This window comes from Lepidochelys olivacea (genome assembly GCF_965140295.1).
Source record: "Lepidochelys olivacea isolate rLepOli2 genome assembly, chromosome: 2".
Lineage (NCBI taxonomy): Eukaryota > Metazoa > Chordata > Testudines > Cheloniidae > Lepidochelys > Lepidochelys olivacea.
In genome coordinates this window covers 53,326,634-53,614,991 of record NC_140412.1, presented here as the reverse complement: position 1 = coordinate 53,614,991, position 288,358 = coordinate 53,326,634, and the positions used below count along the sequence as shown (strand labels likewise).

The 288,358-nt window shown below is 42.1% G+C and overlaps 1 protein-coding gene across 4 annotated transcripts; it reads right to left on the bottom strand.

Annotated features, from left to right (window-relative positions):
- Positions 1 to 70,858: 70,858 nt before the first annotated feature.
- LOC311516632 (tumor protein D52-like) lies at positions 70,859 to 266,066 on the bottom strand. 4 transcript variants are annotated; one of them, XM_084620910.1, is made up of 7 exons: positions 233,127 to 233,411; positions 225,945 to 226,063; positions 223,149 to 223,297; positions 221,008 to 221,109; positions 209,511 to 209,559; positions 176,880 to 177,061; positions 70,859 to 71,060 (listed from the first exon to the last, which is right to left on the bottom strand). In XM_084620910.1, exons 1-7 carry the CDS (start codon positions 233,284 to 233,286, stop codon positions 70,907 to 70,909), a joined length of 915 nt encoding a protein of 304 aa, XP_084477036.1. In that variant the 5' UTR covers positions 233,287 to 233,411; the 3' UTR covers positions 70,859 to 70,906. The 4 variants fall into 4 exon arrangements, with proteins under 4 accessions (XP_084477036.1, XP_084477035.1, XP_084477033.1 ...); XM_084620909.1 differs by lacking the exons at positions 70,859 to 71,060; positions 176,880 to 177,061; positions 233,127 to 233,411 and adding exons at positions 205,765 to 207,367; positions 212,050 to 212,091; positions 265,848 to 266,066; XM_084620907.1 differs by lacking the exons at positions 70,859 to 71,060; positions 176,880 to 177,061 and adding exons at positions 205,765 to 207,367; positions 212,050 to 212,091 and having other exon boundaries at positions 233,127 to 233,430.
- Positions 266,067 to 288,358: the final 22,292 nt, after the last annotated feature.

Here is a 288,358-nt window from a genome sequence, read left to right as displayed (position 1 = left end):
TCAAAAATCACTTTTATGCCCCTCTGATGTTGCCATCAGACTGGTTCTCAGGTTTGGTCTAATATTTGCCCTTGTCCCCAAGGGGCAGTTCCAAGAGCCAGGGACTACTGGAGCACAGAGGGGGTCCAGCCACACCCCCTTTCTCCCTGGATCACCCATTACACTAGAGGCAGTAAAACAGGAGTGGTCGCAAAGCTGCCATGGCAAGCCCAAGGATCTGGCCTGACATGTCTAAGAATTCTTCCTCATAATTATCATTCTGAGTGAGTCTGTGTGATTTTTTTTGGGTACTTTTCCACCATTCTTCTCTGTTTTATGCTTCCTTAGGCTATTTTGATACTAGTCAAAATAACACTGAAAGGGAGTTGTTTATTGCTGCTGTAGGTTTCCCTTCAGCAGAGACCTGCCACGGCTGACCCTTGTTCTAGTGTGTACTAAATTAACTCCAAACCCCTCCCTTTAAGTCTTCTCTCCCAAGGGAGCAACTGCTTTGAAGAGTAATCCCCGTCAACCTGTCATACTGAGTCCCGGAAATTCACTGTTACTATGGTTACTTTTCCCAATTCAACTAGTGGCTCTGGCACTCATGCTGGAGCGAGTTGAAAACCTTATCCCTCCCACCAAGAACTTACTGAACCACAGCGCCAGCGTTTCCAGAGTTTACTGCTCTGAATCTTGCATTTTTCTTTACGTATTTCATTCTTGAATATGTTCGTTTTCAGTACAAGTCTCGCTATTTAAAAATGCTTTCCTGGGATCAAGGTAACTGGTTGAAAATCAATAGAAGCATTCAAAAAGGGGTTGGCAGAATTTAGCATGCACTTTAAGCAGGGCTGTGCATTTGTCATTTTTAACAGAGATGAGCTTGAGCAGTGCCCAACACTTCCCCCAAGTTCAAGAGTTTGGATCTAGCATTTCAATTTGGATATGCTAATTTTGATGGACCCCAAGTTCTGTCATGTACCTTCTCCATGTATTGGTTGGAACAATTGATACTACAGTAAGGTATAAGTGCTAAATTAAAATGCAATTAGTAATGTCCGATTCATCAAGATGTTTTTAAATTCAACATTATCTCCAAATTGGCCAAGGATTGGGATAAACTTTCACATTAAAGTCCTCATTGTAAGCACAAATCCTGTGAAATAAAGCCTTTGCTACTAAATGGATTTTAAATCTTATTTTGGTAAGGTGGTTTAACACGGTTAAGTAAGAACAGTGTTATCGGCATCTTAAGTCAGCAGTCCAGACTATTTTTTTCCTAGAGGATTTCAAAAAATGTATATAGTCTTTGGATTTGTCCTATACTATGCTTCAACTCATTTGCAAAAACATATCTGGGCTAGACTGTGAAGTCATATTGGTGAGCAACTAGGCTGCAGAGGAAAGCTGATTCTGTGATTTAGGCCAGGAGCCTTAAAGCTGGAAGACCAAGGTGAAATTCCCTCCTCTGTGACAAACTTCATGTAGGGCTTATCTACATGGCACTACAGAGTCCAGCCTACAGGGCTGTGATTTGTGTAGCTCTCTAACCTCCCTGGGTAGAGCCTGCTGGTAAGAACTAAAAGTGCCTAGTGCCTGTTAACATAATCCTGTTTCAAACAGGACTGTATCAGTGCAATGCATCTGTAAAACTAGGATGACTACTTTGCTCCTTCCTGGGGGTGTTGAGGATAAATATGTTAAAGATTTAAGGTTTTCAGATACAGTGGGAATGAGATCTGTACGTTCTTAAAACAGATGAGATTCTTACTCAAATAGATTGTCCCATTTCATTTCAATACTTGTGTAATTGTTCACCAGTGTGATTAATGAAGGGGTTTACAGATTAGCCATGAATGTCTCAACTGTTTTTAAAGGGAAGACATGACTGAGATTTTTCTGCATTTTTTTTAACTTTAATTTCAACATGTTACATAAGTTTTCAGAGATATACTTACTGTGAATGTGAACACATCACAATAAGAAATAGCTTTGTTTATATGGCTATTTTTAAATGGGAGGAAGAGATGCAACCTGGTACAGATGTACAATAACTGCTTTCATAAAAACTCTGTCCTAAACTATTACAGCACCTGCACAGTAAAGCATGGTGTTTGTGCTACATAATTACACATACTCGCACCTTCACCCACCAGACCATCCTTTCATAGATGATCTTCTGAGGTCCCTTCCAACCCTAATATTCTATGACATTCTAAGCTCTATGACTTCCTGCAATTCCCTGCCATATCCACCATACAAATTCCCACTTCTGCCACTAATGAGGCAGGGGGCCTACAGACAACAGCCTCTTTTATTACACAGTCCTGATTCATCCCCGGACAATCATCCACACTGAATGAGGTGGAGGTTTTGTGGAAAAACACTATGTGATCGTGTGACTCACAATTGTATCATAATGCAAATATATGCACAAGGGATCTGAACTAAGGTTGCATAAGCAACCTTAATTCTGGAATGTCCTAACTTTTCAGTGTTTGAGCTGCAACTCCAACACACTTTTTAATCATTTATTTGTATGTAAATATACCTTGATATTACAAGATCACATAATGATTTCAGTTCAATAATACTTTATTGGCAAGACATCTCCATGAAGTGTTGCCAAACTATATAAGGAGACAATGCCCTGAGGTATGTGTACAATCTGCCCAGGATACAGCTTCACCATGTTCAGAGATTTTTTTTTAATCCCTTTGTTCATTTGGCATTATTGTCCAAGGCTGATTGTGCAGATTGCTATGTAACATGATGCAGTCTATCTGTGTTCTATATATAATTTCGCCCAGATTTTTGCAGTTTTTCTTTGATGTCCGTTTCCTGAAAAGTCTATTAGATGAAACATCTTTTTCAGACTCTTGCAATACTTTGACACAGTGGAACAGAGCAGAACTATTCACCAGGAACTTCCTTGTTCTTGTGACCTCAAGCTAGGGCCCCTAAGATTCCTTCACCAAGGAAAGGTCTATCTAATCTTCTTCACGATGCTCTTCCGCATGATTACTTGTAACACAGTAGTGTCCAAAATTTGTTAGGTGGTGTACAGGCATGTAAGACGACAGCCTGCTCCAAAGAGTTTACAGTGTAAAATCTTTTTTGAGTTTTCTTTGCTATTAAGATGCAGCGTTGACAAAAATAAGTATTAGTCATTTCTGACTAAGTGGTTAGGATGGAAAGCAGCTCCCACACCTACTGCCATTAATTCAAACCACTGTTTAAATTTCTGATATTTAATAGGGAAAACCTGCCTTTTTGGCAATCTCTGTTCAAACGTATAAACAGAAATAGTATATGTGGGTTTATGAGCAACTTCCCTACAACAAAAATTCATTTGGTAAGAATAAAAGTGAAACTTGAGCATACACTCTAGCTGTTGGAAAACAAAGTTTGGGACAAAGCAAATCATAGTAATATTTTATTACCGTTTTGAAGATACTAATCTCTGATCACTGTTGCACAGAGAGGCCCTGTACAGGAAGAACTATTTTGCAGATCAGGTGTAAGATGCATGCACATGTGGGGTAACTTGTATTTAGGTTTATCCTTAAGATAACTCACATTTATGTAGCATCATCTTTCATGCTGAAAGAACTTTAAACACTTAATTAACTACATACATTCAGTCCCACTGAAGTACAGCCACGTCTGAGATGGATGGCAGTAGCCAGAAAAACCACCACTGTACAGCACACTGCACATGGGGTACTGAGGGAAATTTCAGCCCATGAAACCAGAGCTAATCCCTTCGCTTGCCAGGGGAATTTACACAGCAGCCAGGACCTTGGTTAAGATTTTATCTTAGAGAACTGGCAAAGTAACTCTGTCTACTTTTGAAAAATAAACGGCTGGGTTTGACTCTTTGAATGAATGATTCCACAGAGTCTGAACATTTGAAAGTCAGGACCTAGACCACTAAGCCATCTTCTGCAGAGAGAACATCAAAAATCAGATCCTATGACCAACAAATATCTCTTGCCCTTCCCTTATATCTTTAAGATGGGACAACACTACAATAAACACAAACAATGCAATCAAAATGTCAGCCAGATTTTGCCAAAACTGGGCCAGATCTTCATCCCTGCTGACTGCTGTATGTTTAAGGAACTTTTTGTTAGACTAATCTAATCTAAGGATATAGAAACAGCTGTGTTGAGATTGTCAGCACAAAATTCTTTTGTCCAAATTTATGGGTGTAAAAGCAGTTTTATTTTAAAGGTACCACAAAAATGAAGTCAGCACACTGAAAATTATGTATGTTGAGAATTAAAGCATGTGGCCAGTCAAAAGGACTGACCCCAACCTTTCTTATACCATTTTTAAACCGGTGTAACTTTGACTTCAGTGAAGTTAGGGCTTGTCTATATGAGGAAATCGACCAGCATCGTTATTCCGGAATAACTCCTCATGTGGACACTGTGGTCTGAAATAAAAGTGAATTCATTCCAGAATAATAGGGTTTCAGAGTAGCACCCATGTTAGTCTGTAGCCACAAAAAGAAAGGGAGGACTTGTGGCACCTTAGAGACTAACAAATTTATTTGAGCATAAGCTTTTGTGAGCTAGTAATTATTCTGGAATAAAATTCCTTGTATTCTAAAAGAGTGTCCATATGCAGGAGTTTATTTTGGACTGGCTATGCCCCTCAGTTTCCTCCATGGAGACAAGGCCTTACTCCTGATTTACAGTGGTATAGCTAAAACAAGACTCAGTCCCTGTGTGTTTACTTGTTACAAAACCAAAGTGTCATTATTATGTGCCTATTGATCTATTACATTCTGAGTGCTCAGATGCCACGGTGATGGGCTCTGCATAAATACCTAGATAGTCATGATTAATAATATTGCTGTAAAGGAAGTGGGGAAAAGGCACAAACTAGGAGTGCTTAACCACAGCAAATGTGTTTAATCCCACACAATAGCTCCCTTATAATAGGTCTAAAAGCTGTGATCCGCTGGGGAAGTGGTGGCCACTTCTCACATATTTAACATATACCAAATGTATTCAGCTTGGCACCAAGACAACAAGCTGCAAGTGTCACACTGGAGCTTATCATCCTGACAGCATGGGACATGTGCTTGTAAGCTGTCTCCAGGAGGATATTTGATTGCCCTCTTTCTTCTTCCGCCTCTCTCCCAACAAAAGTGGCCTGACCTCCCCCATGACCTGGCAAGTGCTGAAATTCCCCAAACACATTTTTCTGTTGTGCCCCAACCCTGAACAAAGGGGAAAGAAGCAGCCTCAATGTACTTGAAGTATGGAATGGAAATAACAGCGGCTGTTCCTCGGCCAGCAAGCACTGATCTTCACCCCTGCCCAGCGCGGTTTGTGTCGCTTCCCATGCTGTTGGTTTTATTGTCGCCGGCTTTTATTTAGTTATTTAATTTTTTTTTTCTTTTTGGAGGGGTGGGGGCGATGTAATTGCAGTTTACTCTGCGTTCCCACGCTACTATTGTTGGGGCTTTGTTTCCTATTCCCATCACGTGTGCTAATTAGTTAGAGCTGCCGGCTAGCTGGGAGGCGTGTGTCTGGAGTAAAAGCAGAAAGATCACTTCCTGGAGAGATCTAGGCAATCTGAACAATTCTCGGCTGTACTTTCGGCCCTTCCCTTCTCCCCCTCCTGCCTTTGCCCTCCCAGGACAGAGAGAAGAAGCGTTGATTGTCAAGCGCACACGAGTGCCCAGAAGCAGCATAGACTTTATTGCCAGATAAAACAAAACAACATACTCAAAAACCCTCTGGGCTTATTTTAGCAAAGTGCATTTTCAAAATATTCTCTTTCGGTGGACCAAATAGGTGAAAAGGACTATTTGAAAAGGGCGTGGGTTTTTTTAGTCTGTTCATAGGAAAATAACTCTGTTTTCTTAGCTGGGAGAAAGCAAGCTCATGCCACAGCATGCAATCAGAAAAGAGGGAAGGAAATTAGGCGAGTCAGGGCAGTCTCTTAGTCCTCTTCGGGTTGGACAGCCAGTCCTGCTCCCATGGCCTGGTTGTATCTAGGCGTATGGTTTTAATAGAAGTTTATTATTTATTTATTTTCTTGGATTTCGAATTGAAGCCCCCATCCATACAAGTAGGCGCTTTTGGAAATTTAAAATATACACTGATTGGACAATCAACAAATCACAGATCAGAGGGGTAGCCATGTTAGTCTGTAGCCACAGAAACAACGAGGAGCCCAGTGGCACCTTAAAGACGAACAGATATATTCGGGCATACGCTTTTGTGGGTAAAAAACCCCACTTCTTCAGATGCATGGAGTCAAACTGTAGTCATTAGATGCTATATCACGGGCGGCCCAAAACATGGGGCCAGAGTCTCAGCTCATGTAAACTGACATAGCTCCACTGATCTCAGAACAGCTCCACAGATTTAATAGTTTCATACAGATGAAGGCCTGAAGGGACCAACAGATCGTATCATCTGACTTCCTGCCATTACATTTCACCAAACACCCTTAAGCTGAGCCCAATTATTTCGGTGAAACTGCAGCATTTTAGTCCTCAGGAGATCAAGCTGTTGTGTGCCAGAAGCAGAGAACAAGAGACTAAGGTGCCATCAGTGCCTGAGGTCCCTGCCATGACAGGGAATTGATTCCCTGACTGACACCAGCTGCGGACCCGACTCTACATTTTTCACAACTAATGTAGCTCCAATGCCCTCAATAGCGCTATGCCAGTTTGTAGCACCCGAGGCTCTGCCCATGCAGCATGTAATAGTCTGTGCCCAAAGGAATAGGTCTATAATGACCGCTTTTATCATCTCATTTCCAACGAGGATTGCCACCTTTCTAATTGTTGGTGATTGGACCCCCAAGGCACCACCCTTGCTCAGCCTCTTCCTCCCAAGGCCCTGCCCCTGCTCCATCTCTTTCCCTAGTCCACACCCTCTTCTCTGCCTCTCCCTCCCCAGACCCTGCCCCTGTTCTCCCTCTTCCCTCAAGGCTCCACGCCCGTTGAAAACCCCTCTGCCCCCTCCCCTGTCACTCACTGGATTGTCTCAAGGAGCCTGCCTGGAGGTAGGAGGTAGCCCCAGTGGAGCAGGTTAATGACCTGGAGCTTCCCCACACACCGCGGTAACCAGACTTTTGGTTGGGGTGCCATTTAGAGTTGCCAGGTCCTCTTTTCAACTGGTAAAACCCAGACGGGTGGCAATCCTACTTCCACTGTCCAGGAAAAAAGATGGGCTTTGCAGTGTGCTCTGAAAGTTAAAGGTCTGGGTTCTGGCAAAACAAGAGGGAAGTGAATTCCAGCATTAATGACCTCCTCTGGAGACCAACTTATCAGAGATTCCCTCTCACTTAAACTAAGGGCAATACAGCTTGAGTGCCTCTTCTGATCACAGCTTTGTCGGAATCAGATGGGGAGAGAGGCATTTTCTGAGCTGGGCAGGCCCCAAGCCTATCATAGGGAAAATTGATTATCTACTCAGATATGGTAGAAGATGTAGGACCGTCTTTTACCTTCATTCAGCAAGTACACCTCTTGATAGCAGTTTGGTGCAAAGACAGAGGGAAGAACATAGTCCATAGTTTGCTTGTAGTTTCCATCAATTATTTCACGGGCAGTTCACCAGCTCTGAAATGGCATAGAACTAGTTTTTAACCTTTTCCATCCTGTGTCCCTTTCCATATAGCCAGGACCCCCTTCCCATTTAGCAATATGGGAAAGGCTGGGTGCTCATGACCCTCTGACACTTGTTCGTGACCCACAGATTGAGAGCCCTTGGCTGAGAAGTAAAGATTGTAGAATGTTTTTGGTCAAAGTCAAGCAAGAATTCATCCCGAGTGATGGCAGTGTCCTGAGTGTTAAGATAAAATGAAATTTATTTGATAGGAGCCTTGGTTCCATAGCAATAAACAGTTCTACAGACTACACAGCATGTTGTCATAACCATGAGTGTTCTGAAGTGTTTTGTAACTGCACAGGTGATGTAGCAATCCCGGAGTTATTTAGATTCAGTATTAATATCTCATATATTTACACCAAAACTGTTCTGTAAACTTTTTAACATGGCAAAGGGTTCACGCTACTCGCAGCAGGTAATTCATTTGGAGAAGCAAGTTTTTCAGTTCCCCTCCTCCCCCATTAAACATTTAAACCCCATGAAATCATAAAACAGTTAGATTCAGGCACAGAGCAGGTAGGCACTGCATATGGTTACCTGTGCAACTCTGCTAATGCATATCAGTCATACTGAAAGTCAGTGGAAACCTGACAACATGGATCTTTCCGATTATTTGAGGGATTAGAGCTAGGTGAAAGTCAGAATCTGCATCCCATGGGAAATTCCAATATTTCAACTTTTTTTTTTTTTTTTTTTTGGTCCTGAATTGGGACAAAAAGTTGAAATATTGAAAATTTTCATGGAACAAAAGTTCCAAAACATTTCAATTTGGAAATGGTGAAACTTTTCATTTTGAGTCCATTCAACATTAAACTGCATCTCTTACGGTGCCACATTGACTCATGGGAATTGCATAAACTCATGGAAGTTATAGCTGGGTTGTTTCATGCCCCTCTTCTTTCCTGTGAGCAGGCTTGCTGGCCAGACTACCTCTCCCCTGATGCACCATGTAGCTCAGTTAGAAAGGGGATCACATGGGGATCACATGGCATCCTAGGAGATGTAGTCTGGCCAAGAAGCCCAGAGTTCTGGCCATAAGAACTGTTAAAACCCTCAGAGGAGAGGTTCTCAAACTCATATTATTTCGTATATCCTTCCCATGTGTGATCCCACAGACCAGCTCTCCTCCCATTTGAAAACACATTGCATTCCTGTAGCAATGACAATTGCATACACAGGAACATAATACTAGGTAAATATGCATTTAAGCTACCTTTTAATGGAATTAGGTTCTAGAAACGAAGAACATCAAGCACCATGTGACCAGCCAGCTCTCTGCAGACCTCCAGCAGTCCACAGACCACAGTTTGATAACTTCTGGCTTAGAGGCAGGGTGACACGTTGCTAATGTGGAAAAGTACCAACAAGGGACAGGGCAAGAAAAATGTCACTTTATTTCCAACCTATGATATGCAGCAGAAAGTCCTGCTTGGGGAACAGGTGGACAAAAGGAGAAGTCATGCTGAAAAAATAGAGAGGGTATTGGCACAGGAGGGTTCAACATCAATAATACTGTTAAATGATCCTTGACTCAGCTAAGTGTTTGTTTCTTTGGCAGCCTTGATTGGTAAAATACTCCCAGAGTAGTTTGCAACAAAGCTCCCCTTACAGGGCAAGAGTTCAATGGAAGGTTTTTCTCTTCAATGCAAAGGGCTAGAAACTTTATTGAAATGAAAACCTGTTTTCTCTCTGTCTAAAAAAAAAAAAAAAAAAAAAGCCACGTACAAAAGTTATGTTGTAATAATGGTAATAATAATAGTCTACAATCTGTAACATTTTGCCTGGCTGGTTTTCCAGTGACACCAGTTATGATTTGTGATCCCCCCACTAGGCCAGCCATTGGCCACTCAGAGAGAGTGCTTATCAGGCAAGGTTGTACCAGAGGGAACAGTGGTTGTGATGCATTCTAATGTCCATTAAGGACTTATTGAGACCACCAACATATGTGCACAAGTAAACTAGATCAGAAGGGGAAAATAAATCTAGGAAACCAACTCACCGTGCTACCAAGCCCATAACAATCACAAGGTTTAATCAAGACCTTCTCGAACGGTATGAATGTATAGCTGTTGATTATTGCAGCTCATTATTTATATCTCAGAATGAAGCCACATGCCTTGAAAAAGCTCCAGCTTGGACAAAAAGCTGAAGCCATCTGCTTAGTAATGTGAGTCTCTGTGAACACATCACTTTGGTACTCTGCTCTTTGCACTGGTTCCTCAATGAATACAGAGTCCAGGTCACGGCCTCTTTCAAAGCCCTCCATGAGCTACCCGAAAGAACTCCAGTCTCTCCATGACTATGATTTCCCACAACTGTGTTCTACTAGAACAGGGGTGGGCAAACTTTTTGGCCTGAGGGCCACATCGGGTTTCCAAAATTGTATGGAGGGCCGGTTAGGGGAGGCTGTGTCTCCCCAAACAGCCAGGCGTGGCCTAGCCCCCGCCTCCTATCTGACCCCCCCACTTCTCGCCCGCTGACAGCTCCCCCGGAACTCCTGCTCCATGCAATCCCCCTCTTCCCTGACCACCCCCCTGACTGCCCCCTGCCGCCCCATCCACCCCCGCACTCATTCCTGACTGCCCCCATGGGATCCCTGCCCTATCCAACCCCCCGTTTCCCACCCTCTGACCGCCCCGACCCCTATCCACACCCCCGACCACCACCCTGAACTCCCCTGCCCTCTATCCAGCTCCCCCTGCCCCCTTACCGTGCTACCTGGAGCACCGGTGGCTGGTGGCACTACAGCTGCACTGCCCAGAGCACTGGGTCAGGCCGCGGCTCTGCAACTGCTCTACCCAGCCGCCCAGCGCCATGCACTGAGGCTGTGTGGGAGGGGGAACAGCAGGGGAGGGCTGGGGACTAGCCTCCCAGGCCAGGAGCTCAGGGGCCGGGGAGGAGGGTCCCACGGGCCGGATGTGGCCCGTGGGCCGTAGTTTGCCCACCTCTGTACTAGAACAATGCAACTGTCAACCAACAGGGGGAGGCTGATGAGTGCAGGAGACTGTACTTTCGCAGGAGCTGGACCTAGACTGCGACGATTACTTTGATTCCCACAGCACATCAGAATAACAACAGACCCAACCAATCTGAGAATTAAATGCAAAGCTAATTTATTCATTTTGCCTTTCCCTCAATAAGTTCTTTATTCACGTATACATAATGCAGTACATCCACTCACACACAAATGTCCATAAACAAAAATTCCCCATAAACAAATTGAGCTATTTCCCCCATAGACTTAGAAGGACAATGGAGAGAGAGAGATTGTTATTATTTCTACTCTTAAAGTCTTGGAAGGCCCTCAGACACTACAGTGATGAGCCCCTAAGGCCATGTCTAAACTACAAAATTATGTCAACCGAACTTAAGTCAGCATACAGTCACTGCAGTTATTAAATCAATTGTGTGTGTGTGCACACTTGGCTCTTTGTGTTGGCAGTGCACCAAGAGCACTTGTTATCAATTGTATTGTGGGATGACGCCTGAAAGTCAGCAACAGTCAACTTAAGCAACGCAGTGTCTACACCAACGCTGCGTTGACCTAATTACGGTGACCGGGATTCTACACCGCTTGTGGAGGGGGTGTTACTAAATCAGCATACAGACGCACATACATCAGCAGGAGCCAAACTCAAGTGAAGACACTTCAACAGCTAGATAGATGCCAGGCAGCTTGCATCAACCTAATCCTGTAATATAGACTAGGTCTAAGTATGTACACTGTGAGACACTGCACTCCATATTCATCATAGTAATATTATTATGATATGATTATGGCATAATTATGATGCATTTTGTACAAGGTGAGTCATATAAGGTGTCATTGGTAAAGTTATGATTTGCTGAATATGACTATCCTATTTGTATGCATGTATCCCTTTTGGATCTGAAGTTATGAATATTGACTATGTATCTGTATTTCAAATGTGGTTATATCTAGGTAACACCCACTAGGCAAAATGCTTCCAGTCTAGACAGCTGGTTGGGAAGGGCCTATTCAAGGTAATGGACCATCAGGGGAAACAGTAGGCCTTAGGAGACTCTTCTCCACACTTTCTGAGCCTTCCTGAGAATGCTCCAGACAGCCTGTAAGTAACAGCTGCTATGACTCTGCAAGGGCATGTGACCAGATCACATGACTCTGATCTCCAATTTGGGCATCTGTATTTTTCCACAAACTGGTCTGGGAACCAAGTTTGAAACAAAGGGTTCCCACCATATGGAAAAGCTACATAAGGCAGGGAGTGACCTCATCTCTGGTTCTTCACTTCCCCACAACTCAACACCTGAGAGAAGCTCCAAAAGAAAAGGACTTGGAACGGGGGTGGGGAGCCCAAGCTGCAAAGCAAGTGCACCTTGTGCCTTGAGAATCTTCAAGCTTGCTTGTATCATTAGTCAGGGTGAGAAACTGCTAATTCATATCCAACCTTTCTAGTATCTTAGGCTTAGTCTGTGGTTTTGTTTATTTACTAAGTAATCTGCTTTGATCTGTTTGCTATCACTTATAATCACTTACAATCTATCTTGTTGTAGTTAATAAAATTATTTTAATCTAAAACAGTGCACCTTTAAGTGAAGTGTCTGGGGAAAAATCGCAGCCTGGTTTAACACAGGCTTGTTGCATATTCCTCTCCACATTGAGGGAGGGATGAACTCGGTAATAAATTCATACTGGTCAGGGTTTCGGTCAAGGCAAGGCAGTACAGCTCTGGGGTCCTAGACTGATATCTGGTGATATCTTAGCTGTAGCCTCTCTATTGTTGGTTCATGCTGTGGCTGGTCACCCTGCATGTAACTGCAGCTGGGTGTGTCTCTGCCTGTGCAAATGCTGGTGGGAGTGTAGGACCAGGAGCGGTCTATCTATAGCCTGCCACCCGGGGGGGAACCCATCACAAACAGATTAGTGAGGTAATCCTAGATGTGCAGATTGTTTCTGAGAGTAAGGGAACTTTTACACTATAGGAAGCAAAACTTGTTGGGTTTCTGGTGTTTTAAGTGTAAGCTTTGTAGAAATTGTTAGGGTTTTTGATTTGTCATTTTCAAATATAGGGATGAAAATCATATCTTTAATTTGAAACTGTTTTGCGTGAAAGGTTCATGTATTAGCAAGTGAAGTCTGGTGCTTGCTCAATATTTTGTACCTTCTGTACTACAGTAAGCAGATATTAGGTTGGGGGTTTGGTTGACAGCAAGATTTATTTACCCAAGAGGCAAATATTGACTCCAGCAAAGCCAACGTCAATGTTTCCCTTGGAGGAATATTATTCTCGTGGCCCACCAAAACCAGAATTTGATATCTTCATCGTTATTACCTTTTATAAAGAAAGTATTTTACTAAAGGGAAATATATACATGTATATATTTTAAAATAGAGTATTTCTGAGGACCTTTAAAAAAAACCCTTAAGTATAGAAGACGGTAGCACTCTGGACCAGTCAGGAGACCGAAACCTCTAAAAGGAACAATACAGTTGGCATATTGCAGCAGCCTGTCCTCAGGTTAACTACCTTTGCAGACTTCAGTCATTGACCTTTGGGAAGGCAAATAGCAGAAACCTGTGTATATCAGCCATCAGGAATGGTTTTTAATGCATGTAACAAAAATTCCTGTTCCTAACCATTACAGTGCCTCCTTCCTTTTAATTGTCAGCAGGTTAGAGGATATTGTCTTAATACTTGAGTAAATTCTGCAAAACACATTGTTCTGCCTTTGTTATGGAATTTAGAGAGTTGTTTAAATTCTATTTGATTGATTCCTTTTTTTGTCATTTGTTTCTCTGCAAAAAAAATCCAGTGTCAGAATTTGACCCAGGAGGAAAGAGAGTTGTCTACGTGTATTTCAAGGAGCTAACTGGAGTAGGCACAGTTATAAACTGCTATATATTTACTTGTTTTTCATTCTGTTGGGGATAGGGTGACCAGATAGCTAGTGTGAAAAATCAGGACGGGGTGGGGTGTAATAGGTGCCTATATAAGAAAAAGCCCTGAATATTGGGACTTTTCCTGTAAAATTGGGACATCTGTTCACCCTAGTTGGGGACCTCTGGAAGAGGGCATTAAAATCATAATCACAATGTTATTTATAAAAAAAAAAACCAACACACACACACACTCACTCCTCTTTGGGGCAATACACAATACTTTCATAATCAGGCTGCTATAATTATGAAAACCACCATACAATAACCAACCCTGTTAATTACAAAAAGAAACAGACGTGTAGCCTGCAGGATCCTGCAGAGGGCAAAAGGGAAAGGAAGTGTTCCACTTCACTGGGGCTAGTAGAGCATATTCTCGCCTGTGCCAGAGCTCTGCTCTCCATAGGGTAGGGGTGCCAACCAGCCAGAATTGTCCTGGAGTCTCCAGGAATTAAACATTAATCTTTAATTAAAGATTATGTCATGTGATGAAACCTCCAGGAATATGTCCAACCATAATTGGCAACTCTACATAGGAGGTGGGGAGGGGCAATCAGGTTTGAAGGCCAGCCTTGGCCCTGCCACAGCTTACATCTGCTGTGAGGCAGCTGCAGGATATGCTATTGATGTAGAGTCCTTAATGGACCCTATCCCAGTGAAGGATTTGCATTGCTGAATGGAATTCCACCCTCCTCCCAGTTCCCAGCATGCCCTCTACGCTGGGAGGGGATGAGTAGCAGAGGTGCTAGACTCAATGGAGGCACAGATGCATCAGCAGGGAGTTCCCTACACCAGGGAAATTCTCTGCTGGCAATTTGCATCTGTATTATGGCCCCTTTGTGCCACCAGAGTGGCACAAAGGCACCTTAACTGGGCTTGAGCATCTGGCATTTTATATTTTTCAGCACATTCTCCACCTTATATTGTTGGCCTTTGAAAAAGCACTATGTGCTCTGCAGATGGTGGTGGCAATTTCTCTGAACTAGTCAACTTGTCCTTACTGGAAATGTAGATGTCTTCATGTCATGTATTATTATGTGTGGTTCTTCCCATCCTGAATTTAGGCACCCAGAGCAGGGAAGGATAATAGAGTCCTTTCCACCCCCTTCCACTCTTTCAACTTTTCTACAGCTCTCTGCACATTGAGTAGATGTGGTTTTTAGGTCCAGAACCATTAGCTGGAATCATTTAGCCTATAGTTAGTAAAGGTCCTTGGCATGGCTTTCAAAGAATTTGAGGTCTGAGCTAAGGTTGCCATCAGTCCAGAGTATCAAGGGAAAGTCCTGAGCTTGATGCTTTGGCCCAGATCCTCAAAGGTATTTAGGTGCCTAATTCCCAATGAAATCAATGAGAGGCAGGCACCTAAATACCTTTGGTGATCTGGGCTTTTGTCCCTTGCCATGAAAGTGACTCAAAATGTTTTGGGGACCAATGCAATGGCACCACGTTCTGAAGCTCTGTCATGACATAACAATATTATATCCCACCGTGGTGATGTCTGCAGAGTGACATGTGGAGTTGTCATGATGTGAGAAGGTAACATCAAGATGTCATCATACTGCCACACAAGGTCTTTGATCCAAAGAGCAAACTTTTATTTTATTCTTGAGAGTCACAGTTTTCTGCATTATGGGGTTTAACTTGGTGGAAAATTTTGCTATGGAACTTTGCTAGAATGACCTGTCCCCCTTCCATTTTCAAAGTCAGTCAACTCCCATTAAAATAATTTACTACTGCTCATGCAAATACCGAAAGAAACTTAATGGGTTTGGAATAAGATCCCCTCCTGCATGACTGCCTCAGAATATTGTAGGAGGGAACTCTAGAAAGTAATGGACAGCAGCCTTTTCATTACTGTGTCGAGAATACATAGGTTTAAGAAAAGATAGTTGGCACACAAAGACAGCTGTGCCTGAAGCTGGAAAAATGTCATGTACAGAAAACTCAATCAAAAGTAGTTTCTCCTATAAATAAAGTTTGCTTTTGTAGTGCCACCAACCTTAATTGATGTTACCCATGATCAGCTGTACTTTATATAACCTTTTTTAACTTCTTCATTTTATACAATTTGGTATTATTTTCTCAAGTAGGGTAGATCCAATCCTTTCCCACATGCCATGGCTTTATCACAAGTCTTAAAGTCCTGCCTACAGTGCGTAGGCCCTGTCCACACTGCAAAACAGAACTGCGTCAAGTGACAACTATGATATAATTGGGTCCCCTCGCAGCTGGCGTATAGGAGGGATCTGTGATTTTGCAGTTGCTGGGGAATGTAAAGGAAGACATGAAGGGAGACCCTAAAGGAACCTCCTTTCACCCAACCCCAAATAAAAAATGATACTGTTTCTTGGAATGAGCTCTTGTCTCATATTCCGGATGTTTGAAATTATTTTATTCCCTGTGGTTGTGGAGTTTTTAGCCTCTTTTGGTTTTAGTGAAATCCCTTCCCTATTTCAGATTCTTAATCTTCTTCTTTCTGACAATGCTGCAGATTCAGAACTTGTCCTGCCTGTTTGGGAAATAATTACAATTTGTGTGGTCTAATAAGTGGTCCCCGAGGGTTCATCATGAAATAACCAGGGTCTACAGGAAGGAAAACTATGTGGAAACTAGGACAGTTCTACTAATCTATAAGGAACAAAACAAAGTAGTACCCTAGGGTAAGAACCAGTAGCAACTGGCTTAATTGCTACCATGTCATTGTGTGAAACTACTACCTCTGTACAGGCTAATGTGAACCTGATGCGGTTAGCCTTCTGATTAAGACCAGCTAAATTTCACTTCAAACAAGCAGATAATCCACACTGCAGATCTGCTCTGCAGTCAGAGCTTTGTTTGTTATGGAAGCCTTCTGAACTGGGGGGAGGGACCAGTGAGGTCACCTTTAAAGTGCTGAGAGTATAAATAGTGGGGCCAGTGTTTTTAATACAGTAGCTAAAACCCATCCCTCTCTCCCAGGCCCTCCTTGATTATCATGTCAGTCAAACAGAAACAATGAACAGAGTCATTATAACTGGTGAGAGCGGAAAAGCGAAGCCCCTTTGATTAAATAATGATATGTTGCGTTTCTATAGCTCCCGTCCATCTGAGGAGCACAAGAGCTTTACAAACTCCAACAAAGTCAGCCTCATGACACCTCTGTGGCAGGTATTCTCTCCATTGTACAGATGGAAAAACTAACGAACGTGGCGTTACCATGAGCTCGGAGTAAGAAGCAGCATGCTGTTGCACTGCCAGCTGGACTGGATTTTGGGTAGGGAAGTCACACTTTGGTCCCTGCTTACCCCTTGTTCAGGGAGAATTAAGCTGTACCTGCCCTTTACTTGACTCCATTTACATCCCTCTTCATGCCAGCTGAGCTCCACTAGCCAGCATGTCTTGGGGGAGGGAGGGAAAAGCCAATGCTCTGCTCACTCTCTGTCTAGCCCAGCAGGACAGGGAGTACTGGATCTGTCATGGCTGCTCTCCCATTGTCTCGCCCACACGCTGTGATGGGGGTAGCCTTATGCCGCCTTACTCCCCAGCTTGGATATAGAAGGCTCTGATTAAATGCTGAGAGATTAAGGGCCTGATCCGGCAAACATTACTGGGGCTAACCGCAGTATTGCTCATTATATTCACTAACAAGTATTTGTACTGCTAGGCCTTTAGTAGCTTGCCCACAGTCACACAGGAAGTCTGACGTAGCGCCAGGAATAAAACTCCTTCCCAAAAAGCTCCTGCCAGTCCTATATCTTCACCACTCAGCCATACTTCCTATGCTTCAACCACTAGACAAAATTCCATGTCATAGCTGCATATGAAATGGACCATTCTCCCATTTTATTTCGTTTCAATGTTCTAATTAACAAGGTTGCCCCTGTTTCTTTTAGGTGTCCATGAAGACATTCAGATTAAAAAGAGCCTGCCTGACTCTCTGCCTTTATGGAAGTTGGAAAAAATTCCATTTATTTTCGTTTTCTCATCAGGTTTCCTTGCTGCAAATTTCAAAATTTCTAAAGTTTTTCCCTGTAAATCACGTTTTTAAAGAGTTTTTAAAACTATAGAAGCAAGTTTTCAAGAAACATTATACATGAGCACAGACATTACACAATACCTATATAATATATATTAGAGAGAGAGATTACATATGCACTTGATGCACTCGATATGAGGTAGAGGAAGCAGCATTACTCACGAATGGGGAAGCCTCTAATGAACGTTGCAGGCAAAACAAATTAGGGTAATCAAAAAAAAAGATACCACCCAATGCCATCATATATAATGTCTATACCATATATTTTACAGAAAACTACTTTGGAGATATTTGGGCATTTTATTTGTTCACATTTTCCATGTCCATCCACCTATACAACCATCCTCTAGCACCTATTCCTGTTAAACTTCATTCTTACAGGTAGTCCCATTGATTTCAGTGGGACTGCTTACTTGAGGCTGAACTATACTTGTGAATAAGAATTTGCAGGATCAAGCCCTGATCCAAGCCCTGATCCAAGCCCATTGAAGAAAGACTCCTGTTGACTGATCAGATCCATAGACCTTACAGCTATAATCCTGCTATATAGGTCTCACAGAGGGAGAGAAAAGTTATAACTAATACATTTTAGAAAAAACAACCAGGAGTCCTTGTGGCACCTTCAAGACTAACAAATTTATTTGGGCGTAAGCTTTCGTGGGCTAGAACCCACTTCATCAGATGCATGGAGTGGAAAATACAGGAACAGGTATAAATACATGAAAAGATGTGAATTGCCTTACCAATTGAATTGTCTCGTTAGACTAACTTCACACTTGGTAAGGCAATTCACATCTTTTCATGTATTTATATCTGCTCCTGTATTTTCCACTCCATGCATCTGATGAAGTGGGTTCTAGCCCACGAAAGCTTACGCCCAAATAAATTTGTTAGTCTTGAAGGTGCCACAAGGACTCCTGGTTGTTTTTTGCTGATTCAGACTAACACAGCTACCACTCTGAAACATTTTAGAAACTGCTCCAAGCGATCTAAAGCAGGTTTTCTGTACATAGTAATGTAACAATTTTAAGGTCCACTGGCTCAGATCCTTCCAAAGTGTAGAAATAAATGCTGAAAGTCCCAATGGAAAGGAGAAATCTCAAGTTTCCAGTGTGATAAAGCCCCTCTTTGTGTCACAAGATACTGAGCATTTAAGTTGTCACTAGTGCAGGAAGGAATATTGCATATCCTGTGCCTCAGGTCTATGTCATTTCAGAGGGAAAACTTTGCCTTTGGGGGGAAAGAATTAAACGTTTCTCTCTCAGGTTGTTTTTTAAAAAAAGAGGCAACAGCTGTTTGAAGTCGGTCAGAGGTTTGGAATGTCAGAAACAGTCCCAGCAGAGCTGGATTAGTGAGCAGCATGCAGGTGTGGCAGTCAAAGGTGTCTGATAAATTGAATTTATCACCCGGCTATCACTGCCTCAGCTGCAATCTGTATCCACAGTTAGTAACAGGACAGCCTTTTGCTGCTTTCTTGTTCAGCTGACACACGTTTGTGACGAGAGAGACGGCAAACACGCGTGGCATCTCTTCGTGTTGTTTGGCCTCATGAAGCAAGGGACAGCGCTCCAGCGCAGTGAACCGGTGGCTAGTAGTGCAGAACGCAGACAAGAGTATATTTAGCTGCCAAAAAAGCCGCCCAACACTTGCAGCTTTCTGCTTATAGAAGGACTTGTGAGACCAAGACAGGCCAAGCAGTTTAATGCAGCTTGTATTTGTAGACGATCACCATTTCGATAAGTCACTTCATGTGTAACCCCCTCCCCCTCAAATCCCTACCCCCAGGCTGGGTTTTCTAAAGCAGATACATGATCTGGAGCAGACCAAAGCAGCTGCGGGACACTCATAGCTTCCTGATGTCATCAGCCTGCCAGCTCTGATGGACAGAGCACACAAGCTCCTGCATGCCGTACTGACTAAACTCAAAACACACAGCTCCATTTCAGGAGTATCTTATTCTGCTTGCGAAGGAAACAAGCGATTTACTTTGCAACATTATAATACATGGCAGCTAATCTCTCTCTCTCTCACACACACACACACAGAATCAGTGCTAATAACATTGCTCACATCAAAGAGCTGAATTCCATGTCTGATTTGCACCACTCAGCCATAAATTAACTGAACCCTCCCCCTGCTATCCCATCCCTATGACCTCTGAAGTGCTTATATGTACTGGAGTGTTCTGTTTGCTAAGTAAATGTGGAAATTAGGTTAGTCATACTTTCCTGTAAGTGCTATTTCGTCCTGTTTGGCTATGAGCTGTGTGTTTCTTGAGCACTCTAGCAGGATTTAAATAGAGTACTTTTCAGTGGAAGCCGCTCCCCTTCAGCTGTGAACTGTGACATGAGCAATTTGCATTGAAGGCCTGCAAGAATTCAGACAAAAAAGTTAAGTCATGCTAAGGGTGAATGAATCAGTGTGGTTCACACAAGGGTTTTCTTGCAAATGGGAAAGGGGAGGGTGATCGTGTGAGAGGGTGATTTTTAAAGGGCTCAGTCTCTGACTAGCTGAACCCGCACATATATCACAGCAGCCTGGCCAAGTTGTAATGAAAACAGCCCCAGCACAAAATCTAACTGTGTGCCCTACAAGCAGGATGCTGATGAAAACACAAGTGATATTTTACTCACCCAGAAAAAAAAAAAAAGGTACCTGCCCTTGATCAGGGCAACTAGAATCCCATAAAGCTTTATTACAGGACTCCTGGCTGTCTGATGAAAAACACTCTTCTATTGTTTGTTACACACACTTGGTGCATCCGGTTTAGAATTACACTGTAAGCTTTTTAGGTCATGGACCACGTTTGCAATGTACTGAGCACAAAGGAACCCAAAACCTGACTTCGGTCACTGGACACTACTGCAGTCCAAATAATAAATCATTACAATAAATTGAGTAAGCTGGCCAGGTGAATTTCTCCGACATTTAAATCCAGATTGGATGCCTTTCTAAAAAAGATGTTCTGTAGCTCAACCAGCAGTTACGGGCTTGATGCAAGGATCACTAGGTGAAATTCTATGGCCTGATTTATAGGCAGGCGGTCAGACTGGATGATCATAATGGTCCTCTCTGACCTTAAAATCTAAGACTTGATCTTAACATATGTCATACATTTTTGGCCCAAACCTGCTCCTCCTGACTTCTATGACAAAACTCCTCTTGAATTTTTGGGGGGCCAGCATGGTCCCAACTGGGCTGAAAGGCAGAAATGTGCAAAAGAAAGCTGGAAGCTGTGTGTGTGCGTGTGTGTGTGTGTGAGAGAGAGAGAAACGTGTGTGTGTCCCACGCAACTGTGATATTGGAGCGCCTTGCAGACATTCATGAATTTATGCTCACTGAGCCCCAGCAAAGTGGGAAAGAACTATCCCTTTTTAAAATGGGGAATTGAAACACCTCAAGATTGAGTGATTTGCCCAAAGTCATCCAGGACATCTGCAGGAGAGCTGGGAATAGAATCCAAAGTGGAGTTCAAGTCCAGTGCTTAACCAGAAGCCAAATGTCCTTCCTTCCAAAAGTCACAACAAGAATGATATTTAACATACATAAATGTATCTATAGATTAAAGGTCCTACCTCATCCTTTAGTTGCCTGTAGTGAAGAAGAATATCTTGTATATCACCTAAAACTAATCAGTGCTGATCAGTTTTCTCTTCCAAGTCCCTTGTGCCCATCATCACAACTTCAGCGGACTTAGATATTCTATGGCCCACTGGACCTGAATTCTGCAATAAGATCCTCAGATTTCTCCAGCATCATAAAATAAAGGAGTAGACTTAAAGTTTTCTGTTTATCAGATTCTGCCACTGAAAAGTTTTCTGTTTATCAGATTCTGCCATTGATGCTGCAGAAATCTGTTTTCTCTCTTTTGGGTGGTGGGGCAGGGATGTCACGAACTATCTTTTCTTTTTTAAAAAAACAACAGGGCCTGTTTCTGATCTGATTTACCCCAGTTTTACACTGGTGTGACCCCAGTCACATTAGAGGGGTTACTTTTGATTGAGACTAGTATAAGAGGCCACAGGGAGTAATTCTGCAAGTGAATCATGACAAAAAACAGGAATCTGGGTAAAGCACTGCTCTCCTTCTCTCTTTTCCCCCCACTCTAAGGGCATGGAGGTTGAAAAGAAAAGAGGACAATTCCTTTCTCTTTCTTTCTTTCTTTCTTTCTTTCTTTCTTTCTTTCATAGAGACGGGAGCACCCAGGGCCTAGGCGCTGATTCAGCAAAGCAATGAAGCATGTACATAACTCCCATTGAAATAAAGGGGACTTAAAGTTAAGCACATGCTTAAGTATTTTGCTGAACTGAGGCCAGGAATAACATGAAATATCAGGTCTGTCATTATCCAGAAATGAAATGTCATTGTTGTGAGGCTCCCCCAGGGTACCCCAGCATTGTGAGGTATGTCACCACTGTCTGCCCTTACACGTGAGACAGCCTAGTTTATGCCTACTGTAAATCAGCTTCTTGAATTCACCAGCCTCTCGAAACACAAACACTATCTTCCAGGCCTCCATAGGCCTCACTTTCTCTGAGTAGGTAGCAATAGGCACATACCAAACCCCTGAGTCCTCGGAGCATTCCCTGTAGTGTCTAACTCCTTATTCCCTGGACACTCACAGAATTACCAGGCCTGCTATTCTCAAAGGAATAGTACATACTAGCTTGTAAGTTTCAACTCAGGACCAGCACTTTGCTTAACATCACAGCACTTAGATATACTGATAGTGAAAACAAGAATAAATTTATTATCACTGCTTCAAGATTCAAGTCATAGCACATTTGAATTCTGGAAACAAATTGTTACATATAATATAAAATGATAATACACTTTCTAGAGTCTAAACTCAACTAACCAGTTAACATTATGTCTAAAGAAGTTTATCTCACCCAAAGTTCTCTGCATCATTTTCAACCACGGCAGGCTGAGACCTTGCTTTCATGAATGCAAACATGATGTCCACTTACTTCCTAGGTGCAGCACACTAGGATGTCTTCTTTGCCTTCTAGAAATACCCTGCAAGTTCATTGTCTTTACTCACAGACAGGACCTCCTCCCGTCCTCGGTGGTTTGCTTTTTCCTGTGTGCTCCTTTCCTGTTGACATCACATCTCTTAATTAGCATTCGACCTCCCATGTAAACAGGCATCCACTATGTTAGCTTTCAAGCGCAATTTACATCCCAAAAGAGAGATACATGTTTTTTACCTCCTGTCTAGAGGAACTGGTCTAAGGCATCTCACCTTTTGGTGACCTGCTTTTAACTTACATGCTTAAGAACATATTTCTCTGGTACAGATACATAACTCCTTGCATAGTATCTTAACCTACATTTCACAATGATATTGATCCCCAGTGTAACACTGGCTTCCATCTGAAACCTCACATGACATTCTTTGGTGAACCAGAATGTGCAACCAGAATCATGAGGTACCCATAACCCTCTGCATCCCCTTGCCAGCTGGCATTTAGAACTTCCTTGGTCCTACCCATAAACACATTTTAGCATTCAGTCTACTGGAGCAAATCTGTTGAAAAATGCCAATTTACTTCTCACCTCAGAACTCCATTTTTTTAAAACAAAACAACAATTAAAAAGAAGCAGATTCCAAATTATAATTCTCTAACTTCTTATTCTTATGTTACTGTACAGGCTTATATAGAAAGCATCCCATGCTACAGAGCTACATGACCTGATTTTTGTCATGGCATACACATCCAAGAATTCCATTGGCTTCACTGAGAGTTTGGGATGGGTCTCCCAAGACAGGATTAGACCACTGCAAAAGTACAAAAAAGGGAGTGATCTGGTGAAATGTGGGAGAAATCAGGGCAAAGCTAAAGTATGCTCTATATGTAAGCCCCAAAGCTAGAATACTTAGGTTGGGTTGCTTTGCCTCCCCTTAATTGGAGTTTATGTTCTTATTTTATGAATGACAATAGTTTAACTGCATTTGTAAAAGGGCATGTGAATTTTGGGCTCCTAGCCCAAGTCCCCTACTTTTCAGCTCAGGGTGGATCATTTTCTCTAGCGTACAGCTCACACAATTCACATGCCCTTTTGTAAAGATAGTTTTGTAAATAGTTAAACTATTATCATCCATAAAATCTGAACATAAACTTCATATAATGCAACACTATAAGGAATTATAGGTTAGCAAAATTACACTTTATGTAAATGAAGCCTGCTAGCAGATAGACTTTTTCTTTTCTCCTATAGGGGGAGGCAGAGAGTTCCTCCCTAAGCCTTTTAGCTCTGGGCTTACATACACTAACCTGGAAAAATGTCTAGACCTCATGATACTAAGGGTGGCTGGCTTTACAAGCAAAGGGTTATGTGGAAAAAAGATACTAAATTGATATTGCTCTGAGCACCATTGGCTGGCTATTGGCAAAAACCTCAGGGCAGCAACATGTAAATATTTTGTTGGGGGTCTGAGTCTACAGGGGTCACCCTGAAAATGATGGGGGTGTGAAGGATCCAGTTCAGCCTGCAGAGCACTTGCAGAAAATTGGTTCTGATCTCCGTATGGCATGGCCACTTGCACACATTCTGCCATATACTCAGTAGTGCACCTTCTGTAGTTCAGTAGCCACCATTTTTTGGCCTCTTCAGTAGTTCCTTCTAGCCACCCCGCTGCTGGTCACTACATTTTTACGGCAGGGCGGGATGGCGTGTTACGGACACAGATCAGCTTTGTAACAAACATTGGAGGCTCTGGCAACCCTTGCCTTTTACTACAAAGGGCAGCAAATAACCTTGCTCCGACATGCCCTGCAATCTGCTCTGCCAGGGCAGGATCATGGGGCAGCCCAGGCAGAGCCCCCTGACTTTGTAGCCGGGGTAAACTGCACAGTGGGTACCACACATCGAGCCCTGTCTATAGTGAGACACTCTGATTTTCTGGCTAGCTTGCATTTTACTGATGAGAATTAGCGTGAAGGTGGAGAGTATTAAAGACCAACCGGCCAATAGTTGTGGCTAGCATTAGGCAGAGAGTGATTATGCAAGGTGACAGATACTGGAAGGTCAAATAAAGGAGAATTGTACTTAAAGTGGCTTGCATAATAAAAATCTGATATTCCACGTACAACTCTTTATGGGTCAGTTTCCCATCCCTGCTCAACTGGCCCACAAAGACATCTGCAAACACAGGAGATTAAGGGGAGGGAGAATGAGCAGAAAGGACATTGTTTCCTCCCCAGCTCAGTGTAAGCCACCCCAGTGATTTTTTTCTCCAGCTGACTGACAAAGGGAGAGAAGGGATCATTTTAAGGCGCCGAGGTGTGATTGCCCAAGAGAATGCCCGGCTTTGTCTGCTGCATTGCAACCAGGCATTTCAGTGCCAGCCAAGAAAACAAATGCTTTTCCACTGGCTCCTGGAAATGCCTCCATCATCCCCGCTGAGCGAGTGCACGCTGAAGCCACCTGACTTTTTGCCCTTTCAGACAGAACTTAAAAAATGTTTCTGTTTTAAAGTCTCCCCCCTCCCCCCGCAGCTCACCCCTGCCTGCAACCCAAAGACATTAATACTGCACAGTTGCGAAATGCCAGCAGGGCACATGGAAAAATCAAAAGGATTAGGAGGGCGAGTCGTATGCAAGGAGGCTGATTCTTTGCTGCGGTGTTAGTGGAACTCTATAAATCCTCAAATCTTAAAAGGTATCAGTTAAAGCCACCCAAATCCCCTTTGGAGTCTGACCCTCCAGCTGCAGACCTAGCAGCTCCAGCACCCAGGCCTTCCCCAGCCTGCCCGTGATCACGGTTTTTCTCTTCTGTTAAAATACACAATCGCTCTCCTTCCAAACAAGGGTGGGGATTAAATGCCAACTGCCCCATCTTTGGGCTGGCACCATGGAGCCTTTCAGTCTCCAACACTGGAGTCTCCAAAGGCTGGCAAGCCTGTTGCGGAGAGATCTCCAGTAATTAAGTTAGCTGCTAGCTTCTGTTAGCTGCCCTTAGTACTTCACCGCAGCTGCCCGCCTCCATCTCCCCCTCCTCCTCAACAGCTCCCTATGAGACTGTGTGTGTGTTTAGGAGGTGCTGTTTCCCACAGCTCTGATCTAATTCAGCTGTAATTCAATCTCCGTGTGACCAACACTCAGCCAGCGCTCTCCCACCCGCCGGCAGACTCCTCTCTCACAGGCTGTGTGTGTTACACATTTACACTGTCAGTCTGACAGGCTCCCCTCAAACAACCCCTCTGTATAGATTTACAATGTCAATCAGCCAGGCTTTGGGGGCTGTCTGCAGCAATAACTCCGGCAGTGCCTCTTCCCCCACCTCCCGCCCCCAGCCCTCCCGCCTTCTGTGTCCTCAGCACTCATAGCACAGTTACCCTATACCTGCCACTCAGCAACTGCAAAAGGACTTTTGTTTAATGGTATTTGTGTGCAACCACAAAGAGTGAAGGCAGCTGAACCAGATAAGGCTGAGAACCTGAAACAGATGTAAAAGAGATCAGGCCTAGTTTTCTGTGGATCTTCAACTCCTATAAAGATTTATGACTCCTTCTAGCCTCCTTTTAAATAGATTTAACTGGGCTTATTTTATATGGACAAAATAAGACTGGCACCTGTCACTTCACCAAGAAGAATGAATCAGCTCCTGAATTTTATGCTGTTTCTTATAATTAAACTCATCCATTCGGCCACTGCCTGGTGTTTACAATGAGCTCATAATAACTCGCATCCTCTGAAATATCCCAAAGCTGCCAGTTGACCTTTAGCCTTTTAAAAGTCCTAAATTTGGGTCAGCAACTATAAGTCGAACAAGTATGGCAAATCAGTATTACAATAGCAGCACCCGAGGCTAGTGAGTACTGCCCAACAGCGAACAGTCCTTGGAATTTCTTGATGCAAGTGTCATATGAGACCCAATCATAGGAGCCTAGGTTAGAATAATTTTCTTTTGGCAGAATAAGCTTTGAACTCTGCTTTTCACTTCCTGCTTCTCTGCAAATTATATGGCAGTTTTTACTCCTGCCCTGTGAGATGAATACTACAGGAAAGAGAAAAAGATATGGAACCACATTCTGCTCTTAGTTACTCTGGTGTAACTCCATCAAGTTCAATGGAGTTACTCCAGATTTACACCAGCACAAATTATTTCAAGGGAAACTTTAAGCTAGTTGGTCTGCCAGTGCTTTTTACAAGGTACAAACCAATCTTCTCTATGGAAGTTTTGGCAGGACCCACATTAAAACAGCTGTAATCATCGATAGAGTGATGTAATATCAGGGCAAGTAATGTTTCCGTCTGTACATTCGCATAAAGCAGTCTGGGTTGATGAGGTTGCTAGTGCAACTCATCCAACATGCAGCCAGCAGCGCCAATCAAATTGCACCAAGTATTTTGCTAGATCCTGTTTACATCCACATGGTACAGGTATAAATGAGTGCACAAAGTGCAAAGCAGTGGAGAATCAGGCCCATTATATCTGAAATATATTACACCTATGAAGTCACTAGACTTCTTCTGAGGTCAGAAAATCACCTGCAACAACAGGTGTCATTTTAGAGACAACTGAAAATTTGCTTTTCATAATATTCTCCTAAAATGAGGGCCAAAACAAAATCAGTTTGAAAAACAGAGCTGGAGATGCATTATCACAAAGAGAATAATGTCAATTACTTTTCCCTCACATGTCTGACTGAGTCTGGACATAGTGGTTTTCTGGTGCATTGATCCATTCAAGTCAGCAGTTAGAGGAGAAATTTCATTTCTATATTTTTTTTGTTGTCATGCTGGACTAGTGCTGAATCCCTCTGCTTCTCTGGCTGTGGGCAGTGGGGGTTAGAGGTAAGAGAAGAAAGTTCTCCAACCCTGAAACAAAATATTGTTCAGCATCCTCTGGTGATGTGCACACAACACCCACATGCACACCTGTTCTACAGGCTACTCTAGCAGTAGAGTTCTGGATAAAAAAATCTCTTCTTACTCAGATGAGGACAAGAAATGATAACAAGCCAACCTATGAGGAGAAAAAATTACCTACTTCCGCAGGCTTCAGCTAAGTATTAATAGAGTTTGGGTTATTAGCAAGACGAAGTGGAGAGGAAGGAGATGAAACGGACATGGCATAAAGGAAATGGCAGAACATGAAATAAAAGGAGATGGATTTCCCCACTCGTGGAGTCCATATTTGGGGGTTGCATCTCTTCTGCCGTGCACTTTGTGTAGTCATTTACACCTGTGCAAAGTGACTGCCCCAGCAGTGGTCTTGCACCTGTTTTGCACAGAAGTACATGAAGGGAGTGGACGCTGAAGGGATCAGTGTGCAGGCAGCAGCTTCTCAAGGCAGGGTGCAGTGTGAGCACCTTCCCTGCAGATGGAGCTCTCTTGGTCAGTGCGGAGTGAGAAGAGTGCCCTGGTCCTGCCTGTAGTGGGGCGGCTGCCCCAGTCCAGCACAACGGGGGTCGAAAGCAGCCCTGGAGAGGGCTGCGGCTGGGAAAAAGAGTAAAAGTAGCTGACCACAGGTGTGGCCAGCCCAGTCAGACCACAGCTGGCCCTATAAAGGGGCTGTGAGCCAGGAGCTGAGAGGAGTCTCACTCTAGCCCTGGAGTGGGAAGGGCTAGCTGCCTGGGAGGAAGATACCTGAAGTAGAGCAGTGTTAGGGAAGGACAAAGGGAGCTGGGGAGCTCCAGCTTGGCAAACGCCCAGGCTGCAGGCCTTGGTGAAGGCCTACAAAGGTACTGGGGACTGCAGAGATACAGCCTGGGAATAGGCAAAGGCAGCAGGTCCTAACCCCTTGCCAATGATGAGTGGCCATGACAGACTGCAGTCTGCCCCAGTGAGCGGTGGCTAGATGATAACTGGCAGTAGCCACTGAGGCGAGGTGGGCTTAGAGGGTTGGGGGTTCCCCTGGGAGGGGAGACCCAGAGTGTGGGGGTACTGCTGGGGCAGAATCCCGAGGTAAAGGGGCACCAGGGTCCAGGAGGGACACGGGGCCTGAGGCAGGCGAGCCACCAGCCAGCAGAGAGCACTCCGAGGCTGGAAAAGAGCTAATTCCCAAGATGACCAGCAGGAGGTGCTGTGCCGGTGAGTCTTCGACCTCACTACCCTGCCCTTCTGTCCCTATGGAGTGGTTAGTATCACCGTCCGTGTTGGAGAGCCCTGGTCTTTGTGCACCAGAAACACTAGGGCCAAGTGCATAAGGACACAAGAGGTATAGGAAAGCTCCTTTCACTCTCTTCCATCCTTGCACATCAGCGCAGGGCTAAACACAACTTAGACAAACTCGTAACTGCAACAACCACTGCTTGGCCTCCGACTCACCACTACTGTCTTCAATCCACAGACTACGCAGAGAGAGTTGTTTTTACTGAAAGGCAACATGAGAGGCCTATAAAAAACAGTTAAAAGCCCAATATAATCATCTTCCTTATTTTCTTTTTTGATTTTTCTTAAAGTCCCATGGCATTAATTCAAAAAAACCATTACCCAGCTTGATAATTTGAGTCTCTCTCTCTCTCTGATACTGGGAGAAAAGGGAAAATTCATTGAGAATCATCTCCAGAGCCTTTAATCACCATTTAGGGGCCCTACTCTTTGAAGACCATAGGGGAACAAAGTGGTTTGGGGATTAGTGAATGGCTTTTATTTCTTCCCTAATAATGAGAAACGTGCAATGGCTGCCCTGGGCAGATGCTAAATTGGTTCAGAAAATGTTCCACAAGTGCCCTTTGCTAAGCTAGAGGATCAGTGTCAACAATGTAAAAAAAAACCTTTCTATTTGGGTATAAGAAATAAAGTTGAAGTCATTAAACAATGGAAATGGTATTGGTCATGATTAACTGTGCCGTATCTGCAGACATTACATGACCATTCTCTTTGAATTCACTTCAAAGGGACTACTCGCGTGAGTAAAGGCTGCAGTCTCATGCCCTTATTTGGCTATCCAGGGCGCTTTAAGAAGAATATGACTGAACAGAACTGCAAACCTTTGCCAACATCGTTGAGAGATGGGAGCAAAAAAGGAGATGCTGACCAAAAGCCAAAAAGAGCCATTTCTTCAATTACCCAGAGGGCTTTGCAAAAGAAGAAAACAAGAACGAGCACTCTTATCACCCCCAGTCCTCATAAGGTGGTCCCCAAGCCAACTTTTGGCCAGATTTTTCCCTAGTCACTGAAAAAAATATATTTAATTTTAGAAAAATAAAAGTTCTAAAATAAAGTCAGAACAGGCTTCAGCTCCCACTTTGGTTAGTATGAAAAATCCAGTGCAATGCATTAGGGGTCGGAGCCAACATCCATTGAAGTCTATGGGAAGACTGCCACTGATTTCAATGGGTGAGAGGTAGAGCTTTATATCTGAATCAAGTCTGTGATGTGGAAGTCAGGAACCCTTCTTTGTATGAGTGTTGTGAATTAGGGCCCATCGACACTGAAAACAATCAAGTTGGTGAAGAAGGTTTCCCTTGATAAGGTTAAAATACAGTTTCATCTCTGAAGTGTAGCTAGGACCTTAATCATATCCCTGAACAGTGCTGCAGCCTTTAGGGAAACAACCATAATCTAGTCCCCTGGCCAGTTGTTTTTTATAGTTTAGACAAGAGCATAGTTGTGGCCTTACGACTGTGCACATTGTACAGAGAAACCATGCCAATATCTTGAGCACAAGAACAGCATTTAACCACAGTTTTCTAGATAGGCACTAACACTATTTCTTTGGCTGGTGTAGACAGCAACTAAGAAATCAGAGCGTAGAATTAGAAAGATTACTATTTTCTGTATTATTAGTGAGTTTGAGAGGTTATGACTCGTTGGTTTTGGACTCACAGGAATGAGAAGAGGAGGAGGAAGGGGATGATGATGATGATGATGAAAAGACAGTTCAAAGAATAATTGAAGAGACCTCTGGCAACACACCATGTCCGTTTGGGATGGCATTATTCAGCCCAAAGCATCAGGCTCTTCTGTGATATGTGAGCTCCTGTAGAAGCCAAAGCTCCAAATTCTGGTGTAACTCTTTTGCCTTCAGGAAGGAATTTAGCCCATACTATTCACTAAAGAATATTACTTTTAAACTATATTGGGAAACAACTATGTGAGAGTAAATGAGCTGTTGGCATTTAAGATTATTGTAAACAAAAAAAAGTAGGGTTTGATCCAACTTCCATTAAAATCTGTAAGATTTTTTTTATGTTGACTTCCATGGAAGCAGGTGAAGCCCATCTACTCAAAGACCTCACAAAGGTAACCGTAAAGTCAGTTAAGATCAAAGGTTATATTAAGCTCGGTTCTCAAACTTCATTGTACCGCAACCCCTTTTTGACAACAAAAATTACTACATTACCTTGGAGGGGAGAGAGGGGAAGAACTGAAGCCCAAGCCCCACCAGCCCGGACTGAAGCCCTCGGACTTTGGCTTCAGCCCAGGGTAGCAGCGCTCAGGCTTTGGCTTCAGCCCTAAGCCCCAGCAAATCTAACGCTGTCCCTGGCAACCCCATTAAAATGGGGGTGACCCACTTTAGGGTCCTGACCCACAGTTTGAGAACCGCTGTTTTAGTTGATTTTCATATAGAGGCATAAGTCTACAACCAAGTGAGAACTGGTCAAAGCTGATTGAAAAAAGAAGGCCTGCAAGTCACATCACCGTGAAAGGTGATCTCTTCAGCTCTCTGAACCAAGATAGCTAGTTCACATTGTAGAGTGGGATTTTCACAGAGCACATAGGTGCTGTAGGAAGTGATACCCAAGTACAGTGCTAGGGGTCACCACACAGTTGTCTTTTGGTTGATGCATAAAATCACTAAAACCACCTCGTCTGGTCATCGAAGATCCCACAGAAGTTTTTGCAAGGGTAGCAATTCAGAATTGGATACCTACATTCTTCTTAAGTAATAGGTCCCTGCTATTGCAAATGGATACAGTAGTCTTCCCTTGCTGTCCTAAACTGAGGTCTAGTCTACAATAGCGCTCTAAATCGATGTAAGTTATGCTAGTTAAGTTATGTAAGTTTTGTAACCTAAGTCAACGTAGCTTACATTGACTTAAAGCGGTCTCTTTATCCCACGCTATGTCGATGGGAGACCCTTTCCCATCCACATAGCTTCCACCTGGGACTGTTTTGAAGTAAAAGTGAGAACATACTACTGCTAATATAGAAAAAGAACCTGGCTAGCATTGTAGATTACTTATAAAAGACGGAAGAGAATGGAAACGTACAGCAACTGAGAGTTAAGTCAGACAAAATCCTTTTCTAGAAATGCTAAGTGAATACACAAAATAAATGTTGAACTGGCATTACCATATACGTTTTAAAAACATCTACACTATGGAAATAAATGGACAAAGCATGAAAATAATCAGAGAACTTAAAATATCAGGAACCAGAGTCTTTTGATAAGAGAGGCAAAAGCAGGAAGAGGAGCAATAGGATTTTGTTAGGGATGATATTGACTTTATAGGGAGAAATAGTACACAGCAAATACTTTGGCTGACCCAACACAGACCAGTGATTAGGAAAACATTATAGTCAAGAAAGGCAACTGGTTGGTTCTTGGATGATGTTATATGGATATCCAAGAAGATTTGGAGATGTTTTTACACATAACAGGATGGTAAGAATGCTGAAGTTTTATTTATAGAAACATTTAGTTGCTCTGGTACTGTGAGAGATAACCACATACAAACCGAAGAGGAAAACCCATTTATGGAGGTATTGCAGGATGACTTCTTTATGGGTCTAATTTGTGAGCTGGCCTCTGTGTTTGTGGAGAAGGAGGGGTTATGGGGCATCAGATCGCTCTTTATTCCCTGTCACAAGCTACTCACATGGGGGAGGGGAAGAGTAGCTTTGGTTCTGTCCCCCACAACATGCCACCCAACACAGCTGAGCCAGCATGGAGGGCAATGTAAGCAGCACGAATGAAAGGGCTGGCACAATTTATTTCCCCCATGAATCAAGGGGGAAGTAAGGACCAAATGAGTAAAAAAAATTTGGGCCCTGGACTGCTTGTGGGCGCTGCTCCTTACTCAAGGCAGGTTACAAGATGCCAGTCTACCTCAGGAAGCTTATTAAACAATCCACATGGTCAGAAACTATTCTGGACCTAATTTTAACCAAGAAGTCAACTATGATAAATAAGGTTGGAATTTGGGGAGTGTAAATGAATCTGGAGACCCAGAATCCTTAGGACAGAAACATTCATGAGCTGAAATACTCCAAGAAGTTTTTTTTTGTTTGTTTTTTAATACATAGAAAAGTTGATTTTGAAGAATTTGTGAGATACTATGACAAATTCTGATTGGAATCTACAGTGTATAGAGAAATGTATGGTCCAACTGTAGGAAACATGTAAGAGACAATAAAGGAGCATTGAAGTTCCTTCCAGTAAAGTGGAAACAGGGACAAGGGCAACAGCTGTTAATGTTGTGAAGTAAGGAAGTAAAAGATCAGAATAAGCAATAAGCAGAAGGCATTTAAAATATCAATAAGCTGGTAAGGAGGACTAGGGGGAGAGTTATACAAATAAGCAGCAGATGATTTAAAAAGATAATTGGAGGCTGTGGCTTTGGAACAATTTTTATAGTGGGGATGCTGAGAGCTATTGAACAAAACTGTAAATCCTGTACAGGATGGAACCCACTTCAAGCCAGAGGGTGCTTCAGGACCCCTAATTCCAGCCCCCCTAATTGGAGGAGCAAAAGTAAATATTGAATGTGGGGCTGCAATGAACATTTTCTACCAACAATACAAAGTTGTTCAAATAGATTCATAGGAGGTTTAAAATGCACCTCCAGTCATTCCCCACCCCAACTAAGTCTGAGTAATCAAGCGGTGTGTTGGGCTCCCCAGAGAGCTTACAGAGGGATAAAATTCACCACCCTAACTTGCAGATAGCCTGTGAGTTTTGTGAACTACACAAAAGTAAACATATGGAGTAATTTGCCAGTTAAGACCAGTAAGGTATAGAGAAGTTTCAGAGACAACAAGATTTGTTTTTCCTTTCAAAGAAAGAGAAATGGGGACAAAGGAGGAAACAGACTATATTATTATTGCTTTTATTATTGGTATCATTTAGTATGCATGGTGTTTTACAGACAACTGTCTAAATCACACTAACAAAATAGAAACCCAAGCAATAGCTTTAAGCTTGTTCCAGCCAGCATGACAGAGAGAGAGAGAGAGAGAGAGAGAGAGAAAGATGCTTTTGTGTCTACCTCTAATGGAAAGTGCTCAGATACCATGGCGATGGGCAGCTGTATAGAGACGTAGATTGAAAGAGATGAAGACAATTTCCCTTTCCTAAAGAGCTTTCAGTGTAAAACAACAATGGGACAAATGGCTTTTCCATGTCCAGAAATTCTTTATTTTCTTATGAGTCATTGGGGGTTGGAGTAAGTCATTTTGAATCCCTCACACGTTGGCTCTGTGTACAGAAAGCCTCTGCATGTCAGAAATCAGGTTTTTTAAGGTCATACGTAGGCTCTGTCTATGCTAGCAAAACTTCCAAAAATTTCCCACGCTGCAAACACCATTTCAGCTCCACGGTGCTTAGCAATGTTGGGAGTCCCAACGTATATTGGCCATTGGCATTTTTTAACACCCAAATGAATGCATGTTGCTCGGAGCAGGTCTAATCAACATGGTTTTAAAAATGCTAGCAGCAGCCAATACCCAGTCTATACGAGTGGAGCGGAATTGGTGTTAGTAACAGTGAAGATTTTTTTTAAAAATATATCCTGAGGGATACAGAGGGTAGCCCCTTTTCGGGGATGTGCATTGTGCCAGCATTTAAACTGATCTGTTCAGGATGCTCACAGTTAATTCATAGAGTTTCTCAGTCTCAGAATCTTTTACTTAAGATTCAAAACTTTCAGTTGTTTCCTTCACATTTAAAGACTGGAATTAATTCATGTCCTTGGGTGGGGATATCCTTTAAGCCACTGTATTGTTGCTACATTCCCCCTTGAGGGACCCTATTTGCTAGGACATAGAGCATGTGTTCACTAAACCCATGCCAGTGCTGCTTCTAGAGTGGTCATAAGGGGGGTGCAGGGTAGATTAGAGGATTCTTAAAACGTGAAGAAAAACAGCAGCAATGTGAGATTTTTTTCAGTCTTTCTGCTAACTTTACACTGAAATCACTTCCTCTTCCATCTCCCTAAGGTGCACCATGCTGTGGGGTACAAGAAGTGGGAAAGGCCCTTAAGGCCCACCGATATCTACTTCAGCTCTTGTTACTGTATTTCTGACTTTCTCACATTTTTTCTTACTCTTTTATCACTAAGAATGAGGCTGGAGAAATGGAGAACTCCCCAAAGGATACCTGTTCTGACTGGATATCTGGATGCTATCAGATTTGCAATTTACTATTCTAGTGGGGTTTGCAGCACAGACCTAAGTGGTAGCTGGCTCTTGTGACTGGATAAGGCTGATAACTCTTTGGACACATACAGTGCTTTACATGTGGATAGCCCCTTTCGTCTGAGAATTGAAAAGCAGGTTACAAAGGAAACTAGGTATCCTTATAGCCTTGTGCACTCCATTGCAAGCCAGACCTAATTCTGCAGCAAGCCCCACGGATTTCTTGGAGGGTTTTCATTGAATTATATATGAAAAGTAACAACACCATCCATACAGTCATCCTGTGTTGTTTATTTTTATACTAAATTCCATTTATTTTATATTGTCCCATCTATTCACCTTTCAGTGTGCCTTGGATATACACGCTGGCAATGCAGAGCTACATTATAAAAACTGTCAGGACAGAATGTCCTAATTTTCAGACTCCAAACGCCCCCTGAAGTCATCAGCCTATGGTTTGATTTATACCATACCCATTGTCCTGCCCTTTACAGAAATTCACAACAATTAAAGAGCCCCTGTTCCTATTCTGTTGTTCTATGAGGAAGATGAATCGCCTGTACACTTAGCAAGGAAACAAACAAACAGTCAAACACAGGAAGAAAATCAATTGCCACAGAGATTCCTTCCCAGGCAATGGTCACAAGTGATAAGATAGGCAGCAAAAGCAGAGGAAGCTTTGTACAACACAAGGTCTAAATGACGAATCATTGTAAGTCCAGCCCATACTTGAGGTACAAATCAGAGCCGTTTTTTGTTCCCTTCTATTTCACCCCACGGCTCAGTAGCTACGGCGTCACCTAATTAAACTATGTCAGTTCCTCAACCCTCACAGACACTGGGTGGGCTGTGGCGGGAAGCTGAAGAGTGATTTACAGGGCTAAATTCATCCATCATGAAATTCTGTGAGGGATAATTTTGGCCCACTGAGGCAAAAAAGCTTGCTGCCAGGTTGATACGTGTGTGTACCATGCTTCCACTTTACTGGCCTTTATTTTCTGATAAAACAGGCCCTTGGTTTATGAAGATATTGCCCCGGCAAACTGTTGGCATTAGTTTGTCAGAGTCCCCTGTGGGCAGTGTCAGTGCCCCCTCCCTCACAGACACACACATACTCCATTGTTCCTATCCATCAGCCTCACCCCAAAACAAACACTGCAAATTCTCATCCCGGGGGGCACCCCGCCAAAAAAAGTCTAACCAGAGGAAACAATTTCAATTGAAACTGGGGCCTCCTGCGGCTGCAGTTTACAAGGAGTGCTGCCAAATCTGCCTCTCTTGGCGAACAAATTGTTCAGACTTCAGACCTGTCAGTAGGGTCAGGCAAGCCTCTGATTTTTAAGAAATGAGTCTAACATTATGTTATTTTGAGGCCAGGTTTGCCACAAAGGCAGAAAAATAAACTAAACCCAAAAGAGAGAGTGCTTTGCATATTACTGCTATTTACTAGCGATCAGCATTGAAAAACAATATACTATGGATACTTCACACATCAACAACAAGCTTGCAGTGTCCTAATTCATTTTTCCATGTAAACTGTCACGCTGCATGCTTCCCCATAGGTGCATGGAAAGTGAGGTAAATGGTGGCCTTAGAGCCACAGGTGCTGATTAAAAATGCTCTCCTTTTTGGCCTTCCCTCCTGCCCTCTCACTCTATCATTTCCCTTTCTTTAAGGCCCGCTACTGTACAGTACTGGTTGCCCTAAACTCACAAAAACTCTGCACCTTGCAGAGTTGGGTCTGTTGTCAGTCTGCTTTAAGGAAGCTTTCTCATCCTTGGACTATCCCTCTGTTAATGTACAGCATGCTACAGGTAGGGATCGAACTGGGTTGGGCTTGTAGCAGCTTGGCAAGGCAGTTCTTTCCCGTTGGGGGTGTTATCTTGCGCTCTTAAATCCATGCTTTCATTTTAATTCTCTTTTAAAGAAATGTAACTTGGATGCAAGCCAACGCAGCGTTGTCTGCCTGAGTCTGTAGCCAGATAAACGTAATCCTTCTGAAGGGTGCTAGAGCCACATCCCTAGAGACTGAAGTCCTAGGCTTTATCCAGAAACTAGGCATGGCCCATAGCAAGCTTCCTAAAAGCAGTCCCACCAGTATGTCTCATATCTGACCCAGAGGCTCAAATGAGAAAGTAGTTTAGGTGAGAAGCTGCCAGGACCCTCAAAGAAAACAACAGTCAATTGAACAAACTGAATAAATCTAAATAAGTGCACCCAATTTACACACATTTAAATATATTTGCATACAGTTGTGTGTGGGTATTGACAGAGCCATAGATGGAGGAAGGAAAAGGTGGAGCAAGGTTGGGGGATGGAGCAAGGGGGAAGGACCAAGTGAGACCTTAGCATTCCAGTCGCTGCCAGCAGCAACACTTCCCTGTCTTCTCCCCCAGACCAGTCCTTCATTCTCCATCCCCAAGTTTTCATTCTTAACCCCCTCTTCATTTCCCTTCATCACCCCCATAAACATTTCATTTTAGTCCCCCTCCTTTTAAACGTTTGGGAGTAGCAGCTCACGAGGGCTCTCTTCACACACAGCCCCCACACTCCAACGGAGGCATGGATCCTGGTGACTCTTTATTGCTTCCCCAGGTGTGGGCCGTGGGGCTGTGCAGAGAGAGTGCAGGTTCTGCACAGCTATCAGGAGAAGCTGCTCCCCAACTAGCTGAAGCACAGGCAAGATTCCAGCCCTGTCGCAGAAGCAGAAGGAGGAGAGACTGTGGAGTCAGCCTGTCCCTCAGCTGGTGGATTGGTTGCCCTTTCTGAGAAGGTAGGGGGCTGAGGAATCAGAGGAAAGTTCCTTATAGTCTAGTGGGTTTTCTCCACTAGCACCTAAACAGACTCAGAAAATCCATAAGCTCTGGCTGATGAGAAGGCAATTCAGTCTATTGAGTCCTTGGCCTCTGTGCGCGGACTGACACCAAGTTCACATGGTGGAGGGGGCTTTGTTTTTGTGTAACACGGATGCTGTGCTCTGAGAATTGGCAAGGGACCATCTGCCAGTCATCAGATAGAACTGGGCACACTACTGGAGTTCAAACATCAGTGCATTGGGAAAGCTGCCCTCATAGGACATCTAATTCAAACCAACAAAGCGATCTCATCTGTCTTCACTAGGCCCGCTAAATCGATCCCTGTTGCATCAATTGCAGCAGCGTTGATCTCCCCGTAGTGGAGATCAGCCCTAACACTCATACTTTTCAAAATGTTTTTTGAAATGTGGAACCAACATGAGTTGAACCTCAGAGGATTATTTTGGGAAAAGCTTCCACAGATCATTTCATAGCTAACTTAAACTCAGCATTGCCAGTGCTTGTGATAATTTTGTGAGCCCAAAATAATGGGTGCTTGTGTTTTTAAGAGCCATATCCCTTGTGTGTAAGTTATTATGTGAGAATCTCAGCTTCCATTAACAAAAAGTACATTTCTAGCCCTCATGATTGTGGAGAAAAGCCTGGAAATGTGAACTGATGTATCCCAAAAGCTCAGAAAACATAAGGAAAATAAAAATCCACATTTATTATTTTCTTTAAATTTAACTTTAAGTCAATCTCATGATTTTGGGGGCCTCAGGCATTATTTTTGAACCACTGGGGTTGGTAATACAGTAAGCTGAAAGTTCCTTGAGACATGGGTCATGTCTTCACTCTTATAAAAAGTGACTTGCACACCTAAGGCATCATATACAAATGTTAAATAACTGTATAAATATTTCATTGGGAGGGCTTTATTTATTTATTTATTTTTTTGTGCATGTAGGACTGAGATAGATCACCAAATTAGACTAGTCGGCATTAGCAAACATCCTATGTATAATTCAGCGGTAGCAATGATGGAGCTAAACTTGTGGAGAATTAGGGGTCCTAAGTCTGCCTGTGAGGAAATAATCAATGATTTCAGTTACAGTGATGTAAATCCAAAATAACTCTGTTGTTTTCAATGAAGTCCTACTGGAGACAGTGGAGTTATTGAAGATTATCAACAGTGCAACACCACCACCACAAAGGAGGATCTGGCTGACAGATTCTTAATTTTAGATTTCTAATGATAAAAATAGGAATAAAATGTGGTGGAACAAAATGACATAGGCATTCAGACTCTCCTCCTCTTCCTTTCCTAATTACAAAAACCTCCCCCATTCAAAACACAAGTAGAAATGATTAATTGAATCTTGGTGTCATGTTTTTATCCATTAGGACAATCAGTGGCATTGGAACAATTTGTATAGTTGGGGTGCTGAAAGCCATTGAACAAAACTGTAAACTCTGTATATGCTGGAAACCACTTCAAGCCATGGGGTGCTGCCACCACCAGGACCCCTACTTTCAGCACCCCTGATTACAATTAAACAGAATGAGTACTAACAAAAATTTTGTTTTGACATATCATTAAACCTACGTTTAAGAAGTAATAGGTAAGATATGCTTATTCATTCAAATATTGTTGCCTAAAACATGTAATGACTTTTACACAAGTCGTGTCTGTGATAAAAACTGGACAGGGTAGTTAAACACAGGCTGCTGAGCTTTCAGAGAGAATTGTTGCTTTGGGCAATTATACTGTTGGATTTGAATTTACATACAATATTTCATGAAAGATCAAAACCAGAAGGGATTTCCCCTGCCTCCCCAGATACAAATACACTGGACAATTCCTTTTTGACAACAAAGATGAGTGGTTTTAAAGGCAGCTGGTGTTGCACTTTGTTGCCACGATTAAGGTGAGGCCCAAGAGATAGGTGTTGAGCTAAAGCTGTTGTATCTTTCCTCAGAGCCCAAATGAATTACTATAGAAGAGTAGGAATAAAAATTTCAAACAGATCAAGAGGTCAAAACGTATTGTGGCCTTTGAAACAACACCAGAGAAACCAAATGGTCTCCCAGCAGCTACAGGGACGCAACATACAGCATAATTAGTAAGACTTAGTTACTCAAACCAAATGTTGATTTGTATGAGAAAGTGTTGCATTAAAGCCTTTCAAAATAGATGACACACCCTGTTTAGCAAAAATATATCATAACCTTTTCTCTTAACACATTGTTATTTTCTAACTAAGATGATCAAATAACTCAGTGAACATGGCTGGCATAAAAATCTGAGAGGAGGTGCAGGGGGGAGGAAGGAAGAAGCAGGGCTAGCAAGCTCTAAATCCTCTGCCAAATCCCCTTTTCATAATTTATAGTCTGTCACCAGTTTATCACAGAGAACTGTCCCTCTTTTTCTCATTCCACAGGCTTCTCTCCCAGTGGACAGTCTCTGCCAGCTGTCTAGGCAGCAGGAACGTCCTTTTTTTCCCAAGCCTCGACCTGTGGGAAAATCTTCATTGGCCAGTAATTGATTCCACCCTGTCAGCTCCATTACTTTAGTCTACAGTCAAACTGCCAGCAATCTGGAGACAGGCAGCCTCAGCCCTCCCTTGCTCCCACTATTGAAGTCCACTGCTCGCAGTGCTGCTAGCTATTGGGTCTCTGAGTTGATGTGTCAGCCCGCCCTGCAATTAGCACTAATCTGAAAATTGGCCTCTGCTTGCAAAACCAAGCACCTGACAGCTAATTGTTTATGTCAGATTGATGTGCATTTAATATGGAAAGGTTATTTATCAAAGGGAACTTTTTTCTGTTTGTCTTAGTTCAGAGCAGGGAGAATTGCCACAGGCACTTTGAGCCCACAAACCAATAAAAATCTTATACTTCATTTAACTTAAGAAGCCTGCTAAATACTCTTTCTAAAGCCTCAGCTCCATCCTAGTGCAATACTCGTCTGTTTACCTTGCTTATAAAGAAACTGCTGCTAGCCAAGTTAGTGGTTTTATTCTTTTTTTTTTAATCAAAATATTGAGGGACGGGGAAATACCACAGAAGGAAGCAGTAAAACCAACTAAGAAATTAAAAATAACTATATTTAAGATTTTGGAATCACCTTAAGGACGTGCTGGTCTTTTCTAATCTATCTATCTAACGTTACTAATTTCTTATCTGTCCATGTAAGGAAATACCTAGGATAAAATGAAGTCAATGAGAGTTTTGCCATTCACTTCAATAGAGCCAGAATTTCACTCCCAGTATCCTCTATATATTGAGGTATGGTTAGGCCCCGATCCTGCAATTGGATCAGTATGAGCAGACCTGTGTGCTTTCGGAGCCCCATGGATCTACTGAGGTTGTGAGCTCTCTGGGGCAGGGACCCTCTTTTTGTTCTGTGTTTGTACATTGCCTCACACAGTGGAGCCCTGCTCCATGACTGGGGCTCCTAGGCACCATGCTAATACAAATAATAAATACTAATACTGAGGGTTACTAATACTGAGACTAATACACATAATAAATACTAATACCCTCACTGATCCAAATGCAGGATGGGACTCTTTGTTGTGAAAGGCATTATCTAAATAATCGCCAAGATTTGAAGAGTGACAATTACACTCCAGCTAAGGTGTATTATCATAGAATCATAGGGATAGAAGGGACCACAAGGGTCATCTAATTTAACCCTCTGCCAAGATGCAGGATTTCTTGTGTCTAAATCATCCAAGACAGATGGCTATCCAGCCTCCTTTTGAAAACCTCCAGTGAAGAAACTTCCACAACCTCCAGAGGCAGTCTGTTCCATTGTCCTGCTGGTCTTACATTGGGAAGTTTTTCCTGGGATTTAATCTAAATTCGCTATGCTGAAGTTTGAACCCATTGCCCCTTGTCCTGCCCTCTGTGGCAAAAGAGAACTTTTCTCCATCTTTTTTTCTGGCTGCCTTTCAAGTATTTGAAGACTGCCATCATATCCCCCCTTAATCGCCTTTTTTCCAAACTAAATATATCCAGTTCCTTCAGCCTTTGCTCATATGGCTTGCATTCCATCCCTTTGATTATCTTTGTCGCTCACCTTTGGACCCTTTCCAGTTTCTATGCATCCTTTCTATAAATTGTTGACCAAAACTGGACACAGTACTCTAGCTGAGGCCTAACCAGCGCCAAGTAGAGTGATACCATCACCTCCCATGACTTGCATGCTATGCCTCTGTTAATGCAACCTAAAATTGCATTTGCTTTTTTTGCAACAGCATCACATTGCCAACTCATTTTGAGGTCGTGATCCACCACAACTCCCAGATCCTTCTTAGCAGTGCTACTGCCAAGCCAGTTTTCCCCCGTTCATTTTGTATTTGTGCATCTGGTTTTTCTTCCTGAAGTGTAGCACCTTGCATTTATCTTTGTTGAATTTCATTTTGTTGTTTATAGCGCAGTTCTCCAATTTATCAAGATCCCTCTGAACTTTAGCTCTATCCTCCAAAACATTAGCACCCCCCCCCCTTCCAGCTTGGTGTCATTTGGATACTTGAACAGTGTGCTTTATATACCTACATTCAGGTCATTAATACAGATGCTAAAGAACACCAGACCTAGAACAGATCCCTGTGAAACCACACTTGAGACCACCCTCCAATCCAACATCATTCCATTAATAGTTACTCTTTGTTTGTAGTTGTTTAACCAATTATGTATCCACTTAATGGCAATTCTGTTGAGCCCTCATTTCTCCAACTTACTTATCAGAATGTCTTGTGGGACTGTGTCAAAAGCCTTGCTGAAGTCCAGGTATATTATGTACACCACAGTCACGCAGCTACCAAATCTGTTACCCTGTCAAAGAAGGAAATCAAGCTAGTTTGACATGATTTGTTCTTGGCAAATCCATGCCGGCTGCTAGTGATGATCCCTTCATCCTCCAGGTAGTCACAAATTGAATGTTTTATACATTGTTCTAGTAGCTTCCCAGGTCTATAGTTCCCTTGCTCCTTCTTTTTCCCCTTTTAAAGATGGGCACTACATTAAACCTTCTCCAGTTTTCTGGGACCGCTGCTGGCATCCGTGAGTTTATAAATATTACTGCCAGTGGCTCCGAGATTTCTTCAGCTAATTCCTTCAGTACCCTTGAGTAAATAGCATCATTGCAGGCATTTGCCTGATGTCAAACACTATACTATCTAGCTTCACTGGATATAGCTTTTAAAGAAACCAAATGTGATATTTAAAAAGAATCATATTTGTCCTGACATCAATTGACAACCCTGCTGGCCTAAAGAACTTCATATTATTTTATGGTCCCCCTGAAACATGTAATGAAAACAATGAGTATTTGAAAATGGCAGAGAAGAGATTAGCATATTCTGCGGAACTGAAGGGGTTGACAGAAAGATATTAGTGTTACACATGAAACTCAAACACAAGCTGCAATACAAAGAAAAAAAGCTGGGGCTCTCAAATGAAACAATATACAGTATTTATGGAAAGTATATATGAAAAGCAATAAATCAGACAGAATGAAAACACAACAACTGTTCGATATAAATCATATTCTGACAGGGAAACTAGAAGTGCCTGTGTACTTGTATTAAATGATCCCCAGTGTTCATTCCAGAGATGGAGGAAAACAGTTTTATTATACATAAGATCTGTCCTCCATCTGAATAGCGCTCGTCAAATGATATTTGTGAAGTAATTAATTCAATGAGTGTCATATTTAAAAAAAAATCAACTAATATTTTTCCATCTTAAAGAATTAGACTAAAATGATTTTTTCCTAAATTTTAAAAAAAACTTTCAAATACAATATGAATGAATTTTCTTTTCATCATTGATTAGGCCCTGTCTGGACAATACATCTATTACTTATAATAAGTAGCGTGTTTGGTGTCATATTTAAAAATTTGGAGGTGAGTTAGAAAAACCACAGTGTTTATTAAGAGTAATCAATTGAACTAGGTGAGCAGGGGAGCTTGAGTGTTTAACGACAGAGAGATCAGTTTCAAACTGTGCTTTACAGAACCGCCCCCATACAAAGCTCCTGCTGCCATTGGAGTCAATGGCAAAACTCCCATTGATTGTAATGGTGCAGAATCCAGGTGCATAGAGAGCGTACTGAGACAATTCCTCAATGAACAAAATGCACAATAGCAACATCACATCAGGACAAACTTTAATTGGTTGAACACACCCTGGAGGTAGGAATCTCCCTCTGGCCCCAATTCAGGAGAGCACTGAAGCATGTGCTGAACTTTAAACATATGCTTTAAATCTCATTTGGGTTTCTCTTTGACTAGGATTGAAAGGTGTGTTATTGGAATGTTTTGGGAGCATTGATTTTAACTGGACCAGCTAGCACATGTCAAAGTCTACACTTATGTGTCCTTGATAGAGTTTTGAAACGTGTTAACTAACTCATTCTAACACCACGTCTTTAAATCCTACTCAAGCCAAAACCAGTGGAATGTAAGCACATGCTTAAAGTTAAGCATGTGCTTAAAAGCTTTGCTGAATAAGGATGGATTTTAGCACCTTTTATCCTAGTCAATAAGTCAAGACAAATGCAACAACTTCCATGTGACTTAAACACACGGCTGGGCAAATTACAGCCCACGGACCGAATGCAGCCCGTCAGGGCTTTGGATCTGGCCTGCAGGATTTCCACCCCCATTGTGCCACGGGCCCCAAACCTCTCCCGGAAGCAGCCAGTACCATGTCCTTGCGGCCCCTGGGAGATGGGAGGGGCAGAGGGCTCCGTGCGCTGCCCTCGCCTGCAGGCACCACCCCCCACAGCTCCCATTGGCTGGGAATGGGGAACCGCGGCCAATGGAGATTTGGGGGAGGTACCCGCAGACAAGGGCAGCGCGCGGAGCCCTCTCTCCCCCTCACCCCCAGGGGCCGCAGGGACGTGGTGCCGGCCACTTCCAGGAGCTGAACAGAGCAGAGTGGTGCAGTGCACTCTAGGGCAGGCAAGGAGTCTGTCTGAGCCCCGCTGTGCACTGCTGCTACCCTGGAGCCGCTCAAGGTAAGCGGCACCAGGCCGGAGCCCACACCCCTCCTGCACCGCAACCCCCTGCCCTACCAAGCCCCTGCCCTGAGCCCCCTGCCACACCCCATGCCCCTCCTGCACCCCCACTCCCTGCCCTGAGCCCCCTGCCACACCCCATGCCCCTCCTGCACCCCCACTCCCTGCCCTGAGCCCCCTGCAAACCCCGCACCCCTAGCCCCTGCCTTGAGCCATCTGCTGCACCCCTCCTGAACCCAACCCCCTGCCCTGACCGCCCTCCTGCACCCCACACCCTCCTGCATCTTGCACTCCCTCCCACACCCCAACCTCCTGCCCCAGCCCTACATTCATGGCCTTGCATGCAATTTCCCCACCCAGATGTGGCCCTCGGGCCAAAAAGTTTGCCCATCCCTGCTTAAACACATGCTTAAATAGCTTCCTGAACAGGGCTAATTTCTCGAATCAGGTCAAGCATCACTGTACCCTGACAGTGCTTTAGGGCTACTGAGCCTTCCTGTGGAGGAGGGGATAACTGTAATCGAAGAATCCCATCTGTGTGCAGATCTAGGGAGCACAATGTGGGCCCAAATGGGAGTTGGATTGACAATCCCGGGGGCTGAAGTTTCCTGTTCATAGAACAAGTACAGTGCAGCTAGCAACAGCCCATCTACAGGCTTCATTCTTGACCCAAAGAATTTTGGAGACTAATTTTGACAGCTTATTTTATTTCTACAGTTTACACAATTTGAGTGTTACTAATGGAATAATTAGTCAGATGCTTTGCACAGTATTCAAGTTACCAATTAATCTGTTAGATCAGCAAGAGTTTCAGCAAAAAAAGACATTTTAATTATATACAGGATTTCTCATTCTCATGTATCAGTAGGACTGGACATTACATATCCCTTGTAATCTAGGACAGTGGTCTGTTTCTTAGTACATTGTGAAAGGCCTCTCTCTGTCAGATGGGAACAAATACATGTATTCCTCTGCTGTCTCATATTTTGGATTACTTTTACTATCTTAGAAAAGAAAAAAGAGAGCACACATCCATGAGAAAGAGGCGTCAGCATGTCCAAACAAAACAAACAGTGACATGATCCAAGATTCAGGTACATCAGGTAAATACTCAAATGGACATTTTTAATAAGAAAAGGAACGGAAGTGAAAAAACACCATCCATTGTATTATTTGATAATTCTGCTCTATTGGTATTAAATGCTTATCTTACCATCTAAGCACTTTCTGATCACATACGCAGGTTTACTCCGAGTACAGGCTGTACCAAGTCTCTGAAAACCTGCTATTGTTGAAGATTATGTAAAACGGTAAATCAAAGTGTTACCCCCTCCCTCTCCCACCAAAACAAAAAAACCAAACAAATTACTATGTTTGAGTTGCTCCTTTGTAAAATTCAACTGGAGAGAAGGAAGGCTGGGAAAGAAGGAACAGAGGGCTAAAACACACATGATTGCACATTACAGAATACATGATGGCACGGTGTGGTTGGAAGGTTTTATTAAGTGTGACTTTTAGATGGCTGAATTACAAGAGCTTATGAGGAGTGGAAAGATGTCTGAATATTTATTGAAATTCAAAAGTGAAATTTGATGTGCCCTTTTGTATTCAGTTTCTGCAAACATTTAAGCCAACATTGGCTCTGTGGATATGGGGAAAGCGGTGGATGGGATATATCTTGACTTTAGCAAAGCTTTTGATACGGTCTCCCACAGTATTCTTACCAACAAGTTAAAAAAGTATGGATTGGATGAATGGACTATAAGGTGAATAGAAAGCTGGCTAGATCGTCGGGCTCAATGGCTAGACGTTTAGCTGGCAGCCAGTATCAAGTGGAGTGCCCCAGGGGTCTGATTTTGTTCAACATCTTCATTAATGAGCTGGATGATTGGGATGGATTGCACCCTCAGCAAGTTCACGGATGACACCAAATTGGGGGGAGAGGTAGATATGCTGGAGGGTAGGGATAGGGTCCAAATTGAAGGATTGGGCTAAAAGAAATCTGATGAAGTTCAACAAGGACAAGTGCAGACTCCTGCACTTAGGACAGAAGACTCCCATGCACTGCTACAGGCTGGGGACCAACTGGTTAAGCAGCAGTTCTGCAGAAAAGGACCTGGGGATTACAGTGGACGAGAAGCTGGATATGAGTCAGCAGTGTGCCCTTGTTACAAAGAAGGCTAACAGAATATTGGGCTGAATTAGTAGGAGCATTGCCAGCAGATTGAGGGATGTGATTATTCCCCTCTATTCGGCACTGGTAAGGCCACATCTGGAGTATTGCGTCCAGTTTTGGGCCCCCCACTACAGCAAGGATGTGGACAAATTGGAGAGAGTCCAGCAGAGGGCAACAAAAATGATTAGGGGGCTGGGGCACATGACTTATGAGGAGAGGATGAGGGAACTGGGGTTATTTAGTCTGCAGAAGAGTGAGGGGGGATTTGATAGTAGCCTTCAACTACCTGAAGGGAGGTTCCAAAGAGAATGGGGCTAGGCTGTTCTCAGTGGTGGCAGATGACAGAACAAGGAACAATGTTGAGCGAAGGAGGTTTAGGTTGGATATTAGGAAAAACTATTTCACTAGGAGGGTGGTGAAGCACTGGAATGGGTTAGCTAGGGAGGTGGTAGAATCTTCATCCTTAGAGGTTTTTAAGGCCTGGTTTGACAAAGCCCTGGCTGGGGTGATTTAGTTGGTGTTAGTCCTGCTTTGAGCAGGGAAGTGGATCAGATGACCTCCTGAAGTCTCTTCCAACCCTAATCTTCTATGAACCCCAGAAACTCAAAGCTTTAAAAAAAAAAAAAAAAAGAGGAAATATATATTTTCTACTTGTAATATGTACTAGGGCAGATTAAGACTAAATGCAGCTTACATCTCCCAGACCCTCCTCCCCCTGTGCACTCCTCTAATATTCTTTAGATACATGTGGAAACATGAAATTACAAACAAAGAGAATGTACATATGTATTGTTGTGTCTGTACTACATATTTTATAGAATATGCACATAAGGTGATAATATCCCTGTGATGAAGCATGGGGTTCTGCAAGCATATAATAAATAAGTTTAGCAGATGGATGTGAAATTTATCACATCCTTATGGCTGCATCACAGGCCAATTTATCCATCTCCCAGGCCCTCTCTAACACTGCACTCCCCTCAGTCGCTTCACACAGCTGCCATATTAAAAAAGAAAATCAACCTGCTAGGGAAATATTTCCTCCTTTCATCCCAGAATGTAGAATCTCCCCCAGTTATTACATTTTCCTGAGGCCCAGGATGGACAAGATTCAGACCCAAGTCTATAACTATCTGAGGTTCTGGAACAGCCTTCCTATAGAAGTGGTGGGGAGGATAGGGGAAAACAATCTACCTAGTTTTAAGATGGAGCTTGATAAATTTATGAACAGGATTATATCATGGGGTTGCCTGCGATGGCCAGGGACTGCTCTCAATGACCCAGGAAGTCCCTTTGATCCCGTGTCCCCAGCAGCTTTTCAAGATCTGTCATGACTCATCAGATATCTTGCAGACCTGCTGGGCTAGAAAAGAGAGGTTTTATACCATGGAAAAGGGGAGCTTCCTGTAGGGCCCAGGATTAGCTGCTAGTCCTGGAAGGGCAAAGAAAATGGCCTTCAAATGTAAATATGCAAATGCTATTTTAATTCATTTTTGGAGGTGCTTTAGACTTCTGAGTTCTGTACAGTTGGACTCATGCTCACCTGGCTTTAAAGGCCAAGGGATACAGTAAAAGTTTATTATGTTTCTCTTGTTTCTGTCCTTCCTCCTTTGCTCAACCTTTTCTTTCCTTCGGCGCTACATCGTACATTGAAGAAACAATTCCTCCATCTTTTTGTGTGTCCATTTTATGCAATCTAATTATTATTACACATAAAAAAAGCAGGTTGTGAAGGTTCCTTCCCCACTCTAAACTCTAGGGTACAGATGTGAGGACCTGCATGAAAACCCCCCGAAGCTTATTTTGACCAGCTTAGGTTAAAACTTCCCCATGGTACAAACTATTTTACCTTTTGCCCTTGGACTTTATTGCTGCCACCACCAAGTATCGAACAGGTATATAACAGGGAAAGAGCCCGCTTGGAAACGTCTTTCCTGCCCTCAAAATCCTCCCAAACCTTACACCCCCTTTCCTGGGGAAGGCTTGATAAAAATCCTCACCAATTTGCATAGGTGAACACAGACCCAAACCCTTGGATCTTAACAACAATGAAAAAGCCATCAGGTTCTTAAAAGAAGAATTTTAATTGAAGAAAAAGTAAAAGAATCATCTCTGTAAAATCAGGATGGTAAATACCTTATAGGGTAATCAGATTCAAAACACAGAGAATCCCTCGAGGCAAAACCTTAAGTTACAAAAAGACACAAAAACAGGAATATACATTCCATTCAGCACAACTTATTTTATCAGCCATTTAAACAAAACAGAATCTAACACATATCTAACTAAATTGCTTATTAGCCCTTTACAGGAGTTCTGACCTGCATTTCTGCTCTGGTCCTGGCAAAAGCAACACACAGACAGAGAGAACCTTTGTTTCTCCCCCCTCCAGCTTTGAAAGTATCTTGTCTCCTCATTGGTCATTTTGATCAGGTGCCAGCGAGGTTAGCCTAGCTTCTTAACCCTTTACAGGTGAAAGGGTTTTTCCTCTGGCCAGGAGGGATTTAAAGGTGTTTACCCTTCCCTTTATATTTATTGACACAGGTACTGTCTTTTTGTTGTGTGTTTGCACAGCACTTAGCACAATGGGATCCTGGTCTATGACTAGGGCTTCTAGATGTTACAGTAAAACAAACAAACAAACAAACATGAATGTTACAAAGTCAACCACTCAAATCTTGGGAAATGCCAGAATTAAGGTTGCCTGTATAACCTTAATTTGGCCCCCTTGTGTGTATGCATTATGCTAGTCTTTAATTACATGATTAGATACTGGTTTTTCCCCACAGGATTGTTGCACATGGAGCATTCAGTGGTTTGAGGAACAAACCTCTAACAAATTCTATGGAGCTCAGGCAAAGGGTGATTTTCAAAAACTTATAAGTCTACCACATCTGAATGGGGACAGCAAAAGGAATCTTTGAGACCTCAGGGCTACCTCTGCTGACAAGTTTCAAGTTCCTGCTTCAAAATATGGTGGTACATCGTCTGAAAACAATCAGAAGAATGTTTATAAATAATATGAAATGTTAGCCATCGATAGGAGACATTACCACTCTTCCTAGAATTATGTCAAATAAATATACTCAATTTCTCTTCTCTGTAATAATTTCTTTTGCCTCTTACCTCATCTCTATCTTTTTCCTTCCATGGATTCCCTCTTCTCTCTCCATGGTCTCTCAATTTCCTTCTCTCTGCCCCTCAGTGACAATCTTATCTCTCCTTCCCCATATTGACTTGCTCTTTCCTTTCCATTCTTTCCTTCTACCATGTTCTCTTTCCTTCCTCCCTCCTCCCTAGCCTTTCATCTTTCCTTCCCCTCATTCCTCCTCCTCATCTTTGATTAAGAGCTTCTAGCTCTGGTTTGGCCTTCTGCTGACCCAGCATCTCAGAGAACGACGAGCACCAACTCTTGTAATAGCTGAATGGTAACTAAACATATTCAGTAAGGCAATAGCCACAGTATCTGGAAATTACTTATGCAATTTGCCCCTCTGCAGTAATGTGACTGAACCCAAAAAACCGCAAACTAGTACACCTTGGAGAAAAATTAAGCAACATAGATATTCAATGGGAAGGAGATAGTTGGAAATGCTGGAAGAGCCCGCATAGGACCAGTGAAAGACTTGCGGTCGTGGTGAACAGCAAAATACGATATGGTGGCAAAGAAGGTGCTGCAATTTGGAATGTCTATGCAGCAGCTTCACATTACAGAGTAAAGAGTTGATACAGCAGTCTCTGTTTATACAGAAGTTGTGAAACAGTACCACGATTAGTCACTGCAGAGAGTTCTGGACACCTCAATTCTACAACAACATTGACCAAGTTGGAGAAAAATTCAAAGAAGAGCTTCAAAAATTATTAAATGACTTAAGGAAGGATTAAAGACTATAAGGAAGATTAAAAAATAAATACATACACTGTAGGTTGGCTAAATAATGACTCTGGAATATTATTTTTTATAAATACCTGTAGGATGTAAATGCTGTGGGAGAGTACAGGATGGTCCAATTGAGTATAACTAGGAGCAAAGAGATGGACCTGAGCAAAGGAAAGCCTGGGCTGATTGTCAGGAATAACTTCTTGAAAGCGAGATCTGTGGGATCACAGACAATCTCCAAAAGGAAGAGGTGGATGCTTTCATTGCTTCAGTCATCTAGGCGAGGCACTAGACAACATAATGTAGGGCTAGTGGGAGACCTAGTAGGACTTGCCCATTTCTAACTAGTATGATTCTGTGACTCTGATTCCCAGAAGGGATTGTTACAGAGAAACCTGTGTTCTACAAAGCATTTTATGTGATACTCAGGTGCCTGCCACCCATAATTTACAATAGCCTCCAATTCCAATTCAGCTCTGAATCAAGATTAATTTACCTGACATCCTGAGAGTACACCTTGTTTTCCCAAGGAGACAGCATATGGGAGTTGCTTGGTCAATCCTTCCAGTTCAATAATAATAATAAAAAAAGATAAAACAGTCTACTTGTGGAAGAAGGGGGAGGAGGAGACAGTCCCCCTGTAGCTGCTTAATCATTGTAGTTTGACTGTCTGTACTACTACTGTCAGCACAAACTAGCAATTATAATTAATGTGCTGTGGCAATTGGATCCCACTTCTAACATGGATGGCAGGTCCCACCATTTGCATGCAATAAATTATTCAGAGCTGTCAGCTGTTCAGATGTGAATTGGTAATACTGTGGTTAAACGCTCACCACATGTCTAATTTGAGGTGTGCCCACCAGACCCAGCACCAGTTCAAATTAACTCTATATTAGTGGCTGACAATTCACATCTGTGCCACAACCTCTTGTGATTTCTTTAGAGAATTCCCATATCACATTCTGCAGGTTAGACACTACATTAAAAAGCAGACAAATGAAAAAGGAGACGTTGTGACATTTAATTTCACAAGAAATGATACGTTGCTTCTTTAAGTAAAAAGAAAACAAAACAAAACAAAAGAAACCCCAAGTTATTCATTAAGCTTAAATTGCTCGTGCTGAAAATGAGAAAAAAAAACAGACCTCAGACCTCAGTAAACAGTCTTGTTTTTAGCTGCACTTGAGAAAAATGCAACTTTCTATACAACATCCAGTGTTACAGGTATGCATCTGGTGAAGTGAGCTGTAGCTCACGAAAGCTTATGCTCAAATAAATTGGTTAGTCTCTAAGGTGCCACAAGTCCTCCTTTTCTTTTTGCGAATTCAGACTAACACGGCTGCTACTCTGAAAAGTGTTACGGGTGTTTCACAAGAATAAAAGGCAGTTTTGAGCAAAAAAAAAGAGGTAACTTTTAATTTTAAAATGTAATATCATAAGAAGAGCTGGAGTTTACAAGTTACATAAACTTTTAGGAGTAGAAGGCCAAAGTGTTCAAACTTGAGTGCCCAAAGATCAGCACCTGTATCCATATTTAGGCACCCTAGTAAAAGAAGCCTGATTTTTCAGCGGTACAGCGCACCTCCAGCTCGTGGATCTCGATTGGAGTAGTAGATTCTTGCCATGTTTGAAAATCAGGCCATTTTTCTGTAGATACCTAACTATGGGTTTAGGCGCCTAACTTTAGGTACCCAACAGAACCATTTTTGGACATAATATGAAGTGTATTTTAGTAGATGACATAGTAATCCTCACCCTTTATAAACCTGAAAATTCTTTATGATCAAGTATGTAAAATTAAGAACATTACAGGCTTGATTTTGAAAGACGAGTGCTCAGTTATTGCCCTGGCATGAGCAATCACAGAAACTGTCAGATAGGTGAGCACTGCACACATTCAGTTGTGCCTATCAGGCTCTTAAAGTCTTATGTGGAAAATAATTCTTTCAAATAGCAAAATGTCATTTCAAGGGGAAAAAAAAGATCCCACATTTTAAATTGTACATATGGTACCTTGTAACCTAAACCATTGTGTTTCTGAAGCATAGAACAAAGAATAGTAAATGTATATCAGGAGCAAGGAGCCCCGTTAAAAAAAATGTCTTGAGAATTGTTATACCACCCGTATAGCCAACTACTAATCTGTACATTCATCAGAACAGAGAGAGATAGGAATCTGAAACAAGCATGCAGAGAAATGGTCTTTCCAGCCTCCAATTTCTCAAAAATTATTTAATTAGCACCCCATTCAGAGTAGACAAAATATATGAACATAAATTCAAATTAAGTTGTTGCTTTACATAGAGACTTACCCTCTCTCTCTAAGCTCTGTGCTTGTTCCTACCTACCAGGCCTTTCTCCTGACCTGTCCCACTTCCTTATTTGCTGGTTCCCAGCTTGAAGGAGAAGTCAGGAACTGGAGGGACGATGTGTCATATCAGGGGCAAGGCTGGAATGCAGTAGTAGGGCCCAGACAGGCAGAAAATGAGTTAGGACAATACTTGCTCCTCACAAGAGTTCCCCCATCTGGCTCCGTCTCCCAGAAGCCTTTCACCCTTACCAGTATTGTTCCTCCATCGCACCTCCTGGATTGTTATTGTAGAATTGCTCAGGAGTGCCAGATGTCTTCTGATATGCTTTTTTAAAAAAATATATATAATTGAATTTTTTGTTTAAAAATACAATAAAGAATGGCATGGACTTTGCAAACCTATCTAAGAAAAAGAAAAATTTAGGAGTAGTAGAGCTTGAAATAAAAAAATGAGTAAATTGAATTGAAATAAAAGGAAATTGTGGTTTGTGTATCTATTTTTGCATGTTCAACAGAAAGGGAAGGAAACAGAAGCAACAGTAATGTTATTGGTTACCAGAACTCTGGGTTAGTGGCATCAGAGCACTTTCAAGTAGAGTTCCTAAGGAGAGTGCTGGAATAAAGAGCAAGGTGCTTATCTCCGTAACCAGTTGTCAGCACTCCTTAAAATAAAGTCTAACAGTATGCTCTCTGGGCTAAATCTTGGTCCCAAGGAAGTAGCAAAATAAACTGCTCTCCCCCAAGAGCTGTACTCCCTACACTCTATTTGCTGATGTGTTTTCTGTTGCTAATCTAATTTAGATTGTAAACTTCAGTAGACAGGGACCTCTTCTTTCTATCTGCTTGTGAAAGTACCATGCCCACCCATGATAAATAATGGATAACAGTAACTACTGTTATTGGGAACTTGGAGCCAGATCCTCACCTGGTGTAAATCAGCATGACTTCAATGGAGCTACAGCTGATTCATGCCCACTGAGCACCATAGTGCTTTGTTATTCTTGATCAAATCATGTCTATCTAGCCTGTTATGCTGCCCATGCCAGTGAGTGATACTTCAAAAGAAGGTAAGTAGCCCTCTTAATGAACCTAACCAGTTGTGCAGCATATAAGGGTAGATGGCTTGATGACCCCTGAAATAAGTGATTTGTTACCATTAGTTTACTTCTGCAGTCAAAGCAGTTCAGGTTTTGATCTCATTAACTAAGCAGGATCAGGTCTTATCAGTACTTCTTTTGGAGACATCCACTGGGTAAGTAGGTGCTGCCAGAAGCAGTCTGTGATTCAGTACGTGGAACTCTTCTCCCTTTCCGTATAAGTTAAGGGAGCCTACCACATATACCCCATTTGTGTACAGAATGCAAGAGCAATAACAAACCTACAGTTGTTTTATGGTTCTAATCTATACTATCTAGTCAGCTTCACCTTGTCTGGAATACATATGCTCGCTTGCATACACAGAAACACGCTTCTGTTCCACATAGTATTATGAACTTTATAAAGGGTGCCTTTGTAGGAAGGCAGCACAAAGTTTTAAAAGAACTTATTAGTAAATATGAAAAAAAAAACAGAATGAAACAAAAACACAAATGAGTATCTTTTCCAACATGGAATTGAAGCCTTTTGCTCCAGGCTCTCTCCTCTTTGGCCTTATTCCTGCTCTCCAGAAGGATTAACTTGGCAGCAGTGATCCCATTAATGCAGAATTGGTTTATTTTGGCATGATGTTCTACCTATCACTTTCTACTTATTCAAGCACAGTGTTCCACACCTGCATGGAGGACCAAACCCTGCCCCATATTATCAGGATTTGTGTTTGGCTGGGTTTTCAAGTCATTCCTCTGGTTTCATTTGATTTTTCCTCTGAAAAAATCCAGACTTCATATACCTTCTGATTTGGCACAAACATAACATTAGTGGGGTCAGATCTTTAAGTAGTGTAAAACTGCAAGGCTGCACTGAAATCGTATTACTCACAGAGTAAAAAATCCCATGGCCATGTCACACCTTACGCCAAGCAAAGTCAAGGCTGCCACTACTTGGATGGATGGGACGCTTCCAAGGAAAATGTAGGGGTTCTAGTATTTGCTAGTGACAATTCATTCTTCCTTCCTTCTTCCAATATTGAACTTCAGCATGACCCTAATGGGTGCTCTGAAGCTACTTTTGGAGGAGACAAAAAACTAAGATCCTGACCCCTTGTGTTCCTTAAAGAACTCATTGCACTTTTGCCAAGAGTAGGGTGTTTAACCTGGCCAAATTCCAACCTAGGTAATTACACTTTGCCCACCTAACATTCCCCCTCTAGTTTTAATTGACAGTTAACTATTCTCGACTTCCCCTCCTAGAATCAGGGTCACATAATGTTGCTTTCATCACAAAATGTCTACTGCAGATCTCCCAGAGCTGCTGCATTTCAGGAGGTGTGTGGAGGGTTAAGTGATACACCCTGTAACATGTTATGAGATTCTGCAGGATAAAAGACACTATTTAAATTCAAGGATGATTGATTTATTACTTGTTTGAGACCACAAGATACTTTTGTAGGAAACCAGGCTCTCTTTCTGTAAAATATATTTCCCAGACTGTAAATGGTGTCATGCTTTATATCATTTAATGTATTTGATACATACCAGGTTATCAGCTCTGAGGCCTTGAAAATAATGATTCCTCTCTATATTTGTTTCCTTTCTGCTCATGTCCTTGGGATGTGAAGCTTTTATCAATAGGGAGACAGTCCACAGGATTAACAGGTGTATCAGAAAAAAGAAAAGGAGTACTTGTGGCACCTTAGAGACTAACAAATTTATTTGAGCATAAGCTTTCGTAAGCTATAGCTCACTTCATCGGATGCATTCATCGGTGTATTAGACTATCTTTAAAACACTTTTGTAAGTGCCAGCCACTTGCACCACAGCTGGAAAGCACACAGAACATATTGTCAACCCCCAAGGTGCTAATTTACAGCTAACTGCTGTAATAAATGTTGAAAAACAGTGAGAGAACCATTGTCTAGACTGGCAGTGATTATAATTGAAGGCTGTAGTGCCCTGATGATTAATCATGTTCAGAGTTCCTTGCTCTCCTAATGATAACACAGAGCTCCTGTTAGTACAGGCAAAATAAGAATCAGTTTTAATCCTTCCCCTTTACAGTCCTAAAACTGGAGAGTAAACAAGAAAGCCTGGAAGTCTTAAAGCGTTCAATTACTATTTCCTTTAACCCATAAGAGGTCTCAGATGGATGCTGTCCAGCAATAGAATGAAGACATATGGTGCTGTGATGTGTGATCTAGCCACACAGGCTTAGAAATGGAAATCTAGAAGGGACACATTGCATCTGCTCAGAACAGATGAACTGCAAGTCAGCCGCCTGGTCTAGCCCACACTCAAGTCGGTAGGCATTTTGTCACTGACTTCAGTGGGAGCTAGACTGGGCCCTGATCCTGCAGCCTTTACCCCCGTGAGCAGTCCTGGGACTGCCCATGTAACTAAAGCACATATCAGGGATCCAATCTTGTTCCCACTAAATAATCAAAGCTACCGAGTAAGACTTTGAAAGATCAGGCCCCAAAATACAGGTGACTGTTTTTTTATGTAGCTGCAGGGTTACCTCTCAAGAACTTCCACTGTTTTTAGAACTTTAAAGCACTTATACAGGAGCATCAGTGAGAGAGAAAATAAGAAGCATCTTAATTTTAAAAATAAGATTCAAATGGCCGCTCAGCTGAAATGAGTACTGCTCCCTGGATGTGGTAAAGGAAGGGACAAAAAAGATACAGGACATGCTCACATCTGCTTGATTGTCCTTGCTAACAGTAGCAAAGTTTCACACAAGAATCAAAGAATCTATCAGAAATGAAAGATCAAAACTTTTTTTTTTAAAAAAGGTCTTACATGTAGTGAATATGTTGTTAATAAATAAAATTAAAAAAATTCCTGAGAAATTATTGGCACTTGAACTTTCAGGGCTCTAAATTAAGGCAAGTCTAATTTTCCAATTAGGCAGTTTGATAGGCAAGATGACATGTGCAGAGTAGGAGGGCAGGCTTTAAACTGCATTTTTATCAACATTTCTCATGACTACAGCGGCCTCTCTATAACTAACAGCTGAGGAGTGCACTTTCCCATGCCGTCAGGGGTGAGGAGGTTACGACTTAAGTATTGTGGCAGTTGTTTTTCACACAAGAATCCAGCTCACTGCAGCTCGCTTGAAAGAATCCAGCCCCCTTGAAAGAGATGGGACCCCCCGCTCTCCACCCCTAGCCTCCTTTCCCTCCCCTTTATTAAACGCTACGCCCACCACTTGAGTGGGCAGCTCAGTTTAACCCACCATTGATCTGGACAACTTGCAACACTAATTGGGAACAGGGACGTTTTTCAAAGTCGCTCAGTCGGTAAATGAAACTTCAGCTCCCCTGTGATCCAGCGTGTGCGGGGAAGCTGCAGGCCGAGGTGCAAAGGGCATGGCAGAAAGATTCCAAGCAGCTGCTGCTCTTTCACAGTTCTTGCTCTCCAGGCAGCTGGCTGCCTCTGGTGACTGGGTCTCTCAGGTCCATATCGCCCCCACGCCCCAGGGAAACACCAAGTGTCCATGTGCTTTGTAAGCCACAGACAGAGAGGCATTTTGGTAACATCTCCTACTAGTGTTACTAAAGGAAGGAGAGGAGAAAAATCTCCTGGGCTGTATATTGATAGTGGGCACAGCCTGGGAGGTGGGAAACATTAAGCCATCAGGAATTAATGTATAATTCAGAGGTATTTTACAGCATTTGGGGAAAATAATATGATTAAAATTCTTAATTCCAAACTTGGCATCAGTTCATTGTACTCCCATTTGATTTATAATGATCTTTTGGAGACAGCAAAGTCTAGTGACTAAACCACAAGGCAGAGCAGAGAACTCCTGAGTTACAACCTGGTCCTGGCACTGACTCACTACGTGACTTGGGAAATACACAATCTCTCAGAGCTGAAAGGGTGATGTACGTTACTCATTGCCTGTGGAAGTTGGTGTAAAGAAAGCTACGGGGATCTAAGATAGTATAATTTATACACTGAGTTGGGAAAAGGTGTGAGTTAAAGGAGAGAAAGGCCAATTTCAACATAGCTGCTCTGGCTGGTTGCTTTTCTGCCCCCTCAGTGTGGGAGATACAGTGGGCCAAATTCAGAGGTGATTGTAAGGGTGGGTAACATCTCAGGGGCTCTAAATTGGTACAATGTACATGAGGAGGAGGCTAGAAGAAGATGCACAGCTTAGCCCCACCTCTGAATTTGCCCTCAGTCTGCTTGTATACATAAAGATAAACCACCATATAGCATTCAGGGTAGCATAAACTTGCTAAATGAGAGGCAGCAGTGCCAGAAAGCGGCCACAACCTTAGCTCCATTGCAGGACAAGCAAGAGACTTGTCTAAGACAAAAAGTGGGCCAGCTGAGGCGGGGACAGTGCTGATTCAGAGCATCCCTCAGCAACCACCTGTGGGCAGAACACCTATGGAGCCATTAGAAGCACCCCTGACTTCCCATTGTCCCCAACCAGTGGAATCCCAGCGTGAAGATACTGCCTGCCCTCCCTGTGATCCTTGGGTGGTGGATCCACACCAGCAACCAAACAGGGCATCGCAGAAGGAACTGTTTTAAGAAGTGGTCGTGTAGTCAGAAAGCCACAGAGATTTAGAAATAGAAGTTATTGACAGATTTCCAATAAGAGGCAGGCTAATCCTCTCATCTGTTAGGAGGTTCAAGTGGTCCACCCTGACCTCCATTCTAGATGCCTTGTTTGTGCATGGGGCTGTGGTTGTTAGTTTTAATTGATATGTTTTATTTGATTTAATTTCTTTTTCAAAGGGGAACATGTAAACATTCAGGAGATTGAAACCCCCGCCATGTGAGAGACGTATTAACCTCTTGTATCCCGCATCCATGTTAGGTGACTGAGGCCAGGAAATAATGTTCAGTCTCTTCCCAGTGCTCCTGTGTGTTACGCCTTTAATCACAAAAGAGGCTTAATGCTGGGGGGGGGGGGGGGGAGTGAGAGTACCAGCGCTACATAATTTTCTTTGTGTTGTTTGAAGCAGGGAAGCTAAAGAGGAACTGTTTGCTAATATGGCTGATCATTTTTAGTAGCTAATTTCTCATTAAAGTAAGGAGAACTGGACCTACTGTACCACTTGAAAAGTAAACATTTCATTGAAATATTTCCATAGATGACACTGTGCAGAACTATCACCTGTTAAAAGTGACAAATGAGATTGTTAATATTATACAGCTAAACTCCTCATAAAGCAAAATGGACTTCTTTCTTATACTTAATTCACAGTGAGACATCACAAGCCCGCATTTTGCTTAGTAAGCCAAAGTTTTATGTTTTCATTTGGAATTGTACCAGATGCTCACTAGATCAGCAGTTTACTCGCCTATTCCATTAGCAAAATTGTCATTCTAGGGAACATGTTTATCAGGACCAGAATTCCCTCCACCCCCGGGTCATCTTGTACAAGAGATAATCTCCCCAATTAGATGAAATGATGCCAAAAACTTTTCAATATATTGCCATTGTAAAAGGTTAGCCCCAAAACCGCAGACTAACTACAATATCCACCTCAAAAGAGGCATATGGCTTGGATGGATTATCTTATTACGGAAGTTTATTTCTTGGGGTTGTTTTACACCCAAACCATTGCAGAAGGGTTGAAAAAATTAACAAATGGTTGATTTCCTCAGTACAGTTGCAATGCACAATGCAACAGCATGCTTAATTCTGATTGAACAGGACACAGCACAGAACAAGAAACAAGAACGCTTGAGAGTATTTAAGAACTTAGTGAATGTTAGTGTAATGTATTCATCTCAGGGATAATATTTAGTTTGGTGTCAGGCCAGATGACAATGTAACAGCCTCATTTGGACAGTCTGACCCTAGACACATGATAAATAACCCCCAGAACACATAATTTACTAAGACACACGTAGAGTGCATGCTTGTGTCCATTTAAAGAGCTTCACAGTCAAGACAGAAGACTCTCAGAAATTTTTCAACCGAAGAGAACATTAACAAAAAAAAAAAAAAGCTTAAGAAACGCCTTTACTTATAAATGTGTAAATATAAAACAAGATACAATTAAAAGTCTTTCATATTCTAGATTAAAGCAAAATGTTAACTGTTCTTCCCCTCAGAAAAAGCCCAGTGGCAGATTTTGTTGATGGCAATATGCTAATTTACTGCCATCAGGCAAGTTCTAGCTTTTTTCTTCAGCATCTTTTCCATTTCACCCTTTAGGGGCCTGGAATTTGAAAAGGCAGACTACGGCAGAGGGATTGCTATTTACAATGTACTACATTAGTACATCAGCCACCCAGAGAGCATTTAATGATGTTATTTTTCTTCCACAGTATGTGATTAAAAATTTGTTTTGCTTTTGAGAGCTGCACATGCCCACTTAATGATCTACACAGAACAGAAATGTAAAAGTTAGGCAGAATTTTAGGGGAACTCATCATCAAAGGCCCTGAAACTACATCTGAGTGAATCCTTTATTAAATTTTTTTTAAACTTTCCACCAATTAAAGACCAAATTTGCTTTGAAGGTATTTGTGACCCCTTTTACGTGCTTTCCAGGCACATCTAAGCAAGCAAATATTTGTTCAGAACGTCTGTAGAAACAGAAAGCACCACAAACACTTGTGTAAAGTATATGGGCTCTCTGAAGGTGAAGTGAGAAGTGGATAGCTAGGTGAAATTCATGGGCATTTCTGCAATGGGCTGGGCTCGAATAGTGGCCCCAGTTTCTCTGCACAGATTGCAGGGAGATACAGGACCACGGGATCTGTATAAAATTGAATTTGTGGCCCCTCCCTGGCCTGCTCCACTGTGGAATTCTGGGCTGAATCACACAGGCTAGCCATGAAGATTCTATTCACAGCACAGATGAGGTGCCCCAGCCTCTCAGCATAACTCCTGGCTTCCACTGGCACTCCCATGCTATGGTAGAATTTCACTCTGTTCTCTCAGCGTTAATTCTACACTGTATGAAATAGGAATTCTTGATAGTTAAAGTCCATCTGTCACCATTATCTGCATATGTATGAGGGACCTGTCAATGTAATTCACAGATATTGGGGACCTGAACTCTGCATCTGATGAAGGGGAGTACAAGATAACTGAAGTTCAGCCAATGAAGGGAGTACCGTGCTCTGAATGTATTGTAACTAGTGCATTGTCAGAACTGATAAACACTTAAAGAATGAAAAGATTGCTATAGAAACAGAAGAGGAGAAGGAATAAGATCCACTAAAACCTGCTGTGGTCTCAATTTCATAACTCTAAGGCCAGGCCTACACTACAGACCTATATTGGTATGACTGCATCGCTCAGGGGTGTGAAAAATCCACACCCCTGAGCAACATAGTTATACAGACCTAACACTTCTGCTGTAGACAGCCCTGTGTCGATGGGAGAGCTTCTCCCGTCAAATTAGCTACTGCCACTTGGGGAGGTGGATTAACTGCGCCGACGGGAGCTGGTCTCCTGGTGCCATAGTAGTGTCTTCACTAAAGCACTACAGCGTGCAGTTGCATTGCAAGAGCACAAGTCCTTGAAGACAAACCCTAAAAAATTGACTGTATTGGTTTAAACCCCATATGCTCGCCCTAAGGGGCCCCCTGCCTGGAGTATCCTCTTGTGGCAGGCTGCAGCATGACAAGTGCGTCTGCCTCGGTTTCCCTCCTTTCCCCCAGAAATAATCCAAACAGTTGTTTTGAGTACAAAGGGCCCTAGTGCAATTAATTTATTAGAAAAGAAAGTCCTGTGCACATAAACCATAACAAGCCCTCAAACCAAGTCCAACAACTATAGTCCAGACAGTAATCAAGTAGAAATCCAGCATCTCTCACCACACCCCAGCTTCCCAGTACGGCTCCGGTGTCCCTCATCTCGCTCCAGCTCTCCAGCACAGCTCTGGTGACCCTTTACCATGCCTCACTCCCCACCTTCAGCCTGCTCTGGCCTTCTGGCTTCAGCTCAGAGAGCCAGCAGGCATTTTCCTTCCCTCTGCTGCTCTCTGCTGTCAGCCCTCTTTCAGCCTCCTGAAACCATGGCTCTTTGGCTCAAGGAAGGTCATCAGTAAGCCAGCCCCTCTTCTGGCTTCCTAGTCCTCTGCCATTTTCAGCCTCCCAGCACTGGCTTTGGCTCAGGAAGCTCAACAGGCTAGCTCCCCATGGACTTCCTGATAATTCGTCTCCAGTTTCCAGCTCCCTGCCAGCTCTCACCTGTCCTTTTCCTGACCACCTGTCACCGACTGCCCTGATTCACAGGGTCTCCACAACTCACTGGGTCTTTCTCCTCACTCCCCAGGACCCCTAAACCTTTACAGCACCCAGGTGTTGCCTCACCCTCTTAACTGGCCAAACTGGGAGCACCTGTTCTGACACAGGGGCACTGGATCTGCTTCACTTACAGGACCCGGCCAAACAGTGATCTTAATAGATTATCCCTGATCACTGCTCCAGAGGAAAGCATAAATAATAAACTTCAAAACAAAACAAGTCATTGCCAAAATGTCCCATGGGGAAATTCCTGAATTTGGCACTCAGAAGAATACACTCCCAAAACTTAACTTTTATTATGCTAAGGGATTCCTCTGTAAATCCAAGGTACGTTTATATCTGCATGATTTTAGAGAATAGGGTGTCATCATATTAAAATAAGTCACACCCTTCAGTTTGTTAGCCTGAAGTGTTAATCTTTAATCAGGAAATACTATTATGGGATAAATCCTTTTGCATCTTTCCCCTACTTTCATCTCCCTGCCTTCTTCTATACTGATTTATGTTAGTCTCTCAATTCTCACGCTCCAAATTTCCCCCCATTTTCCTTCAGACTCCTCCTCTCAAAACACACTACCTCTGTAAAGGTTTCAGAGCGGTAGCCGTGTTAGTCTGTATGTGCAAAACCAACAAGGCATCCTTGTGGCACCACATCCACCCTGATTGAATTGGCCTGGTAGCACGACAAAAAGTAATTTTCCCTCTGTTAATATTCACCCCTTCTTGTCAACTGTTGAGAATGGGCCACATCCACCCTGACTGAATTGGCCTCGTTAGTACTGACCCCCCCACTTGGTAAGGCAACTCCCATATTTTCATGTGCTGTATATTTATACCTGCCTACTGTATTTTCCACTGCATGCATCTGATGAAGTGGGCTTTAGCCCACAAAAGCTTATGCCCAAATAAATTTGTTAGTCTTTAAGATGCCACAAGGACTCCTGATTGTTTTTACTTCTGTAAAGCCTTTCAACACACAGCTCCACTAGATTCCCAACCACTGCCCATTCATAATAGCATCTATGATCTTATGTGTGTCTGAAATGTTATCTTGCCTGTCCTAGATTGCAAGCCCAACTGGAAACATGTATCCAGATATGTTTGTATTCTGCTGGTGCTCATTTAATAAATACTGCATTTAAATGAAGTTCATGTACTCCATACATAAAGAATATTCATGTGTTGCAATCATAAAACACACACACAATACCAATGAACAGAACATTGAGACATTTCATAATTTACTATTCAATAAGAGGAGGTTACTCACCCTGTGCATCTTCTCGAGATGGGTCCCCCTATGGCAGGGGTGGGCAAACTATCTGTCCCTTCAGATGTTTCAATATGGTCCTCGAGCTCCCACCAGGGAGCAAGGTCTGGGGCTTGCCGCGCTCCGGTGCTCCAGCTGGGGAGTGGGGTCGGGGGCTTGCCTAATTCCAGGCAACTCCCAGAAGCAGTGGCATGTACCCCCTCTGGCTCCTACATGTAGGGGTAGCCAGGGGGCTCTGCATGCTGCCCCCACTCCAAGTGCCACCCCCGCAGCTCCCATTGGCTGCGGTTCCCAGCCAATGGGAGCTGCGGGGGCAGCGCCTGCGGACAGGGCAGCATGCAGAGCCACCTGTCCACGTCTCTGCCTAGGAGCTGGAGAGGGAACATGCTGCTGTTTCTGGGAGCTGCTTGAGGTAAGCACCGCCTAGAGCCTGCCCCCTAACTCCTTCCAGTGCCCCAACCCCCTGCCCCAGCCCTGATCTCCCTCCCACCCTCTGAACGCCTTGATCCCAACTCCTCATCCCCAGCCCCACCCCATAGCCCACACACCCAGCCGGAGCCCTCCTGCACCCCAACCCCAATTTCGTGAGCATTCATGGCCCGCCAAACAATTTCTATACCCAGATGTGGCCTTCAGGCCAAAAAGTTTGCCTACCCTGCTCTAGCCCCACAAACTATTTAGGAACCACGCCTTGAGGCGAAGAATGCCCAAGTTGGGATGCATCAGGCATCCTGAGAGAGGAGATGACGGACAGCCAGGAGATCTAGCAGAGGATAGAGAGTGAAGTGAAACAGGTAAGGGAACCATGCTTGCCTTGAACATGTTGGGGCTATCAGAATGACTCTGGCCTTGTCCTGCTTGATCTGATTTATCACCTTGAGGATGAGAGGTGTCAGAGGGAAGGCATAAAACAGTCTGTCTGTCCAGGGCAGGAGGAAGACACCCTACAGTGAATTGGGGCCCAAACCTCTCCTTGAGCATTTTTTGTTTGTGGTTGTGGCAAAAAGGTCTACTTCTGGAAACCCGCAAATCTGAAAGTTTCCAAGAAGAACCTGGGAATCCAACTCCACGAGTACTGTTGGGAGAAGCACCGGCTGAGCATGTTGGCTGTGACATTCTGCATGCTGGGCAAATCCTTATATGATGCTTTATTCACCAGTTACACAACTTGACTGCTTTGGTGCTTAGGGAAGGGGATCTCACCTCTCCTTGCTGATTGATATAAAACATACAAGCAACGTTGTCTGTCATGACTTTGATGGATCTGTGTCTGATGGATAATGTCCAGAGCATGTCTATGGGAAGAGATTCCCTGGATATGAGGGAATCCAGCCATGCCCCTATGAATTGTATATTCTAAATGGGCGTCAGTGTGGATTTTTCTACATTCAGCAAAACAAAGAAAGCACAGTCCTTGTGGTGGACAACACCTCTTGGTAGGATCAACCTATGAAAGTATGCGTCCTGAATCCAGAAAACGAATTATAGCAACCACATTCACCACCCTGAACTTCCGAGGTCTCATGAATCTGTTTAGACGTCTTTCATCTAGAATTGGTCTCCACCCTCATTCTTCTTTGGTACGAGGCAATAGTTTGAATAGAAACCCTTTCTCCTATACTGAGCAGGTACCAGTTCTACTGCTGCAAAGGAAAGAAGAGTGTTTATTTCCTGCCTTAGCAGGGGCTCAGAAGAGGGGTTCCTGAAGAGAGACGGAGAAGGTGAATGAGAAAGTGGGGAGGTAAAGTAGATCGTGTAGATTGATATTACTTCCGGCACCCACTTGTCTGAGACGATATGTTCCCATGCATGCTGGAAATAGGATAGTTGGCTTCCAAATGGGGGAATGTAGGTAAAATGATGAAGCTGGCAGGCTAATGAGGGGGGGAATTCTAACCCTTGACTGTCCCATCAAAACTGGTGCTTGATGATTATGCTTTTTGCGGGACCACATCAGATGGGCTAGAGGGTCTCTTTCTCTGGAACAAGTGCCTCTTCCTGGGGTGTTTTGAAGGCCTGTGGAATACAGAGAATTGTATAGGGCAGGATCTCTGAGCCATGTGTGATCTGCTGAACTTAATGTTTTTTGTGAAAGTGTAGATGCCTAACGAGCGTAATGGGCCCTCAAATCTTTAAGGGTATGTAATGACTTGCCAGTGTTCTCTGCAAACATCTTCCATATGTCAAATGAGAGATCCCCAGGGAAGTTCAAAATACGGTTGAGGACGCCAGACAACTGCAGCCAGAAAGCCCTATGCATCACCACTGCCTTAGAAATAAAATGGACTGTGGTGTCTGTGGCATCGAGTGCTGCCTGCAAATATGCTCTTGCCAGAAACTGCTCCTCAGCAACTGTTCCTCTAGTGGCCTGGAATTGTTCTATTTATGCTGGAGGAAAGTGCTCAATAAATGACCCAAATTTTGGGTAGTTGGTAAAGCTGTACTTGGCCACCAACGCTTGATAAATTGCAATATGGAATTGCGGCATAGCTCATGAGTAGGCCTTCCTTCCCAGGAGGTCCAGGAGCTTTTGGTCTCTGTCATATAGTTCAGATTTACAGCAGTCTTGTTTGCCTCACTCATTCACTGGATTGACAACCAAAGAATTGGGAGGTGGGTGGAAGAAAAGGAATTCAGAGTCTTTGGAAAGAAAATAAATTTGTCATCCCTCTTACAAGTAGTTGTCACTGTAGGTAGGGTTTGCCAGATGGTTCTAGCAAGTTCCAGTGGAGCCTCATTAATTGGGAGGGCAACTAAAGATGGTGCTGCGGAGCATGGAATGTCCAACAGCTTGCGTTGGCGTTCTCTGTCCTCCTCAAGGGGTATCTGCAGAGTCTGCCACCTGCTTAACAAGGTTCTGGACTTGGCAAAAATCATCAGCTATAGATGGATGGGGAAGCATCAGGGCCCCATCTGGTGAAGATGATGAGATGGTGGTTTGAGGTGTCTGCACTGGACTCCTGCTCATCAAATGTTTCCTCATGCTGCTGGAGAGGAGAAGCTTGGGTCTCCCTATCGTCCTGATAGGACAGGGTCAGGGACTTAGATAACTGCTGACGGTAGGCTGTCCAGAGACCCCAATATGGCTGTTGAGCCCAACACAGGGGAGGAGACGGCATGCAGAGTTGCTCCTACCAGGAATGATGAGGTCCTGAAGCATCTTCCCTGCCCTTTTGGGAGAGGAGGTTAGTGTAAGGATGTATTGAAGAATACTGGCAATGAAATGGAAGAAGCCGAGGGAAGGTCATCCTCCTCGTCATCCTCTTCTTCTTCTAAAGGAGGAGCTCCCAGAGAATAGGGGGTCAATAGCACCAGGGATGTAAAGGGATCCAAAGACCAAGAGATTCTTGCTACCTGTTAACAACAGAGACTCTGGTTTGGCAATGACTGCCAAGTCTCTCTGGTATCTGAAGTCTTGTGGTACCGATAACTGTTGCGGTACCGATAACTGTTGCGGTATCAAGTGGGGTTGTGATAACAAGTGTTTGTCCTTATCTGATGGAACCTAAGCCTTAAGGTGCTTCAAGGGTGGTGCCAATGAGGTTGAAGGCTTATACTGTACTGCGACTCTTGGGAAGGGCACTGAGAGGGGAGTTCAAGTCAATGGTACTTATCCTCTACGTTTGGTACCATCCCCAGCCAATGGTACAAGAGTCTTTCTGCAGTCCTGTTTAGTCTTAGAGCCAATACATTTTCCCACATCTCCCGTACCAAAGGAGCCTTTCCCTCCTATAGTAATAAGCCTCAAGGAAGACATCAGAGGCCGTAGATCTGGCTGGAGACGGAGGTCTTTTAAGGGGGAATCCATGGGAGGGGAACTATATCTCTTCTTCTTAGCGGCTTCTAAGAGGGCTCTGACAGTTTCTCTTTCCTAGGAGAATACTGAACTGAGAGGAAAGGGGGTGCTAGAAATTTCCAGAGACTGACATCTGGGAGGTCCTGACCGGGTTCTGAAGTGGGGCAGAGGGGATGCTCCATCATAAGGAATCAAAGTTTGACTTCTTGGTTTCTCTGAGCCCTAGATTTTAGGATTAGACAGAAGTTGCACTTCTAAGGCACATGCGATTTGCCCAGGCAGCGAACACACTTGGTTGTCCGTCACTGACTGGGATGGCCTCTTTACACAAAAGGCAATGTTTGTACCCCGGTGAACCAGGCATGCCCCTCACAGGGAGAACTAACTACAACTAAATGGCTAACGAACTAACTAATGAGAAGCTCCAAAACTACTGAGATAGGCAAGAAGCAGACACACTGTAGAAGCAGTATACTGAATACTAGCTCTGTCTCAGGCCAAGGCCACTGAAAAGGAACTGAGGGTGGGGGGAGAATGGGAAGATAATTCACCTGCGCAGCCTGATACAGCCTTGGTGCGGGGCACGAAGATACCAACGCTACATGTGCTGGTCAAATGGAGGCTGCTAATGAAAATCTCTGATTGAGGGTGCCCAGGGCACACACGTACCAAGAGTGAAACACCTATAGGGACACTATTCAAAGAACTCTTGACTTATCACAAGATTCTGCTCTGTCCTGTCAGGACTGCAACCTTTCCTGCGCTTTGCATCTGCAGGGATTGGGTGTCACCTGCCCGGCAGTAGTGCAGGGAGCCCTCTGTAGATTGCTGTCATGGGATTGAATAAGTGGGGCTGTGACAGTGGAGCTGCAGAGGGCTCCCTGTGCTGCTGTTGGAGCCAATCAGCAGCCATGTGGCCTCCCCCATTGCTGGGGCTTGTCCTCCTCTTCGGGGAGTGGTACAGGGGTGTGTGTCTCTGCTTTATTATCCAAACCTCCACCTTATCCGAATCCCTTCCTTGTCTCCAAGCATGTGATACAGAGAGCATGCAAGGAAGAGATTCAGATACTGTGGAGGTTCAGATAATAGAATTTTGGATAAACAGGAGTATACCGTACACATGCAAAAGTGGCAAGTACAGTAGAATAGGCCCACAATCAAGTTATTCACAATACAGGTCCAGAATCTTTGCCCAGACTAGTTTGCAACAATCCATTTCGTTCTGGTAAAAGGGAGCTGTCTCACATTTTGCAACGTCTCAGATTCCACAGATGAGAACAAATTGGTTTTCCATTTTATCAGAACCTTGTTTAGTAGCCAGTGCAGCTTTTAAACAGCCATTTCTTTTCTACTCCGAGAACATAATGTTCCCCCAAAGAAGTCTTGATAAAATCAGTGTCTGTAGTGAGTCTCAATATCACAGCAATTCATCTCACAACTGCATGCCCTGGAATAGTTAATATCATGCATTTTGCCCCCAAATTGTATTTCTTTAAGAATGATATAACACTGTAAAATAGACTGATTACTTTGATCAGTCAATTTTTGGGGGAGTATCCAAGATGCCTTCTGGTTACTAAAAACATTCTTTTTCCTGTCTCGGTGGCAGTATAATTGTTTTCCTGGAGGCTAATCTCCCATGTTCAAATTTATGTTCAAATTCCCATAATTATGATCACTGAGATGAAAGAGCAAACGAAGGCAACAAGCAAGCTCACATGGCCTGCCCTCCTTCATTGACTTGGATCATTTCTCATTTGAGAAACAACGTCCCTTTACAGTTTGCACACAGATCTGCTAAAACATGCTCCATTCCCCTCACAAAGCTTGAACATTTTCCATAAGATTCCTACTCGTATCCTGTGGCAGAGAAGTACATGATTTTTAAAGCATTGTTCTTGACAGATCCTTCACTGAGATGAATTTTGGACAACGGCACTAGTGGCTATGTGATCCCCAAGACACTGGTTTTGCTAAGGGGGGGGAAGGGAGGAAGTGAAAGGAATATAATCTTTTCTTCAGGAGGGAAAAGAATTAGGAACCATTGTGTAACAAGGTTCTGGGGAGCTATTACCCTGTCCCAGGTGAACTGGAGCTTAACTTCATCTCTGCTTCTCCCTTTCCTTGCACATACTTTCAGAGAAAAGATTACAAGGAGTGGCTGCTTGAGGAGAGAAGTGGGAAACTGCCTTTCATACGGAGTTAACACTTGCACACCCTGTTCTACACCACAGTGGAATTGCTGGACCAAGTGCTGATGTCTAGAACAATATACACTTGGGCCAATGTGTAGTGTGCTAGATTCCTACATGCAGCTCTTGATTCCTTGGGTTATCCTTGCAGCCTGGCAAGTCCTATCCACCTTAATAATTTTCCTCACTTCCTACATTTTAAAGATGCTCTCCGATGAAGTGAGCTGTAGCTCATGAAAGCTTATGCTCAAATAAGTTTGTCAGTCTCTAGGGTGCCACAAGTACTCCTTTTCTTTCTATGAACAATCCCGCAGATTTGGTGGCCTTTCTTCTGGGCTCCATTGCTATAAAATGGCACATTTAAGCTCCACTGAGTACATACAATTCAAACCTGGAGGCACCAGAGCTCAGGAGAAAGGTGTTCCAATTTCAAATATGCCAAAGAGACTTGGGACACTGCAGTGCAGAGTCTCAAAATGTGTACAGTGTGTGAAATCTCTAGACTATCCATTAAAACACACACTGTCATGCCCTTTCTAAGTTTGTTTATAAAGTCACAGACATAATGCTACATTAAAATAGGTTTTTGCGTTTAGACTAGTCACCATTAAAAAAAATCAGTGATTATCAACATGTATTTGAGATGAGAGCTCAAATCAAAGCAACAAATAAGTTCAAGTCGCTCAATGGTACACTATGACATGGGCAACAGCAAGGGCCATATCATCATACAAATGAGAACCCCACAATGACAGAGATTAAGACCATCATTTGTAGTATGAACTCTGCTTTCTGACCTTTGATCCAGGAACCATACGTCTATTTCTAAATTATGCACCTTTACTGAAAGGAACAATGCACTTCTGCCAGGGAATTCTGCTGGCAAAGTATGCACTTTAGATCATTTTTCCCTGGGATTGGAATACAGACTCTGGAATGTCTGTTCTGCTCCAGGCAAGAATACACAAAGGTCAGACATGGTATGGTTACCAAATTATTCAGAGAAGCTCAGTTAACTTCTTACCACTGAATTTAGTATGATGTGAAAATGTTCAATTTTAAGCAGGGAGATGAGAAGGTAAAAGATAACTAAGGACTAGACATACTGTGATTGGTGCCTTTTATTTAATTTACCTTACCATTTACACAACCATGGGGGAAGAATCCTAACATTTTCTTTCTGAGAACAAACAAGTTGCACAAATTAAATGTTAAACATCTACAGTTTATTGATTGATTTATTTACATAACTTTACTCTTTTTGCCTTATTTCTCTGCTTTCCAGGAGCCCTAGCAGCACTGCGTCAGCCTCCAGTAAAGTTGTATCTGTTTTTGCTCCCAGGAATCTAGATGTGAGTTCAAGGTCCACCAGTCTCAGACGCACTCTGGATCCTTTTTGATATTTTCTGGGGGAAAAACAAAACAAACAATATAAGTTCCGTTAAGCACTAGACATGCTTACATCTTCTAGGATGGAACATATTCTAGAATCTCTGGCAGTAACACAGCCCAGCCTCCATTCCCATCTCTCTCTCTCTCTCTCTCACAAATCACTCAGACCTTCCATGTTTCACTCTATTGTCTGTCAAATGACACTGATAATATTTACCTACATATTTGCAAGAGCACTTGGAGATCCTTAAATGGAAGACAGAAGTGCAAAGTAGTATATTACTAGCTTAAATTCCAAACACATACTATTTTCTTTGGCAAAAGATAAGGGAGTTGATTGTGGCTTTTTCAAGGTAATGATTCACTTCACTCTTTATGAAGTTAGCAGCATTACAGCGCTGCACTCACCAATATTAGTTTACAGTTTATTTTATAAATTGCAAGAAAAAACAGTTTGCTTGTTTTATTTTTTAAAAACCTTTCCAACAAACTACTCAAACAAATTCATTTTTAAAATTAAAATTTTGCAAGGCACTTGAAAGCCTAATGCAAAACCCAGTGAAGTCAAGGGAAAGTCTTTCAATTATTTCAGTGGGTTTTGGATTAGGACCTTGGTCCCTAATTTCAAAAAATGATTAAAGGGAATTTGTATGGAAACTAGTACACCTACATTTGTGGTAACTTTCCTATTACACTGTAATTACATGCAACACATGCTATTTAAAGTACATTGATACAGATAAGGAATGAACATGGGTGATTTTGCTAAAGAACAATAGGCATCTTTTAAATAAATATGTTTTACTTTTATTGAACTACATGTTTAAAACAACAGATGTGAATTAGAGGCAGTGTGATTTGGGAGAAAGACGGGAAAGCTAGTAAATTCTTTCTCCTGGTTTTAGGGCCCAATCCTGCTAAATACTTATGCACATGAGCTTAATCATATGTGACGGTTGTTCTGATAACTGGGCCTACAAATTTACCATAATTGTGAGTTAATAAAATGTGGTCCAATAAAAGATATTACCTCAGCCACCTTGTCTTTGTAAAAAATGAGTAAGTTCATAAGATGTCACAACTTAGAACAACAAATATTAATGGGACCAGATATCAAAGGAAAACAAACTAAATTAGTCAAAACAAAAAATGCCTACCGATATAATTTAAGGACTGTGTTAAGATTATTTTTGGTAAACAAGGAAAGTGTGGAAATTAGAAAACCAAAATTGGTACGTCAGAAAGTAGGCCTAACTGGTGGACAAAATAAAGACACAATGGGCTATTCTGTCCATCATTTCCTTTGTGGGTCAAGTACAGTGAATGATAAGCAATAATAAGGGCCTGATCTGCACCTATGCAGATTATCTTCAATGAACTCTGCCCAGGTGCAGCAATCCATGCTAGACCCCACTGAGAGACTGGAGCTTATGCGAGAATGGAGTTACTACAGAGAACTATTTTGTTCTTCTACCAAAAGGTTTTACTGTATCTGCTGGTATCATGTACACCATTATGTGCAAGACTTATACATCATTAAAGGGGAAGACAACACACCACTAGGTTATTCGTGACATTGCTACTCTCTGTTAAAAAAATATAGGACACTGGCTACTCAAGCTACTTAGCATTTATTTAACTATGGCTAAGGCTATGTTTATGTCACGGAGGTCATGAAAGTCAGGGAATCAGTGACTTCCAGAGATCTTGGTGACATTCTCTGCTTTAGCCCCAGGGGCTGCAGGACTCTGAAGCTGACAGTCAATGGGGCCCTGGCAGGGTTGCAGTGACAGGCGACAGCAGCAACAGGGGGCCCCCTGCAAAGTTCTAGCCACACATGACAGATTCCTGAGGGGCCCCTCCTCAGGGTTCCTACGACAGGCGACAGCCTCTCAATGCCTCAGGCAAGTGGCTGGGGTGTCCCATTTTCTCTTTGGGAAATATAGTTACCCTGCAGCTCCCGTCGCTGTAGACAGAGGGGGAACCCCACAGCTCCCAGCCACCACGGTGGTGGGGAAAACATGGAGCTGCAGCAGCAAAAGTCACAGACAGGTCATGGCTTCTTGAATTTTTGTTTATTGCCCATGACCTGTCCGTGACTTTTACTAAAAATAACCATGACAAAATCTTTGCATTAACTATGGCTTATATCTTCACTTCTAAGCCTCAGGCAAGGAAGGAAGCTTTTTGTTTGATTCTATCCTCCATAGAGTTAGTATCATTTGCCATTTTTTGTTAAATTATTTAAAAAAAAAATTGCCACACCTATTATAATGGAACATTCTGCCTAGAGGAAGAGACACACTTGTGTTTTATTGTTTTACTTTTTTAAAAAGTAAATGGGAGTCGCGCAACACTTGCTAAAAGCAGGCCCTAGGTGACTCAAGTTGGGTCCCCAAAATTAGTGAACACTTTGAGAATGATACTGACCTCCTTTGTAAAGTGCTCTGAGAACTACCGATGAAAAGCACTATGTAAGAGCACTACGTATTTTTGAACATTTCAGCCATAAGCAATTCTTACTTTTAATGCATGAAAAACTAAACACTTATCAAATGAGATCAACTTTAGCAACAGTGGCCAACTGGAGAAGGTGTAATGGGCAAGTCAGACTGTCTAATGTATACGCTCTCGACAAGCTCATTGTTTTTGCCTTTCAACCCAGGACATCAGTAGTTACTATCTGACAGCTAACTACTAGCACTGTGCAAAACAGTGGGAATCTCTTAGCAAAATTGTAATGGAATTGATCTCTCTTTAATGAGTCATCCAAGACAACAGAAAGACTGCGCTGGAAAACAAATGTGATCTTAAAACAAAGTGTTCTGGGCTCATACGTATTTATTTTGACATGTGAAGATCCTAGTTTACAGTTTACTCCTGGGCCTCTTGGTAAATCCTTTGCGGCTCAGGTGGTTGGGTTATGATTTTTTTCCCCAGAGTAGTAAAGGAAAATAATTGATAGCATGATTCTAAAGAGGTAACTGCAGTAAGCAGCTTGAGTGATTTTGCGAGACCTTGCCCTGATCACATTTGTCAGTAACAGTAGCAATCAATGAAATCAGTCTGGATTTTTATACACTCATTTTTAAAAAGAGAAAATTCAGGTATTTTGACTGTCCCAAAACATGAGTAAAATAATACATTTCTTACAGAGTAAAGTGCAGATCTTGAAACCTCTCAAGGACTTAAGGCGAAGTAAAATTTATTTAACAGTCGTAATGGTGTGTGAAATAGTCACTGTGAAATTCAAAATGCTGGGGAACAGGGAATGTTTGCATTTGGTTGTAAATTTGAAACTGATTTCCACAAAATGGATTTTTAACTCTTAAACAGGACTGTTTTGAAGCCCAATTGGTTTCATTGTGAAAACAGGCAAAATCTTGCAGTTTCACAGTAGAATTGCTGTTTTCATGAAATTTGGCTAACGCACAAAATTTCAAGGGTATAAAAATGGGCAAAACAAAGTTACAGAAAATGTACCAAAACCTGAACCTATTTACTGGTGATGAGGACACATACAAAAAAGAAGCTGGTTTAGGCTTAGGACAACAAAAGATGCCTTTCACAGAAGCCAGGAGGTTCTGGGGTGAGAAAGATAATATAGAGAGACTGCTCCCAGTGCCTTCCAGCAGCCAGAGACTACAAAAGATGGAGCCTTTTAGAAGTATCCAGGGCCAATTCTCCATTATGAACTCAAGCACTGCCCTCTTTAGCAGCAGCACAGAAGAAGGGAGGGTCTTGGTATCTCACCAGGGTGTTGCTCTTGGACAGTTGGACTTCTCATCTTACTTTAGCCCTTACTTTGGCTGACAAAATTTTCATTCCTTATGAATAAGGGGCTTCAGTGGATGAGCAGATGAGGTATATGAAAGAGGACATATGAATGGAATAAGTTGAAAAATAAGTTAGTTGTTGAGAGGGAGAGAGATTTTGGGAGAAGATGTGGGTCAGAAAACAGACAAGAGGAGAAGGTGGAGAACACAATGTATGAAAAGGAAAGGGATAAATAGGGATGGAGAGGAAGAGAAAGACAGACTGACAGCAGGTAACTCACTCAAAATAGTGTAAGAAAACATGATATCATAATTTACAATAGGATAGAAATAAAAGAAAATATAGAGTGAAGCCAGGAAGGAAGAGTAGGTATAGAGAGATACCTAAGCAAGAGAAACATAAGAAGTTAGAATTTTTAAAAACTTTTAAATAGAAATGTTGAGTGATATGTTAAGTAAGTACAAAGCAAACAGTACACAACTCTTCCAGTCTTCTAAAAAAGGAGGAGGGACACATTTTTGTCCTGGATAATAAAATGTAGTCCTTGGGTTAGGAGGTATCAGGTAAATTGTGAAGCCCCACCAATACCTACATACATATAAACACACCAGTAAATTAACCTGCCCAGCACTGACCTAATTAGAGCTCTACTCTGCAAACTCTGTACTCACATGTATAGATCTTCAATAGGACTATTAAACTGAGGAAGGTTTTGCAGGATCAAGCCACTAGTTCTCCAGAATGGAGAGAATCTTAAAAGTTACATATTAGTCTCCAGGTACAAAGGTATTACTTTTATACTGAAAAAACTTCTTTTTGTTTGATTACCACCATAATCCTCTGGCACCCAGATACTATAGTGATGGGTGTTTTACAAATGCACAGATTAGACAAATAGTCTGACCAAAATTTCTATATTACTATAAAAAAGTGTGTCTTACAAATGCAGGCTTTTCCTGTGCTATGAATTTCACAACTGTGAAGTAAATTCAATTTATCATAATGTTCCACAAGAATGCTTTAATCTCCCATTGTAGAATTATAAACAAGCCTATTTGCTCATGGTACAGTTTGTAATAAACATTGCCCAAGTTCCCGGACATGCCTTTAACACATATTTGTAATGAAAAAGCCAAGTAATTATATCATGGTGAAAGCATCACAAACCTTAACTGCTACTTCAATAATCTGAACATAAATTCCAGATACTTTAATCACACATAATCCAATTATTAAAGGAAGTTTTCTGTAGTCACAGCACACCTGCTTACAAAGGTATCCTGAAGAATACCACCTGGAAGCAGCTGACACAACTGTCAATTTGTGTGGGTATAAACATTTGCCTTTGTGACAGATTTTCCCTACAGCTAGAAAACTTTAGGATAAAAGATCAATGGAGGGTGTAGAGAAAGCGGAAACATGAATACTACTTGCAGTGGTTTCCCATCAGAGAAGTTTAGAAGCATGGGCAAATGATAGGTTGCTGCAGGCATGGTAATAATACATAAAACCCATCATTCTATCCAAGGCACCAAAGTATTAATCCTTAAAACAACCGAGGTTATACTGTGTTTAAGGTAGAAGCTTTAAGTAGAATCCAGAGACAAAGCAGGCATTTTGTGATGTTCAAAACTGGAGAACTGTCCAAGAAAGCATAAAATACCAATGGAAAAGGAAAGGAATTGTCCAGCTTTCTCTCTCTTTTTTTAAAGGGTGTGCTTTCTTTTAAAATGATGTCAACAGCTGTATTCAAGAGCATTCCATATGAGGACAATTTGTGGATAGGAGAGACAGGAACAACCGAGCCTCTCTCTTAACCCCCGCAAGTGCTATGTGTGTTTGTAAAGGATTCCAATGTTTGTCAACTTTCCATTGTCAAGTGAGAATACTGAACCCACTTTGAAGTAAACAATCTGAAGGAAAGTCTTGTCTGGAGTGGAAGCAGTGGTATAGAATTCCTCTGCAAAACTTTTAGAAAACTCAAAAATGGAAAAACAAAGTAATTTGGAAGTAAATTCTAAGGAAAAGGATTAGCTCAACTTCTTTATAATTTACTTCCAAAACAGTAATCAGAAGGGCAATATCAGGTAGATGAAAATTAGTTTGTGAGTTAAGGCAGCATCTGGAATAATTAATTTAGATCCCTTTGATGCTTCAGTCCTATTTCTTGCACAGTGTAACCCTTGCTCTTCTACCCAGAAAAAGTTCCCCTTCCCTCCGTCCTAATAGCATAGCTTTCAAACCAGAGCTGGCCTTTGGGGTTCCTGGCTACAGCATACCCTTTATCCACCTTCTAAGGACCTAGACATGCTGAGACTAAGCACTGATTTCTTTTGAAAAAGTTTCCAGACATTTTTCATGTAAAGACATCTTTGAAAACATAAACTGACAGCTGAAACTCAAAGCTTGTCCATGATTTTTTTTACTAATGGTCATGTTCCCCTCCACAGCCACCAACATTTGTCCTTTAGGACCCATGAACAGACCAATTCCAAAACTGAGGTTGAGTCCTCAGTTTTGGATGGAGGACTCCAGACCAATTCCCAGTTTTGGAGGCAGGACTCTGTGGGCTGCCAGTGCAGGTGCTGGTGAACCAGCTGTTGAACTGGATCCCTGTTCCTTGACAAACTACTTTGGCGACTATTCATAGGTTTCTATGTGTCTTGTAGCGGGAAGCTGGCAATGGCACAAAGGTGCCTCGTCCCTCAAACATCTTTCTATAGAAAATGACTCAGGCTGGAGGTGCCACAAAGAATCATATCAATACCCTTCCTCAAAACCTGTAGATAGTAATTGTCCACAATGGTGTGATCATAATAGACACAAGTTGCTTATGGTAGTGGTAACAGGGGTGGTGGATTTTATTTCTTTTGGAAGGGTGGAGAAGGTGGCAGGGGAAACAGGATAAGGAGTCTGAAGGGGCGAGCAAAAAGAAAAGCATTTTTCATATTCAAACCTCAAGTTTCTACAACAAATGTTGATTCACCCACACTGTATATCTTCAATATTTTGTAGTATAAATTTAATAACAAAAATATAGTAAGTTTTCAAAAACAATACCCTCCCAAATTGATGCAATCCAGAAGGGAAAGTACTATCTATGTGCAATATAACTTACTTTCCAAATGATCATACCCTTCTATTTTATTCTGATTCTCAGACCACGCCTTTCACTTTTGTTCCAGAGCTTTAAGTCTGTTAAAACCAAAATTTTTCTTTCAAACCAAGCAAAAACACAACCTCTCACTGAAAACTCTTCTGGATACCAAATTTCAACACTTAAATTTTAGCCATTTTCAATGCTGTCCTATTAAAAAACAAAAGCAAACAAACCTAAGAATATTTTACTTAAGAAAGACGGCAGGGGTGTGTGTACGTGCGCACTTGTAGTGATGGTTTACAACCCATGACAATACAGCTGGGAAAAAAGTTCAAATATTGGTTTGTTTAAGACGTTACCTTTGGATAGAGTGTAAGATCTGCATAGTGAGTAATTCAGAAAACAACGCGCATGTAAAAACCAAGGGGTTCCACTGAAACTGTTCTGTGACTCTAACTACAGTGTTTGCTACCAAGTGAATAGTGTTGCAGGTGTGCAATTTCATGTCTATTCATGGGTAGTAGAAGTATCCTTATTTTGAGAATGACAACAGACATTTTCTCCAGACTCTAAACTATGGTATAATAACGGAGGTATTTTTCTTCTTCCAATCATTCAATGTATAAGAATTTTACATGGCCACTTTCCCAGCATCGTTGCAATCATGAACTGCCTTTGCCATTAAAGTCATATAACAATTATTATTTTAAGTTAAAGTGAAAGGGCTTTTATTCCTAGAGAGGTTATAAAATCAATGACAACTGCAGAAGAGGGGGCACTTTACATGCTGTCTTAATTTTCTCCATCCTTTTATAAACTGATTTTTAAAATGCATGCATACACAAAGCCTCCTCAGAAATCCTCTGTTCCACTTCATAAACATGTAAATCGCTACCCTGAAAGGCAACTAGGACATTTCAAATAAGCATATTCGAAATGAAAATACTCTGTTCTGTCTGGGGTTTTCTTTGTTTTTTGTTGTTGTTTTTTTAATTTCAAGTGCTTTCTTTGGAGTGATCTTTATGATGTCTAAAGCTAAACAGATTCAATCCCAGCTATGCCTGTTCTCTTCCACTATGCACTCTTTCATACCATATGCTGAACCAAAAGAGCCTGCCTGTCTGATCTGGATAGGAAAAGGGCAATTAAATCTGGTTTTGTGTTTCTGTATTAAGGGCATGATTTAAAGACTTTCCTTTGGAGAGGTTTTTGACATTCTTTCCACAGACATTTTTTAAGATCTGCCAATGCATTCTAGTGATGGTTCTCATAGATTTAAATAGTAGGGAATCTCTCTGGCTAGTTCTTTGATATAAATATATTAAATAATGCAAAGCACACTGAAGTCAAGGCTAGGACTGAACCGCAGTATCCAGTATCTATACAGAATGCTGTAAGAAATTCCAATTTTGCTAGGCAAATTAGCTGGATTACTGCAACAATGCATCTTGAGACTTTCAAAATGTATCTTTTGAAACTAATAACAAATAGTGTGTTTATTCCAATGCCTTAATACAGTGTAGTTTAAGATTTTCTATGGTTTCTCACCATTTCCAACTTTAAAATGGAAGACTTCATATTTGTCAACCCCAAAAAATACAAGAACAAAAATGAATGGTCTTTTATGAGGTTTTACAGTCAATTTGGCTCCACATTTTTTCTTTGATATTATCACCACTGTTCAAGTACACCAACAGCAATCTGAACTCCCCCTGTGTTATGCTCAGAGCTCCTTACTAAAATACAGTTATTCGTAACAGAACTTCTGATTTAGTAAAGTAAGGAATAAAAAATATTTGTATTTCATTGTCAGGAGTTTGTTCTGGAATTATAAAATGTTCAGAGCTATGTCCTGAGCCCTGCGACTGCCCATTTGCTCTAGCAAAGGGGTGGGGTGGGGGAGGGGTGGTCATATGTCACAGTTCAGGGCAACCACATCTGTATTCCCCATTCTGGTACCACAAGGGCATTGACTCTCAGGCTTCTGGCTCCCGTCACCTCTTGAGTGTAGATGTGCTTCGCTCCCTTCTGACCAGGATATATCCAGGTTGTACAGTTCCCTGCCTTCCATATGTTGCTCCCACCAAAAGACAGTCTGCCTAAAAAGGCCTGCTTGCTTTCTCTTCAGAGACTTATAACAGAGTATTTGTCAACAGTTATAAGTTACCACATGGCACTTCCTATGCAAGCTTATTTTATTTTTAAGATAAAAGCACTACAGAGAAAATATTAAAACAATAAAAAAACCTACACGCATGCTAATCAGCCCACCAATTGTCTCCAACATGGATTCTGGCAGGTGAGTCCTTCATATCCTTCAAAGGGGTCATTTTGTGGTCACAAGTTCATAACGGCATCAGTGCATAACTAACACAGTCTTATAGGACCTCATTAGGCCAAGTCCTTTCAACGCTTCCCTAACGATTGGAACCCTCTGTAGACCAAGGGTCCTGTTCGTTTGTTAGATCAGGAAGAAGCCCCTGAGCCTGTTTAAAACCAGGCTATTTATCCAAAATCCTTTCTTTGTCTGTTAGCCCCTGGAGAATCCCATTTGAACTAGTGTATGCAAACCTCTCTGGGGGTGGCTTCAAAAGGCTGATAACCAGAGGAATTACATTAGCACACTGACTCCTCCTAGAGAAGTTACATAAAATTTCACAAGACCACAAACAATTGCATTTTTAATACAATGGACCCCAAAGGTATTAAACTCAGTTCCATAAGGTTTAACTCAATTCAGTGTGGGGTTTGTCCAGGATACTGTTATATATGCCACAGTAGAGCTGGCTTAAAAAAACCAAACAGGTAGGGATATTCCTCTGGTGTCTAAGGCTTATAAAGGCTGGTGTAGGTGACTGGTTGTGGATGGGTCCAGGGGAATGGAGCCTGGTCAGAGCACACTGCTCTTCATCAATCCCTGACTAGCAAGCAACAGCCTCAAGAGTCACTGCAGCCAGAGCACAACTCCTCTAAACTACACTCATAGTTGAGCAGGCCTCCAGGGTTTGCAGCAATCTACTCCTTTGCAGCTCCCCCACCTCTGCTGCACCCAGCAGAAGACTGGATCCAGGATCATAATGTACTTGCATCACATGAGGATGTCGAAGGACTTTCCAGGCCATTATTAACCAAAGAGATGTTAGACAAAATCCACTAGGGATAAACATTTTTAATCAGCAGGCCTGGATAATTTGCACCGAATGGTCCTAAAAGAGCTGGCTGAAAAGTCCTGGGCCTACTAATGTTAATTTTTAATAAATCTTGTTCTATTGGGGAAATTCCAGAAGATTGAGAGAGGACTAATATTGTGCTGATATTCAAAAACGGCAAGCACGATGACCAAGGATAACTATAGGCTGCTTAGCTTGACATCAATCACAGGCAAAATAATGGAAAAAACTGATATGGGATTCAATTAATAAAAAATTAAAAGACAGGACTATAATTAATGCCACAAAACATGGTTTTATGGAAAACAGGTCTTGTCAAACAAACCTCATTTTATTCTTTGATGAGATTACAAGTTTGGATCATAGATGTAACCTCCTAGATGTAATGTACTTAGACTTTTGTAAGGCATTTGATTTAGTACCACACACCATTCAGATAAAAAAATTTGCGCTATACAAAATCAATAAAGCATATGTTAAATGGACTAAGAACTGGCTCACTGACAGATCTCAAAAAGTAGTCATTGATGGGGAATCATCGACAAATGGGAGTGTTTCTAGTGGGGTTCCACAGTGTGTGGTACTAAGTCTGACGCTGTCCAACATTTTCACCAATGATCTGGAAATAAATATAAAATCACTGCTGATATAATTTGTAGAGGACACAAAGATCGGCAAAGTTGGTAAATAAATTATAGTGAGACCACTGGAGCAAACTACAGAAGGGAAGTGGTGGATTTTCCATCTCTTGATGTCTTTCTCAAAAAGATGCTTTAGTCAAGTGCAGTTATTGGGCTCAACACAGGGGTAACTGTGAAATTTAATGGCTTCTGATATACTAGAGGTCAATCTAGATAATCTATTAGGTCTCTTCTTGCTTGAAACTCTAAGAATCATTATTGCAGCAGTCAGTCAATCAGAAGAATGTATACTCAAAATGGGATTTACAAGGCACCCCTGTTCTCTGCAATCATTAAGTACGGCACAAAAATGCTCCAAGGTTGCTGGTGGCGAAAGTTAGATTTACTCCATTCTGTAAGAAATTGTATTTTTTTTTTCCCTTGTGACTTGTCCGCCCATGGCCACTTTATCTAGACTTGCTTTCCTCTCCATTTCTTTGTTCTCATCTTTCCATGCGCTAAAAAGCCAACATCTTTCTATATTTTGTTGCTGAGTGTTTAGTTTCATGCTATTTGTTTAATAAGTGTCCAGGATATTTTTTGCTCCATATGTCACCATACAGGTATAAAAAACTCTCCTTTCAGAAGTGGAAAGGGACACGCTTTTCAGGATAATGTTAAGAATCTCAAAAACTACTCGCCTTTCTTACATTCTTTGAAATACTTAGCAGAATGCATCAAACCTTATGTAACCTTTAGCCTACTGCCCATATTCATTACACTATGTGCTGTATTTTCTAACTACAATATATGCAGAAAGTATACAAACAATCACCATTGAAATCAACAGGAGTTTTATGTACCTGAGGTAGGATTTGGTCCCAAGAACTATTTTATCTAACAACTTCTAAAAGACAAATTTGTCTTGAAATTCTCAGATAAAGATTTGGGGGTGTAATTAGATCCTGAAGCTTAAAAGGACATTTGGGACATGTGAAAATCCATGTATCCTATGGATCTTATAGAAACACATTATACAGTAAAATTGTCACTACATGGTCTAAACAGGTGTGAATTTTAATAATGTCTACTGACATTACTTTTAATAATGTCTACTCTGATAAGTACTTCAACGTTTGGGGGTTAAAGGATTACCTTCTTTATACTTATGGAGCTGCCCAAAACTTAAATATACTGATCAAGTGATGTCTTCATTCCAGATGACTCAGATTTCTGTATCCTTGTCACTCTTAGGTGTGCTTATGTTCCTGGCTGTTAGACCATTAACAACTGAGGTGTTTGGGTTTTTTTTTTTTTTTTTTTTAAGAAGTGACAGTGTAGATTCCCTTCTCATAGAATAGGTGGGTCAGCTTTGGTGGACAGCTGAAATGTGTCTGTTTTCAGTGTCTGCTGATAAAACCAAAGAATACAATGCCTCATTATAGCCCTTTTATGGTAGAAGTCAACAAATCGATGAAATAACAAATTGATGAAATAACTGTCCATCATGTTGTACAATTATGGTAATATCACTAATTAAATGGATATATTTTTCTGCTAAAGTAAAAATAAAATACTCAAAGTTTGAAATCATTGACAAGTAAAACCTAATTCTACATGTGGCTCTTAAAGCAGAGATTTTGCTCTTTAAAAACTATTCTAGACAGAAATTCATATTTTTACTAACTTCTTATAGGTACTACTAGCTTTGACCGTAGAGTAAACCCTTCTTCCAAAGTGTCCCACACTATGACAGTGACATTTGCCAGAAAAGAAAAATAATTTTTGTTGACTGTATGAAAGAATCAGTTTGTGTTGTAAAAAGCTCTTATTGAAACTTTTTGAAAGAGCCCCTCTTCTTTCACACTAAAGGAAATTATATAAATTTATATAAATCAATGATATTTTTCATATCATATCAAAGATGAATGCTATAACCTTTTCTCCATGGCACAATCTGATAAGATTTGACAAATGAAACCTGCAAAAGGTAACTGCTGTCATCAAAGAACTTGTATCAGGTATAGTTATGCCATAATACAACAATTTATGCCAGTCACCTTCCCAGGCCGGAATGTAGAATTTGTCACCTAACTTGAGAGGAAACATCATTTCAAAAGGACTGTGGTAAAGGAAATCGACATCTTCAGTTGAGATTCAACTACTTTATTCTTAAGGAACGTAATCAGCAGAAAAACTCTTTTGGAAGACAAAAATATTGTGAGTTAATTTAGAAATAATATTTTAAAAATGAAGATTATATATATGGGATTTAGCTACTACTTAGGCAGTAATGTCAGCATATTTATCATTTCTAAATGCTTAGCAGAATTGCAAAAGGATTATACACTTGTGTACAGAATGTGAATATTCAGTTATGCTAGATTGGATTTTTAAAAAGTTATAAAATAACCTTTAATTTGAAAAAAATTTCCCCTATCAGCAAGTTATTCTTCACTGAAGAGTGTTTTCCACCCCCCTTTTTTTTTTTTTTTTTTTTGGAAGCATCTGGTTTTGGTAATTCTCAGAGACTGACCACTCTATGAGAGAGACCACTTGTCCCATCATATATTGCAATTCCTAAGTTACTATGTTATATTGGCTAACAATCAGACTTAAATTAAGGCTCATATCTTAGACTCAGAAAATGTATTTGTGCTTACCTGACAATTTCCTCTCTTTTAGTATTAATGTCCACAGATCCATTATAATGGGTACTTCAGCCTTCTTGTGGCTTGGAGGGCAGAACCAGACCAGTCAGTCAGTAGCCACATGGGAGTACCACACCCCCTAAAGATCCCACCAGATGCGGCAATTTCCACAGCCATAATTCCACTTCTACTTTACTAAATTAGACAGTGTTAAATTTACTTTGAGGAAGAAGCACTACAATTCCTCCTACTGCAGAGTATAGGAAATTCTCTTTCATGAACAAAACCCAAATCTTTGGATGTTCAGTTCCAACTCTATTCGAGATGATCCATTTACCTCTGGATGAGTTGGATCTGTGGACAGTATTACTTGAAGAAAGAAAATTTTCAAATAAACACACAGATACATCTTCCTATTCATCACGCTTAGATCCACAGATCCATTACATTGGAGTTTTCACAGCAGTCTGCCTCCAGGGTAGGAACCAGGGTCATCTTTTAAACATGGATCTCCAAAACGAGGTATAGTACATATCCCTTCACATCTCCTTGTGAAGATGTCTGCCAAAAATTAGTATGGCTAAAGAATGGATGATCAGTATGTAACATTTTGGTGAATCTGTTTACTGATGGTTATGTGGCTGTCTGTCAATACAGGAAACATGACTATTCTGCCGGAGGTAGTCAGTGCTCCCAAGGACTAGACTTTGATGCTTGACAGAAGGAAGAATATTTCTTGAGTTTACCTTGAGAATGAATGACATGACATAACAGTTGTAAGGACTACTTGTTTGAATTCAAAGAACAATAGTGGGTCTCATCGGAGAAAGATCTCAACTTCAAAACTTGTCTGATTGGCGAGAACAGCTATTGGGAAGTCTATTTTAATGGACTGGAAGAACAATGATTTCTCATGCACAGGTTCATTCTGGATAGTGCAATGAGCAGCAGAAAGAGGTTTCAAGGTTGTGCTCTATTACCTTCTGGGACTAGAATGAAGGTTTTTGCCCTAAGTATTTAATGTACACATTTTCCTTTTTTAAAACGTATTGATAGCAATATACTACACAGATTTGAACTTTTTGCTTAGACACTCTCATATACCCACATTAAGGTCCTCCTGGAGGAACTCTAGGTTATGTTACACTTGTTTAACATCGTTGTTAAACATGGGCTTTGTACTAGTCAGTAGAATAAGTTTTATTGGTTGACTTCTTGTTAGGGTCCATGAGAGTGGTAATTACTTCATCCAAGTATCTATTTTGAACCTGTCTGGTCATGGATGAAGGATTTTTTTTTTTTTGCAATAACAGACCTCCTCTGTGAAGTAGAGACTTTTGAACATCCAGTGCTGGATTAATCAGGTTGAGGCTGAGAGGCATAATCTCTTCAACCAGAAAGGGATAAAGTATCATTGCTGCTCTCTCCTTCCTATCTTTTGCATGGCCCTGAGGAGTAGTGGAAAGGCATATAGCGAAGACATTGCACAGCTTTGCAAGAGGTCATTCACCACCTAACCTCTTGGGTTTAGACACAGTCAGAAGCCACCGGGCACTTTTTTTGCTGTTTCTGGATGCAAAGAGATCAAACACCAGCCCACCAAATTGATTTGCAATAAGAGAATACTTCTGGAGGCAGGTTCCATTCTGCTTAATCTAAGCCCTGGTATGCATCTTCCCCTTGATGGGCAGTGCACAGAGATAAACTTTGCTTTAACCAGGACAAGAGTTGTTTTTGTCTATGGGGGTTAGGTTAGGCTGATAATGTTCTTCCTTTTATTTATGAAACCCCACCAGACACATTGACTGTCACAATCAGAACAAATCCGTTATCCATGAAAGAAACAGTGCTCCAAGACCTTAAATGAATCATTATGTTTCAGTTGGTGGATGCTGTGCTGTCCCCCTTTCTGGTACCTACTCTCTGGATTGAAGTGGGACCTGAAAGAGCACCCTCCCAAGCTGGCATTTGACATAAGAATCATCAGGTCTGGTTCACTAGTGGATGGATCCCTTTAAAAAAATTGATTCTTTGCCCTTAGTTAAAGGAGCAGAGAACATACAATGGGACTTTGACCACTACCAATGGATATGTATGATATGCAGAAGGGACAGTAAGAATTACTGGACAGGTCTCATATGAACTCTGCTTCATTGAAGCATTTCTGTATATGAGATCAGCATTCCCAACAGACTCCAGTAAGAATAGGCTTTTGTTTTTGTACCACCACTTATTTTCTTGATGCCCATCTTCACCTTCTGTTAACATTCTTCTGAGATGAAACCTTGTACTTGATAGCATTTCTCCTTGGCTCAGCCTATGATTGAGTTCCCTGGCACCAAATTACATTTGTTTATCATGAATCCAAGATACTCCAGAAACAGTATCCTCTGTGTACTTGTTTCTGCTTTCTTACTGTGCAGAGCTGTGATCAGAAAAATTGTCTAGGAAGAGATAAAATTGAATTTCCTTCTTCCTTACAGCCAATATTAATAATACCATGACCCTGCAAGAGACGCTGGGAGCACTTGTCAGATCAAATGACAATGATTGAAGTTGAAGGGGAACATCTGCTATCCATATGCAAAATGGAATGGTCAGTGAGATGATAACATGGGAATGTGAAGATAAGCCTTGTTTTGGAATTCGTTCAGATGTTTCAGATTGAACCCTTCTCTATTTGTTCCTAATTGTCAATTACTAGAAATAGGATAGGGAATGAACTGTATTACTCTGATTTGAAATAGACGATGGATGTCCTGGCATTCCCACAGGTTGCTTGAGATTGGGAATGAGACAAACTGTTCCTGTGATTCTTGCACAGCTCCACAGATTATCCCCTCTAGACAAAGTCCAAAAACCTCATTTTGACCAAAGCTTCAGGTAGTCTGTTTGTTCCCAAACTGAAAGAGGCTGGTACCAATCAGGGGTCTAAATCTAAAGAAGTCTAGGTGGAAGTCATGGAGATAGCTTTAGGGCAAATGAGGGCAGCTACTAAACTTGCCTCAGTACCCCAACTGGGCTGGGCTGAGGCAGGGAACTGCACCCTGCATGAACAGAGCTGGCTACAATCCCCAACAAGACACTCAATAAGGGGGGGATCACATGACACAGACCTTTGCTTTAGCATCTGGCTTTCTTGGTCTAGCTTGGTCCCTGGAGCCTGCAGAGGCATAAGCTGCTGCAAATGCCTCAGAAGAGGCAGCAGAGCTCAGGGGACTCCCCAAATCTCCCCAAAAGCAAATGCAGTGCTGGGGTATGGCTGGGAATTAGGCTAATGGGGGCTGCGAGAAGCAGTGTGGGCCGAGGGACGTGCTGGCTGCCCTTCCCGCAGCCCCCATTGGCCTGGAGCAGCAAACTGCGGCCACTGGGAGCCGAGATTGGCTGAACCTGCGGACGCGGCAGGTAAACAAACCGGCCCAGGCCGCCAGGGACTTTCCCTGCACAAGCGGTGGAACGAGTTTGGGAACCGCTGGTCTAAACATTTGAAATGAAGTTTTGGAATTTTCCTTAGAAAAGCACTGTTGAAGGGAGGACTGGTTGAGCCAATGGCCACTGTGGAGGGAACTTCAGCATTCCCTTGCTGTGACTGACTGACAGGTCTTTTTGACACTCACGTGGCTCATCACCTTTAGAATCACGACACAGACCTCTGTCACTTGAGCTAACAGAGTAACTCATAGCAGTAGTAGGCTGATGTGGACCAACACTAGACGGGGATAGGACACACTCTGCCAGTGGGTTTCAGTTTTATTTTTGCTGACAACTCAGGATTGGTGAGACTCAAGAATCTTGGTCTCCATTCCAGGATCTGCAGGGGAGTGTGCTCTATAGAGCACAGACTATTCGGCCTATTTCCCCAAAGCCTGATTCTTTCTGCCCCATTCTGGTTCTCTCTCTTCTCCACTCCTAGCTCCTTGTCTTGTCTGGAGCAGGTGGGAATGGTCGTTACTGGAGAAGTCTTTCTGAGCCCCTACAGCCACGGGCTACAGGATGCATGTGCAGTCACTCTGTGTGAATGGTGCATGCGCAGTCCAATCAGCACATGGAGCTGGGAGAGGCTTGAGGATGTTCAGTGAAGATGGAATCTTTAAAGATTTTAGTTGTTGCACTGCGATTTTTCGGAGGTTTATAACTTGGTCAAATTTGAGCAGATTCCCCTTGGGATGGCAAAAACCCTGACCACAAAAGCCAATCCCTGCAAAATTTCAAGTCTTCACTCCAGACCATGTAGGCGCTAGAGCTGTTTAAAGAGAAGGTTGTCAGAATTCTTTTAATATAGACAAAACAATGTATTTTTCTCTAGCCTCGTTGTTGGAAATGGCTCACCAGCCATTGGTTGAAATTTCCCCCCCAAAAAATTCAGTTTGAGGCCCCCATCCGTAATGGAAAATCTCAGTTCACACAGTTAACATTTGGCAGGATCTTATCATGGGACAGATCAGGCAACCTTAATGAGAGAGACAAGGTGGGTGACGTAATATCTTTTATTGGACCAACTGGTGAGGGAAGACAAGCTTTCGAGCTTACGCAGAGCCCTTCTTCACGTCTCAACAACATTGCATACAATGTTAATACAATCTTAATAATAGACAGTACTACCAGCCCTGCCTATAATATTTTTAGGGGTGGTTATTTGCTTGGGTAAGTTTCTAAAATAAAAAATACTTAGAAACCAGAGGGTATTTCCCAGTATTTAAAAACATGGTAGGTTTCATTTTAACTCAAAATTAATCAAAATATCCTAAGAACAATCTTAGCTACCCACGTTATGAATGCTCAATAAAATATTAGTACTAAATAGACTTTTTGGTGAAAAAAGGTCATGGTTTCCTTGTCAAAAGGACATTTTCAGATTTTGTCAGGAACATTTTTTTGCACTTCCTTAGGTCTCAGATAGCCCATTCAAATGACTTTGCTGGTTAATAAATGTACTTTCTAGAGGGAACAGAAAATTCTTACAAAGGGTCGGCACCCTGAAAAGAAAATGAAAATGGTCTGGCAGTGTCACACCATCAGAGTTCAAGACCACTGCAGCAATGAGTCTAAAGTGTGCTGCAAGGCCACCAGCAAGTCTGATTTCTATCAGAAATGACAAATATCATCAGTCCCTGAGCAAACCTAACACTTGAAGAAGACATGATGTTTTTACTTTCTGCTAAATATAGTCCATTAAAAACATTTTGGATTTCAAAAAAATTGTTTACCCAAACATGTGAAATGAGACAAAACAAGCAAATGTAGGAAGAGCTAAATGCTTTGTACATTATGGCTTGAAAGCAGTAATTCTAGGCAGCTAAAAATGTGTTATCCTGCACAACAGGCGAATTACTTGTATGCAGACAAAAGATTTAAATGTGAAGACAGAGGAAAGGGCAGCTTTTGGAAACATTATAAAGAAAGACTCGAGCCTGTGATAGCTTGTATATAGGAAGAAGCATCAAAGATTCCCCTGATGCTACAGGCTTGGGATATGGGAAAATTATAGGAGCTATCAATGAATACAGCAAAGGAAAGAAATTCAGGAGGAATAAGAGAAGTTCAGTTCTGAAGAAAATGAGTGGGAAATGGCAGCTGAACATTCAAGAAAAGATTTGTCAGAGAGAAGCTAAAGTTGCAAGTTGAAACTTGACCAGGAGGGTCGCAAGGAAAGAGGTGAAAGAGAGGAAGGCTAGGCAGCAAGAACACCATATGCCTTAGGATTTTGGAAACATAGGCGAGCAAGGAAATAGGATGGGACTTAGAGAAGGAATTTGGATCAAAGGATGGTGACTTTTCGTGAGAGGAGAAACAAGAATATGATTGTAGGCAGTGAAAAATAGAATGGCTGAAACTAAGGGAGAGGGTGCAGTTTAAATGAGTATGAAAAAGGGAACAGATTGAAGAGACAGTCTGTTAAAAGAAAGGTCTCAGAGCTGGAAACAGGAGCAAAGGAGTAGAGAAAGTCTATGCTGCACTAAAAGACTTGCAGCAGTGAGTCCCAGAGCCCAGGTCAACTGACTTGGGTTTACACGGCATGGGCTGCGGGGCTAAAAAAAAAACAAACAAAAACGGTGTAGGCTTCAGGCTTGGGGTGAAGTGCAGGCTCTGAAACCCTGTAAAGGGGGAAGGCCTCAAAGACCAGGCTGCAGCCTGAGCCTGAATGTCTATTTCTTGCCCCATAGCACAAGCCCCGTGAGTCCAGTCAATTGACCTGGTCTCTGAGACTTGGTGCTGCAGATTTCTCTTTGTAGTGTAGACATACCAAAGAGGGTGGAATTGTGACAGGGAAGAGGACAGATGAGAGCAGGACTGAACCCAATGTTTTTACAGCAAGCTGAAGACGTACTACATTCTGTAAGTGCTCAGAATGGTTATGTGTAGTGACATACTTCACAAATGGAACGGGGCACCTCCTCAGCTAAACTCTTTGGATTTAGATACTGAAATACTGCTCAGTAGAGAAACAAGGATCAAGTTCCAACTCTTGAAAAATCTCCTAAATTAGCAAACCAACCAATCAAAAAAGCAATTGTGATGGAGCTGGGGTGTTCCTAAAGTGGTCTTCTTAAAGGAAAAATTTATGAAATGTAAAGCTACTGTACACAGTCAATCACCACCACTTGCCTTCAAACCATCTTCTCCCAGGTATCTTTCTATATTTGTTCCTCTCACCAATAATCTCTCTTCTCTGAACTGTTAGCGCATGACTTGTCCTGTCTATATTACACTATGATCCTACAATAGAAACTGACCTAGTTAACGTGGCGTAACCCCCTAGTGGATACAATTATACCAGTATAAGGGTTTGTCTATGCACACAAAGTTGTACCACTTTAACTATGCCAATAAGGTAAGAGGTATAATGCCCCCCTATTGTGGAAGTAGTTATGCGGATATAAAAGTGCTTATACAGGTATAGCCTTTTCCCAGAAAAGCAAAGGGAATAAGCTACACCAATATAACTACATCCAGATTAGGGGGCAGTACCTCTTTAATTAAACTGGTATAAAGATCCATCCCCAACCAATATAGTTAAATCAGTAGAAAAATAGTGTGTACAATAGGCCTAAAACGAGAGATGAACAATTAAATGGTAAATAAAAGAAGCTTCAGTGAAAAGACCAAAAAACCAAACAAACCCCTAACCAAGACCAGAGTTGATAGGTCTGTGTTCCTCTTGCTGAACCTCACCAAAAACAGTATAAAGAGCTGCTGCATTCGGTGCTTTAGGTTAGCATTATCATCAGTCACTCCCAAAGTAACACAGGATCCTCAAATTAAACTGGGGCTGGTAAGTAACAGAAGAACTGATTTGAAAAGTACTTTTCATTTGTGATTTTCAGATGTTTACCAAATTTTCTTAAAGCTTTTCCATTCACCTTTAAAAAACCAAAACAGACAGACATCGTAAAAAATTATATAGGAAGTAATGTATAATATCAGTTCTAATATACGTTTTTTTAAAAAGCGGCAGAAAGTGTTATAGTTCTAGCTTTATAGTCAAAAACTCCTTTATAAATCACCTAAATAAATTAGGTTGTTAAAACTGGTACTCACTGCAGCAGTGCTGATGCTCACGCTTGGGACAACCCCATGACCATACAAACTATGCCAGCCATACCTTGCAAGACAGCTTGCCAAAAAAAGCGTGTTATTAGCCAGGCTTGGCTCAAACAATTTGTTGCCCACAAAGCTACTTTAATGTACTGTCTCTATTGAAAAAAAAAAATCACAGTAATCCAACAATACATTACGATTCTTTCCCATCACTGCAGCAATTCCCACCACAGGCCACACTTTGTCTCCAACAAAGAAGCCTCACATTCTATGTCTGCAAAAAACCCTATCCTGACTAGTACTGTTTTGATGCCAAGAGGAACATCTGTGTGCTCAGAACTACACAAAACTGGCTCCCCCTACTCCCCCAAACAATAGCTTGTGTGACCGCTTGGTAAGGAAATGCTCTTTCATTCCCTTCCTCTTCCCTTTCATTTTATTTAGATTTTAAACAAGACAGTTGAACAACGACATCTGTTACTATTAGTCCAAATACATTGAAAAGGGTTAAGTTGATCCTGCATTACTAGTTTTAATCTGGATTTGTTTTTATAATGAAGAACTGCTTTTGATATTAAGCAAAAACAGTCACTAAATAATTCAAACTCTCTGGGTCTTCTTTTCCCTCTATCACAAATTGTTACAGGACGAGAGTAGATCTCAGCCATAAAATACTGAACTACAGATAGTAAAAGGTTTCTCCTGACTTGGATAGTGTTGCAGGTTTCATCTGAGGAACAGCGAATGGTGAAATTTTAAAGAAAAAAAATAGACAAAAATAATGTAGACACAAATAGTACTGCTTGTCTGGATTCTGTGTCAACCACTTAGGATATGTCTACACTGCAATAAAAGACCCAGGTGTGGCTGGCCCGGGTCAATGGATTCTGGGTTGCTGGGCTTGGGCTGTGGGTCTAAAAACTGAAGTGTAGACATTTGGGCTCAGCCTGGAACCAGGGATCTGAAACCCTATGAGGGGGGTAGGTCTCAGAGCCAAAGCCCAAATGTCTACACTGTATTTTTTAGATCTGCAGCCTGAGCCCCTCAAGCCCTAGTCAATTGACCCAGGGGGTACATCTACACTAACTGCCAGATCGGCAAGTAGTGATCGATCCCCGATCGCTCTGCCGTCGACTACTGTACGCTACCGCGGCGAGAGGCAGAAGCGGAGTCAATGGGGGAACGGCGGCAGTCGACCCTGCGCCATAAGGACACGAGGTAAGTCGACCTAAGTTACGCTGACTTCAGCTACGCTATTCTCGATTCCCCAAGAAAAATCGATAGGTCGATTCCCCGCCCCAGTGTAGACCAGGCCTGAGACTCAGTGCCACAGGTTTATCATCAGTGTGGATGTACCTTGAGAGACAGCGCTGCCCAGTAGATGAAAGCCAGGAACTCTGGCTTGAAACCAAAGAAAGACCCACTGAGGCGAGTCACTTTTTACAGAACATCTTCACTAGGGATTTGCATGGGTAAAAAATGGTTCCCAAACTAGGGGTGCCGCTTGTTCAGGGAAAGTCCCTGGCGGGCCGGGCCAGTTTGTTTACCTGCTGCGTCCGCAGGTTCGGCCGATTGCAGCTCCCATTGGTCGCGGTTCGCCGTTCTTGGCCAATGTGGGCTGCGGGAAGCAGCGTGGGCCGAGGGATATGCTGGCCACCCTTCCTGCAGCCCACATTGGCCTGGAGCAGCGAACTGCGGCCAGTGGGAGCTGCGATTGGCTGAATCTGCGAACGCGGCAGGTAAACAAACCGGCCTCGCCTGCCAGGGGCTTTTCCTGAACAAGCGGTGCCCCTAGTTTGGGAACCACTGATCTAGACAAAAAAAACACAATAAAATCCTTTATGGAAATTAGGGGATACAGGAGCGTCTGGCAAGGTCTGATAGAAAAATATTTATTTATGTATGCACTCAGTGCCAGAAAAGAATGGGTTATCACTTCTGAATAAAAATAGTTGTCTAATAAAATCACTTTACCTATAGAGGTAAATATATTTTAATCATTTTACATTTTTGGGTAAAATTGATAAATTTTAATGTATGCGTGTGATAAGAAGATAAACAAGCATAAACGGAAGATGGGTGAGGTAATATCTTCTACACTACACAAACAAGCATGAGTCTGGCCTAATATACCAAGTAGACAAGATTCCCCAGAGAGCTTTACCTGTATTCTTCTTATTATTCCTACTGACAAAGTCCTCTAAGTTGGCCCGGTAGCTGAACTGGGGCAAAATAGACAAAGATGACAAGGAGGTGAAAGGGGTAAAACAAACAAAATACTGAGAATAGGCACATGCCTTATTAGCTCTGTTTATTTATTTGACACTTAAGCTTTATTTATTTAACTCTTGCATTTACTTTTTATTTTCCACCCCTTTTATCCCTCTCCCCCGGCCAAGTTTTAGGTAAAGCTGATCCTCACTGATCCATTCCCTTGAATCTTTGCCAATCCTGCTATTTCCTTAACCTCTTACCCAAAAATAATCTCCTCTATCTCACTGAGTTTCTATTGATGACCAAAGATTCCCCACAGTCTCATTCGGTGAAGATGTCACCTCAGCTGTTGCTGCCACGTCCTGGGGAAACAGGGGTCCTGATCATAAACCACCCCCAGGACTGCCCTGTAATGGACTGAGTAAGGGAGGCTGTAGGATAGCTAGGTGGTTGTACTCCTTCCTTTGGTCCCACCTGCTACTGCTGCTGTATACCTGAAAACCTACCTACAATGTGTATGCCAGTCTAGTCCATTAGAGAGACAAGGTAGGTGTGGTAATATCTGTTATTGGACCAACTTCTATTGGTGAGAGAGACAAGCTTTCAAACTATACAGAGCTCTTCCTCAGGTTTGGGAAAGGTACATAGGGCATGCCTTCCCGAGCAACATTAAAGCGCTGCCGCGGCAGCACTTTAACGTGGTTTTGTAGTTGCTGCTCTCCCAGTGCTATAAAAAAAAAAACACCTCCAAGAGGGGAATAGTTACCAGGACTGGTGCACTGTCTACACTGCCACTTTACAGCGCTGAAACTTGCAGCACTCAGGGGTGTGGTTTTTTAACCCCCCTGAGCAAGAAAGTTGCAGCGCTGTAAAGTGGCAGTGTAGACAGGCCTTAGAGTGTCACAGTTAAACACAAGGTGGAACAGATTGTTTAGCATAAGTAGTTAACATATATTTGAAGAGCCCATTCAAGGTGAAGTAGCCCATTAACACCTCTGCAGTCATAGGACAAAAAAGGGTGGTTGGTGGGTTATAGATTATCATAAGAAACCATAAATCCAGGGTCTTTATTAAGACCATGATTTTCTGTCTAGCAAAGTTATGAATTCAAGCTCTTTTGAATGTGAACTCAAATGTCAAATTGCAGAACTACTAACTGTAGTCTGTAACCTACCATTTAAATCAGCTTCTGTACCAAATGACTGGAAGATAGCTAATGTTATGTCAATTTTTAAAAAGGGCTCCAGGGGTGCAACCAGCAATTACAGGCCAGTAAGCCTGACTTCAGTACTGGGCTAACTGGTTGAAACTATAGTAAAGAACAATATTGTCAGACATCTAGATGAACATAATTTGTTGGGGAAGAGTCTATGGTTTTTGTAAAGGGAAATCATGCCTCATCAATCTACTAAAATTCTTTGAGGGGATCAACAAGCATATGGACCAAGGGGATCCGTGGATATAGTGTACCTAGATTTTCAGAAAGCCTTTGACAAGATCCCTCACCAAAGGCTCTTAAGCAAAGTAGCTTATCATGGGATAAGAGGGAAGGTCCTCTCATGGATTGGTAACTGGTTAAAATATAGGAAACAAAAGTTAGGTATAAATGGTCTGTTTTCAGAATGGAGAGAGGGAAACAGTGGTGTCCCGCAGGGATCTGTACTGGGACCAGTCCTATTCAACATATTCATAAATGATCTGGAAAAAGGGGTAAACAGTGAGGTGGCAAAATTTGCAGATGATACAAAACTACTCAAGATAGTTAAGTCCCAGGCAGACTGCGAAGAGCTACAAAAGGATCTCTCAAAACTGGGTGATTGGGCAACAAATGGTAGATTAAATTTAGTGTTGATAAATGCAAAGTAATGCACATTGGAAAACATAATCCAAACTATAAATATAAAATCATGGGGTCTAAATTAGCTGTTACCACTCAAGAAAGAGATCTTGGAGTTACTGTGGATAGTTCTCTGAAAACATCCACTCAATGTACAGCAGCAGTCAAAAAAGCGAACAGAATGTTGGGAATCATTAAGAAAGGGATAGATAATAAAACAGAAAATATCATATCTTTATAAATTCATGGTACACCCACATCTTGAATACTGCGTACAGATGTGGTTGCCCCATCTCAAAAAAGATATATTGGAATTCCAAAGTGTTCAGAAAAGGGCAACAAAAATTATTAGGGGTATGGAATGGTTTCCATGTGAGGAAAGATTAATAAGACTGGGAATTTTCAGCTTGGAAAAGAGACAACTATGGGGGGATATGATTGAGGTCTATAAAATCATGACTAGTGTAGAGAAAGTAAATAAGAAAGTGCTATTTACTCCTTCGCATAACACAAGAACTAGGGGTCACAAAATGAAATTAATAGGCAGCAGGTTTAAAACAAAGAAAAGGAAGTACTTCTTCACACAACGCACAGTCAACCTGTGGAACTCTTTGCCAGAGGATGTTGTGAAGGCCCAAGACTACAGGGTTCAAAAAAAAAAAACCTAGATCAGTTCATGGAGAATAGGTCCATCAATGGCTATTAGCCAGGATGGGCAGGGATAGTGTCCCTAGTCTCTGTCTGCCAGAAGCCGGGAATGGATCACTTGATGATTACCTGTTCTGTTCATTCCCTCTGGGGCACTTGGCACTGGCCACTATCGGAAGACAGGATACTGGGCTAGATGGACCTTTGGTCTGACCCAGTATGGCCGTTCTTATGTTCATGTGTTGTGCCTTTGAGGACAAGGTCTGAAAGGTCAGATATGGAGCAATCATTTTGTGAAAAGCGTTCACCCATGCGTGACATGGTGTTTTTGTCTTTTATCATTTTTCTGTGCGAGTTCAAGACTTCAGTGATTGGTTTCACCCACACAGTTGTTACTGGGGTATTTAGTGCACTGAATGAGGTACACTATGTTTATGGCTTATTAGAACAATCTGTAACCTTGTCTCTCTAATATCCTTGGATCAACAAGGCTACAACAACAGTTTAGTCCAGGGCCAGCACTACACTGAGACTCTCAGTCATGACAAGAAAAGGAGTACTTGTGGCACCTTAGAGACTAACCAATTTATTTGAGCACAAGCTTTCGTGAGCTACAGCTCACTTCATCGGATGCATACCGTGGAAACTGCAGCAGACTTTATATACACACACAGAATATGAAACAATACCTCCTCCCACCCCACTGTCTTGCTGGTAATAGCTTATCTAAAGTGATCATCAAGTTGGGCCATTTCCAGCACAAATCCAGGTTTTCTCACCCTCCACCCCCCCACACAAATTCACTCTCCTGCTGGTGATAGCCCATCCAAAGTGACAACTCTCTACACAATGTGCATGATAATCAAGTTGGGCCATTTCCTGCACAAATACAGGTTCTCTCACCCCCTCACTTCCCTCCCAAAAACCACACACACAAACTCACTCTCCTGCTGGTAATAGCTCATCCAAAGTGACCACTCTCCCTACAATGTGCATGATAATCAAGGTGGGCCGTTTGCTCCAACCCCTCAGACAGAGACAAACACCTACAAGATCTCTGTCAAGCTTTCTTACAACTACAATACCCACCTACGGAAGTAAAGAAACAGATTGATAGAGCCAGAAGAGTTCCCAGAAGTTACCTACTACAGGACAGGCCTAACAAAGAAAATAACAGAATGCCACTAGCCGTCACCTTCAGCCCCCAACTAAAACCCCTCCAACGCATTATTAAGGCTCTACAACCTATCCTAAAGGATGACCCAACACTCTCACAAATCTTGGGAGACAGGCCAGTCCTTGCCTACAGACAGCCCCGCAACCTGAAGCAAATACTCACCAACAACCACATACCACACAACAGAACCACTAACCCAGGAACTTATCCTTGCAACAAAGCCCGTTGCCAACTGTGCCCACATATCTATTCAGGGGACACCACCACAGGGCCTAATAACATCAGCCACACTATCAGAGGCTCGTTCACCTGCACATCCACCAATGTGATATATGCCATCATGTGCCAGCAATGCCCCTCTGCCATTTACATTGGTCAAACTGGCAGTCTCTACGTAAAAGAATAAATGGACACAAATCAGATGTCAAGAATTATAACATTCATAAACCAGTCGGAGAACACTTCAATCTCTCTGGTCACGCAATCACAGACATGAAGGTCGCTATCTTAAAACAAAAAAACTTCAAATCCAAACTCCAGCGAGAAACTGCTGAATTGGAATTCATTTGCAAATTGGATACTATTAATTTAGGCTTAAATAGAGACTGGGAGTGGCTAAGTCATTATGCAAGGTAGCCTATTTCCCCTTGTTTTTTCCTTACCCCACCCCCCCCAGATGTTCTGGTTTAACTTGGATTTAAACTTGGAGAGTGGTCAGTTTGGATGAGCTATTACCAGCAGGAGAGTGAGTTTGTGTGTGTATGGGGGTGGGGGGGTGAGAAAACCTAGATTTGTGCTGGACATGGCCCACCTTGATTACCATGCACATTGTAGGGAGAGTGGTCACTTTCGATGAGCTATTACCAGCAGGAGAGTGAGTTTGTGTGTGTGGTTTTTGGGAGGGAGGTGAGGGGGTGAGAGAACCTGTATTTGTGCAGGAAATGGCCCAACTTGATTATCATGCACATTGTGTAGAGAGTTGTCACTTTGGATGGGCTATCACCAGCAGGAGAGTGAATTTGTGTGTGGGGGGGGTGGAGGGTGAGAAAACTTGGATTTGTGCTGGAAATGGCCCAACTTGATGATCACTTTAGATAAGCTATTACCAGCAGGACAGTGGGGTGGGAGGAGGTATTGTTTCATATTCTGTGTGTGTATATAAAGTCTGCTGCAGTTTCCACGGTATGCATCCGATGAAGTGAGCTGTAGCTCACGAAAGCTCATGCTCAAATAAATTGGTTAGTCTCTAAGGTGCCACAAGTACTCCTTTTCTTTTTGCGAATACAGACTAACACGGCTGTTACTCTGAAACCTGTCAGTCATGACAAATTGTGGAGTACTAGTGGTCTTGGAATTTGACAGATACTATCACATCAAACTCATTTTTCTTGACACCAGATTTCCAAAGACTATTGCTATATTAGTTTACTACACATGGCCCCTCACATTTTTAGGTCTATGCAAAAACTGGTTAAAATGGGAAAGTGCTCCACCAATGACAAAGGAACAAGGACAGTGCTTGTTACAATTGACAAGGGATGCTATCTCCACCAGGATAATTTTTTCTTGTTCCTATGCTCTTCTTGTGGTCTCTTTTGTTAGATTTTCTTTTCTTCCTCAGTTTCCTCCAATCAGTTTCTCTTTTTCTGTGTGTTTGTCCTCATTCCCCTCCTACTCTTCTCTCTTCATTCCTTGCAAGTCTCCTTAGTCCTTCCTCACTATTCACAGTCTCTCACCAAGCATCCTTTTTGCTACAATCTATTCTCCTCTTAATTCCGGATCTCCTTGTCATTCCCCCCAACCCCAAGCACTTCTAGTATTAAGTCTTGTCTGCAATAGGCAAATTCTGAAAAATATCCTGTAATTACTGCCACTGAGCCTTACCTGTTTTTGCAATGTTGGGATCTCAAGTATACACCAGTTATATGCATTTAAAGCAACATATCTATCAGACCTGCCCTAACAAGTTTAAGACCATGTCTACACTAGCACCTATGTTGGCATAAATGCTCACGCGCGCAGCACTATGTCAGCAGGGGATGCTCTCCCGCCAATACAGATACTGCCATCGTTGAGCTGGTTTTATTATGTTGGCATAATGCGGCTACATGGCCGCTGTTACAGTGGCACAGCTGTATCGGTACTGCTGTGCTGCTGTAAGCTTGTAAGTGTAGACAGGGCCTTAGATTACACAGTGCTTAAAACAATAGGAACAACCAAAGGCACCTCTAAATTAGGGTTCCCAATATTGCCAGTGCTAGTGGAGTTGAGCTGATGCTCACAATGACGGATAATTTTGCAAAAGTTTCATGTTTTAGACTCGGCCTTAGTCATTAGCAGAAATGTTAGCCTCAGCTATCAGAGACAGAAGTTAATAAACATTCAAGCATCTAATGAAAGTAGTACTACTAACCATCCCGCATGGGACAACATACCATGATGCTCTGAGTGGAGAATAGCAGCATGATGTCATACCAGAATTATGTTTATGCATCCAACGTAGAACCAAAAATGAAGTGTTTGTGTGCACAAAACCTAGTCACTTGCTTCACACCACAACCTCCTTAATCCATTTATTACAATTCCTTTGTAATGTCCAAAAATCTGATCTTTAAGCCCCACGACTGAGTTACTTGCTATTTAAGAAAAAAACAAAGCCCACAGCACCTCTGTTGGCAGTAATCCAGAGTCTGTACACTAGGTTTAATCAGAAATTGTTTACATTGTGGTTGTGAGAGGTTGCCAAAAAAAAAAAAAAAATCACCAGGACAGGCTAAAAAGAAACTCATCTTCCTTACAGAAATTATCTACATTTTTTTGTCTCCTAAAACATTCATTTTTACCTTCTCAGAAACAATGAACAGACATATTACAGCTTCTCAAAGACTTCAGACATTTCCATAAAATGCTAAATAAAATGCTCTTTTACACAAATAAGGAAATTCTCATACAGCAAACTGAAAAAAAGAAAAGAAAAGAAAAGCTCAAAATGTTCAGTTTTTGTTATAGATAGAGGGAAAGAAGGATGTACTAATTTTGAATATGGTTTTAAACTTGCACAGGAAACATGAATTAAATGGTCTTTGGCCAGTGAGGTATTGCAGACTTGAAGTTACTGGAATATATAAACAAACTTAAATGGTCTCAGAAATGCTTACAACACAACACAGCATATTTGACACCTCACCCTCCCATCCCTCTCTTCAACCCCCTCAATCCCCATTTCCTCCTTGGCCACAGGTTTTCCTGCCTTCTTGAAATCACAGGCTGTCCAGTTCCTTACTCCCGCCCTGTGCCTCCGATTTTCCCTGTTGGGCCCCTGGTGTTGCACCTGGGGGAGAAGAGGGTGTTTGGGGGCTGGAGCTCTGCACAGGTATTATGCCTGCATTCAGACTTTGATGACTGGGGTGGGTTTGAAGGTGGAAAATCATCTCCAAGAGCATCTGCAACTCTTAGCACTGCTCTGTATGTCAATGGAGTAGCAGCAATCTAAGGGGATGGAAACCCTCCAGCCCCATTCACCTCTCTCCTCCTGGATGATCTTGCCTAGATTAGAAAATTAGATGCAATCAACTAACTTGATCTAATTAACACCTTTTAAAACCATATCAAAGACAAAGCAATTGTACTGTCCAATATAGTAAATGGGTCGAGTTAAAGTCTCCGCTTCTCCACCAGAGTTTTAAATCCTAGTCTAGACAAGGCCTATGGTACTGATGTAATGAAGATGTGAGAGACACTTCCAGTCCCTCGATCCGCTAACTGCACTCTGAGTTGTCTAGATTAGGAAAACAGGTCAGCTAACCTTGTCTCTAACAACCTTTCTTCCTTAGGCTATGGCTACACTGGCACTTTACAAAGCTGCAACTTTCTCGCTCAGGGGTGTGAAAAAACACCCCCCCCGAGTGCAGCAAGTTACAGCGCTGTAAAGCGCCAGTGTAGACAGTGCCCCAGCGCTAGGAGCCGTGCTCCCAGCGCTCTAAACTAATCCCCTCATGGAGATGGAGTACCAGGAGCGCTGGGGCGCATGACCACACTTGCACTTCAAAGTGCTGCTGTGGGAGCGCTCCCGCGGCACTGCTTTGAAGTTTCGAGTGTAGCCATGCCCCCAGTGTAGATACAGATTAACACCTTTTACCTCCAATTAACCAATCAATCTTACTCCCTTCTAGGGTTCACCTCAACCAGCTAAATGGGGGTAAAAGGTGTTAACCCATTTCTACACTGTGAAAGAGGTAGTGGTTAGGCCAGGGTTCCCCTAATATAGGTTAGCTAACCCCACCTATTTTCTCAATCCAGACAAATAATTTGGTGCTGTCCTGAAGAATCTTCCAGTTCCTGCTCCAAATCATCCCCCATTGTTCTCTCCATTGTGCAGCTCTATAAAAGAACAGGATCTGCCACAAAGGGTTTTTGCTTGTTTAAAGGAATAAAGGGGAAGGGATTTTTTTGGTGGTGCTTACACCCATTAGCCAGTCATTATCAGCAGCCACCAAATGGAAGTAAAGCTGATATACAGGAAAATCAAGACACAGAAAAGTAACCCTGAAGAAACAGACCTTGTTTCAGTATAAAGCTAAGGTATGAGTCAAAGAGATAGTTATGCCGATATAACCTCCCTGTGCAGACACTTCTATTCCAGTAGGAGAGTCTTTTTACATTTATTTTATGTCGTTTAGGAAGGTTTAAGCTAAACCAAAAAAGCCATTATTTAACTAGAATAAGAGGGCCTACCCAAGAGATTAGGCTATTATAACTATACTGTATGGACAAGACCATAAATAACTGAAGCTTCTGGATACAGATGATGCTGCAGAGAGGGGGCACCACAAAAAGTTAGATGGAATGTAGCGGAAACCAGTGTGGTGGGAAGCAGAATAAATGCTAAGGGGCTTTTTGTATAAGTAGAGAGGAGAGCTTTTAGTTAGACGGATCAACAACCAACAGAGGGTTTGTGCCTCTACAACAAAAAGAGCAAATGAAACAGTAGATGCTAGTAGTAAAATCAGCTCGATTTAAGTCCTGTCCTTAAATCACAGTTTCAGCAGTGTTAATGAAGTAAACAACTGTTGTCTCTTCCAAATAAATTACAATTTAACATGCTCATTAAAAAAAACAAAGTAGTCTTAATATTCTATGGGTTCAGCATAAGCAGTTATATCTGTGAACAAAAAATGTGAATAAAATAGACCTCAACATTTAATCTGTATGTTTTGCTTCTATCACCACCTTTCAGGAACTGCAGTTACTGCCATCACCCATCCTCTCGTGGAGTATGGTGAAGTCACAATGAATCACCATAACAAAATCCTACTCTCATCTGCAAGCAAAACTAATTGTACTGCAGTATATATTTTTCTCCATCTCAGAAGGTGTCTTGCAGCTTTCCCACTGTATCAAGTTGCTGGTGCGCACGCACACACCCACACACATGCACACAAAGCACCTAGGTGATAATTCATTCCAATTTAAACTACTTTTTCAAACAAACTTCTCCAAACAATGCATTATCTACATTTTAAATGGTGGGTGAAATTCTACCGTCCCTCTTAATAAAAAGGACAGGGAGGTTTATTGTATTCAACAAAAGATTGGAGGAAAGTATTGACAGTACAAGCAATCTATAATACCCTTGGGGTGGAAAGAATTGTTCAGAAACTTTTCTCACACACACAGAAAAGGAAATAAGTCCATACAAATTTGATTTTTTCCATTGACGTACCAAGGCTATCAAAATATGTTGTTAAACGCTTGACAACAGAGCTAAATAAACATTTAAAAAAGGACACGTATGTCTGAAATACACAAAAAAAGCTTTAAAATATGATCAGTGGTGTCTATCATTCTAACAGTAAGACTAAGTGAATGTAAGACTAAAACCAGGCATTAAGATGCCCAGATGTGATATAAGAAGTAAAGTTACGTTTCTCTTAAGGTCAAAGAGAGTGGCTGGGTGATAAAAAGACCCATCTAGATCAGGAAAGGATTTGCCCACAAGAACCTAGGTACAGTTTTATATTATAATTATTTATGTGTATTACTGTAGTGCCTAGGAGCTCTTGCCAGTATCCCACTGTGCTAGGTGCTGTACAAACATAGAACATGATCTTTAGTATCTGTTTGGCTAATAATAGTAATAATAATCTTAATAATAAAATAATAACAATAATAATAATTTTTGCAAATGAAATCCCAGTAAGCTTGCCTGTTAATTTTAGTAGTTCATTATCTAACATAACATTGCATTCAGTTTTTGAGATCTGAGTACTGTGTCTTTGTACAGAACTCCACGTCTATCATCAGAACTGTGGTCATATCTTGATTCCCCCATGCCCAAAATACCCTTGTTCTGGAAGTACAGAAATAAAGTACAAAATAAAAAGGGGTCCATATTCTATTGCCACAAAAAGCCGCAGATATAGAGAAGGGAGGTGTCAGGTTTTCCATACACCGAGAGCAAAACATGTACTGTCAACCTAGATGTCTTATTTTAGATCAAAGAAAATGACAACAAAAGAACAAATCTATTTTCTTCATGAGAGTGAATACAATGCATATATCTTGCTCTGAAAGATTCTCCTCCTTGAAATGACTGACAGCATTTTAGTATGCCATCCTTTTCCCTCCCCCCAAGAAGCAAGCAGAGTGACACTGCACATTTAAAGATACAATACACAGAAAAGAAAAAGCTTAACATAGGGGATCAAAGCCATCTATATCTTTACAAATGACTTGCTGTTGCCCCTTCAGCATCTTTTGTGGACAGGGAGCAGCAGGACCAAGCAATCTATCGCTATCCATATTCACCAGCCAGTTTACCTATCCCATGCAGAGCAAGGGCAAAGGAGCAGCAGCAACTACTGTAACCTCAAAGCTGCAGCAGTGACAGTGAAGTGACTCTGCAGCCTGAAAAGACTCCCCTCCCTTAAATCCCCCAACCTTATCACACTAGGCCCAGTGACACAGAGGGATCGATTTAGCCCAGAGGTTTTATATCAGCATTTTGTTTATAGCGTTCTAGGGCATAATTGGCTTCACAACCAGTCAGGGAAGAGCGTTCTTTTTAACGAATGCCCATTTGTTTTGCTGGGAGGGTGGGAATGGTAAAGGGGAAGTACTCACTGAATGTTCTTGGAATGTAATCGTCTATCACAGAAACAATACATCCTTAACTCGGGTATCGGAAACCCAGTTTACCTTAATGATGAAAGAGGTCTGAACAATTTTGTAATATTTTATGACTATTATTTTATATTGCAATCTAGGCAATTTGGCTTCAAAATAAATGTTCTGCTATGTCCAACTGCAACAGGATAAATCATTAAAGGTAACCCTGGATCAAAAATATTTTAAGAGAAACTTCTGGATCAAAGTGGTGTTCGTTTGCCATGTTAGTGATAAAATTTCTATTCCCAGCACTGCCAAAAGTGACCACTTGCAGATTCTCAATGACTTAATTTGGGGAATAATACTTGCCCCCCTCCTGAGGTAAGGCTCAGTAACAACATGCAGTGCATCAGTAACACCAGTTGGCAGATGAACTGAGACTAGAAGCCTTGTTTTTTTCCCCAGACTTTCTACCCTGCATTCCATCCCTTAAGTTAAAGGGACATCTACTTCTGCTGTTGTGTCCCATCCAGGACTGGCTCTAGGCACCAGCAAAGCAAGCACGTGCTTGGGGCGGCACAATTCCAGGGGCGGCGTTCCAGCAACCCCCCCCTCCCTTTTTTTTTTTTTTGCGCTTGGGCAGTTGCGCTCTCAGAGCTTGGGGTGTCAAAAAACCTAGAGCCGGCCCTGGTCCCATCTGCAGCTCAAGCTGCATGAGACCAGGCAGCATGCTCCGTACAAATGAAGCGAGTGTTACTAGAGCATGCTCAGTAAGCTCTGATAGACTGGAGCATGCTCCGTGCAGGCAGAACATTCAAAGATTTTATCTGTGAGCCTCTACCAAACCTCTACTAATTATGTGAAAATGGTAATTTTCAAAGACTTATAACTTAGCTAATTCTAAGTGAATTTTCAAGGGAACAGCAAAAGGCAACGTCCTGACATCAGGGCTCTCCACCTGGCAAATTTCAAGTCCCTGCTTCAAAGCATGGAGGTATCAGAACTTCTCAAAGAAATGGGAACTTTTTTTTTTTTAAACATTGGCAAAACTACCCACTTTTACCCAACCTTGTTTTCAGAAATGGCTGAAAACAGTTTAACTCCAAATAGTCAAAGTTTCCCAGAATTACAAGCAACTAAAATAGGGGCTTGTAGTGGAATGAATTAGGCAATACTATCTATGGGCATCACTACCATCTCCACCTATAATATATGGCTAATAAAAAAAAAACAAAACACGGAAGAATTACCATAGCCGCTCTGGAGTGCAAACGAACAATTACACGTTTGAACATGTAAATGAACTTGCCATGTTTAATTCTTTTGCACATTACAGCAGAAATTGTACCCAATGATAATAAAAAATATCAACGATTCTTTGAATCTCCATTTAAAATATAGTTGTGCAGAATCATTTCTCTTTTAGTCTGGAGTTTTTAAAATGCACATAAAATTTTAACTGTGTCTGAAAAATACAGTATTTTTAATTTCTGAATGAAACGGAATCTTTTCACTTCCCATCCTGATGACTGAAGAAGTCTAAAGGGAGAACTGAAAATAGTTCCAAACTAAGGAATGAAAGAATCTCTTCTTACATGTACTCCAAAAGCTCTCAGCCCACATCAAAAAAACATGCACCACATTCTTAGAAGTGTTTGTTTATGGTACTAGAAAAGCTTATGGAGTGTAGGCCTCCCAATCACATGAAGGAAGGCACTTATCAATACCAAGAGCCTCTCATGCTTTACTGTTTACTCCTCAAACACCTTATTTATCCCATTAGGCCTGCATTCAAGCTTGCAATGGACTCAAAAAGTGCACAGCATTGTGTCACTGAAGCCTGATCTGCCCACTGACTGGCGTTATCAAGCAGAACAGACCACTACAATAGAATACTAAATATCTTCTTGTGCTCTCTCCCTGTGCCGCTCTACAATTTAAAGAAAAACCTTGGTGTTCTTGCAGAATTTTGCTTCTTCATTCAACACTGTCCATGAAGTCTGAAGTAGCTTAGTGGTGGGCTTTGTGTCATTTACTGATGATGGCATGGCTTTGTGTGACACACAGCACTTTCAGGCTTTTCACTAATCCCCATTCTTCTTTCTTCTAAGCCTTATGTTACTTGAGTATTTGACAGGAGGAAGTTTCATATGGACAAGGCCTTCCGCATACAATCTACTATTGGCTGCTGGTGACCAGATCAAATACAGCAGAATGGAGCTTCCATCTGTCAAAGACTAAACAAACTGTAACACAAACTTTCATTCTTTTTTCACAAATAAGGGCAGAAAGAAAAACTCCAAGTTCAACTCGGTTTGGGTCTTTTAAACTTGTCAGTGCATTTAATAAACTTCCCAGTGCAACACAAGTGGAAACTACAAAAAGCTCAGGCGTCCTGTTTCCCTATTACCTGTATGTATATTAAAACTGGGCAGAGCTCTAGGCTTTGCATGCCATGAGGACATTAATTGTATAATTAGTAGAGGCATTATTAGTTATTGTGATATTTTAAAATTCAGTGCAGAACCTTGAAATAGCTTCATTTTTCCCCAACGGAACAATCAGTATTGCTACAAGACTTCAACTATTACCCTGCAATTATGTGTCACCATTCTAAAGCCATACACGCAGAAGAAAAACCTCTAGGTGACTATCAATATACCTCACTACTTCCACTAATTGTTTACACTTCCTAATGAAATCAAAGAGTTATGCAACCCTGTGCAATCTAGACTGGAAGATGCAAGGGCACCCCATTCCCTCCCGGTTATTAATTCCCTCTATTTTGATTAGCTGTGCTAATAGCAAACACACTTCCTCCAGCTGTGAGGACTGCTTAGTAGCTGCCTTCATAACCAATGCCAAGTCTACATATTAATACATAACAACAGCTGCTTGCCTACTCATACAGCTGCAAGAAGAGTGCTAGGTGACAATAGCTAGAAGAGAAACAGGGAGGAAGTGGTTGAATCAGTACAAGCCTCATTTTTGATACCTAAAATAATGCATGGATATTCCTTTCCCCATGGCTAGCACTGTGCATCAGTTATTCTGAACTTTTCATCCAGAAGAGTCCATAGGTGCTCCTGCTATTCTTGGAATAGGAATGCAAAGGGAATTTGCTATTACTATAACCTCATGCCGTAACCTAAAAAAGAAACTAATCTCATGGATTTTCGTGCTGGAATCTCTAAGGAAGTTTGAGGCTGAGATCAATAGGGTAAAATCCAGCACCTTCCTGAATCGAGACTGCAAAAGTCACAGACTGATCATTGCTGTCCGATTTATAAAATAGCATTCACATAGTTACAGAAGCAGCTATCTACCCATCACTCTTAGGTGAAGGAGGCAGTGACAAACTTTGCATACAGAGGGTCAACAAATAAATGGGTAGTAGTAGGAAAGTACTTCCCTAAACATTACCTAGTCCTAAATACGTTTTTTCTCCAGATCGCATAACATATACCCTTCAACTGGTCAAAGGAGGAGGGGACATCCAGCCTACATACTTAGATAATACTAAAAAGTACTTGAATGAGAGACTCCCTGGTACAGACGGATGTTAATTTATTTAATGATTAAAGAGGGGATATTAAGTCAGTATTGAACCTGTACCACAGCTTGATATTAAGGTGCTCTGTGCTACTGGAGGTACTATCTGTGGAATGATACATAAAATCAAGGTCCTGACAACTTTTGGTAATAAAAATCCAAAAGCATTTATCACATGAGTAACGCTGTCCATTCGGACCTTCCGGCTAAATCTGAACTTCAGTCATTCTGTTCTATTCAATTTTCCCATGCAGTTTCAATCTGATATACAATTAGTCTTCACTGTGGGACTTTCACTTCAAACTAGTAAGAACAACTCAAGTAGTATAGTTGATCAAGAACACCAGCAACATTATTTCACCGGGGAGGGATTGGAGAATGGTGGATCTAAAGCAAGGTTAATTAATAATATTTGTGTCAAAGCCCAAATTTCTTGGTCAAGGTATAGTTGAAGTCCAGCCTCCAGAGAAAATAATATCTTCATTATTGTTATTATTTTTGTAACAATACGTAAATAAAAAGATTTCATGGTCCATTCAAAAGGATTTGGAGGTCCAGGATTGGCCTCTCGTCTGTCTATTGACAACCCCTGATCTAAAGGGTCTAACCCTGCTGATCACCCATGTGGATATCAATACGATGCCATGTGATGGAATTTCTGTTTTTTTCAGTTTGCTTCTTTTAAAATCCAGGAAATTACACACACAAAATCTTCAATTAAAAGAACAATAATGTTGCAAAATCAAACACTCAAAAGTTAGGAAATGCCTTATTTGAGGGCCCAAGTACATATGCATTATGATACAATCTTTAATACATGATCATATTTTTTCCCCCAGGACTCATGCTTTCTTCAGTGCACTGGATGGACCTGCTCAAGGAATCAATGAGTGTTGTGCAGTGAAGGAGCCTGTGGTCTGCAGTACCCCTATTTCATTTGTTAAAAAGATTAGGTTTGTGGTGAATGAGGCGGAGATTGCAGGAAGACAATGGATGATCTCATGGATAAGACAACTGAAAGCTGACCTGGAGAATGGGATTCTTATCCCTGCCTCTGCCACAGGAGTTCCTATGTGATGCTAGTCCAGTCACTTAAACCAAACTGTTTACAGGCATTCATTAATTGTGTGTTCCTCATTTTCTGGGTGCCCAACTGGAGACCTTGGGGTCTGATTTACAGAAGTGCTGAGCACTCACTGATGCAACTGAAATCAATGAGAGCTGCACTTTGAACCCATGACATGCTACTAAATGCTAAGTACTCTGAAAAATCAGGTCTTGGCATCTCAAGTTGGGCACTCAATATTAATAAATACTTTTGACCTTAATCTCTTTATTCTTCTGATTCCCATCTGTAAAATAGGGATAATATCCCCTCAGCTCACCGGGGTATTGTGAAAATAAATTCACTGTTTGTGAAGCACTCAGAAACAGTAGTGATGAATGCCATAGAAAAAGCTCATGAGGAAATTAGTGATTCTGTTTTCAGAGCAGGGTTTGCATAATATGCAGTAAATAAGTCATGAAGCCACACACGGATAAAAGAGCGGAAGAACACGGATAAAACACAATAACTGAATAGCTGCTCATTAAGTGAGCAACATCCATCCTGTGCACTAAATGAGGCAATGGTCTTGTGGAAAAATAGTAGGTGATCATGTAATTAAAGACCATTTCATTATGCATAAGCAGGAGTCTGAAGTAAGGTTGTGAAGGCAACCTTAACTCTAGCATTTCCTAATTTTACAGTGCTTGACTTTGCAACTTTAATATTCTTTTAACACAGGTATTTAAAATTTTGTGTGTAATGGGTATCTCAGGAAAATCATTCCCGAATTCTCTCTTAGTTTTCCAACTCAGTGGACATTAACTCTCTAAAGTACACTATAGAGTGTAACAAATAGTATGGGAAGTTAGTGATTCCATATCTGGAAAAATCAACTCTCCTGCATTTCTGCAGATGACAGCAAATGCTGTGGACATACAAACAGCTACGGATATACACCAAAATTCTCTTGTTTGATGCAGAAATTGCACTAACCTACTGAAGAATCCTGGTAAGCCACGTTAGCTCAGAATGGTATACACACAAAACAAATGTATTCTTCTATATAGTATTATATTATGCAACTGGAGCCCAGAAAATTTACTAACATCATCTTTCAGACATGATATTGTAGATGCCCAAATCACATCAATGTTCTTTTATATGATTCCTTTCCCATTATTCTGTCAGGAAACTGTTACAATTCACAGATGTGCATTCAAACTACTACTTGCTTTTTAAATCTATAAAGCTGACTTATTCACCCTAGCCATGCCTGCAACATGACATCACTGGTGCCTTTTCACAGCCCTGTCTAAACCAATAAGTCAATTGCAAATTAAGGGTCAGATTCACAAGTATGCTTTGGTTGCTTTGCACTGCTCTGGCTAAAGAGGTTAAGTGGCAGTATATTCTGGCTGCTTTGCACTGCTCTGGTATACCAGTGAATCTACCTTTGAAAGTAATTTTTTTAAAAATGTTGATTTAAAGTTGATACTGTACATAATCATTAGAAATATTGAATGGTAGCATTTTATTGTTTAGTGAGAGTATGGAATTTTTAATAATTAACAAAAATCTTGTGGTGCAAAAGAGTCCCTCATTTGTATATTAGCAAATTAATTAAAGCAGACCAAAACAACCCCCTCCCCCCCCCAAAAAATAAAACAACCAAATCCCTGCTACATAAAAAGCCTTTCGAAGGGGAGTGGCCATAATCTATAGTTTGACAAAACAATCCCCCCAAAGTTTCTCCAGATTTTTTGAGACATTCTACATTTGACTACTAAAACAGCATGCTAGGAAAGTGATCAAATTTGCTCTGCAGATATTTAATGTTTCCATCTTAGTCAGCTGTAAAGCAATGTAATTGTACACAACTGTAAAGTCAAGTCACTGATTAGCAAGTTAGCTCAAAGGCTGTTGCCACAGACACTTATGGCTACTTGAGAAAGAATCAATTACGCTACTTTGGCTCATCTCTCCTCTGTGGACCAGAAGTTTATGGTCAAGTCCGACATCAGATGATGGAATTATATCCAATGTTGACATCAAAGTCTAATACCATGATGATATGCTATTGCTGGATGACGCCGTATTTCCAATGAGATATTAATATTCCTTAGCCTGCATTCCCCTCACAAATACTGTTACTGTGGATTAGTTGGCACTAATATAAATGTTAACAGCTGTATACAAGTTGTTGTTGAGTGCACAGCCATGCTTGTGGCCACCAACATACTATTTACTGTGCAGTGTGTGTAATTCGTTGCACTGAAAAGCATACCCATTCAAAATACATTAAGATTTCACAGAGAATATAGCCCAGGTAGAAAGAGCAAACAATTATTAACTAACAGCGACTCCTTGTACCAGCCAGATGTTATTCCATATCAAAATATTTCACTGTCTTTTTATGATGTATATGTTTTTACATAATACTATGAATTTTAAGTTTAATGCATAGACATAATTACGTACACCTACAGTGCACTCTTTCCAATCCAAATTTATTTTTCAAGCCCTATAAAATACAATTCAAAATAGATACCATACCTGAAGTCATTACAACAGTTTATCTTAGTGCTGCTGGTAACATTTTTAAGTGCCAGAAATGAAGTACAAAGTAAACAAAACACTCAAGACACTCCTCACTGTAGGCCCAACTAGGAATGAAGCTCAAAGCCATGGATCAATGTTTCCTACTCTAATTTTACTTGCTCCTTACTCAAGGCAACACTCTTATTGAGTGGGAATACTTTATGGGTTGGCACAATACCCATACATTTCAATTTATCTGCACCCTATACATAAAGGAAAAAAATAATTTAAATTACCTGTAATTTTATCTTCCCATGTGTGGAAACACACACTGCTCTATTTGGCCAGTATTAATGGGCTTTTTGCCTTCATTCTAGGCTTTGGAGGTACATATGAGATCCCGTTTGGGATTTCACCCCCAAATGCTGAATGCTGACTCCCCTTCCTGGGATACTTGAGCCATGTTGAGAGCCCAGACATACTTTGTCTCCTCAACTATGTGAGTAAGAACTATTTTAGAAACGTACTATTGAAAAAAAAAATTGTCTAGTGGGGTAGGAGGTGCTGCGGACAATATGAGCTAACTGGGAAAGTCAGCAGAGCCTTTGAACACTAGACCCCCACTTCACCAGCCAGTGTGTTGAGGCTACTATACACCAGAATGGAGGAATTTTCCAGTTCCCCATAATCTCTGGTGAAGGATCCTCTTCTCTATCAGAACTGTGTCAAGGCTGGAGAAAGAGAGAGAGGAAAAAGGTTTTTTTTTTTTTTTTTAAAAAAGCAACCTTTCCTGGAAAGGAGGGTCCACAGAGAGAGCCGCGAGGAATCTCCATTTGACTGGCATAGAGGCATTAGACTGAGCTAGCAAAGCAGTACCTCAAGTGTGCCAGTCAGAGGAACCTGCACTGATTTTGGGGGCAGGGAGGCAGGAGAGAATGACACAGTAAGGATCTTAAGTCTATTTCTGAAATGGTATGAAAGCAAAAAACTCATAACTACTGCAGTAATGGAGCAGCAAGCAACTTCACCGGAGAAAGGTTCTTGAACCCATTAGTAAAATGTAAGTTACGAAGCACCAAAACCAGAATGACCTTCAAATAAAATAAGGCAATGAACACAAGCAACAAGCACAAAATTAAAAATATATCCTAAACTTCTCTTTCCTTTTCACCTACCTACAATAATCACTAACACCAGGGGCCATGGATCAACGTTCATACTCCATCAGTACCTGGCCTGGGCCGTGGAAGCTAATGAACCAACCAGCAGACCAAATTCAGTGATGAATCCTGCTCACATGCCACCTGAGGCACATTTTCAATACACCAAGAAGAATCCCTAACACCATATTGCCTGTTGCAAATAGTGTCTGCTATATTAGTGACAGCAAATCCTGGGGGATAAGAGGAAGGTATTTGTAACATCTACCCTTTTGAATACCTTCATTTTGTTTCAGTGATCACTGCAGGTTTCTACTGACCACAGCCAAGTTTTGTACTTTTGTTTAGTTTTCACCTTTTCAAGACTGGGGCTAGTCTACTACTAAAGGTTTAAACTGGACCCTTTCCTTGCTTATGAACCTTAAATAGGACAAGTACAGTAAACTGCTACTCATGGAAATATCCTTGCAGGTCAAATTAAATGTACTCAGACACTATACAGCACTGTAATCCCAGCAGGCTGTGCAGTTTTTCAGATGAGGCATTGTGGACATCACTATCCAAAACATTTATTAAAAAGAGTAATTTTTCTGTACCTTTTCCAAACTTGAGTTTCTACTTATCGTAATCATTCACAGCACTACTTTTAGTTTTCTACAACTGAAAGCACAAACCATCAGTCAAATTCCAGGGTGTAATTCAGACCAGTGAGGGGTTGTAACACTACAGAGTGAATTTGTGTGGGGGGGTGGAGGGTGAGAAAACCTGGATTTGTGCTGGAAATGGCCCACCTGATGATCACTTTAGATAAGCTATTACCAGCAGGACAGTGGGGTGGGAGGAGGTATTGTTTCATATTCTCTGTGTATATATAAAGTCTGCTGCAGTTTCCACGGTATGCATCCGATGAAGTGAGCTGTAGCTCACGAAAGCTTATGCTCAAATAAATTGGTTAGTCTCTAAGGTGCCACAAGTACTCCTTTTCTTTTTGCGAATACAGACTAACACGGCTGTTACTCTGAAAACTACCTGCCCTGCAATCTTGGGTGCCTCACAATGTTTTGCTCTTGTAGCTCCCAACCTGGGCCACTCACAAACAGACTATCAGCATGCAGGTCACAACCTGAGTGTCTGTATAGCTGTAGCCCTGGTCCAGCAGTTCTGACCTCAGCAGCCTGTCACCAACACACCAGCCACACACCTGCTTCCACCAGCTTTGGTTACTACTCCAGGGTGATGTCACCACACTCCCAGTCCCAAATTTACCCAAAAACCAGTGTTCTGCACCGTCCAACCCTCCCCTGGACAGATCAGATAGTTAAGGTCCACTGCCCCTGTAAAAGGGTCAATATTCAACAGTTTTCTACTTTAACTGGAGTTATCGAACAGTTTAGTTTAAACTAAACACTTGATTAGTTTAGATTAAAAATGAAACAAGTTTATTTAACTACAAAGAATTCGGTTTTAAGTGAGTATGAGTGTAAGATATTAAAGTCAGATATGGTTACAAGAGGAATAGAGAATAAAATGCTTTCCAATAGTTAAAACTTAACAAGCTAGACTTAGTTCAAGAATTGTCAGTTCAGGGTTGTCCCCCCATCCCAAAGTCAAAGGGCTGGTTCCCTTGTTGTCTTAGGTTAAAGAAGAGAGATAACTTGGGATGTTTTTGCCCCTTACTTTTATAGTCTGGTCACTCATTCTCCTGAGGTTACCCCTAGACAAAGTTAATTCCAGCTGTGAGGACGCAGACCTGGAATCTCATGGTAAAAGAGGTTCCATGTTGTTGTTTACTAAAATGCAGATCAATCCATTCCTGACTCCCTTCATTACCAAAGAATGGCCATTTGATAGGTGACTGCCAATCAATTTTGAAGACACCTGGCTAGAAGCACTTGCTTGTCCTTTGTCTTTCAGAAACGGGTTTACCCCCTTCCCAGACTTGTCTGACAACCACATTGTATTCATTAGTTCAGCTTATGTTGATAACTCTTAATACACATTTCATACATACATTACACAAGAATATTAATAATCAGTGTGCTATTGTTAAATGATTAAATTATTAAATATTACTTCACAAGGCTTATATTGCAGAAAGATTATTACAATAACATATAGGGTGTGACCTCAGTGGTTCTTTCATTCATACAATCTTCTTTTCATGTTCATAACAGCCACATAACAGTGCATGACTTCCATTAGCTTCTCACACACACTTACATATGTCAATCATTTGGAATAGTAAAAGAAAAGAAAAAATAGTATAGCCATATAAATAAGAAGAAAACAAAGAAAGAAGAAGTGGGACCGCTAAATACTGAGGATGGAGTAGAGGTCAAGGATAATCTAGGCATGGCCCAATATCTAAACAAATACTTTGCCTCAGTCTTTAATAAGACTAAAGAGGATCTTAGAGATAATGGTAGCATGACGAATGGGAATGAGGATATGGAGGTAGATATTACCATATCTGAGGTAGAAGCGAAACTCAAACAGCTTAATGGGACTAAATCAGGGGGCCCAGATAATCTTCATCCAAGAATATTAAAGGAATTGGCACATGAAATTGCAAGCCCATTAGCAAGATTTTTTAATGAATCTGTAAACACAGGGGTTGTACCGTATGATTGGAGAATTGCTAACATAGTTCCTATTTTTAAGAAAGGGAAAAAAAGTGATCCGGGTAACTAGAGGCCTGTTAGTTTAACATCTGTAGTATGCAAGGTCTTGGAAAAATTTTTGAAGGAGAAGGTAGTTAAGGACATTGAAGTCAATGGTAAATGGGACAAAATACAACATGGTTTTACAAAAGATAGATCGGGCCAAACCAACCTGATCCCCTTCTTTGAGAAAGTAACAGATTTTTTAGACAAAGGAAACGCAGTGGATCTAATTTACCTAGATTTCAGTAAGGCGTTTGATACCGTGCCACATGGAGAATTATTAGTTAAATTGGAAAAGATGGGGATTAATAGGAAAATTGAAAGGTGGATAAGGAATTGGTTAAAGGGGAGACTACAATGGGTCCTACTGAAAGGTGAACTGTCAGGCTGGAGGGAGGTTACCAGTGGAGTTCCTCAAGGATCGGTTTTGGGACCAATCTTATTTAATCTTTTTATTACTGACCTTGGCACAAAAAGTGGGAGTGTGCTAATAAAGACTGCGGATGATACAAAGCTCGGAGGTACTGCCAATTTAGAGAAGGACAGGGATATCCTACTGAATGACCTTGTAAACTGGAGTAATAGTAATAGGATGAAATTTAATAGTGACAAGTGTAAGGTCATGCATTTAGGGATTAATAAAAAGAATTTTAGTTACAAGCTGGGGACGCATCAATTAGAAGCAATGCAGGAGGAGAAGGACCTTGGAGTATTGGTTGATCATAGGATGACTATGAGCCGCCAATGTGATATGGCTGTGAAAAAAGCTAATGCGGTCTTGGGATGCATCAGGAGAGGTATTTCCAGTAGGATAAGGAGGTTTTAGTACTGTTATACAAGGTACTGGTGAGACCTCACCTGGAATACTGTGTGCAGTTCTGGTCTCCCATGTTTAAGAAGGATGAATTCAAACTGGAACAGGTACAGAGAAGGGCTACTAGGATGATCCAAGGAATGGAAAACTTGTCTTATGAAAGGAGACTCAAGGAGCTTGGTTTGGTTTAGCCTAACTAAAAGAAGGTTGAGGGGAGATATGATTGCTCTCTATAAATATATCAGAGGGATAAATACTGGAGAAGGAGAGGAATTATTTAAGCTCAGTACCAATGTGGACACAAGAACAAATGGATACAAACTGGCCACCGGGAAGTTTAGACTAGAAATTAGACAAAGGTTTCTAACCATCAGAGGAGTGAAGTTTTGGAATAGCCTTCCAAGGGAAGCAGTGGGGGCAAAAGATCTATCTGGCTTTAAGATTAAACTCGATAAGTTTATAGAGGAGATGGTATGATGGGATAACAAAGGGATAACATGGTTTTGGTAATTAAATATTCATGGTAAATAGGCCCAATGGCCTGTGATGGGCTATTAGATGGGGTGGGATCTGAGTTCTACAGAAAATTCTTTCCTGGGTATCTGGCTGGTGAATCTTGCCCATATGCTCAGGGTTTAGCTGATCGCCATATTTGGGGTCGGGAAGGAATTTTCCTCCACGGCAGAATGGAAGAGGCCCTGGAGGTTTTTCGCCTTCCTCTGTAGCATGGGGCACGGGTCACTTGCTGGAGGATTCTCTGCTCCTTGAAGTCTTTAAACCACTATTTGAGGACTTCAATAGCTCAGACATAGGTGAGAGGTCTTTCGCAGGAGTGGTGGGTGAAATTCTGTGGCCTGAGTTGTGCAGGAGGTCAGACTAGATGATCATAATGGTCCCTTCTGATCTAAATATCTATGAATCTATGAAAAGAAAGATTTAAACTTCCATTTTTAATTCAGAAGTATTTGTTGCCATGCCAAGCACTTCAGAGGGTATGTGCCTATCACATTGCATTAAATGAGAAGTTAGAGGGTAACAACAGCGAATAAATTGCTCATACTAATTTTTCCTTCTGCACAAATATCAAAAGAAAGTGTTCTGTTTGCACCCCCCATTAGAGCACATAAAACCAAGAGTTCTGTCCACCTTTGAGGAACACACAGAAAAATCAAATTTCAATGGCTCTGTATCATTCTTCAGTTTATGACGAAGTACATAGCTTATGGGGAGAAAATATGCTGTTTATCCCACTTATTGTAAAAGCCCTCTGCAACTGCACTGCGAGTCTTGAGTCTTTGCTTATTTGGAAGAACAATGGTCTTGTGGGTGGAACATAAAAATAGTAATAAGATGATGGGTTTTACTTTGAGTTCTACCACATACTTTGTAAGCTCAGTCACCTTGCATATCTGTGCTTCAGTTTCCTCGTCCATGAAATGGGGATCGTGATGGGGTGTCCAACCCACCCTTGCCCTTAAGGGTTAATGGAGGCCAGATGGGCCAATTAATCTGTTAGGCTGAAGGCTCAGAGGAAGCTGATAGCAGGAAGGAGGCTAGAGGGACTGGAGAAAGGAGGAGTGTTTGGGGGCTGCAGAGACAAGTTGTCTGAAGTTACTCCCTGGTAGCTTACTCCCTGGTAAACCCAGAGGAATGGGGAGGGCCAGGAGGTATCGAAGTGGCTCAGGGAAAAGGCAGCAAGGTGCAGGGAATGGACCTTGGCTGCTGTGTAGAGGGACCCTGAGCCAGAAGCCAAATTTCAGGGTGGGCCCAGGTTCCCCTGCCAGCCACTGTAGGAGTGGCACTGTGAAGCAGAAAAATGGAAGACTGCCTAAGACTGCTGGAAATCAGGAAACTTGATATACTCCCCCCGGAAGGGGAACCACGATAGTGACCTGGCCAGAGGGTTGAGTCATGAAGAAGACAGCTATGGCTCCTGAGAGCGAGAGAGGGGCTGCAGAGGAGAAATTCACAGGGTGTAAATTCTGGAAGGGGCATCAGCCTTGACAAAGCTAACCTCCAGAACTGCCAGCAGGTTGTGCCATCCAGCAGTAAGTGGAGCAACCTGTCACCGGGATAATAATAGCTTATTATTACATAGGGATGTGGTGAGGTTTTAATTTATTAATATCTGTAACATACATGAACAAATGAAAAAAACTATTTATGATGACTGCCAGGAGGTCAGATATATCTCAGGACATTTCATCACATTGGATTGGATGTGCACATAACAGAATGAATATTACTACTTCTTATATTTACTGTTATTGTGTGCTATTTGTACTGTAGTGGAACCCCAAGGCTGCGATTAGGATTGGGACTCCATTGTACTAGGAGCTGTACAAAACATCCAAGACAACATGATCACTGCCCTAAAGAGCTTTCAAACTAATTCTAAAAAGATGTAGCAAATGAATGTGGCAAACAATAAAGAAGGGAGTACTGGGCAAGAGCATGACAGTAGAGAGAAATCAGAACAGATGGGGCTGCTGGTAAAAGTGTACATCTTGAACATTCCAAATAACTTTAACATAAAAAGACTATTAAGTAAACAGTAGCAATATACTGTACCCCAAGCTGCTAGACACTTTGCAGAGAGACAAAGATATGGTCCCTGCCCTGAGAAGCTTACAATTTTTAAATTTTTACACAATATGCAGTAAGTGATAGTAATAAGCACTGGAGTGGACGCAGAGGTAGGGGAGGACAAAAGTTAAAAAAAAAATCGTATTAGGCTTGCTGTGTCAATGTCTTTATGGGTCCTATAAATATATATATAGTATCATGTAAATAACACTCACATTTCGATGTTGCCCCATGCAATCTCATCTTCTAACGTGACCTAAATATTCAACAAACTTACACAGTAGACCAATCAGCTCTCTTTAGTCTCTTCTCTAATCTCCTGGTGGGAAAATGCCTTTGGCAATGAACACCAGTCTCAGGGGGTTTGGCAGAGTGGAAGGACTGGCTGCAGATAACATCTTGTACATGACCGTGAAATCTGACGAGTGTTACCACATTTCATCCATAGTGTCCCTTACTCCCACCAGGAACAAGGCAGCTAAACATTTAAGCAAGTGAAAAGGTTTTTACACTTCGAAACACTGTCTTCTTGCAGAAAACACAAAACAAAGAAGGGGATGTCTATACATTTTGTACAGTTTTAGTTATTCTTCAGAATATAAATGGGCTTTAGAAAAATATTTCAGGGTACAGCATATTTACAATATATAGTAAGAAGCAGTCACTCAACAGGGGAATACAGGAAGGACTGCTTTTATCTGCAATGAACTTGCTTGATTTAGTTTATGCTAATGATGAAAACCAGTGAGGCAGACTAGCTTTCCTCATACAACAGCATTTGTCTTTCTGAGTCTACTCAAGTTCCTATTAACTTTTTATTTTGTTGCTGAGAATAGCATGTTTGTTAACTTAAGCAAACTCCTTCTGCCGAGGTGAAATTTTGCTTTCAGTAGATGTCTCAAAAACGATACATTTACAACAAAAAATACATTTAGTCTATGGAAACTTCAGATTACATCCTCACACTCAATACAGACTATACAAAATGTGATGACAATACTAAACATAATACTTTAGATTATAATTTTAAATTATTTAATTTACTTTTTCTAATATAGTGCAGTAAAATTACTGCGAGGTATAATCTAAAATTAACGGAGGGTTTTTAAATAAATTCAAAATTTAAATGCATGGCAGCATTCACAAAATCAGAAGTATACAATCCTACCTCATATGAAATTATGCATAACATTTTTAGGACATTATTCTTTACCAAACGTATTTTTTCCAGTTCTAACATATGTTTGTGTTTCTGGTAAAGATAAATTTTGATAGTGGGCAAATTAATTAAACATTCTTTAGAAGCCAGGGAGTTGAAGTCACAGTGCACTGACTAAACAGTGCAGCTGTCAGTATAGGCAAAGTGGGTTCCCATCCTAATCCTGTTCTGACCTCAGAGCTGAGCCTGAGAACCTGTCAGAAAGGTGCTCTCACAGTGCAAGACATCAAGCAGCAGCTGCTTATGCTCAGCATGCTGCAGCCGGGTGTCTCTTTTGTTTTTAGTGTCACTCTGGATACACACTGCATGACACTTGCACGTACATCCCCCACTCAATCCCAACTGCTGCCGAGGAGTATGAGCTGCCAATGGGCTCTGTGCTTCATGAGTTCAAAAGCTGTACAGCTCAAAGCTAACTGAAACTTGGTTTCCAACTTTCAGTCAAACACATGTTGCATTCTGCATTGAATTGTGTAAAGGATTTATTTTAAAGTTCCATTAAATACAGTATCTGCTAGTAAATAGTCATTTTCCTAATTCAATGGAATAAAATAAATATTTCTTAAATTTTTTCCTGAAGAATGAACAAAATTAACTGGGAAGGCTGTAAGAACCATTAAAGCAAAAGGAAGCTTTTTAAGTAATACTAAAAATAAGTCGCAAAAGCATAACTCATATGCTAAGCCAGTCAGCTAATTCAGAAAAGTGTGATTTTTCTAGCAGGCAAGGTAAAGGCTAGAGAGAGCAAATATTTTACATATAGTATTTTAATTAAACCTAATTGCTCCTGTGTAAATTCAATGTATGCATTAAATCACTTGGCAAAGGTGACACAAAGATAAAATGTATCTGAATTTGGTTTTATATTCTCCTCCCTGCTACCCTCAGTGTTATAGTTTAAGATTTCATTTTAAGGTGCTATTTTCAGGCATTTTTAATTTTTAAAAATGTTTTTAAAGTAAGTTTCATAACAACCTCTCTGGCTGTTTGGGACTTGTAGCAAGAAAAAACCCCATTTTAAATGCTTAATAACAACATGAGGGGAAAATGGTTAGTGTTCACATAACTTAAAGCAGATTATTAAAACTTCAAACTTGCCATGGTCTTAATCCTCAGTGAAAACAAGTACATTACATATATTTGAAGAAATCTGGGCCCCAATTCTGAAACCTCTACTCACACTCATTAGTAACTTACTACATAAATAGTCCCATTGATTTCAACTTAAAATTTGTTTACCACTGGACTTGTGTAGTGGGTACTATTCAATTTGAGTAAGGGGGATATAACTGGGCATGTGGCTTAGACACACTTTAATTTTAAGTGGTTGGGAAAAAAAATCAAATTGGGGCACTGCACATACTCTACTAAATTCTGAACAAACCATGAGTAGGACTTTTCTTCACATTGAAATACAGATGCATTTATTTGAAATTCCTGTTACAGCAGACATGAAGAACATTAAATAAAAGCATTCAGTGCATTTAGTTGCATCTCACACTGAAAACTCCACTGAAATTTTCTTTTTAGTTGGGAACATTCAGCTCATGAGGCAGTTTACTGAACTTTTTACTGGACCCACACAGCCGCTCATAATGTCCTCTACTGTGCCATCTAATCCATGGTTTTTGGATTAGATGTCACAGTAGAGGACATTAAAATTCAGCCACTGTCTTCGCCAGATCATTGCTTCATTTAGGCAGTAGTTAGCGCATTCCCAGGCAACTTGAACGGCCCCTGATCCTGGTCTGTTCACGAAGGCTCATAATTCCCACCAAATCCCAAAATATGCAGAAGGATGGCAGTACTCCACCTGCAGGTCAAGAAGCTGAGATCTGTTGAACTATCATCATCATTAGGGCCCTACCAAATTCACGGACCATTTTGGTTAGTTTCATGGTCATTGGATTTTAAAAATCATAAATTTCATGATTTCAGCTATCTAAATCTGAAATTTAATGGTGTTGTAATTATAGGGGTTCTGACCCAAAAAGGAGGCACGCGTGTGTGTGTGTGCGCGCGTGGGGGGGGGGTTGCAAGGTTATGGGGGAGGGGGGGTTTGCAGTATTGCTACTTACATTTCTGCACTGCTGTTGGCAGCGGCTGGAGAGCAGTGGCTGCTGGCCAGGAGCCCGGCTGTGAAGGCAGAGCCGCTGCCAGAAGCAGCGCAGAAGTAAGGATGGCACGGTATGGTATTGCCACCCTTACTTCTGTGCTGCTGTCTGCAGAGCTGGACCCTTGGTCAGTAGCCGCTACTCTCCAGTCACCCAGCTCTGAAGGCAGCAGTGCAGAAATAAGGGTGGCATGGTATGGTATCTTTCTTCTGCATTACTGCTGGTGGGGCACTGCCTTCAGAGCTGGGCACCCGGCCAACAGCCACCGCTCTCCGGCCGCCCAGCTCTAAAGGCAGCGCAGAAGTAAGGCTGGCAATACCACAATCCTCCTAAAATAACCTTGCAACCTCCCTGCAATTCCTTTTGGACCCCCAATTTGAGAAACGCTGGTCTCCCCTGTGAAATCTGGATAGTATAGGGTAAAAGCACACAAAAGAGCAGATTTCACGGGGGGGGACACACACCAGATTTCATGGTCTGTGACACACTTTTCATGGCTGTGAATTTGGTAAGGTCCTAATCATCATATACTAGCCAACACCATTGACACTCTGGCCCCCAAATGGCCACTCTTCCTCATCACCCTCACAGACCTCTTTGATTTTCAGAGATTCTGTGTCAGATCAAGAGAGAAGGATGGAAACTTGAGCAGTGATGATGGAAAATGAAGGTTGAAATAGGCAGAGTGAAGTAAAGAATTTCTCCTAAGGCTACTTTACATGCAAGAGAACTATCCTGTTTCCTCACAAGCTGCGTGACCTAACAGACCTAAAGAACATGACATAAAGAATTGTTCAGAATTGTGGTCGACTGCTTCATCAACTCTGCCTATAATTCAGAGCAGCACTATGTATTGCAAAGAACTATCCTATCACCTGCATTCAGAAGACTCCTCAGGCTGCATAAATCCTATCTACGTGTGCCACCCAAACAGCCAGTCTGCTGTATTTCCTTGAGTTCAGCCCATTCAGACATCACGAAGTGCCGGACACTCTGAAGATTCACCTCTGTGAATCTGATTGCTGGGTTTCCTGGTTAGTAAAAGAGGCATGAGCAACTGGTGCTTTCAATGATTGAAATAGCCAATGTCTCGTTCAGTGAAGAAATCTTCTCTTCCTCTGTCAAAGGAACAATAGTCAGACCAACACCAAAGCTCTCACATTGTAGAACACATTATTTGAAGATGCTACTATCTAGGGCCAGCTAGAAATCCGAGTCCTATTCTGGTGATGACCTGGCCTCAGAAATAAACACATCTTCGTTATCTCACTGCTAGAATACCACAATGCAATATATCTGGGTATGAAACAGTCAGCCCTGAGAAAACTACAACTATTACACAATGCAGCAGCTCCTTGGCAACACAGGTTACCATAAGCAGATCAAACCTGTCCTCTGCTCAATACACTGACTTTCCAAAGTCAATCACAGTAAAAGGTCTTGATACTTACCTTCAAGGCACTAAATGGTCTGGGTCTGGAATACCAAAGAGATCTCGTAAAGTACAGTAATTCTACTCCTCCAGCTAAAGCACATGGCGCTTTCTAACACAAATATAAAACTTGTTTGTGCAAGAAACTAAGTATCACCACAGACCTCACCACTTTCTTTTACAAGTGTAAGGTGCGCTTATTTAGCCTTGGCTCCACAAATAAAACACACACAATATATCAGATATAAATTAAAAAAAAGTCCACATGAAAATTTTACCCCAGGGTAAGGAAGGCAGAAGGAAAGAACAAACTGCATGTGACAGACATTAGCCCTTCTTCACATGTTATAGGAAAGTGCTCAGATACCACTGTGATGAGTGCAGTATATACAACCTAATTATCCTAGAATTCCAGTCTATAATTCATAGGAGGAAATGGAATTTTTTTTTAATGTTTACAATACAGTCTTGATCATTATGCCATCATATCTGAATAATATTCAAATTACTGTGATTATACCTTTAAGAATGTGTGTTTATAATTAAGGATATGATTTAGTCATGAAGGTCACTGATTCCATGACTTTAACAAACCTCCTTGATTTTTTCAGCTTCAGCGGGGTCTGAAGCTGTCAGCCACAGTGATGGAGGCTGGAGCCAACCACCGCCCCACAATGTGGTAGGGCTCAGGCAGTCATCCTCTCTCCCTTCCCGCTCCCGCGGGGGTCAGGCTTCAATCCCCACCCAGTAGTCAGCCTCCCCTCCTTCCCATCCCCCATTATTTTTAGTAAAAGTCAGGAACAGGTCATGGGCTTCTGTGAATTTCTGTTAATTGCCTGCAACCTGTCCCTGATTTTTACTAAAAATAACCATGACAAAACCTTAGCCTTATTTATAATTTATAAGGGGCTGAGACTCAATACACTTGCTTCCAAACACAGTGCTTATTAATGTCAGTAGCCCACAGAATAAATGGGACTACTCTTGCTAAGCTCTACGCCAGGTAACAAACTTTTGCAGAGAAGTAGTCTCAATGCACAGAAGGGATGGATGCACTTGTCATCAATGGGAGTTTTGGCCGAATAAGGATTTGGGCCATAATTTGTTTCTAGTTTGGGATCTTAAACCAGGCTCAATATTTTTTGTCTGTACAAAAGTTTATTTTTGGTTTATTTTGAAGGAATTTAAATGTTTAAGTCAAATGGATGTGAGCTGCAAAATTTCTGATGAAGTAATCAGAATATGTTGACTCCAGTATCTTTTTATCACTGCATTATTATCTTACAAAGGTATAGAATTGATTCTAAAATATTTTGCTTACTATTTTGTCAGTATAGGTTACATAGAGACAGACATTTATATAATGGATTATGTGGTAAACACATCTGGCTATGAAACAATTTTATAACTTCATTAGATAACTGTACAAGTTGTACCTTCAAATCAACAAGGAAGTGGGGTCATATCAGAAAGTAGTCTGTTATGGACATGATTGATAAAACTGTATATCTGCTATATTTTTCAGCTAGTCCAGGTGTTTGCCTTCACAAAGAGGCTGTACCACTGTTCACATAAATATAATCATTTGTCAATTTATTGCTGACAGGTGCCAATTTCAAGCCTTGCAAATACAAAAGCATTCTTATGAACAGTAATTCCAAAATGAAATCATTCTATCAGCTGCAGGAAGCTAAAATAAACTACTCATGCATAAGCTATCTACACTCTGCTAGATTGTATGTTATAGACATTAACTGACAATTTGCCCAGCAGCGAAGTTCTGAGCACATTTAATGTGGGGGAGGGAAAGGGAAGGTGGGGGAGGAAAAAAATTTTTTTTAAAAAAGACATTATCAAATATTTGATTCCCAAAGTTTAGTCTACTGACATTTAAAAGTTGTTACCCGATAGGGGAAAATGTCTTCAAGTTTAATCATAATTTATCACCCTTCTTTCTCAAACAATAGTAACTTTTTTATTTAAGATTCACTTAAAACCAGAGTTGTGTTCTTGCTACTGCTGCTGCAGAGCCTGCAGATGGAGAGCAGTTACACATGACTTCCAAAACGTTGAAATCACTGATTAGGCTGATGTATAAGCAAGGACGCAAATAAAAAGGTTTTTATCCTACTTTCTTCACCACTAATGTTTAAAGAGGTTATGTATGTAACGGAGTTAAGAGGCATACAAGCACCAGAAATAATTCGGAAACTGATTTGACAGGAACTGTGAGTTTAGGGGAGAGGACTTTGACACTGCAGACCCCACATCAGTCCTGCCATTGTCCCAAAACTACCTAGCCTCCCATCAGTTCTGCTCCCCAGTCCCCAGATCAATCTGCCCCTACATCAGTTATTCCAATCTCCCCAGCCTCACCTCTACTCCTCCTGGAACTCTTAATCCCACCCTCAGCTTGGTAGGGGGCAGCAGTGGGGTCCCCCTTCTAGGCCGAGGGCCAACTCCAGGGGTCCTTTAACTGCTTGCCTCCTTCCCAGTCCAGGTGTTATGGTGAGAGACAGGGAAGGAGCAGAGGAGCTGTTACAGCTGCTGGGCTTTTTCTGTTCCCTCCTCCCCATCCCCTCCAGTGAGAATGGGCCAAATTGCTGGGAAGAGCAGGAGAGCTCAGCCTGCTTCCTACAACAGCCCTGACTGGTTGCTCTTTCCTTGGAGGCAGGTAAGCGGGACAGGCAGCCAATCAGAGAGGATTTTCCCTCAGGGAAGGCTGTCATTTGCTAGAGGGCTAGAGCTCCTCGTGTCATTGCCAGACTGGCTGCAGCTCCAGCCCCAGCCAAAATCCATTACTCGTGAAAAAATCATGAGTTGGCAATACCACATCTTCCACATATCTCCCCTTCCACTCACTCCTCACCCCTAGATCGCTAGTTCTGCTTCTCCTACCCCAGAGTACAGGCGGCACTCCAAGGCTGAGGTCAATGACGCCTGGAAGGCTATTAAAATAGCCATTCCAGCTCTCTGAGGCTAATTAGGCCAGTCCCTATCTAAGTCCTCTTCTTCTCTTTACTGGAAGGAGAAGAGTAGGGGATGGAACTGGGGTCAGGGAGGCAAGAGAGAGCAGAACTGGGGGCCAGTATCGCTCCTGTCAGCACCGGGAGCTGGCAACCATGTTTATAGACTCTTCAAGCTTTGAGCTCCGTTCAGGGGAGCTCAGAGGTAGATGTGATCAGGGAGCTGGAGTTCTCAGTATGAAATATTTTGCGTAAGTCAACTCTGTATCTTGAATTTTTGTAACCCTGAAACACTGCAAAAAGATCTTTTCTTCAATTCCCCATATACACCAGTTAAATAAGACAGTTAGAAAAAAAAGTCATATAATGTAAATATATTTATATTTAAATTAAAATAAATGAAACTATGCTTCTCAGCACTGACCTAAAAGTTAAACTAATTTACTACAAGGGGTAAGTGTAGCTGCCCAAGTAACTTTCTCCTGTGTAAATAGTTATAACAAATTTATTCATAAGCAAAGGATTTAAAGACAGGGTAGGCAGAGGGTAATTATTTATTTTTTTAACTTGAATTCAAGGTAACTTGTGGTTTCTCCTTCTTCCTGGATTTTAAACTTGTTTCAGTTTGGTTAACAGTTTTAATGTTCACCCAGTTTCCTTCATATAAAGTAATAAACTTGAAAAATGTGACTAAAAATTACACTTGCACAAATTTCTAATTCCTTATGTATTTATGGGCACTAAAAAAGCGTATAACTGGCTCAGCAACTGTTTTTAAATAGTTGAAACAAAACCAGTAGATTCTCCAATAAAAATGTATATTTTCTACCACTGAACAGCAGCAGGAAAAAAAGTTTTCTGGAGCTAATCCTTTTATATTGAGAGAGGCCTTCAATAATATAGGTTATTCTCTCACAATTCATCACAATATTGTGACTGACTTTCATCTGACATGAGAGGAGGTCATGCTTCGTATCAGTACTTCAATGAATTAAACTTGTGCTCACAGAATGGTCTGAAAGGCCACAAAAGTTTCTTTTGACCAATGATTGATCTGTAAGGACTGCAGGATATCAGTTACTCTAAGACAATGACAGCTACTGTGGACTCTTAGAAACAAAATGAAGCCAGGCTGATGGTGCCTTCCTGATCCAACGCATTTTATGACGTCACAGGCAGCTTGACTATCTGGTATCACCAGGTCTAAGAAATCTGCCAGACAAAAGCATGGACTTACTGAATACTAAGGCCATTTGAGGTGGGTAGGGCTCAAGAAAGAGAGAGAGGAATCTGTGTAAATTAACTAATTGGTATATCAAGGGGAAAAATATTTTGGTCAAAATTATAAAAGTAATTATAAAAATATATAAAGCAACATGTACCATCATCTCTGGAGAAATCACTCCCTGACACCATCCATAACACATTACAATCTCCTATTTCTCATTCAAACTAAGAAAGTTATTCATTACTACCCTGAATATAAAGAAGGGTAAGGGCTGGTTAGAGATGAAGCCTATAGGATGTAATGCAATGAACAAAATAATCTAAAAGGAAAAGGAGTACTTGTGGCACCTTAGAGACTAACCAATTTATCTGAGCATAAGCTTTTGTGAGCTCCAGCTCACTTCATTGGATGCATGCAGTGGATAATCTCCCCACTGTATTTTCCACTGCATGCATCCGATGAAGTGAGCTGGAGCTCACGAAAGCTTCTCCCCACTGTATTTTCCACTGCATGCATCCGATGAAGTAAGATGGAGCTCACGAAAGCTTATGCTCAGATAAATTGGTTAGTCTCTAAGGTGCCACAAGTACTCCTTTTCTTTTTGCAAATACAGACTAACACGGCTGTTACTCTGAAACCTGTCAAAATAATCTAATTGGCATTTTTTTAAAAGTGACAGGAAAAGTAAGTTAGATTACACTTTTTATCTTTGTGTTTATAATGCATCATTTCCGCCCCAGATTTGAATATATTTTTAAAAGAGGAACTGACAAAATGCACATATTAGAATAAACTTATATGACATTCCATGATTACAACCCTCTTCCTCCTTCTCCCATACTTGCCCCCTCTTTCCCCCTTTTGTTTCTTTTACTTTTATATCTGATTTAGAATACAAAATCCCCAGGGGCAGGAAACAGTTTGATGTGCTGGTTACAAAGCACCATGCACACCTATGGCACTGTATAGATAATTGATTGATTAAATAAACTTGAAGACTGAGGGTTGAGTTTTCACCTTCCCATGCATCTCTCACTAACGTAAGTCACCCAACTGCAGTGAAAAAAGTACACTCTAAGGGCCAAATTGTGCCTTCATTTATACACTGTACAGCCCCTTCAAAATTAAAGTGGTTCAACAGGGTGTAAATCAGAATATAACTTGTCTTCAAATATTGGAAATCCTTATATTGGTTCTCAAGCAAAAAAAAAACAACACATTTTAAAAGATTCCATGCTCAGTTACAACTTTAGGATATTTCCTTAATTAGACACACTTTCTTTTTTGTACAATGCAATCAAACATATACAAGAACTTTCACACTTGCGAGTGAGTTACATACCTGACAGTAACTGGAGGTTCTTCAAGATACGCAGTCCCTATCTGTATTCCCCCTATCTGTGGGTGCACATACACACCATGCGCCTGGAATTGGAAAATTCTTGCAAGCAATGTCCATTGGTCCATGCATGCACGCTTGCTCTCCTTATCCCTCAAACCAAGGGTATAAAGGGCAGAACAGACCAACAGTCTCTCCAATTCCTTCTCTACAGCAAATCCAGCAATGAACCAAAGCAGAATGGAAGAAGGGAGTGTGGTAGAATACAGATACGGACTCCAGATACTATAAGGTAAGTAACTTCTTTTTCTTCTTCAAATGTTGGTCTGTATGTGTGTGTGACTGACAAGCAGTACTCAAATAGGAGAAAGGTTTGAGGATGCAGGCAGTACCGCTGTTTGAAGGGCCGCTGTCCCAAAAGATACATCAGTGGAGGAGTCAGTGGAACTAGCCCATAATGTCTTGTGAATGTGTAGCTGGAACTCCACTACTAACGTTGCTTGTTCTCCTGCAGAATGAGCGCTTACCCCATGAAGGGGAGGCTGTAACAGCTGGTAGCAGAGTAGGATACACTCAAAATCCATTTAGAGATCCTCAAGAGGCCTGATCAGAACCTGCTTTCCAATAAGGAAACCTACCTCTCACTGGGACTTGAACCTTGTACTTTTGGCACTCACTAAGCCTCCATTCAGACCACTAATCACATGTTCTATATATCACCTACCAATGAAAGTTGCATTTCTTGTGGCCATCACCTCAGCGAGAATGGTAGGTGAGCTCAGAGGCCTAATAGCAAATCCTCCATACACTATATTCCATAAGAACAAAATCTCATCCACAAAGTACTTTGAGTTACACTTAAACCAGTCGACCCAATTACCTTTGTTTTTTCTGAAATCATGTGCATCTGAGGAGAGGAGACTTCATTCCCTTGATGTGCAATGAGCCTTGGCTCTTTATATACAAAGGATAAAATCAATCAGAAAATCACCTAGACTGTTTCTCACCATCAGAGAATGACTTAAAGATCAAGCTGTATCTTCCCAGAGGATCTCTAAATGGATTTCGAGTGTATCCTACTCTGCTAATCAACAGGTGAGACCTTGGAACTGAACTCTGTCTTGCTGTGTCAACTTGTCTATAAACTCTGTGAACTTGGAATAGTTCAGATAGTCATATTTAGCCAACGGTTCTAAAGTTTGCTATTCTGAACTGAAAGCTAATGGACATGAAGACCTTCCTTCCTAACAAGTCTAGACGTTTAGCCTCCTTGTCAAAAGGAATGGGTTTTGGATGTTGTTTTCTAGATCTCTCTCTCCGGCAGCCTGGAACACCAGATAATTAGGTGTGGAATGGGTAGAAAGAAATTCCACTTCCTTGGCTGGAATGAAATAGTGTTTCTCTGCCCTGTTGGGGGTAGGGGTCTGGGTGGTGCAGGCCAGACTGCTCTAGTAGGTTCCAGAATAGTTTGTTTAACTGGAAGTACAGTAATAATTCTTGGAACTGTTTATGGTCATCTGGAGGGGATGGAGATGCCAGAGTGACAGCTTTACAGGAGATGAAGAGGACAATCTTTTCGGTACCAGTGGAAACGATGGATTCAAGAGGAAGCTCTGGGTGTTCCCTCAGAGGGGAATGGTAGAGTGATTCCCTAGCAGACCATACAGGCATATCTAGCGTATGAGACCCATGTTCCCCAGTATGACCATTAAGCTGGATCAGGATGGGGCTGTGGAGGTCCTCAAAGCATGAGGCAAATGATGAGGTAGAGACTGGTATCAGGAGGCGCTGGATCTACTGTCTGGGTTAGAATTTCTTGGAGGAGGAGATGATGGCTCCTCTGGTGGTTTGGAATCTCCCAAAGAAGAGACAATTGGGTCCGGAGCCATCTGTCTCCCAAAGCCAAGGCAGGGGACTTCTGCTCTGTTACAATGTTCCAGCATCCACCAGATATCTTCCAGAGTCCCACTGGAACATGGGGACAGTCTACTGAGGACAGCAGGTTCAGTTAAGTAGATTTAAATATAGATAGTGGTGGTTTTGACGTCACACGATAGTAAGCGTTATGCTTGGTAGTAAGTTGTTGCAGAACAGACTGTGCTGTAATGTATTATTAATAATCCTATATCTTAAAGGGTGGGAGATTTATGAAGGCACAAATTGGAGTTAGGTACCCAGTTCCCACTGAATTTCAATGGGATTTGGGCACCTAACTGCTCTCTGTGCTTTTGAAAATCTCCCCCGTCATCTCATTCGCTACCCTATGAGCACTAGGAGGTGTCTGTAACCTTGTATAAATTATATATCAACTTTACAAATGTATTGGCTTGAGGCACAAAAGGTCTAAGGTTACTGTGACACTCTGCACCCCGGAACCCCCATATTCACCACTATCATATGATTATATGTTTTGTACAGAATTTGCCTTTTGAGATATCATTTTGTAAGTCTTGATCTGTTGAGATAATAACCTTTTGGATTGTTTGTACAATCATTGTAAGTGAAGTTATCAAGTATTACTATACATGTTACTGTAATATATTGTGAGGTTGGGAACACCCATAACAAGCCTTTCAGTTACAACAAAGGAGTAGCCATCAATAGCCAGAAAGTGTTAATGGCCCATCAACACACAATCCACTATCCCGGAAATTTCTTGGAGGAGGCATGTATACCCTAGGGACAGACTAACCCACATCACAGCAAAGATCCTTCCAGAAAACTGGAAGAAAATAGAGAGACAGTGACATCATCACTTGGCCTCTGAGTTCCCTGCTCCCAGCTCAACACCTGGAAGACCGTCTGAAGGACAAAGACTTTGAACTGGGGAAGGATGGTCCCAGACTGGAAGGCAGTCCCACCCTTTGTATTGAGGAACTAAACCTGCTTGTACCGTCTGTCAGGGTAAGACATTGTTTGATTCAACTCTTGCTTAAACTAGAAGTTTCATTTTCTTAAAGTAACTATCTCTGACCTTTATGCTTACCACTTATAATGACTTAAAATCTATCTTTCTGTAGTTAATAAGCCTGTTTTATATTTTAGCTATAACCATGTGTTTTGGTTTAACTGCTTAGGAAATCTCAACTCAGTTTACAAAGGCTAGTGTGTGTCCATTCCACACTGAGGGAGTGGCAGACTACTTAATGAACTTGCACTGCCCAAAGGAGCCTTGAGCAGTGTAAGATGGTACAGTTCTGGAGTGCAAGGCTAGGGAGAATTGGCTGGAGCCTCTCTATTGATGATTCATGAGTGGCTTGGAGATCATTCATGTAACACAGTTGGGTGTGTCCTGTCTGTGGATATCTGTATAAGAGCAGTACCTGTTAGAGGTTTGTAGCTTGACATCAGCATCACAGTGTGAGGGCCACCCAGACTGGTGGGACAAAGGGCTCAGCAGTCCCACAATCCAGGTTGCACCTCGGGGACCTGTCACAGTTGTGCGCTCTGTATCAATGCGTGTATATGTGCAGGACATATATATTATGTTGCCAACTCTTGCAACTTTATTGCAAGTCTCCAGATAACTCTGTTCATTCACAGTCCCTGCTCCTGGAGCCCTGTAATTATGTGTGAAAATATATTTATATATTTTTAAACAGATAGTTTTTATATTTAGCCTACCTGGCTGATCCATCTAAATCAGTGGTGGGCAACCTGCGGCCTGCACGCGACCCGTCAGGGTAATCCGCTGGTGGTCCATGAGACAGTTTGTTTACATTGACCGTCCACAGGCACGGTCGCCCGCAGCTGTCAGTGGCCGCAGTTCGTCATTCCCGGCCAAATGGGAGCTGTGGGAAGCAGCACGGGCTTCCCATTGGCCGGGAACGGTGAACTGCAGCCACTGGGAGCGACCATGCCTGCAGACGGTCAATGTAAACCAACTGTCTCACGGCCCGCCAGCGGATTACCCTGATGGGCCGTGTGTGGCCCACGGGCCACAGGTTGCCCACCACTGATCTAAATTGTGACAATATCTAAAAAATGAGTCTGGTCACTAACACTTTTCTTGAATTTTGGTTCCAATGTAAAGGACTAACTAGAGTGCTAAAATAACCATGTAACAATATATCAAAGATCATAGTCTCAAAATTTTCATTTTTAAAAACTACAATTATTTGCATTTTGAAAAGACTAGTAAAGAAAGCACCAAGAGATTCAAACATCAGCACTATAAAATTCTCTCAGCATGGCTACCTTCAAAACCTCAAATCCCCAAGCGATCCTGTTTTACAGTGAATATTGCTCTAAATGATCAGCTTAGTCTGAGAAAGTTGATAGAGATTTGCTCTGTGGGTTAACTAGGCCCTCCTTTAATTGAGTGGAGCTATGTGCAGTGAATCACTGCAAAAAGCCATGTTCATTGACAGGTACCTTTTCCTCCCTCCCTCTCTTTCTTTTTAAGCACACAATGGCAAAGCTGGATGGGAAAATGCCTGGCTGCTTTGTTTCAGGTCTGGACAGCATCTCACTTTCCCACAACAGGTAGGCACAAGCACAGAATGCTGCTGAATGCACAAGACCTTGCCAGAGGCTGAAACCACTAGTTTCTGCTCCCGTCTCAGATGAGGCCCATTTTCTACTGACCATGGCTCTTTGCCAAAGCCTAATTAAGACACTTCAGAATGTCAGAGTGTTAACCCTGTACTGCTCTTATTTGGTTTGTAAGAGGCTCTATGACATTTGCTTCCATTTCCTGGAAATATTTGTGTAACCCAGACTTTATTCACACTCTAGAACTGAGTCCTCAGTGTTTTTATGCCTCTACTTCTTCAAGTAAAGAGCAGTTAGCTGAGTAGACTGTACTATATGGTTTTAGAAACCTCTCTAAAACAAAAGAAGCCTCTTACCTACTAAGTTGGGTATCCATTTTGATTTTTTCCTCTTTCTTTTTTTAAGGGAAAAACAATTTTTTTTATGAAGTCCAATGTGAATGAGATAAGCCTTTTCTATAAAAAGAAAAGCTACATAAATTGTTTACCTATTCAATGATATTTTGCAAACTTTGAAATCTCTACAGCTACCATTTATTCATGGGGGTGGGAGCACTCAAAGCACAGTCCCTCTCTCATGTAAAATAGAAAAATCAAACAGAAAACAGTATTTGCTAAACTATCAATACTGTCTATTGGTCTTGTGCTAAGAACAACAACCACCAGACTGAATGAGGGGAAGCAGTGACAATAGTCCAAATGGTTGAAAGGAAGCTCACTGTTGAGGCTAACTTGTACTGATTGTAATCTATATATTCATGGTCCACAACCCTGTTTAACTATTACATCCTGCATCTACAGTTACATCTTCTCTTACGAGAAGCAGTATAAAGAGTCACAATGTGGGGCAACACTGATATACCAATTGAGTCCATTCAGCTCTGATAGTTGAAAACATCTCAATTTGAATACAAAAATGTCTGTGTGTGACACAGGAAAATGCAGAAAATTGACCAAAAACTGGTTTAGGTTTTTAAAAGACCACAGCAGACTATGTGGTCACCCTCATCTTACAAACTCTAGCAATACACATCTGTCAGAGAGGCTTTAATTACTCCAGGGAAATAAACACTGAATTTTACACAACCTCAATTAGGTAATTTGTAGTCCAATCCCATTCACTTGTGCTTTCTGTGTATTAGTTCCTATGGTTGGAAAAGCAGGATGATTTTACAATGCCATGCCTGAACTAGCCCTAGTGGTGCAGAAGAGTAACTACGTGCTGTGTCTTCCTCTATGGAGATAGAATATTTTACAATACCCCCAGATCTAACTGGCACAGTAATAACAAAGATGCCAAATCCCTCCCATATCAGGGCTTCTATAAAACAGCATTTGGCACATCCATTCCAACAAATCTAGAAAGCGTTCTCTCTCTATACATTATGTTAATGTGTTCAATATTTGTTCAAACAACAAATTTTCAAACTGAAATCAATAAATGTGACTTTGTGCTCTAAGATTTGTTATTCTTTTTAAAAAGTTAGCAAAATTGGGGCTTGCATCTTTTTATACCATGCTACACTTCTCTGTCTCTTGAAATAAATGTATTAAACAAAATTTTCCTAAGAAAGTTGTCACCACGTAGCGTTGTAAAATGAAGTTAAGTATCTAATTCACAAACTACATTCATTTTCCAACAAACCAAATGATCATTATAGCCAACCCCTAAGACAAAAACCGCATTTGTGAGGGACTGGTCTTATTCTAAAGGACTTTTGCATTCTTACTCTCCTACATTGCAGCTAGTCTCCAGCTGAAATTCATAGAAGCTATACCTCTCCCACGCTGAACATCTGACACAACTTCCAGAAGCTAGAGGGTATGCCCTGGAATGTATTTTTAGTATAATAGGTAACTTGAGTTTCCCCTTAAGTTCTTTTGAACTAAGAGAGACAACTTGTGCCAAGTGTAATGTGATTTTTACACATGCCTGGGGCCTTTGTTGAAACACACCAACTAATTTCTGTTAGAACATTATTTTTAAGAATCGCTTCATTTTCCTTTTAAGAAAGGTACACAAACCGAGCCTATTCGGATTATGGCCACATGGTCTCACAGTTTTGACATAATAGTGATACATTTAGGTATGACATAACCTGGCATTCCAGGTTAAGAAAGAATATTATTCATTTATGAACTTTAGTATAAGGAGAGATGCTAAAAAAATAAAAATGTTACACTGTGAATTAAGTATCACATGGTAAAAATTAAGTGCAACTTTAAAACCAACAGACCAACCGAAAAAATACTTATTAAGGATGATCTGACCCCCTGTAAAAAGCAGAGACGTTAAAATCTAGAGCAAATTTTGCTTTTGCAAGCACAGGTCTTTACACAGAAGGAATTTATTATGGTTAACTTTTTAAATAATGTATGCTGTTATACCATAAGTCAAGGAGAGGTTGTCAGAGTTGGTCAAAGGCATCCTGCTTTTCATTTCTTTTTAAGATAAGCATTTTAAGTATCGCTATTTCCAGGACAGAACTAATGTGCTGGTCAGTGCTTTTTTTCCATTGCTATCATTGATCTGAAGAACAATTTACACCAACAGGATACTAATAAGTTGTTAGTTTCAGGTTAACATTGGCGCCCTCAGCGAGACTGATCCTTCTGAGAACACTGAGCCAAAATGGGGTAGTTCAATATTGCATGCACCCTGTGCTACACTTCTATAAAACAAGGAGAAAGTGCATTCATTACATATGATGAGAAAGCTTGAACTCCACTGTCTTCTTATGATGATTTACAGAGCAGTGCTGCATATCTTGTACACTATTTCCTCACACTTTTGTTGATTTAATTTCCATCCGAAACCTCCCCCTCTCTTTCAAGCTTCAGTCCCAAATTGGGAGTCTACAATCTTTCCAAACTAATAAACAAACTGGACAGTTCACAGTGGATAATTTTAGAAGTAGATTTATTTGTATCTCCCAATTCACTTAGCACACAGATGATTTCAATGGTTTTTTTTCAGGCAACTTCCCTTCCAGTACCTAGTGCTACCCTTCAAAATGTCCATAATGATAAGGGTGTTCACACACCTTTTAGTAACTCTGGAGGCACATCTGAGGGCATGACTCCACTTTTGTTCTTTCCTAGATGGCATCCTTATAACTAGAAATTGAAGAGAGTCATCCAGGGATGGGGGCATTACCATAGACATACTGCAGCTGAGACATTACAGCATCTGCATCAAACTTAGGCACCTGAGCGGGCTAGTGTTGAGGAATGCTGAGCTTAAGGAGAGTCTGGTACTGTGGCAGGTGGAGCTTGTGAAAGGATAATTCCAGCCTAGGAGCCCACAGCTAACAGCATCAGTTTTAGCACCAGAGGAAAGATATTGGTGCCTGCTGGACTCTGAAAAAAGGAATGAATGGGTAGGCAGACTTGGCGCTGCAGAGGGAGATCTGGACTTACCTTTGCCTCCCACCTCACTGGCTCCTAATGAATAGAAGCAAAAAGCCAGTGAGCTTGTTCATCTCTACAAGGATGAATAGCAGTCTGAGTCTGGGGCAACGCTGGCCCGCTCAGTAATTTGGTCTGGCTTGTGCTGGTAGAGGGACTTAGGTATTCTTTGCTTCTCCTTGTCTGAGCAAGATACTATCTCCACCTCTGGAGTCTGAGTGCAGAAAAGGCAGTTTTCTGGCTGCAGGGGATCAGAGAGCGTTTCCTGTTTTTAAGGTATTTTTTAGTTTCAGCTTTTTTAGCCATCCTGTAATGCCCCAGCCCAGCAGAGGGAGCATTCTCCATTCAGTGGAGGACCAGCAACAAGAAAGGAGGATTAGAAGGCGCAGAAGACGGTAAAAAGCACAGAAGGCAAAGAAGAAAGGAAAGCTCTCACTGAAGTAGAACCACTTCTCAGCAGTTTATCCTCAATAAGAAGCAAACAAAGGAAAACAGTTGAATTTCAGAGGCCTGTGGAAGACAGAGTATTCCAGAGAATTACTTATTGGACAGGTCCCTGGGAGGTGGGCAGATGGCTTTTCTGCCATGATGCTTTAAGGAGAATGACCTACATTTCTAGTAAGACTCAGCAGACCAGCTTTTGTAGGAGGAAGTTTCACAGTTTTACCAGCTACAGTCCTTCCACAGCGGTAAGGGGATCTGTCATACACTGGACCTAACATACTGCTGTACAGCACCTACTCTTCCTGTTGCATTAATTTTACTATTTCAATAATTTCACAGCATTCAGAATACTTGGCTCCAAAGAAATTATATTGGGATACAAAGGAAGAAGAGCAGTAAAGAGTTTGTTCTCACTGAAATATTCTTTGAAAGTTGTTTAGTCCAGAAGGACACATTTTAACAATTTCTTAATTTATAGTCAAATGCAGGAAAGCAAGGAAAGAGAGGATGTCCTACAACTGATTTATATGCAAGTAACACTTGTGTCCATTCTACAATACACTGAAAGGAAAAGAAGTCTCCATAAAATAATTTATAGCCAGAAATGTTTTATCACCCTTGCACACTACACTTACCATTACATTTTGGGGGTGTTGGCCTATTGTAAATGACTTACATTTAGAAATCCTGGCAACTCAACATGAAATAATGATAGTAATTAATAAAAGCACCACACTGTAAAATCAATTACAACAGGCAGGGCTTGCAAAACTATTTTGCAATGAGCACTCTGGGAAGTGGGGATACAAAATATTCTGCAGTCTCCACTCCCACCCCATAACAATTAAATAACTGAATCTGGAGTTGAGAATGGTTAAACCTGGAGTCATGGGAAAGCTGTGAAATGTAAGGTAGGAGAAGTATACAAACAGCTGTGGCTGGAGCTATTTTTGCTTACATGGATAAAGTACCCACCTTGTTGACCTGTCAGTCCCACTAATCCATTCTCTATTTCCAGTTAATATCATTAAAGTCCAGCGTTTAAGAACCTAGGCACAGAATAGAAAACCACATATATTTTTTTCCACAGGGCGGTAACCAGATGTCAATAGCTGCAGCTGTGACTACATAATTACCTGTTTGCATTAACGTAGACCACAGTTTAGATTTAATAGGTCAGATGACAATGCAGCAAAATGCATTTAGCCTATGATTACCCCTTTTCAAACATTCTCTCACTCGCAACTTCGACCCTGGGAACATTGCAGGCACAGACTTAGGTCAATAAGAAACATTGGCCAGCACAATAGGCCTTGCCTCAAACAGCGCTGTTGACAGACACCAGCACAAAAGAAGTGAATAGAGTCCCCCTCAGTTCTCACACAGAGCGAAGAATGAGTCAGTGTACTGCTGCTTTGGTGCTCTGTTTGTACAGTGTATACAGCTTTTGTCCTCAGTCACTGTTCTCAGCTCAATGGGGGCTAAAGAGCCTAGGAAGTGAAGGCGGAAGAATGGCTCCACACTCTCTCCTGCAGCCAACAGCATATCCACGGGCACATGACAGGTCAAATGAGAAGCCCAAAGTCACTGGTCAAATCTCTCCCAGCACCCCACTTTAAAGTAACAGCTACATATCTGATTTAGACCCCAAGCTGGCCATATTTAGAACAGCATCTATCACTGGGATTTTGGCCTGCAGCCAACGTATTATCTTTAATTAATCTACTTTATTTTCTTTCTTAAACCACTCCTGTCCCATGGTTATCCCTAGCAGTCCAGTTCACTGCAGCAGTGTTGGGTACTGAAGAATCACATCTTCAAGGAACAGGGAGGTAAACTCAACTGTGAATATGAATTATACTGGCTCTAAGTTATTTGAGCAATTAGCTCAGAAGTGATAGAGAGCAATTTATTCGGCATTCTAAACTCCCAGTATCACGAATCTTAATGCCAAAATTTATAAACAGCAGACAATAATCAGCTGTGTGTTGATATTTCAAGGTACAAACACAAAAAGTTACATTGTACACGTATAGCTACAGCGGCAAGTATAGCTATATGCACGCCCACCTGTGCATATTCATATTTACATTTAACAGACATTCTAGTTTAATATATGCAAAATACTTAATACAAATTACCTTAATACCTCAAGAACTATATATAGTCAACTCGCACTTCTGTGTAAACAGTAATTAGAACATTTAAAGCACTAACGTTATGCTTGTGTTTGAGAGACAAAGCAGCTACCTTTTAAGACAATTCTGGCACAAAATCAAAACTGTATTACCTTTGTTTCATAAATTAAAATTAGGTTATAAAACAATACATGCACTGTTTATTCTAAAAGGAGTGAGGTGGTTACTTGTGATTACACATGACTAGCACGGAGCTTGGAGTGGCTGAGAGAATAAGTTTTCATACATATGGCCTGATTTTTCAGTTCATTTGTGGGTATGCCCACTCACTATAGGATGTGGTAGTGCTCATAGCTTGAACGGGCACAAAATGTGCCCTGTAGGAAAATATTTGTATGAAAGCAGATATGTGCCTGCAAACGTACTTGAGAATCTAACTCAGGAAACTTCATTCAGAATCTTAAACAGTAATTTTAAAAACACACTACCAGAAGAAATTTTGCAGCTCACCGTGTCATGCAAGACCGTCAATTACAGCTTTAGAACATTATCAGTTGGTATATTGGGTTCCTATAACATAGGAAAGTCCACGCATTTGAAATTTGAACAAATAAGCAGAAAGCAAGTCAGTGCCGAGCACAACTTCTTGTTTGAACTGACCTAATTCACAGGGAGGAAATCCTTCAAGCCAAAGTTTCCCTTATGATCAGTAGGGAAGAGAACAGAGGAATGTAAGGCCTTGATTGTGTGAGAAAGTTGCACTGGTTTAGCTAAAGATGTGATTTTAAACCACTTCACACCTCTCTGTGTGGGCACTCTTACTTTGGTTTAAGAGTGATTTATTCTTATTATCTTAAACCAATTCCTAATTAATTTAAACTATGCCAAAATGAGTCTGATTTAAACTAAAATGAAAGAGTCCACGCCTCCTTTTGCACTGGTTTAATTAACTTAGTTAAAAATCACACCTTTAAATAAACCAGTTCAACTCTCTCATGTAAATATGCCCAAACCTGGGTGGGGCATAGGTACATCTCAAGTATATTGAACAATTTTCAGTTTATAATGGGCTGTCGTTTGGATAACTGACATTCTCAGTCAGTCCTCTTGTCATTTCTGCCTCATGCCAGTGCCATCTAGTATCTGGCAATCAAGTGGGAATGCTGCATCTTGCCAGGCACAGAATCGCAATTTGTTTACAGAACTGTCTACCGGAAGAGAGAGCTTCATTTTGCTCTGTAGTGACTCCTTCAGGCCAATTGCCAACAGCAGTCTTGTGCTCTGGAGGGAGCTAAATCCAATACTCAGCTGTGAGAATGGATATCTGATACAGGGCCTTTGAAAGGGACCCAAAAGAGGAAAGAGTAACACACAAAGGACTACCCTGTTAGAAACATTAACTCCTTAAATAATGACAGGTTTCAGAGTAACAGCCGTGTTAGTCTGTATTCGCAAAAAGAAAAGGAGGACTTGTGGCACCTTAGAGACTAACCAATTTATTAGAGCATAAGCTTTAGAGCATAAGTGAGCTGTAGCTCACGAAAGCTTATGCTCTAATAAATTGGTTAGTCTCTAAGGTGCCACAAGTCCTCCTTTCCTTAAATAATATTAACCACGGAGTTGAACCAACAAATATTAATAAAAATCTGAAACAAAGACAATACCTTAGCAACAGAGAGAATTAATTCTTGTCAAACTGAGTGTCACATCTCAGTGCAGTTTAAAGATTACCTGCACAAATTTTAAAGTAACTGGACTTGTGCCCGTTTTGCTTCTTTACTGTCTATAGAAAGGCCTAAAATGTTTGGTTGGTTTCTGCTGGTTTTTTTATGCTTGTTTTTACCTTAAATATTTTTTACTTTAAATATCAGTTCTGGTCTTTCCTGATCTTACCAGAGGACTTTGGTGTCAGATGAGCTATACTATAAACTCTCACAACTTATTCAAAGGGATAGGGTGTTGAATCTTTCCTTAAGACACCCTTTCTCCGAATAGTTAGTCATTAAAGTTTAATAGGTTAAACACAAACAAATATTTTTAACCAATATGTCTAAAAATCCCTTCCCAGCTCAACTGTTACTCTTTTGGTTTTTGTAATGTCCTCATTTCACTAATTCTACTGTCATAGGAACAGATCCTCAGCTGGTGGAAAACACCAGAGCACCACTGGCTTCCAAGAGGCTAAGTGGATTTGCAGCAGCTAAGGATCTGGCTGACAGACTTCCAAGCTTAAAAAGGACCTGACTAACATAAAAAGTAAGCAATTATAAACAAAGAACCTAAAACAAAGAAAAACAAAAAACAAGCGCATACTCTTTGTGCCTTCTTGATAAAGCAAAAAGGGAAATGGCACAAGCCCATTTCTCTCCCTTCCTCCCATTTCATCTAACCTTTAAAATACCGGATGCTTCTTTGACAACCACATCTTCATATAACAGCAAGATACCAAGTCAAGGTGTTTTGCTTATCCATTATGGTTTTAATGTCATGATAGATGTGTATCAACTTAAATTTACCAAGCAGGAACAAATGACATTTGTTTCTCATTGTACCCAAATTGGTCCATTCCCTACTTTTATAGCAGTACTTCAGAGTTACTCACTCTAGGCTTTTATGTGCTGATGTAGGAACACCAGTGATCAAATTAGGCACTTTTCTATGTAGAACAAGTCTGCCAAGTCTCAAACCACTTCATTAATAGACATCTTCAGAGCTTTTCAGAACAGTTCCTTCAGGATGTTTCAGGCTATTAATTCTCACCCAAGCTGGGTGGCTTGATTTTCAGTTCTTTAGATAAAAATAAAGTGTTCCAAAATGCTAACAAAAGAAAATGGAAAATTTGCTTCCCTTTACAATCAACATGTGCAACCAAGGGGGGGGGGGGAGGGAGGGAATGCAAAATGTTGTTTTTGTTAGAAAAGCTGTTCCATATTTGACTATCAACTTACTTCACATTTCAATGACCACAAATCATGCCTACTTTCAGTGTGTCCCACCAAGTACTACCAGCAACTTGCATTTCTTCTGGCTGCTATCGCTTTTTAAATGCTGACAGAAATATGGCAGCAGTGACCACACACAGATATATGTGTAAGGGGATATTCTAATAGTACTGGGTGGCTTTTAAAACATGAACAGTTTTTTTTTAAAAACGAATATAGCTTTCACTCACAATAAGCTTTTCTCAATAGAGCAGCAAGTCCTTTCCTTTCCCTCCCTCCCTCTCTTTTCCACAATGAAAAATCCTAAAAAGATTAGACAAGTTGCATAAACAAAAATACTGGTGTGGCGCATGCTGCTAGAAGTACTTTCATCCAATCAGGATAATCACCATAATCTAGTCATTGCTTTGACCTACTCATTTCCTTCAGTACCTCTGCCCCTAACTTTTGAAAATATTTCCGATGGAAAAGTCTCTGCCATTATGTATAATCTGTCCCCTCCCCACCCACCCAAAATCTGCTCATTTCTATAATAAACCTCCACTTTCATGAGGTTTATAAATCAGCCTCAAAAATTCCCTCATGACTGAGACTTGGAAAGATCTGAGTCCAGGATGGAGTTTTTTTTACTGATATATTTGCGGGTGGGGGTAAGGGAGGGGTGAAATCCTAAATCACACATTTGCTGCAAAACACCATTTTCTGTTTGTGCTTTCAGGTGCTTAACACTTAAGCTGAGATTTTCAAAGCTGCCTAATGAGAACTGGGTGCCCCAATCCCCTAGGCCGCTTTGAAAAGCTCATTCTTTAATATTCTTGTTTCTCAACATGAATTTCACATGCCCTTGGTCAATGATTGGACCGTTGCCTCTAAATATGCTGATAAAAATTACAAAATAGGAAGGCAGTGTCAGTCCTAGAGGAGCTGAAGTACATCTTCAGGGATTTTTTCAGTGATGAGGAGGGATAGTTAAAATTAGTCTTATTATGTCCCACTAGGATCTGATCCCAAGTGGTGCTTTATGCCGCAACTCCCATGGATGACCCTTCCCTTCTCAATTTTTGCAAATATTGATGCATGACTAAACTGAACTGCAAATACTTTGAAAGCAACTAAATATGATCTTTAATTAATTCTCAATATATAACATCAATCAGGTAAACAGCCTTACCAGCCAGTACCTTCTTAATATAATAAAGCAACCTGGGAAGAACAGTCCATCATATAGTTGTGCCAGATGAGCATTTCCAAGGTTGCCAAGTCTAGCAATTTTATCCAGAGTCTTTGCAATATTCGGTCTTTTTCTTAAAACCCAAACCCCCAGAATCTTATTATTACATGAGAACCTCAGCTTTAATTTTTTTTAAAAAGTGCCTAGCCTTCATATTTGAGGATAATAGCTTGAAAACATGAACCTGAAAGACTCAGAGGCCAGAAGGGAAATAAAAGGAACCCTAAAATTATTGGCCTAAAAATCACAAAATTTAAGAACATCTCATGATTTTTGAACATCTAGGGTGGACAATATTGCATTCCTAGAACTATAAACTTGTATTGTAGAGGGTCCCTCATGTCTCTCTTTAGACTGCCCACTATAACTATTCCATAGGGAATAGGCTGTATTTTTAATTACATTGTAAAAATAAATAAATAATGAAACAACAATGAATGTTATTGTAGGATATATTCATATCGGCCCTCAGAGTATCTGTATGTAACGCAAAAAGAAAAGGAGGACTAGGCACCTTAGAGACTAATAAATTTGTTTGAGCATAAGCTTTCGAGAGCTACAGCTCACTTCATCGGCTTATGCTCAAATAAATTTGTTAGTCTCTAAGGTGCCACAAGTACTCCTTTTCTTTTTGCGAATACAGACTAACACGGCTGCTACTCTGAAACCTGTCTGTATGTATATGAAGATTCATCATTTGTACTTCGTCCAAAATAGAACCAATGCATTTTTAGTTCCAGAAACAGAACAGGTTTCAGAGTAGCAGCCATGTTAGTCTGTATCTGCAAAAAGAAAAGGAGTACTTGTGGCACCTTAGGGATAATAAATTTGTTAGAGACTATAAACAAATAAATAACAAATTTATTATCTCTAAGGTGCCACAAGTACTCCTTTTCTTTCTGAGAAACAGAACAGTCTATTAAGCAACAATATGTCCCAAATGTGTAAAACACCTCCAAACACAAACAGAAGTGCCCTCAGATAATTGTACATCTTATGTATAATTACCTCCTCACCAGTCATCCAAGATTCACAAATCTTTTAAAGCACTTTCCCCACAAATCCCTCTAAAACTATTATTTCAGGCTGTACCCAAAATGGTTGCGTGGAATCTCAGCGAGGTGGTTTAAATTATAGTTGTTAGAATATTTCAGTATGAAAAAAGTGCTCATTAAAAGTGAGTTACAAGGCCCTTTTTTTTTAAATACAAAAAAAAAAAAATCCCTCCGCAGACTGTACATATTGATTTAAATTAGGTCTGTTCACACATTTTTAAACAATGTTAAAATCTATTCTCCTTCCAATTTACTTGCCAAATCCTGAGTTTAGAATTCCAGCTTCTGCAACTACGGGGGTCGAACACCTGAAACACACCAGGAAACACAGCACTTCCTGCTCATATTAATGTTTGGTTACATTTTAGGCAAAATATTCAGACCTTCTAATGTGCTAGCAAAATATACCTTTTGATAAATATGAATAACCATGATGTAAGGGCAATCGTCCTTTTCCATGTGGTCACACAGTGCTTATAGACTGTGGCACTGGATCGAAAGGGGCCAAGGACCACTTATGGACCTCTTTGTTCTCCAAGAGCCGTTTCTCCAACACTCTCTCCCCCACATGCAGGATGTCGTGTGGCCTCACACTGCAAAGACTGTGCTTGCACAGCCCTCAGAAGCTCTCTCAATATGGCAAACACTGCACTGGTGTAAAATGTGCCATTATTTCCTTTTAATGCCCAGCAGGTCTCTTGCCTTTCTGCCAATGCTGCCTCAAACATAGTGCCAGAAGGGAAAAGAAGTGATTTGCAGGGTAACTTGCTCTACTGTGAGATTGATACTAGACATGATAATATGTACTCAGTATTCATTGGCTTCAGAGTAGCAGCCCTGTTAGTCTGTATCCGCAAAAAGAAAAGGAGGACTTGTGGCACCTTAGTGACTAACCAATTTATTTGAGCATAAGCTTTCGTGAGCTACAGCTCACTTCATTGGATGCATCATTAGTGCAAATCAATTGCACTTTGATCACGCATATACTGCGGTATGTTATTTCATCGACTAAAGCTTAAAGTACCAACTATCAGTTATGTAAAATTTAAGACATATTCCAAAAAATATTTACAGACCTAATGGCTCCAGGAACTGTGGAGGTACAGTCCTTGTGTATTACTGAACCACAAAAATTAACACCTCAATTTGTGGCTGAAAATAACTATTTCAGAATGACATACAGTGGGTGACAAAAAAAGTCACAATGGTAAAGTAACCAACCAAATAATATGCTATGTGCACAGGGGATGAAATATTTTGAAAATACAAACTACTATAAAGTTAGCAGTTATTTGCTGTAGTGTATAGAGTAAGTCTGCAGTCACAGGGCTACTCTGCAAGTATGTTATAGAAAGAAAAGATGAAATTGTTTGATAGCAGACACAGTGGCACCACATGCATTGTTTGGGCTAGGAGCTATGGTGAACTGTACGACATAGCTTTGTGAAAAAGGGAGTTCATACCACCTCCTTGGATTTAGCCTTCTTTAATTTAAACAATGACTCTTCCTTTTAAAGTAGCAGTGTTGGTATGCGGGAACCGGACAACAAGCCCAGCAGCACTTAACATTTCTCCCATGAATTTGGGTAAAGTTTGTGATCAAGAGATGGACTGGAGTGCCTGAAAGCATGTTTGCTGATCAACAGTGGCAATCATCTCTGTCCTCTGAGGATTTCAACATGACATTCTTGCCATTTTAATCAGAGAGAGACTACATTTTTCACAGCATGGAGACTAACTGTCTGATTATGGTTTTCCTTAAAAGATGCGGAGCGTAGGAGAACCAGACTTTTTTTTTAATGTTAGCAAACATTACCAGTGTATAAACACACAATGGGCCAAAGTCAGCCCTGATGTCACACTGGTGAAGAATATGGCCCAAAGTACATAACATGGTCTGGAGGAATGCTTCTAGTGTGTGCAAAACAGTACTAAGATTTCTACTATTCGGTTGCCTATATGCCATTACAGAGAAAGAAACTGATACAGGATGGTTGCACTGAAGAACTTTCAAGGATTTAAAAAGTTTTCTCTTTAAAAGAAACTGCTGCTTAGACAAACTTGAAAAATTCTGCTTGCTTACTTAACTTGATAATTGACCAAGTAATGTTTTTATCAGGCAAGAAAACAGCATTTTTAAAATCAAAATTATTTTGGTGGGCACAGATTTTTGTGCATGGCCTGGTAAGTTTTCATGCTGATTTTGAACGGATGTTAAGGTGCACTGTTGTAAGTTATGTAATTATAAATTCTTAAGATTATATTATTTTATTCCCATATACCACTTTTCACACTGAAAGGGATGAAATTGGTTTATTAAAAATATATATTTATAGGGGTCACTTCAGACACCACTGAAATGCAGACACTTTGGAAGGCAGAAACATGGCAGCTGTTTAAAAGTGCACAGCAACACTACAGACTATAATTGACCAAACTAAAATTTGGCTAGGATGTCAGGGCTGACACCCCTACTACTCACACAAAACCTGTGACTAGCTTTGAATGTATTAAATGGACACTGTCAGCTACTTTAGATCTGATAAAAGTTTTACAAAACCTAATAAAACAGAAATATTGTGATGATTTTTTAAAAATTTCTATTAAAACAATGTTTCTGTTCGGATTTGAACCCATCCTAGCCATGCTCACAAGACAAAGATTGTGCATGAGAACAAGTTTAAAAAAGTTAAAATGACTACTGTATTTACCTTGTCCAAGCTGAATGAAATGCAAAAACCAAAATTCAACCTGTAGCAGAGGGCCTACTCAGTGTACCCCTGCGTGGATGGAATGCATATACTCCCAGTAAGTCTCCACAAGGTCTGAGACGTGATGACTCCACTCTGACAGAGAAGTAGGCATCAGGGATGGGTCAGACTAGGGAATCTACCCTCATACAGAGCCAAAAGCTGGGCACCCCCGCATGGCTGAAGTGGAGGGGCTTTTTCCTGGGCTGGGAGGTAGAGTTAATTTCTCCCATTCTCACATATGATGGCTGTAGAAAGCCCAATCCATTGGGACTTCTGTGGGATTCTTGAAATTGACCCCAAATAAATAAGAATACATTGTATCTTGGACATCCTTTCCATTTTAGAATTATTAATATTTTGATGAACAACACAGGCAAGGAATTTTATTTTTAAATACATATTTTTGATCAGATAGTGTCCAATTAAAAAGAGAAACCAAAGACTGTTTGACCTAAAAATACATCTATCTCTGTAGTTGCCCCAAACACTGGCCCTGCCCTTAAGGTTTTCAGAGATGATACTGATTTACATAGTTCTGGGATGTATTAGCCAGAGTGTTGCAAGCAAGACATGAGAAGTCATTCTTCCACTTTACTCTGCAATGATAAGGCTTCAGCTGAAGTACTGTGTCCAGTTCTGGGTGCCACATTTCAGGAAAGATGTGGACAAATTGGAGAAAGTCCAGAGAAGAGCAACAAAAACAATTAAAGGTCTAGAAAACATGACCTATGAAGAAGGATGGATAAAATTGGGATTGTTTTGTCTGGAGAAGAGGAGATTTAGGGGGGACATGATAAGAGTTTTCAAGTACATAAAAGGTCATTCCATAGAGGGTGGTGAAAAATTATTCTCATTAATCTCTGAAAATAGGACAAGAAGCAATGGTCTTAAATTGCAGCAAAGGCAGTTTAGGTTGGACATTAGGAAAAGCTTCCTAACTGTCAGGGTAGTTAAGCATTGGAATAAATTACCTAGGGAGATTGTGGAATCTCCATCATTGGAGATTTATTAAGAGCAGGTTAGATAAACACCTGTCAGGGATGTTCTAGATCAGGGGTCTCAAAGTCCCGGCCTGCAGGCCATCTGCGGTCCGAGAACCTCCCCACTGCGGCCCACGGAGGAGAGACGCATGCAGCCATGCTGCCGGCAATGTCTGCTGCAGGCACTGCCCCCCGCAACTCCCATTGGCTTGGGAAGAGGGACAGAGATACCATCGCTAGTTGCCGGACAGATTAAGCCATGGAGGCAGCATCACTTTTTTCCACAATGAATAGAAACAAGTCAAAATACCAAACACAATTATCTGATGCACACATTGCTGCAATCTTGAAGGTTTCAACTGCTCAGTCACTGAGGCCAAACATCAACAAACTGACAGAACTGACACGTTGCCAGGCGTCTGGCAAACACTAAAAACTCTCTGGCAGGCGAAGAATTGTATAAGTTGTATGACAGTTTTATTATTTCTAAGAAATTCGAAATAAAAAATACAATATAAAATGTTTTCTTTTCTGAACGCCATCTTCAGTGACATTATTGGCCCGCTGGCAGGATATGAGGACTGGCACTGGCCTAAGGTAAACTGAGTTTGAGACTCTTATTCTAGATAATACTTAGTCCTGCCATGAGTGCAGGGGACTGAACGAGATGACCTACTGAGGTCCCTTCCAGTACTACACTTCTATAATCCTATGATTTTAGAAGGTATTATTTTTTGGCTGCAGTCATTACTGGGGAATAAAGTACAAGGTATGAGAGCGGTGAGGAATTCAGATGTCAGTAGAGAGCAACAGCAGAACATACAAATAGGAAGTTTCTGAACAAGAGAATGACAGCAAAGGATGAAAGTAGGTAAAAGGAGACTGAGAATCCACTCCAGAGACAGATGGGCTGCAGAAGGTGGGGGAGCCATTCCTGGATATTTTCTACAGTGTGTGGCTTGCTGCAGAGGCTACCGGGAAGAAGAGGAACCTATAGGGAAATGAAGGCTACAGCAGAGACTACCAGGAGGGAAGCATCAAACAGCGGAAGAAAACACTAACTTTATTGCTGGTAAAGAATCAGCCTGAAGGTTCAAACAGCATGAAGTAATAGTGCAAGTAGAGCTGTTATTCTTTTCCTTTCTCCCTTATCCACAAAGTGCATTTAAACCCACATCCCAAGAATTCTTGCAGTAAGACCTACAAGATGGAACTTAAAGAAGATTCAGTATGTTGAGTCAATAAGGTGTGATTTTAACAGGGCAGAAGTATTATTCTTGGTAGCCACTACAATAGAAATGGACAGAAGGCCAATTCTGTATTACTACTTTCTTTAAAGACTTTTTTTTTTTCCCTATCCATGCTAGCCACAAACCTGAGCCACTTAAAAACACACTTACGTACACTAAGGGTATGTCTACACTACGAAATTAGGTCGATTTTTAGAAATCGATTTTATACAGTCGATTGTGTATGTCCACACTAAGCGCATTAAGTCGGTGGAGTGTGTCCTCACTACCATGGCTAGCATCGACTGACGGAGCGGTGCACTGTGGATAGCTATCCCACAGTTCCTGCACTCTCCGCCGCCCATTGGCATTCTGGGTTAAACTCCCAATGCCTGATCAGGCAAAAACTTTGTCACAGGTGGTTTTTAGATACATGCTGTCAGTCGCCCCTCCCTCCATGAAAGCAACATCAGACAATCGCCCCGCACCTTTTTTCCGTGCAGACGCCATATCACGGCAAGCATGGAGCCCGCTCAGCTCAGCATCACCGCTGCTGTTGTGTCCTGGGTGCTGCTGTCAGCAGATGGTGCAGCAGGACTGCTAACCGTCGTCATACACCGCTTCTGCTGCAACTCTGCTCTCCTGCTCCCCAGCAACGACCTCAGGGGCTCCGTTCTGGACCTCCTGGGTGCTGTACAACTGCTAACCATTGTCATCCACCGTTTCCGCTGCAACTCTGCTCTCCTGCAGATGCCATACCACGGCATGGAGCCTGCTCAGCTCACCGTCACTGCTGCTGTCATAAGCATTGTAAACACCTCACGCATTATCCTGGACTATATGCAGAACCAGACTAAGAGATGCCAGCACAAGGAGGATTTTGATGAGGACATGGACACAGACGTTCCTGAAAGGTTGGCGGCAGTGGGCCTGGTTGATATAGTGGAACGCCGATTCTGGCAAACAAGCACAGACTGGTGGGACCGCATAGTGTTGAGAGTATGGGATGATTCCCAGTGGCTGCAAAATTTTTGCATGCGCAAGGCCACTTTCCTGGAACTCTGTGAGTTGCCTTCCCCCACCCTGAAGCACAGGAATACCAAGATGAGAGCTGCTCTGACAGTTGAGAAGTGAGTGGTGATAGCCCTGTGGACGCTTGCTATGCCTGACTGTTACCGGTCACTCAGGAATCAATTTGGAGTGGGCAAGTCTACTGTGGGGGCTTCTGTGATCCAAGTAGCCAATGCAATCATTGACGTTCTGTTATCAAGGGTAGTGACTCTGGGAAATGTGCAGGTCATACTGGATGGCTTTGCTGCAATGGGGTTCCCTAACCGTGGTGGGGCGATAGACGGAACGCATATACCCATCTTTGCACCGGACCACCTTGCCAACCAGTACATAAACCGCAAGGTACTTCTCAATGGTGCTGCAAGCACTGGTGGATCACAAGGGACGTTTCACCAACATCAACGTGTAATGGCTGGAAAAGATGCATGACGCTCACATATTTAGGAACTCCGGGCTGTTTGAGCAGCTGCAAGAAGGGATTTACTTCCCAGAACAGAAAATTACCGTTGGATATGTTGAAATGCCAATAGTTATCCTTGGGGACCCAGCCTACCCCTTTCTCCTATGGCTCATGAAGCCATACACAGGCAGCCTGGACAGTAGTAAGGAGCAATTCAACTACAGGCTGAGCAAGTGCAGAATGGTGGTAGAATGTGCCTTTGGACATTTAAAAGCTCGCTGGTGCTGTTTGCTGACTAAGTCAGACCTCAGCGCAACCAACATTCTCATTGTTATTGCTGCTTGCTGTGTGCTCCATAATATCTGTGAGAGTAAGGGGGAGACGTTTATGGCAGGGTGGGAGGCTGAGGCAAATCGCCTGGTGGCTGATTTTGAGCGGCCAGACACCAGGGCGATTAGAAGAGCACAGCAAGGCGCGCTGTGCATCGGAGAGGCTTTGAAAACCAGTTTCATGACTGGCCAGGCTATGGTGTGACAGCTGTGTGTGTTTCTCCTTGCTGCAAACCCGCCCCCTTTGTTGATTTTAAATCCCTGTAAACCAACCACTCTCCTCTCTTTGAAATAAAGTAACTATTGTTTTGAAACCATGCATTCTTTCTTTATTAATTAAAAAAAAAGAGAGAGAGAGAGAATGGACAAGGTAGCCCGGGAGGATGGGGGAGCAGGGAAGGACAAGGCCACATTGTTTACTGTAGCCACACTAAAAATCAAACTGTTTGAATGACAGCCTTCTGTTGCTTGGGCCATCCTCTGGAGTGGAGTGGCTGTGTGCCCGGAGCCTCCCCACCCTGTTCTTGGGCATCTGGGTGAGGAGGCTATGGAAAATGAAGAGGAGGGTAGGCGGTTATACAATGGATGCAGCGGGGCTCTGTGCTCTTTTTGGCTTTCCTGCAGCTCCAACAGATGCTTCATCATGTCCATTTGCTCCCCCATTAGCCTTAGCATCGCGTCCTGCCTCCGCTCTTTGTGCTCACTTAATTCTTTCCTGGCCTCTGCCACTGAATGCCTCCATACATTAAGCTGTGCCCCATCAGTGCGGGAGGACTGCATGAGCTCGGAAAACATGTTATCGCAAGTGCTTTTTTGCCACCTTCTAATCTGTGATAACCTCACGGACAGAGATGATAGGGGGAGCGTAGAAACATTTGCACCTGAGGGGAGATAAAAAGGGAGAGTAAAATTGAGTTGGCTCCTTACACCTTCATAACATGTGGGAATGTTTTCAAACTCCAGCACCCCCCTTTCCCAGAGCAAGCAATGGGTTGGGTTTTACATTTAAAAGGCGGGACTGCAGTATTCAGGTAGATGTGCAGCACACACCTACCCCAACCCCACCACGTGGCTATTCTACAGGATGATCCCTTCACCCCTCCCCTGTGCCGTGTGGCTATTCTCTGGGATGATCCCTTTTAGCCAAGCATAAACAGCCCAGCATGAACGGGGCCTTTTACTGTTCCCTTACAAAAATTCCCCTATTTCAACCAGGGGACCATGAACACCATTGCTTTTAAACCCTGTACTGTAGTTACAAATGTGCACTCACCAGAGGTGCCTTCTCCGGCTTCAGGGTCGGGGATCCCACCCCGGGAGGGTATTGGCTCCAGGGTGATGAAAAGGTCCTGGCTGCCGGGGAGAACGGAATCACTGCTTGCAGGCTGCGCATTGTCCTCCTCTTCCTCATCCACAAAATCTTCCTCTGTGCGGCGTGAGACTCCCCCCTTGCAGGTGTCCACGGACAGTGATGGGATAGTGGTAGGGTCCCCCCCTAAAATGGCATGCAGCTGTTCATAGAAGTGGCATGTATGGGGCTCTGACCCGGAGCAACCGTTTGTCTCCTTTGTCTTTTGGTAGGCTTGCCTGAGGCTCCTTAACTTTCACGCAGAACTGCTGCGTGTCCCTGTTGTAGTCTCTGTCTAACATGCCCTGTGAGATTTTGGCAAATATATTTGCATTTCTTCTTTTGGATCGGAGTTCTGCCTGCACAGATTCTTCTCCCAATACAGCAATCAGATCCAGTGTCTCCCTTTCAGTCCATGCTGGAGCTCATTTGCAGTTCTGGGACTGCATGGTCACCTGTGCTGCTGAGTGCTGCTGAGCTTGCCACGCTGACCAAACAGGAAATTAAATTCAAAAGTTTCCGGGGCTTTTCCTGTGTACCTGGCTAGTGCATTGGAGTTGAAAGTGCTGCCCAGAGCAGTCACAATGGAGCACTCTGGGATAGCTCCTGGAGGCCAATACCATCGATTTGCATCTGTATTCCCCCAAATTTGACCCAGCAAGGTCAATTTTAGCGCTACTCCCCTCGTTGGGGAGGAGTACAAAAGTTGATTTTAAGAGCCCTTTAGGTTGACGGAATGGGGTTGGTTGTGTGGACGCGGTCATTTTTAAATAAACCTAACACGGATAAATTCAGCCTAACCCCATAGTGTAGACCAGGCCACAGATATATTTATACATCAGGCATAGACCTTTCCCTCTACATGTTTTTCTCAGCAATAAGATATAACCTGCTAATTAGATGTTTCATGCACAAGCTCCCAGCAGGTGCAGGATTTGAACCCTACTGATGATGTGAGGTTGTTACTGTTGCACATAATAGGTTTTTTTTAAATATTTTCCTGTAAAAAATGAGGGAATTACATATGGAAATCTTGTTAAAATACATTATTTAGGTTGTAGAGTCAAACATTCAAAAAAGTTGGGAAATACCAGACTATAGATTGCCTGTGCAACCTTAACTCTGCCCCTTGTCTGTATGCACTGATATGTGATAGTATACTATGTCCTCCCCAGGACCCTGGCTCCTCATTCAGTGCATAGGATAGATGATCCTCAGGGAATGAGGCTGCTATTCAAAATGTTTATCCTTATTCAGTTATTGGCCCCCGCCTGCCTTACTGCACACCATTCAAAGCCTGTAATGAATACAGAATTATTCATTCCTTATGGTCTTTTCTTGGGCACTCATCATTCCGACATCTGAGTGTCTCACAGACATTAATGAATTTGTTTCTGCTTCAGGATAACGGAGTGGCAGAGCCAGAACTGGAACTCAAGATCTATTGATTCCCAACCTTATGCTTATTCCTTCAGACCACACTGCCTTACAGCCAGAGATGCTGAGCATACACAGCTCCTGTTGACTTCAGCTGCATTTGCAAGTGCTCAGCACTTCAGCAAGTTATGCCCTGGTGGCTCAGGTTGGGCAACCAGAAATTAGGGAACATGCACCTGTCAATTTTAGTTGTAAGTGACTTGCTGAACAGCATATAGCAACGCTGTAGCAGAGGGATAGAACTGAGTCCCTTTGGGGTGTTCACCTGCCTTAAGCAGAAGATCTTCTTCCCTCTTACTGCAGTTCTCTACTTACCTGCCAGCTTCTGCAGCAAACAAGGCAAGGATCCAACAAACAAACAATCTACCACTACATAACCTTAATTCATTCCATGAGTGTCTTCCATTCTGTGTACTGAATGACGCAGGAGTCTTGTGGAAAAAATACATGATCATGTAATTAAAGATTGTATCATAATGTATATGCACAAGAGGGCCAAATTAGTGTTGTACGAGCAAACTTAATTCTGGCATTTCTTAACTTTTAAATGCTTTACTTTGCAACCATAACTTTCTTCCAATATGGGGTTTAGGGTATGTAACATATAATTCTGAGTGTATGTACAAAAGCATGCAGAGGATTTGTAAGTTGAATTTTACTTGGCAGCTGTTTAAAAGCGCACAGCAACACTACAGACTATACAATGACAATGAAGTAGCACTTTGTTAACTCTTTTTTTTTTTTAAACTGAAATAGCTGTTTAAGTTCCAAATGACCACTTAAACATCTTTTAGTTATACAATTGTTACCATTAAGTAAATGAAAACAAACTAAAGTGCACTGTACATATGTTTTAGGAAATAAATAATGAAGTGTGTTTATATCTAAAGTTGTCTAATGAGACCACCTAATTTTAGTATTACTATTCTATTAAACTTTAAATGTTAAACCTTTGCATTTCCAGGTAATCCGCCTGTGATTTATTAAAATGATTATAAATGCAGATAGAATATTAATTTTTGTCTTTGCATAGAAGCGTCACAATGGGACAAAATCAGCGCTGGCACAAGTGGGTGTTTCTCCTTTTACTTCACGGAAACTCCTCCTGCTTACACCACAACTGCATTTGGCCCAGCGTTTTTTTTTTTTTTAAATAAGTGATTTAGTCTCTTGCCCTGTGTGTGTTCTGGATTGGTTCTGTTCAATATCTTCATCAATGATTTAGATAACGGCATAAAGAGTACACTTATAAAGTTTGCGGATGATACCATGCTGGGAGGGGTTGCAAATGCTTTGAAGGATAAAATTTAAAATTCAAAATAATCTGGACAAACTGGAGAAATGGGCTTAAATTGCAGCAAGGGTGGTTTAGGTTGGACATTAGGAAAAACTTTCTAACTATCAGAGTGGTTAAGCCCTGGAATAAATTGCCCAGGGAGGTTGTGGAATCTCCAACAACAACAAGAGCACGTTAGACATACACTTGTCAGGGATGGTCTAGATTAATATACTTAGTCCTACCACGAGTGCAGGGGACTGGAATAAATGACCTCTTGATTTCCTTTCTAGTCCCATGATTCTATGATTGTGAATTTAATTCCACTCTGAAAAAGCTATCTTCGTGGTGTGGAAGTATAACATTGTATAAGTAGGTTTCAGAGTAACAGCCGTGTTAGTCTGTCTTTGCAAAAAGAAAAGGAGTACTTGTGGCACCTTAGAGGCTAACCAATTTATTTGAGCATGAGCTTTCGTGAGCTACATCTCACTTCATCGGATGCATACCGTGGAAACTGATGAAGTGAGCTGTAGCTCACGAAAGCTCATGCTCAAATAAATTGGTTAGTCTCTAAGGTGCCACAAGTACTCCTTTTCTTATTGTATAAGTATAGCGTTGTATAAGGGGACATGCTGGATACATTGTATATGAGAGGGCATGCCAAAACATGTTACAAAGTATCTGAGGGAGCACATGTAGGGACAGTTAGCTTTTGAATGGAGAAGCAATTAAGATAGAGCCAGCACGTCTAAGAAGCAGGTATCAGAATGGAAGGTGTGAAGGGCAATTAGTTAAGTTAACTGGAAGCTGTTAAAGGAGATTGTTAAGGGTGGCAGGTAATTGAAGATACGTGACTGGTCTCAGGGATCTCGAAGGGTGGTGACTAAAATCTTTTTTCTTCTTTTGTCTGTAACTTCTCTCTATCTTGTTCTCCAAAAACTGTATAAATTAAGAGACACAAGCCCCACTCGGGGGGCTCACTTCTAAATGTATTAGCAGAGCAGCTTTGCTAATAAAACAGAGTGGTCTGATAAATTGTGAGTCTGAGTCAAACTTTGACAATTTGGAGGTCCCACCGAGATGGCAAGCGGCTTCACTGAGGCTGTGTGATCCCTGACTGCCTTGCAGGAAGATCGTGGCAGCCGGCGCCTGGACGCTTAGTCCAAGCGATCCTCCACAAGACAGAAAGGTACACAGCAGCAGCGCAGTCTACGCCATTGAACTTGTTGGTTCCCACTCTGTTCGGGTAGGGATCTTTGGATCCAGCTTCTGGAATCAGACGTCTCAGGTTATTATTATTTTTGTGCTTTAACCGGTTTGAGGACTGTCTTGTCTTTGTGTCTATCCGTGTTCCCCATGGTGTGTGTGTGTGAATCTGGGAGCCATCTCTGTCCGGAGACTGGCTGACCAAGGGATCCCCGTCCCCACGGTCTGAATAAGTGGAATCTGCACAGCTGCAGCTGCACCATGCCTTGGGTATAACCCCTGGTGTGAAAGCAAGGGCAGTTGAGGCAGTAGCCTGTAGGCTCCTTTCTTTGTGTTGCACCGGGTACCGCCCTGCTGAGCCCGAATTTCCTTCTTGTGTGAGTGCTGTGTGAAGTCCTCCTGGATGGGTAATCAGAAGTCTAAGGTAGAACAGCTCCGTAAGGGAACTCCAGCTTATGTATTTTAGGAGGGGTCCGGACTCTTGTAGGTTTCTTGAAAAATGGTCCAAATTAGCTCTAGAGAACCCCAAATTACAGTGGCCACTGTTAGGTTCTTGGGACAAGGATCGAGTGGACGCTTTAAAAAGCAAACTCGTCCTCCCAAAAACCAAATTGGAGAGAGGAGAAGTAGACTGCTTCATGCAGTGGTGGGAAGAGGCAAATCGTAGATGGACTGAGTCAAAATTCACCTCTCTTAAAAATTCTATCAAAAAACTAACAGTTCAATTGGATGCAGTCTCTCCCACCACTAGTCCGAGCGCTCCCCTTTGCCCAGTCCTGTGCAATGATCCGGATCAAACCCGACCCCCACCATACTCCTGTGCAAATAAGAAATCAGAAAAGGAAAAATCTTCAGTGACTACAGATAATGAAAGTGAACAAGATACCCTCATTGGCCTCGCAGCTCTGCAAAATATTATGAAAAAGAAATCCAAAGCAGACTGCAAAGATTCTCTTGACATCTCTTCTTGGAAAAGAGAACCTGATGGGAGGTTAATGGGAGACTCTGATCAAACTGTTGTGGCACCCTTACGAGTCCTTAAGATGGGAGAAAGTGAGTCTATATGGGATTATAAGCCCTGGACTCATACAGAACTTTTATCTATAGTTAAAAGTTTTCCCAAACCACAGGAAAACTCTGTCAAATTTGCTGAGGAGTTTCTGTTAATCTGTGAAACCTATGAACCCTCTGAGACAGATCTCCTCCAACTGTGTAAACTGTTAGCTTCTGCCAGTTATTATGAAAAATGGTTGGCTGCCGCAGACTGGCCAGCTGAGGCACGCCACTCAACCATAAAAAGTACTGGCCCAGATTCGGCATACAGAGACCGGTGTATGGCTCTTTGGAAGCACCTGCATCAAGCCATTCCCAAAGTGTGGTCTCCTAAAACAAACTGGACAGCAATACGTTGCTGTAAGCAAGGGCAAGGAGAAAGCCCAGGCGACTATAGGTCCCGCCTAACTGATATTTTCCTGCAACATTCAGGAATACAAGAGCCTGATGTAAATGGGCAGGGGGCCTTGGCACATGCATTTGTTGATGGTCTTCTCCCTGCCACAGGCAGCATGTTAAAACGAATAAGTGTGGGATGGGAGACTGAAACCATGGACAAATTGCTGGCAGTAGCAGAGCATTGCCACCGCACTTTAAAAGGAAAGGAGGAACAGTCCTCCCAAAAGTTAATGGCTCTGCAGATACAGCATTATTCAGGACTAAGCAGACCACATCGGGGACAGGGACGGGGTTGCGGAAGGGGGCGGGGGGCTGGATTAACTGGGGTTTGTAACTACTGTAAACAGCCTGGACACTGGAAAAAAGAGTGTCCAAGACGACCTAATAATTGTATGGGAAATGAAGTGAACCCCCCGCTGGTTCCTCCAGCTGATCCCCAACCCTATTTTTCACCCCAACAATGATGGGATGCTGGGAACCTCACAAAGTTTTAGCTCCCTTATTACCTCTGTCCCCTACTGGAGAATGTGTCCTGACTGTAAATGATCTCTCTCTCCCTTTCCTTGTTGATACTGGAGCTTCTCTTTCTACAATCCGCACCACTGACTTGCCTGAGGTTCCCCGATCTGGAAAATCTGTGTCTGCTGTTGGCATTACAGGGATCCCTACCTCTTTTCCCCTCTCAAAACCTTTGTCTGGTCAGGTCGGTCCCCTCTCTGAGGAGCATGCATTCCTCCTCTCTGATTCCACCCCTGCAAACCTTCTGGGATGGGACTTGCTATGCAAACTTGGCTGTTCTATTTACTGCTCACCTCTCCTCTGCTCGCCTCACTAGGTATGAACTTTTGCTGCTTTCAGCCTCACATATCACTATTAAGCGCTGTTCCCGGTTAAACCCTGCTACCCTCCTTCTTTTAGCAAGTGATGGTGAACCCCATGACTGCCTTGCAACTGTCTCCGCTATCACTGTCCCGTGCCCCGACCTTTCAGATGTACCTCTCCCTAACTCTGACCTGGTATTATTCACTGATGGATCCTGTTATAGAAATGACCAAGGCCACCTTCTTGCAGGGTACGCTGTGGTCTCTCTCTCTGAGACCACAGAAGCTGCGCCCTTACCGTCTGTGACCTCTGCCCAGGTGGCTGAACTGATTGCTCTAACCTGTGCCTGCTTTCTAGCCGAGGGGCTCTCCGCCACTATTTTTACTGATTCTCGGTATGCCTTTTGGGTTGTGAATGACTTTGGCACCCTCTGGCAGGCTCGAGGTTTTCTTACCTCTACTGGTACCCCTATCAAGAATGGCCCCTACATTGCCGCCCTCCTGTATGCAGTTTTACTACCGTCTGCCTTGGCAATTGTTAAGTGTACTGGCCACTCAGCGGCAGACACCGAGGTGGCAAAAGGTAATGTACTTGCTGATGCTGCTGCAAAACATGCCGCCACTATAAAACCGTCACCAGAAGCGTTTCTTGGTCCCCTCTCTGTCTCTGTAACGCCACCATCCCTGTCTCATCTCGCTCAGCTCCAGGATTCTGCCCCAGAAACAGAGAAAGACTCCTGCAGTGCTTTGGGTTGCTCTTTGCATTCTGATTCCCTTTGGCGATCGCCCACCGGTACCTTTGTAGCCCCCCTCTCACTCTACCCGTCTCTAGCCGCCCTGCTACATGGTGTTTCGCATGTCGGCAAGGAGGGGATGGTCTCTGCTATGAGTAAGGCGGGGTGGTGGGCTCCCCATTTCAGCTCCTTTGCAACCCGCCACTGTGCCGCTTGTGTTACTTGTCAAAGCCACAATGTAGGCAAATCTGTAAAAGTAACACAAGGGTTCCGGGGTTTGCCTCAAGCACCTTTCCTACACTGGCAACTTGATTTTGTACAAATGCCAAAGTATCAGAAATATGAATTCATTTTAGTTATAATATGTCTGTTTTCGGGTTGGATTGAAGCCTTTCCCTGTCGCAAAGCTGATTCATTGTCCGTTGCAAAATGTCTGTTAAACCACATTATCCCTACCAAGGGAATTCCTGCCACTTTGTCTAGTGACCGGGGAACACATTTTACTGGAAAAACTGTTCAACATCTAAACCAGGTATTACATGTCACCCACCTGTTGCACTGCCCTTACCATCCACAGAGTGGAGGGGCAGTTGAAAGGCGAAATGGTGTGCTTAAAAATAAGCTGGCAAAAATCTGTAGTTCCACAGGGTTAAACTGGCCAGCTGCTTTACCACTGGCCCTTATGGAAATTCGGTCATCCCCATCCCAGAGACACAAATTGAGTCCATTTGAAATCATCATGGGATGCCCTATGCGAACAATGGCTACTATTACCGCAGCCCCAGACCTAAACCTAACTCACAGCACGCTCCTCCAGTACTGCAAAGGGTTAATGCAAGCTGTGAGCTCCTTCCATTCGCAGGTGCGAGCAGCTTGGCCGACGGAACCCACCTCTGCTGCCTGTCACACTCTTGAGCCTGGTGATTGGGTCTACCTGCGGCACCACCTTCGGAAGCACACCTTGGAACCCCGGTGGAAGGGTCCATACCAGGTACTGCTCACCACCCAGACAGCAGTGAAATTATCCGGCATCGCTGCATGGATCCACACCTCACAGTGTAAGCCAGCGCCACCTCAAGGGGACCAAGCACCTCTGCAAGACCACGCAGAACCAGCTTCAACCCCAGAAGACAGAGGAACAGCCTGCAATACCTTACAATCTGCACTCTTGTAAGGGTTGCCAGAGGCAGAGGGTAAGCAGACAGCAGGATCCAACAAACAAGAAGCAGTAGTGAGCCTAGCGCCTGCTGCCTGGTGGACATAAAACCGTGACAGCGGTTCCGTCGAAAGGGGTTGTCGGAACCAGAAAGGGTCCTGCTTCCAACATGTGTCCTTTGAGAAGCTTAATCCTCAGCTACTGTGTCCTGAGGGTCTGGGGAATCCAGAGTGCTAATTTAATGTTGTTAAATGTCACCAGTGAAAGTAATGAAAAAGAACGATTGATGTATGGAATCCAGTAAGTCATTGGTCATGGGCGTAGCCTTGACCAAAAGGGGGGATTGTGGAAGTATAACATTGGAGGGTGAGAAACAGTGGAGGGTGAGAAAACCTGGATTTGTGCTGGAAATCACTTTAGATAAGCTATTACCAGCAGGACAGTGGGGTGGGAATAGGTATTGTTTCATATTCTCTGTGTATATATAAAGCCTGCTGCAGTTTCCACGATATGCATCTGAGGAAGTGAGCTGTAGCTCACGAAAGCTTATGCTCTAATAAATTGGTTAGTCTCTAAGGTGCCACAAGTCCTCCTTTTCTTTTTGCGAATACAGACTAACACGGCTGCTACTCTGAAACCTGTCATTGTATAAGTATAGCGTTGTATAAGGGGACATGCTGGATACATTGTATATGAGAGGGCATGCCAAAACATGTTACAAAGTATCTGAGGGAGCACATGTAGGGACAGTTAGCTTTTGAATGGAGAAGCAATTAAGATAGAGCCAGCACGTCTAAGAAGCAGGTATCAGAATGGAAGGTGTGAAGGGCAATTAGTTAAGTTAACTGGAAGCTGTTAAAGGAGATTGTTAAGGGTGGCAGGTAATTGAAGATACGTGACTGGTCTCAGGGATCTCGAAGGGTGGTGACTAAAATCTTTTTTCTTCTTTTGTCTGTAACTTCTCTCTATCTTGTTCTCCAAAAACTGTATAAATTAAGAGACACAAGCCCCACTCGGGGGGCTCACTTCTAAATGTATTAGCAGAGCAGCTTTGCTAATAAAACAGAGTGGTCTGATAAATTGTGAGTCTGAGTCAAACTTTGACAGTGGCCACAACCAATAGGATCTTTCATGTCAGTCCAAACTGAAATTTTAAACATACAAAACAAACACACAAAAACAACTGAGGCATTCTGGGTTTTCAGCAGGAAATGATCCCAATAATAAAAATGAAAATAAGAAACTTTAAAAATAAGCCATCAGCAGAAGCAGAACATTACATCTCTGTTTTTTACCTCTCTCTTGTATCATAGAATCATAGAATATCAGGGTTGGAAGGGACCTCAGGAGGTCATCTAGTCCAACCCCCTGCTCAAAGCAGGACCAATCCCCAATTTTTGCCCCAGATCCCTAAATGGCCCCCTCAAGGATTGAACTCACAACCCTGGGTTTAGCAGGCCCATGCTCAAACCACTGAGCTATCCCTCCCCCCCATATTATATACCTCTCTGTGTATAACCAGTGTTAAAATTTTAAGACACTCAAAAATAACAATTCTTTTCAAGCTAGGTGGCAATTCCTCCCCCAGCCCCTCCATAAGCATTTCAATGTGTAAGCAGATTGTTTCTGCTGGTTACTGACGCTAAAAGGGAAATAAACTATTATAAGACAGACAGACAAAAATGAGATCATATCACCCGTGCAGTACCAGGACCACTTTTTTAAATCTAGCATTGCATTACATTACTGCTAAAAACAAAGTTACATATGAGTTAATGGTTTGCTCAGAATTAAAGTGCTATCGGCTTGCATATTGACCAACAGCTGCTGGACAGTTATATTATACCTCAAGCTGCAATAATGTCAGGACATCACAAGCTTGGGTCAATAACTGGGTGGAAGAGATCTAGAGGAAACTCAGGACTGACAAGAAGTAATGTTGGTGACTCAGCAGGAGGCGCTCTCTACCAACCCTGAAGAATCTATACTCTATTGCGGCGGCCCAGCCTAGTATTAGGAGGAACTCTATTCTAATGATGATATTTTTGGGGTTAGGTCTGAAGATCTATGAAGTCCATGATCACTGGAGTCATTACAAATCCCATGACATTTTTTGCAAGTGTATGGTTAAGTTCCTGTAACCTGGCCAAATTTTAATTTGGGTAATTGGGGATTCCCACACTTTATTGCTTCTGTCATCTGAGCTCACTGCACACACCAGAGTCTCCTTGCCTCCCTCCTTGATTCCCCTCAAGTTCCCCGTGTGTCACCCTTCCATCCCCCTCTATTTCAGTGACTCACTGCAACTCCCCTTATGCCAGGGTCTCTATGTACCACCCATACCAGGGCCCCTCATTCCCCACCATGGTAAGTACTCTGGTGTGCTCCCCTTTCCGCACAGTATTGTCCCCCTTTCTCCTCCTCTGCCAGAGGTTCTGTGAGCCCCATGCCAGGGACTCTGTACTTCCTCATTCCCCCCTTCCCTACCATCCCATTGTCTCTATGTATTCCCAGTTCCCCTCTCTCTCCACACCAGGGTCCTCCATACTCCACCCCCTCCCCTTCCCATCATGCCAGGGGCTCTGCATATGCCCCTATTCCCCCCTTTCCTCCCTCTATTCATTCAGGGTGTCAACATTTTAAACTGAGATAGGAATACTATTGTGTTGGAATGTGTTGATGGCTGCCATCAACTGGTTCTTTGTCCTCTAGACAATTCCAGAGGTGACAGAAGGCAGTAAGTCTGCTAACCAAATGCAAGTGGTGCTGTATCTCTCTCATTTCTCCCCTCTGGTTTTTTTGATTTTCACCAAAACCAATAGGGTTCTGCCCACTGAAGCCTAGAACATTCCCTGAGGTATGGGAAGTAATCAGATGCAGCATTCAAAAGTTATTAGTGTTACTTCTAAACAGAGAAATGCCATCAAGTTGAGCATTGGGCCACGGAAGCTCAGCCAATAATGCTCTACCCAGATGTTTCAGTTGGATACAGTATTCCTCACTTTTTAATTTATTTTATATCATCTGTTATGATATTTGCTGTACAGGGTCTTACCGAACACGTAGAAAGACATTATTCTTTCCCGTACAGCTTACAAAATAATATACAGGATGCATCAAGTGGGAATAATGAACAATAGGGTGAAGGAAGGAAGGAAGGAATAATGTGGTTTACAGCAAAATCATGAGGTTATTCAGCTTGGTTATGCACACATTATGATGGCTCAGTTACACTATTTTGTTGTTGTGGTTTAAAAATATTTTCATAATAAGAATATAAATTTACTCACATTGTGGCATTGCAGAAGAGCTGAGTCTTAAGGAACAAGTAGAGACAGAGATGGCCTGGCAGACCAGAATTATAAGTTCGTGCCAAAGCACCGGGGGGGGGGGGGGGGTGCAATATAGAAGAAACAGAGATGCTCCTAGAAGCAGATGAACAGGGTAGAGAGATGGCACTATTGGCAGAGTGATAGTGGAAGAGAATAACTTTTGTCTAATGTTGCTATGTGCTTTAAAATAGATGCCAGGTTTCAATCTAGAAAAGGCTGCACCCTCCATTCGTGGGGAACAAAGCGATTCATATGTATGTTTATAGTGTATGTGTATATGAAATTGATACATATAATTATTCCCTCCCGTATCCCTAATACTAGTGGGTGTGTTTTCTACTGCAATCATCCTATTAGTCATGGCAGATTTCTATGGGAAACAAGATGCTGGAGTGCACTTTCTAACTGGCAGCAGCAGTGGCTCATGGTGTGCACGAGTTGTTAGCAGCAGCATAAACACTAGCCAATGGTGGGCCTAGATGGTGCCCCTAGCTGGTACAAGACCATGATACTTTGACCACTGTGTTTGCTGGCCCTCTCAGATGCTAAGTAGAGAATCCTGCCCTGCTACTTGCATTGGGGGTGGGAAAAAGAGACTTCCATATGCTTTCTTCCTCCTAGTTGCCTAGTGCAGAAGGCAAAACCTAGCACGCGCTTTACAGAACTCATTAATAAAGTCTGTAAAATGATTTGCTTCTATTTAGGAAGAATGTAAAAGTAAGAATTATCATATCGTTACAAAAAGAAAAGGAGTACTAGTACTTAGAGATTAACCAATTTATTTGAGCATGCTCGGGGGTCGCATAACTAGTTGGTTAGTCTCTAAGGTGCCAATAGTTAACTCCTTTTCCTTTTTGTGAATACAGACTAACACGGCTGTTACTCTGAAACATGTCGTTACAGTAGATGTACTATACTATGTGCAAAACTACACTTTAAAAGAACAGTTTAGGTAACTTTCATCATGTTTTCTTTTTCACTGCTTAGAGTGATACCATGGACATCTGAAATGGAAATCTGCATCTCTACTACATATTTCTTTCTTGCCAGTGAAAATGAGGTAGGATCATAAGCTAAAATAGGGGAAAAAAAAGTTAAAAATTACTTAAACAAGTTAAATGTATTAAAGGCACTAGGGCCTGATGAAAATACATCCTAGAACAGTGGTTTTCAAACTTTTTTTCTGGCAACCCAGTTGAAGAAAATTGTTAATGCCTGCGACCCAACGGAACTGGGGATCAGGGATCTGTGGTGTGGGAGGGGCTCAGGGTTGGGGCAGACGGTTGGGTTGAGGCTGGGAATGAGTGGATCAGAGTGTGGGAGGGGTCTCTGGGCTGGGGCAGGGGTGTGGGAGGGGGTCAGGGCTCTGGGTGCAGGCTCTAGGGTGGAGCCAGGGATGAGGGGTTTGGGGTGCAGGAAGGGGCTCCAGGTTGGGGGGGGAGGGGGCTCAGGGCTGGGGCAAGGGATGGGGGTGTGGGTTTATCTCGGGCAGCTCCCGGTCAGCAGTGCAGCGGGGGTGCAGGCTTCCTACCTGTCCTGGCACCATGGACCGCGCTGCGTCCTGGAAGCGGCCAGCAGCAGGTTTGGCTCCTAGGCGGAGGTGCGCAAGTGGCTCTGCATGGCTCTTGCCCCCAGGCACTAACCCCCCACAGCTGCCATTGGCTAGTTCCCGGCCAGTGGGAGTGCGGAGTCGGTGCTCAGGGTGGGAGCAGCACACGGAGTCCTGTGACCCCCCGCCTAGGAGCTTGACCCGCTGCTGGACGATCTGGGAGCGCAGTGGAGTGTCAGAACAGGTAGGAGCTAGCCTGCCTTAGCCGGGCAGCACTGCCAACGGGACTTTTAATGGCTCAGTTGGTGGTGCTGACCAGAGCCGCCGCGACCCAGCACCTTCCATTCCGTGACCCAGTACTGGGTCGCGACCCGCAGTTTTAAAAATACTCAAGGAGTTGACTGAGGAGATATCTGAGCTATTAGCAACTATCTTCAAAAAGTCATGGAAGATGGGTGAGATTCCACAGGACTGCCACTGTATTTGTCATTTTCCAATCTATAAAAAGGGGAATAAGAACAACCCAGGAAATTACAGATTAGTCAGTTTAACTTCAGTACCTGGAAAGATAATGGAGCAAATAATTAAGCAATCTGTTTGCAAACACAGAAGATAATAAGGTGATAAGTAACACTCAGCATGGATTTGTCAACAGCAAATCATGTCAAACCAACCTAATAGCTTTCTTTGACAGGGTAACAAGCCTTGTGGATGGGGGAAAGTGATAGATCTGTTATATCTTGACTTTAGTAAGGCTTTTGATACGGTCTTGCATGACCTTTTCATAAACAAACTAGGGAAATACAAGCTAGATGGAGCTAGTATAAGATGGGTGCATAATTAACTGGAAAACTGTTCCCAGAGGGTAGTTATCAGTGGTTCACAGTCATGGTGGAAGGGCAAATCAAGTGTGGTCCTGCAGGGATCAGGTCCGATTCTGTTAAATATCTTCATCAATGATTTAGATAATGGCACAGAGAGTACACTGATAAAGTTTGTGGACAATACCAAGCTGGGAGAGGTTGCAAAGGCTTTGAAGGATAGGATTTAAAATTCAGAATGATTTGGACAAATGGCCTGAAGTAAATAGAATGAAATTCAATTAGGAAAAATCCAAAGTACCCCACTTAGGAAGGAATGGTTAGTTGCACACATACAAAATAGTAAATGACTGCCTAGGAAGGAGTACTGCGGAAAGAGATCTGGGGATCAGAGCGGATCACAAGCTAAATATGAGTCAACAGGGTAACACTGTTGTAAAAAAAGCACACAACATTCTGGGATGTATTATCAGGAGTGTTGTACGCAAGATATGAGAAGTAATTCTTCCGCTCTACTCCACGCTGGTTAGGCTTCAACTGGAGTATTGTGTCCAGTTCTAGGTGCCACATTTCAGGAATGATGTGGACAAATTGGAGAAAGTCGAGAGAAGAGCAACAAAAATGATTAAAGGTCTAGAAAACATGACATCTGAGGGACGATTGAAAAAAAATGAGTTTGTTTAATCTAGAGAAGAGAAGACTGAGAGGGGACATGGTAACAGTTTTCAAGTACATAAAAGATTATTACAAGGAGGAGGGTGGTAAATTGTTCTCATTAACCTCTGAGGATAGGACAAGTAGCAATGGGCTTGAACTGTGGCAAGAGTGGTTTAGGTTGGACATTAGGAAAAACTTCCTAATTGTCAGGGCGGTTAAGCATTGGACTACATTACCTAGAGAGATTGTGGAATCTCCATCACTGGAAAGTTTTAAGACCAGGTTAGACAAACTCCTGTCAGGGATGGTCTAGATAATACTTAGTCCTGCCTCAAGTGCAGAGCACTGGACTAGAAGACTTCTTGAGGTCCTTTCAGTCCTACAATTCTATGATTTTAACAACACACTGGCAAAAACACAGGAAGCCGTCAGACACTTATCTATACTACAACTCCTACCAGCCCTAGACACAGGTAAGAATTCTTTTTGTAAAAATCCCAATCATAGACACAACCATCCAGGCATTTATGCACAGTCTGTGGTCAAGCAACACATTTAAGCAGATGCATACTTTAGTCAGCTGCATAGTCCCACTGAAGACAACTTGAGTATTCAGAAGCATAAAATAGCATGTGTGCTTCAGTGCTCTACTGGATCAGCACCGAAAGTGGTAACTCTTTTGCAAATGTGGGTGGATGCACAACTTCCTAGGTGTGACTTTGAGGCCAGTTGTTATATTTTGGCCAAACGTCTGAAATCCAAGGGCTTGTCTACACTTAAAATGGTGCAGTGGTGCAGTTGCGCCACTGTAGTGCTTCAATGTAGATGCTACCTATGTGACAGGAGGGCCTACCCCATCGGCATTGGTAATCCACCTCTTCGAGAGGTCGTAGCTAGGTCAACAGGAGAAGCACTCCCATCGCATAGCACTGTCTACACCGGCAGTTAGGCTGCTATAACTGCGTCGCTCAGAGGTTGTCTTTTCCATAGCCCTGCGTGACACAGTTATACCAACATAAGTTACTAGTGTAGATCAAGCCTAAGAAATGTAAATTAAAATACTGTGCTTAACACTTTAGTAATGTAAAATTAATATCTTATGTTTTCCTTTTCTTTGATGCACATTAAACATTTTCAACTATTTTTATAGCGAGGCCTGGGAAAAGGAATGGTAGAAATTTTTTTTTTTTTTTTTTTTTTTTTTACATCTGGTCAGGAAAATTCCAAAACAACATTTTTGGTTCAAATTTGCCTGTTTATCAAAATGTTTCATAGAGATGGTTTGATTTTGATAAAGTTCCGCTAGCAATAAGACAGGTTTCTGATGGAAATCTGACTAATTTCCTGCCAGCTCACTTATTCAGCTCCTCATTACTGGGGACCCCAGGACTTCTAGAGTCTGGGGCAGCCAGCCAGGTGAACTGCCTCTGAGTTGGGGATCCCAGGGCTTCCAGGATCCACAGCAGTCCACCAGATACACTAACCTGGAGCTAGCGGTCCATTCCCTTTCATGGAGAATTTTGAAATTAGGGTGTTTGGGTCCAAACTGGAATTAAACCAAATTTTGAAATATCAAAATCATCTACTAACCAGAATCTCTCACTGAACCTAGCTCTAATTTTATTAAACATGTTTTAATCTTAAATATCCACACTTCATCCATCATTATTGGAAACAGTACAGCTCAAATTGTCTTAATTAAATGTAAATGCTAGGGGGAAAACACCCAACAAATCAACCACATAAAAAGATATTTTAGAATAATTAGTTTCACTTCCTCCTAACATATAAAATAATTTTAATACAGAAAACAAAAGTGTGTGAATGTTTCCCAAATAAAATTCACCTTGGCAACCATTCAAGCAGTATAAATATTTTGGTATAGTTTACAAAAGTAACATTACCTAATGTTTTATGAAGGTCATGAAGCCGTCATGCTCGGAATTCAGGTTTCAGAGTAACAGCCGTGTTCGTCTTTATTTGCAAAAAGAAAAAGAGTACTAGTGGCACCTTAGAGACTAACCAATTTATTTGAGCATAAGCTTTCATGAGCTATAGCTCACTTCATCGGATGCTCAAATAAACTGGTTAGTCTCTAAGGTGCCACTAGTACTCCTTATGCTCTGAACTGCAACTAGCATCATATGATTTCTTTCCCTCCTTCTCCCCTCCTCCCCAATGCAAATTTGGCACACACTAAAAGGTGTTAAGTAAATTGCCACAGTATGTATTGGAAATCCCTGCAACAGCTGCACATGCAAATTTAAAGAAGTACCTTTTAGATTCTGTAACTTGATAAAGTTGCTAGAGGCTTAAAACAGTTTTCGAAAACGAAGCAACCTCAGACTGGCACAGATAGGGGTCCTGCAATCCCACATTTCAGAAAACTACGAGAAGTCATTGCGTTTTTACTGGGAATGGTCATTAATGATACAGGTGCAGACCTTACAAGAAACAAAATCAGCACAACTCCTTCCCAGACTTAACAGTTCTTAAGAATCCCACCCAGTGATGACAGAAACAGGTTGGAACAGAACCTCTGTGTCATGGTTTATACTATTGTTCTTTTGGGAGATCTATTAAAAACAAGCACTATTCTTTTGAAGGCTTTGTTCCCTTTCTACTACCCAAAAGAAAAAACTTTCAGCGACAGAAAAAACATAATCTAGCATACTCCTATTTTTCCATAGTATCTCTTTGCCTTGCATGTTATCTCTGGGTGGATTACAAATCATTTTACAGAAACTGCACTTTTTACAGGGACTTTATACAAGATTAAATAATGAATGCCAGGAAAGACGCTGTTTTTAATAACTGCAATATATAAAATAAAATGTCATGTATTTAGTAATGCCCCATATTCATATTTTCTTGTTCTGCAAGAATGACGGTACTATCTTTGTAACATCAAATAAATCCTACATGGCAACCTGCCATTAGCGGACAAGTGCATCCTAGTTTCACTCCATTGACATTACACCAGCAATGCATTTGGCCCATAGTAAACTGACTATACTCCAGATATGGCAGATTCTGATCCCGATGCAAGCAAACAACAATAATGATGTATAATAACAGACTTTACAAATTCATGAAGTAATATTTTCCAAAAAGAGAAACAGACAATGAATGGCAAGAAAAGAGTTTCTAGTCTTCACTTCCCCATTATATTCATTGTTTTTAAACCTCTATCAGTACTGTTTCCAGGATTTCTTTTAACCAGAAGTGGTTTCAACTCAAGGCTGCAAATTAATTTATGTAATGGTGAGAACGGATGGGGCAAAACTTTTTGGTCAAAACATTTTTTTGGAGAAAAATGCAAATTTGGATCAGCCAAAACATTTTGCAAATTTGGGCTGTATTGTTTCAGTTGATGAAAAAAACTAAAACTACAAAAAAAAATCCAAAGAAAATCAAAATGTTTCATTTTGATATTTTTGAAACTAAACGTTTTGATATTTCAATTCAAATATTTGATAATTCAATACTACTTTTACTTAACAAATTTCCTTCAATTTTATTTTAAAAAATTAAATATGTTTGAAGAGCTCAAAATGGAAATGAAACATTTTGTTTCAGGTAAAACAAAATGTTTTGGGTCTACCTGAAACTTTATTTTTCGTAACTGCCAGCAAACCAAAAAAATCAGATACTTGCACAGTTCTTGTGCAGACATATTCTGGGGGATTATGAGGTTGCTGCTCTGCAATTACTTAATAAAAGGAAATACTCTATCCGTGAAAAGAAAGGGAAAATATTTAATAAATAAATACATAAATATTTAATTAAATAAAATATATATCTTCCTTTGCCCAGCAGTACAAGGACTTTATGCTGGATGGAATTTGCCTCCTGGAGGAGGCAAAAAGAATTGAGAGAATTAGGATTTTAGAAGCTAGTTAATAGGCACAGGCTCCACCGAACAGGTCTACAAGAGTTTTGTTTGCTTTGAAGAACCAAAAGTCACCCTGCAGCTCAAAGATTGTGCTGGATAATGAAAGGTAAGTTTTATTATGCTCTAGGAGACTATAAACTAATTCTAGATGATTGTTCTAGAGCAGCGATTCTCAAACTGTGGATCACGACCCCATTTTAAAGGGGTTGCCATGGCTAGTGTTAGACTTGCTGGGATCCAGGGTCGAAGCCAAAGATGAGCCCCACTGCCCAGGGCTGACGCCCCAGCGTGACTGGGCTCACGCTTCGGCTTCAGGTTACAGCCTCCCCTCGGGGTTCAACTTTGGCCTCCTAACCCAGGGCAGCAGGCTTTGGCCCCGCCCGTCTGGGGAGTCGGGGCTTGGGTGGGTTCAGGCCTAAGACCCTCCTGGGATCTTGTAAGAATTTCTGTTGTCAGAAGGGGGTCACGGCTCAATGAAGTTTGAGGACCTCTGTTCTAGAGTAATAAGCCAAAGTTATCGAGGAGGCATTGCAGGCTCATCACTTGAGACAGGATTATTTAGGGGCAAAAGGTACTTTTTCTCCCTGTTTTTTCTTATTGTTATCAAAAAGTAACACTTTTGGGGAGTTTAACATTCCTGAAAAGAGAAGAACAAATTAAAAAGAGAGATCTGCAGTACAAGTCACACTAGAATAGGTATAAAAGTATAGTTCTACTCTGGAAAGTGACTTGTAAGAATAGCATCACAAGGTTCCATGTCTGTTTCAGTAACTGCAGATTAAATCTGATGGTTTTTCTAAATTGTTAGTTTAGCCCTCTACATTCAATACGCAATCTGAAAGTCAAGATGTCTCCTTTCTGGCTCATGCTCTACCAACAATAAATATCCACTTTGTAAACATTTCTGTTGGCAACGTGAGTCACAATATCAGACAATTCACTCTCCAGCTAGATTGACTCTACAGCAGTGGCGGGCAAACTTTTTGGGCCGAGGGCCACATCTGGGTGGGGAAATTGTATGCAGGGCCAGGGCAGGGGTTTGGGGTGTGGGAGGCAGTGCGGGTTGTGGGAGGGGGTGCGGTGTACAGGAATGGGCTCAGGGCAAGGGATTGGGGTGGAGGAGGGGTGTGGGGTATGTGAGGGGGCTCAGGGAAGGGGGTTGGGGTACAGGAGGGGTGCGGAGTGCAGGACCAGGGTGGACTGCAGGAGGGAGCTCAGGGTAGGGGGTTGGGTGCAGGAGGCATGCGGGGTGTGGCAGGGGGCTCAGGGCAGGGGGTTGGGGTGCAGGAGGGGTGCGGACTGCGGGACGGAGCTCAGGGCAGAAGGTTGTGGTGCACGGTGGTACAGGGTGCAGCGGGGCTCAGGGCAGGGAGTTGGGGTGAGGGGTGCAGGGGGTTTCGGGCTCCAGCGGTTCAGTGCCGCTTACCTAAAGTGACTCTGGGGTGGCAGCACCGCTCCAGGAGGGAGGGGCACCGGGCTCCGTGCGCTGCCTTTGCCACGCCTCCAGGTACCTCCTCTGAAGCTCCCATTGGCTTTTCTCCCCCCCTTTAGATAAGCTATTACCAACAGGAGAGTGGGTTTGTGAAGGGGGAGGGGGGACCTGGATTTGTGCTGGAAATGGCCCAACTTGATCATCATACACATTGTAAGGAGAGTGATCACTTTAGATAAGCTTTTACCAGCAGGAGAGTGGGGTGGGGGGGAGAGAAAACCTTTTGTAGTGGTAAACACCCATTTTTTCATGCTTTGTGTGTATAAAAAGATCTTCTATACTTTCCACAGTATGCATCCGATGAAGTGAGCTGTAGCTCACGAAAGCTTATGCTCAAATAAATTGGTTAGTCTCTAAGGTGACACAAGTACTCCTTTTTTTTTTTTTTTTTTTTTTTTTATAAAAGAGGATGATATTCTTACCCTGTCACTTTCTAGAATAGAACCACGTTAGCATCTTCTGCCAAACTAAAGATTTTTTTTTTTTTTTTTTAGTAAAAAATGATTATTCATTTGCTTCCAAACTGTAAGTCAGTCTCCATCTCTGTCTCAGGTGAGGGACACAGGAATATCCAAAGCAGAGTCTCCACACATTATTTATACCAGGTTCTTATTAAACATGAGAAGGTAGTATTGTTCTGAGAATGCAACCTTAATTTTATAAAATCAGTGCACTGCTGTCTTTAGTCTGCAAGCAGACAGAAGTAATCAGACAAGCAGAGGCATGACCTTCCCACTTATTCCTCTTCATGAGGCATTAACTTCAAGACATAGTTATGACTACTTAAATATTAATGCATCTAGCCAAGATAGCAGTTTCCAGATTTGCTTTTGATCCAAAAGTCCCTTGTACGCACACACTGACCAATGTGCCAAGTTTTGGATAATTAGTTTAACTATGTGCTGTAGGAAGAAGACATCTCATAATATAACTGTTGACACTAAAAAAAAAAACTATCAGAAAGAGTACTAATACCACCCCATGTCAATTTCATCAAAATTAATCTACCCATTTATATGCGAATTTAAAAACCAACAGGGGCTAATCTTGCACTTGTTCTGGAGTATCTGTGGAGGGTTAAGTGATGGTTTGGTAGTAATTTAGTTGAGCTCTATACTTCCAACTCCTTAGCCCCACCCCAATCCACCCACCACAATACATGTTCAAATGTAAACCTTAAAAGAAAGATGGGGAAAAGGAACACTAGAGATGGGTCCATACAGGCACAAACACTATTGGACTTGGGGACAAATTCCTTTGAGATACATTTTTTCTCTTTCCTGTGCTATGTTCTGTCACCAAAATATGATGCAATGTCCTGTTAATACAAGACATTAAGACCTATTATGATTGCCATGATTACTGATCATTCTCGCTGTATGAGCTACACTAACCACAGACTTTAAAGTTTTCTATCTTTTATAAGTAAATTTATGATAGTAATGGATCAAATTTTAAACTATCATAATATTAAATCAAGATTCTAAATAAACTGTTAACATAAAATTCACTAGAACTATGTAGAAAGGTTGGATTTTCTTTTGCCTTTTCCCACCCTGAATTTTCTCTCTTTTCTGCATTTTAAATTTAGTTGCCTTGAATACATAATATAGGTTGATTCTATAGACCTGGTCCTGAGAGTGCTGAGTGTACTGAGCTCCCAGTGAAGTCAATAAGGCTGGAGGACTTTCTTTGAAGATGCTCACCATACGCAGAATTAATCCCCCTTTATTTTTACCCTACAAGTAGCCTGAACTGAGAAATTACCTTGTTTATTTCACATCTGTGTCAAAAAATGTACTACTACCATTCATGGCACGTGCTATCTACCTTATATTTGTCAATCATATCTGCTTTGAAAGTCACAGGCCTGTCAAACACATCTGTTGTCAGAGAGGCAACACTACAAAAATCACTATGCCGTTATTTTAGAAAATATTAGGGAGCAAAATCATGAATACGCAAATGCCGTTTGATTACAAAATTACATTAGAGTCTTATGCACAAACTTGTTATTTCAAATTAAAAACGTTTGGAAATCAAAATACTCCAGAGTTGGCTTTTATTGTCAAGATAGTTTAAGACAATTATTTTAGGTATGGTAGTGAGGGGTTTCATCCAACCCAATACAAATAATTTCAAACCTTTAAAAAAATTTTTTTAAGTTGGGGGTAGATTTAAATGTACCATACCATTGTGAACTCAAGCACCACAGCATTGTGCTAATGCACAAAAACTAAAGAGTGAAAGTGAACTGAATAATGAAAGTGAGTTTTTATTCTCACATGTGCTCAAGTTTTCACAAAAAATACATTTTCAGTAAATGTTTGGTTTCTCAACTTTGACACACTGATGCCTATTATAGTTTTTGACCAGACACCTACTGGACAGAAGAGTAAACCTACTAGCCAGATTCAGATATGAAAGACAAGAAGGGGGCTCCCATCAGCAAGGTCCAAGGGCAAGAACCTGGTGAGAAGCCCTGTTCCCCAGCAGCTGCAAATAGGGCAAGCAACAATATCTCTACTAGGGTGCTGTCCCTAGAGGCTTCCGAGGCTCTATCTTTTATGATCAGCCTCTGGCATAAGGTGTCTGATAAATCTGAAGCTCAACCCTCCTTTGGCTGCCGGAAGGGAAAAGGAATTTTGTCTCTTCTTGCCTCACCAGAGCCTCCAGTCTGCTTCGAGAGAGTGGGTCTGCACTACTCTGCTCCTCCCTAGTCCCTGTTTTTGGAGCCTCCTTCCTCATTTCAGTTCCTGTTCTCCTTTCTGCTCATAGGAATCATGCTGCTGCATGAGAAAGCTAACAGCTTAACCAAACGCCACAAGTTTCAGGATAGCAAAAGTGAAACTGAGCTGTTAATTTCACGCTGCTACCATTGCCACTGGGCAACCTGCAACTCAGCTGCAGAGGTATGGAGCTGTCTCTGAAAAGCGAGGAAGACAACAATGAACCCAGTTTATATTCAGTTCACATGTGTAATGCTATCTTCTTTGTACTCATAACAGCAGAAATATGTTTCTCCTCAAAAAAATAAAGCTTGTTTTCTACAGAAATAGATGGTTTTAATTAATTGTTTCTTTTGAAACCAACATCTACAAATACAGGAATCTGACATTTCATGCATATATTTTGCCCATCAGAGAAAGGCTTATACGAATATATTCGTGGTGCACTCAACTAGAAACAGGCAATGAATCTAAACTGTATCATATTTATCCATTTATGTCATCACAATTTATCTCAGTCCAATTGTTCATTATTCATTTGTGGTCAATGTGCATTTCAAGGTGCAAAGATAAAATTTTGACAATTTAAAAACCTGAACTAAAAGAAGACAGAAAACATTAACAAATAAATTACTTTGGATCTCCAGTTAATGTTCTGTTTACAAATCACACATTTAACAAAAGTAATTCCCCTCTGGGCTTTAAGAGTTTGTAACATTTGTGTGCCAATGATTGATAATGTAAGGGAATCTGCTCTTAATGCAGTGACTTCGGAGCAAAACCAAACCTTTTTGTGATTTGGATTAGCTCTCCACCTGCAATCCATAGTTCAGCAGTTTAAAATTAACAAATTATAAAGAAACCCTATCTGAGATCATTCCAAAGAGATTTCTGACTGCCTAGGTATCCTGGTTTTCTTGCAAATTTTATTCCTTTACCACAATAGTATTACTTACTCTCCATCTACGTCTGGTCGTTTGCACACACAGTGAAACTTGCCACCAAAATCTATATAAAGATCATCTTCTACAATGTGGAAGATTTGACCAAGCACTATTTTGTCTTTGGCGGGCCCCATCTGAACTAAAGGAGAGCGTCTCAACATGGATGCGAAGGATTCCACATTTTTTGAAGGCACCTACAGATAAATATAAGGAAAAAAAATGTTAAACATATTTCCATACATAAAATGCAACTAATGTCTAAACGAGACACTAAATCTTATTTTTAATGTATAAACAAGAGCCATTCACTACAATACAATTCAAAATTTCATGTCCCTGGTACATTTTTTGTAAATTCTTGCCTTTTGAGAGGACTTCAGTTTATGGTATATTATTTCTCTGATCCAAAACATTTTACATATTAAAAAGGGCAATATTTTAACAGTTCAGCTATATAGAGATGATAAATAATACTTTGCACCTATGTAGTAAGGCATACCTTCAAAGTGTTCTATAGACATTAACTAATCAATAATTTAATAAAATAATGTAATAGTTCTTTAAAAGGTATATTTGCTAGTTGATATGATTTACTTGCATGTAGAACCTTATTAAAATTAGATTTTAATTTACTACTTCCTCATTGAAAATGCACTCAAATAAATTTGGCAAGACATTACTGACTGTAATTATTTTTTAATTTTTGACAATTTAGCTTTTTGGCTTTTGTATTTAAATAATAAAAGGAACAGTCCAAATTATGGATTAATGCTCACAGCTTTTTTATTTACACCCCTCATATAAACATGGAAAATATTTCATCAGAGTAATGATATGGAAGTACATACATGTACACACTTGATTTTTTTTAAATACCCATAGAGCAGTGGTTCTCAAACTTTTATACTGATGACTCATTTCACACAGCAAACCTCTGAGTACAACCCCCCTTAAAAATTAAAAAACTTTTTATATTTAACATTATTATAAATGCTGGAGGTGAAGCAGGCTTTGAGGGTGGAGGCCGACAGTTTGCAACCCCCCATGTAATAACGTTGCGACTCCCTGAGGGCTCACGACCCCCAGTTTGAGAACCCCTGCCACAGAGAATGCATAACAACATCTTTTTTTCTCTCTCATACACCAAAATCTCAAACAAAACACTTGAATTCAAGTGCCGACTGGCAAAATGCATAGAACACTATTTTTTCCCCTTGAAGACAATTGGGGACCACAAATCCTCCTCCTCAAGCAAAAGGAGACCTCCCCCTTTTCTTTTGGTTTCAGGGAGGCCTGCTCCCCTAGGTCCCCAATCTGTCTCTCTGGTGAGGTTTAAATTATGTCTGATACTACTGTATTTTCTTGAGAACACTCATCCATAGATTTTAATAAAAACATCTCTCCACATCCAATTAAAAACAATAACTGAAAAATACATCTCTGTGAAACTGAGGTACTTTAGCTGCCATCTGTGCTGGCTGATGCTAACTGAGCATAATGTGACTGACATGAAAGATCTGGAAACAAGACGAGAGTATTTAAGTGTACAGTTAAAAGCTAATAATTCAGCCATCAGTGACAATATATAATAACCAAGGAGTAAAACACTCAAAGGAAAATTCTAAGAGAATTTAGACCAAATAGTAAATACTCAGCTCTATACACAGGGTACTATGTACCTAAATATTCCAAGTAAAAGGCTTTAATCTTAGTATTAAGAAATGAAAGCCTTAAAATACCTAGATATACCATTGTCAGAAAGAAGCAGCATTTATGAGAACAATACTAACTACTAAGATACTAAGTTCAGTTAATTTTAAGATGGGTGCCTATAAAATATGATAACAGCAGCCTTTTTCTGGGAAGCAAGAGAATTTGTGGACAGACGCATGGTTTTTTGAGATAGTACATCCTAGAAACAGAAAGTGCATGAAAAAGAACATTTTTATTCGTAAGTTGCAAAGAGAACCCGTTCATCAATGCTTTTTAGCACTTAGCAATTATTACCTTAACAGAATAACTTCTTTATATAATTTCGGCTGCTGATTTTTCCAAGCCAAGGCATATGGGCTCCTAATCTCAATGGAACGAGTAATAATCAAATAGCCAAACCTTTAGAAATTTCGTTGATGTAGAGGAGCATTGCTTTTCAGTAATTTCCTGCTTTTTTAATACATAGCATCAAAAGTCTCAAGGCTACTAAATGCTATTAAAAATTATAGTTGCATCACTTTTTTCTATTTAGTGGGTCAACCCTGAAAGGAGCTCAGAATGGCTCAACCCATGTTATGCAGGGCTGGTGCAACCACTAGGCGAACTAGGCGGTCGCGTAGGGCGCCAAGTGGTTGGGGGTGGCCAAAAGCACGCTCCGGGGAGGCAGTGGAGCGGAGGTGAGCTGCAGCAGAGGGGCGCGGGGAGGGATGCCTGCAGCAAGTAACGGGGGAGGGTGTGACACAAAGGGGAACCGCTCCCCGCCCCAGCTCACCTCTGCTCTGCCTCCTCCTCTCAGCACGCCACCCCGCTCTGCTTCTCTCCCTCCCAGGCTTGCGTGCCAAACAGCTGATTGGCACCGCAAGCCTGGGAGACGAGAGAAGAGGCGGCGGCGGCGTGCTCGGAGAGGAGGCGGAGCAGAGGTGGGCTGGGGTGGGGAGTTGCCGCACGGCTTCCCGGGCCGAGGGGAGTTGCTGCACGGCTCCCTGAGGGGAGAGGGGGCGGCGGGGAGCTGCCGCAGGGGGGGCCACCTCAGGGTGGAGGGGAGCTGCCACGGGGGGGGGGCGCCGCAGGGTGGGAGGGGGTGCAAGGTGGAAGTTTCGCCTAGGGCGCAAAACATTCTTGCACCGACCCTGATGTTATGTTAACTCCAATGGGATTAGGGGACACTCAGAACCTCACACAAGGAGCTCAGGACCTAGCAGGATAAGGCTCAATATCTAGAAAGCTTGGGTGAAACTCACTGCTGATATAAGCGGTGAGGGAATTATACCTACTTCCATCTGTAGTGAAGTTAGCCCATGTACCAGTCATTTTTAAATGGTAAAAAAGACATTCCAGGCTCTAACATTTTTATCACCTTTTATATCGTCTACACAATGTAGTCTAAAATACAGAGTACCACTGCTACAGACATCTATGATACTATTTACCCTTTGAAATGGGAAATCTAATCTCTTCATGCCAAGGAACTAATCAAACAACCTATTGACGCATCAGCAGTAATGTGTTTTAATTGTTAGAAGAGACTGGACAACATGAGACACAAACTATTCAATCAGAAAACTAAAACATTTCAAACTACTTGAAACCATATCGTATTTAAGTCAAAGAATCAAAAGCATGCTTAATGGGAAGCAAAGATGTTTCTATCTCATAACTCTTAACAGATAGCTTCTGTGTTATTTATCAAATATGACACTATAAAAAACACACATACCCCAGCGTAAACTAAACAGATGCTGAAAAAGTTAGCAGCCACACAGCAGTAATCATGTAGCTAGAACAGGGCCATCACATTCTATCTGTAAATTTGGCAACCTCATTCCTAAGAACATCATAACAAAAAGGGATAGTTTTGAATTCCGACTTATTGGAATGCAGAAACAGCTTGGGTTGTCCTGACATAGCAAAACCTCAGGAAATGAAAATTGAGCTAGAGATCTGATACCTGGCAAATCTGCTGATTCAGAAACTACCAGTGTAAACAGTAGCACCCCAGAACTCTGACTAAAATACTTTTAAGCAATTGTGTATACAAAACACCTATTACCTAGAGATAGAAGTAGCTGTTGATGCACCACCAGCATAAGTATTCTGTATAAAAACCTTCTGCTTTACAATCACAAATGCACACTTTTTTTTTTCAAATTTAGGCAATAATAATAATAAATAATAATAATATAAACTAAATTAAACTGGGTAAAATAAATTAATTTTACAAAAGCACTTGCTGTGCTTCAAGAATAAAACCCAGATACAATAGGAATGTTGATAGTAAGCATTAACAATTTGTATTTCTTCAGGTGATACGGCAATCTAGGTAATGCTTCATCCAATCCTCAGGCTTCCCTACATGCTGCTCAAGTGACACAAACAAACATCTACAACGAATCATCCTAAAAATCTTATATAACCGATTATTGCATTTGAATCCTCATATCTAAGTAGTAAAAATTGTCTAAGATTCTGCCTGTTGAAGTATTTTGCAGGAAAGCACAAACATAATTTCTTGCACTTTTTAGCACCTTATAGACAATGCCAAAATCTACAACGGGTACTGACTGACCTCCCCATTACACTTTAAGAGCATTAGGTAAAATGTTCAATAGCGTCAAGTGACTTAAAAATCTAAGTCCTTATTTTCAAAAGTGACTTAGGAATTTAGAAGTCTATGGGAGGCTAAGAGAGGTATTTATGACTTTGGAGGAGTATCCACTCTTACTTTGGCATTTGCACTCAATACCAAGCTACTAGGCTCAGGTAACCTCAGTTGGAATGCAGACTGAGCCACAGAACAGGAGATACTATCTGCTTGGAAGATGGTTTGGCAGTCTCTGTGGCAACTCTACTAGGGCTTAGCCTGCTGACTTCTTAGCCAATTTGGGTAATCAGAATGGCCATCATTTCCTCCAGTTTAATATTTTGAATTACTCTCACCAGCAAAAACAAGAAAAAGGGATGTATAGAGGAATATTTGGTTATCATAGAATCTCAGTTTGGAAGGGACCAGGAGGTCACCTAGTCCAACCCCCTGCTCAAAGCAGGGCCAATCCCCAATTTTGCCCCAGATCCCTAAATCTGCTAGGCTGATGAAGAAGAGCCTTGTTTTCACATTTCAACTGGATATGAATAGGCCCACCTGGGGCATGGCCTTACTTCCTGGATAGGAATTGGAATACTTCTTGATACAGAAACCACTGAATTGTCCATATGCTGGTGTCTTAGCTGCTTTTGTGTTCACTGTCTCTTTTATGTGGATCTTCCTGATGGAGGCTCAGTGTCACTGCACCCATGGAGGATCTTTGATTTGTGTTCAGACTCAAGCTTCTTTGCTCCCTTGCCAGACAATGACATACCAACGTCATTGTGTTGTCTGATCCAGAACCTGTGCCTGCAAGTGATTCTGACGGCATGTCTACACAAGGATAAAACACCTCGGCTGGCCTGGATCAGCTGACTTGCACTCACGGGGCTTGGGCTCCAAGGCTGAAAAACTGCTGCATAGACATTTGGGCTTCGGCTGCAGCATGAGCTTTGGGACCCTGTGAGGGTGGAGTGTCCCTGAGCTCAGGCTCCAGTCCAAGCCTGAACATCTATACGGTGATTTTTAGCCCCATCCCAAGCCTAAGTCAGCGGATCCAGGCCAGCCGCAGCCATGCCACAAGGCTTTTATCCCTGTGTAGACATACCCTGGAAGTCCCAATGGCTACCCTTAGCACTCTCATCTCTAGTAATTTGATGGTCTGAAGCCTCAGTGATCTCAAGCATATTGCCTGTGTATTATGACATCCCCAATGAGCTCTCCACCCCGAAAGCGTGACATCCATGATCAAGATTTTTGGGACTGTGAAGGAAAATTCATAATATTAATATCATATGGGTTTTCTGTTTTCACAAACTGAGGGAATGGGTTACTCTGGATAATATCTTAATTCTTCTAAGCATCTCTTGTAGGAAATAGCTTAGCTCCTGAAGCTCTCTTATGTGCAAACTTGCCCTTGGAATAGGCTCCGCGCACAAGACTGGAAGCCGCAGAAGCTGCAGGTAAAGATGGATGGACGAACTTGGTTCCTTGACACCACGGAGATCAACATCTGGGTCTCATCGAACCTTTGCTCTGCCAAGAAATCTCCCTCTTTTGAACCTATTGACTTCTAGGTGGACAATTCTCTCAGAAGGGATTATGGATCTTCTTGTGATTTATTACAAACCCATGTGCCTGAAGCAGGGAGACTCTCCTAAGTTGCTATGATGGTGATGAGGTTCTAACGGTTGGTGTACAGGAGCTCCAAGACTTTTCTGTGGGCTATCACCACCATCAATACCTTCATTTACAATCTCGTGGCAGAAACTGCAACTTCGTTAATTTTCTGTGCGACTTCCAGGATTTCTCATTAGATGTTGATTTGTGTGTCTTCAGCTTCTTCCAAACATGTAATTCCACTCTTAGATCACCTTCTGATGTATTTGTTATTTTCTCTTTGTGACTTCTAAGTCTCCTCTAATTATTTTCTTCCAGAATACACAGCAGAATTGAGAGTGCAAACCTCTGGACCTCAAGTTATTTACAGCTGCTCGCTTTCCTGTCAAACATTCAGACCTGTCTACGATATAAAGTATACTTAATCATGATGAAGATAAAATTTTAAAAATTTAAAAAAACATGACAAATAAAACTCAGATGTACAAAAAGGGTGTCAAACATCTAGGCCAGTGGTGGGCAACCTGCAGCCCGTGGGCAGCACACAGCCTGTCAGGGTAATCTGGCAGGCCGCCACACAGTTTGTTTACATTTTTACGGCTGCCTGCAACTCCCAGTGGCTGCGGTTCACTGTTCCTGGGCAATGGGAGTTGCAGGAAGCAGCACGGGACACAGAGTTGTGCTGGCTGCTGCTTCCCGCAGCTCCCATTGGCTGGGAATGGCGAACCACAGCCACTGGGAGCTGCGGGCGGCCGTGCAATGGAAACGAATTGTCTGGCATCCTGCCAGCAGATTACCCTGACGGGCTGCAGGTTGCCCAACAATGATCTAGGCAAATTAAGTGTAAATAACTGTTTTCTACACCCTAGACATTAAAAAGGGAAGACGCCAGAAGGGTTTAACACAAACCACAACATTTTGGATATGTTCAGTTTCCTAGGTACACTGTATAGGTCAGTATGAAAAACACTACGAATCTGGTCTCTCCCTAAAACTAAATATTCTGCAAGGCAATATATCTTGAACAAAGGATGGAAAAATCATAGTCCCAAACCTCAGTAAAAGATCCGCAGGTAATGGAGGAAGGCCATGCACATTTTCTGAAGTAAACCCCCCCCCCCCGCCAACTTAACAGCAAGGTGGTCCCATCCCACCCAAATGAGCAACAGGTCTTGAAAAACCTACGAACATTTTATGTCTGCTTGCAAGGACAAGCAGTGTGCATGTTGGAATGTGTGGAATACAAATGAAACATGGATAAATGAGATGGTTGGTTAAATTCCTGCAGTTGTGGAATGAATTATGTTAACATAAAGCAGTATGCGAAGAATGCAACTATCATGTACATAAATATAGGATTGCCAGTGTAAAACACTGACAAGGGCAGACATCTCCTGCCTAGTTACAACAAATAAAAATAGGGAAAAAATGTGTTATTTGAAATAGGTCTTTTATAGTGAGAGGTACTGTATTGCCACAGCAATTAAGGACGCAATTGGAAAACAAGAAGGAGTAGGCAGTCTACTATAAAATAAAAAAATCCTCATCTGACCTGATGAAAATCATTACCATTAAGTCACTTTAACTGTATTTCTTTACAATAAATATTTCATTTCTATGTACTAGCCCACAAGAGCTTATGGTTCTGCAATATTGTACCTATAAAAGTTATATATTACTATTTAAATATGAGTGAAAATTCTAGCAATTTTAAATAAATGGTCATACAAATTACTACAAACCCAGGGAGTCACTATTTACACAACCCACTTAGTGGGTCTCTCTCTGGAGTTTTCTATTAAAAAATCACCAACACACATTTTGTTCTTCAGTTATACCATTTTTTTCTCCTCAACCACCACCCTTTAACCAAAATGTGCTCCAGGCATTACTTCTAGAAACAGCAACCCTTACAATTCTTAAAATGCCAATTCCCAAAGATAAGGCTTGTAACGTTGATAATAAACCGTTATAAGATTTTGGGGTTTCTGTACTCAAGTCCAAACTTTGCTCTCAGCTGTGCATATACTTCTCACCTTGAAGCCAATGGGAGCTGCATAGCTGAAGACAGCTCACGCACAATATAGTTTTGCAGCACCTGATGTCCAACAAAATGAAAGACTCAATGGGTATGTCTATACTGCAATTAGACTCCTCACAGCTGGCCCATGCCAGCTGACTCAGGCTCGCAGGACTGTTTAATTGCAGTATAGATGTTGGGCTCAGGCTGCAGCCCTAGCTCCACCTCGCAGGGTCCTAGAGCCTGAACTCCAGACCGAGCCCAGAAGTCTACACTTCAATAAAACAGCCCTGCAGTGCAAGCCCAAGTCAGCTAGTCTGGGCAACTGTGATTCTTCCTGTTGGGAGTCTGTGACCCGTGGTATTTCTGGTCAGACAGCCTTCTTAAAACAGAAGTATTGTTTATTTTAGAAGTAGGAACAAAGCTTTAGCTTGTACAGAAAAAGGATTTAAAATGAACTAAGGCCTGGTCTACACTACTCAGTTAGGTCGACATAAGTCAGCTTATGTCAACCTATGTATGTCAGAGTACACACTAAAGCCTCGTCCTGCTGACGTAAGTGCCCTACTACACCGACATAATAACTCCACCTCCACGAAAGACCTAGGGCTTAAGTCGGTGTAGTTAGGTCTGCTGCCTTACTTACTTGGGCTGTTGGCTATCTGGTCAATTTCAGGGCTCCATGCTGGAGCTGTGAAATTGACAAGAAAGCCAGGGGGCTATAGCCAGGCTGCCTGCTGCTCCCCACTCGGAACTGGGCTGCATCCGCCCAGCTCCCCATTCAGGAAGGCAAAAAACCCAGGTGGCTTCCCCTCACTCATGATGGGGAGGCAAGAAGCCCAGGTAGCTGGGCCACACTGCTGGTGGGAAGGCGAGAAGCCCCAGGAACAGCTAGGTTCCCGGTGGGAAGCTGCACAGAGCTGAGAGCCCTGGCTCTCAGCCTCCCCACGCTGCCCTTCTTCAATTGGTGGAAGCGCTCCTGGTGAGGACATGCACCACCAACAGGAGGGTAGTGTGAACATCAGGCACCACAGTAATTACTGTGGTGGATGTAAGGTGACCTAACAGTGTAGTGATTTAAGTCTGTAGTGCACACAGGCCCTAATAGTCTACACACGTCTACTTACCTAGAGGCTTACCATCCCCTGATGGTAATATAGGCAAGACCTAACTTCTTCAGACACTCCCATCAGTTCTTGGAGTCTCAATCTGCTTCCCCTGAACTACTACACATGGCCTTTAGAGAGTGCTTTTTTAAAACCTGTCAAAGTTCTACGGATCTCTTTTATGTGTTGGTCCAAACCAGTTCTGTAGGTTAGTTGGGGAGGAGGCAAAATCTTCAGAGCTAAGATTTCTGGCATTATTCCTTAACTCTCAATTATTAGCACAGAAAGGTATTATCTTGAGCAATTCTTCCCTGCCTGTTTTTCCAGATAGTTTGCCCTATTGATTTAAGTCAATATTAGCCATACAGAAAATACCCCACAAACCAGACCAACATACAGTATTCATAAATTATTACACAGCAGCTCCAAATTCCTCAGAGAAATATTGTTCAGAATTTCCTTTTGGATTAAACAAGCTATTATTTCTGCTGTGTCACAGGCTCATCTCACCTATTAGCTGATGTTATTAGAAGCAAAGAGAAGCTGATGAATAAACACTACGTATTTATATTTACAATATTAAATACTGTGGCCTATTTGCTGTACAGAATGTATTAATATTTTTGTAGTGTTGGACCATACAAGAAGTGCTGTACTATGATGTAACCCCAGGTTCCATTTTGACTTTCAGTTAAGGATAACACATATAGCTAGGCTGTGAATTTGGTAGGGCCCATGAAAAGACCAGATTTCACAGTCCGTGAAGTGTTTTTGTGGAATTTTACCCTACATTATACAGATTTTATGGGGGAGACCGAACTAGGGGTCCTGACCCAAAAAGGGATTTCAGGGGGTCACAAGGTTATTGTAGGGGAGATCATGGTATTGCCACCCTTACTTCTGTGCTGCCTTCAGAGTTGGGTGGCCAGAGACGGCAGCTGCTGGCCAGGTGCCCAGCTCCAAAGGCAGCCCCCCACCAGCAGCAGCACAGAAATAAGGGTGACAATACCATACCACACCATCCTTACTTCTGTGCTGATGCCTTCAGAATTGGGTGGCCGAGAGTGGCAGTTGCTGGTTGAGGGCCCAGCTCTGAAGGCAGCAGCACAGAAGTGAGGGTGGCAATACCGTACCAGGCCATCCTTCTGCACTGCTGCTGGCGGTGGCGCTGCCTTCAGACCTGGGCTCCCAGCCAGCAGCTGCCGCTCTCCAGCTGCCCGGCTCTGAAGGCAGTAGCGCCGCCAGCAGCAGTGCAGAAGTAAGGAAGGCGATACTGGGACCTCCCTAAAATAACTTTGCGACCCCTCCAAAATCCCATTTTGGGTCAGGACCCTGACAGTTACAACACCATGAAATTTCAGATTTAAATACCTGAAATCATGGACCTGAATTTGGTAGGGCATGTTTTCAGTGCAGCATGTCTTCTCCAAATCTCTATTCTATTGTCTATACCAAAGTCATTCATGTTACACTATTCAACAGTTACTCCTGAGGGAATTCTGTAGCAAAAAATTAAATATTCTGCGCACATGTTAAAATTCTGCAAATTTTGTTTGTCAAAATAATACAATATAATCACACCATTTTCAATTATTTGCTGACAAGTATTTGAAATAAATTACCAAAATAATTGAAAACGGTGTGATTATAGTTATTGTGTTTCTGTGTTATTTTATCAATTAAAATATGCAGAACTTCACCTAAAAATTTAAAATTCTTCAAAGAATTCCCTCAAGAGTACCAGGCTTCTGTGAGGTGCAATCTGGGTGCGGGCAGTTCAGTGGGTGTCTGGGTGCATGGACGCACAGGAGCTCGGTGCGGGGTTCTGAGTACAGGGGGAATAGGACTCTGCAGGGGAGTCCAGGTGAAGCTGGTTAGGGCCCAGTGGGGGATGGGGGAGTGGGGCTTGGTGGAATGGGGGGTCAGGGTGCACGTGGTTGGGGCTCAGTGGGGTGGGAATCCCTGATGAGTGGGGCTCAGTGGTGTGAGGGGCTCCTGATTCAGGAGCTAAGGCTCGGGGGGGGGGGCAGTCTGAGTGCAGAAGGAGTAGGGGGGCTCCTGATGTGGAGGGAACTCAGTGGGGGTGTTCTGGGTGCGCGGAGGGGTCACTGTACAGGGAGCTGCTCCCCCTGTCCAGCCAAGCCCCATGCATCCGGGCCCCCCTCCAATCAAACCCTCCCGCTGAGCCTCACCCCCCACACCTGGAACCCCTCTCCCAAGCCTCTTCCCCACCACGCGGTGCAGAGCTTCCTGAAGCCAGGGGAAGTTTCTGGGGCTTGATCTGACCCAGCCCAGCTACTCCATCTCCATCCTCCTCCCCCAGCTGGGACTAATATCCCCGGGCGGCTGGGGCCCAGCTTGACAAAGCCCTGGCTGGGATGATTTAGTTGGAGTTGGTCCTGCTTTGAGAAGGGAGTTGGACTAGAGGATCTCCTGAGGTCTCTTCCAACCCTAATCTTCTATGATTCTATGGGGGATCCCCAGATCTCCCTCCCCCGCAGCGATCTACCTCTCCCCACAACCACGGCAGCCCAAACAGATGCATCTGAGCTGCCAAGCTGCCAGTGAGGGGTGAGTGAGTACTGATGAAGCTTCTCTTTCCTTCCCCACAGAAACCATTTTCTGCAAGGAAGCAAAGGAAATCTGCGCACAATTTCCCCAGCAGTAAACAGTACTGATTTAGTTGTTAATCTCTTGATTTGAAAATATCACCAGACCAGAAGTATTAAGTCTTTCCTTCCTATTTTGCCAGATATGATACAGCAATTCAATATGGATGGCAAAACTGTTGCTACCCATCCTGGCTTGGCAGTCTAATGGTCTCAAAAGCAAAGCAATTGACCAGTATCCACTACATTTAGTGTTTTTCAAGACTTACCACTCATTGAATCCACTACATGTGACAAATTATATCTTAGACTGTAATCACAACACTGCTTATAAAATCAAAATGATGTGTATGGACAAAATATACACATCAATCTGGGCATGCAACAGAAATTTAAACAAGACCACTCATCATACAACCCTGCATGATACAGACCAAATCAAAAGTTTTAGCTAGCGTGTGAATAATTCAAGTAAATACAGGGTTAGTAAAATTCACCTATTAAGGCACATAAGTAAGATGTTCAATTATAATCCACTTTTACTTGTATAGTTACAACTAAATACTGTACACACACAGTGTTTACTTTTTTAAAGCACACTGTGTTTTGAAATTTTTTCCCATCATAGTATAGTTCTTTGTCCTCCCTCATTAGTGGCCTTTGGGTTTCTGGTATATTAAAAAACCCCACACAATTAAAGCTCATAGTATTTCCCAGCAGATTCAACATACAAGCCAACATGGGCAACCACAAAGACAAGATCGACCTCTTTGTTTTTTTTTTAAAACAAGAGACTTTTTTACTTTATTCCATACAATAGGAGATAATGGCAGGGAGCACAAACATGGATCTCATTACCAGCAGGAATTAAAAACAACTACTGTATAAACTGAAACAGAAAGAAATTTTATTTAATAAAGTTGCTTTATAAAACAGGGTAACAGGAGAAGTCATAAAAGAAGGATGTTTTATCAAAAACAAAGAAAGTGAAAGCTGTGATTAACTCAGAGAAAACAGTTAAATGCTGACTTGGAAAGTCACAAGGGAGAGTTTTGAATGGGATTTGGGAGGCAGTTGGATGGAAAGTCAGAAGATATTCTCACACAACAAAATATTGTATTAAAAACTTTCTTCTTCTTAGGAAACGTATTATCCTGGGTCATTTCTGTAAGCATGAGAGTCACCACAATCCTATTTTTGTCTATTATATTTTAAAGTTAACTGGTTATTGCCTGCAACCAAAGCACTGAAAATACTGGAAATATATGAATTAGTAATACATTTTAATCTTCTCTAGTAGTTTGAAAAACAATTCATACAACAGCTATTGCAATGAATACCAACAGCCTTTTCGACAGCATTATTCCTTCTTGCTTATTTCAACTTAATAATAATTTAGAAAAATAACCGACTATAAATAAGTCTTCAAAATGACCCCAGTGAACAAAGCAAATTTTGTGGAAGAATATCAAAATTCAGAGAAAAGATGAAAAAAAGATGAGTAAGAGTTAGAGTAAACATTACAAAACAGAAAACTGAAAGACCACAGTGAAAACTGGAGACTCTTACTCAGACACTCAATATCATAGAATATCAGGGTTGGAAGGGACTCAGGAGGTCATCTAGTCCAACCCCCTGCTCAAAGCAGGACCAATCCCAATTTTTGCCCGAGATCCCTAAATGGCCTCAAGGATTGAACTCACAACCCTGGGTTTAGCAGGCCAATGCTTAAACTACGGAGCTATCCCTCCCCCAAAAAAATGCAGTGAAGGAATCTTGGAAATGGTTACCAAAAGAAAGAAAAAAGCAATAAATGATCCAGTCTGAATAGAATTATACCATGAGTAACAGTAACTGCTATGACTGAGATTGTTTAAGTATCTGCATTCATTTAATAACTTTCTGAAATTTACATATTTTGGATTTAAATTTTTCCATGTTTAATCCCAGCCTAAAAAATTGTTTTTTTCCAAATTTAAAAATAAAGCTGTTCTGAGTAAGAGGGTGAAAAATACATGTATAATTTTTCCCATTATATAAAAAATCTTCTTCCTACTTTATTAACTCTAGAACCAAAAATGATGGGGATAGAAAGTTGAAATTTGATATTTAAATATCTTTCAATGAGAAGGAGTGATCTGAGTGTTCTAGCACAATTTAGTTTTGATTTTACCAAGTTATAGCCTTTCAAAAACCACTTGTTGCACATGTGCAGTACTCTTTTGCAAAGGTCTTGACTACTCACATTTGCAGAAAAGGGGCCTAAGCATGTAACTAATTCACCTAAGGTGCCCATGCTGCACAGTATTCCAGGCTAGCTCATTTATATTGAAGAGACAAAAACTTTAGAGAAAGGTTGCTGCACACTTTATAAGACTTGTGTAAAGAAGGCTTGCTCTGATGTGCCTTTGAAGCGTGCAGTTGCTAAAAGTTTGCATGAGAGGGTCTCTCTGCCCCTCCCACCCACTGCATTCCTCTATGCATCTAGCAACTCCTTCTGCAAGTCTCCTGCATATGTGGGACAGGGCATTCTGAGGGTGTCTGGATAGACAGTTCCAAATAATTGATTTACAAGTGCTCCTGCCAAACCTGTTTAAAGCTTGCTGAACTACAAAGTCATGGAAAGTGAAGTTCTTTCTTATGTTTTTATTTTTTCCAACTTTATTCTTAAAGCAAATAAAACAAAACCCATAAAATCTAAGACACAAAGCTACATAAAGAGAATGTTAAAGCTGCATTCAGAAATCAGAAAATGCCAAAAGTTAGGTTACATTAGACACCTTAACTCTGCCCTTTTCCACACGTCATGATGGAGATTTTAAATCAAGACTGGCTGTCTTTCTAAAAGATGCATTTTAGTTCAACCACAAGTCATTGGTTTGATACTGGAATCTCTGGGTAAAATTCTACGGCATGTATCATGCAGGAGGTCAAACTAGATTATTACAATGGCACCGTTCAATATTAAAATCTATTATGTAGTCTTTAATTACATGATCACACACTATTTCTCAAACAATCCAGTACATTTCTATACCATTTTTCTAACACCTTACATTCATATTTGAATAACAGTGAAAATCTGCTGGCATATATTGGACATCTAAATTATTTTCTTCACAGTTAATTGCTTAATCCCCTGAATTGCAACTATGGAAGGATGTGCCACTGGTTGAAAAAGAAAGGGATTAGCATGTGACTGCTGACAAAAATATTAAAAATTATACATGTAGGGAAAATAATTTACCAGAGATTTTTATTCCAACACAAAAAACTTTGTTCAAATGTGCATGTTGGTTGCTTTCTATCAAACTATTAAAAGAATCAGAAAATATGAAGTTAAAGATTAAACTTCAACTACAAGTTTAGAATAGGACATGACAACTTAGTTTTTATCATTTAATTAGTGGACAAATATATGAAGCATTCCAACTGTTTAGTATTATACTGTACATGTTATTTTCCTTTTTCCTTATTAATTATGATGTTCTTCAAGAAGTACCATGTAGGCAGCTTTTAAATGACAGCCATCTTATTTTTATGTTTGGCATAGTATACAATACCTTTTCCTGAATTACCCTCTTTTTAAATCAAAACTTCTTTGCTGTATAATTTTTTTTTCTATGGCTCTGATAATATATTTTATGTTGTGACTTTTGCCTTTTTTGAGTCAGAGGCATTTTCATAGACATGTCTAGATATATAAAAAACAGCCCTTCAATACTGTGGAAAACAGAAATTATGTTATGGTGTCATAATGTTAATAAATATATGTAGGTGGTAAAATAATGTAATACAACAATACTGATGTTGTATCATATGCCCTTGTTAATTATATTGCACCAATATTGTTCACAGAATGTCAGAAGGCCTGTGTAGCACAGGAGGTCAGACTAGATGATCACAGTGGTCTCTTGTAGCCTTAGAATTATGCATCTAGAACATATAAAGATCAGCATTAATTTAATATATATCTCTGTGTTTTGGGAGAAAATTTTAATGTCATGAAGCAGAAAAATATAGTAATGCTAAACATATATTTATTATTTACCCACACATATTCAATAGAGAAAATGTATTTATTTATTTTTGTACTAAGAAAGAGTAGGGACTCATGTCTATAATTTCCTTCTTTTGAAAATATTAAGAAAGTCATAGTCCCCAATTGACAAGACGCACCTACATGAAAAGGAGTTATAATTTCATATCTATTATTTTCATGTAATCCTTTTTAGAAAACAATAACAAATAATTATACTTTGAAAATAAACAGTACAATTTACCTCTGAACAAGCCTAAAGTATAATTGCTAGACCTTATCTAAACACAGTATGCTCTCACCACAGCTGCTCCTGTGTCCCAGTTTTATGTAACCCTAGTGTGAGGCAAATCAGTTATCATTTGAATGTAGTAGAAAGTAGTGACATCACTTTGTTTACATGCTGTATTGCTACCACAACTACAACGGGCTAACCCACAAACGCCATAACCTTATAAGATCTTATTGTGATTTGTCAGCTCAAACAAATATCCCTGTTTCCTGTAAAAAGTAGGAGCTCTCTCACTATCTTCCCATCTAAGTTAGACTAAGAAGGGAGAAACTGCACCACAAAAGGCTCTAAATGATGACGTACTTTCTGGACTGCAGCCGAAACACATGGTTTGCTGGCCTCCATTAAACAAAGTGTTCATTTACCAATTTTAATGTCCACCTCAACATTTATTTTGAAATTAATGTGCTCATAATAAGGGATTAACAAACATATGCAAAGTTTTTTTCTTAAAGTTAAACAACATATGTAATTTAATACAAATGTAATCATTATTAGAAATGTTGTCTGTGTTTTTCCATCAAAAATTCATTTATAGAGGAAGAAAAGTTAGATCATCACAATAATATCACCACAGATCCAGAGGAGGGAACTTCAAATGGATGTAGAAAACCTTCACATTCAGGGAAAATAGACCAGTAGACCTTTTGTGCAGAAGAAGATACAGAAACTGCAAAATAATTTACAGGTCAAGAAGGTTTAGATAAAAAACAGTTATCACAGCATAATTTTAGATGGAAAAACACATACACAATTGAAATGTTAATATAAATATGCAATGACATGGAGAACAGAAGATGAGATCTACGTGTTAAGCATTGTGCCTCAGCCAAGCAAGTGAGATGCAATGTTAATCAAAAGAACTATTCAATACACAGGTATGATAAAACGTATGTACATTCATAAATAAGAAAAAATCAAAATAAAAGTGAAGATTAAGGGTGAGATTTTCAACACTGCCTAAGGGACTTGTGATCTTAAGTCACTTAGGCACTTTTATAAATCTCAAACTTAGTTATTCACAATTACAACATTTCCCAATTGTAGTATGTTTTAAAACTGACCTGAGAGAAAATCCCCCAAATGTACAGTACTTTTTCCATTAGGTCTTAAAAGAACTGATGCCCTCTGCTGTAATAAAACTAAAGTTAGCCTAACTCCACAAAGGAGGATTCTTTGCTCAGTTACCTCCACCTTGTGGTTATAAGTGAGATATTGAGGGTTATGAGTCTGGGTCATTGTTGGTTTTATTTCGTTTTGGTTTGGTTTTGTGTTTTTGCTTCCAACAACTCACATTCCATTAAATTTAAGGAGCGGAGACTAGGTTTACAGACATAAATTCTTTACTAAATAGTTTTAAAATAAACATTTGAGATGTTCTAAGATTTTGCCTAAATGTAAAATGTGAACCTGGTATCTCTTTTTCTATTAGTATTAAGGAAACAACAGGAGCAAACAGAACCTAATACTGTGCCAATGCACTCTTTTTCTAAACAACTAAAAAGAGGTCATAGTAATAATCATTTTCACTTAAAGATACTGAGCTACAAAATTTAGGTTATTCACTCTATTAACAAAACATTTTACCCTTTATTTAGTCTATCGCACAGCAAAAGACTTCATTTAATGTAACTTAAGGTTACTCTGTTCTACTTTAACATTTTTCTCAACCACTGAAAAGCTAGCAAATAAATAACATTCAGTTAAGAGCAACAACCACATTTTGTTTCTCTACCAACATCTACATAAAACTCATCAACTCTTACCTAATAGGCAGGTCTTCATAAACTACTACGCAACCTTAAATCTGATATGCATACAAGGACATATGTTAAAAGTATTTTCTTTTTAAGATTTTGTTGAATAGATTTCATAGGTGGGAAAAGAACAACTTCTAATGTACCTGTTCTTCTTGTAGGTGTATCAAAGTTAAGACTGCATGGTAGTTTTTAAAGCTTTGGCTGTCAACCATGTGTTGTGTAAAAAGGACAGTAATAGATAAAATTGTTAAGTTTTATATTGGTGTAAGTAGAGAAACAAGTGTGGCTGTTGACCTTAACATTGTATTTGCTAGCTTTTCAGCAAAATGTTATTAGAGTAGAACTGAGCAACCATAACTAACTTTAAATGAAAACTTTTATTTGTTAATTTCCCTAGATTTTAAAAAAATGTGCAAATTGGAAATCAAAAATAAAAATAAAATAATACAGAGCTTTACAAAGAATAATACCAATATAGTGAAGCACACAGAAGCTGCAGGGAATGCTTGACTATGGAGAAATGTCAACATTAAAATGCAGAGCTTGCAGCTTGGTGACTCTTGCTGTCGTGTGAAAAAATTGGAAAACTACCTAGCAAAGAATGTAATAATTAGTGTATGTGATGCTTTTTCAATTGGCTTTGCTGAAGTACATGTCGAGTAAATAGGGAAACTGGAATTTGTCTACTTTTCTACTGTGTACAGACATAGATTATCTGTTTAGGCAATATCACTGTCATATTGTTAATGCAGTGCTTTCAAACTGGCAAAGCTCAAATCAGTTATGAAAATTAAAACGTATTTTCTCCGAAATTCCAAAATGGAAAAATATAAGAGTGGTGATCTACAATAATCCTTCCCAGAAACTTAGTGTAGAATCTCCGTATGCACTCTTTGCAAAAGGGTTCCAAAAAAGCATGACACTAGGGACCCAATTTAAAAAACATTTATTTTTATCTCAAATATTTTGAAGTACCTTCATTCCCCCACAAATTCCTACCATACAAGAATTTTAAAAGCTTTCTTCTTTCTTACACTGTATTTTGTTGATTTCTTCCCCTTCCCCCACCTCCCAGAGGTGAAATATTTAGCAGATACTCCAATTCTTTTGCCCAGTTAAGGTTGTGTCAGAGAATTGTGGTTAAGTGTGGCTTCGCTACCATTCCTCCATAAAATTGTAAAACTACCCATAAACTTCACACCCTCTCATAGACAGTTCCCTGCAGGCGAGGATATGCCTGGTCCTTACATGGCTACATAGTGGAGATGGGGAATAAACATCTTCCTCTTTGTGCTGCCCACCTAAGGTAGTGGTCCCCAAACTGTGGGGTGCGACCCACAGGGAGGCACAGAGGAACGTTCGGGCAGGGAGGTGCATAGTGGGGCCCAGGCCAGCCCCAATGGGAGTGTCACCCAACCACAGCTCTGCCCCCAGCCACAGTTCCACCCCATCCCCTACTCTGTCCTCAGCCCAGCTCTGACCCCAGATGCAGCCCCACTCCACGCCCAGCCCAGCTCTGGCCCCAGTCACAGCCCAGCTCCAGCCCCCTCCTCCAACATCCCCCATTCTGCCCCCGGTTCCATTTGCAGCCCAAGTTTTAGCACCACACGAGTAAGTACAGTGCCAGTATGACCGCAACAACATGAGTGTTATTTCACGGAGTGGCTGCTCTCACTCAAGGTACGAGAACTCAAGAGAAGTAACTTGAGTGTAGAGAACTTGAGATAACCGTAGTGAAGAAATACCCTGATCCAAACTGGCTTCTGTACATAGGAGAACCAACCCATCCTTGAACCAGCTCCCAAACATTTATGTAATTAATGGCCAGGGCCCACACATTCCCAACAGTCAGAAGGCTCGGGGATGGAAGAGGAGAGAGGAAAAGCTCCTTCCCTTCCAGGATTCAGGGGGGGAGTCACGTGGTTTCAGGTATATCAGACACCTGCAAGTCATAGGCTGATATGCAAGATGGCGCCCCTGGGCAGATAGCTCCCCAGCATCCATCTTCCCCTTCCCAGCAGTTCAGAGTGGGGTGAGGCTGAGTTTCTCATTAGGGCACTGCCTGTGAATTTTACTGGTGAGGGCTCTGCCATCTTTCATACTGGTCACTGGTAAACATTTCTAACGGGTGTCTCTACCCCTTCCACGGACATGGTCCAGCTCCCTCTGCAGTGGCTTCTGGTAGCACTGACACTAGACCGAAGGAGATCTTGCACTCAAGCACAAGGACTCTCACCGTGCCTGGTTCCTGCTGAGGTCCAAAGGGGAGGGAGATGCCTGAAGTGCCCTGTTTCTGCCTATGCCCTGGACACAACCTGGCCCACACAGAGATATATATTTGGTCAGTTATATTAATAAGCTTTTATAGCTGTGTGACACTGTATAAAAAGGAAGGTGACCATTACTATATTACTATTATCACCAGTATTGCACAATCACAATAAATTTGTACAAAGTATGTCTTGTAAGGTATCATTGGAAAAGTTATAATCTGCTAAGTATTATTATCCTGTTCAAATGTGTATACCACCATTGTGTATGAAGTTATGAAATTGTTCTGTGTGCTTGTTACTAAACAGGTTTCAGAGTAACAGCCGTGTTAGTCTGTATTCGCAAAAAGAAAAGGAGTACTTGTGGCACCTTAGAGACTAACCAATTTATTTGAGCATAAGCTTTCATGAGCTACAGCGGATGTACACTTCATGTCCTCGGCCCAGCTCTGACACCAGATGCAGCCTCACTCCACTCCCAGCCCAGCTCTGGCCCCAGTTGCAGCCCAGATCCAGCCCCTCCTCCACCTCTAGCCCCACCTCCTCAAATAAATTGGTTAGTCTCTAAGGTGCCACAAGTACTCCTTTTCTTGTTAATAAACATGTTGTGTTACTGGATAACACCCACCCGAACCATTTACATCAAGACTAGCCAGCCACATGTTGCTGGGCCATTAAGGAGAATCAACTGTTCCCGTGGGCTCCTCCCAAGGATGTCTCAGAGAGCATATGGACAATGGAGGGCCAGTGACTCAACAGGAGTCTGGCCAGTGACTCAGCAGTAGAACATGTGATCAAGACTCCATGGTTTGAGCCAGTATTTTTTCCATGCACATAAACTGGGGGTATAACTTGGAGACTGACACATCTCCTTGCCTCTTTCCTGCTCATCTCTGGACTGCGATTTCTAAAAAAGGGAGCTTTGAACAATGGACTGAGGACCCCAATATTTAGGATGAACCAGAGAGCCTTATTACAAGCTATCAGATTTAACATCACTGTTATTAGCCTGATCTAAAGATTCTGAAATCAACTGTAATTTATAATTCAGCTTAACCATTTAATAACTCTCCTCTCTCTTTTTATATTAATAAACTGTTAGTTTTTAGTTTGATAGAGGATTGGCTACCAGCATGGCTTTTGGGTAAGATCTGAAGTATACTCTGGCCTGGGATGAGTGCCTGTTCTCTGGAACTGAAGAACCCAATATAGGTGTGATTTCTGGTTTTAATAATCCTTTATCACTGAAGTCTGGTTTGTTTGGGTGATACATGAGGAGCTAGAGGGCCTGAGAGGGATTGTCTGTGGTTTCACAATAACTAGTACAATATTTTTGAAGCACACATTTGTTACTGGCTTGGTGAAATCTTATGATAGAGTAAACCTCCCATATGGGGTACACGCCCTGTATTTTGGCAGTCTGACCTGAGATTGGCATTCTTCGCTGTGTCCCATACCAAGCAGCGAGACAAGCTGATGTACTCAGTATAGAATTCAGATATTTTCTATTGCTTAGTTTTATTACAGACACAACTTGTAACTGATCTGGGCCCCTGTGAAGTCAATGAAATTTTGTTACTGACTGCACTGGAAGCAATTCTAGCCCATGGCAAATATCTTACTGATAGATTAGGTCTATTCTGATGATATTCAGTTTACAGAGGCAAAACATTTCTGTTATACGTTATCGAATATCTGACTGCATATAATGAATCATGTTCCATATATTGCAATTATATATGTATAATGGAGACACTTGCCATAACTCTATAGCTAAGGTTGCATTCTGAAATCGATTTAAAATGTGGCGTCAATTTCTGGATTGGTTTGTTTCACAGGTAGCTGGTCTTCCTTCCAGTGTGACATTTCCACAGTGTTGTTATCTTTTATGCCCTTTGATTTTTCTACGTAAACTTTGTTTCGTTTTGTGTAATACATTTTTAAAAGAGTGTTTGAAGTTGAGCTCCTGCAGGGTTTCTAACCTTTTGTTATCAATGTGTATTTATAAAAACAAGATTATGTATCAACACAACAACAGGTGAAGAGGTGACTCTTGCATAGATCTACTACAGTAGGTAGGTTTTGAAAATAAATATCTAGGATTAAATGTGATTTTTTTGCCTGTTTGTAAGTTTACCTGTTTGCAGAATTGGTGCATCAAATCTTCAGGGGAATTCACCCTCTTTCAAAAATGGCTGCCACATCCCATTATTCTTAGAGGCCCTGAGGCCACAGTCTGCCTTCAATTAATGAGGATACTCTTTCCCAATAGCCTGTGTAAGCGGAAGGCTTTTTATAGCATGGGCTATTTTTGCAGAGGGCAACGTTAACTTTAATCTTTTCTATACTAGAAAAATTCACCATCTTAACTAGATTGACTTTTAAACCAAGGTATACAGTTAAAACTGGTGTAAATCCCTAACGGAGACACACTGAACTGGTTTAACCCTTACTTACATATACTAAGTCAATAAAGGGATACAAGCAAGAGTTAAACCCATTTAGATAATCAACATTAGGAATTCACATCAGTTTAGCTAGGGCATAAAAAAAAAAATGATATCTAACCACTAGAATTAAGGCTCAGCTTGACATATGAGGTCCCAATCCTAAAATCGGATAGCTGCATCCTAGCAGCACCCACTGAAACCAGCCCACATACGTCTGCTTGCAGAATCAGAACTTAAAAGAACTGCTCCAGTGTTTGTATATCAAACATTGTAGTTAAAAAAATAGGTATGTAAAACTGAAATTCACATTAACAAATTAGACAATTTTAAAAAGCCATACACCTATCAAAAAATGCTTCACCTATTTTTGTTACATATGACATCTTCGATTACTATAATTTAAACCAATAAAAGAAAAAAAATCCCTATTTTCCCCAATATTTTACTTTGTGCATTTAACAACAATCATGTAGAGTTCCATGCTATGCTAATACAAATAATAAATAATCACACTAACAGCCAGTTTCCTGCAACTGTCAGTTCACCCTTTGTTTGCCTGGATCTATTACACAACAACATGGTAGAGAAAAATATTTTACCACATTCACCTATTTAACAATAATTGGCAGGGTACTCAATCGCAGTATATAAAACTACTTGTACTTTTATTTTTATTTTTAAATTGGTTAGATTTCATGTTGATAGAATCCCTTTAAAAAGATACCCATGCAAGCTTCAACTTTTTTTTCCACAGGCATGAAAAGCTCTTACTTTATTACATGTTGGTAGTAGGGTGAACTTGGCCAAGGAGAAACTGACTCTCTGATCTCAGAAGGAAAAACACGTGACTTGAAAGCGGATTTGATTATTCCATTATGAATTTTAATATGATTTTCTCTTACATTAATCTTGTTTTGTTTACTGGTCAAATGAACAGGATCCAGAATTTGCTAAAAGAAAGAAAATCTAAACCTCACATTCTTCCTAAGAACAGAAACCCTGCACCTGTGGTCCAGTGACACACTGACGGTAGGCGGGGGGAAGGGGCCTGCACTTGGGCCCAGGAACACACTGCCAGGGGCAGTGGGGGCTACATGTGGGCGCAGTGACACACCGACAGTGGGGGAAGCTGTGCACCTGGAGACCAGTGACACACAGAAAGCAGGGGGAAAGGGGGAAAGAGGACAGCCCTGCACCTGGGGCCCAGTGACATACCCAAGACAGATGGGGCGGGGGGAGCCCTGCACCTGGGGCCAGGTGTTACCTGTCAGCTCCGCATTCTTGGGGAACCAGAGCATAGTATCGAACCTGTCTGACTCACGAAGGACACCCTCCCAGCCTCTACTTGAACCAAAGCCGATCAGAAGAAAGACTTACAAAAAGCAATGAAAGGGCAGTGGGAGACACACCTAAACACACACACACCTGCGCTCCAACAGGGGTTACAGAATTAAGGACACTCCCCTAGCCTCATTTGCATCAAAGATGGGACAGGGAGGCATCCCCATTAGCAGACAGAATAGAGAACAGAGATTCCAAGGCAAGAACAGCACTGAAGTCTGGGACCAGAAAAGCAGGAAAGCACTACATGATGGGGGATCTCTGCTCCAGATGTTAATAACCCCACGCCTGCACATACCCAGCTCAGTAGCTGTCAGACCAATTCTAGTAATAAATCCTTTATTGGTATCCAAATTACTGAAGCTGCCTAATTGCATTATGAGCTCCCTTGAAGGTACACCACCCATAGCCAGGAATGAACAGTTCCTATTGTCTAGTCTGAACAAAACACCTTTGGTATACTCCCTTGGGCCATCAGTTTACCCATAAACAAATCTAGTGTTCTCCCTTGAACCACTGTTGTTTCTCTAGGAAAACCCCCTACCCATGCTCAAGTAAGTGTTCTGATGGCCGGATCCAACATCTGCATCAGTTCCACTCAGACTTCATCTTCTCCTGACTGATCATGCTGGGGGCTCTGCCTGTCTCCAGCACTCTGGACCCTCAGTTACCACAACAACCACCACCTGGGACACCCCAATTGATTCAAGCTTCATGGAGTGGTGAGAACCCAGCTCTCGCTTTCTCTAGGCATAGCCTTCTGTGGCAAGTTTAGTTTTCTAAACCTGACTTTCCTAGTCAAATGTAAGTTTGATTTAATATTATAACTGTTTTGTTTGTTTGGCTCCCCTGCAGCACCCAAATATCCTGTGGGATTTGCACATCAAGTGGGTTACTACCAAAACAATTGTAAGGTGAAAGTGGGGAAAAGGGCTGAACCTGGGACATATGAGGGTGGCAGATTGAAAGTGCTGCTCGACCCAGTCCAGCGACATACAAGGGGTCAGCTTGGGAGTGCTGATTAACCCGTTCCCCTCAGACATGCTCTGTTAATGCATGTGTGTGTGTTCATCTGATTCTGAGGCTGGAGGAACCCAGCCCTGGGGAAATTAGATCCTGCAGGATAGCTCCATTGGGAGGGAAGTTGCCAAAGGGAGAAGCAGAGCTCCATAGGAGAACACAAATGACACAGGCAGTACATTGATAGAATTACAGAACTTCCCGCCCCCAAAAGAGTGACCCTAACAAATGAACATACCCCAAAGTAAGGGCAAAACTGGTAACACCAGTGACACACCAACAGCGGGGGTGGGGGGGTGGGAGAAGGAGCCCTGCACCTGCAAACCCTGGTCAGCTGCAGGCTAGCACATGACACGTATCAAGCCGGGGTCACCCTCCCCTGAAGCCCCCCCCCCAAGCTCCACTTCCCCGCTAAAACAGGGTTCACACGCGCCCGCGCTCATCTAAGCAGGGCTTTTCACTCCTGTTGCACTAAATCGTGCTGAGCCCGCAGCAGCGAAGCCCGTCATGCCCCTGCGAACGCGCCAAGCGCCAGCTGCCAGGCCCGCCCCACGCACCGTAGGGGGCGCTGCGTGAGCGCTCCCTCGAGGACTCCCTGCGGCGCACGCACTGGGTAGCGCTACGACTTAGGCCCCGCCCCTCGCTCCGCGTCAGGTGACAACCACTCGCCACTAGCGCCTTCGCCCCTTGTCACGTGATACAGCGCGGCTTCCTCTGCCCCCGCCGTTTAGATCCCTCCGCTTCGTACCGCCCCCTCTTTGCGTTCTCACCTGCCACGGGCCGGCGCCCAAGGCGCTGGTGAGGCCGCTCGGCCGCTTCTCCGGCTCCGGGGGCGAGTCGCAGGTTCCATGGCTGCTGCCCCGCCTGGCCGCACCCAGCAGCTGCCCGGTCCGGCTCCACGAGGCGGCGCGGCTCCAGCTCCGCGTCGCCATTGCGCGTCCGTCGGAGGGGCGGGGCGTGACCTCTGACCCTTCCTGCGCTCGGTCACGCACAGGCGGCGGACTCGCGGGCAACCATAGAGTAGCACGGGGGTATCCGAGAGCGCCGCCTCGCGCGCATGAACTTCGCCGCCATCTTGGTCGGCTCCGGGAGTCGGCGTTCGCCTAAGGGCGGGGGGGGCTTCTGGGGAAGAGAGAAAAGGCGCTGGAGAGGGAACAGCACCTGCTGCTTGGGGCCCACCTCTCCTGAGGGCGGGGGCGGGAAGTTCCCCACCGTCACGTGTCCCGCCCGGGGACAGGGGACAGGAGGCGGGGGCTCCAGCCCGAGGAGCCTGGCTGAAGGGCCCCCCCTTCGCGGGGAGCCCTGTTCGTGCGGAAACGGCCGGTCAGCGTCAGCCTCGCGGGCGCTGTGAGGGCTTCGCTGCCAGGAGCGGCCCGGGGTGGGGGTGGGGCGAAGTGAGAGACTCGCTGCCCCTCGCTCGGGGCGAAGGCCCAGGGCCAGGCCGTCCCCGCAGCCGCGGGGGCCGCTCAGACCGCCGCCAGGCTGGGCTGTCACACCCAGGGCCCCGTTACTGTCTCCGCACAAGGCACCTGCTTCCCTGCAAGTCTCCCTCGCGACTGAGGGACAGGCTGAATCTGCCAACAGGCCTGGCAGGCTGGGAACCAGCTGGCAGCGGCTGACAATTGAATCACTGTCAGGACGGCTGCTCACGCCCTTGGGTTTTGGCGAAGAGACTATCTGTACCGCAGTTGGGAAGGAAAGAATAGGCCCGGGCTCGATCAATAGACTTACTTAGGCTAGTGGGCTCCAGGGCACAAGCCACAACTTCAAACTGCTGTCAGAACAGATATTTTTCAGAGCAGGAGCCTGCCTCTGTCAGCTGGGCCTAGGAGGTTTGTTCCTGCTCCCTCTAAAACTGTAGAGAGAGTCCTAAACGACTAGCTGCCACAATAGTACAGTTCAGAGGCTTTGTCAGTGAAGGACCTCCTCAAGTGTGTCAAGGCCTAGACAGCACTGACAAGCCTTCCTGTTTAATTTTTTGACACATTGGCTGTGAAATCCTAGCCTGTGAACCATCAGGGAGACTTGGCCTGCACAAAGAAGGAAGAGATCCCCCTACTCTAAAGCTAAGTTAGACACAAAATGCAAGCTGAAGGCTCAGTCTAGCAGCAGGTGAGTTTAAGAGAAGTCAAGATATCTATGAGAAACAGGAAAAGGACTTTAATAAGTAAATCTTGAGGTGAATGAGTTATGACTACTAGAACTACAAACTAGCTAATCACATGCCCATTTATCACCAGAAGTATGCAATCAGGCAGCAGCAGAGACACCCCCCTCCAAAAAAAATATAATACAGTACTCTTAAATGTAAACTAAAAAAAAACGCAGTATTTTTCTTCTGCATAGTAAAGTTTCAGAGGTGTATTAAGTCAATGTTCAATTGTAAATTTTTGAAAGAATAACCATAATGTTTTGTTTAGATTTAAACATTTCAGCATTGACCTTCATTCCCTGGGTATTTGTAACTCTAAGGTTCTATTGTAATGGGAGTTAGAAAGGAATCAGAAGAGCAGTTTCAGTAAGGAGACATACATAGGGAAGCTTAGGCCAGGAAACATAGGTGCATTCTAGGTACTGATTATCTGTGAAAATGAATCTTGTATAAAAATTAAGTATTTGTAAAATAGCTGTTTTACAAACTCCATCTTTTCAAACAAACTAATAGAGATAGTGTCTAGGGCTAAATACCTAGAAGAGACCAGACTGAGTATCTCTATACCAGTTGTCTGGCTTCTGTAAAGAAAGTAAAGATTGTTATAACTAAGAAAGTTAGATAGCATTATGACAGTAAAGGTATCTAAAAATCCATGACAAAGTAAAAGCAGCAGTTTAGTACAAAGGTCACTGGACTGGACAGTAAGCATATTGTATTTGATAAGTCTCATTTAGAGACTGGAAAGTGAAAGGAGACACAGGAAATGGGTAAATTTAGTAATAAAGAAGGAAGCAGGTAGTGAAAGTTTAAGAACTGAGTAATGAGTAGCAGTACAGGTAGAATAGGTATAGAGATATCAAGTTAGGAGATCAGCTACTAAATCTAGCAGACAATTACAAACCATTGCATTTATCTTTAGCACAAAGGTCCAGCTTTGCAGATAGGTCCCATTTCCAACAGAAGGTGCCCTGGATACCAAGTGGGCATAAAAACTTCTCTCAAAAGCAGGGAGTAACTATTAATTGGCTTAGGATCTTGACTAGGTTGTGGTTCTAGAAAATTAGATGCCCAGGATGGCTTCAGCCATTTCAAGTCAAGGCTCTGGGAGGAGAAGTCTCAGTTGACAGGATTCAGGTACTGAAGACATCTTCGATGGAGCTGCTAATCGCATTTCACACTAGTGGGAAAACATTCCCTAGATGTGTCAACTGAAACTGCTCCTCTGATTTCTTTCCAATGTTTTAAGTGGAATTTTACTGCCCAAGGGCTAGTCTACGCTGGCACCGTGCCAGCGCTTTAACGTGGCTTGTGTGGTCGTGGCAGAGCACTGGGAGAGAGCACTCCCAGGGCTCTTAAGAAAAAAAACCAAAACACAGACCTCCATAAGGGGGAGAGCTCCCAGCACTGGTGCACTGTCTATACTGGTGCTTTACAGCACTGAAACTTGCTGTGCTCATGCGGGTTTCACCCCTCTGAGCAAGAAAGTTGCAGTGCTGTAAATTGCCAGTGTAGACAAGCCCTAAGGATTCCAAGGTGTATCCGTTCATCTTATCCTACACTGCTAGCTCAGTTTACATTTGGGCAGGATTCAGGTGTTTCATCACATCACCGAAAAGAGGATTAGGCATATGAATATTTCGTATGTGAATTCAGTCCTTTCAAATTGATTTTAAAAAAAGCTTAGGCCTATAGGTAGCTATGACTTTTCCAAAGAGGAGTTTTCATAATGTCTGCATTTACAGCTGTGCTGTTAATGAGAATGGCAATGCTCATGTATAAGATTTTATTAAGCTGCTCACATGTAACTGAGCATATTCACTAGCAGTGAAGTGCTATCAAAGCGCTTGTCAGAAATGCAGTACAATGGTGTCTAAAGAAAATTGTGTAGCAGTTTTGGAATTTGACATGCATAAGACAGATCTTTTGCAGTTAGTTTTTTTAATTGCTTCCAGTTCATTCCAAGCTCAGTGATGAGACATTTGGCATAAGTTACAATTTGATAATGACCAACATGTGCCAGACATGTACATAATACAAGCAACTTCTAAAGTACATAAAGTGGATATAGTCAATATGTAAAGCAACATAGCCCTCTCACAAGGTCTGCTGTAGGCTTTGAAATGGGTAAAGTTTCAAGAGTGGATCTCAATGGTTAAGCAGGAGTGGAGTCTCCAGTGGTGCAAACAGTATTACTAATTTTCAAGCCTCTAACAAAGAGTAGGACTACAAGAGTCTTGAGAGCATGAAAGAGTTTGAGCATCTAGAAGGTCCTCTACCTCCTAGAGCAATGGTTCTTGCCTGCAAATGCTGTGCAAGTTTATTACAGCATGGTGAAAGGTTTTGAAAAACTTCCCATAATGGTCTTGGAATTATTAATCAGTAATGACTTGTTAGAAATATTTTTTGCAGCCATTCAAGGCCAAGTTCATAAAGCCATATTCCTACATTCTAAGCTATACGAATGTGTTCACATTTCATCTCTACTCCATGTTTTATAGTGTAAGATTCAATATTAATACTAGAATAGAAGTTTTAGAATCAGCACCATTGGAGACCATTATTACAAGACTGCCATTTTATCACAGCAGAATAATTCAGGAGTTAAAGCATCAAGTGAAGAACTCACAATAGTGTACTGGGTAAATAAACTAGCTCAGATACTAGAGCAGCAGCATTAGCCATCTCACTTTCATTTGAAGTACTCTGAGAAACCCACACTTAGGACATTAACTCTAGTCATAGGACCCACAGAGAAGTCAGTAAGTCTGAATGCTAGTTAGGATTATGTCCTTTGCCCCATGTGCACCAAATCCAGTTTAGGACTCCGATTTTGACTACAGTAGATTACTATACACTTGTGGAAACCTGCTATAACTATGTTATTTATCACGTTGAAGCAGAAATCCTTTTTCTGCAGCTTAGAGTAATCTTCCAAGTGTGATGTCCAATTTAGGGAACTGTTGCACTGAAGCCACCAAAGGAGTGAAGTTAGCCTTCAGTTTGGCAGTAAAAGTAGAATGACAATTCTTATAAGTGAAGACAATTGCTAATAATCACAGCATCCAAAAGAAAGTTATTAATCCACATACTATATGTACAGCATAAAGTTTGTCTAAAGTTTTTCAAAACAATATTTTAGAGATTGCCTTTAAAATCAGGGATATATCCTTTAAGTACTTGAAAAGGATTAAAAATGTCCCTTCCCCCCAGAAAGCCAGGCTGATACAATCTACTTTAGTTCCAAAAATATTTTAAACCCATAAACAAGCTATTTTATCAAATTGATATAAAGCTAAGTGCTTAAGTAAAAGCACATCTGGTGGAAACTGACAGTGAAGAACATTACAAATGTGCTTAGAGTTTGCTTGTAGCATCTGGCAGTGGGTAGCAGGACAAAGGCAGGAATCTCACTGGGTCTCCTCCTGTATCTGTTCTGTAATAGTTTCTGTGGCACTAGCATTGGCAGCTGAGTTTAAGACTTCTCCAAAGTCACCTCCAGCAGGCTTGGCTCCTCCAACTTTAGACTAAAATACAGATAGTTTTAGATAAACCCTTCAGAAAGGATAACTGCAAATACAGTTAGATAGCCAGGTATTTTAACAAACAAGTTTTGCAATAAACAATGCCTTAGTGTTAAGATTGGCTCCACAGGATAAATTCCCCCCGAACAGTTTTTCCAGGATCAGATTGCCTCTACAATACTTGTGGTAGAAGCAGCACTCAGTGCCACTTGGTGGAAGAAGCTAGGTGGAGATACTCTGAAGGAAATGTTGCAACCCTCCAATCATTGGCTTAACACATGAGTCTCCCTTGGCCTTTAGTACTGCAAAAATACTCCTGACCAGATTGTTGCAACAGCCTATATTCAGATATGCTCTATGAAGATTGTACAACTTCAAGTTGAGACATCCTACAGAGGTTTTGGAACATTTTGAGTTAAAACAAGATTAGCTTTTGTTATGTACCACCTTGGAGGAGCTCCAAGAAACATTCAGCCTCAAGGACGCTTCCTGAAGCTCTGGCGTTTTGGTGCAGCAATTCCACTGCTACACCCCTTCAGATGGTGTGTAACACACTTACCCCACATCACTCCCACATACCTCTACCACCTCCCTTCTAGGGAGATGCATTCCCAGAGTTCATGGAAGGAGAAGTCCCTAAACTCAGATTGCAACAAGCCATTATACAAGATGCTAAAAGGGGAAAGGAGTTCTTTATGTACTTTTCCAGAACCCCAAATTCCTGTACAAGGAGCAGTCTGGTCCATAATATGAAGGCCTTTATATCAAAAAGTTAGTTGAACAGCCACACAATGTTGATCTCTGCTTATTGAGGCCTCAGCATCAACTTCAGCTTCCTTACCTGAAAGTGAAATCTAAGATCATGTACATTTTACAACAGAATTGCACAGCTATATTCCTTACTTTCTGATGGTAACATGTAAGAGTTTGCATACCCAGTGTAAGCTAGAATACAAAGCTTTTCAGCCCTACAGTTAAAAACAGTATAGATTCTGGATATACAAAGACCAGGTTCTCTATTATGTGTGAAAGGCAGTTTCCTAGACAACCTTTATTGAATGAAGTATCTTAGAACCTCACTGTATTAAAAATGCAGGTTTGTGTTATTGTGGGACTCTAACTTGTCCGGGAAGACATGATTAATGTAAACTTTGAGAAGTTTTACAAGCGTCAAAGAAGACTTTAAAACAATGGGCTAAGACAAGACTGAGCTGTTAATGGAGTAGGTTTCCTAGGAAATATTTGGGAGGAGGGGAATGCAAATATCCACCTCCTGACCTGATCTACTGAAGCTTTGACCTGGGATGGGAATCTTTGTCTACAAATTACCTATTCCCAGGATCAAAGCCCAAATGGCATAAAAGAGCAACTCTATTCATAGTGTACTGGTTCTGCACCAAGCCAGTTATCAACTTGTAACCACTGAAAAACCTCCTGGTGGGGTTTGAAGAGCTGTTCTCTGGCCAGAGTTCTGCTTGGAATTGGGGTGATCTCTAATAAGCCTATTTGCATGTAGGTTTACTATTTTATATATGTTCTCTCACTAATGTTTTTCCCTTAAAAATTGTACTTGCTTAGAAAGCTGTGCGCTAACTTAATTGTGGTCAATTACATTGCTTACCATCAGAGGAGAAAAAAGTAAAAGCAGGCCTGCTTAGCCAATCTGACTTTGCTGGTGAATTTACAACTAAATTGTAAAGCTGTGCAGCGTGGAAATATTTTGGGATCAGGAGGGAGAGAGATGCATGTTTCCGTCCAAAGGTAATGGCAGGGAGTCAGCAAGAGTGACCTTTTTTGGACCATATAGGAGAAATACAGGTGCAACTGCCTTGAACTGAAAACAGCATGATCCAGCCCATTTGTGCCGTTCTGAGCATACAAGCAGACCAGAGAGCAGTCAGTCTTCCCAACTGGGGGTTTTCTGGCATGAAGCCAGTTGGCTAAATCCCTGCATTTCATAGCATTTGTTTACTTGTTTGTCAAGTTACTACATTCAGATTTTCAAAAGTAGCCTAAGAGGCTAGTTGCCCAGCTGCCATTGAATTTTAAGGGAAGAGATTTGAGCACCACATTTTGATTCCTTCGAAAGTCCCAGCTTAAGTCTCCCATTAAACAACTGTTTCCAGAGGCAGCTAGTTAAATTTACCTTTAAGTTTTCAACCTTTTCTTCAAATGACTTGAAAGTAGAAGAATTTCTATGGGGAAAAAAGCCAGTGGTTAGTTTCTTAAAGTGAGAACATGAGCATAATACTAGGTTAGTTTTGGGACAATGCATCCATGTTTCCCTGTCCTATGTTAACATGCTTTTGACAGCCGTTAGATTAATATCTCTTTTGGATAGTAGCTTTTGCACATTTTGTAAACAGTTACTTTAGCCCAGAGATAGGCAACTTGTGGCACACGTGCCAAAGGCAGCACAGGAGCGGATTTTCAGTGGCACTCACACTGCCCGGGTCCTGGCCACCGGTCCGGGGGGCTCTGCATTTTAATTTAATTTTAAATGAAGCTTCTGACACATTTTAAAAACTTTATTTACTTTACATACAACAATAGTTTAGTTATATATTAAAGACATAGGAAGACCTTCTAAAAACATTAGAATGTATTACTGGCATGCAAAACCTTAAATTAGAAATGAAGACTCGGCACACCACTGCTGAAAGGTTGCCGACTGCTGCTTTAGACCTAAACTGTACAGTTGAAGAGCTTCAAATACAACTCATGTATAGAACTTTCAACTGCAAGCCAAGAAGCTCATTTTATTACCACCTTTGAGGCAATCACTCTTTACACTGCTTAACAGCAGAATTAAAAAAACCACGAGAAGTTCTCAGTGAAATTACTTATTGCCTGGAACTCAGTGACAGAGTTACAAAGTTAAGGGGTAAGGTACTGTAGAATGCCAGATTTAACTTGTCATTAGTCACTTTTCATAGACTCTTCAAACAGGCTGATGGTTGTTGGCTTAGAAAAGTTAACTAGTTCAGTAAGACAACGTAGCCACATCCAGTCACTCTAAAGCAGTGGTTTTCAAACTTTTTCTGGCAACCCAGTTGAAGAAAATCATTGATGCCCATGACCCAGCAGAGTTGGGGATGAGGAGTTTGGGGTGTGAGAGGGGGCTCTGGCCTGGGATGAGGGGTTTGGGGTGCAGGAGGCGGCTCCAGGTTTGGGGTGGGGCTCTGAGCTGGGGCAAGGGATTGGGGCACGGGCTTACCTCAGGCAGCTCCCAGTCAGCAGGTGTGCTAAGGCAGGCTTCTTGCATGTCCTGGCACCACAGACTGCGCTGTGCTCTAGAAGCAGCCAGCAGCAGGTCCAGCTCGTAGGTGGAGATGTGCATGCACTCTCACCTGCAGGCACCACCCCGCCCCTCCCACAGCTCCCATTGGCCAGAATCCAGCCAATGGGAGTGTGGAGTCGGTGCTCAGGGTGGGGGCAGCACATAGAGCCCTGTGGCCCCCACTGCCTAGAAGCCGGACCTGCTGCTGGCCGCTTCTGGGGCGCAGCGTAGTGTCAGAACAGGTAGGAACTTGCCTACCGTAGCCAAGCAGCACCAAAGAGACTTAAACAGCTCAGTCAGCAGTGCTTACCAGAGCACTGCACCACAACCCAGTGCCTTACATTCCCTGACCCAGTACTGGGTCACAACCTGCAGTTTGAAAACCACTGCTCTAGTTGTCTATAAAGACAACTCATTATAGTATGTGTGTCTCAAAGTTAAAGATAGATTTACCCTGGAGATAATTTACCCTGTCCTTCTGGAGACCGCCCCTATCAACAGTAATAAGTATTCTCCTCGATCTCTCACAGGTAGAGACTATTAAACTATGAAAAGATAAAACGCAATACGCTAAGATAAAAGCAGTGTTATTTAGTGGTAGCAGCCTAGGTTTGCTTGTCGAGACAAGGGGTGAAATTTTGTCCCCACTGAAGTAAATGGCAAACACTGACTTCAGTAGGGTCAGTAAGTCACCCAAGGATTCTATATCAATTGCCACCAACTTGCAGCGTGACCTTGTGCCTTTTTTGCCAGATGAAGAAATTCTTACTTCTGATGCAGTCAGCCTTAGTGTTTGTAATGTACTCAACCTTATTTAGAAGGTGCAAAACATTAGACGTTTTAGGTTTGGGGTAAGGTCTTAAGTTTTCCCTTGCTCATTGTCCATTTAGGATGCCCCACATTTATCTTTCAGTTACTCTGATATGCATTTATACAGTAGGCATGTGCACCACTCCTTGGTTTGGGAAATGGACACCAACCAATATGAAGTTGTATCTGCATGCCTTTTGATCAAAGCAGGCTTTTTGGGGAAGAGGGAGGCAAGGCAAGCACTTAAAGTCAGCAAGAGAAAAAACTGAGGTCAGAGGCCAAACTACTTACTTTCTTATTAACCTATAGGAGAGTAAGTCTCCATTTTAGAAGAGCTGTAGACAGTTCTGAATTTGAAATCATTTGGTAGCATAACATTTCTAAGAAAGTAAAGACTATAACTTTCTGCAAGAACAGTCAGTACATGCTTTATCCTAAGTCAGTACAGTAAATCTGTTCTAAAAACCAAGATGTTTCCATGTATTTAATTCTACATATGTGGGTGGGATGGGGGAAGGAAAGAGGATCAGTTCAATTAGTAAGAGACAACACACATCCAATAGCTGGATTACATACTAAAACGTACATACATTACCTCATAACAGGCATGCTAATTGAATGTTGTATGGAGCGTATACTAAGTGTCAGCATTAAGAAAAGGAGAGAGAGAATTATGATCAATTATGAAAAGCAATTTGCTTAGAAACCCTTTGCATCAGGTTCCATGTAAAGAGACCTCTTCAATTATGGGGAGAAAGATTCTGATACTACAACTGTTTTCCCAAGGGCAGTTTCAAACAAATACATTCATAAAGAACATAACGAGAGCTGTAGCAATACTTCATTAAATATAGGCCAGTTAAAAAAGTACATTCTACATCGTCAACACAATTCCTGTGTCCTTCTTTAATCTACCCATTAAGTTTTCAGACAGTGAGAAACATGCTAAATTTGCAATTCTGGTAGTGTCAAGTGAATGCCTAAAGCTCTATCATTCACATATTCCCTCCCCTTGAATGATGTTTATGTTAAAGGATAAATTCTCTCAGACTATCACTAAATTAATGGGACTCCTGCATATGGAGTAGCAAACTACAAGGCTGAATTTTAGTTCACTAGCACCATTTAGAAACAGCTCAGTTTCAGTCCATTACCTTTCACTAGGATTAGAGTCATAGTAACTCAACAGGCCTAGTTTCAGCTACAGCTAGTTGGGAAGTTTCAGCTACGGCTGGTTGGGCCCCTTACTGAATGAGGGAGGCAACCTAGTGACAGAGGATGTGGAAAAAGCTAATGTACTCAATGCTTTTTTTGCCTCTGTTTTCACTAACAAGGTCAGCTCCCAGACTGCTGCGCTGGGCATCACAAAATGGGGAAGAGATGGCCAGCCCTCTGTGGCGATAGAGGTGGTTAGGGACTATTTAGAAAAGCTGGACGTGCACAAGTCCATAGGGCCGGACGAGTTGCATCCGAGAGTGCTGAAGGAATTGGCAGCTGTGATTGCAGAGCCATTGGCCATTATCTTTGAAAACTCGTGGCGAACCGGGGAAGTCCCGGATGACTGGAAAAAGGCTAATGTAGTGCCAATCTTTAAAAAAAGGGAAGAAGGAGGATCCTGGGAACTACAGGCCAGTCAGCCTCACCTCAGTCCCTGGAAAAATCATGGAGCAGGTCCTCAAAGAATCAATCCTGAAGCACTTGCATGAGAGGAAAGTGATCAGGAACAGCCAGCATGGATTCACCAAGGGAAGGTCATGCCTGACTAATCTAATCGCCTTTTATGATGAGATTACTGGTTCTGTGGATGAAGGGAAAGCAGTGGATGTATTGTTTGACTTTAGCAAAGCTTTTGACATGGTCTCCCATAGTATTCTTGTCAGCAAGTTAAGGAAGTATGGGCTGGATGAATGCACTATAAGGTGGGTAGAAAGCTGGCTAGATTGTCGGGCTCAACGGGTAGTGATCAATGGCTCCATGTCTAGTTGGCAGCCGGTATCAAGTGGAGTGCCCCAAGGGTTGGTCCTGGGGCCAGTTTTATTCAATATCTTCATAAATTATCTGGAGGATGGTGTGGATTGCACTCTCAGCAAATTTGCGGATGATACTAAACTGGGAGGAGTGGTAGATACGCTGGGGGGGAGGGATAGGATACAGAAGGACCTAGACCAATTGGAAGATTGGGCCAAAAGGAATCTGATGAGGTTCAATAAGGATAAGTGCAGGGTCCTGCACTTAGGACGGAAGAACCCAATGCACAGCTACAGACTAGGGACCGAATGGCTAGGCAGCAGTTCTGCGGAAAAGGACCTAGGGGTGACAGTGGACGAGAAGCTGGATATGAGTCAGCAGTGTGCCCTTGTTGCCAAGAAGGCCAATGGCATTTTGGGATGTATAAGTAGGGGCATAGCGAGCAGATCGAGGGACGTGATCGTTCCCCTCTATTCGACATTGGTGAGGCCTCATCTGGAGTACTGTGTCCAGATTTGGGCCCCACACTACAAGAAGGATGTGGATAAATTGGAGAGAGTCCAGCGAAGGGCAACAAAAATGATTAGGGGACTGGAACACATGAGTTATGAGGAGAGGCTGAGGGAGCTGGGATTGTTTAGCCTGCAGAAGAGAAGAATGAGGGGGGATTTGATAGCTGCTTTCAACTACCTGAAAGGGGGTTCCAAAGAGGATGGCTCTAGACTGTTCTCAATGGTAGCAGATGACAGAACGAGGAGTAATGGTCTCAAGTTGCAGTGGGGGAGGTTTAGATTGGATATTAGGAAAAACTTTTTCACTAAGAGGGTGGTGAAACACTGGAATGCGTTACCTAGGGAGGTGGTAGAATCTCCTTCCTTAGAGGTTTTTAAGGTCAGGCTTGACAAAGCCCTGGCTGGGATGATTTAACTGGGAATTGGTCCTGCTTTGAGCAGGGGGTTGGACTAGATGACCTTCTGGGGTCCCTTCCAACCCTGATATTCTATGATTCTAAGTTTCCAACAAAATAGTTGGACATATCACCCCACCGTCCCAGAAAAGCCAATAGCTTGGTGGTTAGGGCATTCACCTAGGATGTCACAGACCCAGAATCAAGTCCCAGCTCTGATTTTGGCCTTTGCTTTGTCCTAGTGTGGAACAGGAAAACAAACAGTTTGAAAGCTCAAATCTGTGGGACAGGAAGACAGTCTCTTGCCCAGCCCTAGCCTTAACTTTGTTTTTGAGGAACGACAAGTTTAGTCTTCATACTCGTTAAATCTAATCCCTGCCAATACATCCAACTCATCACTATGAGCTTAGTGATATGGTTTAGGTGAGGTGGACAACTGCTCATTAGGAAGGAGTCATTAGGAGTGTCTCAGGCCCAATAGCAACTAGATCATTTCAGACAGTAATAACTTGAGCCAATTTAATCCTTCCTAGGAAAAGCTCAGCATCCTCATTTTCAATTCTTCCACCCCCAAAACATCTAGCCCTACACTACTGTAGATGTGTAGTCTGTACTAGTTGAGTACCATTCCAGCTTTGGTAGAGCAGTTTTGCTGGACATGCTTCTCCTCCAACCATACCTGGAATGCTTAATATGAAAGTATTGATTCAAGATTGAGTTCTTATCCCTGGCAGTAGCTAGTCATCTCATTTTGATGGCAACTCAGTCTCCCCTAAATTAGTGCCTCAATGATAGAGCCACTTTGGTACGAATGAAAAGGTTCCAGAATAGGTTTAGAATGTAAGGATTTCTGGACTTGTTTTTACCTCTTTGGTGTCTAAAGCTTTAAGATAAGCCAGGACACATTGCTAACTGAACATGTGACTGAAGATATATTGCAAGTCAAACTCAGTATCAGCTACTAGTTTGCTGAGGTTTAGTTTGTGCTCCAGTCATGTTTATTGTTTCACCTTGTGTACATCTGCCACCCATGTCCCTGTAGGAGGTCCAGCTTCTAATAATTAGATTCCTAGAGTCCACTGCCTTCAGGATGAGACACTTCTATATTGAGTCCCATTATGTGATATATTGGCACAGATCCCAACTTTGCTGGATGCTAAGCTTCTGCTCAATACATTTTCTAATGCACTCAATAGTTACATTTTTCCAGCAGTGGTCAGCCACCTGTCTGACCCTGCAAGAGGCTCTCACCTCTAGAGATGGGAGTCTTATTTTTTAAAATTGAGTAGAAGGATGCCGACTCTTCCCTGGTACTTGAGTCTACAAACCCACCCACCCACACATACATACAGGAAAGTTAGAGTATAATGGAGTGGCCCTCAAGGATAGTATTTGCATATTGTAGGATAAAGCCCAGACAACAGATTTAAAATGAAGCATATTTTCGAATTAGTAGCAGTTAAGTTACTTTGGTTTTCAAGTTTGACTTACAATTAGCCAGGTCGTAGCATACCTGGATACAGGATGTGATCCAAGAAAATATTCTCTGGGAGGACACCAAGAGGCCCTTCATCCTGTCCACCACCACAACGAATTGCTGGTTTGACTTGCGGAACAGTTTTGTTTGTTCAACATAAAAAGCCAAAGCCCACTGAATATCCAGGGAGTGAAGTCTCTGCTCATGGCTGTTGGTATGGGGCTTCAGGAAAAAGACTAGAAGAAATATGTCTTTGTTGGTGTGAAAGTTGGAGTCTACCTTCAGGAGGAACGCCATGTGGGGTCAAAGCCGCACTGTGTCCTTATTGAAGATAGTATATGGGAGGGTCAGATGTGAGGGCCATGAGCTCAGACACCTTCTTGGCTGAAGCTATAGCGACTAGGATTAGGCCACTTTAGAAGACAGGTAAAGTAGTTGAGCATGTCACTAATGATTCGAATGGAGGCCCTATCAGCCTTGAGAGTACCATTGTTAAAGTCCCAAGGCAGGGTAGGCCACTGGATTTGAGGGTATAGCCAATCTATCCCTTTAAGAAACCACTACACCATAGGGTTAGTGAAAATGGAGAGGCCCAACTCTCCTGGGTGAAAAGCCAAGATGGCGACCAGGTGAACCTTTATCGACTAGTGTGACACGCTCTGCTGTTTCAACTTTAGTAGGTGGTCCAAGATAAAAGGGGACTGAAGATTGTGATAGAAGAACATGGCTCTGTGAACACCAAATAGATAATCTTTTCCATTTGGCTAAGTAGGTTTGTCGATAGTTTTCTGCTGCCCATAAGAACTTCCCTAATGGGGAATGCATGATTGAGTGGATTCAACTACACAGCTTCCAAGCAGCGAGGTGGAGAGATTCGAGATTGCAGTGTTGGAGCCAGCCGTGATGTTGAGTAATGAGATCTGGAACTAGCGGCAGGGTGATTGGAGTCTCCACCGAGAGTTTCAGCAACATGGTGTACCAAAGCTGGCATGGTCAGGCTGGTGTTACCAGGGTGACAGAGGCCCCATTGCTCCGGATCTTGAGGAGGACCTTGTGGACAAGTGTGATATGGGGGGAGGGGGGGATGAAGAATGTGTAGAAGAGCTGGTCCTTCCATGGAAGAAGGAATGCATCTGCCAGTGAGCCCAGGCTGTGGCTCAGGAAGGAGCAGAATTAGGCACTTCCTGTTGCTCCTTGGGGCAAATAAGTCAACGTTGGGAAGACCCCACCATTGGAAGATATTGTTTATTACATCCAGGTGAACGGGCCACTCGTGGTTGTAAAGAGACCTGCTGAGATTATCTGCTAGCTCATTCTGAGATCCAGGGAGGTAGGAAGCTTTCAGAAGGATCAAGTGTTATGCAGAACTCCCAGAGCTTGCAGGCTTCCTCACACAGGGAAAAGGAGCACGCCCACCCTGTCTGTTGATACAATACATCACTGTTGTGTTGTCTGTCAGGGCTGATATGCTTTTGCCCTCCAGATGAGGCCAGAAGATCTGACATACCAGACAAACCGCTCAGCTCTGGTGATGTGAAACAACAGCTCCTCTGGAAAGCAGAGGCCTTGAGTTCTGTGCTCGGAGGTGAGATCTCCACCCCATTGCCGATGTGTCGGTGGCCAGACATAATGAGGGGTACGGTTTGGAGAATGCGACACCTGTATACACCGTGTGAGGGTCAAGCCACCACTGAAGAGACTAGAGAACCATTGGTGGAAGCATGACTGCCCTGTCTAGACTGTTTGCTCGGTCGATACACAAATGCCAGCCAAGCCTGGAGAGGTCTGAGTTTGAGCCTCGCATGCTGGACCACGTATGTGCATGACAACATGGGTCCCAGGAGTTTCAGACAACTCCTTGCTGTGGCTGTAAGAAACTGCCCGAGGTCTTGTACATGTATGGGCTGAAAACAGGACTGAGGTAGACATGTTCTCACCTGCCTCGAGTCTAGCACCGCCCCCGTGAACTCTATTCTCTGAATAGGGGTGAACATTGACTTTTGAATATTTAGCGGGAGGCCCAGTGAGTTGAAGGTGTATCTTATCAGGTTGACCTGCTGATCTGCTTATGTCTTGGAATGTCCCTTCACCAACCAGTCATCGACATATGGGAATACCTGAACCAGTCTTTTCCACAGGAAAGTGGCCATGACTGACATGCATTTGAACACCCAAGGTGCCGATGACAGGCTGAACAGGAGCACTATGAATTGTTAGTGAGAAGCCCCCCACTACAAACCTTAGGAAGTGCCTGTGGGGTGGGATTATGGAAATATGCATCTTTCAAAAAGTCGAGGGTATGCCAATCTCCTGGATCCAGGGAAGGAATAATGGTGGCCGAGAGACCATCTGAAACTTTAGCTGTTGATGTTGTGCAGGTCCAGGATGGGTCTGAGACCCCCCTGTGCTTTCAGTATTCAGGAGTAAAGACCCCTTGCCCCTGAACTCCAGCAGAACCTCCTCCACAGCTCCTGCCGATAGGAGGGTTTGTACCTCCTGCATAAGGAGTTGCTCATGAGAAGGGTCCCTGAAGAGGGAAGGGGGGGGAAGAGGGGGAAGAGAAGGGGTGGGAAAGAGTTGGAGAGAATATCCCATTTCTACCATGCAAAGGTCCCAATGGTCTGAGGTGATTTGGGACCAAGCCTGGTATAAATGGGATAGACATGCCAAAAAAAAGGGGAAGAAAGGATCCAGTTGGCTGGTTGGTCATCCTCAGGTGCATCTTCAAAAAGTCTGTCTAGGGCGTGGCAGTTTGGATGAACCAAATCCCTGGTTGTTTGGAGGCTGGGGTTGGCAACGGCGGTTCTGGTTTCTAGCTGCCTTCAACTGTGGTCCTGTCTAGGCTGGCCTTGGTATGGAAGCGCCACCCAGAGCCTGCACCCCTGAACCCCCTTCCCCACCCACCCAACCCCTTAGTCCCAGCCCAGACCACCCTCCTGCACCCCAAACCCCTCATCCCCAGCCCCACCCCAGAATATGCACCCCCACCTGGAGCCCCCTCATTTCTGGCCCTACCCTGGAGCCCACACCCCCCAGTCAGAGCCCTCACCCCCTCCCATATCCCAGTGGGAATTTCATGAGCATTCATGGCCTGCCATACAATTTCCATATGCAGATGTGGCCCTCGGGCCAAAAAGTTTGCCCAACCCTGCTCTAGCAGGTAGCCACTGGAGCCAAGGGGCACTGGTAGGGATAAAACATTGAAGACAGGAGTATTATTTTACAAAACACCTGAATCAAATTCAGAATATTTGTGCCATAGGTCTGTTATACACTGTTAAGATACTTGAATTCCTATATATTTAGAAGTACTAGTTTCTCGTGCATGTTACCCCTTTTTAATACACAACCCTTTACATGGTATTGTGTGAATACTGTTTATGCAGATACATTGTCAATTCCATCAATATTTATTGCCCCTTATACACTATATTTAGTCAGACCAAGATGATCCACCAAAGTCTGTATACTAACATTAAATTTAGTAGCTTGCCTTGGCTTTTCAGTTGCTTATAAATCTGAGTCTTATTTGCAAGTTAATATTAAGCTTGCCTAGGATTCCAAAAATAGTAAATACAGAAAGGGTGAGAAATAGTGTAGCTGGGTAGATTACAGGCATCAGTATGCATCAATTACTTTGAAATGTATTTAGCCTCAAGTACTGTGACACCAGTGTAATTACTGAACAGCTACTGTGATGAGACACACTGAAAGGACAACTACTACTCTACCAACGCAATGCAGAACAAACATACATGGTACAAACAGGGGACCAGAACTTTTAATCAGACATTAGAGGAAGGAATTCTGCATGCCATTGACCTCAAAGGCTTTTCACGTCTCCTTATAACATGCTTCCACAACTGTTCCCCCTCCCTCCACTCAACAGCTTCTTTTCTTTTACTTTTTTAAAAGTATTACTGTATATCTGGATTTCATGTTCATTTAGGAACTGCCCAAAATGATGTAATCCAACCCCTGCCATTAAAAACACTGGGTTATTTTTATTCTGTGTGGTTACTATAAGGGAACTAACTGTTTCCTAGATAAACCAATTTTAAAAATTGATGTGGAACAGTCTAACCAATTATGTGTGGAAGTTGTATTAACAATTCTAAAGCCCACCTTACCTAAAGGAATGTGAAAATGCCTGCAATCTGCAGGACGCCAGAGTAAGCATTAAAAAAGAAAGGAAGTTCTGATAAATCTGTAGTAAAATTAATCTCATGTAGCTACTTCTCAAGCACTCATTTTATAGAAGCAAGAGAGGTAAATGGCAGCACTTGAAATGCAGGGCTGACTTTATTACATTAATTGCATTGAAAAACAAATTCTTAAGTGGATTAAATTTTTATAGGCCAATTAACAGGCAAATAATTTGGTCCAGTAATGCAAGACAAGCTACAGCAAGACACAGGCAAGATAAACAGGAATTTCGCAAGTTCCTGTAGTGAAAGCAGTGCAATTGTATGGATTGAATAAGCCTTCAGATGTTAATGGACTCGGGGAAAAAAAAAATCTTTCATGCTGGTCAAAACAGAGGGTAGTTTTAAATTGTCTTTGGTATTCGTGTGCATGAAAGATGCAACAGAATAGATGTGCAGTTTTGGCACAAGACAGCAACAGCTTCAGTCTGGCAGTTACCAGCTTTTAACCTGGCACATTGGCAATAGTTCACAAAAATGTAATAAAATCAGGTTCTCAGAATGAAGTTAAGAATAGCTTATAAAAACATGAAACATGACTTAAGGAGAGCAAACAAAACACCAAAAGCTATCCATACAAAATGGATTTTGATGCAAAGGTTTTAGACTGTCATGAGAGAATGTAATGGGCTTCCATAGGCTGAGATGGCCAAAAAACCCAGGAGCAATGACTCCACAGGAGTACTGATGAAAGTACTTACTGTGTAATATCCTACAAGAACTCAAGTGAGTGACATTAGAAGTAAAATATTTTAATAGTAAACTATTTTGCACACAGAAACGTCTTACATGACTAAAATTCCATATAATGATTTTAGGAGTGCATTCCACAAGCAGCCGTTCTCTCACCCAGATCAAGTCAGCAGCAGATGCTCTGCAGGTTCTTGGTATACTACTCTGTGCCTTTACTCACTGATCAGAAGTGTAAGTGAAATTAATAATGTGCCCTCCCCACCAACACACACTGAACTTCAGTGAAAGATTAATGAAACATACTTCACATCTTCCAGCTTCTTTGTGATGACTGAGCCAACTGATGAAAAAGCAGCGGAAGCCTTCTGCCCAGCCTGAGACAGGGTTTCTGACGTCTTCTTATATCTATATTCAAACAGCCAGAGGTAAATTGGATTCCATTAGTAAGTCTGCTGATAGTCGCAAGGTGTGCAACATTTTGATACCAAAAAAAAAATTCTAAAAAATCCACATGAACATTAAGTCTTTGAATCAAGACAGGTATCCAAAATATGCCCCAATCACAAGAATCTGAAATTCTGCAGGTGGTCAGACTAGATAGTCCCTTTAACCTTAACTCTTAATTCACTGTCATCACTCAAGTTTCAGTGCAGGCTCACCTAGAAATCAAATTTGCTTTTTATACATGAAGCAAAGCAAGATGTTCTGCAGCCACTGGAGAAGTGATTTAAGCTGCAGGCTGAAACCAAGATTGCTAAATTTTGTGCGGTTCTAGTGAAAAACTGCTTGAAGAAGTGATTAAGTAAGAGTAAAGGCTTTCTGCTGAATCTCAATATTATGAGACTTTTCAGTATAAACTTTTTACTTCATGCATACAGTTACTGCAGATTTTTCAGATATCCACTAGTTGAGTGACATTAAAAACAATCTTTGGGATTTTTTTTGGATAAAATCCCAGGTTCAAGTACCCATTGTGATATTGTACATTTCTTTTCCTACATAGAATCATAGAATCATAGAATATCAGGGTTGGAAGGGACCCCAGAAGGTCATCTAGTCCAACCCCCTGCTCAAAGCAGGACCAATTCCCAGTTAAATCATCCCAGCCAGGGCTTTGTCAAGCCTGACCTTAAAAACCTCTAAGGAAGGAGATTCTACCACCTCCCTAGGTAACGCATTCCAGTGTTTCACCACCCTCTTAGTGAAAAAGTTTTTCCTAATATCCAATCTAAACCTCCCCCACTGCAACTTGAGACCATTACTCCTCGTTCTGTCATCTGCTACCATTGAGAACAGTCTAGAGCCATCCTCTTTGGAACCCCCTTTCAGGTAGTTGAAAGCAGCTATCAAATCCCCCCTCATTCTTCTCTTCTGCAGGCTAAACAATCCCAGCTCCCTCAGCCTCTCCTCATAACTCATGTGTTCCAGTCCCCTAATCATTTTTGTTGCCCTTCGCTGGACTCTCTCCAATTTATCCACATCCTTCTTGAAGTGTGGGGCCCAAAACTGGACACAGTACTCCAGATGAGGCCTCACCAATGTCGAATAGAGGGGAACGATCACGTCCCTCGATCTGCTCGCTATGCCCCTACTTATACATCCCAAAATGCCATTGGCCTTCTTGGCAACAAGGGCACACTGCTGACTCATATCCAGCTTCTCGTCCACTGTCACCCCTAGGTCCTTTTCTGCAGAACTGCTGCCTAGCCATTCGGTCCCTAGTCTGTAGCTGTGCATTGGGTTCTTCCGTCCTAAGTGCAGGACCCTGCACTTATCCTTATTGAACCTCATCAGATTCCTTTTGGCCCAATCTTCCAATTGGTCTAGGTCCTTCTGTATCCTATCCCTCCCCTCCAGCGTATCTACCACTCCTCCCAGTTTAGTATCATCCGCAAATTTGCTGAGAGTGCAATCCACACCATCCTCCAGATCATTTATGAAGATATTGAATAAAACCGGCCCCAGGACCGACCCTTGGGGCACTCCACTTGATACCGGCTGCCAACTAGACATGGAGCCATTGATCACTACCCGTTGAGCCCGACAATTTAGCCAGCTTTCTACCCACCTTATAGTGCATAAAGGGAAAGATTTAATAGTTTGCCAATTAAAGGGGGAAGGGTATTGCATTTGATTTGCACCATCTTGGTGGTGCAATGTGCTGGCAAGACAGAATTGCTTTTTTTGTTTATGCGGAATAGGAATCATGGCACTGTAAAGACAGGGTTGATAGAAGCCTCTTTGGGGCAGGGACTTAGCTAGATTTTAATGAAGCTTAGTTTTACCTTAAACTTGATACCCTCAAGAAGGCTGCTACTGTTTCTTCAGACATTTGTGAGTAAAGAAAGTTTGACTAGTAAATGTGTTACAAAGTTTACCAGAGGAACAGTTTTCACTTAACCAACACAGATTCATGACACACTGAACCAGTGACAGGAACATACGCTGAAGTAGAAGTCACATCTTGCCAGCCTTTGGTAATGTTCTGCCTCAGTTCCTGCAGTGAATTGATTCCTAGTTTTCTCTTGATCTCTGCTAGATGCTTCTCCTTGGCAGCTAGTACCTGTGAGAGTGTCTGGATTTCCTCTTCTACCTAGGGCAGTATACAGTTCAAGGAGGAAGATCAGTTAACAAGTTATGGAACCAGTTAGCAATACTTCATTTAGGAAGTTATTAACTGAACATTTAGCATAATGAAGTAATTTACAATGGATGCCATGTTTTTTCATCTAGGTATTTTAGAAAGGGATTGATGCAAAAGTGTCTTTTTATAAAAAAGGACTGCAGACATTAGGAAGAGCCTAATGAAAAAGGGGGGGAGGGGGTCCTCATCTCCTCCAGTTATTTCAGCATTTCTGGAGGACTAGATGATTTAGGAGGTTAATAAGCTATAGGGCCTCATTTTTCTACTCATCCAGATTAATAATAAATAATGGTTTACCAGACAGTTTTTAGCCAAGGATTGACTTAAGAGAATTACCACACACTTTCACGTCTTGACAGTCCTTTCAGGATTGATGCATGGTTACAGGGACTAGTGAAGCCTGCACTGTACTTGTTCTGTGCATAAGATTTGAGCTCTTGTAAAAAATAAATAAATAAATAAATATGCAGAGTAGCTGCCCTGGAGACTAAAAGTTCTCGAGAAGAATAGACTGACAGTATTATGTTTCTTAAAACCAGAATGCCAAGGTTAGATTGTCCAGCATGAAGCACCCTATGGAGGCCCTATCTTCAGAGGAGAGGTGCTCAACCAATCTGCTTATATATGAACACCACTCCTGAACAGGCCAGCAGAGGCTAGAGAAATGACTAGCTGGGGAATGCCAGCTTTATTCATCAACTCTAGGATACCTAAAACAAGCATTTAGGCCAAGATGTTCAAACTTAAGGGTCTGAAGTTAAACTATATGGAGGCTCTAGCAGTCTTTACTCCTGAGGGCATTCTGCACCTAAAATTTTAAAATTCTGCAAGTTTTATTTGTCAATAAATAAATGTGGAGGCTCCAGCATGACAGTGGGGAGCACAGGCCACTGACAGCACAAAGGTGGGAGATCACCCTGCAGCCTCCCCACCCTCGGGACACGGACTCAGCAGTGAGGCTGCACCTGACCTAGACACCACACAAGGCTGGGCCTGCCCCAGAAACAGCCTGGGGCCCTCTCCCTCTGTGCCAGGTGCACCAGGTGTGAGGCAAGCAGGCTCAACCAGGCAGGATCCAAGCGTGGAGGGGCTCAGTGTGGGGGGGGAGATCCAGGTGTTAGAGGACTCTGTGGAACAATTTGGGTGCAGGCAGCTCAGTAGGGGGTCTAGGTGTGGGGGGATCTGGATGCACAGAGGCTCATGGCGGGGGGGGTTCCACGTGCAATTGACTCTGTATGGGCTTCCAGGTGAAGGTGGTTGGGGTTCAACGGAGGGATCTCTGTGTGGAGGTCTCAGCAGAGGACTGGGTGCAGCTAGCTGGGGGGGTCTGGATGATGGGGGGTCTCAGGGTGAGGCTCATCAGGGTGGGGGTTTGAGTGCAGGGAGCTCAGTGGGGAGTGGTCTGGGTGCAGGGGTGGGGTCTGGAGGCAGGTTGTCTGGGTGCAGGGGGCTCCAGATGCAGGGGTTGAGGTATGGAGTGCTAGGTGGGTTCTGGGTGTACAAGGTGAGGCTTGGCAGGGGTGTCTGGGTATGGAAGGTCTGGATGCATGGGGGACCAGCTCCCCATATAGTGACCCCTCTTCCCTGCACCTGAGAAGTGATGGGGGCAGGAAGCAGGGGAGGATGCTGAGCTTCCTGCAGCTGGGGGAGGTTTCTGGGGGATGGATCTAACAGCTCCAGCCACTCCTTGAAGGGGAAGAGGAAGTCCCATCCTCTTCCGCCTCCAGCCCAGCCAGGACAAGCAGCTCATCCCAGCTCAGGATAAGAGCCACTGACAGGCGTGTGTCCAGCCCCACAGTGATTTACCTCTCTGCCAGCTGTTCCAGGTGCCTGAAACAATGTACTTGTGCTGCTAGGGAGTGGTGTGTGACTGCTCTTGCAGCTTCCCTGTCAGAAAGTCATTTTTCTGCAGAGAAGCAAAGAAATCTGCAGGGGACATTAATTCTGCACATACACCGTGGCACAGAATTCTCTCAGGAGTAAAGTCTTATTTGAGCAACCTGATTTTTTTCAGGTTACACTGAAGCTAGAGGGTGCTCAAGCAGCTTTAGAAGTAAAGGCTTTAGGAAACTAGTTCATTTTGGCTCATTTATAAGGTCTGTTTAAAAAAGGTTTACTGAATGTTCACTGCTGGTATGAATTAAGGACAGATTAGTTTCCTTGTTAACCATTAGCAATAAGATGTGCACATCGATAACACTCCAAAAAATAAAAACATGAATAGGGTGGGATGTTTCACTAGTGGATGCTGAAGTTGAAGTGTGAAAGGAAGTGGACAAGCTGTTCAAGCCTGGGAACCTAAAAACAGACTTAAAGCTATATTTAGGCATCGACTGAAACTGATTAGTTATGTAATGTTGAGCATTGGTAGCTTTAGCTGACTTTAGTGAGATTTGTGAGTACCAGCTTTGAAGAAAAGTCAAGGTAGATTAAATGCCTAAAGTTGGGGACCCAAAGTTGACCAGTTGGTCAGTGCTCTCCAGACTTCTATTTTGACAGCCACTTTAGAGAAGGATCTTATTCAAATTTTGAACTTGCTGGTTTCTGAAAGATTTCGTTCAGAGTGAGAGCCACTTGCATACAGATTGTTCTTTACCTTAGCAAGTTCTTTTCTCAGTTCTTCCTGTTCTTGTTCAGAAAGATTTTCTGTCATATTAACAGTAGCAGCAGCAACATCCTCTCCTACCTCAGGTACTGTGTCTGAGCTCAGCAAACCTGGGAGAGAAAGATTAGTAGAGAACTCTATGGTAAGAAAAGATGGTACATGTATGGCAGTCTCCAAGGAGACTGCAAGATTTGTTCTTGTGACAAACACTAAAGTGCCAGAGTTTGTGTACTAAGGAGCACTGAAATCCTTAAGGCAATTGTTTTGGCACTTATATAAGGGCCTCCTAGTTTGACATCAGCATTGAAATCAGCTTCCTTAGTTTGGAAAGCCCTTTCTTATACATGTAGGATGGATAGGAAAAAAGAAAGCAGACATTCTTGAATCTCCATTGCCAGTCCCCTGCTGTAGCTGGGGGAAAGTACTGCCTGTCATCCTTTAACATCCAGTCCAAGTTCCCAAAGAAAATACAGGTAGCACCTAGCACTAAGGTGGGATCAGAACAGCCATATTCTCTGTCCTTTGGCCTTCGTAACTGGGGGTTGGGAAAGAAGCCTGGTGCCTTGTTAAATAGACACCAGGTCTACAGCTTTTCGAATACATCTCCTTTACAGACCAATGAGGAATTTTATACTTAGCTGCTAAGTTGGCCATTCAAAACTAAGTAAGATGGATTCTATTCTCATTAAAAAAGGAGTACTTGTGGCACCTTAGAGACCAACCAATTTATTTGAGCGTAAGCTTTCGTGAGCTACAGCTCACTTCATCGGATGCATACTGTAGAAAATACAGAAGATGTTTTTATACACACAAACCATGAAAAAATGGGTGTTTATCACTACAAAAGGTTCTCTCTCCCCCCACCCCACTCTCCTGCTGGTAATAGCTTCTCTAAAGTGATCACTCTCCTTAGGATCAGTTGGGGAGAAAACCTGGATTTGTGCTGGAAATGGCCCACCTTGATTATCATACACATTGTAAGGAGAGTGATCACTTTAGATAAGCTATTACCAGCAGAAGAGTGGGGTGGGGGGAGAGAAAACCTTTTGTAGTGATAAACACGCATTTTTTCATTGTTTGTGTGTATAAAAACATCATCTGTATTTTCCACAGTATGCATCCGATGAAGTGAGCTGTAGCTCATGAAAGTTTACGCTCAAATAAATTGGTTGGTCTCTAAGGTGCCACAAGTACTCCTTTTCTTTTTGCAAATACAGACTAACACAGCTGTTACTCTGAAATCTATTCTCATTGTAAGTCATTAGACCTCTAGACAGTTCTAGCAGTACAACCTCACAGCTTTCAGTGAGATTGCCAATTGTAACTCTAAACATTTATCCTGAAGAACCTTGTTTAATGATGTGCAAGGAGAGCCATCTTGTCCAGAGCTCATGGTTGAATCTGCTGTTCTGATAGTAGCAAGACAAGCCCTGGGCCTCATTTTTCAGACCAAAACAGGTTTTAAGTACTGGCATGTACTGTGATCTCCACTAAATGTATGCTTCATAGCAGTAGTTTGATTAACAAGTTTTTGGCTTCAACCTTGGTGGACACAGCACTAAAGTGTAAAGCTAATAGATTCCAACCTTAATACTTTCTGATCTACCAGCAATTTGTTCAGTGTTACTGCTCATTAGGCAAGTAATTCTTGCTAAACCATTTATTCTCACTTCTTGATTTGTATTACCAGAGACTCAGGAAACCCTGATCATGGAGCAGGACTCCCTTGAGTTAGGAGCTGTGTAAATAAAACAGTCCCTACACCAGTGAGCTTGCAATGCAAGCACAATAGTATGTGGACAGCAAATAAGGATATTACATCAAGAGAATTGGCTTTCTATTTGGAAAACAACAAAAAACCCTGCTAAACCTAGAGCGTACATCACAAGAAAATAAAGGACATGCCTTACACCTCAAAGGGTCAAAGACAGACCCTTCTGTGATAAGCCAGTGCGCCTAATCTATTTTCTAGGAAACAGATCCCAGTGTTTTCATCCATATAACTGTTAAGAGGCACTCTCCAGAAACAAACCTGAAATACCCACTCTTACTATAGTGCCAAAAGGTAACACCACCATTTTTACAGCCTCCCCAAAAAGTATGTTAACTACTTGCTCTTGAGCCAAGACTGCCTGAAAACCTTATTCCTGAAGGGATACAAGCAACTGAGTAATGTTTGGAACAGCTTGCTGGATCCAAAGTTTTTTGTAGTATTCTTTTCTCCAAAGGATAATTGGGGCACATATAAAATATGTTGCCATTTTATGGCAGTAAGGAATTTCTGTACTTAATGCTTTCAGACACCCTATTGAGGGCCAGGAGTGGATACAGGGTCACAGCCAAGATAGCTTCCAGAATCCTAACAGACTTATCTGGCTTTCATGTGTTAAAATTTAATACAATTAATACTAAATGACACTCAGCTGGAAATAGAGTAGCTCAGTCCTATACTTCAGTAATTAACTGACTACTTCAGAACAAGCAGTGGGGGAGGAATAGCTCAGTGGTTTGCGCTTTGGCCTGCTAAACCCAGGGTTATGAGTTCAATCCTTGAGGGGGCCATTTAGGGATATGGGGATTGGTCCTGCTTTGAGCCAGGGGGTTGGACTAGACCTCCTGAGGTCCCTTCCAACCCTGATATTCTAAGTGCAAAAATAAGTGGAAAGATATGAAACAAAAAATAAAACCAAGTAGAGACTCTGATTTGAGAATTTAGAGTTGGGACACCAGTATATTACAAGTAGGGCTGTCAAGCAATTAAAAAAAAAAAATCAATCTCACTGTTAAATAGAATGCCATTTAAATATTTGTGGATGTTTTCTGTTTTCAAATATATTGATTTCAATTACAACAGAATACAAAGTGTACAGTGCTCAATTTATATTACAAACATTTGGACTGTAAAAAAACTTCAATTCACCTCATTGAAGTACTGTAGTGCAATCTCTTTACATTTGTAAGTTCAACTTTCATGATAAAAAATAACTGCATTTAATAAAATATAAAACTTTAGAGCCTACAAGTCCACTCAGTCCTACTTCCTGTTCAGCCACTCACTTCAAACAAACAAGCATTCAGTGTTGGAGGACGGGGAATGGGGGGGAAGTAAGTAATGATGTGTACAGGAGAAGAATCGGTGAGGGCAGGGGTTGACAACGGGAGGGAGCAAGCAATAACTTGTGCAGGAGGGTGAGGGAGATGTCTTGCAGCTGCTTCTGGAAGGGTGGTTTTTGGTATTGGGCTAGCTCAGTAAAAGGAGGCGAGCTGGTCTCCCTTCAGCTGAGCGAGCCCTTGTTTGCAAGGAAGAGTGATTTTACCTCAGGGACTCATCATACCGCAGGGGAGGAGAGGCTGGTGCAGGGAGGCTGAGCTTGCCAGGCCTATGTCCTCTACAGGGTACCCCAGAGCAAGTGGCTGGCTAGGGGCAATGGAGCACGACACAGGGGGATTGGTCCTAGAAGTGAGGGGCCGGCCGGGAACAATAGGGAACGGGCTGGCTAGGATGATGCTATGTCCCGTATTGGCCAGGACCGGACCCTATTTCAGCTCTGTCCTGGCTGTCCTTACTTTTTGCCAAAACTTGGCATTTGTCCCAGCTGCAAGGCAGAGCACAGTGTGGTGGCTGCTGCCTGGGGGTTAGCTGAAGGCAGCACTGCCCATCAGCAGGAAAGCGGAGAAATTTGCTGCTGGTGGGCCACAGGCAGCACAGGGCTCAGCCCTGGGGCGGGGGGGGGGGGGGAGTGCAGTTCAGGCAAGCCCCTAGTCATCCTGTTTTTACTTTAAGAAATATGGACACCTGTGGAGGGGGAGGGGGAATTCGTTCAGGATCTCTACTTCTCTGCTGGAGCCAGGATGAAAACCACATCTTTCTCTAGCCTCTTCTCTTCCTGCCCTCTGGTGACTGCTTGTGTTACTGTGCCTGACTGGACATAGGTTCTCCGTAGCAGCTGATGCTGCCCTCCCACCCAGAGGTTCTGCGATTAACGCACATTAAAAAATAAAAATGAACGCACTAATTGTGCTGTGCATTAATCACGTGTTAATTGGGATTCATCCACCATCTTAATTACAAGCTGACTGGAACAGTCATCTGGCTTATCTATCCATAAACAGTTTATGTGAATTCAGTGCTAATGAAACATGCCAGATTGTTAGCAACTTCTATATATTTGAGGAATAGGGTCAATATGAGCAGCACAATCCTCTTCACAGTACAGCAAGCCTCAATCTTCAGCTCTCAACCACCCAGGTCAAAACTGTAGATAGGTTTCCATATGCATTTAGTCCTCAAACTCTGCACCACTTACCAGCAAAGGTGGATTTTGTGATGCCACATTTTCAGGAGACTGGAAATCGCTGCTACTCAGAGTCCTCTTTCCCTATACCTAGTGGGAGTTCGGTTAGTCCTGAAGCCAGGGTTCTAAGCAGCCTTCATAGTAGATCTGAACTTCCCAAAAAGCTTAAAAATCTCATCCTGCCAGTAGCATGTGGAAAGCTCTCCATCTGAGGTGGGTAGACAATATTGACACATTTGCTAGCAAGTGACTGACTGACTCAATTTCATGTCAAAACATAAGTAACAGTTGTTATCACCTAATAAGTTTAAAGGTAAGAAGTCAGCTATCTAATCCCCTTATTTTGCAGAAGGGGAAAGATATTTTCTTTGTTTTATGAGTTCTCCTCCACTGTACATTTGGGATACTGTCAGCTCTTTAGGAGCTAAAGTCTAGACTGAACGGACTTAAGGAGCTACATTGTTTTCATTCTAAGATGCTTGCAAAATAGATTAACGCTAGGATGACTTTTCAGAAGTTAAACTAGTTGGATGGCCACAAGTTGTGTGGGGTAATTTAGTTACCTTTACATATCTAAGGATGGCCGAAATTAATACATTGTCAATTTAGACCTACCTGGTGCTTTTTTCAAAAAAAGTCTTTCAGTGTATGTTAGCTGACTAATTAGCATGGGCAACCTCATGACTTTTGAGGTTTAATTCCAATGACAACATTCCAATTACTAACCCAGTACATGTTAGTCTGGAGAGCAGGAATGGCATCTTCATTTTAGCATCTCAGATTATCAAGTTTTTAAACCCATCTTCTGAGCCGATGTCTTCCTCATTTGAGATCTAAATGGTTTGCAAAATCAAGAGGGAAAGCACTTGGCTTTTAAAAGATGTAATTAGCACTTGCTACACAGTTTGAGAACTACATCTCCTTAGGAACTTGAGAAATCTTGTTTACAGACTTCCCTGTTCTGCTACTACAAAATGAATTACTATTAGAACCATACACACAAGATATTGATGGTCTCAAAAAAGTTACCTATTGACCTGAAGTTACTCATGTTCATTCTCTGCCAAAAAATTAAGATTTAGGAGTAGTCAGTATGATCTGAGCCACTAGTTCTGGGAACAGGAAATGTGGTCTTTGATTACTTGTTCTGTTCATTCCCTCTGAAGCACCTGGCATTGGCCACTATCGGAAGACAGGATACTGGGCTAGATGGACCAGTATGTCCGTTTTTATGTTGAAAGGTTGTAGGTTTCCCAGTCATTGTAAATTTGATATTTTCCATGAACTTTGCCCTCAGTAAGCAGAAATAGGGATAAGTTAAGTCTGACTAGATGTGAAATACCATGATAGGCACAACAGTTTAAAGCCCATGAATGGGGCGGGGGGGGGAAATGTTTCCATGTATACTAAAGATTCTTCTTAATCTATCTGGCCTGCTAGTGATCTTAAGTTTACTCACATAACTTCTTACAGGCTAACTGGAAGGGATTTTTGCTTTGTGATTGACAAAGGAGAGGCATGAAGTATCTAATTTACAGTCTGCCAAGTCAGTTTCCCCCTGATTTTGCTAGGGAACTCTTGGTCACGTTGAGGATGCGTACCTTGAGTTCCCACATTGATTTAAGGTGAAGATGTTGAGCAGAGTTGTCCTTGTTCCATAGGAGTCACTGGTTTTCATTTTAACTTCAATCTGGGAAGAACTTCTCTGGCTCAACTTTCACTTGCACGTTATTTCACTAATTCTCTAGTCAATCTGGTGAGAAACTACTCTTTTCTCCATACTAATACCTTAGGCCTCCTATCTACAGAGGACCAAGTTCCCAAACAGTCTCTTCCATCCCTGTAGTTTAGCTTTAAAACATGCTTCGTTCTGTCCTCGGGGGGGGGAGGGGGAGGGAGGGGAAGGTACCATATTCTTTTGCATTTATTAACCATTTATCACTTTACAAGCAACTTCCTGTTCACACTGCATTCAGATCTGACCGGAGAACGAGAGCAATTGTTCACTAGCATAAAGAAGGGTGGGTGGATGGGGCAGGAACAGAAGCAAGAAAATGAGCATAGGAGGGTGCCAGAGGTTGGCAGTTCTCCAACTAGGGAGTACTGTCACAAGTGGTCAAGACAAATTCAAAATGCCAGTCCATCCGTAATTATAAATGTTTAATTTTAGACCAAGGCATCTTCTTTGGCACTAAAAGCAGTATTCATCTGAACCAGACTCTGCTGGTTGTGTGCACAAGAAAGTTAGTTTGCAGCTTTTTTGGGGGGGGGGGGGGAAGGGGGGCGGAGGAGAAATTATGTGGGCATTGTAATTTAAAGACTTTATGGACCTTTGTTAGGTTGGGAAATACTTTGACACAGAACCAAAAAAGTTAATGTCCAATTTCCACCATTTTGGGGCACTGGCAATCTTAAACTGAAGTACATCTTACGATTTTTTTGATGCAAGATTCACATGAAACTAAGCAATTATTTAGCTCTATTAAGTATCTCCATCCCGCAAAAATTTTCAGATCACTTGTTTTTCCTCAGTCTACTTCAGACCCCAAACAGCTTGTTTACAGCAGGAAGTCAATTTTAGTCAGTCCGTGAAGCATATGTAATGCAGGTCATTCCACAAGACAGCATTTTTTGTATCCAGTAAGCCTCCCAAGTCGGGAACAGTGGACCAAATTGTCCTCATTTATAACTGTAACCCTTTCTTTCAATGATGTTGCCAGAATAGGAATTTGGCAGAATTTGGCCCCCACAATGCCAGCCCTTAGATTTCCCAGAATTTGATTGCTTTTGCTGCAGAGGTAATCATTTCTACATAGATTAAAGTAAACTAGTACACTCACCACTCTCCCCTGCAAAAAAATATTAAGGAAAAAGTTACCAGAATTCTTCTGTACAGGTGATCCAGGTGGAGAGATGTTTATACTAGGTGACAGGTAGAGATAGTTTTTGTTAATGCCACTATTGAAATCAAAAGGAGATTTATAATCCTCATTTAGATCTGTATCCCTCCAATCCATCCCAGAAAGTTCAGAATGCATGTTCACTCCTTAATATAGATCAACATCCACGGAAGCATTCATTCTGATTTTCAACGTTGTGCAGCCTCATTCACTTAGTAATCCCAACCATAGGATTTAAATGTTGTACTTTCCCACACTGCACTTTATTTCCTTTGGACGACTTTAGACGTTCATGTGACTCAAGTGCAGTACACATTTAATAAACTACTTCCGAGCCATGTCGTAGTTGTGGCATAGCAGGTGGTTAAGTTTTTGTAAATCTATAACCTGGGCTGGGTTTTACGGACCGTTCCCTTGGTAAACAAACACTTGCAGCACACTGCATAGGCTTCTGGGATGTCTTCTGCAGAACTGCAGCCAGAATTTTCAATCATTTAAAAAAGAAAAGTCAGCTGACTGCAGCTGTACCAGGATATCCTTAATCTTCTAGGACACAAAAGGATTACTAGCCATAATCTATTCTATATGCCATCTGTGTAGGACTTTTAATCACAGAAATAAGAAATTGTGCATGGCATCCTGTTGTCTGTGCAACAACTGTTTGTAATTTGTGTGGCTAGCAAAAATAAAAAGTCAAACAAAAGCACTGATTCTATCTAGCAAGGTTACAATGCAGCACCCATCTCAGCAGTCTAATATACTTAAAGTGGTATTTGACACCTGAGAAGAGAGTTACCAATATATTCAAGATACTTCCAGATGAGACCCAGGGCAGGGGCCTGCAATGGGCAAACTGGTTACAGAGAGCACAAAAAGTCTAAGTTTCACAAGCTACAGAGGAAATGTTATTCATCTACCCTAGTAACCCATGCACCCGGTGCTGTGGCTAAAGCCTATTTAGTGCTAGTCAGTATATTCCACAAAAATTAGTGGAAGTTTTCTGGATTATTTCATACTGGGACAATGCCACTTTAGTGCAATCTATTGCTCTACTCCCCCAGTTGCTTCACTACATGCTTTCAAGAGGCAGGCGGGGTGTTGGAAACAGCTACACAACTTATGCAGTAGGGAGTCTAGGAATTTAACACATTTATACTTAGAGGCAAAATTGGCACGAGTACAGATGTTCACTAGAACTTAGAACATTAGAGCAAGTTAATATTTTGTGTATTGTTGTAGGTTAGGAATTGTATTCAACTCCATTGTGAGTGGAGTGGGAGGAAGAGAAGGAAGGTTACCACAGTTCCTCCAGGAACTTAAAGATGATTGTCGGGGGTGATTACAATCTGAATGCAACCAACAGCTCCAGAGACGTGCCATTCCTGGAGTGATTGGCATATATATACACACACACAGGTTCAAACAGGTATTAAAGGCCCAAGAAAAAGAAAGAGCTTTTGGAATAAGAGACTGAATTCAAACAAAAACAGATTTAATCTTCTTTCAGATCCAGCAAATGGATGTGACCTTTGGTCCATGTCCCTCTCCCCAAAAATCCTTGCTAAAGGGTCGGAATAATTTTTACCTGCCCTTCTGTCCTATGGGCCCTGGGATTTTTCTTGTACATTTTACCGGTTTCTGTTCTATTTCTGAAAATAAATTTTTGATTTAATTAATTTAGTCAGAAAGAGCTGCATGGTTACTGGTAACTAATTTGTCATTATCTCCTGAGAAAGCAAACTGCAGGTGCTAGCCTTTAGGCAGATTAGCTTGCTCAGGTGATTAGTGAACTACAGGGGACTACAGCCCAAAACTCCCAATCTATAGAGAGAAGGCTAGAGGCCCGAGACCTGACTGGGCATTCCTAGAACAGACCATGGAGGAGATCAAAGGAGCAGTTCCCTAGAAACTGATGTCTTGTCAAGTTATCCCATTTTCCCTTCTCCCTACCCATTCAAGAAAAAGGGCCTTGCAACTTACCTCACTCAGGTTGGGGTACTGAATCCTGATCAGGGCCCTTTGTAGAAAGGAACCATAACATAATGAGTGAGTCCAGGCTTGTTAGCTCAGTCATCTCTGCTGATTGCAGACCACCTTTAAAGCATTTGACGCCAATTGGAAACCAGTGCAGATTGAGCATCAGAGTAATAAGCTCTCTGCAGAAAATTCTGCTGAAGTGAGCACTGCATAAGTTTCTGTACCTTCCAGGCTGTGCCCCATGTAGAAGCCATTGTGACCTAACCTCTGCATTAGAAAAACAGCTGAGGATTGTGCCACAAAAGTTTCCACCTGGCTGAAAGGTAAGTTTTAGTTACAGCATCTACCCAAGTATCCAGGAACAGCTAAGAATAACATTGCTAGATTTAATAAGTGGCAGATGTCCTGTCAAGCATGAGTGTCAATAAGTAACTTCCATTTTCTTTCCTATCATCCAGCCCCTGGAATTTACAAGCATTGACCGACTTATCTTTGTTGTGCCTCAGACAGACATACTAATCGCACAAACTGGGTTAGGTGAAACAGAGACTACGGTACGGTCTCAAGTTTTTGAACAGCTATCCCAACAGTTTGGTCTTTAAGACAGTACAGGAACAGAGCTTGTTCACAAGCCATAATGCATTCAGATAACATTGTTTGTTTCCATCTACAACGCAAGACCAGACCACAATTTGTCTGTGTTGCTGGGGTACTACTGTATATTTTAAGTGTTCCAACAATGCACATCTCAGTTGAGATCGCAAAGGTGGAAGAGGCAGACTGAAGGATGGCCTTGAAACATTGAGAAAGATAGCTTTTGCCTATTACATTTCCCTTGATTTAGTCTAGGTGCCAAAGTAGTACATTGAGATGCATCAAGAGAGGTAGGCTCCAATACCATGACAAGTCTTCAGTCATCCTCTTCTCAGATGTTCCTATTCTGACAGTGTTTTACTGGTTTCCTTACAGCCAGTAAGGACCTGCTTGACACATGTAAGAGCACCAGAAACCAAGATTTCCTCAATGTGATCACAGCTTCCCAGCCTCCTCCATTATATATCTATGAGGAAGACTCCCATGTGAAGCAAGAGACCCTGTTATGAAATGACCTGCCAAAGAGTCATGCACTATATGCCTTTGAATGGCAAGATTGGTTTAGCCTGACCTCTGGCTGAAGCTAGTTTCCCCACTCTGATCACACCACCAGTGCTTAATTTGTGCCATGGCTGAGCCCCAGCACCTCTAGGCTTGGCAGTTCCTAGCCCTGGCACCTCTGTGCTTGCCAAGTCCGTTATGAAAATTTAAAAAAAAAAAAAAACTTGAGCCCCAGTACCTCCTTCATTACAAATTAAGCACTACACATCACCTCCCATAAGCTGTACCCTTTCCATTTTGCCTTAGCACTATCTGCAGGAGTTGAGGTGGTCACAGATGCAGATTTTAGCTACTTTAGGCCAGTCCATAACAGCTGTTCCACACATTGGAGAATGCTTATGCTCTTGACAGCAAGTGAAAAACCACACAGACTGAAATTCCATTCTTATAGTGGCAATATCAGTACAGCTACATTCCCTAGCAGGAAGTTTGAACTGCCTCATCTTCCTGTATCCCGTGAGGACAAGAGTCAAGTTTTGCCAGCTTAGAGCTCAACCCTTTTCGGATACCACCCTGCTACCTTTTCTGTTTCAGAAGTGTTGCTTGTTTAAGCACTACACCCACAAGTTTTAGGACTATTATTTAATTGCTTCTTTACAGGCTGACAAAACTAGGAGCAAGCAGAAGCGATGAAAGGCAGGAGATGGGCATAGGTTTGAGAGAAATAAGGGCAGTAGTTTTCTAGACATACCTGCCCCAGAGACTGATAGGGCACAGCTTGCTATAATCAGCATTTCAGCTTCTATGAGGCGAACTGCTGTAGAAAACATTTCTACCCTAAAAATGTGAGAGGTGTAGGAGGTCAATAGATTAAGTGCTCAGCTGTTGGTTTACACCATTTTAGATGCTATTTGTGCAAGGGCTGTCAAGAAGGTCAATTATTCAGGACTTAATGCACTTTAGCCAATTACAACCAAGTTTGCCTGAATGTGATGTAAAATGGTTCGGTCAGGCATTAGCATCAAGATTCTTATATGCTACAAGTAATTGGATTGTGATCAGTTAGTGTTCCAAGACTTCTCAGAGTTAGTACTTGGCATGAGGAACAAGAGCTAGTATTTCTCTACATGAATCACAAGTGCAGAGAGCTTTCTATGTGTAGAGAGAGCTGTTAACCAATGTTAAAAAAACAGAACATGTATTTGATTAGAGTTGGGCACAGATGTATTTGTTCCTCAGATACCAACTGCTACCTAGTTTCAATTTCACAGTGTAGGGCTAATACTAATTGGCAATGATCATGTGACAAGTGTTGCCATCTTATTAACTGCTGTCTCAAATGGGAAAGGCTAAGAAAGCATGTTTGCTTACATTTCAATAAGGCTGTCTGATCTACACTATCGCAGATTGCATTTATGAATGAATCAGCTGTATGCTTTTCATATAGTCCTAACACATATAATGGTTATTAATTCAGTCCATCTCCCCCTACCTTATAGTAAGTGCATTTTTTTCAGGAAGCTTGATTAGAGAAACTGAGTTCCAGTTGTCTGTAGCCTTGATTTGAATTGTTTACACAGCAAAAAGCACATCTTCAGCGGAGACAGCCTTAGAATCTGAAGCACACTTCAGCAATAGATATTTCTTTGGTCTTCCACACTAAAGTCAGAAAGTGAAAGAGTTGGGTAGGAGGGCTCCATATTGCCCAAAGAGTGACTGGGATTCTAGTGGTTTACCCTGTAACTAGGTAGACATTAAGTTCTATCATTAGAGCTTTGGAACAGGGTGCATTACTTGTCCTGCGCAGCACCAGGCTCTGTCCATGTAATAGAAATTCTATGGACATTTCTTTCTTGAGGTCTTTTGGTGCCTTTAAGGCCACACTCCAGAATTAGCACTAAAAAAAGCTTAGTCCCCTGCCAGCCAGCTATCACTTTCCTGGACTGAATGATCATTGTCACATAACTTCGTAGACCAGAACCATATTCCATTTATTTGAACTGGCAGGGTAGTGCTGTCATGCTAAAAGGGTTCTTACATGGCCATCACTTTGCCAATTTATGTTGCGATTAGCTTTAGACTGTGACCTGAACTGGGGGATTACCTTACTAGGCCATTCTGAATTTAGTCAATACTTGCCCAACTAGTGCCTTTTAAACCTACACCCTTCAACCAAGTCAGTGTTCCCATACCCCTTAAATGCCTTACCCCAATAAAACTGAAGTGGGGTATACACCATCTAAACCTTAAAGCCACTTACTGCATAACCGTAGATAAGCAATCCAAGCGATAAACCTGAACTGATAAACCCTCAAAGATCAAAGACTAAGTCAGCTAATGCAGCTTTAAGGTTCTGGATCAGTTTAAAAAAAAAAAGAACACAACATTGCTAGAAAACAGGGTTTTCAGGTTGGGAAAAAGCAGTGCAACAGGGCAAGATGATATGTAGTGTGTCCAGGTTTGGTTTTTAAAATGGTCCTGTTGCACTGCTGTTCCCCACCCTTCCCATTCCAACACACAGGATTCTAGTGGAGGAAGCCAGCAATTCAGCTTTTGAAGTCACACTGTTAGAATCATAACGGATAACTGGAGTCTGTTCATTTAAGACCAAAGGAAGATATTGCCAGAAGCCACTTTCCATTGTTGTCTAAGTTTTTTTTCCCCCACCCCCTGTAGTTTAAAAGACACTGAACACACAACCACAAATTGCAAAGGGACACAGCCTCTTTGCAAATAGAGCACCATCCAGGTCACTGGCTAGCTAGGTGCTTAAGGTGGTCTGGTTTGATATGCCAATGACGGGCATAACTGCAATCTTGTGCGCCAAAAGCATTGGTGACATGACACGTGATTGCGGGCCACATAGCAGCATTCTTTGGCACACGCACTTTGGAATTTGTTGGCCTTCCATATCAGGAAAGCCACCGAAATCAAACCAGGGCTGATCAAAGCCAAACCAGCAATTGCCTCAGAAATCCTAACTTCTTATCTTAGCTGCTCCATATCAAGTTGCAGGGTAACGAAAAACAAAAGTAAAAAAAGTCAATCTGGTGTTCTTCAGCCTGCCTCAGTGCTCATATTTTGCTTCTGTGCAACAGTTTAACTGTGGTTCTACAGATCTGCAACTTTATAGCAAGCTTGATGACATGACATCCCTAGAGATCATTGAAGGGCCTCACAGCAGCAGCTACTGCTATACAAATGTCCACATCCTTCAAGCATCCTCCACTAACACTACCCAAACATACATGACAGTTGCCATCTGGACAGCTTAATGACAGAAACCAGGGACTTCGTTTTAGCCTATTTAATAATCAGATCAGTGCTCATGGCTTCTTGCCCAATTAAGTCAGCCATCAGCTACAGTAATTTCAAACTAAGCCCAACAAAAAAGGTCACCAGCATATTTGAGAATTTACAGCAGAATAGTGCTGAGCTTAACACCAGCAGCTGCCTTCTTAAACTTGTGAGCCAATCAACACGGATACTGAACAATGAGGGTGACAAAACTGCCTTCCCACATTCCTGTGGCAATACACACCATGGTTTCCTATCTGCCATTGACTTGAATACAGCTTTGTTCCAATATAGTTCTAGCAGGTGACCACCTTCTCTGTGATGCTGAGCCACCTTATCCGCTCCCACAGACTTGTTCAATGTATTGAATCAAAGGCCACATGTAAGTGCAGCACCCTGCTTACTAAAATTCAGACATCCTCAAAAGGCAGTCTCAAGGTAGAGATCTCATGGACAATAGAATAACTAGGTCTAATGTTGCCCCAAGTATCCTGGCCTTTTTCAAAGTGCATTGTTCATTTGAGACATTAACAGAAGTGAAAACTTCCCCTGGATATATAGTTGCTATCTTCAAAAACTGAATAGCCCCTTTCTTCTGGTCAGAGGGGGATGGTTTTTAATACACCAGCTAGGAGTTTTCCGGACTATGCAGCCACAGTACAACAATTCTCATGTCTGTAGCAACTCAGGGGTAGTGTAACCAACCCCCGCCAACCTCAGCTTATGGACTATTTGGATCTCAGAGAAAAAAAAAAGTGGTTCCACCTTTACTTCCTACTCCTCAAGTGGAAGAGGGACTGCCGGGACAGACAGCTGGAAAGAGCATTTCAAAATGCACTTTCCATCAATGGAACTGATCTGCAGACTCTGGGTGATATGGTCATCCTGATCTTTTCCTCTACAAGCTGGTGTCCAAAAAACACTGCTAAGTTGAATAAAAGGGTGCAGAGATCATACCTGACAGCACCCTATTCTACACGGGCTGCCTGAGTCAACCAGGATTTACACACAGACGTCCCATGAAGTTCTGAAATCAAATCCATTCAGCCTTTCCTTTTGTGCTTGTCAAATGTGTCTTTAAAGACTCATTGTAGCCTCATTATAGCCTCACTTTTTTCTTAGTTCTAAAGATCCACTGAGGAAGTTTGAACGCTTGAGGCCCCTGCACTGATCTGGCTGCAGTCAGCACTGAAAACTAGAATCTGTGCGCTTAGATGACAGAGGAAGTGGCCTTTGATGTTTTTAAGCCATTGTGACAAGGCACCTCTTCTCTCACCAGACTTAGCATTTCCCCCTCTGTTGCTGGCAGGCCTAGGGTAATCAGCCCCACTCTGGCAGGGTTTGCCTTCTCCCTTCTGTGCTCCCGTGGTTGCATTTTCAGAGTCAGCCTAAGGGGTGATCCTCTACCAAACAAAAAGGAAACAGTCTCATACAAAAACCCAAGGGGGTACCTTTCGCTGCCCCCCTTGTGTCATCCAGTTGGTTGCCCTGGGGCAGGGGTGGCCAACCTGAGCCTGAGAAGGAGCCAGAATTTACTAATGTCAGCAGCCTCCACATCAGCGCTCCCACCTGCTCCCAGCACCTCGCCCTCCCTCCCCACACCTCCCAATCAGCTGTTCCGTGGCATGCAGGAGACTCATGCGGGGGGGTGGGGAGGGGAAGCGAGGGCATGGCAGGCTCAGGGGAGGGGGCAGGAAGGGGTGGAGTGGGGGCAGGGCCTGTGGCAGAGCCAGGGGTTGAGCAGTGAGCACCCCCCGGCACATTGGAAAGTTGGCACCTGCAGCTCCAGCCCCAGAGTCGGTGCCTAGACAAGGAGCCACATGTGGTTCTGGAGCCACAGATTGGCCACCCCCACCCTCGTGGGTCAGTCTTTCCCCTAGCAGGCCCTCAGATTTGGCTGTTTCCCCTACGCTAAGGAGCATAGCCTCGCAGCCTGGAACAGCCTATTTCCCTGCTGCCACTCACCTGGCAGCAGCTTGGCTCTCTGGCTCTTGCTCTCCCAAGAGGAGAGGTTTTTAAAGACATCAGGCAGTCCTTAATTGGATTCAGGTGTCCCTAACTGACCCCCTTCTCAGCTTGGAGGAAAAAGGGCCTTTAACATTCTAGGACTAATATATCCACCTTCCAGGACCCTCTTGCAATCATCTGGCCTGATTGTCACACCATTCAAGACAGAAAGCCATCTGACAGCTGGGTTGTAAAAAAGAGCTTTTGGTTGAATTGGACTATTTCAGCCCATCATCTGTCTTCAAAACTGGAGGTGCTCTTTTGACAGCAAAAGCGTCAAGTTCACCATCTCTGAACTTGAACATCTATTGCTGGTGGTCAGTGGTGCTGAAGACATCGGCCGTAGCAAAACCATCTGGGTGGTCTCAGATCTGCTTGTGAATAAGTGACAAGAGCAAATCAATGATCACCATGTGGTGGGCAGCCAGTGTCTGGTTCCTGTTTGTCTGCCAGAGACATGCAATGTTTGGTACTGCCCAGGTGTCATTATCCTTTCCTACCTGTGCATTAAAGTTTCCCAGGATCACAATAGTTCTTGGAGTTTCTTAAAGGACTGACTGCAGTTGCTGGTAAAAAAAGTGATCTCCAGTTGCATCACTGGCCTGGGCAGGACCCATACTGCAATGATGGAAAGATGCCCACAGCTGGTATCGACTTGGATACTGATAAGTAGTTCATCAATCACCTGCCAGCCTTGCAATGCCTATCAGGCACTGGGTTAAGTTATAACAGCCTACCCTTGCTGGAGCAACCTGTCAGGGCAGCGTGAGAACAAAGTATAGTCTTCAAGTTTTTCATTGCTTAGTGTCCACTGAAACTCAGATAAAAGGCAGATATCAAGCATTCAGATTTTTCAATTGCTTGATGAAGACAGCTTTCACCGTTCTGGACGTGCTTCCAGTACCATTTTATGTTTGGCACCAACACGTAGGATATACCTGAATGACCCTTTTGCAAGATTTCACTGGTCATTTTTACCTCAGTGGCAGAGAAACTCTGCCATTTCAGCTACAAGGACAACTAAACCAGTTTGTTGCAAGTGGTCAGCTTCAACACCCACAAAACATGAATAATCTTTGTACTAAGTAGTCTTGTGAGGTAGTATCTGAAAAAACAACAAACTCAGTTTGCTGGTCAATATTGTCTTGATAAAATGTGCGCCAAAGTTGTATGTGGAGTTATAAGATTTCCCTGTATAGTGTTAACACCACATTCCAAACCACAGAAGAAGTTGACAAACAGGTCTGTCAAACAAAGGAATGGGTTCTGTGCTTAATTTGCATTTAAGCAGTAAAAAACAGTCACCAAGTAGGAAAGGTAGACAAACTTCAGACAACTGAGGAAAAGCAGCAGGGAACAGCCTTCTCCATAGACTGTCTTCAGAATCTCAGCTGGAAACATTTTCCAAGAGGAAGACTGACACCATAAAAAGGAGGGACAAACACCCAAAGGCACCTCTCCTCTGTCCATTGATTCACTACACCAGAAGGGACAAAAGAAGCAGCCACTGAACTGGAAAAGGGGTTCTGGTCTAAGAAGTTTGGTCAGCTTTCACTGAGAGACTGCTCAGAGCATGTGGTAAGAAAAATTTAGAGCAAAGTTAACAGTTATGTCAGGCACCAGTTGAGTTTATAATAAAAATAAAGGTACAACATTTCTCACTTTTATGCCTCATTAGTTGTACTCAATCTTTGTAGTTAATAAACTTGTTTTATCGAATCCAGTTTGTTTAAATGGAAGTGTCTGAAACTCTACTGGGGTAGCAAGGTGTGTACACATTACTTTTATCAAAGAAATATGGACTTTATATGAATTTGTGTTGTCTAGGAGAGGGCTGGGCAATACAAAACATACATTTCTAGGGGAAGTCAGACAGAGCATGTTGGAGTCACCATGCAATATAACCAAGGCTGGCAAGAGCCAAGGTATGGCTGGATGGCCGCAGCACACAGACACACCTGGGGGTGGCTTACATGCTGGAAGCTGTGAGCAGTTCAGACTGGAGGCTACAGCAGCAAAACATTGTAAAGGGCACTCCAGGTTACAGGGCATGAGAGACAGCTATAATTTAGTTCAGATTGTACCCAAGTATGTAACACAACCTCAGGTAAGTTTTATGCAATTGATGCATCAACAAGTGCCCCATTTAGACCTGCCATATCTAGTCATTTCAGTGGCTCTTCCTTGGACTGGTTATCTCAAAATATAACCAAAGTTGGACACAATGCTCCAGATGAGGATGTGTCCTGGTTCTCTTTAGTGCACTCAAGCATTCTGTTTGCCTAACCCTTACAGCTATGTACTAATCTTGTCTCAAGTCTTTCCTCAGAGGACGATTATGTACACTGCTCTCCTCAGCTAAACCCACTTCCTTCAATGCAACATGCCAAGAACTTCCTTCATTGGTTCTCGGAGCTCTTTGCCAAATCACTAAGGACCCTGAATCCAAGGTATAGGACTTAACTTGTTGGCTTTCATCAAGAATATTTAATGCTGTTCCAAGTTGGATCTTGGATAGTGCTCCTGAGGTAGCACTTACAATGCTATCTGAAGTGACTGTACTAGTTTCATGGTAGATACACCAAAGTTAGTCACTTGAGGGGACCTAAAATAGTACTGAATCTCTTAGATGTGCCAGTAACCATAACTTGAAGCCTGAACTGATAAGGTATTGCTAAAGTGCTGATCTTTGCTAATTTAAGCTAGCTCATCCCATGGGAATGTCAACAAGTTTTGTTTGCTTGTTTAAAAGGCCTAGATTTTTATAGCCACAGGGCTGGAGTACAAGGAATATTAAAAAGGAACTGGAGCTCAGAAACTTCTGCTAGTAGTATGGTAATGCATAATTTGTTGCAAGTAATGATAGGACAGCAAAAGCCAGCTAACATATGAACCATATAGCAAGGCTGTTACTAAACAGGCAAAAACAGTTGAGCTGGTCATAGTTTCCTGGATTTCAAAGCCCTGGTCTACATTACGGAGATAGGTCAACATAAGGCATCTTACGTCAACCTAATCATGTTGTGTACACACTACTGCTTTGCCCCTGCCAATGTAAGTGACCTATAGACATAAGCAGCCCTACACCTCTTGTGGAGATGGAATTATGTTGGTATAGCTAGGCGGTACCATGTCTGTGTATACACTGCAGGTCACTTACATCGGGGAACAGAGAGTTGCAGAGCCAAGAGCCTGGGTTCTCAGTGTCCCCAACACTACCCCCTTAAGTCGGTGGAAGCACTCCTGGGGAGGATGTGCACCATGGCAGAAGGGTAACACAGGGCAACTTAAGTTTGTAGTTGACACATGCCCAAAATCTGAAGCTAATGAAAGTTAAGCCAGAGAACAAAAATTAATGTTTTTCACAACAAGCTCTACTAGGCAACATTAGTGTCCTTGAACAGCTAGTTAGCCTACTTGGTTAATTATGGAAGGAGGCATATACGGGAATACAACATTAAGTGTTTTACACCATGACCGATGACCTTTGAGTAGTGCTCAAGTTATTTTAAGAACTTGAACAGAGTATACAATAGATATGTTGGTAGAAAGATCCAATTTTTTGAAGTATGCCAATTATGCTCCAATGTGAGATGTAAATAGTAACTTGGTTTAGAAGTCACCACATCCAGTTAAGACACTAATGTTTTTAGAGTTTGAGCAGACTGTCCCCTTATGCCTTTTTATGAAGTTCTTTAAATGGTGATAGTGTAACTGCCAGGTCTGAAATCCCAAAGGGAAAAGGACTCTGCACTACTTGTACCTGTGGTACAAACGAGAACTTGCTCATACAAGTTGGAGAGCTGAGCTCCAATTTTGGGTTTTAGACTAACAGTTTCCTCTAAGGGACTGAGCACCTCCATATTCTCTGGACAGAATCTGTCCATTGCACTAGTGCAGCTACATCAGTAGCCTGCTTGACAGCTAAGCAACTATCTTAATTTCAAGCAGGGTTGGGAGGCACTAAGGGGATTGCATCCATGCAGTTATGTGAGGGGCTAGGAATAGGGAGAAGCTTGTTTATTCGATGGTATTAATCTGTACTGGTTTGTTCTAAGGTACTCAAGCAGAGTAAGTTCCAAATACCCTCTCTCCACTACTACTTTTTTTCCTCTTGTGGACAAGGCCTAGTCTGGTGCATTTGATATGAGAATTTTGTAGCTTCACCCAAAGAACAGTGTAAAGACAGCTGAAACTTAATGGTTCGGGGCACCTGAATTCTTCTCCACCCAGACCTAAAGAAATCCATTTTTGATCCTAGGTACTAGTAATTCACAGTAAAGTCCCCTGTTGTAGACAGAAGAACTAGACTGTCACATTTGTTTATTCTGCCAGAGCCAACATCTAACCTTCTGGAGGCTCCTTTACCACTACTGACAGCAGCATCCAGTGCCTTCTACCAGCTCCTCTTACATAAGAGGTGCAAGAAATGTGTCCCTCAGCAAATGGGGAATTGTTATAAAAAAACTGAGAAACACTGCTCTAGTGCAACCTTTGATACCTTGCTGCCTTCCTAAACTGTGTCAGAAAGATCTCAGGAACCAGCAATGGTCCATAGATGGGTCATTGAGAAACGCTGCACTAGAGGAATAAGGGACTAATCAGGGATTTTAAGAACAGCTCACTGCCTATTCCAATATTCAGGGTGACCAGATGTCCTGACTTTATAGGGACAGTCCTGACATTTGAGGCTGTCTTATGAGGGGGCCTGTTACCTCCCATTCCCATTTTTCACACTTGCTATCTGGTCACCCAACTCATATTTGAATTAAATATTTAGATTTGCACTGAACAAATAGTATTAAGTGCAGTGTGAAGGTTAAATGTGACAAAGTTAAAAGCATTAATAAGCAGCCTAGGTATTGAAATAAGTAGTTGAGCTCCCCCTAATGGCGTTCTGTAGAAATAGAAAGTTATAGTATATTATGCACTGGGGAAAAAAATTGGGAAAGCGAGTTAGACTGGCCTTGTTTACATCTCACTAATCTGCTCCTTGAGGAAACCTGAAATTACATTGTGTTACAGTGGTTAGATTAGTTAGAAGTTAATAGCCTTTTTTTTTTAATTAATACAAGTCTATGTTCTCCTAGCAGTTTGAGAGTACTCAAATATTCCCAATCCCTATGAGTTATGCCACATCTGCCAGTAGCACAATTGTCTAAGGATCAGTTGTATCTTAAGTTTAGTGTATTCAGACACTACTGATATCAACTCTGCTGTAAACAAGTCTATTTATCAGGCTTGTTATACAGGTAGGTTCATGTCATGCAGGGACTCTATAGAGGAGTATCTGTTTAGTTTTGCCCTTTGAAATCCTGTATGGATGCCATTAAGCCATTAACCCACTCCCATTAACTCTGCACCAGCTATTTGTTTTGAGAACTGTGGGCTTCTACATGTACTCCTCCCCTCTGTTTTTGGGGGACAATCCTGGTTCCACCCTGAATTCTCAGGGTTAGGTGGCTCTTTAGCCTAGGAAGAGGGTATAATGGGCCTGGGGAGGCTAAGCCTCCCCTGTGGCACAACTACCGACCCGCTGCCTTTCAGAGCATGGACACCTGGGCCGTGGTGGCCCCACCTGTGCCACCTCTTCCCATCTTTGGCTCCACCCCTTCACTCAGGCCCCCATCACCCACCCCTGGCCAAGTCAGTCTTCTCCACCCCCCTCCCCAGCCAGGCCCCCCACGTCCCTCCTCCTGGTAAATGGCAGGCAACAATTGGGGTACCTGGTGGTAGCAAATGATCCCCCCAAATGTTTGTACTTGTTCAAATCAGGAGAGGGGAAGTGGTCAGCTCAGGGGAGGGGTTACAAGCTATTGTGTACAACAAACAGAATGTAGGTTCTAGTCCTAAGGACACTAGTCACTTAAAATTCAGCTAGCTTTAAAGATTCCAAAGGTTCAAGTGTTTCTTTCTAAAAAGAACATTTCTAGATTTTAGTAGCCAAATAGTTATATGTACATAGAGACTCTGCTTCATGTTCATCAAGAGCACATCTGTAGAAGATTTCTAGTACAGGTAAATTGAATATGGAACCAGAATACAGCAAGCTTAGCCATCCAGTATAGAAAAGGTATTTCTGTAGTAGTTCAAACAGTGTACATTAACTATGCTCACACCAAGCATCAAAACTTGGTGTTACTTATTTTCTTCTCTTCAAGGCCACAACCAGCTAAATTCAAAGTTGCAGTGTCACAGCACTGTCAACTGGGACTTCTGTCATATCTTAAGCTATTGCATAAGAAGTTTGCCTTACTGAAGGGCTATAGTAACAAATGATTGCAGGAAAGATGTTGCATACCAAACTGACAGTTTAGAACTGCTACTTAACACCTTTGCTCCCTTAGCTTATCAACAGCAAACTGCAGATTGTTATGAAGTTGTCCCATGCCATTTTGAATTGGATCTTTAGTTGCAGAAGATTAGTAGTGAACACTTTACTCAGTGGTATGACTGGAGTGAGTGTACACACACACACACACACACACACACAGAGGACACTCTCTCAAATAATGGCTCTTATTCCTAACCATTAACGCAAGGTATTCGCTCCCCTGCTTGGATAACAAGAAGTTTAGTATTTAGCCAGACATCTTTCAGACAGCTTGAAAGGTAAAAAGACATTGATTTCATTGGCAGCTTGGTGTTAAGGTGGTAGCTTGCAAGAAGATGGACTAAGGATAGTCACAGCTTAGACACAGAATTTGATTTTTTTTAATGAAGTAGAATGTGTTTATCATCCCCTGACCAGTCTGCTTATGTTGTATTATAACCCTTCCCCACCAAGTGTGTTGGAGCAGGGCTCATCTTCCCTTGTGTAACTAGCTCATTTTGGGGCTATTGCAATACAAGTATACAGTATTGTCTGATGAACTTTCAAAAGTTTTGACCAGTTTCCCCATTTGTTAGTTTCCTCCTGCATCATTCATGATGTGTGTGCACACAAAACTGGAGACTGCAAGAAAGGTTGATGCAGACAGACACCAGACACTCTGCTTGTTAGTTTGGTTTTGAAATCTTGACCTTCAAATAATCCAGTATTTGACAATATAGTTAGAGCACCTGATGGGTTTGGTTCTATTTGTTGTAGTTTGACTGCAAAACTACTAATCCACTTGTTCCACCACATGGTATAGCAGAGTAACAACAACATAGGCAGGACTAAAGTTGTAGATGCTGCATACTAGCAGCTATTAGCTCATATGTAGAAGATTGGGATGATTAGTATCTATGACCGTCTTGATTCATTCATGTGACAGCAATATCTTTGTAGGCTAACCAATTCACTTAATTATCTGTCTTGAAATAACTGCAAATGTCTAGTCATAGTACGACTTGTTAATGTTTAATGCTGCTTGAGTTCACTGCATCCCAGCATCCTCCTTTGGAAGATTCTGGAATACTGGGTAGAGTGGAGGTTTGGTCTTTAGTTAAGGTACTACAAGAACTCAGATCTGCATTCTATTCCAGCTATACCACAGACTTCCTGTGCAAGCTCGGGCAACTGAATAAAAAAAATTATACTTGTCCTCTTCTTGTGAGGAAAGGAAGTATATTGCCCTTTATGAGACTGAAAGATACGAGAGTGATGGGGTTCATGTAAAAACCTAGAGAATTTTCTACATGCTCAAGTTATTTTCATCATATTTGAACACTACAAGCTGGACTGGAGTCAGAGTGGAAGGGTGCTAAAGAGCCACGTTTTCTGGTTTAGTCACAACCAGAATATTTGGCCTGTAGATCTTTACTACACAAAGTAGGAATACATTCTTATTTTCCAAGATTAAGACATCTGCAATAAAGCGGGTCAAAAAATTCCAACTTTGAGGTCTTCCATAAAAAAAAGAATGTTCATTCCCCACTTCTTAGCCAACTCTAGACCACAGGCTTCGGTCATTAACTGCTTTCTTGTTTGGCTATTCAGTATGCCCTCAAGAATCTGCTTTCTGCCACCCACAGTTGGAGACTCCTAAATATTAGTTGAAATTGTGGCAAGTGGACACATTGCAGTATTTATTTAAGTGAGGCCATCACATCTAGGAGACCTGGGCAAATTGTTTCCTCTTAAAGAGACCCCTTCTGCTAGATGGTATCTAGGCAGGCTCAGTGAAGCCAATTCTTCTCATTTATCTCAGTGTCTGTTCTCCTCTAGGGCTTGGATTATCTGTAACATGCACTACTTTGTTTCAGATGGGGCCCTGAGCTGTATATAGCCACCTCTTGTCCAAGGCCTGCTACTAGTACCACAAAAGCCTATGAGCATTCAGGGTGCTGTGGCAAGAGTGACTTCTTGTTGCTACACGTAGGTGATGACAAAGCAACCTAGGTGTGAATTTGCCTCCTTGAAGTTTATGGAAGATAAAAGTTCCAAGATAGAGCTGCCAGTACAGGGTCCTTAACTTCTTGCAAACCATGGTTAGTTAGGAATCTGTTCAGATGTTTTAGCCTTAGTATTGCTCTGATCCCTCCCAACCATTTGGAAACCAGGAGTAGTATTGACATGCTTGTCTTTTCCATTTGTGGGACTTCTTCAGTCACTCCGGTCTGACGGCAAGTTGTTTCTCTCATCTACCCTCATCAGCAGGTTTATACTGGGAATTATCTAGTAAGGTTTATATTTCACAGGGAAACTGGTCAGGTGAATTTTAAAGTGTTTAAGTGAAAGGCAAATGGACAATCACATGTAAAAGCTGGCATTAATGGAACAATGCAGAGAATTATGCAAAACCTGGAAGGACAGACCTTGAACTTGATGCAGTGAACATGGAAACCAGTGGGGAGATTCAGAAAGCAGGTGGCATGACCAAGAGATCTAGTACTATTTTCTGTGGATTGAAGAATGGCAACATGGGTGTCAGGAGACCCATGAACACTTACCAGTGTATAGTACAAAGTGTACAATAAAAAGCTGAAGTGTGGGATCACTTCAGCTTGTGAATTATGCAAGTTCTCAGCTAGAATTAAAGTAGAATGTAAAGCCATGGCTGGAACTTTGAATGTATTGCATGATTTCAGCAATCACTTATGCATTCATCCTGTTTCCTAATTGTAATCCACAGTTATGAAGCCTATAGTGAAAGTTTTAACAGCTATTTCTTGTTACTGGGTTTAGTAGCAGACTGCATGTTATATTCTCAGTTTACAACCTAAGAAACAGTTTAGATATTTAAATAATCTCTATATCCAAGCAAGAGTTATGGAAAACTCAGTGAGCTTTAGGCTACTGCATCAGTAAGTGTACAAGCCTTGTTTTCCACATGGTGCCACCAGCACATGTGTGATAACTGCTGAGAATATTTAAACACTAGCATTTTTTGCTGGGATTAAGGTGACTAATCTAGATTATTTTCCATTCATTCTGAAATGTAGAATGTGATGCCAAAGGTGTATGGGTTTTTTGGGGGGTGGAGGGAGAAGGGTTTAAACACCCAAGTTCTTGAAATCTGCAAGTATGATGTAGGCAATTCTCAATGGCACATTCAACCTACTGCATTATTTAATCAGCAGTACTTCCAACATATTAAGACATTCTCTACTAGCAGTAATGTGCTTTAGTACTCTCCACTTGTTGAAAGTGCTTGAATCCTTATTTCTATAAACAGGCCAAAACTTAGTTGCTTGAAAGGAGAGTTCAGCAGCAACCCCCTTCCCATCCAAAGCTGAATTTAATATAAATAGTCAAGTTATAAAGATTGTAGATGCTAAACACTTAAAAGAAAGTTTGCTTTATTGTAACACCCATTCTCCTCCAGACCCACACATTTATTCACAAGTTTTTCCTCTGATCTTAAGTATGAAGGAAACTTGAGACATCTTATTTTCTTATAGTTTGGCTTTGATGATATGTAGAGTTCTTTCTGAACTCAATATTTTGATTGTTCTCCCAACTTTTTTCAACCACCACCTATTCTTCCTTCCCATTTATACACCATCTGTTGGGTTAAGGGCTGGAGTGAAGACCTTGCAGTGTCCTTCCAAGTTTAAGAGTGGGCATCCCTGCCATAACTATCAAGAGGAAGTCCATTTAGTTTAGGTAAGAAACTGAAGGATATTCAAAATTGAATACTGTAGTATTAATGTATAAAGTGTAACTCGTATAAGCAAATAACCAGAGCATTAATCTTCCTTTCTGTAAGTGTATTCTATTTACAGCTACAGTAAGTGTTTTGTTTTGTTTTTTTAAATAAACAGAGAGCTCTCCAGATTCTACCTAGGATAGGAGTCATGGTGGGTTTCCTTCTCATACATAGGATGGGAGGACTGTCTAGACTCAAATATACCCTCAGTGACATGCAGCTGCATTATTTCCATGGGCTTTGTTAGTGGATGCAAGTCACTGGAATGTTTTTATTAATACTCAAGGGAGGTATAGACTAGTTCCCTCTTAACTGGGTTGGCACTGAAGTGCCAACCAGGAATAATCTTGATAAAGGAACTAGTTGTTACTGTATAGGTTGTATAAACAGATCCATTTGAGTGTTGTTTTACTCTGAGTTCATAGAATGGTACCCCTTCAGTCTGGAAAGAAATCCATATCCTGCTCTAGTGCCCAAATAAAGATGAACATTGACATAAATATAAAGGGAAGGGTAAACACCTTTAAATCCCTCCTGGCCAGAGGAAAAACCCTTTCACCTGTAAAGGGTTAAGAAGCTAAGATAACCTCGCTGGCACCTGACCAAAATGACCAATGAGGAGACAAGATATTTTCAAAGCGGGGGGGGGGGGGGAGGAGGGGGAGAAAGACACGGACAAAGCGTTCTGTCTGTGTGATGTTTTTGCCAGGACCAGAGCAGGAATGGAGGTCAGAACTCCTGTAAAGAGTTAGTAAGCAATCTAGTTAGATGTGTTAAAATAAGTTGTGCTGAATGGAATGGATATTCCTGTTTTTGTCTTTTTGTAACTTAAGGTTTTGCCTAGAGGGATTCTCTATGTTTTGAATCTGATTACCCTGTAAGGTATTTACCATCCTGATTTTACAGAGGTGATTCTTTTACTTTTTCTTTAATTAAAATTCTCTTAAGAACCTGATTGCTTTTTCATTGTTCTTAAGATGCAAGGGTTTGGGTCTGTGTTCACCTATGCAAATTGGTGAGGATTTTTATCAAGCCTTCCCCATGAAAGGGGGTATAGTGCTTTGGGGGATATTTTGGGGGAGGAAGGGAGACTTTTCCAAGTGGGCACTTCCCCTCTTCTTTGTGTAACACTTTGGTGGTGGCAGCTTTTAACCTAAGCTGGTAAGAATAAGCTTAGGGGGTTTTTCATGCAAGTCCCCACATCTGTACCCTAGAGTTCAGAATGGGGAAGGAACCTTGACAAAAACACATTGTATTAATACTTCATATGATTAATGTGACAACTGAAGCCTGTTTAATGGATTAGTCTTCACAAAAGATGTAGTTTACATTTTATTAAGATTCAGACTATGACCACTGATTAAGTATTTTGTGCACGCTTGTCGACACTGAGATACTGCTCCAGCTATGAATGCTAGTGTAATTTGCTACAAGAGTTTAAATACACTGTTGCCAGCCAAAGATACTGCAGAGACCTTGATATCTACATTTTAAGATATGTCTGAGTTTGCCTCTAAACATTGTGTTGCTATGCAGAAACTGAGTCTGCAGATGAGTTTAGGGAATACAGATAAAGCACTCTTGACACATGGAAGCTTGCTTTAAGATGTCAATGACAGTATATTTTTGTAAATACAGTCAAGCCTCGGGAGTGCTTGTAGTCATGGATTTGTAAAGAATCCTGCTGAATTCAAGGTGTATGCTGTGTACGTTATGTAAAGCAGAGCCATGGAACCTAGGATTTCCTGTCTCTAGGGTTGTTTGTTACATACTAGATACTAATAGGACAACAGTTTTAAAGTTTTGTGTTGCTATGACATAGAACACTGTATAATTTAAGCAGTTTCATTTCAGTGCTTAGTATATGCCTGCTGAGCTTCTTTTGTTTCTCCCTTGGGCAATCGTGCACACTGTCAAGTTTGATGTCAACTGCAATGCTGACAAGTTGGACAGTACAACATCCTGTATTTGCAGCCCTTCCCCTATAGCAGAGGTTCCCAAACTGTGGTACACATATCCCTGGGGCTACAAGAGAGAAATTGTAGAATAGTGGATTTTATTTATTGCATTTTCATAACAGGCTACTCAGACAAAGCTTTAAAACTGTGGGAATGTTATATAAAATACAGTAGTTAATTTATCTCAAGATGTACCAATGAGGAAAGAGAACTGATATCCAGAGCCCTCACCTCTAATCACTGTACAGCACAGGTTCAGTTGCCCAGCAATTGTCCAGTGTAACTGAGCTCAAAACTTCATCAGAGGAGGTTTTCAGTTATATATGTCACACTATATACTGTATGTAACAGTGAAATATGGACAGATGGCTAAAGACAGGTAGTGTTAAGAAGAACCCACAAAGGATCAGTGATGAGAGGGGTAGGGGTACAGGAACAGCTGGCAGATCTGGAATGGGGTATGCACTAAGAAAAGTTTGGGAACCTCTGCTCCATAGGGCTCAGAATCTGCTAGTGTCAGAAGACAAATTCGAGAGTTGATAATGTCCTGGTGAAACAAACAAATATTTCTGTTCCAGCCAATTGCCCACTGCATATTTGTGGGTAGAATGAGACTAGTTCTTACTGACTGTCTTATACCTGAAAGCAGGGCATGTTACTATATTAAGGGTCAGTTATCTAGACCTAAAAATTTTAAAGACCCCTCAGTCACAGCATTACTCAAGAATCAAATCTAAAAATTTGGGCCCTAGCAGCTTGACCTTGAACTATGGGGCAGAGCTAATCAGTACCCATTTTAGTGCTTTACAGGAGGATGTATCAATTCTGAGATCATCATAATGGCCTCTTCTGGCCTTAATCTAATTTGACCTCATGCATAACAGGCCATAGACTTTCATCCAATAATTCCTGCATCAAACCCATAACTTCTGGGTTGTACTACTCCGTTCAGTTTTATAAAGCCTCTCACCACTATAGTCAGAGCTCCTTCCAGAAGTGCAGTAAGTAATGTTAATGTCTTTTAGGGCTTGTCTACACTGCCACTTACAGCACTGAAACTTTCCTTGCTCAGGGGTGTGGAAAAAGAAACCACACCCATGACTGATACAAGTTTCAGCGCTGTAAAGTGGCAGTGTAGATAGTGCTCCCAGCACTGGGAGCTATTGCCCTCGCAGAGGTAGTTTTTTTGTTGTGTTTTTTAACAGCGCTAGGAGAGCTGTCTCCCAGTGCTGGAGTTGAATCTACACTGACATGTTAAAGCGCTGCCACAGCACTTTAACATTGGCTGTGTAGACATACCCTTGGAAGAGGATATCCATTCTGTAAAGACTTTGAATGATGGAAAATCCAAATACTTTGAATTGTTCCAATTGTCAGTTACCATTACTTCCTCTCTTTCTCTTTTCCCCCCCTCCTCACACACACAGTTCAGGGATGGAGATACCTTTATGAAGGTAGAGGTGTACCCTGTGAACAGGTCCTAAACATTGGATAGATTTTGAGAGTCATAATTCTGACCCTGCTCAAGCAGACTGGGTCCTACATCCTGTGATGGACAGAGTTTCAAGTCCTACCTTTCCACAATTTAAGGATTACCAGTTACCTCACTGCTGGCCTCTTAATGCATTAAGATATTCTCCAGCAGTGCATAAAACCTGCCAGAACTTGCTGTTTGATCACAGTGACAAAAAGCCTTTTTCTGAGAGAGACAAAAAAGAGTCAACACCTAACAAGGAAAGCACATGAAGTACCTGCCTGCTGCAGCTGTACATGTCAATTTCTCCATTTAGAAGAGTAAATAAGCAAGGATAGGTTGCTATAAAAGCCTTGAAGAATTTGACAACTACTCATCAGGGTTGTTGCACAAGGATGGGCTCTCCCTGAAGCTCAGCAGCAACTCTGATGAGAAGCTCAACTCCACCCCAGCTGATTGATTTTACCAAGGTGCAATGCTGTCCCTATCCCTTGCTGGGCACATTCTTTTGTATCAGTGTCTTATAGGGCTCTGATAAATTTGAAGCTCCACTTACCATTACCTGCTGGAAGAGAGCACTTTCCCCCTTCTAGGCTATTTTGTAACAGGAGGAAGGAGTCTGCCACTACCTTTTCCCTGGCCTCTATATTTTGACTCGTCTATGATTAACGCTATGTCTACAGTACAGAGTTTTGTAGACAAAAAAATTAAAGCAGCATAAAACAGCTGTTGCATGGCCACACTATGCTCCTTACATCAGCAGAGTGCATCCACACTAGCAGTATTTGCATCGACACAGGAAGCAGTGCACTGTGGGTAGCTATCCCACTGTGCAACTGGCCACAGGGTGCTTTGGGAAGGGTTTGCAATGCCTCATGGGACAGGTACAGCATCACATGATGCAGGTTTCTCAATCCCATTGTTCCATGGGCATCCTACTAAATTGACAGCTGCTTTTCAAGTGAAGAGCGGGGGGAGAGGGGAAAGTGTGTGTTGGGGAAGAGTGTGTTAGCATGCTGTCTCTAAGTTCAGAGAGCTGCCTGAGCATCCAAACCTGAGGCAAGGGAGGAGGACACCTCCCCGCATCAATGCCCAGCTCTGCACAGCAGTCTCTCTTCTCCTTCCCCCTCTGGGCCCCCACAGCAGCAGCCTGCTCTGCAAGCTGATTCCCATTAATGGACTTCTGTGATTCCCTCCAAGTTCTTCCACAGCCTCCTCAGCAGCTCTTAGCTCTCCACATTGTGGAATGTCAAAGCTTCCTGGAGCTTTGATGGGGAGAGGCATATGCCTGCATAGCTAGATGCAGGGTAGCAGAGTTCAAAACAGTGAGAGAAAGCAGTCATGGTGAGCATTGTGGGCTACTGGGGAGGCCAGCTGGGGCGACAAACAGCAGCATCTACACTGACGCCTTGTCACTAACTTGGCCACAAAAAACTATGCCTCTTGTTGAGGTGGTTTTATTTTGTCCGCAAAACAGTTTTGCCACCAAAAGTAGCTTCTAGTATGCACAGCTTCATAGCTTTTGCTGACAAAACAGCCTTTTGCTGACAAACTGTGTAGTATAGACAAGGTCTAAGTCCAGTGGAAGCTTGTGCTGCTCAACGTCCCCCAGAAGTAGGAAAATTTTGCTCTGTTGCTAGGTAAGAGTTAACAGCAACAGCAGTAGTGAGTCCATCCTTGCAGATTCAGAGAGATACTACATTATCAGTTAGTGTTTAGGTTGCAGCAGCCAAGGACTAGAACATTTTATTTAAAAACGTTTCAGTTCTGCAGAACTGGCTACAGAAACTTGCCAGGAAAAAGCTTTCCATTTGCAACTGGTGAGTGAGTAGATTTTAAGTACTCAACATTAGTAAATGCTCTGGATGGTGTTCCTTGGGCTATGAACAGGAGCACAAAGCACAACTGCAAAATAGGGAGAGCAGAACTTTTACAGTCAAGAAAGTAGTTCTTTTTCGCACTAATTTCTGGTTGGCTAGCTGAGATTCTCCCCTTATCAACAGTAGATTTTAGACTCGCACTAGAAAGTGTTTTCTAGTATTTCCACACTTCAGCATTTGAGGACACTCTGCTTGTTCTTCACTCTGTTTCTCCCTCTCCCCCCCCCCCCCCCCCACACACATAAAAGCTCAGTATGCCTTAGTGATAGAGACTTGACTTTTTAGTTTTAGGGGCTTCAATGTAGGCATCTAGCTAAGGATGACCTAGTTCCATTCCATCCTACCCCTCTCCCTGAGAATTAAGTACATCTCCATGTGCTCAGCATCTCTATGTTAAGAATCTATATGGGGTCCAAGCTTAAGCTGACTCACAGAAAATTCTGGCCATATAGTAGCACCTCAATTCAGTGAGTAGTCTTACTGTAGCACCATCTTTCCCTTCCAGTCCCCTTTTTTTGGGCTTACTCTCAGCAGTCTACTAAAGGATGAGGATAAGTGAGCCATCTACCCCCACACAATGAACCTCAAGCCAAGATATTAAGACTAGGGAAGATTTCTCCATCAGAAGCAGCTGTGTGCTTTTCTGATACAAGCTCAGTCAAGCTGTACTTTTGCTTTGAAGCCACTTATGATTCCTTCAGATAGCCTTGCTGAGCAGAGGTCAGCAACCTGGACTATTATTCTGTTCAGGGGGGAACCCACCAAAAAACCCATTAAGTCTACAATAAGATTTTCTGTAAGTTAGTTCAGGAATCCTTAGCATTCAGGTAAAGTTCCTACACTGTTCTGCTGCCATGGAAACACTAACTTTTGTTTTGTTTCCATCTTGCACGCTATTTGTCTGAAAGGATACAATTATGTCATTTTTATCTCAAATCCCAAAATACTTTACAGAATTATAGATAGTACATAGGCCAAACAGGCCAACTCCTTTGTACATTGCTATGATGAAGGTAGATTCTCCAAGATCCCTTTGTGTTGGCATAGGAGCGCTTTCTACCATCATAAACAGGCAGAAGTGGCTCCTACACCAGTTGCTCTACACCCTGGTGTCAGAAATGCAAGCGATTGGGAAAAAGCATGACATAGCTCTGGATACCAACAGAGCCCTTGTAGCAATGGTGGAATTTAGAACAGCCAGAGGCTTCTTCAATCTCAGAGACTGGTGCAAGTCAGGAAGCCTCACTCAACTCCCTGACACAGACCTCCCCCCATTTCCTAGGCAGATCAATGCTCTGTCACAGGAAAGAATCTGGCCCATGGAGAAAAAATTCCCCTAGTATAGATGCAGTTGTATGGGTGTAAGAATGCATATACTGATATAGCTTAGCCTGGCAAAGCAAAATAATCTATATCAGTACAGAGAACTTTATACCAGCATAACTTGATCTACATTAGGGCTCTCAATAGCCTAACTGATAGTTTAAAAAAAAGACATACCCCTTACAAGTAGAATTAAAATACTCTATAGCATAAGTGTAGATCAGGCCTAATAGGAGCAACACTAAAAGATAGCTAGGGGTAGCATTTACAACAGAGATAAGATAGGAAGTTTTCCTGGAAAATGTAATCCTCATTTAGAGACAATTTAGCCCTTCCATTTGCTGAAAGTACAAAGTATTTGTCAATGGAATGGCACCCTTCCAAGTCTAGAGACAAATGACACATCTCAGCTGCTACTCACTTTGCTAAGCAGCAGACTGAAGTTCAGAATTATTCTGTTTCACTAAAGCTGCTCAGAGTGTTATGGGCAGCTGTGAAACTGATAAGATTCATATCAACTATCTTGCTGGTACTTGGGGAAGCTCTGAGTACCAGAGGCACGCAGGCAAGGAAGCTGTCGGGGGAATGAGGGTCTAAAAAAAGCTGGAAGAGCCAGAGTGAGAGACATCCTGCTCCTCAGCCTTCCACACACCTCTCCCCACAAGCATTCGAGTGTCTGGGCATTTCCAGTTAGCCATCCAGGACCCAACCTGTCTCCAGTGAGAAAAGGATTTCTAACTATCTCCCTCTGATTTACACTGCCCACCCAAACAGTTTACCACTAAGTTTTGCCACAATATACAGGAGATCAAAACAAGTTACTTGGACACCATAAAAATCCTATTTTTAAAATCAAGATTGGATGTTTTTCTAAAACATGCTCTAGTTCTAATGGAATTTAATTCAGTGAAATCCTATGGTCAGGGTGATGCAGGAGTCAGACTAGATCAGTAGTCCCTTCTGGCCTTATAACATAGGAATAAAAAGCCAATTTCTATTCATCTAGTAGATATGCAGAGGTGAAGCTGACAAACAACAAAAACCTACAGAAAAGGTCAGTTGGATGTCAGGATACTGAAGAGTTATTGACAGTGAGAATTGGATGATCCCTTAACTGTTCATTTCCCATTTGTCTAGCCATGTGCAACTTTAGAGATAAAGTTTTGTGAAGAAAGTAGTTTAGAAGTGTGTAGATTAATTTTGAATGCAAGTCTGATTTTTTCAAACAAGCTTGACAAGAACTGATACAAGTTGACAAACGTACCATATTCACCAGGGCAGAATTTGATGGGTCTTGTATGGACTGACTAGTTGGCCAAAGTTCAACCTAGTGAGGTTCAAGGGCAGATCTGCTCTGGGCACAGTAAAATGGGACTTTTTTGGTATAGCTAAATTCTCTCTTAAGTTTTACTTTCTTAGTCATACGGGTGGCCTATTTGCCTGGTGAAGTTATGCTTGTCACTCCTGATTTTAAAGCACTTTTTTTCCTTTCCCCACCATTCATGTTAGCTACGACGTTAGACATGCAACATTAGTGCTTAGAGAGTCAATGTGAGGAAAGTTCCCAGTATTGCTAGCAGTACTTCCCTCCACACTGGGGTTGATATAATGGATTCTGATGTAACAGACTTAATACAGACTGCTAGTTCTAGAAAGATGCTTATATTGGGCGTGTATAACAATGTGAATAGAACAGAGGAGCTCAATGTACCACAACTCCCAGAACACTTCAAAATCCTCTTGACTACTGGAGTGAAAAGCTTACACGCTATGATTCTTCTCCAGGTCTAGAAGTGGAAAACTGCTGAAGTGCAGGTAAAAGAAACCAGCACCAAATTGTGATGTCTGAGCAGAATACAGTTCTACAAAACAAACAAAAAACAAGAACAAAAACCAAACACAGATTAGTCTTGGTAAGCCATGGAGACGTTTTTGCTGCATGTGGTCACTAAGCATTCAAGGCCAAGCCATTTCTGATCTGATCATACCGATAGGTTGCATCTGCACTGAAGTTGCGCCAGCTTTCTGAGCAATGGTGAGCTGCACTAGTGCTGGCAAAGGTGTCAGAGCCAACATAGACAGGGCTCAGATGTCTCTTGCTACCACACTGTGCAGAAGCTGGAAATGCTGGTACAATGTTTTCTACTGCTGAAAAGGATACATAACCACACAGCTTCAGGTATTTTGTATAATAGGCTATTTAAAAGTTGTTCAGACTAAACTCTGTAAGCTTAGGTTTTTGAGGAGGGTGTGGGAATGCTGACAGTATGCAATGACCTGTGGTTTTGTACACACTACCACTTATGTCAATATAACTTATGTTGCTCAGGGGTGTGAATAAGCCATCCTCCTAAATGACATAAGTTACACCAACCTAAGTACTAATGTGGACAGTGCTAGGTCAGTGGAACAGCTTCTCCCACCAACATAGCTACCGCCTCTCGAGGTGGTTTTATTATGCCCATAGGAGAGCTCTGTAGCAATTCCAGTGTAGACTAGCCCCAAGTAATTGGCCTTTAAGGGTGGGAAACTGTCAGTATGTAACCAAGGCAGGTTTCTGAGAAAGTTAGTGTCTATTTACCTGTGAAGACCTTACTTCTCAGGGACTACAAGCACCACAAAGCAAAAGACTGCATGATATATCAGCATTAGTTTGAAGTGAAAGAGCATCTGGGATAAATAACACTAACACTGAATAAGCATTAAGTAGCATTTTAAATGGATGCTGTGACATCCACTAGTTTTAGTAAATTGCTTTTTTGTTCTATAAAGTAAAACTTCTAGTGCTAACAGTTTTAAACTAAAGGCTCTCTTGCAGGGTTTCCAATCAAAGAACTAGTCTCTAGCCAGCATTACACAAGTCTTTCTATTGCACAAGTGTGAAGAAACCCAGTTTATGGTATTAATTGCTAAGTTTATGAAGTTCTTCATTTCCATGTATTGTTTTAATTTGTTTGTTTTGAGATGCATTTACCAGTGTATTTTTAAAGTTTACTGTTTTGAGTAACCAAACTATTTACAATTAATTTCATATTTAACATTCTATAGCTGAGTACAAAAATTCAGGAACAGCTATTAAGCCATCCAAGATTCTTTTCACTTTCACAGGGTGAGAATGCAGCTGTCAACTTAATTGTTACAAGGTTGCTACCCTGCATTGACATCTACTAAGTGGAAACATGGGTTACATGGCAGTTTCACTATTATCACTCTGTATGCATCACAATTCATTCACAAACCTCACTGTTAGACCAACAAACTTATTTCAATTATCTTGCTCATGGCATAGACATCTCCTAGACTGTAGCCATAATCTTATATACAGCATCTAAATGAGGTTTTCCTTCCACACCACCCAGAAAAGAGAGAGACAGAAAGCAAGAAGAGTCCAACTTTTGCTAGTTTTAAAACAAAGTTGATCTTTTTAGCATTCTGGCTATTGCTGAGCTGGTTACCAGTTATCTGTACTACCTCTGGGTTGCCTTCTCACCCTCCTCCCCATATTCCTTTCGAGTTTACAGCAGCCACCAAGCGTCAATGAGATACAGCTTACTGACACTATGCTTTCTTAAGCAAGAGTTTGTTTGGCTGACTAGGCTAGTATTGTTGTGGTCATGTCAGTCCCAGAATATTAGAGAGACAAGGTGGGTGAGGCAATATCTTTTATTGGACCAACTTCTGATGGTGAGACACACAAGACTAGTATTGTCAGCCAAGTTTACAATCCAAAGAGACACCCAGTTAGCTAATTAGATGTGTCCTCAAGACGACAGGCCGCTGTAGTGGTAAGCCATTGGTGAGTGCAGGCCTATCAAATGTGGAACAAGAATCCCATGTCTCCTGTACTAGAGTTTTCTTACAGCTATATTTCTTTAGACTAGTTTCTTGCATGCCTTCTTTTTAAACTGATTTAACTAGGTTTTTCTTCACTACACAGGAGTCCTGTTATTTCAGAGTAGTTGACTTTATAATTGGGTATATTCTCATTTTGTACAAGGAGATCAGAAGTGGGAATTCAGAGAAACATTCTCTTCAAGTTCCTAAAGTGGACAGTAGTGAGACAGTGGCTTCTGGAAGAGGCAAGTATTTCACTCTACAAGTCTTGTCAATCTTTTGTTGCAGATTCCATGTTTCAATGCAGAGCTATTACTTTCAGGGAATAGCTGCTTTGGAATAAAGTCTACCCTACAGTAATTTTTTCAATTAAATATACTTTGATGCAAGTTGTTAAATATTGCACTTTGAATTTATCTGACCAGATTAGTTAAGTGTAAAAGCTACACGTTTTCCTTAGTAGGCCCTCACATGAGTTCAGTGGAGGTACCCTGGCAACATCCACTTTTTTTTTTAATAACATTCCACATAAAGTTAAACTAAAATTTGACATACAAGTCTACAATTACATTGCAGAGTAAAACACCAAGTTGAGACCTCAATCTCAAGGCATAATGGATCATGTCCTCAGTACCTGACAATATTTGAAGGTGCCACATAAATCCTGCTGCACTGATGTGCACTAAATTTTACCAAAGTGACTTAGGAGCACAAATATTTACAATGGGACTTAAGTAAAACTGAAAGTTTTACTTCAGTACTTTCACTAACAATTTTTTTCCCCTCTGCACTAATTATTTTACCGGCAATGCTTTCCTTCTGTTGTGCACATGCAGAGAAGTTCACAGCTGTCTTTTTAAAGTTATATTATCAGCTAATGCAGTACACTTCTACTAAAAAAGTGGTTAACAGACTAATGCACTTGTTTAGTTTAGTCTAATCAGGCCAACTGCATTGCCATGCGAGTTAACTGAAGTGCACTGCCTCTGATCAAAAGGGGTTATGGCCAAAGCTAGATAAAGTCCAAGTTGGAGGCATGCCAGTCTATTGTTTACACCAAGACAAGCCATTTACATTTAGCCCATTGTGACTTTGAACATGTGTCATGAAGATACAAAATGAGGGCACTTGGATCCAAATATCAAGCTTGACCAGGTAAGGAGCAGCACCAATGGCTCAGGCAGTGTAAGAAGCTGTTTATAGAAATACAGTAGGTCTAATTTATTCCACCCAGGAGACATCAGTGGTGCATAATGCAGCACGTTGCTATGTAAAGCTACTGTGTAAAATATCCTGAAAGCATTTTAGAGCAACAGGTCATGTCACAGATTGGCCCAACGATAACCACCAACCTTAAGGTGCAAGATTCAACTCACTTTTTCCCTTAGTCTCATGATTAATCTCAAGAGAGGAGCTTCAGTTAACTATAAAGGCAGGAAGAGAGCCGTGATGCTGTAAAAGCGAGAAAGAGCCTTCCGTGTATAAAGGAAATCCAAGCCCATGAATTTTTGCCTTCCAAGGTCTACAAACAGCTGCAGTGCCTCTGCTATAGCAATTCAGAAGCCTGTGGGCTGCAGCACAATGGACATCATACAAATTCCCTGCTGTTAGGCAAAGTTGTGAGCACTAGTATTAGGAAGACCAATTTTAAAAAAAAAAAAAGTCCACTTACTCAACATCCTCACTATCTGTTCCCCTCCCACAGCCATGTACCTCTACTGCAAGGGAGAAGAAACAAAGCTTCTCCAGTCTAGCTATTGGTGAGGAATTTGACAACTACTATCCTAGCACTCCTGCTCAAGGAATAAATCCCAGCACCCAACTTTTTTTTTTTTCCTTCCAGGTGGATTTGGCAGCAGGGTTTGGTTTCTTCATTAGAGCATTGCCCCCTACCTTACCAATATCCACTCCACACTATAAAGTCATATTTGTAACTAGTGGGTTCAGTTCTCCCGCTAGTAGTTTTTGGTGGTTTTAAGGCTTGGATTTATTGTAGCAAAGCAGCTCTTTCATGCTACAGGAATACTGGATGTTTACTTCTACCAGAGAAGATTTGGCCGATTAGAATATTTTACTGGAACTGTTCCACTATCCGGTTTACAAAATTAACGTAATCCCTATCCCCCATCCAGATTCCTATAATGAAGGTGTTTTGTTGGGTTTGATTTTCAATCCATGTTTACTATACTGTCATAAGATATCCAGAGTGCTGAGCACATTAGAAATATAGGATATAAATGCTTAGCCTGTGTTTTAAGACATTCACCTGAGCCTGGTACAGTTATTAAATATGAATGTATAAGCTATTTTAGAAGATTACCCAACATCTCAGAGGCTAAATCAGAGTAATTCCATTCTATCTTGTATGTGTACAGAAGGTAGAAACTAGAGTCATACTCAAGATTGGATTTTATTCTCTGGTGCAAAGCAGAGATCATGCCTTAGCGCAAATGCCAGTCCTGTGTTTGTACAGAGAAGCAGTCTCAAGGTACGTACATGAATCTGATCTTAGAACATTCCACTAAAAGCTGCATTCATGCAGCAAAATCATTCCCTTTAGAATCAGCTACATTCACCCTATGTAAGGGGCCAACACCAGACACCTTTTATCTTAGAAATGTAAGCCGTTTGACCTGCAAGGAATAGGGATAGGAGGAAGGCTGCAATCCTCAGTAAGTAGACTCCTAAAGAGATACGTTGTGTGAGGCAATATATTTTATTGGACCAACCTCTGTAGGTGAGACACAAGTTCCTCTCTTTAGTATCCTGGGGACAACAGGGCTACAACTACATGGCATAAATAGAATCTCAACATTCTAGTAGAGAAGACACCATGGTTAAGCTGCAGCCGATGAAGTGAGCTGTAGCTCACGAAAGCTTATGCTCAAATAAATTTGTTAGTCTCTAAGGGGCCACAAGTCCACCTTTTCTTTTTGCGAATACAGACTATTCCGAAACCATGGTTAAGAAGAATGCAGATTTTTTTTTTTAAGCGTACAAAGTCTTTAACAGGGACCACTGGGCAGTTAAACCAAGCAGCTGGGTCCACCTCAGGCCTGATTTTCAGAGGTGCTGATCACCCACAAAAGCAAATGGGAGTCGTGAGAATTCAGCATCTCAGCAGGTTGCGTGCTTGGTGTCACGCCTGGCACGCAGGAGTAAGGGAGTGGGGGGAGATGAGACACGTCTTAGGCTAGTGCAGAGGGGCACAGTAGGAGCAGGGCTGGGAAGTGCCTAGGTCCCAGTGGGGGAGATCGAGAGGAAGCCAAGCTATGGGGAGTTTAGGTCTTCCAGTCTCCCCAGGCAGGGCCAGCTACCTCCACGCCCTCTCCTCACTCCTCCGCCCCCCAGCCACCGCCGGAGCTATAGCAGCTGCCACGGCTCCCAGAGGGCGCGCGCAGCTAATCTCTATGCAAACAAGCAGCGCTGCCCAGCGGCCGCTTAGCACCATGCGCCCGGCTCCCGGATGCCGCTAGGGACAGGGCAGGGGGAGGACACAGCGCAGGGCCCCCGAGCGCGGGCCGTGCCCTGCGGCGCCAGGGGAGGAGCTGCCGCGGCCACGCCCGCCGCGCCCAGAGGCGGGAGGGTTCTGGGGCTGGGGGAGCGCCGGGGCGCTGCAGTCAGGCTGCTCCTCTCTCCCCTGTCCCGCTGCTCCGGGGGCCGGCGAACGGGCAGCCCCGCCCCGCCAGCGGCCCCAGGCACCGCCGCCCCCAGCGGCTCCCGTCCCCGCGGGGCCGGGGCAGACAGCGGGCGCCCGGCCGGGAAAGCCCCCCCGTACCTTGCTCGCTGCTGGGGTCCATGCTCGTAGCCAGCGCCCTCCGGAAACAGCCCCCCGCCGCCGCCTTGCTCCCGTGCAGCCCCGGCTCAGTCACCACCCCCCGGCGTCAGGCTCGGCAGCGCGAGCGCCGCCTGGGCTTCATATAGGGCGGGCTCCCGGCCACGTCAGCCCGCCGCCAGCCACCTGACCGGAGCTGCCCTGCGGCTGGGGCAGCTGCAAGGTGCTAGCAGGTGAGGGGCGGCGCCGCTGGCTGGGGGGCAGAGCCGTGAGCCCCGCGCTGCTCCGCCTCTGGGATTCTCCGCTCGAGCCGGGCAGGTGCTGGGAGAGAGGCAGGGTGATTGGCAGCCCCGGCGGCGCCCCTCTCCGGCCTTCTTGGAAACGAACCAGGCCGGACACGAGCGGCCCCCTCAGCTACCAGGCGTTCAGACGTCATGGATCAGGCCCCACGAAATCGCAAGCGTCACTTCAGAGAGTAGTCGATTTAAAAATAATAACCAGGGGGTTCTTTTATACTTGCCTGCTGGTTTATGTGTCTTTGGGATTCCTGTTTTCAAGCTTTTTCTCTGAAACCCAGCAGGCTGGCAATGTCCTTTTTGAAAGGAAAGGCAAAATTATCACATCATCCTCAAATGGCTCCAGGAGCTGGGTCTTTAAGATGCCATAAAATGCCAAATATCCTGAGACTTGTGATAAAGTCATGAGAGGCTAGAGCATTCTCTCTACCTTTATGATGATGATCATAATGGTAAAACTAAAGATATTTCATTTACTCTTCAAATAAAGATTACTTTTCCTGGGTGAGTGCACCAGTAAAATTTTGCAAAACAGGTCTAACCTAATCTGAGCATCTAGGCATTTATAAATTATACCACATAATGACTGTGGTATCTATCTATTTCCAAATCCAGTGCTGCAACCACTGAATAACTTTACACACATGAGCAATCTGAATTATTTAAAATGAGACACTCATATGCCTAAAGTTATTTAGATGCATAGGTGTTTTGCAGAATTGGGCCTGAAGTTCATACACCGCAATCAGTGTAGCTGGGATTTTTACACTGCACTCTTCTCCATGGTAACTATTATGCTATTTCATACTGTGCCTCAGTTTCCTATACATAAATATCTGTTTGTTTATTCAGATCTTTACATATTAATCAATCACCATTGTGTCTGGAGCTAACAGTATTCACTACCTTCTGTAAATACTTTCTTGTCAACTGTCTAAATGGGCCATCTTGATTATCACTACAAAATTTTTTTTCTCCTGCTGATAATAGCTCATCTTAACTAATTAGCCTCTCACAGTTGGTATGGCAACTTCCAGCTTATCTGTATGTATATATATTCTTACTATATGTTCCATTCTGTGTATCTGATAAAGTGGGCTGTAGCCCACGAAAGCTTATGGTCTAATAAATAAAAGAAAAGGAGTACTTTTGGCACCTTAGAGACTAACAAATGTGTTCTTTTTGCAGATACAGACTAACACGGCTGCTACTCTAAAACCTACCTTCTGTAAAGTGGTTCTGGACCCTGGAATAAAAGTTGCTTAATAATTGCAACTTGATATTTTATTTATTCACAGAACTGATACAAAAAGAAAAGGAGTACTTGTGGCACCTTAGAGACTAACCAATTTATTTGAGCATGAGCTTTCGTGAGCTACAGCTCACAGTGAGCTGTAGCTCACGAAAGCTCATGCTCAAATAAATTGGTTAGTCTCTAAGGTGCCACAAGTACTCCTTTTCTTTTTGCGAATACAGACTAACACGGCTGTTACTCTGAGAACTGATACAGTAATCACTTTACACAAACTGGTTTAAAGAAGCCTATGATAGGCAGTTAAGAACTGAATATTCGTAACACTAATTTATGATATGTCTATACCCTGTTGTGACTGCTCAGGCTATTTGTTTTTTCTATTTATCTATTATATTTTTGCTTGTAAACAATAGGCATATTTACAACTTGCACTGTGTTACTGAAACTAAATTATATTCTTATTTTAGCCTCAGGGGTGTCCCCTTGAAAGTTGCCAACAGTTAAAGCAACCCAGTGCATTTAGCAGACCATCAGTTCAAAAGCACTGTTGCTGCATTAAAGAGAATGAGAGAGACAAGGCGACTGAGGTAATATCTTTTATTGAACCGGCTTCTGTTGGTGAGAGAGACAAGCTTTTGAGCTATACAGAGCTTTTCCTCAGGTCTGGGAAATGTACTTGGTGTGTCACAGCTAAGTAGACAGAACTTGGTCCAATAATAGATATTACCTCACCCACCTTGTCTCTAATGTCCTGGGAATGACATGGCTACAACAACACTGCATACAACAATTAAAGAGAACTAATAGTTTAAAAAACAGGGCACTGGTTGAACCTGAAACATCATATATATAGTCTGAGCTTTTTCTCCTAAAATAACTTTAAATGCTGAAAAATTATAATTGTGGAGTCTGCCATTTTGAGAGAGTATCTCAATAAAGAATATTAGATTGATGGATACACTTCTTCCCCCACTCCCTTCTGTTCCCCTGATCCTGTTATCTATGGCTTTGTTTGCTCAAAAAGAGCAGTGTTTGCACAAAATGAGTGTCCGGCAGACACAACGTGGGGCTTTGTGAATACCCAAATTGTCATGAACATTTGGCACACTGTCACATGCCAAAGAGGATCACAATAGAGGGCTGTGAGGTACCAATTTAGGATGCCTAGACAATGAGGAAAAACAACGTAAACCTCAGGTATTCTATGAAATCTGGGACAGCTTCTGTTAGAGGACTATTTATTTGCATTCTAGCATATACACAGCTTCAGAACGAAGTGATTGTAACAATATAGCAAGCAGATAAAACAAGGTAATGGGTATATTCTCATCTTGGTGCGCAGGAATCAGTTTAGCTAGGCATGCAACACCCTGTGCTGTGAGATGAGTCTACGTATTTCACAGTAATGTTTTTTGATTATGGTAGTGATTGAACACAAAATTGAACACAGATACCTATTTGAAATTGATACATCTCTGATATTAAAAGACATAAATAATTGAGAGAGAACTATATTTTAAAATACGGCACTTGAAATCGTACGCTTTTCCCCATCTCCCATGAGCAGCTGATGATTTATGACTGATCGGTTCTTAGAAGGTAAGAATATCAGCAGTGTAGAGAATTAAGTCCCTTGGGCTCAATTCACTCCACCATTATGCAGCACTTACACGACTGGCACAAGCCCCAATAGCAGAGTGTCAGGGTTGCAGTGGTGCAAAGCAATCACAATCTCAGTTCTTCTTAGGGGTTAGAGAGGCATAGGAGCCAGTATGTCCCCCAGAATGGGTGTGATGACTAGGACAGAGGCATTTCCAGGGCAGTTAGGGAGTTCATTGATTTAGTTCCTCCCCCGACACTCCCACTGCCAAAGCTCCTATGAGTCTCTGGTACAAATGAAAGCTGCCCTGCCCTGCTCTGATGACCCCCAACGAAGAACACTGCTGACAGGCTCCTTGCTTTCACCAGAGAGGAATGCCCTGTTCCATGCAAGGGTATTGTTGGAGTTGATTGATAGTTTTAATGTACACCTCCTAGTGCCAATTTGACTGAATCTAGCCTCTTAACTACAAATGGTTACAAATGAGTCCCCTAAATACACTTAAACTATCTTAACATCCTATTTTGTTTTTCTTCACAGGTATGCAGAGGATGATTCTCTCTGAATGTGTACTTTCTTTTTCATCCAGTTATTGCAACCCAGTTATTAAAAGGAAGAACATAACCACAACAGCCTTTCTGTCCCATGAATAATACTGACCTTGAACCTTTTTGTCTGCCTGGATTCCTTTTTCCTTTTGTTCACTTCGGATTGAATGTATTGTGCCTCTTCATTCTTTTGTCACCAAGCGTTCAGCCCCAGTCTTTCTCTAACCATTGACTGAGAACAGTATTTATAATGTTCATGGCTGATACCTGTATCTGTTAGACCATCTTAAAGTCTGTTGCACCTCTGTGTTCAGTGTATTTATATTCAGATCCCCACATGCGCCTCACTTCTGTATTCTTCTGGAGAAGAAGCACTGAAAACCCTCAGCAGTGCTTTCATGCAAGGTAGCATATTCTGTTTTCATTTGCAGCCTAATGCTGCAAGGTGCTCTGCTAAGTGCTGAGCGTTCTCAACTCCCACTAATTCTATTTTTATTATGATAGTTATACAGTATTACAGTAGTACCTAAAGGCTCCTGCCATGACTGGGCTCTGCAAATACATAGTAAAAGACATTACTGTTCAATCTCAGAGTAAAAGACAATTTCTGCTCTGAAGGTCTTACAATCTATAAGACAAGACACAAGTGGGTGAGTGTAACAAACAATAGGAAGAAAGATGGAAGAGAGGACAAAGGGAATGTGATTAGTTATATACACAGATTGTTTTGAGTCAATTACTTTTTTCATTTATAAGATGTACAGTAGACCCTCAGAACTATGAACACCTCGGGAATGTAGGTTGTTTGTAACTCTGAAATGTTTGTAACTCTCAACAAAGCATTATGTTTGTTTTTTCAAAAGTATACAACTGAACATTGACCTAATACAGCTTTGTAACTTTACTCTGCAGAAGAAAAATGCTGCTTTCCCTTTATTTTTTGTAGTAGTTTATGTTTAAACACCGTACTGTACCCTATTTGCCTTTTTTTGATTTTGGTCTTTGCTGCTGCCTGATTATGTACTTCCTGTTCCAAATGAGATGTGTGGTTAACTGGTCAGTTCGTAACTGGTGTTCATAACTCTGAGGTTCTACTGTAAATATAATAATTATCAGAAATCTCTACTGGCTATCTTCTTATCTGTGGAAGCTGAGAATGCTCTGTTCTGGCCGGGACTGGGCCCTTTCCAAGCTGAGTCATTTGTGTTTTGTTGCGGGTTCATAAGTGTAAAATTTAATTTTCATTTAACAAAAATGTACCCTTGGGTTTTTGTGCATACATCCCAGTTTTAGGCTCCACTGTGATCCACAAAACTCTTGCTAAACCTTGTAGGCTCATTCGACACCTCAGTTTTCGGGGTAAAAGTTCCCTAGGTGCCTAAGTTTCTGCCTCTGAGCATGTGCAGTGCTGCCTTCCTCTAGGCGTCCAGATACCTAGATCCCAGAACAATTTGTGAACTGAGGGAAGATAGGTGTTCATCCACCTAACTCGTTGGAGCGGAGGCCATCTACCAGGTCAGGTTCCATTCAAAATCTAGCTGCTGGAGGATGTGGTGGTGCGCACCTTATCACTTTTAGCCCTGTGGTTAGAGAACTGCCAAAAGGGGGAAAGTGTGCTCTAACCACTGAAGTATGGGATAGTCTGATGCAGGATTCCCTCAATCTCTCCTGTTGAAACTGTTCTGCTGTGGCCAAATAATGAGTGAGTGGTTGAAACAGGGGCTGGTCCCTGAGTCTCCCACCTTTCTCAAGCCCAGTGACTGTTCTACTGTGGATAAATCTTAAATAGTCATTGGGCCCAGAAGCCAGGGGTGAAAGTAAGCTGGTACGGGCCAGTAAGGCATACCGGTAAAAAGTGGTTACCGATACCAGTCTGTACTCAACTGACATTAAAGCACTGCCGTGACAGCGCTTTAACGTTGCTGCCCCTTTCACGCCCCCCTGGGCCATCGACGGGGTGGGGGTGGGGCGGCAAAGGGAGCAGCTGCCCTGGGGCCTCAATTTAAAAGGGCTCGGGGCTCCGGCCACCACTGCTGCTACTGCGGCAGCAGCCAGACCCCGGGCCCTTTAAATTGCCACTGGCGCCCTGGGCAGCGCAGGCCAGGCAGTGCGGATGGGCTGGCTGGGGGAGGCTGACCCCCAGCCCCGCCCCTTCTGCCTGAGGCCCTGCCCCTTCCAGGGCCCAGACCCAGCCCCTGTACCAGTAAGTGTTGAATGTTACTTTCACCCCTGCCAGAAGCAGCCCTAGTCATTTTACCAGTCTCAGTTGCGTACTGACAAATATATAGCTGAGATCAGACTGGCTCACCTGTGTGTTAGTACTATTAAAATAAGTATTAGAATTATAAAAATTGTTTAGTGTTTAGATGTGAATGCCAAGTGAGTTGTTGTGTGCATTAATTTCACTGATAACATCTGTATCCCAATTGTAAGGTAATATTTGAGGGTTTGCATTGCAAGCTTCTGTAACTGTGTAAATCACCAGACAAGAGAGAGACATGAACTAGTGTGAAATGCTGGTCTCCAACAGAAGGTGTTATGTCCTGCCCGACAAGGAAGGCCCATCAGCACCAGACAGAGAAGAACAGTAAAGAAGAAAAATGTTGTTTACTTTTCCCCTCCATGAAGATGAGCCTTGCAAGTGAATTCATCCCATCAGCTGATTTGCAGCTCAAAGTGCCAGGGGGAAGGGAATAAAACCCCCTAATGAGAAGAAAGTGGACTTCTATGTTGTTTGGACTCTGAGGGGCAAGGTTTTCTAGGCATAGGCAAGAGAACTCAGTGCTGAGCCTGGGTTAGCCCCAAAGGACACATAGAGCTTATTAAGAAACCTATAATGTTGAAATTAAAGATTGTAATTCATGTATGTATGTTTACTGGCTTTAACCTTGTAACTAACACTTATTTCCTTTTCCTATGAATAGAACAACATAGTTTATTATAGGGGTCTCTACAAGCATTGTCTTTGGTTTGAGATCTAAGGTGCAATTGACCTGGGTTAAGTGACTGGTCCTTTTGGACTGGGAGTAACCTGAATATTTCTGTGATTTGTGGTGTAAGGGACCATCTATCACAGAGGCAGGTTTGTCTAGGTGACAAGAGCGGGAAGGGGTCTCACGTCTATGACTCTGCGTTCAGGCTGTTATGGTGCATGAGGAGTTTACACTTGAAAACTGGTTGGTGAAATATAACTCAGAACCAGAACTCACAACCAATTTGGGGATTGTGCCCTGGTTCTTAACAGTCTGACCTAAGGCTGGTACTCATGCTCTTGAGTTGCTGCAGGACAGCTTGACAAAATACTTAAATAGTCATTTGGCCCAGAAGCAACCCTAGTTATTTAATTAGAAAACATTTTTCAGGAATCTTGGTGCTGAGCCAAAAAAAAAAAAAAATCCAGTGGTTCTAATCTATGGCAACTATCTCTCCCCATTCATTGTATAGCCTAGGTACCTAATGCAGCACTTGCCAATCACTGTGTTGTTCCTGTGATTCTCTAGGCACCTAAAAGTTGGCACTTGTGATGCTTAGCATCGCAACGCCTAAGTCCTTTTGTGGATCTGGGTCTTGGACCTTTGTTTTGAAATAAGTTTCTCCTAACTCAGATGTGCATCATAGAATACAGATAAGAGCATCTAAGGGATTTAGAAGCCAAAGTCTCATTTTCAGAAAGGACTTGTCTACACACAAAGGGTGCACTATTTTCACTATCCCCGTATAGTCAAAGTGGTGCAACTCAGTGGGAGTTAAGCACTGAGGCACTTTTGAAAATCCCACTAGGTGCCGGTTTGCATCTTTAGGCACCTAAATACCATGGAATATTTGGCCCTTAGGCACTTTTGAAAATGAGAGTTAGGCCCCTAAATCACTTAGACACTTTTGAAAAGATACCTGACACCTCTAATCACCTGGACTCTGAAAGATTTGGGGGGCTCCTGCGAGGTGTTTGTCACTTGTACAGCACATACAGAATACCACTAGTATTGTCAAGGATTACTGGAAATAATATTGCAAGGCTTTTGGAAGTTCTGTCTGCTCATCGCTGGTTTGAACATTATCATTCTGAAGTTTTCTCTAAGCATTACACAGCAGTTGTCCTAAAGTAACTATATACTTATTATTAATAATGAGCCAAATCCTGAAATTCTTACTCAAACAAAACTCCCATTGAATAACAGGCTTCATGACACCCTGCTTAATGGAGCTTAGCTACAGGAGACAGTCTGGCCCTCTGAGTGTAAAATGCTGTCAATTTAGAACTCTCCACTCCCATTTGCAGTAGCATTTTACTCCCACTTTGTACAGCTGTCGGTGACTACATAACAATCAGTAGTGGTGAACTGAGCTGAGGTTTTTAGTTAAGTACTACAGGACAGCCACCACACGGGATGGGATTCTTCCTTCCTAAGTGCAGGACTCTGCACTTGTCCTTGTTGAACCCCAACAGATTTATTTTGGCCCAATCCTCCAATTTGTCCAGGTCACCCTGGACGCTATCCCTACCCTCCAGCATATCTACCTCTCCTCCCAGCTTAGTATCATCTGCGAACTTGCTGAGGGTGCAATCCATCCCATCATCCAGATCATTAATAAAGATGTTGAACAAAACCGGCCCCAGGAATATCCATTCAAGGATCACACTACCTATAATTAGGGCTCCGTGTCTGTCACGGAGGTTGCGGAAGTCATGGATTCTGTGACCTCAGTGACTTCTGCAAGGCCCAGTATGGCTGACTCCAGGGCCACCCGAGCAGCTGGCTCTGGGGCCAGCTGCTCAGGTGGCCTCCGGGACAGCCACACCAGCCACTGCTCCTGCAGCCGCAGGCAGTTCCTGGCCAGCTGGCCAGAGCAGCCATAGTCTGCCGCCCCAGGCAGCAATCTCCGGCCAGCTGGAGCAGCCGCAGTCTGTTGGCTCAGGCAGCTGGTGCCGCTGGTCCTGGGTGCTCCCCACAGCAGCAGCCCTCCCCCCATGCCCCTCCAATGCCCCCCCCCCAAGATTTAATCAGTTATTTTTAGTATAAGTCATGGACAAGTCAAGGGCTGTGAAGTTTTGTTCATTGCCCGTGACCTGCCCATTACTTTTCCTAATAATACCTGTGACTAAATCGTAGCCTTACCTATAATGAAACATGTTTGCACAGTTGGAAATTGGTAACAGAAACAAAATGAGATCATGTGCCCAGTCTGTTTCAGTTACATTGTCAAATGAGATTATTTCAAAGCCTGAAATGCTGTACATTTAACACATAATAATTAAACAATCTCCATGTGCTTTCTAAACATTAGGTAACTTTCACTACACTCTTACAGATGGCTAAATCCTGGTACATACATTTTTCAGCTGGGTAAACTGAGACACAGAAAATATAAATAATTTACCCAACATCACACAGCAAATCAGTGGCAGAACTGGGAGGAGTATATAGGAATCCTAGTAAAAAGACACAATGGAGAAGCCATTAACCACCATTGCTTAGGGTTGCCAATCCTCCAGGATTGTCCTGGAGTCTCTAGGCATTAAAGATTAATATTCAATTAAATATTATGTCCTGTGATGAAACCTCCAGGAATACAGCCAACCAGAATTGGCAACCCTACTGTTGCTCCAGTTTTTCATAGATTTTAAGGCCAGAAGGAACCACTATCATCATATTTGACCTCTTGCATAACATGAACCATAGAATTTCACACTGCAATTTCTGCAGTGAAGGCAATCATTCTTCCTTACTGCATAAATGAACATTACTGGGGCCAGTAACTTGCTGCTGAATAGACAGCCAATCTTTATTTAAAGATTCCAAGTGATGATCACCACTTTTATTTAGTGGGGTCACCAATATAAAGTAGGAGTAAAACAGCAGTGAATCAGTAAATGTTGAGATGAAGGATGTGATGATCCTAGTTATCTTGAATTGGTCATATGTCTGTTCCCCCCCATCAAAATAGCCAGTCCCATCATGGTCTCACCCAGAGCATGATGCATGCCTCCAGCAATAAATAGGGTTTCCAGAACATAGAAGACAACTTAATCAAATGGGCCATCTTGATTATCACTACAAAAGTTTTTTTCTCAATAGCTCATCTTAATTAATTAGCCTCTCACAGTTTGTATGGTAACTTCCAACTTATCTGTATGTATATATATATATCTTACTATATGTTCCATTCTATGCATCCGATGAAGTGAGCTGTAGCTCACGAAAGCTCATGCACTAATAAGTTGGTTAGTCTCTAAGGTGCCACAAGTCCTCCTGTTCTTTTAACTCAATCAAACTGCTCTAATACCAGTACAGCTATTAGAACCATCCAGGCCCCAGGTTTGAACCAACAGATTACCCGGTCCATCAGGAGCTGGACAAAAGTGCATGGCTGCACTCCCAAGGAATACAGTTAATTTTGGAACTCCGTCCAGTATGTCTTCTCTGAGACCTGGAACTGATCTAAAACAGCAGGTGACATAGGCTTGTTCTCTGTAGCAACCTCCCCATACTAGGTCCAGTTTGTGGCATATACCTCTGTTTTCAGAAAGGGAGCCAAACAGCCAGGCCAGGACTCTTCCTCCCACTGAGCTACCTGCTTGAAAGCAATACAAGATCACATAGATTTCCACTTAACCCTAAATTTCCACCTGACTTGAGCTCAGCTACCGTAATTGTAACCTACACTTAGATTGTAACCTACACTGTCCCCTTCTAGTGGTGGCTGGGCCATATATACATGTTGATGAACCTGCTTACAACAATGGCTAACAAAACTGGGTTTATCAGCTCAGGCCAAGTCTACTCTACAGGCATTACGGCTGCTATGGCCCCGTAGTGTAGACACTTCCAACAGTGACAGAAGGGGTTTTTCCATCACTGTAGAAACTTCACCTCCTTGAGTGACAGTACCTAGATCAAAGGAAGCATTCTTCCATCTACCTAGCTGTGCCTATACTGGAGGTTATGTTGGCATAGCTGTGATGCTCAGGAGTGTGGATTTTTCACCTCTGAGCACAATAGCTATATCATACTTCTAGAACCAGAGGTCCTGCGTTCAAACCCACTGCCTGAGGAATAGGATTATGTAATTGTGAATGCAAATTAGGAGCACAATTGTGTGCCATGTGTTCTAAAAAATTGCAGGTTTTATAATAGTGTAGTCCAATTCCTTACTTCACAGACTAATCAGTCTGAGCTCTCAGTGCAACTTTGGTTAATGTCTAGATTCTAGACTCTAGAAACTATTTCACTGGAGAATCTGCCTCTCCGGTGGCACTGCGGTAGAGGAGTGTTTCTCAGTGTTCCTAATGTGCTGCTAACCAGCTGTCTTTCGTATGCAGTTTTGGAGGAAAGGCGCTGCAGGGATGTTGCTGAAACTGCACTGAAAGGAGCCTACCTCATTACGCTAATTGGAGATAGCTATAAAGTAAAATAATATAAAAACCTTCTAGTGCTTGATGTGTCTATAAGTACAGCCCGCAGTGAGGGACAGGGCCCCAGTCAGGTTTTCCATGCCTTCCCTCACATCCACTTCCTCCCTCACAAACTTAGGCCACTCTGGGGACTATAATGGCATAGACACAGCCTACACTGACAGAAGGGGATTTTCCATCTAGGTAGGAACACCACCTCCCCTAGCAATGGTAGCTAGGTCGACAGACGCATTCTTTCATCAACCTAGCTGTGTTTACACTGGGGTTAGGTCAGCATAGCGCCTACGCACCATAGCTAGGTTGATCTAAATTTTAAATGTAGACCAGGCCTCAGTCATTCATTCAAACTTGCACTCACACACTCATTCACTCCCTCACATGTGCGGTCATTTACTCCCTCTCACAAACCCTTATCTATTCACCCCTCTCACACACATTCACTTTCAGGCTTGGTCTACACTTAAAAGTTGCAATGATATATCTATGTTGGTCAGGGGTATGGAAAAACACACCCCTGTCTGTGGTAGCTGTGACAACTGAACCCCCAGTGTAGACACAGCTATGGCAATGGAAGAATGCTTCCATCAGCGTAGCTACTGTTGTGGAGGTGTTGTTCCTGCACCAATGGAAAAACCTCTTCCATCAGTGTAGGCTGTGTCCACACTATGGGATTATGCTGCTATAGCTAGGACATTGTAGCTATGCTGGTATAGTCTCTGTAATGCAGATTTATTCTTATTCTCTCCTTTGCCCTCTGTAGCAAGCTTTGTAATAAGTGGCTGCAGGATTGAGCCCTAGTGGCAGCTAAGCTGCTTGGGGTTAGAACCAAGACACAGATCCTCAAAGGTATTTAGACACAGATTCAGGTCTGATTGGCTGTTGCCTTGCACCTTATGTAGTCATTTAGCCCAGGACAAAGTGGATATAAAATGCTCCCAAATCAGAACAATAGCATTTTACACCCACTATTCATGACTCCAAGCCTAGGTAACTACTACGCCAGGGCAAATTTAGGTTCTGAATAAATAACAGTATCTATGTATCTACAGCATTAGCTTTATGTCTCATCTTCAGTTTTGAGAGATAAAGCCCCCCCATCTTTTGACTCAGCACTAAGTCATTTCCTTGCCCATCCTGTCATTAGTACCTTCCCACTTTAGCCAGGAGTTACATTTGCAGTCCTGCCATCTGAATAATGAGATCTTTAATTTTATTTTCCTTGTTATGGCAATGCACAGGGGTGTCCAAATGTACTCTTCACTTAATGCATTATCTACAGCCACAGGCTTAACGCAGACTATGAAAAAAGTCCCTCATTTCTTTTCAGCTCTTCTATACTTCATCCTTAAGGCTTTTCAGATAAATCAATATGTGACTCAGTGCCAATAACATACAGAACTAACTTCAGCATTAAGGTACTGCACCACCTGTAAAAGGTCTGATTCTCTTCTTTCTTTCACCAGTGTAAATCAGGCATCACACCATAGAAGTGAATGGCTTCACACTGGTGTTAAACCTGTAAATAACAGGAGAATCAGGCCTGTAATATTTTGTGACTTTATTTTTTAAAGATGCTATGCGCATTCTTTTTCCTTTTCAAGAGGAGCAGGAATTCAAAGGGTTAATGTGATCTCTTCAGTAGAAGGAAGGTTCGCTGGTTTATGAATCCATATTAACTGTGCTGGTCTGGATTTTTCACACCCCTGAGCGACATAGTTGTACCGATAGAGGTCTGTGTGTAGACCTGGTTTAGTAACGAGTGTTGCATTTTCAGAGGAATTAACCTTAACAGAATTCATTTTGTTTAGGATGATTTTCTGGTTCCTGCAGAAAGGCTTGATTCTGTGCAGTGTATTTCATACAAACTGTATCCTCCAAGGGTGTTGCAGTGTTAAATATGACAGCGAGCTAAATAATAAATAAGGCCTCACACAGAGAGACCTCTCAAAGGAGGTTTCTCTGTCTTTAAGTGGCCATTTCTTTTAGTTACAAAGGGGTTGTATAATTAAAAAAGAGAGGGAGAGAAAAACAGATCAGCTGTCAGCAAGCGCTCTCCCTATTTACAGACTGTGCTCCTGTAGTCATGAATACAATTCTTCAAATGTGGCCATTAAGCAGGGGTGGAGGTTGGGAAGGTGTTTTTGAAGCACAACAGCAGAAATAAATTTACAAATGGATGCTCTCCATAGCTTTTACATGTCTAATTGTTTGGCTCTTCATAAGACTTGTTACCGTAGCAACTGCCACATCCCATTGTAATTATACTGTAACTGAGCACCTTCTTAAAGGAATACACACAGAATTATCAAAGTCAAGTAAAAAACCTTGGTGCATTCAATTTAATGTACTTCTAGGTGCTACCAGTATAAGGCAGTAAATAACAAAATATCTAGACACTGGACACTGAATAGTTAAAAATGGCTGTAAAATAGCAGGGCTGGCCAGCTGACAGCTAATTCCCTACCTGAGTATTCACTGCTTATAGCCTCCCCTGCTCCCACACCATAACTATCACTCACACAGAGTACAGACCAGAGGAGGGGATACCAGGCAGACATGCCAAACCCGCAAAAAAACCCACTGAAATTGGGCTTGGTTTTGGCTTAATTGGCTTGTGAGTTGCTTGTTGGCTAGTTTTTGGCTTGTTGCTTGTTGTAGCTTGTTGCTTCTTTTTTTTTGATCGGCTCCCGGTAAGCAGGAGAAGGGACAGGGGAAGGGGGGGAGAGAGTCAGGGGTGCACAGCGGGCCCACCACAGTCCCATAATGCACACCATGGGGAACTAGACACATAGAGTGTTAGGGTTCTTAGGGACTGGCTTGTTTTGACCTTGTTTTGAAATGGGATTAGCTTGATTTTTGGCCTATTGTGAAAGTCGGGGTGCGTAATTACTGCATGAAAGTTGGCAGCTGTGATACCAGTGTGAAGAGCAGCAGATCATTGTCCCATCAGTCACAGGAGAGCACCCTTTGGAGAGTCCAGGAAAGTAGATGGATAAATGGATGGGATGGGAGGCAATGAAAGGAGAAGCTCCAACAATCCTCTCTCCACCTCTTGCAAGGCTTTACACATGGTTTCTCTTCCCCTGTACACTACTTTCAAGACCTGTGACACTTCATCTCCTTTCATGTTGCCTTCCTCCACCATTGTCATCCCATCTGTCTCAATATCCCTTTCATCTCCCGCTCCTGCAAATGTCCTTGTCTGTCACACTGTCTTCCATCCCCAGTATTGCCAACATCAGACAATCAAAAATTTTGAGTCAGGCCCCCCAAAATATCAAGATTAGCTTAAAAAAACATAAGCTTTTAAAGTTAGAATACATTTGTGGTTCTTTTTATTTGCTTTCTGATTTCAGAGCCTTTCGGGTGCGCTCAGATCATGTTGTCAGGTTTTGTCTACCACAACTAGAAAGGAAGTTAATTTTTTATTAAAAAATTAATGATGAGATCCGCACATGATCAAGAGCTTCCAGGAGGCGGAGCTTTAAGAAAAAATGCCAAATATCATGACACCTGTGATGAAATTGTGTGAGGTGGCCATCCAGCATTCTTCCCCTTGCGCCCAGAACTCCTTCCCCAAACCTGTTCACCAAGCCCCTTCCCCTGCTTCTTTCAAATCCATTCTGAAAGCTCATTTCTGTTGTCTCACCATGAAATATGAGAGGGAAGGAACTAAAAACACTAAAAGCAATGCCACCCCCATGATGACTGACCTCACTGACCTAGCTAATCATGGAAATACTGGAACAAATTATTAAACAATCAGTTTGTAAGCACTTTAGAGCAGAAGTTCTCAAACTGGGGGACAGACTCCTCTGCAGGGGGGCACGGAATGTATTCAGGGGTGGGGGGCAGCGTGAGAAGCTTTAGGGGGGAAAATTACTGGGCACATTTTACCCACAGCAAAGAATAACTAGCAAAACTGATTCCTCCAGACATACCAGGTCCTCAGATGGCGCTGTGCATTTGACTCCAGATGGCGCTGTGCATTTTGACAGATTTCTGGTAAGCCTGCCTAGCATTATACGAAGTCGTTGCCATCTGTTCGTTAGTCCATTTGCTACAATGAGGTGTGCACATTTATTTGTAAGCATTGACAACAATCACAGTTTTGCTTTTGCTCTTATATGGATTGTTGGCTCTTTTTGAATCAATGCCTTACTGTTTTGAATATTTAGAGTGAGTTGCATGTTGATTTTTTTAATCGATATACGTACTTGGGTGGCGGGGGGAGGGGGGGGACTACTACAGACACAAAGAAGGGGAACACGATCAAATAAGTTTGAGAACCACTGACCTAAAGGGTAATAGGGTGCTATGGAATAGCCAACATATATTTATCAAGAATAAATCATGCCAAGCCAACCTAATTTCCTTCTTTGACAGCATTACTAGCCTAGTGATAGGGGAAGCAGTAGATGAGGTACATCCTGATTTTAGTAATACTTTTGACATCGTCCCCCAGGACATTCTCATAAGAAACCTAGGGAAAATATGGTCTAGATGAAATCACTATAAAGCGATTGCAAAACTGGTTGAAAAATCATACTCAAAGAGTAGTTATCAATGATTCCCTGTTAAACTGGGAGGCCATATCTGGTGGGGTCCCACAGAGGTCTCTTCTAGGTCCGGTACTATTCAATATTTTCATTAATGACTTGGATATTGGAGCAGAGAGTATGCATATAAAATTTGCAGATGACACCAAGCAGGGAGGGATTGCTAGTATTTTGGAGAACAGGCTTAGAATTCAAAATGACCCTGATAAACTGGAGAATTGATCCGAAATTAACAAGATGAAATTCAATAGAGACAAGTGCAAAGTACCGCACTTAGGAAGGAAAAATTAAATACGCAATCACAAAATGGGAAATAACTGGCTTGGCTAGGCAGTAATACTGCAGGAAAGGATCTGGGATTATAACGGATCACAAATTGAATGAGCCAATATTGTGATGAAGTTGCAAAAAAGGCCAATATTCTAGGCTATATTAACAGGAATTTGATATGCCACACATGGGAGGTAATTGTTTCATTCTACTTGGCATTGGTGAGGCCTCTGCTGGAGTACTGTGTCCAGTTCTGGGCACCACACTTTAGGAAAGATGTGGAAAAATTGGAGAGAGTCCAAAACAAAACTGGTTTAGAAAACATGACCTATGAGGAAAGATTAAAAAAAGCTGGACATGTTTAGTCAACCGAGAAGAAAACCAAGGGGAACCTGATAACAGTCTTCAAATATATTAAGGCTATTATAAAGAGGACAGTGATCAATTGTTCTCCATGTCTATTGCAGATAGGACAAGAAATAATGGGCTTAATCTGCAGCAAGGGAGATTTAGGTTAACTATTAGGAAAACAACATTCAAACCCCTAAGGATAGTGTACCAAGGGAGGTTGTAGAATACTCATCATGGGAGTTTTTTTACAGCAGGTTAGACAAACACATGTTAGGGTGATCTAGGTATACTTGGTCCTGTCTCAGCACAGGAGGTGGAGTAGATGACCTCTCAAGGTCCCTTCCAGCCCTACATTTCTATGATTTTATTATCTGTTTTGTCCACCTGCTCTTTTTTCTTTTTTCTTTTTTTTTTGGGGTGGGGGCAGAGGGTTCAGGTTGGTCAGCCCTTTGTTGTACCATGTCAGATTTCGATTGTACATCCTCAAAGACAGAGTTTGTGTCTATAGTTTCTGTGATGTGCATACTACAGTTTTGGATGCTCAAAACAAATAACACGCAGTAATAATTTCAATTGCATCTAAATAGAATTAACATTATTAAAGCAGATGGACTTGAGGCTGTTGATTCAAACCTGAGTAATAAAAGATGGAGCAGAAGTGCTAATTTGAATGCTTTGTTCAATATTTAACACATCCTTGCTGGAGGGTAATATCTCCCTTGGCTTGGAAATTTGCAAATGTTTTACCTTTGCCTAAGGATAATCCATTAATAATGACGGATTAGGGATCCCTTGGCCACATTATGCTCTCAGTTACACCATTGAAATTGAATTTAAATAATTGGGATGGCATTGGTAAAGAGACAAAAATTTGCCCTCACAACTCTATATCAGAGACATATGAGGATCATATTTACACTTCATATTTTGTAGCATTTGAACAAGAGTTTTATAAAAACATAAATCAATCAGCATCTTCAACAGGCTTCTAGGTTTCCATAACATTTTTATATCAATGTCATGAAGTTGTCAGAGGGCATAGACAGTGTTGAAGGAATATGCTAAAATATTTTTCCAAAGCATCTGCCCTACATAATAACAACATGTTAATGCTGAAAATTAATATATATGGGAAAATCTCTTGTCAGAAATGTGCAGATATTCTTCATTGACAGAGTTTGGAGCATAAATTTTTCAGAAATTGTGGGCCAGATCACCAGCCAATGTAGCTCAGTTTAGCTATATTGATTTCACTTTACATCAGCTGAAGGGTTGTCCCTATGTTTCTTACTGGCATGCAGTCCGAATATTACACAACTCTCTTTTTACCACTGCTGTTCCTGATTTAGATTGGTGATCTGTGAGAGAATGGTCTGATTATAAAGAGAAATTCAATTCTGTCGTATTTTGACTCTATTTGGAATGGGACAAAATATAATTGAATTAAACTAAAGTCTAAGGGCAAGATTAAAGAGATCTGTTCTTTCCCTCATAGTCCAAAACATCATTTTTCTACTTTCTCCTAGTTTGCTTGGATGCCATAGCATTATGATAGAACTGTATCTCTTTAATACAGATTAAAAGCTTTTAGGATTTTAAATCCTGTAGGCTAATTGCTGAAGGACTTAATGAGGAAAGCTAATAACTCATATTTTCATTACAGGTGTAAAACTTGTGGATTAAGAAAGAGAGGCACTGATCAGCTATTCGGAAGAGCTTTTACACACAGAGCCCAATTCATCTGAAAGGATAGGAAAGCATTTGGGGCGTGTAAGCCCCAGAAGGGCTGCCTTTGCAGGCTCTGCACTGGGGTTGTCTACTGAGTGGGGAGGTGGTCCTTATCAGGAGCTGCAGGTTTGTATATTTTTTGGTGGTGCCCAGAACGAATCCAAGTCCTGTCCCCCCTCCCCCCGCCACGTAGGGTGACCAGATAGCAAGTGTAAAAAATTGGGACGGGGGTGGGGGGTAATAGGTGCCTATATAAGAACTATCTCTATAAAATCGGGACATCTGGTCACCCTACTGCCACGCCTGCCTTGTAAGCCAATATATATATTTTAAAATAATGTAAAAAATATGAGGGCTCTGGGATGGGGCTGGTGATGAGAGGTTTGGGGTGTGGGAGGAGCTCGGGCAGAGGGTTGGAGTGTGGGGGTGAGGGCTTCGAGGTGGAGCTGGGGAGGAGGGGTTCACAGTGCAGGAGGGGGCTCAGGGCTGGGGCAGACGATTGGGGTGCGGGTGAATGAGGGCTTTGGCTGGGGGTGTGGGCTCTGGGGTGGGGCGGGGCTCGGGATGAGGCATTTGGGGGGCAGGCCGGCTGCCCCAGGGCTGGGACCAGAGAGGAAGACTCCTCCCAGCAGCACACTCACCTCGCCCCACTGTCACTGCGCATGGTCCTAGGGCTCCTCTCAGACCCAGGAAGCCCCCTCGCCTCCCCTGTGGAGAGCAGGGGTATTTCTAGCCTCGGCATCTGGGGAGGGGGTGATGAGGAATTTGTCTGTGGGGTGAGGTTTTCCTACACCAATCACTCTGCTGCCCATAACAGGTCATTTTGAATTTAAAGCACTAAGGATAATGCATTGTAAAGCTACCCTTTGTTCATTTATTATCCTATATGTAAATCTTGAAAACAGGCAAGAGCATAGTAAAACTGTACAGAATGCTCTGCTCCTGGAAAACTGACAGTGTTACATTTAAGGGGTTCAAATTTGAACTGCTAGATATATCAGTCTGCAAAATCCATCTAATTCTTTACTGTGTTTAAGAAAAAAAAAATCCATGTTCATGTTAAAAGGTTATGCCAACGCTCATTCATTAGCGACCTTATAAGAACAAGGCAGAGTGACACAGAGACCCATTGGTGCCAACTGACAAAGGGCTCACTTGTTACCAGCTTTGCCCGTTACTCTGGGGTGTGATCATTTATTAGGGTTACTCTTCTGGGGTGGGGAGTTGTACTTCTATCAATGTACTGCTTGTGTCACTTGTGTTCTCCGTACTACTCCCTGCTGCAAGTCCCCTCCCAATGGAGTTATCCTGCAGGACCTAGGTTCCCCAGGGCTGGGTTCTTCCAGCCCCAGAATCAGATGAACACACACACACATTAACAGAGCGTGTCTGAGGTGACCGGGTTAATCAGCACTCCCAAGCTGACCCCTTATATGTCCTTGGACTCAGCAGGCTGGGTCGAGCAGCACTTCCAAGCTGCCATCTTCATGTGCCCTGGGACTGAGCAGACTGGGTCGAGCAGCACGTCCAAGCTGCCACCCTCATATGCCAGGGGCACCGCACCAGAATAGAGTACACCTGAGCAGGCTGGGTGGAGCAGCACTTTCAATCTGCCACCCTCATATGCCTCTGGACTCAGCAGACTGGGTCAAGCAGCACTTCCAAGTGCCACCCTCCTATGTCCCAGGTTCAGCACGTCCCTACCCCCACTTTCATTGTTACAATTGTTCTTGTAGTAACCTACTTGATGAGCAAACCCCACAGGATTTTTGAGCGCTGCAGGGATCTTTCACTTAGGTACAAGGAGCATTGCTACAGAGCAAATGAGGAAACAAAACAAAAAACAAACAAAAAAAACCCCACGAAGTGGAGAAAGAGAGAGGGAGAGAGAGAGAGAGAGAAGCAACCAGCTTAATCATGAGAGTTATTTATTGCCAGGTAATAACCGTAGGGGAGCCAAACAAACAAAACAGTTACAATATCAAATCTAACTTACATTTGATTATAAAAGTCAGGTTTACAAAACTATAACTGATCACATAAGTCAGGGTCAGAAGGCTATACCGAGATAGAGAGAGAGCTGGGTTCTCACCACTCCATGAAGCTAGAATCGATCGGGGGTCCCAGGTGGTGATGGTAACTGAGGGTCCGGAGTGCTGGAGACAGGCAGAGGCCCCAGCATGATCAGTCAGGAGAAGATGAAGTCCCAATGGAACTTATGCAGATTTTGGATCCAGGCATCAGAACACTTACTTGAACATGGGTAGGGGTTTTTCCTAGAGAAACAACAATGGTTCAAGGGAGAACACTAGATTTGTTTATATGTAAACAAGTGACAATACCAAAGTTGTTTTGTTCAGGCTAGACAATGGAAGCTGATCATTCCTGGCTTTGGGTGGTGTTCCTTGGAGGGAGCTCACAATGCAATTAGGGAGCTTCACTATTTTGGATACCAATAAAGGATTTATTACTAGAATTGCTCTGATAACTATTGAGCTGGGTGTGTGCAGGCGTGGGTTCATTAACATCCGGAGCAGAGATCCCCCATCATGCGGTGCTTGCCCGCTTTTCTGGTCCCAGACTTCCCTCCGGTTCTTGCCTTGGAATCTCTGTTCTCCATTCTGTCTGCTAATGGGGATGCCTCCCTGTCCCATCTTCGATGCAAATGAGGCGAGGGGAGTTGCCTTAATCCCGTCATCCTTATCCCAGGGTCTCCCACTGCCTTTTCATTGCTTTTTGTAAGGGCTTGTCTTCACTGGCAACAGTAAAGCGCTGCCGCTTGGGGCACAGCTCTCCCAGAGCTCTCCAAAAACCACCTTCAGGGGCGTAGCTACCAGAGCTAATTATACAAAATCACTAATTATACAAAAAATACAAGGAAATTTGTGCTGGATTTGTGCTGGAAATGGCCCAACTTGATTATCATACACATTGTAAGGAGAGTGATCACTTTAGATAAGCTATTACCAGCAGGAGAGTGGGGTGTATATGCTTTGTTTCATGCTTTGTGTGTATAAAAAGATCTTCTACACTTTCCACAGTATGCATCCGATGAAGTGAGCTGTAGCTCATGAAAGCTTATGCTCAAATAAATTGGTTAGTCTCCAAGGTGCCACAAGTCCTCCTGTTCTTTTTGTGAATACAGACTAACAGGGCTGCTACTCTGAAACCTACAAGGAAATTGACACTCATATTTTGGGATTCATTCATGGGAGTAAGGGGAGATCATTTGTGGAATGAGGAGATTAAGCTAACCCAAAATGTGATTGGTTATGGTAGGAATGCTTTAGCAAATGGGTGGGTATTGCAATATGGTCTAAAATCAGTGTTATGAAAAATGTATGCAAGACAGCTTAGTATTTGGGTGCAGAGTAGACTCTTTTGTGAAATTCACTAAGGACACCACCATGCTGAACTAATGTACTTCCTCGGTGATTAGATACCACTGTGATGGGCACAACAGTAATATCTTTCTAAAACAGATAGGAGTGCAACACCTTGAATCTTATAGTCACTGAGCAGCATGTATTCTGTAATACACATGGGTACGGTGCAACGTAAAGATTTGATCAGCATGTGCTTGAGATGGGCACATTACATATTTGATTCCAAATTCATGCTGATAAAAATAATTATACCAAACCATCATATAGTCTGTATTTCACAGGAAAACTTAGATATTTGAATTTTAAATATTTTTTGGGACTTGGGTTGGGGGGGTTGGGTTGGTTTTTTTTTGTCATCCTCTATCTGTAAAACCAGTTGCCTTAATATTATAGGGCCAGATCCTTATCTGGTGTAAATCAGATGTTGTAAATATACTGATTTATACAAGTTGAGAACCTGGCCCCATGAGTCCAGCTAGTCAGATCTATGTGGGAGAGAGGAAAAAATATCAGTAACACAATTTAAAAACCTCTAAGAAATACATAGAATGCATCATGTTTTTAAAGTCTGATATATATTATATCATATATCTTATATATAAATTAAGGTCTTCTGGGGCTAGAACCCAATGGACGGCTAGGAATTATTTCATCATAAAGGACACAGGATTTTAGACCATACATTTATTGCTGGTCCAGGACAGAATAGTGCCCATCCTGAAACTCTACCATGTATAACATGGTGGTGAATTCCACTTTTGAACAGAAAGGAGGAAATATTTTTGTGGTTGACAGAAATTTTTAAAGGACACATGTTTAAAGCTGCTTAGAGGTTTGGAGTGGTCATCTGCCTGTGGGAGATGGATTAGTGAGTGGGGGAAGGCTATGTAGTTGGTGAAAGAGACAAACTTTTGACCTACACAGAGCTCTTCTTCGCCTCACCTGCATACTCTCTCTAATATCCTGGGACCAATGCAGCTACAAAACACTGCAAACAATAATAATGAAGTGAGGGGAAACAGGCATAAAAGTCAGGATCTTGCATGGATTGCATACAATATACCTTAAGTACACTAATGCTTGTAAAAGCTTGGTGGATTGTGCCAT

Bases quoted from the DNA above. Each gene is read 5' to 3' on its own strand.
- LOC311516632 (XM_084620910.1), bottom strand. From the start codon at position 233,286: ATGCATTCTGAACTTTCTGGGATGGATTGGAGGGATACAGATCTAAAT. The intron at 226,064-233,126 runs GTAACTTTTTCC...TTTCTCTCCCAG, and splicing joins ACCTGTACAGAAGAATTCTG to GTTTGCTGAGCTCAGACACA. The intron at 209,560-221,007 runs GTATGTTTCATT...TTTTCCCCATAG, and splicing joins AAGAAGCTGGAAGATGTGAA to AAATTCTTCTACTTTCAAGT.